The following is a 288,358-nucleotide window of genomic DNA, read 5'->3' on the forward strand; positions in this document are numbered from 1 at the left end:
ATCACAACTTGGACTCAAAGCCAACTATTGATACAAGTATAGATTACAAGTATGGTCTTTGAGATTGCATAACTCCAAGTAGAAGGAGAACATGCCATTACTACCGCAGAGACTCATGTCACAATACACAGCAATGCAGCAGAGGAGGGGATGGCATCTTTTGGAGACTAGCATAATCACAGAGGTGCCATTGAGGTTGGAACTGATTAGTAAAGGCTACAAGATGCTGGGCCGAGAAGGGGACAGCAGGCAGTGCAAACCATGCAGGAAAGATATGGAGAAACCAAAACACACAGCCAGAACAGGGCAGGGGCAAGTCTGGACTGGCTGGAATACAGTCTTTCTAGGGGTTGGAAGATTAATAAGGTAAGGTAACGTATGTGTAAAGATGTAAAGAGCAGCATAGGCCTTTTGTTAAGATGATGGACTTGAGTGAGTGACGATAACAGAAATTTAGGCTAGGGGATGACATAATCAGATTTGTCTTTCCAGATATCACCCAATTTGGGTTAGATGGCTTAGATTCTGATCTTGGTTTCTACCTCAAGGCTTGGAGAAACTGTGGTTTGCTGCCAACCTCCCCAGTTCCATCCAACCGGCACCCATGACCCAACATCAGCATCTTCTAACGCTCAGCCAACACTCCTTCTTCAAGCACACGCAGAGAAGCACACACTGAACTTTTCCAGCTCTGGTCTAAGATGAGGTTCCCACCTGTCTGCTTATGCATGCATATCTCAACTGTCACTCTTTTTAGTGCAAGTCTATCTATGCCAACTTAAATTGAAAAAAAAAAATACAAAGCATTAGGACAGATTCAGTTCAACTTCCTCTTTCTATCCTACAACAAGATTTCCCAAAAAGAAGCTCGAAGTGCTTTATATTTAGTTCTTAGTTATGAGTGACTACACACAGTCCCCTAAACGTTCATTAGAAAGTCTTGTGGCCATATACCTAGAGTTAATTCATTTTCACATGAAAGTTATAAAAAAATTAAATAAAATGAGAGCACCGACTTTCTAGGCAATTCAAAATATCACTATTAACCATACAAAGGCAATTTTTTTTCAAGTGTAATCAAAGGAGCATAAACACCTGACTGGCTGACGATCCTGTTACAGGGTTGCAGTGTGGTTTGGAGTGGGAACAAGGAACCCATGGCTCTGCTGATGGCTTACACTGAATGAACTCTTGGCTACAGCTCCCCTGCTGGCTTCTGAAAAGCCTTTGCTTAATCTCCTGCCTGAACACACTGAAACTCTTCTTTTGTCGTGAATGACATGTATTCAGGTGTCACTCAAGGTTGGGAAACACCCCTTTTTACCAGAGCCTGGGAAACTTGATGGCTCCTGGACTGAATGGAAGTGTTCTCTCCAAGAACAAAGGCTGAAATGGCTGTTGTCTGGAAAGCCCTCAGGAAGCAACTGGACAAGGAGTTAAATTTAAAAGTGCTTGAAATTCAGTGGGATGGTAAGAAATGTATAGACACTTTTATTTTTAAACTCCGTTTTGCTTTGGTTTTATTAAAGGTAGGAGGCAAAGCAATTTTGATGCTGAGTTTTAAGTTGAAAATCTTTAGACAACCTTAGATGGAAAAGTACAAAATCAGAATATGAACTGGAAAGTCTTATTCAATAAAACATCATCAGTGGTGTCTGTCCATGACACTACTCTAGGGAGTTATGCTCATAATTAAGTCTCTAGAGCATTGTGTGAGCCTTATAATTAAATTAGTTAAAAAAACCACCAATAATGCCAGACTCTTTATAATTCAAAGGGCAGAAAGAATGTTGGGAGAATAACAAAGAAAAAGAGTTTGCCAGAATTCAAAAGAAAAGACAATAAATGCAACACAAATACCTCAGTTTCAGATGATTAGTGTATGCTTTGTGAGTGGTGTGCTATGAGTAGGGGTCCCTGAAGAGGAAGGAGGAGGACATCGGATCCCCTGGAGCTAGAGTTACAGGAGTTTGTGAGCCATCAGACACAGGTACAGGAAACTGTATCCAGGTGCTTTGCAAGAGGGTGAAGTGCTCTTCACTGTGGAGCCCTCTCTACAGCCGTTTATTGACTGTTGTGGGGTTTAAGGGATTGCCTTTACATGGGACTCCGTTTTCTAGGCTTTCAATACACTTTATTTGTTCTGTGTTTTTAGCATTTTAAATATGATGTAATGTGACATACTTCTTTTCTACTCCTCCCTACTTGGTGTTCTAGAAGCTTCTTATACCTGGATGGGTCTAAGATTTTTCTCTAGATTTTGGAAATTTTATGTTATGGTTGTATTGGAAATAGTTTCTATACCTTTCGTATGATGTTACTCTCCTTTTTTTCTCATAATTTCTAGACTTAGTCTTTCCATGGTACCCAGAGATCTCTCATTCAGAGATCATACATTCATTTATTTTATTTAAAAGCCACCTATGTTCCTAACTAAATGTGACATTTTCCCCACCATCTCTTCAACCCATCATATTGTTTCCTACCAATGTTCCTTTCTATTAGGAAGGATATCCACTCTAATTTTAATTTTGTTAATTGTACTTCTTATCTTTAGTATTTCAAACTAGTTTTTATTCAGTATTTGTTTTCTCATTCTACCATTATTTTATTTAGCTTATCATTTGTATTCTTATTCATATCTCTGACTAGATTTATAGTCATTTGTAGTAGAATATTATTTTAAGGTGTTTTACTTTTGTGTATGTTGCATTTGTTTAACTCTGTGAAGCTGTGTTACTTTGCCTGTCTAAAACACCTGATGTTCTAATAAAGAGCTGAACAGCCAACAGCAAGGCAGGAGAGAGGATAGGCGGGGCTGGCAAGCAGAGAGAATGTATAGAGGAAGAAATCTGGGGGAGTGAAAAGGAGGATCTACTAGCCAAAGAAGGAGGAGGATTCCAGGGGCCAGCCACCCAGCAAGGCACAGAGTAAGAGTAAGATTTACAGAAGAGAATGGGAAAAGCCCAGAGGCAAAAAGATAGATGGGATAAAGTAAGTTAAGGAAAGCTGGCAAGAAACTAAGCTAAAATAAGGCCGGCCAGGCATTTATAATTAAGTATAAGCCTCTGTGTGTGATTTATTTGGGAGCTGGTTATCTGCACCTCCCCCGCCAGAAAAAGAGTTAAAACCAACAACAACAGTCATTCTTTCAAATTATCTGTTTGTAATTTTCATCTGTCTTTCTCATTTGAGGTCCGTAATCTGTGATTGGTAATTCTTGGAGATGAGTTTTCTTGGTTTTTCATGTTACTTGTATTTTTCCTTTGGAACATAAGCATCAGGAATGTGACACTGTTTTGTTGTTGTTGTTGTTGACCACATCCTATGTCCCTGGGCTCTCTAGTCTCTGGTTCTTGGTCACCCAAGCAGTATCAGGTAAGGGGTTTCATTTCATGGAGTGAGCCTTAAGTCATATCAGATTTGGTTAATCCCACAAGCCCTAGCATATCTTGCATTCAGGACACTATTGCAGATCAATGGTTTGTGGCTGGGTTGGTGTTTGTTGCTCTTTTGATAGTGTGCAGAGTACCTTCCTGTACTAAAGTCATTAGAACATAAGGGTGAAAGCATTATATAGAAACCAGCTGGACTTCTCAATATTTAGTAAGTTGAAGGTATTGTACTCAGCAATGAGGCCTTCCTGTCAGTTTGTGGTGAGCAACCTAGAGTCTTGGCAAGAACCAAGGTTGTTTGGAGGTTCCCATGGAAGCCCTTTGACCAACAACTCAAATCAATGTAATCCAATTCTAGACTGGAAGCTTCATTTGGTGACAAGAGATGGTCAGCTGGAACTCTGTCTCCCTCATTATTGATGACTTCATTTAAAATGCCTTCTCTCTCTCTCTCTCTCTCTCTCTCTCTCTCTCTCTCTCTCTCTCTCTCTCTCTCTCTCTCTCTCACACACACACACACACACACACACACACATATAGTTGTGTGTGTGTGTGTGTGTGTGTATGCATGTGTATTAGGAAGCTTTCTTCAGTTGTCTTATAGCTCTAGCTAAGACTTTGAGTACTCTGTGGAATAGATACAGAGAGAATGGAAAACCTTGTCTTGTTCCTGATTTTAGTGGAATTGCTTTGAGTTTCTCTCAATTTAATTTGATGTTGGCTATAGGCTTGCTGTAAGCTGCATTTATTATGTTGCGTTATGTCCATTGTATCCCTAGTCTCACCAGAACTTTTATTATGAAGGGGTTTTTAATTTTGTCATAGACCTTTTCTGTATCTAATGAAATGATGATGTGGATTTTGTCTTTCAGTTGTTTATATGGTGGATTTCATTTATTGATTTTTGTATGTTGAACCATCTCTGCATCTCTGAGATGAAGTCTACTTGATTATGGTAAATGATCTTTTTGATATGTTCTTGGATTCAGTTTGTGAGTATTTTATTGAGAAGTTTTGCATCTCTGTTCATAAAGGAAATTGGTTTGTAATTCTCTTTCTTTGTTGGGTCTTTATGTGGTTTGGGTATCAGGGTAACTATGGCCTAGTAAAATGAATTGGGTGATGTTCCTTATATTTCTCTTTTGTGGGATAATTTAAGGAGTATTGGCATTAACTCTTCTTTTAAAGACTGGTAGAATCTTGCACTAAATCCATCTGGCCCTGGGGCATTTATTGGTTAGGAAACTTTTAATGACTGCTTCTATTTCAGTAGGGATTATAGGTTTATTTAATTTGCTTATCTGATCTTGTTTCAATTTTGGTAAGTGGTACCTATTGAGAAAATTGTCCATTTCTTTTAGATTTCCCAATAGAGTACAGCTTTTAAAAGTATGTCCTATAGAAAATACTTCTGAAAACTTACAATTATGGAGGAAAAAAATCTTTTTTTGTTTTTTTTCAAGACAAAGTTTCTCTGTATAGTCTGGCTGGAAAAAAATCTTTAAGAAGTGAAAAGATGTAAGGGGGTGGTGGCACAAGCCTTTAATCCCAGCACTCCAGCACTTGCAAGACAGAGGCAGGTGAATCTCTGTGAGTTTGAGGCCAACCTGGTCTACAGAGCTAGTTCTAGGAGAGCCAGGACTACACAGAGAAACCCTGTGGTGATATTTTATTTGTGCTGAAATGTGGTGATATTTTATTTGTGCTTTGATAAATAAAGCTTGCCTGGAGATCACAGGGAAAAGGCCAGCCATTTTAAGTAAACAAAGTCAGGCAGCACACCCCATTAATCCAATCACTTAGCAAGCAGGGTCTCTGTGTATTCAAGGCCATACTAGGGAACAGAGCCAAGCGTGGTGACACATGCCTTTAATCCCAGTACCAACATAGAGACCTGGAAGTCTGTACGGACAGGCAGTGACAAGGAAATGAGGTAGCTGGGCTAAGAGCCAATGAGAGGGCAGAAAAGCAAGGCATATAAAGGCGTGGGTAGACAGGAAGTAGCTCGCATTTGGAAGCTGCAGATTTGGTGAGGAAAGGTTGGCTGGTGGTTATCCCTATTTCCCTGATCTCTCTAAGGCTTTCACCCCTATATTTGGCTCTGTGTTTTTTATTTAATAAGACTATTTAGAAATTCATCTACAAAATCCTATCTCAACATCCTGTCCCCCTAAAAGTAAAAAGAAATCCAATAAAATGACACACATGTTGGCGAATATTCTTTTAAGGTGTGTTACCTTTGTTTATGTTGCATTTGTTTAACTCTGTGAAGCTTGTTACTGAGCCTGTCTAAAACACCTGATGGTCTAATAAAGAAAGAGATGAATGGCCAATGGCAAGATAAGAGAAAGGATAGGTAAGGCTGACAGGCAGAGAGAATATATAGAAGGAGAAATCTGGGAGGAGAGATCTAGGAACAAGAGAGAATGAGGAGGACTTCAGGGGCCTGCCACCCAGCTACACAGCAAGCTATGGAGTAAGAGTAAGATTTACAGAAGTAAGAGGATGGGAAAAGCCCAGAGACAAAAAGTAGATGGGATAATTTAAAGTTAAGGAAAGCTGGCAAGAAACAAGCCAAGCTAAGGCCAGGTATTCATAATTAAGAATAAGCCTCTGTGTGTGATTTATTTGGGAGCTGGGTGGTGGGCCCCATGAAGGAGCCAAAAAACAACCTATAAAATACACACGCACATACGCATGCACGCACGCATGCACACACATGTGCATAAAGAACACATATTTATAGAGGAAGAAAGAGAGGACACTCTAACATCTCTTACTGTGCCTAATTTACAATTCAGCCTTTATCAGAGGTGTATTAGCATAGGAAAAGACATAAAACAGTATGCTTAGGGTTTGGTACCATGTACCATTGTAGGTTTCCAATGAGGATCTTTAAATGTGTCTCTGCTAGACAAGGGAGGGCTAATATAAAGACAAGCATTTCTGGGATTGAGAGAAATAGAGTGACTTGATGTACTCAAGCTAGTGGTCAGAAAATGTCAGACTCCAATATATGTCCTATCATTCCAGTTTCCAAAGTACCCAAAATTCATCTGTTTATGTTTCTGTGCTTATTTGAATGTTGGTCCTATTTTATGAATAACTTATCTTGAATCACCAACTGTGGGGCTTCTTATATGTCACTAAAACATGTTGTCCCCTGTTTCAGCTGTAAGATTTGGATACCACCTAGCCTTAAGATTATTATGAAGATTTCCTAGTGACTTGCCCAAGGGCCGCCAACTCCACACATGCCCTTGACCCAAGGTCCACCCCTCTTTAGAAATGGGTGCTAGACACACATCGACAACCCCACACAACGCTAAACCTTCTTGAGGACCATGTGTCCAGCTCCTGCCTCCCTGCACTCCTTCTAGCACTTCTCTTCAGACAGGGAGGCCCCACTTGTGCTTCGAACCCAATGCACACACTCCACACACTTGACCCTTGTCTAGGCAGACACTAAATATGTGCTGCCAACTCTATCCATCCCCAAGACTTTAGGATAATTTATATCAAGGGAGGGGCATTGGACTCAAACTGGCAACTCCAAAAGTTACGAGTCTCTACCAAAAATGAGTAGTTCCATAGTAATGTCTTCCAAGAAAAGTTACTTACAAAATGAAGATTTAAGAATAACAATAGCCGGGCGGTGGTGGTGCACGCCTTTAATCCCAGCACTGGGGAGGCAAGAGGCAGGCAGATCTCTGTGAGTTCGAGGTCAGCCTGGTCTACAGAGTGAGATCCAGGAAAGGCGCAAAGCTACACAGAGAAACCCTGTCTCGAAAAACCACACACACACACACACACACACACACACACACACAAAGAATAATGATAAAAATCATGATCAAAAAACTCAAAGTGGATAAGAATAAACAGTGGAATGAAGAATGCAAAAACACAAAGAAACAGTCGAGTTTAGAAATAATGAGAACAATTCAAGGTATGAGAATAGAATTTAATAGAGATAGAATCTCTGAGGAAAAAATCAATATGAAATAAAACTAGGAATGAAAAATTCAAGAATTCAAATGAAAAATTCAGGGGGAAAAAGTGAAGTACAAATGGCTAAAAAAATGTTCAACACCCTTGGCCAGCAAGGCAATACAAACTAAAAGTATTTTTGAGATGCCATCTCATCCCAGTTAGCATGGGAAAAAGTCAGAAAAACAGAACAAAGCCCTGAGACAAATGCTGGTGTACAGTGGGGGAAGGGAAACACTTATTTCCTGCTGGCCAGGGTGCAAACAGTGCAGCTACTATGGGAATCAGTGTGGAAGTTCTTCAAGAAGCTCAAATAAAAATCAATCTACCATACGGTTTACCTATGCCATTCTTGGGTGTATACTCAAAAGACTCCATATACTGCTCCAAAGATACCTGCTTATCCATGCTCATTACTTCTCTAGTGACAACAGCCAGGAAACAAACAACCTAGATGTCCACCAATTCATGAGTGGATAATGAAAATCTGGTGTATGTTCACCATCAAATATTATTCAGCTATTTCTTAATTGATTTTTTTTTGGAGGGGGGGTAGTTTAGAGACAGGGTTTCTCTGTAGCTTTGGAGCCTGTCCTGGACTAGCTCTGTAGACCAGGGTGGCCTCAAACTCAAAGAGATCCACACACCTCTGCTTCCTGAGTGCTGGGATTACAGGCGTGCACCACCACTGCCCGGCTTTCAGCTATTTAAAGCAAAACAAAATTATGAAATTTGCAGGTAAAAGGATGGAGTCAGTAACAATCATTCTGAGTAAGGTAATCCAGACCCAGAAAGGCAAATGTCACATGTTTTCTCTCATTTGTGGATGTTAGCTTTGAATTTTCAAATATTCTTTTGAAATACCTATAGAATTCAGGAAATTAATGAGGGACCACGGGGAAGGACTTTCAAAAGAAGGGAGATAGAATGAACTGGTACAATAGGTTACAGTGGAATAATGGAAAAAGTTGTTAAATTGGGATGGGGAATAGAGGATATTGTAGAAGAGGGAATATGGGGAGGAAGAAATAATACTAAAGACCTGTTGTAGAATATTATTTTAAGATGTGTTACATTTACTTATGCTGTGGAACATTTGTTTTGATGATGCAAAGATGTGTTGCATTCTTCTATGTTGCATTTGTTTAACTCTGTGAAACTGAATGGTCAATAGCAAGGCAGGAGAAAGTATAAGCAGGGCTGGCAGGCAGACAATAAATGGGAGGATAAATATGGGGGGGAAAAAAGAAGAAAGAGCAAGTAAGAACTAGGAGAGGAGGATGCAAGGGGCTAGCCACAGAGCCAGCCATGAAGTAAGAGTCAAAGTAAGATATACAAAAGTAAGAGAAAGTAAAAAGTCCAGAGGCAAAAGGTAGATGGGATAATTTTAGTTAAGGAAAGATGGCAAGAAACAAGCCAAGCTAAGACCCGGCATTTATAATTAAGAATAGGCCTCCATGTGTGATTTGTTTGGGAGCTGGGTGGCCGGCCTCCCAAAAGGGCAAAAACAACCAACAACAAAGACCTTTTGAAAAATTCTTACAGAAACTTACTACTGTAGAAACATACATACATACACACACACACACACACACACACACACACACACACACACACACACACTAGAGTTATCCCTTAACAGGGCAACAATACCCACAGGAGACACCAAAAGCTAACAAATTGAAAAGTCCAGTGAGTGCTAGGAATGGGTTACATCTTTTGGAGTCGCTGGCCACAGAGTTCTCATTATAGTTTATTGCATTGCTCTTACTTACCATCCAGAAATTGACAATAAGATTCTCTTGTCTTGTTGAACATACCACATTCTTGAGTCATAGAGAAATCAAGCTGGTACTGACCTGGCAGCTTCATCCCTATGTCTAGCTTTCATGGTACTGAGGGTGGTGCTATGTACACTATGAGGGGGGTGGGGGGCAGTAATCATCAATCATACTCTGTTAAGAACCCTTACAACTATAGTAATGACTGACCTGGCAAGATTCACCCATGAGTGCTGTGGTGAGTCATTGGAGCAGTCAACCCCTCTTTGATTGGATTTAGGCTTACTCTGTAAGATGAAACCCATATCTGGTACCATTATCAGGCCGACAACCTGTGGATAGACAAACCATAGGCCCCAAGGTAGACTCTACTACTATTACTTTGCTAAATGAACATAATATTAATCTGATTGCTAGTGATATCATTGATAAGTTTTTTTGCACCCTGATTAGCCTCTCCGCTGACGCAGCAATCCAAATCAGACCAAATCAGCCTGAATTAGAAAAGCCCCGGTTTAATGGGTAAAGCGTTACCGGGCGTTTCTCAGGCTCCCCAGAGAGGAGACAGGGAAGAAAGACTGGAAAACCACATGTCTGTTTTCTGGGATGCAGTTTATATTCCCTGTGGGAGTGGTCTTGAGCCTCTCTGCTGGAGGAGCTGTGTTTGGTGGGCTTTGAAAGGGCGGGTTTAGGGAGGAATCGGGGGAAGGGAATTGAGGTGGGTCTTCCACCTAAACATTGCAGACTATTTGGGTATAGGGATGCCAAGGTGCTAGGGTGGAGGTGGATCTTCCACCCAAACAATCATTATACCCATAGATCAATGCATCTCTCGATCCTCATCTGAGCAGCCTCTATTTGCAGGAAATTATGCGTAAGACAGAGCCATAACTGACCGGAGTATGGAGAATAAGAGACTGCAGAATTCCCAGTCACAAAGGGGACATGTATATGTCACCCCTCACCCCCTTCCCATGGTCAGGGATCTTTGTGGAGAGGTGATGAAAAGGTTGTAAAATGATGTGAGGAGGACTACAAGTAAATGGTGTTTGCTAGACACGGCATGCACCAAGCCTGTGCAAGCCCAAGCCAGACCAAATCCTAGTATGCGGAGGGAAGTCAGGCATGAAATCCTATTCCTGGCTGTGGAGCAATTGGCAACTTTTAGCTGCCAGAATTGTGAGAGATAACCCTTGTAAAGTTGGCATCACCCCACTGGCAGATCACACATTCAAGAGTATTTTAACGACACAAATTTTCTTGATGGGTTACAGAAAAAAAAAAAAAAAAAAAAAAAGGCACAAAGTTGAGTAGGTATGGAGGGGGCAGTAAGAAGTCTGGGAAGATTTTCATGGTGTGAAAAAAATAAACGATCAAAAATAAAAATATCTTGTGAAGAATAAATAAGTCATACACAAAACGCTGTGGGAACTCTTGGCATACCGCAGAAAGTCAAGGAGAGTATCGCACCTTTGCTAAGGCTTGGGATTTCATCTGCATACCATTGTTACCAACAACCTGTGAAAGAAGCAAAGTTGTGTGCTTCCAAAACACCATAATGGGGACAAACAGGATGCAGACCCCTATTTTCAAGCAAGAAATCATGAGGGAAGACTGGTGGATCTTAAGCACATCTACAAAATTGCCAGGTGTGCTCTGTTAGACTTACCAGCTTGAAAATTACCACCTTTTAGTTGATGCTTTCCCCTTTGGGTCCCCTAGAAAGGCCAAGTAAACCTCATGGCTCTAGGTGAGGTCTCATCTCCACAATTTCAGTCTCCATTTGACCTGTTTAGACTGAGGCAGCATCCCTACTGATCTCTGAATCTGCTTGGAGACATTTTTCTCTTCTTAAATGAGAGTGTATGTACATTTGCAGCCCAATAGCCCTATCACCCCATCCTATCAATTCCAAGATGGCTGACAATCTTTCTTTATTTCATCCTCTTTCTGTCTTCAGTCTGAACTGCAGTGCTTCTCTTTATGTATTCCGGTCCACTCTGATTATTGTAACAAATACCAGAACATACTATGGCTAAAGTAACACTCTATTTCTCACATTCTAGAGACTGGGAATGCTGAGATCAACATGGTTATCTATTTGGCTCTGACTGTGAGGGTTTCTTCCTGTCTTGCAGGTGTCTGGCTTCTTGCTGTGTCTTCATATCCCTTGTCTTTATTGGGAGGGGAGAGGAAAATGAAAATGCTTTCTGGTGTATCTTTTTACAAAGGTATTAGTCCCATCATAAGGATCCTACCATCATAAATTTAACTCCTATCATTTCCCAAAGGCCTCATCTCCAAATATATTGGGCATTAGTGTGATTCAACATACGAACTTTCTGGGAGACAAACATTTGAGATAACACCACACTCACAAGACAAAAGTAGGGGCCTCAACCACAGGGCCTGGGATCTGTCTTCCTAGCCTTTGCCTACATCTTAAGATTGGAGTCCAAGGTGGAAGGTAGGGAAAGTAAGAGCCTTAACTTGTCAAGACATGACACCAGTAGTAACATTTGAAGAAAGAAAGGAAGGAAGGAAAAGAAAATTTAGTGTTAAGAATAAATACAAAATTGAGACCATCAGAAAAATTATCATTGATACATGACATTGCTAAGTAAAAGTATCGCACAGCACAAATCTCTCTCTCCTCTCCTCTCCCACCCCACACACATGAGTTTACAGCATATTTAAAGTGAGACTGTGCAGTTGAGACCAGTTGAGATATGAAAGGCAAAACCAGGTCAGAGGAGAAACTGGGGTTCGGGTCCGAAAGGGTGGGGCAGGCAGATAACACTGGAAAATACTGGGTCAGTCAGCAGAGAGGTGCCCAAGCTGAGCAAAAGCCTCAAGGACAGCAGGGAGTTCTCTGCCTGTTGGTCCTTGACTGGCACTGGGTATCAGGTGACCAATTAGTAGGGCAGTGCTAGACATCTGTGTCTTTGTGAGGGCCAGGTGAAGGAGTTACACCCCTTCCCCAGCCTGATCAGTCCCTAGCCTGGCTCCCTGATGTGATTTAAAGACACTCATATGCCCCATACTCTCAGTACACCTTTATAACTTTATATGGTAGCTTCCTTTCTACTCTAAGGGACAAGTCATTCACTCAGTCTATGTTGCTTGGGTGGTGCCTGACACAGTAGAGGCCAGATAAGAAGCTGTCCCCTGAAGGGCCAGGTGACAAGCAGTTTCAGATATCCCTTTGAAGTGAGTAAAGTATCATGTGCTGGAGCCCCCCAGGGACAGAAGCAGAGGTCCTTCCCTCTGGCAGTATTCCTGGATGAGTGTCGGGTGATGTCAGGATGCCTGACACTTCTGTCTCACAGTGCTCCTCCTTTTATAGTCCCAGATGAGGGGGGTAAATCTGTAGGATGATTGATAAGATCATGGGTCAAGGTACCTGCTGCAATTTGATACACTCATTGATAAAATTATTTATTAGTGCAGATAAAGGACCAGTTTGTACCCTGTGGTGTGCTGGCAGATGGTGGCTGTTTGCTTGTACAAACCCGATGCGGAGTCATTCCACCTTGGCACTCGTACTCAAAACAGAATAACTCTGTTAAAAACCATTGCTTTGTAGAATGAATGAGTCAGGGATAGGTACCGTCCGAAAGCCGTGGTTCTCTACAGCCCTGTAACTCCAAGCAGACCAGTTCTCTCAAGAGACAATAAGACAAGAGAAAGTCGAGAAGGAAAACCAAACCAAGGGGGGAAAGAATGATGGTATTGATGCATAAACAAGAGGTAAAGGAAGTTTTCTATTGAAAACAGATAAAAATCATCTTTTATTAATTCAATTCTATATTATGACTCTTCCCCCAAGCCCCAACCCCCAACAAACAAACAACCCTCCTCCCTCCAAACTCACAAAAAACCAAGTTGTAATGAATGACTATCTCCAACTGTCAGTCAAGTTTGGTCCTGCACAGTTAGTAAGAGGGGAAAAAAAAGCAGCCAGCCTCTCCAGAACTTGGCTGAGAGCCTGCGTGACTCAATAGCTATAATTTGCATTTGAATGCAATTAACTGGGCCAGTGCTCTCGTGTAATCAAGCTGTCTGCAATACACATATGCTGGAAACTCAACAAAAGTCCAAAGCACTTAGAGGGGTTTTTGTTCTTTGAATTTCCCTGAGATGTGGTATCTTAGGTTTAATTTTCAATTTAAAAATTATCCAAATTTTATCTATTTTTTTTGTTTCCAATTAAAGAATACTTGCCCTTCCCCCCCCCCCTTAGAAGGATAATTTTAGCACTTTAGCAGAAGTGATTTACAAATTTTTACCAATATAAATAGATAAAAAGAAGGGGAAAAAAGGAAATTTCATCTTTCCTAACCAGAAATCATCTTATTAATATTAAAAAAATAGACAGAAATGAGAAAATATGCAGATGGCATATAGTTAAATTTTTTATTTTTCAGTAATGTTAAGAATCATTAAAAATAAGTTAGCAAAATTGGAAAGTGGAGGTAGGGAGGGTTTGGAGTTCAAGGTGATCTTTGCCTTTATAGGCACTGTGAAGTCAGGCTGGCCTGTCTACCCCAGACCTTGTCTCAAAAACACAAAACACAGGTAACAAAAACATGTTAACAAATTGCTTTTCTGTAAAATGAATTACTACTTCAAGAATATTATGATAGCCTTTTTTTTTTTTTTAATTTTCAGCATACAATCCTCATAAAACAAACAGCATACGTAGGCTCTGATTTTTTTAAACCCCAAAGAAAAGGAGGAAAAATGCATATTGAACTAACATTGGAGAAGTAAGAGCCCTGGACGAGGGATTGGGCTGCCTGAATTTTTCATTTAGCGTAGTCTACCACTCTTTTATTGTGCAAAGCCTACGTTAGGTGAGGAGTCAGGGACTGACTTCAGTTCTCTCTGTAAATGTAAAAGGAATGGAGGTGGATTGGAATCTAAGATGACTTTGGTCTCTAAAATGTGCTGGTTTCTAGAATCGCAGGCCGCAGGCGCTCCGGTCTGCCTCCTGAGTGTGCGAACGAACACTCCCTGCGCAGACACTGTGGTCTGGAAAGCAGTCTTCTCAGAACTATAACCAGGAGGCAACTGCTTATTTACTATGAAAACTTGTTCTGTGTGGAAATCAAAGCAGGGCATGCCCTTCTGCTGGAAACCACTGATTTACTTATTCAACAGTAAGTACTGGCTGCCCCCTCGGGTGTTCACAAACAAGTTCTGCCCTTTATAAAGGGCTAACCTCGTGGAAGAGGTAGAAGATGATCATTACCACAACAAAGACAACAGGAAAACACAGTACAGATTTGGCAGAAAGAACAGCCCTGGATGTGGTCCAGGGGAGAGTGGAATAAGCGAAGATTGAGTTGAATATTGCTTTTGCTTTGTTTTCAGGTGAACCTGAAATATAGCTAAGACTTTTATCAATAAAAGTTGTTGGAAAACTTTCTTTTCCTGTATATATGTAAGGTGGATATTATAGTTACATGTACTTTTTAAAGTCATTGAGAAAATTAAACGAAGTCATGCACGTCGGTATACAATTGTTACTGATGGAAAAAAATGACATAAAGAGAACCATTCAGGGAGAGCAGATTTGTTGTTCCTGTTGTGGTAGCATTAAATATTAGCTTGTTAAAGATTTTTTTTTCCCTAAAGTGTTTCTGGGCAGAGGGTTGTCTAGACATGCTTTTTCAAAACCAGTTGTTTGCATATGGAGTTATAATCAGAAATTAAAAAAAAAAATCCTTTTGCTTGCAGCAAAAAGGAAGAGTCGAATAACTTTTAATGAGTGATTAGAATGTGGAAACCAGAAAAACAGAGTAGATGGCCTAGAGCGAAGAGATCTCGTGAGGCTGCTGCTCCCTTGTGAGCGCTGTGGCTTCTCTGCGGCTGTCTGTACAGGGTGCACAGGGTGCGCTGGAAGAAGGCCTCTGTGATGACAGGTGCGGCTTCTCTAACTTGACCTGCTTTTAGAATTACCCAAAGGTCGGCACCTTGAGTTTGGACATCTCAACCTCCGGAACTGGAAGAAATAACTATGTTCTTTAAAAATTACAAAGTTCTGTAGTTGAAAAGACACTCATATAAAACTAGCTAGTAGTCTATTGTGCCTTTATAAGGAGCTAGCAAAGCTAGAGCGGCTCTTTCAGCCTCCAAAATAGCTTCTATATGAGGAAACTCATTATTTATACATAAAAAGCTGAGATTTAGAAAGCTTGTATATTTTGCCCAAAGTCACATAGTTATCCAGCTAACATTAAATGATACTTATTGTATTCATATATAGGTGAAGATTGATAGAATTATCCATAGAAACATTGATGAGTACAATAAAAATAATCACTACTATCTTGAAACTAACATTAGAAATGGAGGGAATAAGATAATGAAAAACAACTCCAGGAAAATGTCACCTTAGTGATAAGAGCTAACTAGAAATAAAACCATTGGGTATGCTGGGTTTAGCGGTAGATCCCTAGGCAGGAGGTCTGTCCAGTCGCACAGAGTCTCATCCTTAGAAGGGCTTCTTGGCTTAAAGCTCATTTGTCTTGCGATTCTTAATTTTATCTTTAGCCCTGTGTTTTGTTAAATGAAGCCCGATAAGACACTGGGTAAACGGAGTAATAGGAATGATCACATGCAGAACACACATGTCCTCCATTTCATATTCTTAGCATTCATAATTCCCACTCAGCATAGACCTCTGTATGTAACAGAACTCCCGGGGAGAGTTCGGTGAGATTTGTAGTCAAGGAGAATAGGAAGTAAAGACGTCTGCAGTTGAGGAAGCAGAGAAGGTGTCACGGGTGGCATTCCACAGGACATTAACAGCAAAGACTGCCACCAAAGGATCCAGCCTTGTCCTTTGTGACTCTCAGGGAGCCAACCACTGGCTCTGAAAATGCTGAACAAAAGGAAAGGGAAAGATCGCTTTTCTTCACAGGGTCCTTCTATTGTTTTTGAAATTTTATTTTTAACATGTGTGTATGTGGGTGGGTGGGGATGAGTATGGGTGCTTTTGAGTGCAGGTACTCATGGAGTTAGGTGTCAGGTCCCCTGGAACTGGATTGACAGGCAGTTGTGAGCCACCTGGTATGGGTGCTGAGACAGTACAAGCTCTTTACCATTGAGCCTGGTCTTCAGCCCCCCCCCCCCCATTTCTTGTCTACAAGCGTGAATCCCAAAGATTCTAGGAGAAAGACCACCGACCCAAATCATCATGGCCAAATTAATTAAAGCAAGCTTTTTTATTCATGTACATGGGCTGCCTCCCCCTAAGGTGGGGTTCAAGAGATCAGCCTTGGACATGAAGAAGACAATGTTTTCGTAGCTCAGGGGTAGGGGGTTTGCAAACGGGGGATTTGGCTGGCAAAATAGGTGGAGTTACAGGAGCAGAACATAAGCATAACAAGTCAGTCATAATGACCTCCTGAAACAGACATGTCTGCAAGGTAGTCATAAGGTAGTCATAACAACCTTTTGAAACAAAGGTCGAGTTGCAAGATTGGAAACAAAAACATGGTTGCTATTTCCTATAACAGGTGGTTCAGAACCATTTGTAGTTAAGGATACAGGTATAGCTCAATCCTTGAGAAACAGATCTAATCATAAACAGGAATGAATCTAGTTTGTCTTTACTATAAGATGGCTTTCAAGCCTAAGATGGAGGCAGGCTGGTTCATTATGAGCCAGAGTTAGTAGAATGTAGATATACCAAGAAGTTCAAGTGTGAGAGCTCAGTTGTAGAGCAAGTATCACGCCCTGGGTTTGTTCTCTGGCGTGGACCTTCCCCTATCCCAAGTTGATATTAAAATTTCTGAGTTGTTTTTGTGTAATGTTCCTACTGTTCACTTAAGAATGAATGAATTATATATTCATGTATGAGTTTATAAAAAGGAATCATGTAATTTTTATTTCATATGTATTAAATGCTTTTGCATTCACTTTTGAACTGGCATTGCACAATATGAAGATGAATAGTAAAATTCATGAAAATAATCTAAAAATTCCACTATATAGAGAATTATGTTCATTTGCAAACAAAACAGAGTAACAAAGGAGACCTTAGAAGGGAAGTCTCCTATTTTTATCCATTTAATAGCATTTTATACACATTTCTAATGCAATTATCATTTACTCATTATCGTTATGCATTAGTAGTGCAAGTCTGTAGTTGGCCTTTCCTGAGTGGTGCTACTTACAAGTGGGCAGGAGAGCCTTTCTGGGGAAACTACGCTTAGCCTGATATGGAAATGTTCAAAACAAACCCATGAAAAGGCTGAGGGAAAGAACATTGCAGGTAAAGGGAATAGCTACTCCAAAGACCCCCCGAAAGCAAAGAAATGTGTATGTCCCACTACTAGAAGACCTGTGTCACCAGAAAGCAGTGGTTAAGGAGGAGAGTGGCTAAAGATGAGGCCAGAGCTGGGCGGTGGTGCCAGCACTCCGGAGGCAGAGGCAGGCAGATCTCTGTGAGTTCGAGGCCAGCCTAGTCTACAGAGTGAGATTCAGAACAGGCACCAAAACTACGCAGAGAAACCCTGTCTCGAACCCCCCCACCCCCCACCAAAAAAAGATGAGGCCAGAGTGTGAAGGGCCTAAGTCTAGAAGAATTCATGGTGTTTGTGTTAGGTAACCATTGGAAAGTTTCAGGCCAGGAATGACAGGAATGACTCATGTCATCCTGCTAGTATGAAGGTGAGAGTGGACTCTGGGAGACCATCCTGATCTTTATATAACTGTAGAATTTGTCCTTCCCTTGGAGAACTTGTTATAGGCCAATCATAATTTCTAATGTTGTACTTACAGACTTTTAAATCTCAGAACTAAACAATAAATTCTTTCAGGTCATGGCCTAGTTCTCCACATCACTAGCGTCTAGTGTTGTTTGCACACATCAGCCATCTATTAGATCTTTAGTAAATAAATGTTCGGGACAGGATTTAAACTCTTGCATGGTAGAAGCTCTGACTTTGGGATTTTCTTCAATGTAAGGCTCATTAATTACAGGAACCACAAGGAAATATTGTAGCTAGAGTTTTCCTGCCTGGCCCACAGTCAGGGCAAATCTCTCTCACCTGCCAGTCCCACAGCCACTCAGACCCGACCAAGTAAACACAGAGACTTATATTGGTTACAAACTGTATGGCCGTGGCAGGCTTCTTGATAACTGTTCTTACAGTTTAAATTAATTCATTTCCATAAACCTATCCCTTGCCACATGGCTCGTGGCTTACCAGGATCTTCACATGCAGCTTGTCGTGGTGGCGGCTGGCAGTGTCTCTCTGACTCAGCCTTCCACTTCCCAGCTTTATTCCCCTCTTGCCCCGCCTAAACTTCCTGCCTAGCCAACGGCCAATCAGTGTTTTATTGATTAATCAGCAACACATTTGCCATACATCCCACAGCAAAATATTACTTAAAAGAAATCTCAAACAAGTATTATACAAAATTGGCCATCAATTTTAGAACTTCCAGCATTTAGGATCTTGAAGTTTTACTTGGCCTTTTCCTGAAATCATACACAGTAAGAACCTAAAGCCACAGCCATTATTGGTACTGATGTTTGGTTAGACATTTCAGTCTGGTGGCCTGGGACTGAAGTTAGCCAGACCTATTTTGAGGTTGGTTTTGCATGGTATGTGAATAATGGGCTGAATTAGTTGTTCATCTTTAAAACTAAGGAGTTTTCCCATAAAGATCTTATTTTTCTTTTTCACTTGGGCAACAACAAACATACAATTGAACCAAAAATCTAGCAGCACAGGGTTCGCATTCCAGTAGAGCAAGCCCAGGCAGAGAGGGGACGGCTACCACCTCAGGATGGGGGCTGCCTGTCTTCTCTGTTTTATCTTATATATTCTTGATTTTGCTCCCTCCACTCACGTAAGCTACCTGCCCAGTTCTTGTAGCATATGGTTTGTGACAGCTCCTTTTGAGACGCATAGGTACTGGCGCTATTGGAAATGAAGACTTTAAAAAGGTTGTATATGTTGTTTTGTTGCTAAATATGCTTTGCTATTCTGGTCCTTTATGTAAACAGCATTTATCACAGAAGCAAGGTGGCCAAACCAGATCCATCCAGGCCTGGATCTGTCAAGTTGATATGAAATGTGGCTCCATCCATTATGTTGGATAAATATCCAGGCTAAGGCAAGCAAGTTCTCCAGAGGGAAGCCAGAGAACAGCTTTGCCACCAATCTGGCACACAGAAAGACACTACAGCCTTCTCTACCTTTCATGTGTCTTGTCTGTAACAATTTAAGGGCAGTAAGACAAGAGCATGTAGAACTATCTATAAGGAATGCACCCCATGGCCCATCTTCCCATGGGTGTTGAAGGTTAACTCTCATTCCTATCCCAAAATATACTGTCTCCTTTAACCTTCCTTGAACGAGGCGATCGGGTGTGTGATTTTAGCTCATATCTGCTTGGCCCAGTGCTTTTATTTGGATAGTGACATTTAATCTATTATACTGTTTTGTATGAACCCACATGTTTATTTATAGAAATGTACGGAGCAGTCCACAAAAGATACTCTGTGGCAAAGCTAACAAAGACTGTTTCCACAGTGCTATCTAAAGGCATGTGGAAGGACAATGATGACGTGCAGAACACACAATGGAACACTGTTGACAGAATCCTGGGATCCCGGGAGGAGCTGCGGAAGGGCCAGCAGGGAAAGAAAATCCGTTTGCAAGGATTAACCACGGAGCACGCCTGGATGGAAAACAGTTGTGGGAAGGCTTGGCTGTCCCAGGGTCCGGTGCGCTTACCAGTGTGCACATGACTGAACAGTAACGCACTGAGAAGGCGTGTGTGTGTGTGTGTGTGTGTGTGTGTGTGTGTGTGTGTGTGTGTGTGTGTGATTCCACGTCCCACGCTACCGGGCAGAGGGCAGCGCCCAGCCAGGGAAGTAGGGAGGTAGGGAGGTGGTGGTGGTGGTGGTGGTGGTCAAGGTCCGTGCTGCAGCCCGGGCAGGTGGCTGCGGGGACGCGCGCAGCGGAGCCTCCCGGGGGAGGAGTGGTGGGGGTGGCGCTCGCTCGCCTCCTCTCGGTGCCGCGCCTGGCCGTGTCGCCGGGGCGGGGCGCACCGGACCGGCCGCCGGCTGACGCAGGGCAGCGCGGAGCCCGGCGAGTGGGGGCAAGGGGCGGCGCCGTCCTGAGTCACCGCCCTCTCCCGCGCCTGGGCGCCGCCACCTTTCCATTCAGTCGCCCAACATGGCTGGAGCGCGCCGCTGAGTCCTCCCCACCGCCACCGCCACCGCCACCGCCGCCGCCGCCGCAGCAGCAGCAGCAGCAGCAGCCTGCCCGGGAGCGCTCGGCACGGTGCTGAGACCCGGGCAGCCGCAGGCATGCTGGGCGCCGCGGATGAGAGCTCGGTGCGCGTGGCTGTCAGGTGAGCTGCGGGCGGGAGGGACAGCCGAGCAGAGCCGGCGGGCTCGCCCGCTGCTTGCCTGGCCCGGGCCCGTGCGCCGCGACTCCTCCCGGAACAGCGGTGGCCGCCCCTCACCCCCCTCCCACCCCACTGCGGGCCGGGCGCTGCTCGCTGCACGGTCGTCTCCCGTTCGGCTGTCGGGTGAGCGCCGCCCGGCGTCCCCGGGAGTCGCCGCCGCCGCTGCCCTGCAGGTCGGCCCGAGGTGTCTGTCCCCAGCGCCCCGGCGCGCCGGCCTGGAGCCGCAGACAAAGCGTCGGGGCTGACAGCGGGCGGCCCGCGCCCACTCGGATCCCCGCAGGGCACCTGGCCTCACAGGTGTGGTCGTGGAGAGGGTATTGGGGAGTGGGGGAGACGACGACACATTCACCCGCGGGAGGTCTGCAGGAGGCAAACAACATCGGCTAGACGGAGGGTTTAGGTGGGCGACTGGGAGAAACCACCTGAGGTTAGTTAAGCGCGGTGGATGTTGACCGTGACCTCACACACGCCTGGGGTTGAGTTTTGAAATCCTGGATAGGTTTATTGTGTTGTGGTGAGGGACGGTGGCATGGATATTTGATGTAATTCGGCTGTTTTGATGCATCACAAGGGGGGGAACTCTGACGGTTGCTCTTGGAAAACTGCAGCATCATCACACTGAAAAATTAATGAAGCATTCATCCTAGATCAAGTGCATGGCTTCCATCGCTCTGATGAAATACTGTTAACTTATTTACAATTTAAAGATTATAAATATAACCTGTCTTCAAAGAAATCCACAACTAGTAAACATCTTCCGCTGTCAAGATCTTTGTTGAAAATTACTGAAAGTTACATAATGTACACATTCCTATGGTTATTTTACTGACAAATCTTGATTAGGCACAGAAGTGGCAGTTTTAGATGCCCTGGATCTTTGTCTTAAAGAATAAAATGAAATCGGAAGGTATTTTGATTCCTTTGCTTTGCAGATAATGAAATTACCACCGAATGGAGGTGACAGCCTTACGATTCTTTACGCTCAACAGCTGTAAAACTTTGAAAAATTTTATTCTCCTTTTTGGCTATTCCTGGGCTATTTTCCATTACTAGATGAGCTTGTTTTTCCTATTCGTTCTACTACCTTTTTTTGGCCTTAAAATATGGATTAATGACTGCATCAGGGCTAGGGAAATGGAAGGAGAAGGCAGGAAGGCCATTAAGAGCCAGTTTACTAGGAGCTCTGATTATGAGTGATGGGAACTCAAACAAACCACAAACTGTTAATAAAAACAGAAAATTTGTTTGGGAGAAACCATTTTTTTTCTTAAAATAAAGGTTTGAGATTTTTATATGTGCATCTTCTATGTCATTGGCTAGTTTGTGGACGACTATATTCAATCTGATCTTGCTTCCAATGGAAGTGAATGGAGTCATGAATAGGCCTAAGGTGCTGATGACCTATAAATACCTTACATTACTGTGTGTGGTAGTACAGGTGAATGATGTGGGTCTGGTTTTGGAGGAAAAGGCTTATCTGTCCTTCAGCCTTCCAAATGTTAGGATAACAGGTATGAGCCACCAGGGGTGGCTATAAAAACTTTAACAGAACTTGTTGGCCTACATTGTGAAGATTCAGTTTGGTGAAAATGGGATCCCCCACCCCACATTAAATACCTTGTTCTAACTCTCTAAACTTACTTTATATAGGCTAAAAATAGCTTATATTCACATACCATTATGATATTTCTAAAGTGCCTAGACACATTCACTTACAACAAAAATATATTGAACGTTCTGTCCTATGTCCGTTGCTCTGATTTCTGAGCTAAAATTAATAATAAATGGTGCACATATACCCTGTATCAGAGTCAAGACAGTGTTCACCTGTTTTATCTCAGGTAAAAATCTCATACCTGAGAGCCTGTGACTTGAATGCTATTATTTTTTGTCCAGGCTACTGATGGGGAACAGGAAGATTATTAAGTCAATCTTCCACAATTAAACTGGTAGCAAATGATAGAAATAGGGTTCTGATCCAGACAGTTTAAATTTATGGCCCAGGTTCTTAACCCTGAAGCCTGCACAGGTGAGAGACAAGACCATGCCTTGCCAAGTTTTACTCATCTTAAAAGGTCATCACTTCCTCTTTATCCTGTGCTAGTGCATTGGCAAATGAGCAGCCTTGGCAAGACTATTCGTCTCTTGACATCCTGGAGAAGACAGTTCACAAAGAGAGGGCCCGGATTTAACTCTGCCAGTGTCCTTCAATCCCAGCTCCTCTCCGGTTTGTGGCAAACTTCATCAGCAGGAGGAGCAAATCTACACAAATGTTGTGTCTAGACACAACATCAACAGAGGCATTTGGCCCATCTTTCTCCTTTAATGAATAATGGAATGGCAGGCAAGGGAGACTTGGCTGTATTCCATAACAGCCAAAACATTGTCAAGGTGCTTGTGTGTTACTGGACTCTGAGGCCTGGTCTTATTAAAGGTCGTTACTGTACTATTAGAGGTTTTGCAAAATAAGTGCTTGAGACATATAAGCCTTTGGGGGGAAAAGACGCTAAACAGAAAGTTTCTCATTTAGGGAGAATGTTTTTTTATTCAGTTTCTGAGAATATTTTGGCATTTGAGTCATCTATAGGTTCTCTTTCATTGAGAAAGGATATGGATTCAGAAGACAGTCCCAATGTTCAATCCCATGCGGCTGTTGAAAACCTGAGATAAGGTTAATGCTGCATAACTGAAATTTAAGTTTAAATCTTTTTTGTTTTACATCTATTTGTGGTGTGTGTGCATGTGTACATGCATATACAGACACACACCTTTGTGATAATCAGAAAACAATCTGTGGGACTTATTTTTCTCCTTACTATCATGTGGATTCTCTCTCTCTCTCTCTCTCTCTCTCTCTCTCTCTTTTTTTTTTTTTTTTGTTTTTTTGAGACAAGGTTTCTCTGTGTAGCTTTGGAGCCTCTTCTGGAACTCACTCTGTAGACCAGGCTGGCCTTGAACTCACAGAGATCTACCTGGCTTTGCCTCCCGAGTGCTGGGATTAAAGGCGTGCACCATCACCACCCAGTTTACCATGTGGATTCTTAGGATCAATCTCAGGTCTAAAGCCTTGACAGCAATTACCTCTTTACCTGCCGAGCATATCGGCCCAAATTAAAATTAAATTTAAATTTAAAAGCTAGTCTTTGATCCAGTTACTAGAAGCTTTTATGTGTGCTTGAATATCTTAGTCATGGATTTATTTTTTTCAGCTATAAAGTTCATGAAATCTAAATACTGGTAGAGTGTTTCTGATGAAAATTTTGTCTTAGAGTTAATATGTGCATTAATGTACATGCACTGGGGTTCAGTCCAGAAAATGAAAGCACTTAGCTCAATGTAAAATTATTTTTTGTCTTGTTTACATGTTGAAATATCTTAAGCGTCATTGAATTAAATAAGATATTAAATTGAAATCCATCCAGATTTTTCCCTTTAGAAATGTGGGTAGTAGGAACTTGAAAAGCATATATATAGGCTTATATGTTTACTGGGGACGCTACTTTGTAATTTAAATGTAAGGAAGTAGCAAGTACGACTGCTTACAAACAGAAAGACCCACAGACTAACTGTTACCCTTAGACAGAGAATATACCAAATATTGAGCATCTATGTTTAGTGTGTGGTCCTATGCACACAAATACACATGCATGCCCATATGGACATGTATACATGGAAAATGTTACTTCATAGCAATTAAGTTGAATGTTTAGGTAGGTGACATTTACAAAAGCGAACACTGAAATACAGCACAAATTCTATTCTTACTATCTTAATTGTCTTATACTGAATTGACTAATTTGCTTCTCTGAAAACTATAAAATCAATTAAACATTTTAAATTCTTCATGTAGGACATTGAGACATTATGCAGTGATGTGGCCTTTTCTGTTTCCTTTTTCTGGATGTTGACAAGAAAATTGTTACTTTTTCTTTTTCAAAAACCTTAGCTTGTAGAATTCCCCAAGGACCGCTTAACAATGGAGATTCAGAAAGGACCATGATATTTTCATATAATTTGTATGGCAACTAAAATTTCTTTGTTTGGCTTTGGCAGGGCTCTAATATCCTTGACAGTGAGTTTGGATTAGAGTATAATATCAACTTTGTGTTTCTTCTTCTTTTTTTCCGAGTCTGGGTTTCTCTATGTAGCCCTGGCTGTCCTGGAATTTGCCCTGCAGACCAGGCTGGCCTCAAACTCAGAGATCTGCCTGCCTGCCCCTGCCTGCTGAGTGCTGGGACTAAAGGTGTGTACCACCGTGCCTGGCTCAAAAAAAAAAATTTTTTTTCTTTCAGTTTGCTGTGTTCTCAACTTACTGAAGCTTGCTTGCTTTGTTTGTCTGTTTATTTATTCCTGCATTCATTTGAGACAGCATCTCATTATGTAGCTCTAGCTGGTTTGGAACTGGCTCTATAGACCAGGCGAGCCTTGAACTCAGAGATCCGCCTACATTAGCCTTTTCTTCTTGAGTACTGGGATTAAAGGCATGTGCCACCACACCTGGTCTAAATCACTTTTGTGAAGTGGTATTGCTCAGCTGACCTATGGGCTGGGGTGGACAGTCATGCTATACTCTTCCTCTGTGCCCCTCACACTGAGGTGGCAACCCGAAGCGATGAAGATCATAAGATCTTTTTGTGCGCCATCTGTTAAATGGGATTTTTATTGGTAATGATACAAACTGTTGACACTGCTGATGCCCCTGGATTGACAGGAAAGAACTATTGAAAACCTTCAGACTCATCTTTTCCAGTAATCTATTTATTTAAATTACTTTTGTTACTTTACTTTGGTTATGATAAAAATGAATATTTTATTTATTTGCTAGTAAAATTTTAGGAGAAGCCCTGGATAAATGCCCTCTTTACTGTGTGAGACTAAAATGAATCTGGAAAATACTAGATGACTTCAAAGTTCATGAAGTTGGAACTCAAACCTAGATTTCTTATCATCCAACTTATTTCCACTTGTTACATGTTACTAACTCCAGTAAAGGTTTTCCTAGTAGAAACACAGAATAACATTTGAAGTCCGCATTTCGAAACAACTGCATGTTTAGAAGATGCAGATGTGCGAGACTTTTGGGTAGGCTTGTTGCATGGAAATGTGATTATTCGGTGTTTGCTCCTTTGTTTATTCTTTGAGTCAACAAATATTTACTGAGTGCCTCCTGTGTGTTCAGCACCGTCTACCAATCTGCCTGATCCACCTAGTTCTTTTTTTTCACAGAACTTAGAATAACCATGGACACATAATGGGTTAGCACAAAATAGAATAAACTAAAAAATGAAAGACAATTGCTGCAGTTGAGTTTTTTTTGTTCCTTTTATTATTATTTTTTTAAAATAACATTTGAAAAGTTCATCTGTTGTTCAGGAACAGTTATTAGACATGCATGTTTTGGTTCTAAAGGATATTCATGGAAGAATTGAGCCCAAAAGCCTGTCTGCTAGGAGGACGTTCTCTGTAAGGCATCCTATGGATAAAGTGGGCCTCTTCCTTGTGTGCTTTTGGTTTAGGAATTAATAGAAACGAGAGAGAAGATACCTTTAAAAGACAAAGGTGATGTGCGTTCAGAGTCAATGAAACCCTTTTATTTATAAAACATGAGTTCATTCTTTTCCTTCAAATATGGGTTAATACCTGTCCTTTTTGGCTTTTTATTGCTGTGATAAACACAAAAATCACTTGGGGAGGAAAGGGTTTATTTGGCTTTACCCATCCTGACCACAGTCCATTCTTGAGGAAAGTGAGGCCAGGAACTCAAGCATGAACAGAGGCAGGACCTCTGGAGGAACAGTGCTTCCTTATACAACCCAGGGTCAGCTCTGCAGGGGTAGCAGCATCCACAGGGTGCTGGGCCCTCCCAAGTCTATCGTGAATAAATGCCCACAGGCCAGTCTGAGGGAGGCGTGTCCTCAGTTGAGGTGCATTATTCCCAGGTGACTCTAGGGTTTGTGTAAAGTTGACAAAAGCTAGCCAGCACGTAAGTGTAAAAGGTGTGGTGGAACAAGTTTATTCTTTAGGATAACACGGGACTTCAGGTTTCATATTTAATTATCACTGCTACTTGTACTCCAGCCCTCTGAACTGCTAATTGGTTACTATTCTAACGTGTAATTATGGGGTAGTGAATGGGTACCAAGGCTTTCAGTTCAGTGAAGTCATGAAAACAGAAATTACCCTGGAGATTAATATCCTCACCTCCTCTTTCAGCTTCTTATCAATTTTTCCTCCAAATAATGTGCTTACTCATTATTATGGATGTTCGTCCCTAGGACACACTACAACATGCCCATACTTACTCTGACTTAGAAATTATTTTGTGTCAAAATCATTCACGCTCTGGCATCATCCAAGCTTCAGATGAGGAAGCAAGATGCATACTAGTTAAGAAGCAATATATACTGTGTATCATTAGAACAATTTTAGTCATAAGCAACGAATTTGCTGGCACTTTAGTATGTCCTTCTGAAAGGGCATTTATGAACTGTATTTCATCTAGTTTTCCCAGTGGATTAACTCTTTAATCTTCTCAGAGTATTAAAATAGTTTTCCTGTGGTGGCAGCTTTATTTCAAGCAAATGACCGTCAAGGCAGAGAATGCAATTTTTGATACTCCATGATTATCATGAAGTGTCGCTGAATGGTTAAGAAGTACATTTAAAATCCACTTGCCATTTGTCTTTAAAAAATTCATTGAAATTTTATGTTAGACATAGTTTTGGTATTCCTAGAATTATTGGCAAAATGGATTTTAAAGCAGAAAGGCCCCTTCAGGAGGCTAGCTGCTCAGGGCCATTCATTCAGGGAGTTGACAGTAGAGGCTCGGAGACACACCAGGCATTATTTGAGGTCACACACTGTTGGGTCCAGTCTTCTGTTGATTTGCACTGTGAGTCTAGAACTTGATGCTTTTCTTGAAATATCTAAGGGTAGATGTTTGAAACATCTAGAAATAGAATATCATATATTTGATAAAATGAAGTTCCTGTAGTTTTAACCCTTTAAGGACATGTATTGAAATTTTAGTTGGTGGTGAGATGAATGTCTTCGCTATGGATGCCTGCTGGTTTTGCTTTCTGAATGCCTCAGCCCTAGGACTTTACTAGTAATTCTAATGAAGACCTTGCAAAGGTAAAGAAAGACCTGAGTAACAGAAACCTAGCTCCAAAAATTTGAGGATTCTGGCATATTAAAATATGAAAAATATCAGACTGTGTTGTAAAAAAATCATACAAACTAGTTTCAGTATTTACATATAAAATATTGATGCTTTCATGGTGGTCATTTAAATGCAATAGGTAATTAGGAATTAATTGAAAGCATACATGCCCATTCCCCTTTGCTCCCTGTGAATTCTAGGCCTGGGGCATGTAGCAACTTCCTAAGCCCCATCTTGATTCTTTGCTGTTTTCTCCCTCCAGTATACTAAAGAATTATCACATATTCCAGTAATAATCTTACTTCAGGGAAGATGTCTGGGGAGCGGAATGGGAACGGAGAGGGCCATTTGTAGAGTTCAGAAAGGAAACAGAGAGATGGAAGTCTGATTTGCAGGGCCCTGTTTGCCTGGTGCTTCATTACACAGATGATCCTGAAGCTTTTAGTCATCTGAGCTTTTCCCAACCTTATTTCAGAGACAAAGAAAGAATGGAACACATTTTGTGTTGTATGGGAAGCTGGTCATCGAAACTGTGTCCCTTTGTAGAAAGCTTTTTAACTACTCTGCCCTTTAGGGTCATATTGCTTTTTTATACTATGTCTTCCTCCTTTCTCTTCAATAGAATACTTAGTTCTTTCTTCCTTCCTGTCTTTCTTTCTTTTTTTGTTTTTTGTTTTTTGTTTTTTTTTGTTTTTTCGAGACAGGGTTTCTCTGTGTAGCTTTGCGCCTTTCCTGGGACTCACTTGGTAGCCCAGGCTGGCCTCGAACTCACAGAGATCCACCTGGCTCTGCCTCCCGAGTGCTGGGATTAAAGGTGTGCGCCACCACCGCCCGGCTTTCTTTCTTTCCTTCTTTCTTTCTTTCTTTCTTTCTTTCTTTCTTTCTTTCTTTCTTTCTTTCTTTCTTTCTTTCTTCTTTTTCCTTCTTTCCTTTCTTTCCTTCCTTTCTTCCTTCCTTCCTTCCTTCCTCCCCCCCCCCCCGTCTCTTTCTTTCTTATAAAGAAGATGGTAATGTATTATATTGACAACATTATCACAGTTGCATATTTGAAGGTCATTGTTATTATTGACATGAAGCACATAGATATCTAAATGTCCAGAGGTCATTCACAGTTTAGTCTCAGGGATAACCTATCTGGATAACTGTTCAACTCCATCCTCAGCTTCAGTTAGAGGAAAGAACAAGAAAAATGTTCAGCTGTGAATAAGGAAAGGTAAGACTTCAGCCCACTCGGTGGCAAAAAAAATCTAAAGGCAGATCAAGGTTTGTTCTTTGCTCTTGGATTAGACATCCTTCTCAACTTTGGAAAGCTGTGTCTGTCGCTGGGCATGAAAGTATCACAGATCTCTGAATATGGTGAAGAAATTATGTAATATATTTACATATATTATATAATATCTGAAATACAAAAACATTTCAGAGTAGACGTTCACATTTTTTTTGACAGAGCTACAAAGTCAGCCAGTGTTCTAAATCAGAGAGACTTTCCTTCCAACGAGCAAAACTGGGAGGCTGTAGGAAATGGAAAGCTATATCCATTATCACAGTGTGCTGATGTGGCACACGGCATCTCTGTCCCACACAGTAGTCATTCTAATCTTTACTTTTTGGATCCAGATTTGTTTATTCATCACATAATTATGGAATGTCAATTATGTACTCATGTTACAAAAAGCTCTTGTGATAGTAAATATCAATAATAAATAAATGCTATCAAGGCTAATGAAACAATAGGATGAGCACCGGATAGACGGTCAGACACCTGTTTAAGTCTGGATTCTTGCCTGTGATAAACTTGGTCTTGACTAGGTAGCTTTTTCACTTACTTCAGTGGACTCAGGAAAGGCTCAAAAAGAGACAGATACGTAAAAAAAATCACCTGGAAAGTGGTTTTGCCATAGACTGAAAAAGTAATATTAGAGATGACTTTGCTAGAGTGTATGAGTCGATTATATTACAAACTCTAGTGACTGGCTTAGTCATTCCTCAGCGTGTGACCCATTGGTGTCTGTTTTTTGATTGTCTTACTGTGTTTTTATCACTATGAATGGTACAACAATCTATAATACATCCTAAACCCCTCCCTGCCTGGCCTCCAAGTTTTACATAGTAAACCGCATACCATTCTACTCTGTGGCATCTGATTTCTCTCTATCATTTTAATTCTTTCTCTTTCCAAACAGGCTTTCCAGTGTGTGTGTGTGTGTGTGTGTGTGTGTGTGTGTGTGTGTATGTGTGCGTGTTGAGAGAGAGAGAGAGAGAGAGAGAGAGAGAGAGAGAGAGAGAGAGAGAGAGGTAGTTCACTACCATACTAACAATTAGTTTTTGAGTTGAACTGTGTTTACTTGTTTCACGTAATGTAAGAGGATAAGGACCAAATTAGATACTCAAATTGTGAGTGTTCCTTTTGGATTGATTACATATGAGTTTTGAAACTATAACTAATGTATTTTTCCATGCTTTTTCTCATTGATGTTGGCAACAAGTCACTAAAGTGTAGAGTGGGCTCAAGAATACTTTAGGGGGTAAACTAGCAGAGCCAGAGATAGCAATGGTACAGTAGATTTACGTATTTGTTATTATTATTGTGTATATGTAAATGACGTGTTTGGACGCTTTGTAGGGTAAGTTGTTTTCTTCCAACTTTGTGCAGGATCTGGGTACCAAACTCAGGTCCAGGATTGTGCAATGATTACATTTAACCAGCACGTGCCTGTCTCCTCTGAGCTGCCTGACCTCATCAATGCACTTTTCCTGTGTTCACTGATGGTGTAATCAGATACACAGATCAAGCTGTGTGAGGCCTTATCTGTGGACCTTTTCAAAGAAGATTGGTTCTTAGAAACAGGAAATGCATCAGTTGCTCTTTCAAGTCAAGTCTGGTTATCTCTAAATCAGTTTTTAATTTTATAAGGAAATTATTTTATTCAATTTCCCCCCATTATTGAAATAATATCACATTAACGGAAGTCCTGTGGAAAGGATGAGGAAACACAACCAACTGTAGTTCACTGTCTAATACAATTACAGTTAGAATTTTGGTGTATTCCTTTCAGTCTGTTTTCATTGTGTTTCTGTGGTTTTCCATCTCAGTTATAATCAGCATGTATCCTTTGTAGCCTGACATTTTCATTTTACAGTGTGTAACAGTTTTCCAGAAACATATTAAAGAAGCATATTTTAAATATATATCATCATCTTTTTTTAATAATTTAATATGATAGGCGTTAAGTTCAGCCAATTAAGCAGTGATTTAATCAACAAGAATTGTTTCATACGGATATAGAATTAAGAGCTGTGCTGTCCTGTGATTGTTGGTGATGTATGTTCATTGGCAGTGACTTTACAAGTGACTTTTTCCTGGGGTCAAAGGTTGGGGGTGCTGCTCACCCAGAGTGGGTATGCTGCTCAGAGAAAGATATATTGATGATTAATTTGAACTTTTCACCTATACCCAGATCAAGACATACTGTATATTAAAGTATTATAGACATTGTCCCCCAAATATTATTCTAACCATTGATGGTGAGCCAGACAGAGGGCTGTCACTGGGCCATGTCCCTTGAAAACGAGAACCTTATTAAGGCATTTCTTTCACTTCCCATCTCATTTCACCCCAGAGAGCTTTGGTTCCAGCAGCCTACTGATCCCCTAGTTTGCATCTATCCTGTCCTAAACTGGAAGTTGTGAATTTTCCATTGAACTTGAGATTACAGATCTCATTCCTGGCTCTCTGGCTTGTGTAAGCGTCCTCAACCCAAATGTGACATCTACAACATCTTTGTCAGTTTATGCAACACAATACAGTAGTGTATTGTGTTTTGAATTTTCATTTGCCAACTTGCTCTTTCATTGGCAGAACATTCTAGTTGTCCTTGGTTTTATTTTTAAACTAATTTCTTATACAGTTAGACTTTATTCCCCCCATTCAATTCTTGTCTTTGAATGTAAAATTTGCTTGCTTTAATTCATAATTTTATATTATTATGGCATATCATATCCTATCATAACTTTTCCTTTATCTCTTACATGTATTCTGTGACTGTTGATTTCAATATAGAACAATTCAAAGACTTTTGGACTTTTAAATTTGGGGAAATTTTGATACCAGTTTTGTGGCATTTAGTGTCTTTCCATACTTGGATCACATTTATTCTATTTAAAAAAAATGGCATCAGGATGTTGTTAAATCTCGTGGGTGGTTGTGATCTGTCAGTCCGGTTGATTTCAGTGTCGTCCTAGTAAGGCAAGGTTCTGAGGACCGTCTGTCCCTCAATAAACTTGTCAGCCTTACTCATTCTGAATGTATGACAGTGCTCCTGTTCAGAAGCAGGGGTTGGAGATAAGTGAGAGTGACTCAGTGCAGTCTGGTAATGTGGGTGAACACTAGTTCACCCATGCCCCAGCGATTTCTTCCCTTTCAAGTGAAAATTATGCTCTAGTAGCTCAATGTTGAAAGTCTATGTGGAATAAATAAATGGCTATAATTCATAATACATTTGTTGTGAGAATTAAAGGGATAACGTATTAAAACCCTTATATTATTGGCACTTAGTAAATGTGTGTGTATGTCTGAATGTCTGTCTGTCTGTATGTATATGGATATGGATATGAGCATGTACGTGTATGTAGATATGTGTGTCTGTGCATTATATGTTTCTATATGTATTTGTATATATGTGTATATTTATATTTATATATGTATTTATTTGGTAGCTATAACCCACCTGATTTTTCACAAAGATGCCTTAAGTGGCAATTACTACTGCTATTACTTAGTTTTTTTCTTTCAGTAGCAGACAAATAACTTGTCAGAGGACCTGTTTATTCAGTGATGATGCACTTTGGTTAAGGCAGTTGTCTTGTGTGGTTCTTCCTTATCCCCCACCCCAAGTTATCTAGTCTTTAGCAAGACCATGGCCACTGGCTGTTTTTTTTGTTTTTTTTTTTTTTTTAGTTCCTTAACTGATTATGATCTTAGCAGTGCTAAGAATCAGGAGCCTTGGACATAACTTGTATTTGAATCTCTGACTCCCTTATCTTCTTTCACAGGTAGTCTTTGATGGTTCTGGATAGGCACATCATGCCTTTGAATTTATGGATCATTCTTAAACCCTCAAGGAAACCGAGCGGTGATCTTTGGCCATACTAGGCTATTGTTTTAAAATTTGTTTCAAGCACTACAATTTACTGTTGATTATGTCTGTACTTTTAGGGGCTTCGATTTTAAAACTTATTTTTATTTGTCTTGTCTTGGTTTTTGTCTTAGTTGTCTGGGTTATGTGACTTTTTCTGGATTTAGAAACCAAGCACAATTGATTAAGGGAAAGTTTGAAAATTTCCTTTCTTTGAGAGAAACTTAACGTCTTTTATTCCAGTGGGGATCTCTTTCCACCTACCTGAGGTCCTCAAAACTGGAAGTTGCCACCAGACTGCATTTGTATGTGTGTGCTGGCACCAATCAAACCTTGGTTACCTCTCTCCATCATTTCACTTCCATGTCATCCAGGCCTGAGGTTGGTTAGCTATCCAACTTTCTCTTTTACCCCATGACAGCCTGGAGGCTCTAGTATATTTTGAGATTAAAGTCTCCTGAAATCAAAGAGCTGTGATTTTGATATTGAAACTAATGTCTCTCTCTCTCTCTCTCTCACACACACACACACACACACACACACACACTCTTGAACAAAATTCACTAAGAAATTGAATGAACCTAGATAACATAGTATAAAACATATTAACATTAACAAACAACATAAAATGATATATGTTTCCTAATATTCACAGATTAGAGTTTATTGAGAAACTTTGAAAGTTTTAGTCATTTGTAAACTGTGTTTACCTTTGCCTAAATATAAAAATTATGGTTTGCCTGGCTTTTGCTATGGCCTTGTAATGTGTGTGCAGTGGCAGCTGGACATCTTTTGATAAAGCCTCCCCAGGCCGTACAGTACTAGGCCAGGGTATTTATGTACTGCAATTGTTCACTGAGAACCTGGCATGTCTAGATCAGTCTGCTTTTCTCACAGAAGCATCACTGATTAGGGGTATCTCTTAGTCACTTTTCTGTTGCTGTTGAGAGACACAATGACTAAGGTAACTTTTAAAAGAGTTTATTGTGGCTCATGGTTCCAAAGGGTTAATTAAAGTACATGATTGTCATGTCAGCGGACAGGCAGGGCTGATGCTGGAGCAGTAGCTGAGAGCTTACATCCCGATCCACAGGCACAAGACAGAGAGACAGACACATAGACAGACAGACAGAGTGGAATGGCATAGGCTTTTGGAACTTCAAAGTCCACTCCCAGTGACACACTTCCTCCAACAAAGCCACACCCGCTAATACTTCCCAAACAGTTCCACCAACTGCAGACCAACAATTCAAGTGTGTGAGCCTATGGGGGGCATTCTCATTGATACCACCACAGGGTGGGATACAGAAGAAGAATGTAAAGGGTTGAAGGCACCAATTTACTCTCTACTGAGGAACTTCTGAGGACTCATTGATTTCTCTCTGCTTTTGCTTTACATTCCTATTAATTCAGTTTTCTTTTTTAAGTTGACATCATTGTGCTTATTTATGGGGTACAGTATTATAATTTAACAAATTGTAAAACATGTAGTCATTAAATCAAGGTGTTTGGAACCTTCAGACTCTTCTTTAGTGCCTCTGCAAAGTGAGTTGTAGACTGTAGATGTCCAGTGCCCTCCAGTGCTGGAACTACTTTTCCTGCTAATTGGGTTTGAGTCCCATTGGCCCTCTCCCTGCCCTCTCTGCTTCCCTTCTCACCCTCAGAGATTTCTGTTCCACTTTTTGCTCCTGAGAGATCAGCTTTCCCTCTTAGCTTTGTTTCTTCCTACCCGCCATCTCATTTTTCTTTTCTCTTGCAGCATAGCTTAGTGAAAAGAGCAGCCTCGAGATTCACCAAGATAGGAATTCAGAATTTCATGGCTGGTAGCCTTAGTTTTCTCATGGATGAAACAGACTTTAATCCCTGTCTAGAGAGTCAGGATTAATTTTTTTTTTTTTTTTTTTTTTGGTTTTTCAAGACAGGGTTTCTCTGTGTAGCTTTGCGCCTTTCCTGGAACTCACTTGGTAGCCCAGGCTGGCCTCAAACTCACAGAGATCCACCTGGCTCTGCCTCCCAAGTACTGGGATTAAAGGCGTGCACCACCACCGCCCGGCAGGATTAAAATTTTGTAGGTGCTTTGCATTTAGGAATATTTGGGAGATGCTATATTCCTTTTTAGTTTCATCCCTGTTCCCCTTTCTCCTGTTCTTTCTATCTCTTCTTTCCTTCTCCCTCTCTTCTCTAGAAAGACTATTCTCTTTTTCTCCTCTTCCAGGTAATATCTAGTATCCCATATAACTCTTCCTCCTCTTCTTCCTCCTTCTCCTCGTCCTCCTCCTCCTTCTTTTTGGTTTTTCGAGACAGGGTTTCTCTGTGTAGTTTTGGTGCCTGTCCTGGATCTCGCTCTGTAGACCAGGCTGGCCTTGAACTCACAGAGATCCGCCTGGCTCTGCCTACTGAGTGCTGGGATTAAAGGTGTGCGCCATTGCCACCTGGCCCGTATAAGTTCTTTATTGTTTACCTCAAGGTAGAGATAATATTTTGGTGAGCTTTTGTTTATTTAATTCTACTTTCACCTTGGGTTTATCTATGAAGATGATTATAGTTGTTATGAGAATTAACATATTTATAAGGTACCCAGAAAAGTGCCTGGCACATGATAACCCTCAATAAATATAAGCTTAGATTAATTTATAAAAAATGTACTTCTTAATAGAAACTATTTGAGGCCTTGGGCTACCCTTTTTTAGTGATTCTGTCAGCCTCTAATGATGAGGAAAAATAGCAGTCCATTTGCAGCAGATCATGATCTAGATAACACCAGCCGAATACAACTTGTGTTTATACAGCAGAATGGTGTCTTGGCTTTCCTTTTCTGACCAGGCGAGTTGTGCAGTCAAGATCAAGACGATTAAATTTGGGGGCCATTTTGGAAAAAATGTTTTCGTAGGTTTTGCTCTCAGTTGATATGCACAATTGGTAGAATTGTACTGTTCTTCTCTTTTTCTTTGGACGCAGGGAATGTTTAGTGATTTCCAGCTGCTTACCTCATAAGGTGAGCTGACTGCCATGCTAATCCCTAGTAAAACCTCTTAAAATTTGTCCCTCAGTATGTTGTTAAACTGAGTACATTTCTGCTTATATCAACTGTCTTATTGCTAAGAACCCCAAAGAGATCATCACATGCACACACACATTTTCTACTTAATTCTTAAGCAAACATTTAATTATTTCTATGTGATATACCTACCTTGAAGTTTTGAAGATATGAGGTCTCATGGTTCCTTTGCTAACTTAAAAAGATACATGTTTGATTTTGCTTGCCCTCTTTGTAGTGATGAGACATATTGTATTGTATAATTTTAATGATCATGGTTAAATGTAAAATGAACAATTATTTTTGATTGATTTCCTCCTTCCTTCCCTTCCTTCTTTCATCCCTTGCTCTCCTTCCTTCTTTCCTTCCTTCCTTTCTTTTTTTCTTACTCAATAATTGGTTCTTCAATGTTTACATAGTATAAACTGTCCAACCTTTTTTTTTTTTTTTTTTTTTTTTGGTTTTTCGAGACAGGGTTTCTCTGTGTAGCTTTGCGCCTTTCCTGGGACTCACTTGGTAGCCCAGGCTGGCCTCGAACTCACAGAGATCCACCTGCCTCTGCCTCCCGAGTGCTGGGATTAAAGGCGTGCGCCACCACCGCCCGGCTTCCAAACTTTTTATTACATGGCTAGTTTTGTTTACATTGAAAACAAGCTTGTGATAAGATATGTCAACAAATGAAGACTGAAACTTAAATGATCCTGAACTTCTTTTCCTTATTTTAAAATAAACTTTTTCAGAAAACAAATTTACTTTTCCCCTCTTGGTATTGGGGATTGTCTTAGTTACTGTTCTATTGCTGTGAAAACACACCATGACCAAGGCAGACTCTTATAAAGGAAAGCTTTTAACTGGGGGCTTGCTTACAGTTTTAAAGGATGAATGCATGATCATCATGCTGGAAAGCAGACAGACTTGGTGCTGGAGCAGTAGCTCAGTGGTTTACATCCTGATCCACAGGCAGCAGGCAGCAGGCTGCGGGAGAGAGACACTGGGCCTAGCATGGACTTTTGAAACCTCTAAGTCCACCTCCAGTGACACACCTCCTCCAACAAGGCCACACCTCCTAATCCTTCTGAAAAATTTCCACTAACTGGGGACCAGCATTCAAATATATGAGCCTATGGGGACCATTCTCATTCATACCACCACAGGGATCAAGCCTAAAGTCAGCTGTTGAGCTGTGTCAGTAATCCAAGCTGACTCACTGTGAAATGAAACACTGTGATGAAAGATGAGTGTATGGAGCAGAAAGCTGGATGCAGTGATTCAGATAACTAAGGTATTTCACGACCTTTGACAGGCAGAAGAATCATCCAAATCTAAGCTCCTGAAATAATGAGCGCCCATGTTAGGAAGAGTATACATAAAGGTAACTACCATTCATGATCACAGTTAAGTTCTCCACATACGTACTCCAGACCCTGCTTAAATATTGTTAGTTGCTTTCTGTATATTCTAATCAAAGTCATTCTATATTCACCTAAAAACAAACAAACAAACAAACAAAAAAACAAGCACTGACAAGAATTTCTGCTTCTAAAAGCCACCACCATCTTGGTACTTTTGAATATTAAGTATGACTATTTGTGAATTATTAAGTTTCTTTTATAACTGAATCTTCGTCAGTGTCAGTCTTTGAGTTCAAATTTACTTATGTCAGTTCCCCTGATTCATTCTGAGGTGATGATATTGTAAAAGTAGCCCATTGGAAAAACAATGTGATACCTCTTTATGACTCAGATCTCAAGTGTGACGTGAACAGTACTTTTATTATGTACTTTACATTTATTAAAAATGTGCAGAAAAGGTTCATGGTATAGCAGGAACTATTTAGACATTCTGGTGGCAAAATAATTGAATTTGTAAGGACAGTAATAGTTCTCATCTCTGACCATCCCATTTAAATTTGACTCAGACCAATATGTATCACTTTAGTTCAATTCAGCTTATTAGTTATTGAGACCTGCTAAGAAAGAGTAACTCAACATACTTTGCTAGGGAGGTACAAGATGAATTGAATATGGATTTTGCCCTGAAAGAACTCAGTCCAAGGGTTGGGGATGTAGCTCCATAGATGACTACATGCACAGCATGTGTGAAGCACTGGATTTTAATCTCCGAAGGAGAAAAACAGGGAAGGAAAAAAGATGAGCTCAGTTTAGGTTGGGAGGATCTGCATGTCCATACAAGACCTAATGGCTACTCCACAAAACATGCCAAAAACGAATGTGCACATGTTATGTGCAACCTGTTGGAGGAGTCTGCCCTAGCAGGCATTGTGATCACAATAGCCGCCTTTGTAGACAGAAGGAAGAACTTCACATGTTCCATAGTAGCGGTGTAAGTACTTAATGATTAAGTCTCAGGAAATCCAGTCGTGGCCATCTCCTAATCTTTAACATTATGGCTTAAACTATTTGTTTTGTTTTTTGTTTTTTGAGACAGGGTTTCTCTGTGTAGTTTTGGTGCCTGTCCTAGAACTTACTCTGTAGACCAAGCTGGCCTTGAACTCACAGAGATCCGCCTGGCTCTGCCTCCCTAGTGCTGGGATTAAAGGCGTGCGCCACCACCGCCCAGCTATGCTTAACCTTTTTAAAGCTTTCCCAGTTTCTGTACTAATTCTGTCCTGTTTTATTTCCTTTCTATAAATTTCATTATATTTATTGATTGCAAAAATTTATTATCAACTGTTCATTCATATTCACAAAGATGTAAGTACACACATACATCAAAGTATGCCTGTACATACTCATACATAATCTACATATACTTGGCCAGCTTTGGCTTGACTGAGATAGACAACAGGCCCCTGTGGAATATTTCTAGAATATTTTCCTTTTTAATACTATTTTGATATAACTTAAAAGCCCTCTTGTTTGCATAACTTTGTTGTTGTTGTTATATATCCTCATCCATCCCAGTTTCCTGAAGATTTTTTTTTTTTTTTCTGGGTAGAACCATGATGTGTTTCATCATACAAAGATCTAAACAAGGACCCAAGGTATGCTGAACTTCGGCCACTGGTGGGATTTTCTTGTCATTAGCGGCTCCAGTCCTCAGTCTTCTGTTAGGTGTGCCTTTACAGTGGGCAGCTCTTGTCATAAGATAGTAGCAGACACGTGGTTTCTTAAGAGGGAAATGAGTTTTGAGAGGAAATGGATGTTTTTGAGAGGGAGGAGAGATCAATAGCTCTATTTTGTGTTGACTATTGCCCTAAATGTTGGACACTGCAATAAAAATGTCAGGTTGTTGTCTCTGAACATCTGAGCTTGGTCACAGGCAAGGTGTCTCCTTTGACGATAAACTTTCAAGAGTCTATGGTCTTTAGTTATGGGGAAATGGATGCTTTTACCTGGAAGAGTGAAAATTAGATTCTTGTGAATAAATCAGATAGTACACTAGGGTGCCTAAACAAGAAAAAGTGTGTCTGGTTTTTGTTTTGGTTGTGCTGGAGATTGACAACTACTTCCCCCTTGTTTGTTTATTTAAACTTTGAGATAGGTTCTTATTAAATTGCGTAGGACCTTGAACTCCTGCTGTGATCCAGGAAGGCCTGAACTTTCTCTGATCCACCTGCTTCAGCCTCCAGAGTCGCTTGATAATAAGTCACCCAGCTTGTCTGAATATGACATCTTTGGGGGAGACAAAGAGAAACTGATTAGAAACTACCCTAGAGAGCAATGAGAAAATTGACCTCTAGGCTACTTACTCATGTATGATATGGAATAAAAATGGCCTTACTCAGGAGCACTTTTATGTCTTCCCATAACATCTAGACATGTTACTTTAGGAAGTCACCTGTCATCTTCCAACTCCACATCATCTTTCAAAAAAATTGAATAACAGTATTCCTCTGTCTCTAAAATTTATTGATCAATTTCCAAAGCATTCCTACTGATAGAACTATATCACACTAGGGCGTATTCAACCCAACACAAGTGGTTAGGAGATCAGAACAATCTACCATGCTATTCCATATCTTTCTATTCCTTCCTAGTCATCCATTTCTTTACTATCATTTCTTTCACTTAATAATCCTCATACCACATTCTTTTTTTTTTGTTTTTTTTTTGTTTTTTCGAGACAGGGTTTCTCTGTGTAGCTTTGCGCCTTTCCTCGGACTCACTTGGTAGCCCAGGCTGGCCTCGAACTCACAGAGATCCGCCTGGCTCTGCCTCCCGAGTGCTGAGATTAAAGGCATGCGCCACCACCGCCCGGCTTCATACCACATTCTTATGCAAGGTGGGTATGGGCCATTTTCCTACAAAAAGAAAGCAATGGAAATAAAACCCAAGGGCTAGAAATGTAGCTTAGTTGGTTGTTTGCCTTAGTATGCAGGAAGCCTTGGATTCAATCCTACCATGGGATAAAGGAAGTGAGTGCTGTGGGCCCATTCTGTAATGGCTAGCACTTGAGAGATGGAGGCAAGAGTGTCAGAAGTTTGAAGTTATCCTTAACTACATCATGAGTTCTGCAAGAGACTCTTTTCTTAAAAAGCTGAGAAACCCAAACAAAACAAATAACCCCTCCCAACATGCCAAAATAAAACCAAAGACTTTGAGACAATAATTGAGCAACTACATTACCATGGTATATTAGTCAGGGTTCTCTTGAGGAACAAACCTGATAGAATGGGTCTATATATATTAAAAGGAGCTTTATTACAGTGGCTTATAGGCTATGATCTGGCTAGTCCAACAGTGAGTGTCTCCTCATGGAAAGGTCCATAATCCAGTAGGTGTTCGGGCCTAGAGGTTGGATGTAGCAGCTGATTTTCAGTCTACATTGGAATTTCAAAGTAGGTTCTACTGCCAGTGAAGGAATGAATGAATGCCTCAGCAGCAGGGTAGATGAACTGGACAGTGAGAGTAATGACGAGCAGGCGAAAAGGAAAAGCTTCCTTTGATGTGGGCTGCCACCAAAAAGTGGCCTAGGTTTAGGATGGATCTTCTGACCTCAAGTGATCCAGATTTAGGGTGAGTCTTAACGACCTCAGCTAATCCAATCAGGAAACGTCACTCAGAGGTGTGCTCAGCTGCTCCGGTCTTAGTTAGTTCTAGATGTAGCCAAGTTAACAACCAAGATTAGCTACCACAGGTGGAGATTCTTTATTGAAATATTTAAAAATTATTATTATTATTATTGATGAGTGTTTTACCTTCATGTATGTCTGTGTACTGTGTACATGGTTGCTGCCTGTGGAGGCCAGAAGAGCACTTTGAATTCCCTTCAACTGGAGTTGCCATGTAGGTGCTGCAAATTGAACCCAGGTCCTCTGGAAGAGCAGCCAGTGCTCCTTAACACTGAGCCAAATCCCTAGCTCCTAACTGAAGATTCTACAACTCTTGGTACATAGTAGTTTAGTTGCTCAGTAAACTTTTATTTCTCATCAAAACACAAGTCAATTAAGTGACTTGAACATGTTCATGGACTGAATTGATTTTGTTATGTTAATGCAGAAGTTTTGATGATTTGTGGGCACTCTTAGTATGTCACCATAATATAATCATGTACACCATCATTTGATATGGGTATTTAGCAGCTTGTATTTGTTGCAATGCCATGTCTTCCTTTAACTTGATAATGGATAATTCTCATCGATGCTGTTTAGATGCTTTTGTATTTACCACTCATTAAAGAGTAGTCCGAGTCAAATGTCTTGGGGTTATAAGTTGTGCTGCAGTTTCCCAGTATTTCTCGAACACCCTTTTATTTCCAGGCTGGTATCACGTCAGTTATTATATATTAGGATGATAGACACAGAAGTTATAGATCAACAACTTGTAGAAAACTGTAGGAGTCTCTTTGTTTTAATATCTCAGTTATGCAAGTAAGAGAAGAGACGCTGGCTGTGTCGGTGGGTACTGGACAACACTGGGTGCTGCTGTTTTAATCACTCAGCATGTCACTTGACATGTGTGGGCCATTTTTATGGAACTGCTCAGTGGGCAGCTCCACACTAATTATCAATGTCCAGGTTCACATTAGTTTTCTGCATGCTTTTCTGCCTGTAGCTAGTGTTTGCTCATTTAAATGATCGAATAGACATTGTTCAATAGAGGGTCAAGTTAACCCTCTCATCTAATTGAGCTGGTAGAGCTTGTCATTTAATATGCAGGGTGTAAGGGGTAGTGTTGCCGCCTTCAGTATTTACATTATTCCCACACAATAAGGTGTAGTGTTACTGTCTTCAGTATCTATGTCATTCCCTCTGCTACCATCCTTACTCAGCCCTATCAATGCCTGAATAATGAAGTATCATAGTGAGGTGGACTGGTCATGTATGAACATTCTAAAGTCAAGCCTTCCACTCTGGGGTATCTTGGAGTTCTAGATCCAGAATTCAACAATTCTGTTGGTTGGTTGTAGCTTTTTTTTTTAAAAAGAACTTAAGTCACAGGATAAAAAAAAGCATAATTTCCTTGTTCACTACATTGAAAAGTAATAATACAAAGAGGACTCTCATAACTGTTCTCCATTTGAATAAAAAGTAACCATGAGCTCGTACATTTCATTATATAATAGAAACAGAGGAATGCTTAGTAAAATTTAAATAATTGCTAATATTTTTGATATTTAAAAATATAGTGTGGCAAGCTGGGTGGTGGTGGTGCATGCCTTTAATCCCAGTACTCGGGAGGCAGAGGCAGGAGGACCTCTGTGAGTTCGAGGCTAGCCTGGTCTACAGAGCGAGTTTCAAGACAGACTCCGAAGCTACACAGAGAAACCCTGCCTTGAAATAAAAAAATAAACAAAAAATATAGTGTCGCAAAACTGTATTCACTCGAGAGAGTTTTCTTTCCTGCCATGTGATGTAGATAGTAGGTGTAGGTGGAAGTTTCTCTCCTGCCTGTCTGTTCCCAAATACCCAGCAGCTGCTTCTTAAATAATTGACTCGGAGGCTTAATATTACTTATAAATGCTTTGCCAGTAGCTCAAGATTATTACTAACTAGCTGTTACACTTGAATTAACCCATAATTCTTATTTATGTTTAGCCACATGGCTTGGTACCTTCTCTCAATATGGCATTCTTTTTTTTTTTTTTTTTTTTTTGGAGCTGAGGACCGAACCCAGGGCCTTGTGCTTGCTAGGCAAGTGCTCTACCACTAAGCTAAATCTCCAACCCCTAATATGGCATTCTTATCTTGCTTCATCTTTGTCTGCTAGCCACCCCTGACTCTGCCCTTCCTCTTCCCAGAATTCTCCTAGTCGGTCACCTTGCCTATACTTCCTGCCTGTCTATTGGCCAACCAGTGTTTTATTAAACCCATCCGAGTGACAAATCTTTACAGTGTACAAGAGAATTATCCTACAGCAACCATATAATGTTATATTGGATATTTTCAAGTCCTTTGCCACAATTTAATGGGATAGTATTGATAGTATTTTTTCTTTCTCTCTCCCTATACACTATAGCCTCTAATTCTTACATTTTTAAAAGAATTTTCTCTCATGTACCCAGTAGATGCCAAATACTGTCACTTTTGTTGTAGCAAAGTCTTGTGTATTCTATTTTTCTCCCCTCCCTGTCTAGCAGTTCATACTGCCTTTACTCTAGTTTTGATCTTTATTATGTAGTGATTGACTTGCTGTTACAGTCTGCTAACCAGGGACAGAAACATAAATTTTTGAATAGCTCATGGTTCCTTGTGGGTTAGAGAACAAATACTCATTACTTCTTTTCTGAGTCTTCTAATCAGCTTATGTTATTCTTATTTTAAGATGATGAGAGCTGGGTGGTGGTGGCCCACCTCTTTAATCCCAGCACTCAGGAGGCAGAGGCAGGCAGATCTCTCTGAGTTGGAGGCTAGCCTAGTCTACAAAGCAAGTTCCAGGACAGCTAGGGCCACACAGAGAAACCTTGTCTCAAAAAACCAAAAAAAAAAAAAAAAAAAAATGAGTTAGACTCATCTAGATAATATCAAGAATTAGAAGTCAGGGACTTGAGTCAGGCCCTCTGACTTAGCCACACGTCCTTCCGTTTGTCCCACCATACCAGGGGCTTCTCTGATTCCCCATTTCATTGCCACCAGATTGTTTTTTTTAATCTCCACCATCCCTTTGAACACATCTCTAACGATCTCTTTGCCTCCTTTCCCCCCCCGAGATTGCCCATGTTTTGAAGTTAGGCCAGCTAAACACTAACATGTTTCTAATGACTCCCACATCTAGCCAGATCCTGTTCTTAAACACAGGGCCACCCCTCTCTTGAGAGACTCAGAAGAAGAATGGCACGGTCTTTCTGTTTCTTTCTTTCTTTTTTTTTTTTTTTTGTACTTAATGCAGGCATAAACTTATTTTGCTGAATGAAGTAAACCTTTATTCTTGGCCCTTCAATAGCTTGATTCCAGGAACTGAACTTTTGGCCCTGCCTCGTCTCGCTGTTCCAGTAATTTGTACTGTTTTGTCATCCACTGTGCCTTAGTTACTGCCTGTGTTTACTGCTCCGTTCATCATTGACCTTTGTTTTAGACTAGCATCAACAACAAAACATCACTGTATTCATGGAATGCTTAGCACAGGCTCCCCCATATATAAAAGTAAGCAACTTTTGTCAATTAATAACTAGCTCCACAGTGTTCAAGACAGTGATCAATTCAGGAGAGACCTTTAATATTTGTTGGGTTGACTAAAATTTTGCTATCAATCAGAACAGACCATTGTGGAGTGTCTGACAGCTGCTGACAGCATCTGTCTGAGGCTAACTGTACATCTATTGAAACTTTCACTTCGTATTCAGGATGCTCTTTGCTTACTACTGAGTGTACTGATTCTGACTTGCTTGCCTGAGGAGAATTCTTCCTATGGCTGCTTTGGTGACATACTGATTGTCTAACCCTGTGGAACTATCTGGTCCTGTAGGTATCACATTTAGTTGGATCAGATGTTTATTCATGCCCATATAAAATTATTTAATAACTGTCTAAAAGCTTTTAAAATCAGTTTTCAAAAGAATGATTTTTCTGACTGTGTTTGGATCACACAAATGTCAACTAAATATCAAGTAGATTTTTTGGTAAGGTAACAGCAACAGTTATATAAGAGCCATGACAGCTACACTGTTGTCATTGAATAAACTGTAGTGCAAGAGACAATGAAATACTTTTAGTTGAAACAAACTTTGTTACTACCCCTTGCAACAGGAAGAATAACATGTCTAAGTCACTCAGTGAAGGGAGTTGAAGGTTTCTCTTGTTTTACAAGGGAAAGAGAATACAAGCCGTAGTTTCTATGCTGTTTATGGAGGCTGAGCCATCAGAAGTCACCAAAGGCAATGACAAGTTTTGAAGGGTATAAATTGATGAATATCTTATTAAAACTTTGGTCAATTTGTCATCCACCCTGTACCACTGTCCTTTCAGTTGTGTGTGTGTGTGTGTGTGTGTGTGTGTGTGTGTGTTGTTTTGAATAGATGCTGGGAATATAGCTCTGCAGTAGAGCACATACTTATCCTTTGTGAGGTCCTGAGTTTGATCCAGAAAACAAGCTCAGAAAACTCCCCCATTTTAATTTGAATCCTTTGTGAAGTCAAGACAGAGGACGATTCAGACCATTTTGGAGTATTGGTGGGAAACTTTTATTAGCTTTAAGCAGATTTAATATTTTTGTTTTGTGGTACTTTGTTTACTTTATTTATCAAGACTACATTAAATATTGCATCTTCAAAGTAAAATTGTGTAGAATAATGTACAACCCATAGTCCACATTTAGTGGATAAACAGAAGGCTGCTTGAATACATGTAACCCCTGATGTGTGTATGAGTTTTTACTTCCAATGTCATGGTCAGTTTTGAAAAAATTTGTGTTAGTGATTCCTTGTAGTATTTAGTATCTTGTCAGAACTGATTTTAGTTTTCACAGAACAAAGAAGTGCAGTGTGATAGGGACATCTGGAGACACCTTCTGCTTGTCCCTAAGAGACCTCTTTTGAAAGTATTCTTCCATGGCAGAGACCAGGGATTAGGTGTTGTTGCTTTGTTTCAATGGAGTAGTGAAGAATAGGTAGCAACAAGAGGGAAGAACTGGCCAGTTGTTTCCAAAGTAAAAGGAAGAAGCTGGGCAGCAATCCAAGCTATTGATTTACCTATTTAACCTAGAAACAACTTCTTTTAAATAGTACTGTGTCAAATAAAATTTTAGTGTGTTTTGTCTCTCTTTCCTTCCCTACTGAATCCAGGGCCTTGTAAGCTTATGTAACTGCTCTACCGATTCTAGTTATTCTGTACGTGCCTTCTAAAGTATTGTTTCCTTCTTTTAAAAGATGAAATTGAGATAGGCAATTCAGATTTATATTTGAATTGAAGAATAAAAGAGAAATTGTAGCATGGTCTTGAAAAGGGAGCACAGTGAATGGTACTTTCAGCTTCAAATTTCAACGATATCACAAGTCCTAATAGAAAAGTGACTCACATTTGCTTGTTTTAAACAAAAGGTTATTTTTTCCTTATCCATAAGTATGCATGTTTTTAATATTCCAGTAAACTATATAAACTTGTAAGCCTAGAAATAGTTTTAGGATAACATTTTAAAGCAAAAGCATCATATCTTGAGGCATAAGGTGAAACTGAGGCAGGTTAGAAGTAAATATTTATAAAAATTACTCATCCAATTATACCAGATGCACTAGTTATAATAGATACATGTGTAATGTCAACATTCACCTACTGGTGGAAGAGGCTTAAACCACCATCCAATTTCTATTTCCTATGGTGTGCCATTATTCTTAGTGACTGGTTAAACATCACCATCTGTTGGCAGATGTCTAGAGTAGGTAGTAAAGACATAAAGTCTGATTTCTATTGGGCATACTGTTTTGTCATGTGCTTGGATTTTAGCTATGCTTACCAATACACCATTAAACATTGTATTTCTGAAAAAATTTTTTTTCTGGCCTTAAATTCTTCATGCATTCTTTGGTTGTTAAAAATGAAAAAAAAAAAAAAAAAAAAAAAAGCCGGGCAGTGGTGGCGCACGCCTTTAATCCCAGCACTCGGGAGGCAGAGCCAGGTGGATCTCTGTGAGTTCGAGGCCAGCCTGGACTACCAAGTGAGTTCCAGGAAAGGCGCAATACACAGAGAAACCCTGTCTCAAAAAACCGAAAAAAAAAAAAAAAAAAGAAACCATTTTGGATATGGAGGTATATCCCTTTAACCCTAACATTCAAGAGGCAGAAGCAGAAACAGGCAGATGTCTGAGATTGAGGCCAACCTGGTCTACATAGTAAATTCTAAGACAGCCAAAGCTCCGTAGTGAGATCCTGTCTCAGAAAATCAAATCAAAGCAAAACAACAACAAACCCCAGCTTATTTTTATATAAACCTGAATGATAATTATTAAACTGCTTCTCTTTAAAGTATCTTATGATGAATTTGAAAGAAGCACTATAAGGCATTAATATATTTTTTATTCACCCATGGCTCTTGTTACAGTGCATACTTTAATCAGGGGAATAGTGGTAGATGCCTGTAATCCTGGCCTTGGTAATAGACTGGCTCAGGATGATCTGAAGCTTGAGGCCAACTTGCAGCAATATGCACTGTTGCAAAATACAAAAAGGTACACATATAATTTAGTAGGCCTGGGATTGGACCAGTGACTTTGCTGCCTAATAAACCCCTCATTGCTGGTCAGTCAGTGAATAGTGAGGCTACAAGATGCAAATTATATCACCAAGAGCTTCATATTTCTGTTCAAGAACTAGTGTTCAGACACATCAGACTTTAAATAATTCTTCACCACTAGAGGTGATTGGGAGCTGATAGAGGTGTTGACCGCATTTGAGCTGGAAGTTGGATAATGGTGACATGCGTACAGACAGAAGCAGTCAGGGACTGCTTCATGACAAAGGTCTGTTTAAGATTGGCCTTGAAGACAGGACGAATTGCGCAAAGTGAAAGGAAAGGCTTTCCAGAGAAGAAGGTGGTATCAAAGACAGAGACCGGTCTGCTTGAGGGTGCTGACCTTTTAGGGCACCCTCTCTTCTGGGAAGGGAGAGAGCTCTACAGTTTCTTAGTTTTCTAATATGTAGAAAGATATTGTTTCATCATTATTTCTGTGGCTGATTTCCACTTCAGTTGTACCGTGGCAGATGTAGGATGATTCCAGCCCTCTAAGTGGCCATCATGTGAGCTACGTATTCGATGCTACACTTGTGCTAGCTAGTTTTGTATATAATTTTATATTATATATTATTTATTAATTTTTACAACCCAACCTCTGTTTCCTCTCCTTCCTCTTCTCCCTGCCCCTCCCCCCATCTTTCCTCTGTGTCCCTTGTTCACTCCTCCTCCGTTTCTATTCAGGCCTCCTATGGATATCAATCGAACATGGCATATCAACCTGATGGCTAGATTAGGCAACCCAGTATGAGGATAAGGGTCCCAAAAGCGAACAAAGAAGTCAGAGACGTATGTCAACTTGACACAAGCGAGAGTCACTGGAGGGGAGGGAGCCTCAGCTGAGAAAATGCTTCAGTAAGATCAGGCTATCGCAGGCCTGTAGAGAATTTTCTCAATTAGCAATGGCTGTGGGAGGGCCCAGCCCATTGTGGGTGGAGACACCCCTGAGCTGGTGGTTGTGGGTTCTATAAGAGAGCAAGCCGAGCAAGTCATGGAGAGCAAGCCAGTAAGCAGCACCCCTCCATGGCCTCTGCTTCAGTTCCTGCCTCCAGGTTCCTGCCTTGTTTGAGTTCCTGCCCCAACTTCCTTTGATGATGATCAGCAATATGGAGCTGTGAACTGAAATAAGTCCTTTCCTCCCCAAGTTGCTTTGGTCATGGTGTTTCATCACAGCCATAGCGATCCAAATGAAGACAGTGCTTTTTTCTGTGGCGAGTTGCCACACGGAAGCAACTGAAGAGGGAAAGGTTTTATTTTGCCTCGTGGTGTGGAGCGTTAACAAGAAGAAGAGTTCAGACTCATTGCAGAGCTGACTCAGAACCCTCAAGTCTGCTCCTTTGACACCGTTCTGACAGCTAGGTGCCATGTCCAGAAGGTTCCACACTCTTCCAAAATTGCATCATCAGAACAGCCTGTTGCATACATACTTGAAAAGAGTGTGTGTTCCACAGTGGCTGTGTTTAGTGTTCTGTGCATGCCAGTCAGATCAATGTGGGTAATATTATTGATGAAATCTTTTGTATCTCTGGTAAGTTTTTGCCTCTTGCTTTATTCCTGAAGGAAATTAATTTTCTCCAGATATGATAATAGTGGGAGATTCTATAGAATTTCAGAATAAGGCATGATCCATGAGAATGAAAAATTGCTGTAAGTCTTATGGTAGATCACAGGCTTTTTTGCTTGTGAGGGAATTGAGTGGAGGAATATTTGTGTCTGAGGGTTGGTATTTCTGTGACAAAACACTATGATCAAGGCAACTTATAAAAAAAAGTATTTAGTTAGGGGCTTGCGTACAGTTTCAGAGAGTTACTCCATGGCCATCATAGTGGGGAGTGTTAGAGCAGTAGTTAAGAGTGCACATCCTGATCCAAAGGAAGCAGGCAAGGAGAAGGGGAAAGTGATACCGGGCCTGGTGTGGGCTTCTAAAACCTCAAAGCCCACCTCTTATGACACCTCCCCCATCAAGGTTACACCTCCTAATCCTTCTCAGTTGATAGTTCCTTCAACTGGGAACCAAGCATTCAAATACATGACCCTATGTGTGTGTGTGGGGACAGTCTTATTCAAATAACCACAATTTGTTAACGTTATTGAATACAGTTAAATACTGGGGTTTTCTATGAGGAAAATGGGAATTTGTAAAAGATCATCCATTAAAGAAGTGCATGTTGTGAGGCAATAGAGGAAAGAGTAAAAAAAAAAAAAGTAAGATTTTTTTTTTTGAGAAAAAAACAACAGCAAAACATCAATTAGTAAAATGAAGTCAGAAATAAGGAAATAGTCATTTGCCAAGTCTGACTGACAAGTTAAGAGATAGAGGCCTAAAAGAATACATAAGGAAGCAAATAGCACATGTCCACAGACCACCTGTGTTACAGGCTGTGTCTATTCAGAGAAAGGAGTGACAGAACATTGATTGGGTAGAGAAGCATATACAGAAACTCACTTAGTATCTCCTTTCTCAGTGTGGTGCTTGAGTTGCTTACCAGTTGATTCTACTTTCTGTGGCTTTGGAATCAAATGCCTATAAGAGAAGACTGTTATAGCTAGTCACTCTAAATAAGGTACAGTCACACTATAATGAACTTGAAATACCGTAAGACCTTAAAAAAGTGCTGACACTTGGAAGTATCCTAGTATTTTTTGGAGGTGGAGTAATAACTTTTTCCTTTTTTAAACACAGTGTGTTCTCCAACTTCAAGTTGATGTTAGAATCCACAGAAGGGTTTTTGGGTGTTCTCAGCTTTGACTTGAACAGGATGGGTGTCCAAGAAGGCTGGGATTCTTTATACAAAATAAAATGTTAGTCATACATATAATGACAGTTTGTAATTGTCCAGTTACTATTTTTGTCTGTCACTGAGTGAATTTGTAGTTTTCTTATTGCAGATTTTTTTTTTTTCCCCTCATGACTGAGTTAAGGATGGCCAGCTCCATGTTTTTGGTCACCAAGGTGAACAGTCAGTCTTCTGTTTCAAACACAGAGCTGTCTGTTAGTTGGAAACATGTGACGATGATGTGGGACTCCTTTAGCAGTCAGTTGTGGAAAGTGTGTATACACTTTATAAAGCAGTTGCAAGGAAAAGTACTCATGGCCTTTTGATCCCAAAGCAGGAATAGTTAAAGAACTGTATGAAACTTTCCAATAGTGCTTTCCTTGGCTGTCACCATTTAACACAACCATAATTTTACTAGATGGTTACATTGTAGCTAACATCATTGATTTGTTTTACATGAACTTTTTTTTTTAAAGTAGATGTTCTTAAAAATGTTTACTTTGTAAAGATTTAAAAATAATCTTATATTTTTCCACTCAATCTCTTTGAAAGATAGCCATTTAAGGAAAATTAAAAAAATAAATTGTCACGTTTAATGTTGCCATATAAATAGTTTCAGATTCTCTATGATGTATTTTAATAGCTACCTTCTTTTTTTTTTTTTAATTTGGAAGAAAGTTTTAGGAAAATTTTCTTTCAGTAGGCAGAATTTGTTTGACATTGTGCATTTGAAATAGTAAGGCATGCATCATACTTGGAATAATGTAGATATTGCTAAAATGGTGTGCAAATATCATTGATATTATGTCAATTTGCCAAGAAAAAGAACTCAAGATTATATAATTTTCTTGTTATTTATATAACATTCAGTTTAGGAACATAGTAATAGTCTTATTTATTTTAAAATTATGTGTGGCACACCTTCAGAACTATTGACCTCTTTTTACAGTGCTACCTTTATCTTGAATGGTGGTTGTGGTGGTTTGAATGAAAATGGCCCCCAAAGGCTCATAAGGAGTGGCACTATTGGGAGGTGTGGCCTTGTTGGAGTAGGTGTGGCCCTGTTGGAGAAAGTGGGTCATTGGGGGTGGGCTTTGAGGTTTCAAATGCTCAGGTCAGGCCCAGTGTCACTCTCTCTTCTTGCTGCCTGCCGATCGATAAGTAGAACTCTCAGCTCCTTCTCAGCACCATGCTGCCTGTGTGCCACTATGCTTCCCACCACAATGAAAATGGACTAAACCTCTAAACCTGTAAACCAGCCCCAATTAAATGCTTTCCTTTGTAAGAGTTGCCATGGTCATGGTGTCTCTTCACAGCAGTAGGACCATGACTGTGACAGTGGTTGTGTATTACATCATAAGAGTACAAGCATTTATACTAAAGAGTATTGTTCTAAGGGAAAGGAGAAGTTTTACCTCTATGGCCAAAAGCTTCTGGCTTATTTCTTAGCTGCTTTTTGATATGTTTTTTAGTTATGAAAAGGTAATAACTCAGATTATTTTTCCCAATCCTTTCGGGAACAGACCCAATACCTAAAAGAACTTATACATTTTTTTTTTTTTTTTTTCGAGACAGGGTTTCTCTGTGTAGCTTTGCGCCTTTCCTGGAACTCGCTTTGGAGACCAGGCTGGCCTCGAACTCACAGAGATCCGCCTGCCTCTGCCTCCCGAGTGCTGGGATTAAAGGTGTGCGCCACCACCGCCCGGCTGAACTTACACATTTTAAATTAAAAATACCTAAAAGGCAAACTGGGCAGTGGTGGTGCACACCTCTAATCCCAGCACTTGGGAGGTAAAGGCAGGCATTCTCTGTGTGTTTGAAGCCAGCCTGGTCTACAGAACTAGTTCCAGGACAGCCAGGGTTACATCTAGCTGTCCTGGAATTCACTCTGTAGACCAGGCTGGCCTCGAACTCACAGAGATCATCCGGCCTCTGCCTCCCGAGTGCTGGGATTAAAGGCGTGCACCACCACCACTCCACTTGGAGTCATTTTCTTAATTAAGGATTGATGTGGAAGGACTCAGCCCACTGTGGATGGTGTTACCTCTGGGCAGGTGGTCCTGGGCTGTATAAAAGAACGAGGTGAGTGAGCCAGAGAGAGCAACCCAGGAAGCATGGTCTTCTTGCCTCTAGGTTCCTCCTTGAGTTCCTGCAGTGCCTCCCCTTCATGGGGAAAGGAGAAGTAATCCCATTCCTCCTAAACTGCTTTTGGTCATGGTGTTTATCACAACAATAGAAAGAAAAGTAACACATCAGGTGAGAATTAAATTTGAAGCAGCATGATTTTCGAAACATCTTAGAACTCTTCAGAGAGCATATAAAGGACATAGTTCTAAACCTAACCACATGACTATACTGGTTTTTGTGTTAGTTTCTTATTTCCATTGTTTCTAGAGAGAAATTGCTTCATTTCTGAGGCGGTTTAATAGTACAACATTGTTTCTTATATTTTGTTCTGTGTTTGGTAGAGATCTATTAATATATAATGCAAATTTCTTAGTATCTCTTCCTAAAGTGTATAAAATTCCCTTTAAAGGCACATTACTCTTCTAGAACTGGATTCTTTCTTCGTCAGTTACTCATAGTGGATCAGTGTTTTGATAGTCTCTTTATTTCCATGTACAATTGCAATTCATAAACCAGTTTAAGAAAGTTTATTGTATCAGTGGCTCTGATGAAGTTTTAGATGAACTGGTTTCTATGTATTTACTTAGTTCTTCTTTTAATATTACATGTAATCGACAATCCTGCGATGTTATTTCTTGAAGGTATGTGTCTATTAAAATGCCTTTTTCTTGAAAAATACTTGGGAAGGGTTTAAGAGGAGGAAATACTTCACACACACATGAAGCTATGCCTGGTTAATATTCTGGGCACTGGTTTAATGCAGCTGTTGGTGCTTAGCCAAGCGTTCCTCCCATGCACTCTCCACTTGCTTCTGGCCCTGGATTGAGTTTGCCCAAGTGTCTGTGTAATCCTGGGAAGTTGGCCTTTACTCTTTTGATGATAACATTTTATTGTGACCACTCTTTAACTGCTAACATTCTGAGATTTTTGTCTAAAGCATTTTCCACACTAAAACATGTTTTCCATAAATTTCCTTCCTAACGACAGTTGGATAAAGACTTTCCTTGGAGCTTTGTTTGGTTATTCCTCCATTGCCCTTATTCGTCTTGTTGCTTTTGACCTGGGAGCAAATTCTGGTTTTGGTGTCTGATGAGGATCCTGCAAACGTCCTCCTGCAGCAATTATTCTGTGCAAATGCGTCGGTCTCCATCTTACTGTGCTTTTCCGTTCTTTCTTGATTGTTAAATCAATTATTTAAAGTTTCCACAGCATTTATGAATTTCTTTTATAGTACTTCATTTTTTCTTGCATTTTTAAAGCAACATGTTGACATTCTATGAGATGCAAACTGAGAATAAATTCTTGTTACTTATCTTTGTTTCGTAATTACCATTAATATACTTCTGTAAAAAGAAATCAATTGTTTCAGAAAATTTTCCTATGAAATTTAGGCAAGAGAAGATTTTTTTTTTAATTGGATATAAGGCTGTTTAACACTTTAGATCTTTTTGATCCTGGGTTCTGATGGATTCTCAGAACTCCACATCTTGATGTATTTCTCTCCAGTCTTCATGTAGGAATAAGGTAGCAAGCAAGCTTCATCCTAAACTGTCTTTTCTCTAATTTTCTATCTAATAATAGTGCTTGATACTCTAGCATATCACTAGAATTTGCATGAAAATAACATTAGCTGAAGACCTCCCTTTCTGCTCTTAAAAGATCTGGGTGCTCAATCCTGGGGAGCATCCAGCTTGAGCAAGGAGATGTGTGAGCCTTGGACAAGATCTTCAGAGCACTGATACAGGGTTTTCACAGGAAGAGCACATTTTAAAAAATGGCAACTCCATGTCTACATTGTTCTCATTCCCTTTGAGCAGACCTCATCTGTGCCATGCTGTACACAAAGAGACACAGTAGTAAATGTACTAAGTACATAAATGATGACAATGATGTTAATTCCCTCCTTTCTTTTTTCTTTGATTTGCCTAATATTTGCAATAAATTATTTGTGGTAGATTCATACAGACTATATTTGAATTCCTTTACCTCCAATATCTACTAAATTCATGCTTTCTACCTCTCAAATGTGGAGTCTGTCTTTTTAGAGAGTCAATTATGACTTAACAAGTGATTGATAGAAAAAAAATGGCGTGAATTCTTTTGCTTTGTTTTACATCAAACATCTCATACTAATTTTGTCCTAATGGAGAGTTTGACTTTCTATTGCTAAAGGTTTTGCTGTTTTCAAATGGAATTCTGCACCACAGCTGAAATCCCGGTCGGCAGTAGCTTGGGGTAAATTGTCCACCATTTTCACTTTCCTTGTTTGTTATTAAGGGTACCCTCACTGGGTTCCTCACAGGACCTGCCTTCTTTCCCTAGCCTAGAAAATTTTCTAGTTTTCCTTTTTTTGCAATAGTGATGCCCTGGAAAGGCGTATCTATCTCTTAGTCTCTTTTTATATCTTGTTTTCTCCACTGTTGCCCAGAAATTGGTTAGTATTACATCACATCAGTTTTTGACCACTAGCAGCTCTGGAGCCCCTTATGATACTGCTTTTTTTTTTTTTTTTAAATCAAATATCAAACAAAGGCTAATCCTAGCTGCCTTTGTAGTTGAAGGCTTCAGCACTCACTGTTCTGCTTTTTATGTTGCCTTAGGCTGCTCCTGACCTTGTACCCCCACATCCACACCTATTTCACAGGGAGCCTGAACAGGCAGCTAGCCCTCTTGAGAATCACGGAGAGCAGATGCTCTTGTTTTTTTGAGTAATGGCACAAGGGAACTGGTTTCTTGCCTTTGTTCATTCGACCATGAAGGAGCATAGCCAGGATTCAAATCCCGTTCCTTTAAGCTGACACCAGAGCCTGTCCCCATCAGCACGATGCAATACTGACTCCCTGTGCAAAGCCTGTGTCTGTGATGACATGGCTGTATTTGGATTTTCTATGGCCTTTCTTTCTTTCTTGATTTGGTAGTCTAATGAATTTGCAATGCACCCTGAGAAGGGAGAGATGGGGTAGATTGAACGTATGGGAAGTAGGACGCAAGTGACTGAATGGCTGTACTCCCTAATCGTCGTACACGGGGTTCATTTGTTTCTCTCTCTGCCATGTCAACAGAGAGGAGTAAATCTGAGGTGAGTGAGGGGCCCTCGCATATGGGAGATGTCCAGAGCTGACACACACTTGGTGTATTTGGGCAGCACAGGGCCGAGGACAGCTGGCCTCAGCTGAAACTAGCCCCTCTGAGATGCTTCAGGCTCTGTTGCATGAGCAGGGAATGAACACGCTTGATACCAGGTAAAGCCCTCAGATATGCAGACTGACTGATCTGTCTCATGTCTACTGAATGTGTTGTGGATGTTTAGTGCCTTGGGTGCCTTATTATGTTTATGCTTTCATGAATATTAGTTGTAGTTGCATATTTAGGGCTTCATGTATCTGGGCTTCTTTTGATCCTTTTTTTTTTTACCCCCCTTCTCTGGCTAGGGATATATTCCATGCTCAATAGCTACTTCTCTTTTATTTGTCATAGCTTATGAATTCTGCCCATGTCTCACAAACTACTTTACTTACTACGTCTAAAAAATCACGTATTGACCCTAACACAGGGATAGTGGATGACTTCAACACCCAACTCTTGCAAAGAGACAGATCATCCAGAGAAAATCTAAGTAAAGAAACACTGGAGTTGAGTAATATCATAGATCAGATAGAATAACAGACATCTACAGAACATTCCACCCAAACACTAAAAAATATACTTTGCTCTCGGTAGTCCATGGAACTTTCTTAAAATTGACCACATATTAAGACACAAAACAAATCTCAACAGATGTAGAAAAATGGAAATAACTCCTTGCATTATATCTGACCACCATGGATTAAAGCTGGATATTGACAACAGTAGAAATGGCAGAAAGTATACTATTAACTTATGAAAGCTAAACAACTCACTATGTATCTACACCAAAGCCTGAAGAGGTCTCATTAGTAACTGTACTGGATGATTTTATGTTAATTTGACAGTAGCTAGAGTCTTCAGTTGAGAAAATGCCTTCATAAGATTTGCCTATAGGCAAGTTTGTAGTGCATTTACACAATTATGTGGGAGGGCCTACACCATTGTGGCTGGTGCCAACCCTGGGCAGATATTCCTGGGATGTATAAGAAAGCAGACTGAGCAAGCTATAAGGATAAAACCAGCAGGCAGTGGTGACACATACCTTTAATCTCGGCACTTGGGAGACAGAGGCAGGTGGGTCTCTGTGAGTTCAAGGCCTACCTGGTCTACAGATCAAGTTCCAGGACAGCCAGGGCTGTTACACAAAGATGCAAAGATGGTTTAAGATATGTAAATCAATAAATTTAATCTACCACATAGACATGTTAAAACCAAAAACCATAGGATTATTCATTAGATAATAGAAAAGGACTTTGAAAAAATCCAAATGGAGAGGCTAGTGATACAAGGGTCATACCTCAACATAATGAAGGCAGTTTACAGTAATCACACTGTCAACATCATTCAAATGGGGAGAAATTTCAAACATTTCAATTAAAAACAGGAACAAGTCAAGGATGTCTGCTTTCTCATTACCTGTGAAATATTGTACTTGAAGCCTTAGCTAGAGCAATTAAGACAACTGAAGGAGATTAAGGGGACACAGATAGGAAGGGAAGAAGTCAAAGTATCTTTATTTGCAGATGATAAGATTTTTATAGATAAAGGACTCCACCAGGAAACTGCTATGGTAGATAAACTTTTCAACAAAGTAGCAGGATAATAAAATCAACACAAAAACCATCAGTAGCCTTTGTATTTATGAACGACAAACATACTGAGAGAAATCAGGGAAACAGTAACTTTAACAACACCCTCAAAACATTCTAGGAACAACTCCTAGCAAATCAAAGAAGACTCGTATACTAAAAACTTTAAGGCACTGAAGAAAATGTCAGAAAATGGAAAGATCTTCTATGGTTGTGGATTGTTAGGAATAATAATGTGAAAAGGGCCACCCTACCAGAATCAATCTACAGATTCATTGCAATCCCCATCAAAACTCCAACACAATTCTTCACAGAAACTGGAAAAGCAATCTTAAACTTCATAAGGAAAAGCAAAAAGTGGAAGAAGTCCTGAATACTGATGAGCAACTGGAGGTATCACCATCACAGATCAATTACAGATTCTGTTCCAGTATATAGTAATAAAAACAGCATGGTGTTGGCATAAAAACAGACATGTTGATCAGCGGAATAGAACTGAGGTGCCAGACACGACTTCATACACCTATGGACACCTGACTTTTGACAGAAGCCAAAGAGACACGCTACAGAAAAGAAACCACTTTTAACAACTGGTTCCAAAATATATTTATTTCCCTGATCAAAACTCAACTGCAGTTGATTGAAGACCTCAACGTAAGACCAGATACCCTTTTTCTGATAGAGGAGAAGTAGGGAATAGACTTGAATTCATTGGCCCAGGAAAGGATTTTCTGAACAGGACATTAATCGCACAGTCACTAAGACCAACAATTAATAAATGGGACATCATAAAACTAAAAAAATTTCTGTACAGCGAAGGACATCATCATTCAAGCAAAGGAAATGGAATATAGTGCTACAGCAGGATATAGAAGAAACTAGAATAGGAGGATTAAATCGGGAAGGGGAGGGGAGGACAGAGTAAATGAGGGGCTATGGGGAGGGACAACTAACACCAGAGGCATTTTGAAAAGCTATATGGAAACCTACTCCTGTAGAAACTTCCTAAAATTTATACATATTTAGCTACAATGTAGTCGGGGTAACTGTCAGGTCCCAAAGAAACCTGGGACAAATATCATTCAGTACCTGTGGTTCTTCCTAGCATTTTTCACCCCACCTCCTACACTAAACCTCTCCAGCCCAGGGGCTGGGCTTCCTTTCCTCAGCCTCTGATCCCTATATAACTCAGCCATTTGGACTATGCACCCTTTTGGTTCCCACTCACTCTCTTAGTCTTTTGGCTCCTGGTTCCCTCTCTTACCCTCCTCTTTCTCTTTCTCTTCCTCTCTCACTCCCTCTGCCCCCCCCCCCCCCCATGGCCCAGTTCAGTGTAGACTATTCCTGGATGTCTCTGGTTGTACTTTACTTCATATCTTCAATAAAACCTTCTCAACCATACCTAGGAGTGGTCATGTCCTCATTTTTATTCATCTGGTGCTGAAACCCAGGAGGACATTCATAAGGTAGATAAGGAGAGATAAATGTTTAGAGCAGATGGAGGGAAGAAGTAGTTGAAGAGGCAGACTCTTGGCTTTGGAGTCAAATTTGGTGGGTGGCAGAAGCCAGCAGAATCAAATGATCTGTACATACCTTAGGAGAGTCGAATCAGCAGCTTAGAAAGGAAGCCATATATGCCACACCTGGGTTTCCATACCAGATGAACAACATGACTGTTTCTAGGTATGGTTGAGGAGAAGGTATTATTCTAGATAGGAGGGAGAAAACAGACAGAGGCATCTGGAAGGGTCCAGACTGAACCAGGCTGTGTGTGTATTGGGGGAGGGGGTAGAATGAGAGAGGAAGAGAAGAGAGAGGAGAGAGGGGCACTAAGAGAACCAAGGGAGCACATGGGAACCAAGAGAAGAACCAAGGTGTGTAGCCAAAATGGTTGAGTTATATGGGTCACAGAATCTGGTGGAAGGGAAGTGAAGCCCAGTGGGCTATAGAGATTTAGAGTAGGGGGTGGAGCAAAAAGTGCTGGGAGGAGCCACAGGCACTGAGTGAGGTTGGTCCCAGGTTTCTTTGAGGCCTAGCATCAACAATGCCCCAACTAGTCATCATATGTTACCAAGTAAAATCTCCAGTACCAAGAAAGGGTTCCTTCTTGAGTTGACGGCCAAAGGGGTTCCCTCAAACACTACAGGCAATTGCTAATATTATTGGCTACCATCTGCAACCTGATGATTAGGCCCTATTGCTGAATGTTATTGAACACAAAGAAACAGAGCTGATACCCAACTAGAAACTTCATTGCTACTGACTAGCATTCACAGTGCTGGAAGATACTATTCATACTACTGGAGGAGAAAAATAATTATCAATATCATCCAACCACACACCCTAAGATCTACAATAGTGACATGCTAGTAAGATATACTTGTGTAATAATGGCACAGATATTATGGTCGTAACTAGCCACCCTCTGACTGAATTTAAAACCTACTCCATGAGCTGGAACCCATCAGTATTACTCTGCTAAATAAACATGACAATAAAATGTCCCCTTATGACATACTGCTATACCCATAGATCATTGCTCAGCATACATCAGAGAAGCTTTTTCTTGTAGTAGATAGCAATGAACAGATATACCCACAAGTGGACAATGTGCAGACAGTGAGTGAGAGACTTTTGAGTACTCAGCCATAAATAGAATGTCTTTATCAAAAACCTTTGCTCAAGGTTCAGGGATCTATGTGAAAGAGGAGATGGAAAGATTGTAAGAGCCAGAGGTGGATAACTCCAAGGAAACACCGTCTTCCAGACATAACAGGGTGGTTCCACGTAAGAACTCACAAAGACTGTGACAGCATATACAAGACCTGCACAAGTTCTAGCGAGACAACATTTCAGCATGGAGAAGGTGAAGTGGGCACAAAGTTATACCCCTAACCAAAAAGCTATTTGAAATTGGGAGAGGAGAGAGAAAATCAGTGTTTTCCATTGGAGTGACACTGTATAACAACCACACTTCAGGCTCGGCCCCATGCTCACAAGTAGGTGGCCAATTCAGAATGGACTCTTTTTTTGTTGCTGTTGTTTGTTTTTAATGTGCTCTTTTGGGGTTTTGTTTTGACTTTTTTTTTAGAGAGAGAGAGAGAAAGAACATGATGAAAAGGATCTGGGATGAGCTGGAAGAGAGGAAAGAATACAATCAAAATATCTGAATTTTGAAAAGGACAATAAGTACAAAATAAGTCAGACAGTGACTGAGGACCAATAGCTGGACTAGTCCTCCATCCTCCATGCATACACTGTACACATGATCACTTGCATACGTATAGAAAATAAGTCTGGAAGACAGAGAATTGTGTCTGCAGTGCATACAATAAAGACAAAAGCCCGTGTCTGTGTCTCTGGGCTCTTTACAAGCCTTCTGATGACCGGAGCACTAAAGTCTACATGAGTTAGTTTTGGTACTGATCATTTCTGTTTTACAGACTGGGAATGTATATTATTTCCCATCAGCAATTTCTTTCTGTTTTTTTAAGGAGAAACTTGATGTATTTTATCATCTTATAAAAGGCAAACTAAAGTAGGTACATGTATAATAAAAAGAACCATATGTATAATACACACACACACACACACACACACACACACACACACACACAAACATAACCTGCTGAATTCATTTAATGTTGTGCATATGGATGTATGTTTAGGGATGACCTCTAGATGATCTTTTGGGGCTCGTTTCTGGAGAAGACTGATTCTCTCTGAGCAATCACTGTAGTTTAAATTAATTATTATTATGTTTTAAAAGAAAGAGTCATACTATGTAGCTCTGTAGCTATGGCTGGCATTGAACTCAGAGAGATATGGCTGTTTAACACTAGATATTTTGGCTCCTGATTTCTTATGAATTATTAGAACTATACATATTGTCACATCTGCCTCCTGAGTGCTGATGTTAAATGCATGTTACCATACCTAAACAAAAATTAAATACATAAATTTATATATATGCACATAATTTATTCTGCATGTGCTGCATGCTTATGTATGCACGTGCATCCCATTGCACACCTTCATGGTCAAGGCCAGAGGACAGCTTGCAGGAGTTCGTTCATTGTTTCTACCATGTGAGTTCCACCATTGAATTTAGGTCATCAGACTTGGTGGCAGGGACCTTTACTTGCTGAGGCTTCTCTGTGGTTCAAGTTCCTAAGCATAAATGGCTTCATAAATGTAAAACAGCACATAATATATCATATCTATTATACAGATTCTTATAAACAAGGTCTGTGGAATCTTTGTAGTTTTTGTGGACCTTGGATACTATTTAGACTAAGGAATACTGTTTGGGAAACATATTTAATAGCTGAAAATAGCAAAATTACAAGACAGAGTTTTATGTTTAAGTAAATCAAAAAGCACCTGTTAATGCTTTATTTACGTCTAATTATTTGTAAAGAGATTTGCCCAGAGTAGCGAGGGACATTGTCTGGAGAGAAACACATATACTTTCCTTTAAGATGTGGTTAAAGAAAATGAAATGTAAATTAGTCAAAAAGATAGGTAGACAAAGACTACAACATTTGACACATTAACGTGACATTTGCATCACAGACTGTACCACACTCATTAAAAAAAAAAAAAAGGCTGAGAAAAAGCCCTGCTTGGCTGCCCCGAAGCAGTGATTAGCATCTGAATGGTGCCGTGAAAAGAGCTGAAACCAAGCGTTCCACAATGAGGAGCACGAATGGTTTCTGCCCATTGGTTTATTGTTGTCAGATACTCAGGCTCTGGAGCTGGCACTTATCAGGTCTGCCGTTCCACGGAACCCAAGTTCTTGTGTTTCTGTTGCTATTCTAGGCTCAGCATTGTGTGGCTGGAAAACTTCATCCGCTTTTCTTCTATTTCCATGTTCTTCATAGCAACGTTGGATGGTTCAGTGTGAGACTGAGATGACGGTGTGTGGGGTCACTCTAAAGCTCCCTGCAGTGGCAGGCACATGGCGCGGGCTTAGATGCTCAGCCTTGCCCGACCTTACTTTGTAATTCCCTTTATCCCCACTCCACTGTGGGCAGAGTGATCAGTAAAGTTTCAGTCCTTCCCATCAGTCCTTGGGAGAAAGTATCAGAAAATTTTCTCCCTTAGCTTAATAGTGCTTAGCTTAGTTTTGGTTTCCTAGACAACAGAGCCAGGAACGAATGCCCTTCCGGGAATGCGGTCTTGGTGCAGCAAGACTGAGGGAGAAAAATGAAGCAGAGCAGAGAAGAGAGGACAAATACATGGCAGGCAGCATTTATTTATGTGTAAACTCGCTCACAGTTGACTCCAAATGAGCCACATGGAAAAGACTCATTTAAAAGCAGTCTGTTCGAGGAAGGAAAGGGAGTCATTTATCTTTTTTTCTTATCCCCTTATTTTCACATTTGCACCCAGCCCTCATGGGTCCTGCTACTTGGGCGTCTGTGCATTGCTGTGGGAGTCAGCTCTCACCACCCACAGAGCAGGTCTGCATTTGGGTCTAGAAGTGGTAGGAGGTGCAAGGACCTCTGAGCGTCTAGGTGAGCAGGACGTGTAGCCGAGCGCCACAGGTCTTGTGCAGAGAGCTCTAGGCTCCCTGTAGATGAGGCCAAGACAGATCACATGGTTAAATAGGCAATGTAGGAGGGGCTGAGAGCTCCAGGGAGGATCAAGACTGAGTTTCACCAACAGCCGATTCTTTATGATGCCGTTTATTTCTCTAAGGTTTCCAGGTGACAATGTTCATTTTTTTTTTTTTAAAACGTAAGTATCTAATATCGTTCTTATAGAATATATTTTCCCACCAGCTCAGCCTTATTTACTCTTTGACCACAGAGAGCAATGGGATGACTGTTCTAAATCCTCTCAGCCCGGGCATATGAGAACATAGTGCCACAAATGCTCTCAGCCAACAAAAGCGCCGACTGCTTCTTTTGTCCCCTGCTGAAGAGAGCTCCTCCTGTGGTCAGTTTGGCCTTTCCACTCGCCATTTACTTCCTGGCAAGCACCGATGATTGACAGAAGTTGTGTGCTGAATTACATGATTCAACAAAGACACAAAGGATTAGCCAACTGCTTGTAATGCTGTCGGTCTCGTGAGCGAGCTTGGGAGGAAACGCTAAGCAGCCCAAACGTAATCTCCTTTATATGCACAGCAAAATGCATCATCCACATGACTGCCATCGGAGGACACTGGCCAACGGTTGTGTCAGTGGTGGGAATGGCAAGAAATGGGGATGGATGCGTGCTGTGGTGGGAAATGTGAAATCTGATATATGTATGTCTGATCATTCTCTATTTTTCCATGCCTGTCTCCTCACATCTAGCTTGAACTATCTGTGTTCTTCCTTCACTAAAATATCAACTATCTCCATCTACCTTAAAACAAAAACAAAAAAAAAACCCAAAAAACAAAACTTCAGGTCCTGCTTATTTATTACTATGTATCTTATTCCCTAATTTTTGTGATTATTTCCACATTTATCTGTCTCTGTGATTTTGAAATTATTCCAGTTTGTAGTCTTTGTGAAATCCCTCCATCACTGTTATTTAATGTGTGTACATAGAGGTGTGTCTCCCAATTAAACTGTAACCCTTTGTGAACTCAAAGCATGGTTTAAGTCATTCTGTACCGGCCAGATGAGCTCCAGCTGTCCAAATCTAGGAACTGAAAGAAAATTTTAATGAATTTTGCATGAATCCTTCAGTAGACACACTTTCGCTGTTTACCATTTAAACTTGAGGGTCCATAAGGTTTGAGATTTGTCCCTGCAGTTGGCTGTCAGCACTCTATTCAATCTTAGGAAGCAAACGGGTCCAGATAATACAGACGCTCCTCCTCCAGATCCATCTTCAGAGATGAGGTCAGCATGTGTTATCCTGAGATCCTAGCCATGGCTCCTTCTGTCTTGAATCTAGTAGGTAATTATACTCTATTATTACAATGATGATTACCCAATCATACTATTACCACCATGTGAGGGCTGCAGCCAGGCAAGCAGTGTAACCTAGGGAATGTTACAGGTTTTGGAGAAGAGCCATCTGTCAATTTGAATTCTGGCTTTCAGTAGTTTACTTATTACTTATCTCACCTTTAAAATAGTAAAAAATAATAGCTACTTCAAATTGCTGTACAGCATGAAAACAGTATATGTAAAAATGTTTGCATGTATAGTAGATACTTAATGAAAGACTAGTGTTCTGCTATCCATCAGTACCATTAATCATCTCATTTGGTGCTGACAAGTCCAGTTCTTCATTTCTTTTTTTTTTTTTTTTTTTTGGTTTTTCGAGACAGGGTTTCTCTGTGTAGCTTTGCGCCTTTCCTGGAACTCACTTGGTAGCCCAGGCTGGCCTCGAACTCACAGAAATCCGCCTGGCTCTGCCTCCCGAGTGCTGGGATTAAAGGCGTGCGCCACCACCGCCTGGCCCAGTTCTTCATTTCTTTAAAGCAGCCAGACTAGGGCTCGGCTGTTAGGAGTGCTTGCTGTGCTTGCAGAGGATCAAACTTTGGTTTCCAGCACCCACACTGGATGGCTCACAGTTGCCTGTAACTCCAGCTCCAGGGAATCAGACACACTTTTCTGGCCTCTTCTAGCACTTGTACACATGTGATTACACACACACATACACAAATAAGAACAAATCTTTAAAGCTCTGGCTTGCCTGAAACTTGCTCTGTAGACCAGGCTGGCCTTGAACTCACAGAGATCTGCCTCCTTCTGCCTCCTGAGTCCTGAGATTAAAAGCATAGTTCACCATTTCTAGTCCTCAGTTTTTAGTGAGTAAGCTTTATGGTTTAAATGCTGATACCCATCTTACTTTACACACATAATTTTTTGTTAGTTTTTAAATGATATAACATGAATCACAAATGATGGTTTAACACATGAAATTCATACTATAGTTGTGTGTTGCAGCCAGATTTAGATCCTGAGTTTTCTTTGTCTTATTTTTTTTTATTTTGAATGAATTCTAGTCTCTCCAAGAAGAACTATTTTTTAAATTATTTTTTTTAAAGATTCATGTGTTTTTAGTTATGTGTATGAGTGTTTGCCTGCATGTATATGTGTACCATATTTATGTCTTGTACACAGAGTTCAGAAGACATCATTGGGTCCCTGGATTGGACTTACAGACAGTTGTGAACCTCCATGTGGGTTCTGGAGTGAAATCTGGGTCCTCTGCAAAAGCAGAAAATGCCTTTAGCCATTGAGCTAACTCCCCAGGCCCCAAGAACTACCTTTAAGAAAAGAAAATTTGCTTGCCTTTCATTGTAGAGTTGTTTTCCATAGATAGAATAATAATAGAATGGCCCTCTATTATTTCACATAGTAACAGTTACACTATGTAACTCTATCTCCTAACTTTGTTGTATACCTCAAGCAAACGAAATAAAAGTTATTTCAAAGGCTCTTATTTACGTCATTTAGGTACATGAGAATAGTGTAGGATGTTCTGAGTATTCATACTTTGTAAAGATTGTGCAGGGAGCGGACTGCACACCTGAGATAGTGCTCATGTGGGTTTTTCTCCCACTTTGAGTAGCTTCCATTAGCTTTTCTCTATCCTAAGAACATGCTGGGCGGGAAGAAAGGTGTTAGATATAGAGGGTTCAGTGTATGGGAGAGGAGATGCAAAGATGAATTGGAGATCCATTTACAGTCTCATAAAACACAAATTAGTTAGCTTGTTTGTGTGGGTGGGAGAATGGCAAATATATCAAACAAAGATAAGGTGAGTACGATGTAGCGGGGAGAGGAGGAAGGTGTTAAAACATTAAATCCAGAATTGTGTAATAGCCCAGCAGACTGAGGAGCAGAAGGTGGAAACCACTTGTCACATTTCAAACTATATAGACAAAGTAAATGTGAACTGAATTTATTAAGCTGCTTATGAATTAGAAATGTGAGGAATTAGGATAACAGATAAGCAATGACTGGGAATACACGTTCAGCAGAGGATGGTCCATAGGCTAGCAATCTGGCATACCCAGATCAGAATTAGAATAATTAGAATAGTTGTATCTATTAGACTAAATGTCTCTTAATCCTCCGGCCCTCTCCCCCCCCCTCCCCCCTGCCACAAACTCCTTTATGCCTTTTAAATGGCTTACAAATATTATTTGGCTTTTGAGAATTTTGTGCGTGTGACAATGGCAAGTGGACCCCAATGGAAACAGATGTGTAGAGACCTTTTTTTAGTTGCCAACTGGGGCATAATGTGATAATGTGACATAAGGCACGTTCTTTATGAATTGATATCACATGTTCCTCTTTTTAAGTCTATACTGTATGTAATAGAATATGCCCTTTTTGATACCTAATTCTTCAATGTGTAAAGTATATTTCTGGATTTTAGAGACATGAAAAGCACTATGGGAGTTGTGAAATGCTAAGCACATGTGCTTTTTATGTGTTAATTACTTTTTTTTTGTTCTCTAACTTTCAGGAGATACTAATATGTACATATATTTTTATTGAGTCAATTTTAAGTAAATATTGAATGAATTTTATTCTATATAAGGTCTTTTTTTGTTTGTCTGTTTTTGTTTTTTGAAACGGAGTTTCTCTGTGTAGCTCTGGCTGTCCTGGACTCACTCTGTAGACTAGGCTGGCTTTGAACTCAGAGATCTGCTAGCCTCTGCCTCCTGAGTGCCGGGATCAAAGGCATGTGCCATCACCACTCGGCTATATAAGTTTTTTTTTTCCCTTCTTCTTCAGTTCTCCATGGTTTTGGCTTCATCTTGAGTGAAATTTCTTAATGTATATTATTTTTTCATGGTCTGATCTAAAGTGGGTACTGAAAACTGTTGTTTTCTTGGAGGATAATTTATCTTTCAAACTTCCTGCAAAAGGGAGGCTAAGGTTTGGTCTTTGTATGGAATAGTTTGAGGCTTTGTAGTCCAGCTGTTGTGTCTCTGTGTGTTTAAGTACTAGATCCTCTTCAAAGTCCTTGGGGCTCTCTGCCTCTTTGAAGGGCTTATCTCTGAGTTATCACAGTCAAACCCACAGTAGAAGTTCTGAATTTTAATTGTTGGCTTATGTGTTCTGCAAATGTCTAACTTTATTAGGAATAGAGCTCGATGGGCTGGCTCCCTCCTCTGGCTGGGAAATGCTGGCATTCCAGGATTGTGTCACCTTAAGCTGTACTTTCTGACCCTCTTGTCTTAACCATGCTAATGTGGAAAATAGAAGAGCTGTCATTTAAGTCAATGAAGCTTTTCCTTACTAGACATTCAGCCAACTTCTGGTTGCATATGTACCTCTGCAGAGCTGAGCTCTCTTGTGGAGCCTGTGGAGATTTACGAAGCTTTTTCTTACTTGACATTCAGCAAACTTCAAGCTGCAGGTGTTGTATCTCTCTTCAGAGCTGTACTCTCTGTGGAGCAAGTGGAGACTTAGAGTTGAGTTGTCTTGGAAGAGTTTTGAAACAGTTTCAAAAAGAAACCAAGATGAAATATAGCAGTATTTTAGTTCCTAATCAATTACTCTTAACAATTTCCCTTTAAGCTAGAGGCCTTAGTTCACTCTTCAAGTATGTGTTGGATAGTTTTATGTCAACTTGACACACCTAAAGTCATCTGAGAAGAGGCAATCTTAAAAAAAATGCCATCAGTTGTATACAAGCCTGTAGAGTATTTTCTTAATTAGTGGTTAATGTTAGAGGATTCAGCCCATTTTGGGTGGTGACACCCCCGTGCTGATGGTCCTGGGTTCTATAAGAAAACAGGCTGAGCAAGCCATAGAGAGCAAGCCAATAAGCAGCACCCCTCCATGGCCTCTGCCTCAGCTCCTGCCTCTGCCAGATTCCTGCCCTTTTTGAGTTCCTACTCTGATTTTCTTTGATGATGAGCAGTGATGTGGAAGTGTAAGCCAAATAAACCCTTTCCTCCCCAAGTTGCTTTGGTCATGGTGTTTCATTACAGCAATGGAAATCCTAAGACAAAGTATAAAGCGACATTCTTAGAGAGAGGTTCAAGTCATAACTGTGTAAAGACTCTACAAGGCTAAATACCCAGTCTGAAGTTCATGATTGTGGAGAGTTACAGTGTTGTAGATCCAGATCCAAATTATCTCCGGCTGTTTTTATTTCCCATAATAACTACCCATAGTCTACCCCTGTGTCTGACCAAACATGGTTTTCACTATCAGGTAGAAGCTTTAGAATTAGTCTTAGCTGATTACTAGCTTCCAGCAACCCAAAAGTTGAGGACTGTCATCAATAGCATCTGAGGCCTATAGTAGACTTTTCCCACTTTGCTGTAATTGGCACTGTGGCCCGCTAACAGTATATTTGGTAAATGCCTTCATGTGACGTTCTTTGTTCTGTAACTATTAAAGTCTTATGTCACTGTTTTCAGTTGGGAACATGTTCTTCCAGAGAACCTGAATCCAAGTTCTCAGGCTATGTTGACTCCTGTCTGGCTTATCTCCTAGTCCCATTGAGGAGAAAGCCATGCTTGGCATGGATATGGCTGACACAATGGTCATGGTGATAGTTAATGAATGTTTTGTCCTGCTGCCGTAAAGCTCAGTGGCTTGTCATCTGGCAGCTCCCTTACTGCCTGCTATACAACCTCTAAGTTAGTAATGTTAGGGTGGCAACTACTTCCAGCTGCCAGAGTTCCATGTTAGTTAGGGCGTAGGTGGGGCAAGGGCTCAATTAAAATAGAAGTTTGCTGCTCTTCTGCATTATAGGTAATTTGTAAACAGTTTAGAGCTGACAAGTCCATTGTGCTGGGGACCCAGGATCCGGTTCTCTTGTTACACTCTTCCTTAGGTGTTGCTAGAGTCACATGATTCAAGGTGGTTTATCACTACCCTCTGCTTTCTGGAAAAAGATGTCTTATCCTTTGTACATAAGGACATACTGTTGCCATTCACTGGACTTGACCCTCTAGCTGCAAGGAGGCTTAATTAAGATGTGCAGGGCAATTGGGTAAACATGCTATTCATAGCAAATAAAATAAAGTAAGATAAATTAATGAAAAATGAGAGATTGGATTTTGGAGTATGATTAGCAATTTATGCCACAAAATGTAAGGTACTCATTTGCCTTTCAAAGAATGAGAGCAAACCAAGCCCCAAATAAACAAACAGGAAGTCTTTATCCTAGTGAAGATTAATGGTTGGGTAGGAGAGTTATAAACTACGATAGTCTAAGTTTTAGCACCTGCCTGCATGATCTAGAAACCTAGTTGCCTTTATCACAATTTCATTTGCAATTTACCTTCTAGAGACGATGGTGAACAAGCACATGCGCATTGCATTTGAAACCATGTGTTTAAAAATTTATCACTTTACCTGTGAGTTTTTCCTCTCATTAATACTTAATGAGGGATAAAGTACAGAGTCCCAAAATAGCATTGAGTCTCAGCTTTTACATCAAGATCCCTCTAACTACAATGACATAAAATGTATAATGTATAGCTCACCTGGAAATTTCTGAGTCTTCAAGTCTTATTTAACAAATTAGTGTACATTTTGTATTCTCCATTTCGTATATATGTTCTAGCTCTGTGTCTTAGTAATGTTTAAAGTTTTTATTCATTTTATCCAATGTAAAGTTGACCTTCCTGGATGAATTGCAGAATTTTTTTTTTCCTCTTTGACATTGATGCAGTGCTCAGTCTGAAGGGAATGGTTGTGAAGAGTGGGTAGTTCTTATACAACACTCACACTACATATTTGATTCACATTCATTAGCACTAATGAGGAGCTAAAAGATATCTACTGTGGCAGCAATTCCAAAGACTGCCTGTCTTCTTCCCTATTTGTTCAAGGGTTGCTTTCCCATTGGTATATTCGATTTCCTATTCTTCAAGTCAAATCACGTTTCTCTCGGCCCCAGCCCCAAAGAAAAATTTTGATTATGGTGCATAGCACCCGAGGCAATGCAATTATCCAGTGACCTTTGCCCCCTGTTCCTTTCTCTGTGTAATCCCCTTGGCTTGAGTTGGAGAGTTAACTATGGCTTGCTGGTAATTAGTAGAATAGGCAGCAGTGATGAGATGTTGTTCCTTGCTATATATATAGATGAGAGCTTGGCATATTGGAACAGGAGCTTCTCCTGCAGTAAGTGCCCCATTGTGGGAGGCCCACCAGGCTGCGTGTTAGGGTGGCATTTAAGAGGTGAGAACTGGCTATGTGCCAACAAGAAAGCCAGGCTCTCACTTCCACACAGTAAGCCGCTGAATTCTTCAACCATTTGAATGAGCTGAACTCCAGTTAAGACCACCGCTGAGCCTAATGCCCACATTCCAGCCTGGAGAGACTCAGCAGAGATTCTAGCAGTGCTGTGACTTTTGACCCACAGAAGCTAAGGTTGGACCTGTGTGTTTGGCTTGTGTGTATGTATATGTTAGTGTGTGTGTACTTGTGTGGAGGTATGCATACATGTGAACATGTGCGTGTTGTGGCCTGAGTATCACTTACTGCCTTATTTTGGGGGACAGGATCTTTCACGGAACCGGTACTCACCAGTTCAGCTAGACTGGCTGGACAGCGCGCACTCCAGTGACCCTCCTGTCTCCGCCTCCCCCGTGCTGGTGGGGTTTATAGGTGTGCATTGCTGTGGCTAGCTTCTTTATGTGAGTCGTGGGGACCTAGCACAGGTTCTATGCTTGCATGGCAAACTCTTTACCAACTGGACCATCTTTCAAAAACCCCTGTGTTTTCCTAAATGTGAAGTTTATAGTAATTCATTACATAGCTATAAAAAAGAATGTTATAAGTCTTGATTACTTGCAAGGCAAAAAAAAAAATTCATATTTTACATCCTACCTCTGGAGGATACCAGGTATGACTACCATAATTGGGGCTGCTTGGCCAAGGCTGGTGGACTGGAGAATACACCCTGAGTTGGATCTACAAATTTCAAGTTCTGTTTCATTTCCTTGTCCGAATTCAGTCCGTGAACCACTTGCTTGTTTGATTGATTGATTGCAGATGAACTTAGAGGTGGGCTAGTTAGATTTTAATGGCCACACTGAAAGTGTGTATGACTGTCTTGGCTCTTAACCCACAGAGTCATCTCACACCGGCCCAACAGCTCTGCATAAACGATAGATTTTGTAATTATAATCAGAAGTTTTCTTAGGTGAAAAAAAAAGTTCACCTTTCTTGGTTGATTCATTTTGTTTCTGTTTCTTCAAATTGCTTCCATCAAAGTGCGCTTTGCCTTGCTTGCCTCACTCTGCCTCACACAAGCGTTTTCTTCCCTCTCTTGATTTGGGATGGTGATCTTCCATCTAAGGTTCTGAAACAGTATGGCATCAGTATTATCCACAAATAATTAGAGATAGAGGTGTCTGTACCACTCAGGTCCTCAGCATCATAGTGTGTATTTTCATAAGCTTTCATACTATCTATAGACATGTGCCATGTTGAATTACAGATGTTTTGGTTTTACCTTATTTCCTATATGACATAACAAAGTTCCAGGTGGTAGGAACTTTATTTCATTCTTTATTTCTCCTATATTACTTAGCACAGTATTATATAAAGGATTAATACATATTTGTTTAATGGAGTTGATTCTGGGAGGATTTTTTTTTTCCTGTTTTTTGGAAACGATTGGTTCTTCTAGTTGACCTCAAATCTAGTTTAGACCACCATTTTGTTGATAAGGCAAGAATCCTTATAGGCACTTTCCCTAAGGGGAAGCTAATGGCTTTAGATAGCTCTCAGTGTAAAAAAAAAAACAAAGAAAACCTCTAATGGAGGTTTTACTTAGTGTCTGAGACTCAGGTCTGACCTTTAGTGCCGGAGCTAATGGACGACATTATCTTCAGAAGAAGACCCAGTGCGTTTATCAAGGATACTTTGTTCTCTACTGTCTCCTTGGCACATTCACGAGCTAACAAGTCTGAGAGGGAAAGCCAGTTTGCTCCTCCTCTTTTTGCATTGACTTCTGATTACTGTGGGCGTTTTAGAGGTAACGGGCCGGATTCACAGGAACCGCCGCCGTTTGCGGTTGTCCTTTCCCAGGCCTCATGAGTTCCTGTCAAGTTCCATGAATGAGTGAGATTCGTCTGACGTTCTACATGGCGAGCAGTCTGAAAAACAAAGCAAGTGTATGGAAGCCGAGCTGCTGCAAAGATGATTTACTGCATGGTCTGTGTGTGTGTGTGTCTTTAGGCGTATGGTATTCTAATTGTGAAGGAGATTTTTGAAAATTATTATTATTTAACAACAATGGACTTGTTTCTTGTGTCTTATTGCTCTTCCCCAGGTCAGGCCCACCTCACTACACTTAGCAAGGACGGTGGCTCAAGGTACCAGGGTTTTTTCATAGTGAATCCAGTGCAGTACAAAAGTAGATTAAAAGTTGTGTCTAGTATATATTCTAGTGTACCTCTTAGGAATTTCTCTAGTAACATATCTTTAAAATAATTAAGTACACAGTGATGTGAAAAATTAAGAAGAGTGCTTAAATATGGTTTATAGTTTTAGTACTAATCAAGTTACCTCTGATTGTTTTTAGAATCACTTCACTATATATATGCATGTGTACACATGCGTGTGCATGTGTGTGCATGTGTGTGTGTGTGTGTGTGTGTGTTCATTTCTGGGTATAAGGTACATGTGTGTATGGAAGCCAGATGACAACCTTGGGTGTCATTCCTTGGGAGACATATTGTTGCTTGAGACATATTGGACCACAGTACTAAGGTTGTATTTTTTTTTAAGGATTTATTTATTTTTATTTTGTGTGTACTGATGTCTTGCTTGCATGGAAGTTTGTGTACCGTGTGGGTGCAGTGCTCATAGAGGTCAGAAGAGAATGTCAGAGCCCTTACAACTGAAGTTAACTGCTGGTTGTTAGCCGCCATGTGGGTACTTAGAACTGAACCCAGGTCCTCTTCAAGAGTAGTATGTGCTCTTAAGTGCTGAGTCTCCTCTTCAGCCCCACTAAGATTGTATTTAATAGGAAAAATGTGGTGGAAGAAGTGGCATTGGTTTTTGGGTGTGGCAGAACACCCTACCCGGTGAGGTCAGGATCTACTTGCAAACATTACTGTTCTTCACTGCCTCAGAAGTTTGGTGCTGGCCCAGCAGTGTGTTGGAGTCACATGGAGAGCTAATTGACAATGTAGAACCTGGTCCCACCTTGGGAAATTATGATTTAACATGTTTGGGCGGGACCTGGGAGTCTTCATGAATGTACAATGAAAACAGAGTAAACACACTGAACTTACCAGGCAATTCTTCCTTCATGGGGCCAGGCTTGAGAACTGGTACTACTCTTCTCTGTTGTTAGTAGCTACCGTCGGCACTCCCTCCATGGCTGCAACCTATTTCTGATGTGCTGATTATTAATAAGCTTCTCCCTCTTTTTGACTGAGATATGCATCACCACAATCTCATTGAATTACCTGTTATTAGTGCCCCGAGAGTCGACTGAGTGTGCATCACAATGTACCTGGGGCAGTCCTAACATATGATGGTTACCTTGGAATGATTACTAGTAGAAAGTGATCCAGTTTGAACAGCAGAGGTTGTAACTATGCCTCTTATATTTTTAGGTACTCGCTACCTGCTCTTAGGAAGCTGAAGGTCAAGTATTAGTTTCCCTTGCAAGTAGTACAAACTGTCACAAGGACAGTGACTTTAAAGAACACGGATTCTTTTCCTAGAGCTCAAAATCCTAAAGCGGGTTGGCAAGGTTGCATTCTTTCTGGAAGTTTTGGGAAGACTCTTCCGTGGTTGCCTTTTCCTGTCTATGAAGCTTCATGTATTCTTTGGCTTTTGGTCTGTTACTCTTATAGAATCATATCAGTTTTTCTTATAAAGAGGTGATCTAATAAGATAGTATTATGAGGCAGTATAATACGATATTCGCTCTTCTCCCAAAAGCATATATAGTTTCATTTATAACTTTACAAGAGGATTTTTGAAATTCCATGCACAATTGTAACGGATTAAGGTGTTTTATTATTCTATGTTATGTGAGATAGGTTTGTCTGCCCCAGGCTGGCCTTCAACTTGCTGCCATGTAGCTAGACTGGTCTTGAGCTCTGGATTCTTCTGCTTCTACCTCCTGAGTGCTGATTATAGGTGTGAACCACTGCAGTGGCTTGATATTGTAACAATACAATAGCTGTCCTAACTTGTAGAAAATGAAAAATGAATAAAAATAATTCACATTAAGCATCAGATGGAAACCCAGTAAGTAGTCGCCAGTGATGCCGATCATTCAGCACAACAACAAAGATAAGAAGGACACGTGATCAGTGCTGAGGATCCGGTGGTGGCAGCGTGGGAGGAAGAACCATGGTGGTAAGGGGTACCAGAAGAGCTGGTTAGGGATAGGTGTGAGTAAAAGAGCCTCACAGAGTGGGAATCAGGTCAGGTTATTGAGTGAACTGAAGCTACCTTTGTAGCATGGGGATGAGATCAGAATAACTCAAGCAACAAAACAAAGTGAAACAGAGTTAGCAAAGACGTGCAACCCACAGGAAGTTCACAGTATCCATGAAACTGGATTAGGGACAACAGAGCCCTCTAGCATGGTAAGGAATCAACAGTGGCCAACTGCAAAAAGAAGGTATTTTTTGTATATTGTGACCAGTCAATTAGCAAAAGGAAAACTTGTGATGTTTTTAATAAAATGGAGAACAGAGGAGTTTGAAAGGTAATAGTGTAAGAGAAAATCTGAAAAGCACGATGAAAATTTCATCCCTTTGAAAATACAGGTTTGATTGTCTGCATCCATGTACTTGTGTATATGTGCTACTTGCCTAGTTTTGAAAGGGAATATGCAATGGGTTCCTGTATATGCAATGGGATGCAATAAATTCCAGCGACATGGTATTATTTCTTTTTTCTTAGTAGGCATTTTTCCAGTACCTACAAGTCACTGACATTTAATTCACATAATTTGGTATAAGGACCTATTGTAACATAATAATTACAATTCCCCTTTAAACCAAACTAGATACTTGGGGAGTTCTCTCCCTTTCTGAATGAAGTTCTCTTATTGGCTATAGGGGGAGATAAAAATGATAATAATAATGATAGTAGAAAACTCCCATTTTGTGAGCTGAAGATGTAGCTCAATTGCATAGTGTTCTTACCTGGCATGTAAGAGGCTCTGGATTCTGTTTCCAGCAACATGCACACACATATCCGCCCCCCCCCCCCCCCCCCCCCCCCGCACACACACACACACAGACCCTGCTTGAAAATAGGGGGAGTAGTAGGGAATAAGGGTTTTGGTGAAAGAGGGAAGAAGTGAGAAAAGGGAATGGGGGTGTGTGTGAAAATGACCGCGTTCATTATAGACATGTCTGAGGTTGCTAGTGAATAAAAGAAAAATCAAAAATTCCTAATGGGGCTGGAGATGAGACTTAAGAAAACTTGTTGCTCTTGTAGAACACTCAAGTTGGCTCCCAGAACCCATGTGAGGTGGCTTACACCCTCCCGTAACTCCAGCCCCAGGGGATCTGACGCCCTCTTCTGGCCTTTGCAGTCAGCCACACGCGTGGCATACACTCACGTAGACACACACTTGTTGTATTTGTTCTTCCTGTACCTAATCCTGACATGGATAACAGGGTGAATAGAACTTGACTAATCATTACTACGAAAAAGTAAGTTTGGAATTATGGCATTTCTTTGCAAATGAAGGTATAAGGTATTCAACTTCATCATCTTTGTTTAGCACTATGTATGTGATGCATATAAATACAGTTGTGTGTCTATATGCATAGAAATACAGATAATGTTCAGTGCTGCATTGTATCTATATCTATATCTATCTATCTATCTATCTATCTATCTATCTATCTATCTATCTATCCAGTGGAACAGTTTCACATTTAAATTCCTCAAAGACTTGGGACTTTTAAACTGTGCTTAAAAACAAACAAACAAACAAAAAGTTAAAGGAACCAAAAACTAAACCATACATTCTTCATGGGAGACCCAGATTCATTTGAGATGTGATGCTGACTAAATTAGGGGAATTTTCAAGTGGCCTAGTAGTAGTAGTATCAGTACTTTATACCTACATGGGCTTTCATTACCACATGGTGTCTCATTTGTTCAAGATGCTGCAATGTGGATTTCTCCTCAGAATTGCCTTATGGGTAAGTTAATTGAGGCTGAGAGAATAACTTGCCAAAAGCCATGCTAGTGTGGGTGAAGACCTAGGAAGATATTTGATTCTGTTCACAAGGTGACAAGCTAGCTTTTTGCCATTTCTGCCATACTGAGTGGCAGAAGATACAATACTCAAGTCGGAGGCTAAGTATTTTCATTACTTACCATATCATCAGAACTGTGATCTACATGTTTTAAGCTGGTTTCTTATTCCTTCTGATCCACTGGGTACATGCAGATGCACTCAATATGTGAATGCTGTGCACACACTCAAGCTTGCCTCTCTGCAAGTAGAAAGCATGGGGATTCTGTGCTTATACAGGAAGCAGGAGCAAAGCATCCTTTGTCTGATGGAGGATGCTCCCTTTTAAGATTGCATGCTGAAAACAAGACTTGAGAGATGACCCATGAAAGAGCAGTCAGGAGCTGGCCTTCTGTGAGGTGACACTGAGGTTTCTCCGTACATTGTTGATATCACATGGCAGGGTTAAACTGCAGACTTGAATCTGCTGGATTTCCTTCCCAAAATTTTAGCTGAAAAGATAGCAAATATGAGCCTTCATCCTAAAGTATGTTTATCTTTATATATATATATATATATATATATAATTTGAAACTAGGTCTCTTAGTTTATTTAATATATTAAGTGATACAAATAGCTTGGTTATTGTGAAGGCACAAAGCAAGGCACAATTTTGACACACTTACTGGATTCAGTCTCAGAATGTCCTGTGACTTTCTGATGGAACTGCTAGAGTCATAGGCATTTCCCCAGTGACCGCCAGAACATGGACTGTCTTGTGCTGGAGTTTATAATAGAAATGAAGGAAGAAGGCAGAAATTATACAACTAGTGATGGGTACAGTGTACAGCAGGAAAAAGGTGGTGTATAGTCACCTTTAAAGGGCCTACATAGAAAACCTTTGCTTTGCTATCTTGATCAATTAGAATATGACATGAACCTGTAATGAACTTTAGATTTACTAAACTAGGCTCTTTATCCTATAGCTTAGAAAACTAGAGACAGAATGTCATTGAGTACTGTCCAAGAATGAGTTTCTGACAACTGAGCAAGAATAGTATGCAGTATTGAACCAGACTCCTTTTAGCAGATGGAGCTTAGCAGAGTCCACTAGGAAATATTTGTACAATTACTCCTTTTTATGTATTTATAAGATATATCCTTTATCTACAGAGACTCACTAGTGGCGAAACAGTAATTTAATTTGATATCTACTATACTAAAATCGTGAACAGGTTTCTGGGAGGGGTAAATCATTCATCTTGAGGAAAGGGAAAGGCTCCAAAGTCTGTGAAACTAAAACATCATGCAGTTTGCAGATAAATAGGGGATCGACATTCCAGGTAGATGACAAACCACATACATTATATGGGGAAGGACATAGGTTGAGACCTGGTGAAGACAGAAGGGTGAAAGTAGCCCAAGGTGACTTGGTTTGAACATAGAAAAGCAAAAAGAATCCAGATTAGGAAATTCTTAGATCCCTGGCAGAGTGTTGACATTTTTCTGGCAAAGACCAAACTTTTTAGGTAGTTTGCACAACAGGTTTATAATTGGAATTTAGAAAACATGGATGTCTCAACTGCTAGCTGCAGTAGAGGTTTGAAACATATGATGTTACAGATCAAATTACATCTTGTCTTTCTCTCTCTTTTTTTCTTTTTCTTTTTTCTTTTTTTCTTTCTTTTTTTTTTTTTTTTTGAGGCAGGTTCTTGCAGTGCATCCCTGGGTGGCCAGGAATTCACTCTGTAGACCAGGCTGGACTGGAACTCACAGAGATCCACAAGCCTCTGCCTCCTAAGTGCTGGGATTAAAGGCCCATGTCGCCATATTTGGCCTAGAGACAGTTTTCCAAGAGTGGTGAGATAAGATGACCTGCATTCTGTCAACACTTTCAGTTTCATGGCAGAGTAGCAGATGCTGCTACGTGCTGAAGAGAAGGTTCGGATGTGAGATGAGGACTGTATTTGTTCATGTTTCTTCACCGTAAAATTCAAAACCTTGTTGTCTTCAACCTAGTTACAACAGATTATAGTTTTTAGTACTTGATAATTACATATGTAGCATAATTACATGTGTAATTATATATTTATAATAGTTTAGATGTACAGATAGAATAATTATAGATAAGTAATCTATAATTATTTATATGTTATATATAGTTTTACAATATAATTTATGTCCAATATTAGAATATTTTATCCTAAATAGTTATTTCATTTTGTTCTACACAGATTTTTCTTTAAGAAGCCACTTAAAATATTTCACATTATATGATTACACATTTTAAAAACTTGCAAGGATTTTTTTTTAATATTTTAACCAAAATGTTTATAGTAAAAAAATGTAGAATTCATAGTTGTGGAGTCAGATGTGTATATTTAATGATGTGATATTTTATATAAAACTACTAAGAAGTAAAGTTTGAAAGTATGTAGAGGAAAATCTCAGATTCTTTTTTGTTTATTTTCTTTTGTAAGGACTGACATTGGATTTTTTTTCTTGTATAATCTCAGATAGTATTGTAGTTTGTAGCTACATAAATGTTAAGCTCTTCTCATTAAAGGCAATGAATTAGCTTGGCCTTGAACTTAAAAGGAAAAATTTTCACTCGGGTGTGCTTAGGGATTTGGCCAGCTTCAAAGACTAATTTTGAAGAAGGATTAAAAGAAAATTACACAGGGAACCTTTGAAGATAGTTCCTACTTCTCTGTGTTGTGGGGGACCATCTCAGAAGTTGCCTCTGCTTGGGTCTGGTAGAAGGAGGGTTCAGCATGTCCTCCACCCATGCAAATGAATAGAACTGGGCATCATCTGTATTTCAAACAGATCCTCCCTTCTTTTAGCAAGGGTAGTAATCAGATGAGTGTAGGTTAGGAGGTCAATGTAAAGACAGGGTGACAATGGCATTCTAAAATTGGCTGGCAGATCTGCAAATTCAAATGACACCCAATGTTTCTTCATTATGTTGAAACAAAATAGAAAGTAAACAATCTAGTAAATCAGCTGATGTTTATAATAATTTACTTAAAATCTAGTACCTGATTTCAAAGAAGAGCACAGTGCTGTGTATTTCATTTATAAGGCTGAGCTCTACCACAGGGAATTTGTTATGTTCTCAGAGTGGTCCTAAAGCTGGCAGAGAGCAGAGGCACAGAAACATAGAGTTCAGCTTGTTCCTGAGAGGGTGAGAACCCTTATTATCACGTTCCTCACCAGTGGAAGCCCTCTTCAAATGCAAGGACTAGCATGCCAGAGCAGAGAATGACGGGGTGGAGGTTGGGGACCCCATCAGCTGCTTGTTGTGTGGAACAGGCTTCTGGGGGCAGGACTGGGTGGAGGCTTTGAGAGGAGGAGACTTGTGGAATCTTCTCAGTAAGAGATAGTGAGGGCCTTAATTAGGGTGGTGTCACTGATGAGAAAGCATGGTGGACTGAGGAGCTATTTCAGGAATAATTAGTAGCTCCGGAGGTAGATTAGCTGGATGGGATAGAGAAGAGGGTGGAACTGATATTCCCTTGAGGTACCTCAGACTGTTCTGTTTCTGTTTTGACAACAATCAAGAGCTGTTCTCCAAAGACAGCTGGAGTTTGATATGGTTTCCTCTGTATAACTGAGTGAGGTAGGGTAGGATGGGAGGTGTGGAAACAAGAGAACATTCATTGTGAGACACACTGCTTGTTAAACACATGGAACAAGACAGCCGAAGGTGCTGGTCCCTGGGCTGTTTGTACAAATGTATTATTTGTGGAAATGATTTTGTTTAAATTAGCATGACAGCCTTTGTCATGGCATCTTCATCTTTATCCCGTGTGGTTTTAGACTTTTTGATTCTCATTGGTTCCTCTCCCCACTTCCTCCTGAAGCTGTCTTTTTTCTTCACCCAGTGAGTCTCACTTTCTGCTTTCTTGTTATAGATCTTAAGATCTTCTTCCACCTCAGAATCCTCAATTTTATGTTCCATATAGACCTATATAAATACATTCATAAATAAAGTTAGGACCATGGGCTATTTTTATGGTTTCTAATCATAGCTTCTTGTAATGAACTTTTTGTTATACTATCTCTTGGCCTTTTCTTAAAAAAAAAAAAGATTTGTTTTATTTTTATCTATGTATATGCATATGTCTCAATGGTGTGTGTGTGTGTGTGTGTCTGTCTGTCTGTCTGTCTCTGTCTGTCTCTCTCTGTGTATGCACACAGGTTTGCAAAGGCAGAAGAGGAAGTTAGATCCCCTGTAGGTGTAGTTATATGCAGTTAGGAGCTGCCTACTTAGGGTTCTGGGAATCAAACTCTAGTGCCCTGCAAGAGCAGCAAGTGTTCTTACAGCAGAGCCATCTCCCAGACCCTCTTTGTCATCTCACAGTAAAGTATCCTGCAGCTAAACAGTGTTAGATCTAGAAGGAAGTATGGCAATTGCCATCTCCCTCCACAAGCGAGGATACTGGTGCTCTACAGTGAGAGATCTGGAGCCCAAGCTTCTTAATGAGCGCTTCATTGCTCCTTCCCTGGTTCCTAACCAGCTACTTGGTGACTATTATAGCCCATTAAAGCAAACCTTGTTGGGGACCCTAGCAAAGGCGAACAATACCATAAGGAAAGAAACATCACTGCATAAGTAAGTCTAATGTGTAATTACTTCAGCATTATTTTTCCTATTTTTGTTTTCCATTTTAAAGAGAAGGAGCTAAAAGTCACATCTGGACTTAATGGTTGAGTTTATCCTTAGTAAACAGATGAACTTGTTCATCACTAGGGCTGAGTTTGACCTCATAAAATAGGGAGGTGGCACTAATCCCTTTAAAATCTGTTACTTTCTCTGTCTTTATCATTTCCTATTTCTCATGTGTGGTTGTCTTTTCTTTGTTAAACTGCTTCTGTTTCTCCATGGCAAGCAGGAATCTGTACCTAGTAAGCACTGGTACATATGCCCAGGATGTTATGTCTATAGAGTAAATAGAATGTACCTAAAGCCTAGTTTGTTCTGTTATGAACATATTACCATACTTACTTTCCTTCTTTGAGAACACGTCTTGAAATTGCAAACAGAATACAGAACAGAGAATTACTAGACTCCAGAGGAGGTGGGATGGGTACGTGCTGTGATCTTCTAGGTGAAGAATAACCCATATAATTTCACTGGTTTTTGTTTTGGAAAGAAAATACAATATTGGAACTTGTACTTGTATCTATGTTTAATTTATTTTTTATAACTCTTGATTCTGATATGTCTTAGTATAATGACCAAACAGTAAAGTTGTATATGTATACGTATCATTAGCAAATGATTATATATATGTACGTATAGTAGAAATAAACTGATAAGATACCATCAATCATAGTTAAATGTGTTCAGAAACCTCTGGTGAGAAGTTGGAAAGGATGAGTCAAGGGCATCAGAGCATCAGGGTTAAATGTTTCTGTAATATTTCATTTTTATGGTAATCATTGGAAATAAAGAGTAAAGTAACAACTGAGTAGTTGCGTTGATTTGATTGTCTATTTCTTATAGTTAATGAAAAGCATCTACCCAATAAGGATTTGATTTTAAGAGGAACTTTATACTCTTGTTCATTATTTTGGGGATTGTTAAGTAAACCATTGGGGTTGTTAGGCAAGCCATTTTATATACTGAAGTTGATTCAGTATAGGTTGATTTACTTAAATGTGTTGGCCAAGAATTTAAGTCATTATTTTTTTGAGAATTGCTTTTGCCTATTATTTCTTCTCTGATTGTTCTTCACAGAATAAGACCACAGCTTGCCAAAGAAAAGATTGAAGGATGCCATATTTGTACATCAGTCACACCAGGAGAGCCTCAGGTCTTTCTAGGGAAGGACAAGGCATTTACCTTTGATTATGTGTTTGACATCGACTCTCAGCAGGAGCAGATCTACACTCAGTGCATTGAAAAACTAATTGAAGGCTGTTTTGAAGGATACAATGCTACAGTTTTTGCATATGGACAAGTAAATAGCTTATTATTTTCATGGGAATTGTAATTCAGTCACATTTCCATTTTTATGTCTTATAGCCTTGTTAATATGAACAGCCATCCCCCTCGCCTCTTGTTCTTTTGTTCAGACCGGAGCAGGGAAGACATACACAATGGGAACAGGATTTGACGTCAACATCATGGAGGAAGAGCAGGGAATCATTTCTCGTGCAGTTAAACACCTTTTCAAGAGTATCGAAGAAAAAAAAACCACAGCGATTAAAAATGGGGTTCCTCCTCCTGAATTTAAAGTGAATGCCCAATTCTTAGAGGTAGTAGATTTATTATCAGTTCTCTTTGAATTTCATCCATAACACCAGATCTGTACAATTTTATACTGCTGGCCTTTAGTAGAGTGTTTTCATATAGCACTCAGTCAATGTTGTTTGAGTAAATTAGCGGTAGTTAATAGATATTAAATATACTTTACTCTTGGGTGTAATAATGTTGACATTTATATTATAAACAATTTACAGTATCTATAGTTTAAAAGTACAGTTAATATTGTCTATTTCAGAACCTTTCCTTACCAAGTGATAAAGTGACCATAAAAAAAACTATTGTGGGTAATTTGGATGGGCTTATAAAGTGCTGGGAATTTAGAAATTATTATCAAAAGGGAGAGGACAAGTTGAGAAACAGCTCCAGAGGCCGACGGTGTCTCTGAGTGTCCAAAGGTTATCAGGTTAGGCCTAGTCTTGTCGAGAGTGATGTCAGTAGAAGAAAATGTAGGCTTTTGAGAAATATTCTAGTTAGGTGGACTGCAGCCTCATATTTCTGAATTGTGCTTTTAACATATGTTAAAAAAGATCCTTTAAAAACTAAAGATAGCGAAGATGGATGTCTCGATGTGTAAGGGTGCTTGATGCTAGGCTTAATGACCTGAGTTCCATCCCTGGGAACCACCTGTGGAGGGAAGGAACCAACTTTCCACACGTGTAAGTTGGCGTGCATGTCCCCACACATGCACATAAATAAATACATATAGTAAAAAATGAAATAGAATTAAGCAACTAAAGATAGAATTATCAGCCTGTTTGCCAGCTGGAATCAACCAGCATATTGACAATTACCAAGTTATGGAATCAGCTTGGATGCCTATTAACAGATATATGCATGAAGAAAATGTGATGCAGACACACATGCACACTCATATATACACAGTGGAGTATTATTCAGCTATAAGAATGAAATTATGTAATTTGTGAGAAAATGGAACTGGAAATTATCATGTAAGTGGAGTGAGCCAGACTCACAGAGATAAATCTCAGACTTTCTTTTATGTTTGTTTAAGAAATAGAAAGGAAGGGAAGACATTGAAATAGAAGTGAGGAAGAGGGGAAGGTGCTAAAGAGGGAAAAGCCAGTGAATATGTGCCTGAGGTAGACTGTATGCATATGTGGAATGTCACAATACAACCTACTGTTTGTACACTAATGAAAAAGAAAACAATTAGTAAGTGAAGACACTGAAAGGAAGAGGTATAAGGCAAAAGAAATACATTTTTAAGCTGCAATTGTAAAAATGTTAAAATTCTTAAAATCTCTGACCTTCGGCTGAGTGTGCTGGCACATTTCTTTAATCCCAGCATCTGAAAGGCTGAAGCAAGACTTCTGTGAGTTCAAGGACAGCCTGGTCTACTTAGTGAGTCCTAGGCTAACCAGGGCTACCCAGTGAGACACTCCAACCCCCAAGGACAATCTGATCTACATAGAAGGTTCCAGACCAGTCAGGACTACCCAGTGAGACCCTCCCCCCTGACCTCCTCCCCCCAAATAGAAAGTATCTCTGCCCTAACCTTCGCCTTTGCCTGCGTCTGGTACATACTGGTCTAGGCTTGCTTATTTTTCTTGGCTTATATCTTGCAAAGTGGTCATAGGTCAACTTAGCTTGTGCCCAGCCTGTTTGTTATGATTAAGTCACTTATTATTTTTATAGCTAAATCTGACATTCACTTCATATTCATAATTTATGATAATATAGTAATTTATAGCTATGTTTTATTTTGAAGAAATAGGTGTCATTTTTGAGGACTGTCAGCATTTAATATGGAAGGTACTATGTGAAGCATGTTGAGGCTCACAGAACCACTTCTACAAAATTCACCTTTTGATGTGTCTTTTTCATAGCTCTATAATGAAGAGGTCCTTGACTTGTTTGATACCACTCGGGATATTGATGCAAAAAATAAAAAATCAAATATAAGAATTCATGAAGATTCAACTGGAGGAATTTATACTGTGGGAGTCACAACGCGCACTGTGAATACAGAACCAGAGGTGACTGTGTCCTTAAAAATATAGATCGCGTAGGTGGCTTTGAGAACCATCCTTACTGATAGAACACTTAAGGTCAATGGTCAACACACAAAATGACTTTATTTAAGTACAACAGAGTTAAAAATCTTGTCTACTTTCTTTGTTTTTTTTTTCTTTTCTTTTTCCCAAAAAGAGCATTATTATAAAAATGTGAGAGGTCTAGCAAGATGGTTGTATAAGTAAAGTTACCTGGTGTCCAGTCTTCCACCCTCAGAACTCACATAGTGGAAGGAAAACCAGCTCCCAAACTCTTAAATGTTTTCCAATCCTACACACGTACCATGGCGCATGCGCACACACTAAAATAAATTAATGCCAAAAAACAGATTTAATGTGGTGCTTATGCTAATTCCTTAGCATAATATTTACCACATCATCAAAAGACCCCAATGCAGTGTATGTATAGTATTGTTTCACAAGTAAAGAAGGCTAAATAGTTAGTGCTGAAGTATGAGACAACCATCCATTTGTCCTGTTTGCTTGTGACATTTAGGATTGTATTTTGGCTTCTAGAGGGAAACGTTTAAGAAAAAAGAAAATCTAAAAAAAAAAGAAAAAATTAAACAAGATAAAGAAGAGCCTAACTAATTCAGATTATTGTGGAGTTTGTACCAAAGCATTGTACTGTAACAGTTTGGAATGGAAGCTGCAAAGGTCAGCCCATGGCAGACAATGGGACTTAGTGTTTGCTCCTAGTTAAAGAGAGAATGCACCATTATACTGAGAAGTTCAGCTCAAATGTGCCTGTAACAAAACGATAAGATGGGAAGTCTTCCTCGACCGCCCTTACTGCAGTGGGTTTCAGCTCAGACAGCAGACGGGGTGGTGCCTGTTTAAACGTTGTGAAGTCAAGCCTTTCTTCCCCTTTGCAGATGATGCAGTGTTTGAAGCTGGGTGCTCTGTCCCGCACCACGGCTAGTACCCAGATGAACGTCCAGAGCTCTCGTTCACATGCCATTTTTACCATTCATGTGTGTCAAACCAGAGTGTGTCCCCAAACAGATGCTGTGAGTTCAATTTCCTTGTTTCCTAAACTTTTAGCCTTTGTCCTTAAATTACACAGATCTCAGGAGAGGTGTTGGATCTAAACTTACTTTAATTTTTTTCCTTTTCTTAATTTCCTTTTCTCATTTATTTAACCGAAGCTGGTCAGTTGCGTAAGACTTTGGGAAACAGACAGACTGACTGAATGTCTGTTTGTTGCGACCAGGTGGAGATGTTGTCCTCGGGACCCTTTGCTGTGAGGACTGTTTCTACATTTCCCTTTGTCACGAGAGCCTGAGTTAGGGCAGCTGGGTTCTGCCTACGAAACCTCTTTCTGATGTTGTCATTTGTGTTTGTATGGCCAAGTGACTGTTCTCTAGCTGTATAAAGGAGTGAGATGTGGGCAAGGTTACAGGGTGTTGGATGTCCACTAATAAGGCCTTTTCAATTATCTTTCATAATCACAGGAGAATGCAACCGATAACAAGATGATTTCTGAATCGTCGCAGATGAATGAATTTGAAACTCTGACTGCCAAGTTTCATTTTGTTGATCTGGCCGGATCAGAAAGATTGAAAAGAACCGGGGCTACCGGCGAGAGGGCGAAAGAGGGTATTTCCATCAACTGTGGGCTGGTAAGGCTAAACTTCATGCAGAGACGTGTGGTCCTTCCGCTGTCCTTTCTCTGCTTGGTTTGGTTTGTTTATGTCTTGGCGACTGGTGCTCAGTGTGGAGTCCAGGCTCACCTCACAGTGATTCTCCTGACATACTGGAGTTACAGCAGATGTTGTCAGGCCTAGCTTTCTTTTCTCTGCTGTAATTCATGATATATCTCATGGAAGCCCTTCATCACTCAAGTTGAAGAATGAAGGAAATGGTAATTCATGGAGCCTCTAACCACATTGTATATTCCCCCCCACACCCCCACATGGCAGGCTCTCTTACTATGTTAATTTGGCTTGCTCAACTTTTATAGTATGTCCAAAAGGTTATTGGTGGGGAAAATATTTTTAAACTTCTTTCCACATTTGAAAACATACATTCAAAACAAGCACTTAAAATTAGGTATTTCATTGGACAAGACTTAAAGGTAGCCTCTGCTGACATTTTGTGACAGTCATTTTATTGAATCCAATTCAAAAAAGCTTTTTAGCAATGATAGTTTTCTTTTAAGTAGCTTGTATTAGGAATTAACTTTAATACTATGCCACCTACTGGTAATTTGACAGGAAAACACCTATGTTTGAGTTAGCATAAGGCTTCCTTATGTGCAAGGAAAATATTTCAGAACAAGCTTTTGCATACCAAAACTTTCCTTCTTGTCCTCATCATAAAATTGGAAATTTGTTCCCGTGTAAGTAGTAGCACTGCTAAACCCCTGTGATGAGGTTACGTAACACATACATAACTAAGCTTCTGTGTATTTAAAAAATACAAATGTGAATTAAATCCAAATACAGGGTCTTTTGTTGTTGTTGTTCTTTGTTGATTTTGTTTTTGGAGACAGGGTTTCTCTGTGTAGCCCTGGCTGCCCTGGGAACAAACACAGGTTTTTAATTTTGCCGTGTTTCCATTTTATTTCCTATAGGCTGTCCGTATTATTTAAAAGTGCTCTAATTAATAAACATCTGCCTTTCCTCTCTCGTTTTCTCTGTTAGTTGGCTCTTGGGAATGTCATCAGTGCTTTGGGTGACAAGAGCAAGAGGGCCACCCATGTCCCCTACAGAGATTCCAAGCTGACGAGACTCCTGCAGGATTCCCTTGGGGGTAACAGGTATGCATGCATGATTATTCTGAGCTTTGATTCTTCATTATTTTTAGGTATACCTGTAAGATTATATATATGAGCTGCTTTTATTTTAAAGCAAATTAAAAGGATGAAAAACTGGTAATTTTATTAGGTATCTAAAAATGTATAAATAATTATTTTAAGCAGTACTTATATTCTTCGGGGTAGTGCTAGTATTTTTGTCTTATTGATAATGAGTTGAAGTACAGGGGTGTTAAATACTTTTTTCAAACTCACATATCTTTTTAAGGAAATCTGTAACACATGCTCTTTCTGCAACAGTGTAGCTTCTGCTTAGCATATGGGAGATGCGTAAAAGAATTTTGTTGATCTGCTCTCTGGGGTTCTCCCATTGTGCTGTAAGCCTGTATTTAAGACCTCCTCCCTCCTTCAATAAATGGCATTCGGAAAAAAAAAAGAATTTTGTTGAAAAATAAAACATTCTAAGTCAGTACAAAGTAGCTTAAATATTATTGACAGTTTCTACAAAGTCTAAAATCAGAACTTGTTTTGTATGTGGGAAAAGTTTTCAAAAAATGTCATTGAGTGGACGAGGGTGTTTGCTGACTGACTGCTGAGTTCTGTGGTCTTTCCCTATGAACCTTTGAACTGTAGGGCTTCATAGCTAAGCATACATTTCCTCTGCTCTGCAATCCCCTCTTTCTACTCCACTGACTGTATAAACGGAAACTTTTTTTTTTTTTTTTTTTGGCATTTAAATTCAATCCATAGCATAATCACAAGCATGCTCAGCAATTTTCCTTTATCATGGTTCTAATGGTCTAAAAATCATGTCAACTCAAAGATAGATGCTGTACAATGAATGATCTGGAAATTAAATCTCTTTGGACAGCTATTTTTGAAGGAATTTTGAATGATTTTTGAATTTAGGTTTAAAATCAGTTTGGCTTAGAAATAAAATGTTGTTAAATTCAGCAGTGTTTTAAAATATTTCTTCCTTTTATGTAATATTGGCATGGTCCTATTTCTCTTTAAGTATATCCTCTGTATGGATACAATATGGCTTCTGTAGTTGGATATTTCTTAACTTGTTTTTACTATTTTCTGTCTGAATTTCTGAATCAATCTAGATTTCATAATGAAGGAAGAATTTTTTTCAGCCAAATGAACATTTTTTAATTGTACTTTCTTACTTGCTTTCTTTATTCTTTTCTTCTCTCTCTCTCTCTCTCTCTCTCTCTCTCTCTCTCTCTCTCTCTCTCTCTCTCTCTCTCCGATATATCTGTATAGCCCTGACTGTCCTGGATCTCACTCTGTAGACTAGGCTGGCCTTGAACTCACAGAGATCCACTGACCCCTGCCTCTAGAGAGCTGGGATTAAAGGTGTGTGATACCACACCCAGCCCTGTATTTCTTTAACTATGAAACAAAGCAGAACAGAAGCATGTCTGCCCCTTACACATTTACGTGCTTTGTATAATTTGGCCCTTTGAAAGGTTGCCTGTTCTGCAAGCATGCTGAGCTGTTCTTACTTTGGGGCTTGCCTGCCTACTGAGGTTCAGGTAGTGGTTCCTCACCTGTTTCCTGATGACAGCTAACTGTAGCTTAAGTTTTCCTGCCTGGCCCACAGTCAGGACAAATCTCTATCACTTGCCAGTCCCACAGCCTCTCAGACCCAACCAAGTAAACACAGAGACCTATATTGCTTACAAACTGTATGGCCGTGGCAGGCTTCTTGCTAACTGTTCTTACAGCTTAAATTAATCCATTTCCATTAATCTATACCTTGCCACATGGCTTGTGGCTTATCAGCATCTTCACATGCTGTTTGTCATCGTGGCGGCTGGCAGTGTCTCTCTCTCTCAGCCTTCCACTTCCCAGCTTTATTCTCCTCCTTGTCCCGCCTACACTTCCTGCCTAGCCAATGGCCAATCAGTGTTTTATTTATTGACTAATTAGCAACACATTTGCCATACAGAACATCCCACAGCAGCTAACCCTTAGAAGAGATGACCCTTTCTGATTCCAACCTTACTGTGCCTCAATTTCTGTCTAAACTTTCACTATTGAGCGCCTAGTTCAAAAGCATTGTACTTTGTTTAAATCTTGGGATGTGAAATAACTACCCCCCCCCCCCCCCCGTAGCGAAATCAAATTTAAAACTTTAAGTTTAAGTTTCACATATTTATGTACATAATTTAGAGTTACAGTTTTCAACCAGCTTTTATATGTTTATAATGTTTAACTATGATACTGAATAACATAACTTAAAATACTCATACCAAAAGTTCTGGGAAATGATGGAGAATATAAGACATGAATAAAAACAATTACATTTCTAAAATATATTGTTATGTTATGCTATACTGTACACCTGGAAGAAATAGATTACCATATTAGCAACAGTTTCTTCTAAGTTAATGATATTTTCTTGAAAATGGAATTGTAAAAGGTAAATGTTTCGATGTTTTCTTGGAGTATTTAGTAAACTGACTCTTGAGACATACCCTTTTTAGTTTTGTTTAATATGTGTTGTTTTCCTTCCTCTGTGGATTATAGCCAGCTCCTCTCGTTCCTGACTTTCGTAGTTCTTTTTTTGTTTTTTTTTTCGAGACAGGGTTTCTCTGTGTAGCTTTGCGCCTTTCCTGGAACTCGCTTTGGAGACCAGGCTGGCCTCGAACTCACAGAGATCCGCCTGGCTCTGCCTCCCGAGTGCTGGGATTAAAGGCGTGCACCACCACCGCCCGGCGACTTTCATAGTTCTTAAGAAGCCCCAGATCTCAGTGCTTTTCAAAATGTTGGTGAAAGACAAGCCACCCACCTTCCAGTTTGTAGTTGACTCATACTGGCCATGAGTGTCCTTGGTTTGTCCCACCTGTGACTCTACATGTGAGTCTGGACTGGTCTATACTGTTGTCAGTGAGATGAGTTCACTGGTTACAGGAAGTTCAGACACCACAAAGGGTTCGACGTGCTCACTTTCAGTCCCTGTTCTCACCATGGATTGTAGCTTGAGTTTTCCTGCCTGGCCCACGGTCAGGGCAAATCTCTCTCACCTGCCAGTCCCACAGCCGCTCAGACCCGACCAAGTAAACACAGAGACTTATATTGGTTACAAACTGTATGGCTGTGGCAGGCTTCTTGCTAACTATTTTTACAGCTTAAATTAATCCATTTCCATTCATCTATACCTTGCCACATGGCTCGTGGCTTACCGGCATCCTTACATGCTGTTTGTCATCATGGTGGCTGGCAGTGTCTCTCTCTGACTCAGCCTTCCATTTCCCAGCTTTATTCTCCTCCTTGTCCCGCCTACACTTCCTGCCTAGCCAATGGCCAATCAGTGTTTTATTTATTGACTAATTAGCAACACATTTGACATACAGAACATCCCACAGCAATGGATTGTAATAGTACTTGGCAGAACGGTCCTGGGCTGGAGGCCACGCTTCACACTGTCCTGTTCGCTAGTCAGCATTCCATGAAGTTCTTACTGTTAGTTGATTCCTGTATCTTCATTATCAGGACATAGGTAGAGACATACGAATGATCTCAACTTAATGATCTCTCCAGAACATTATTAGTACAACATGTTTATTTATGTATATATTTAAATAATACAACAGAATTATAAATGACTAAAAAACAACCAAATACTGTATTACATATTTGGATGGACATTGATGAATAAAACTTGGTGGGCCTTCTCCTTCGGGCCTTTAGGGTCTGGAGTATGTAAAACTTTTGTGTAGTAATAATAACAACAACAACAGTAATGTACTAAATTAATTAATTAAGGAAATGTGCAAATGGTGCAGGAGGCAGAGAAAAAGTACAGCTACATGGAGGGTTAGATGATAGAACGCTGAAAAACAGTAAGAGCAAAGATAGGCTGGAATAAGTAAGAGTTGGTTGAAGAGCCCTGGAGAGTAGCCCATCCCTTTAATGCAGTGGCTCTCAACCTTCCTAATGCTGCGACCCTTTAACACAGTTCCTCATGTGGTGGTGACCTCCGACCATACAATTATTGCCGTGGCTACTTTATAACCATAATTTTGTTGCTGTTGTGAATTGTAATGTAAATATCTGTGTTTTCTGATGGTCTTCAGTGACCCCTGTGAAAAGATTGTTTGACTCCCAGAGGGGTCATGACCCACAGGTTGAGAACTACTGCCTTAAAGTTTAATCCAAGCACTCTGGAGGCAGGAGCAGGTAGGTCTCTGTGAGTTCAAAGCCAGCTACACAGCTGAGTTCCAGGTCATCCAGGGACATACAGTGAGACCCCTAGGAGGGAAAAAAAAAATTAGTAGAAGGAGAAGAGATACAGAATAAGACTTTTTAATTTACTGTACTTTTGAGACACGGTCTCACCGTGTGGCGTAGGGTATTTTGAATTTATAATCTGCATCAGCTTCCTCAACAACTGGTAGTATCCTTCTAAAAGGGGCCACTATGAACTTGTTGAGATTACTAGAGGAAGGAAGCAGTTAAGGAGACTACTGATTAGGATTCATTGTCGTTAATTTTCTACCACGGTAGGTAAATTGGGTGTTTAAATGCAGGTTGAGTATGTTAAATATGTTCACATGTTCGTGAGCCTGGGTGTGTCCATGTAGAAGCCAGAGGTTGATGTGGGTGTTTTTCTCAGTGGCTTGCCACCTTAGTTTTTGAGATAGGTTCTCTCGCTGAATTTGGAGCTTACTGATTAGCTAGATGGGCTGGCCAGCAAGGCCTCGGATCCTCTCTTTCTGTCTCCCAAGGTCTGAGATTGCAGGCTCACGTAAGTGACTGCTGGGGGTCCAGATTTGGTTCTGCATGCTTGTGCGGCCAGCACTTTACAGACTGAGTCATTTCAGTTTAAGCAATGATAGATGGCAATGGTATCAGTGCTCAGAAACAGCGACATTAAGACACAAATCAATACACTCATATCGTGCTGCCTCAGGTTTCCAGCATGTTTCTCTATAAATAATTGCATCTGATGAGAATACAGTGAGCTGTGAGGCATCTGCAGAAGAGAGAAGTTTGCACAGTTCTAAAGATGTCAGTCTGTGTTTGCTCCTTGTGATGAGGGAGAACGTTATGGCAGTGGGAGCCTGTGGCTGACCAGGAGGTAGAGAAAGAATACCAGTATTCTGCTGTTCTTACATCATGTTAAATTGGATTGCAAGTGTCTGGGAGAGCCTTCATGTGATTTACTGACAAACATAATAGCTGGGGCACATATGCATTTGACTATTCAATTTTGATGAGTCAGTTTATCATGACTGTAAGCAGTATTTTCCAGTGTGATCTGGTCAGGAACCCCAAAACCTAGATTATTCAACCACAAATGAGGTTTTATACTGTATGCTTCTGTTGTTTGAATATGATTATCTGTTGTTTGAATATGATTACATTTCGTAGATAATTCAAAGCGGAATCAAATCAAAACATCAGTGAAAAGGAAGAAGTTTTTAAGCAATTTAAAACATTTTAAATTTAGTTTCTATATGTATGTGTGAGTGCCTGCATGTATGCCTGTATACCACATGCATGCAGCACCCCTGGAGGCCAGAAGACAGTGTTGGATACTGTGGGACTGGAATTACAGAGGATTGTGTGCTCTGGGTTCTGGGAATCGAATCCAGATCCTCTGCAAGAGCAGCCAGTATTCATAGTTGTTAAGACATCCCTCCAACTCTGGAAGAATTTTTTAAAATGCTAAAATAATGAAATGGCATTATTTTTGTTTTCAATATGCCATATTTGTAGTTAAAATAGTTTTAAAATTATTGTATACATTGCCTCAAAAAGTTTACATAGAAGTGAGAGACAAATGTATATACTCATACATTCTCAAGGGATTATACATCAGAAAACATAATATATATCCTTTCTCCCCTGTGTTACCTAAGTAAACAAAATCCTTTTGTTAAGGCAGTCTTAAAGCATGGGGACTTTTAAACTTGACTTTATTTTTAAGTTAGTGGCATCAATCTTTTCTTCAAGGGAAGATGCTATTTGAAAGGCAGGACCTATCTTCCTTCCTTCCTTCCTTCCTTCCTTCCTTCCTTCCTTCCTTCCTTCCTTCCTTCCTTTCTTTGTTTTGTGTGTATCGCCATCACAGTTTTCCTTCCCTCCACTCCTCCCAGCCCTACCTCCCCTCTTCCCCCAGATCCACTGCTCCTCTGTTTCTTTCAGAAAAGAACAGGCTTCCCAGGGATATCCACTAAACATGGCGTAACAAGATACAATAAGACTAGGCACAAGCCCTCATATCAAAGCTGAGTGAGGCAACTCAGTAGGAGGAAAAGGGTCCCAAGGGCAGACAGAAGAGTCAAAGACATCTACTCCCACTGTTAAGAGTTCTACAAGAATACCAACCTACATCACCATAATGTATATGCAGGGTACCTAGAGTAGACCCATGCGGTCTCTATGATTATTGCTTCAGTCTCTGTCAGGCCCTATGAGCTCTACTTAGTTGATGTTGTGAGCTGTGTTCTTTGGTGTCCTCCACCTCTCTGCTCCTACAATTCTTCCTCCCCCTCTTCTGCAAGGTTCCTCATCTCTGAGGGGAGGGAACCAATGAAGATCTCCCATTTGGGCGTTCTCTCCACTTACTGTTTGGCTGTGGGTCTCTAAACGGCAGGACTTTGAAAATAAGTATTTCAGTATTTGCTTTTATTTTTACAACCAATTACTATTTGTAACTTTTCAGCCAAACAATCATGATAGCGTGTGTCAGCCCTTCAGACAGAGATTTTATGGAGACACTAAACACTCTGAAATATGCCAACCGAGCGAGAAATATCAAGAACAAGGTGATGGTCAATCAAGACAGAGCGAGTCAGCAAATCAATGCCCTCCGAAGTGAGATCACACGACTTCAGATGGAGCTCATGGAGTACAAAACAGTAAGCCAACAGGAGTGACTGGCCGTTCTCTGACACACTGAAGGCCAGTGTCATACAAATGCAATCATGTCTTTTTGGCGGGGTTGAATAGATTTGTCTTTGGAGTAGTCTTTGGGAAGTTGGATTTTCTAGAATTCTTCAAAAGACTTCTTACCCAATCTGTAATTCAGCTGACTAATGCACCCTGAAAGACTGTCGTTGGAGGAAATTGATTTTTTTGCCTTGGGGCTGGGAAGATAAAAAGGCTGTTGGTTGTAGAACTGTGTGATCTTGGGGTGTCTTTAATGAAAATGCTTGTGTACTTAAAGCCTTAACCAATGAGGGAATATTTCTTCTCAAGGGCAAAAGAATCATTGACGAGGAGGGTGTGGAGAGCATCAATGACATGTTTCACGAGAACGCTATGCTGCAGACTGAAAATAACAACCTGCGTGTAAGAATAAAAGCCATGCAAGAGACTGTGGATGCGCTGAGGGCCAGAATCACACAGCTTGTCAGTGATCAGGCCAATCAGGTTCTTGCCAGAGCAGGTATGTGTCTAGGGTGCGGTGGGTGAGAGATTAACTTCTGAAAGGCATCATTCTTTGTGTTGATTATTTACTCAAAATAGGTGAAGTTGAAATGTTACATTTTTATATACAACCTGTAATTTCAAGTTAAATACCTAATTAAAAAAATAAGATATTCCTATGTAAAAAAAAAAATGTGCCCTGTGCAATGTTTTATTTTATGATCTGTTTATGTCATTCAGAGCAGGCAATTTGTTGTAGGAATTGTGTTTTATTTTGGTACTAAGTTTCAAACCTGGGGCCTTATGCATGTCAGGCAAGTACTAGTCCATTGTGCTGTACTCCCAATACTGAAGTCTTCATTTTAAAATAAAATTTTCATTTCATATTTCATCTTGCAGGTGAAGGGAATGAAGAGATTAGTAATATGATTCATAGTTACATCAAAGAAATTGAAGATCTCAGGTATAGTTTTCTAGAACATGTAACGCATGTCAGTTTGTGCAGTGTTTGTAATATTTCTGTCTGCTGGGATGATTGTTCTGGAACTGTTCATGTTGCTGTTTCAGTCCTGCGGTTGTGTTGACTATACGGAACTAGATACTTGGCTTTCTCATCATGTCATATTCCAAGCCAGTTTTTCCCCTTCTTCCTTCCCATGCTACTTTTCCATATCATCCTGTTACTGGTGCTGCTCAGACTTTATGGGACATCACCAAACCCAAATATAGGACAGGCATACCTGATGTTGGTGAAGCTACCCTTACTGCCTTTCAGACCTGTGGCTCTTTCCCTGTCTCTTGGAAATACATCAAAGTCTATGAATAATCTTTAACTTTCTGTATTTTCTGTTCCTTCTTGTTCCCTTTTACCTCTTTAGCTATTATGTGACTCACCAAGTCCCTGCTTTCTCTGGTACATTTCCTTTACATTTTTTTAGACATGCTGCAGATGCTCACATTTGAGCATGGATATCATGGATTGGAGGCAGGCTTGACATTTATGGAAGCCACAGTCTTTAGTAGAACATTGTAACTAGACATGTGCAGTAAATAGAAATGTCAGAATTTAATAAAATAAAAAAGTCCATCCATGGTGAATAGATGTGGAGAAGTCTATGGAGAAAAGATTTGGGGGAATAGGGATGTGAAACAGGACAGGGACATTAAGCACTTCTGGAAGAATTTTAGTTTTCAGAATTTGCCCTGATGCTTAGTTATTTTCTCATGGAGTAAAACCTTAGTCAGCTCCATGGGGAAGTGTCTGCAGATAATAACCAAGTGGGAGGAGGTCCCACTTCATAACTACTCTCACATTTCCCTGTCTTGAATTTGCGTTATTTGTCCCCTTTCATCCCTGGGCTATTCTAGTCATTCTCAGTGACAAGCACTCTCTCCACTTCCTGCCTCCACAAAGTTTTCTTGCTCTCTTAAATGGTTCAAAAATTGAAGATAAATCAGATAGTCTAATGTTAAAATGGCAATAAAGTTATTTACATGATTGTGACTTTCGTGTGTGTGTGTGTGTGTGTGTGTGTGTGTGTGTGTGAAGTTTCATGCCTTACTGTTGGACAGAGGCCTTTTGGGTTTGTGTCCTGGTTCTGCACAGGATTCAGCCTAAACTGTCAGTTTCTACCCTGACTAGGAGAGCTGTCCCTGAGCTGTCTAGAATTTATCAGACCAATCTCTCCTCACTTTGTAGAATTCCCCCCCCCCTTTTTTTTTGCCATGCCCTGAGAAACAGCTGCTCTCTCAGTCTCTGAAGGTCCTCTTTCATTTGTAGTCAGCTGCTCTTCCTCTCCTTCACTCCCTGGGTTCTGGCCATGATTCCTGCTGATTGTGTTCTGGTTTTTATACTCTTGTTTCCTCTCCTCCACCCTGTTATTCTAAAGCTGCATGTAAACCTTGATTTCACCATCGGCCCAATGGTAGGACAGCATCGTTATTTCCTAGGAGATCGCCAGTATGATTTCCACTCCGAGTGACTAAACGCAGCACCCAGTACCTTCATGTTCACAGTGTTGAGTCTTTTCCTTGAAGCATTTACCAGTGCTTCATGATGACTCAGGGGCCAAGGGCAGTCAGTTGTCAAATCCCTTCCTTGAATGGGTTAATCCTTTGTTTTATAGTCCTGACTTGGATATCACTTTGGTGGCTCTTTAATTAGATGTGTCCCAGCTTTAAGGAGTAGTCTCCTAGAGTCCCAGGTTTATAATGTACCATGTGACAATAATTGACATATTAGGTAGCCATAAGTGAACTCTGAATTCAAATTGGATTACCTGGATTGATGTTTAATCTCCTTTTTATTAATAAGGTGCTACCTGACACCTTTATATTTCCTGACACCTGTATATTCCCTGACACCTCTACATTATGTTCCCTGATACCTGTATATTACCTGACCCCACTACATTACCTGATATCTCTACATTTAACATTACCTGACACCTCTATATTCCTTGAAACCTGTACATTCCCTGACACCTGTGCATTACATTCCCTGACACCTGTACATTACATCCTCTAACACCTGTACATTCCCTGACACCTGTGCATTACATTCCCTGACACCTCTACATTACATCCTCTAACACCTGTATATTCCCTGACACCTCTACATTACATTATCTGACATTGTACATTACCTGGCACTTCTATATTACATTCCCTGACACCTCTACATTACATCCTCTAACACCTGTATATTCCCTGACACCTCTACATTACATTATCTGACATTGTACATTACCTGGCACTTCTATATTACATTCCCTGACACCTCTACATTACATCCTCTAACACCTGTACATTCCCTGACACCTGTATATTCCCTGACACCTATACATTACATTACATCTGACACTGTACATTACCTAGCACCTCTATATTACATCCACTGACACCTGTACATTCCCTGACATCTCTACATTACTTGATATCTCTACATCACCTGACACCTGTGTATTCCCTGACACCTCCACATTACATTATCTGACACTGTACATTACCTGACTCTTCTAAATTACCTGACATCTCTGAGTTTTAATGTGCTAGTCTATAAGAAGAAATACTTAAGTCTCACAAAGTTATTATGGACTTGAGTAAAACAATAGAGTCTGAATGTTCTGAAGCCAAAAGGAGCTGTACAGGTCCAGTGTGTCACTTAGCCCATTTTTTCAAGTTCTATTTTTACCTACTAATCTCCTTTAATCCATATTTCTGTCAGAATTTACTCTTGTGAAGATTTATTCCCAATCCCTTAAACTAAGTGAAATTTATCTGAATTTTATCACAACTTGGATATTTATTTTAAATCTTATTATTCAGATTATTAAATCATAAGAGTGACCTTTTAATAGACTGAAGCAATCATCATTTAATTTGGTGATATTGAAACTTTTGTAGGAGGAGGACAATATAAAAAAGAGAACACTGACATCACTAAATTTCTACTCTTTCCAGAGCTGAGAACTGAAGTTAGCATTTTGCTTTATCTCTTCAGTTATTTTCAGTGGTATTCATATTCATATATTCATTCATAACAGTGTATCTGTCATCTTATCTGTTCTTTGCAGTACGACAGTGCATCATGAACATAGTTTTCAGGATTCTGTAGCACTACCTGTGTTTATAATTAATTATTTTACTACTGTTGGGTAATGATATTATTTCTAATTTTCATAAGAATTTTTATTGTGTTTAATTATAGTTGCAGTGCGGCAAGTTTTAAATTTAAATTTACATAATTGATTCTCCTAGGAACCCTAGAGAAAATAACCTGTTCTAATCCTTGTTTTACACAGGGAACAGTAGGGGCTTTTAGTGATGGATGGCCCAGATCCAGTGTCAGATGAACTCTATGCCATGACTCTGCTCTTTCCCTGAGATGGCTAATACCTTCTCTCCTGTCACACTGCCATTTAGTCAGTAAAACTCGAGCAACAGCACGTGTGTTTATGTGTTGGGGGACAGGGAGGGGAAAGAGAGGGATAAAGACACATTCTCTCTCTAGCCTATAAAAAAACTGGCCTTTGTTCATGTGGCTGGAGTTAATGGAAATGAGCCCGCCAGGTTTCAGGCCCTACTAAATGCAAGCCTTGGAAATAAAACAACAAACCAGTTGCTGTTTGTTCCATAATAGTCTGAAATACATATTATTGGTAGGTGGTTTATTATACTTTCATATACTTTCGGCTTTCATTTTGGTACTGTCCAGGCTTTGTGCTGCATTGAAAATATAGAAAAGCATGACATATTAGCTAAGGGGAATATGTTTCATATGTGTGCACGGCGGTAATGGTTACACAGCTGTGTCCTGGAGCTCAAGGCTGCAGGATATATACCTGGAGATGCCAGCATAAGAGTTTTTAAAAATGTTTTACTGTAATAAAAATTGTTCCTACTTAAAGATATTTTTATTCACTAGGGCAAAACTATTAGAAAGTGAAGCAGTGAATGAGAACCTTCGAAAAACCTTGACCAGAGCCACAGCAAGATCACCGTATTTCAGTGGGTCGTCAGCTTTCTCTCCCACCATACTGTCTTCAGACAAAGAAACTATTGAAATTATAGATCTAGCCAAGAAAGATTTGGAGAAGCTAAAAAGGAAAGAGAAGAAGAAGAAGAAAAGGTAGTATTATAAAATCAAATATTTTTTCCAGGACATTTAATTTGTAATTGCTGTATGTGTGCACCGTCTCATGAGTCTATGAATACATAAAAATTATTTAAATTAGCTTACGATTACAGTTATATGCTTTCTAATGGTTTATCTCTACTTATATATAAGAAAATTAAGTTTAGCGATAAGCACGTAGTAACGAATGGTGCTTAGACTATGACAAGGCTTGTTTACTATTAGAAACTATTAGACTGTTGTTTAAAGTCGCTGCTTTTGCATTCCATCCATCCTGCTTTTCTGTGAAGCTTCTGTGTCCCATTGTAACAGTGTGTTGTCCACTCTTTTCATTTCCTAATAGAATTGCGTAGTCTCATAGGCGTTCTAATTCTGTTAACTGATTAGTTTAACTAAAGGCTGACTAATCCGTCCAAATGTCATTTGGTCTCTAAATATTTCCTTCAGGGTTTCTAATTTGATTATATGAATGTTCTCCATGGTATTTCAGGTTTTCTGAATCTCTCGGGGAAGTATTTAGCTTTCTACCACTGCAGTAGGCTTCCCGTGCCGTGATATCTCCCGTTTGCCCAAGTCAGTGGGAAAAGAAAAGGGAAAAATTGAAAATTTGACCATTTGTAATGTGTGAGTGGTTAAGTCCTCAAATTACTTATGTATTTACCTATTGATTCTATAGTACAGTCCAATTATTTACCACGAATATATTGAACATGCCACTGGAACTCACTTTAAACGTTTTTGGCTACATATTCAAAGGGAGGCCAAGCAATCTTCTCTTCCGTAGTCTTGTTATAAGGAGGCTCAGGAACATCATTGCCTTTTTACAGGCTGTTTCCTTCAGTTTACTTAGAAAAGTGTTTAGAAAACAAGGCATTTGTTTTTTCCTTGAACAGTCAGTTGTTGAACGTTATTAGAAACTTCAATCTGTTAGGTTAACCCTGCCTTGTATCTTCATGGTAGAAAGACAAATAATTAAAGCAGGAAGTTGCACATGTGGCTAGGAGGCAATGGTTTCTTGAGCGCGTGATGTTTTCGTAGGTGCTTTTCATGGATGATGGCAGCAACAGTAGGACATAGATCGTGACTAGGTCTCTCGTGGTGTACAGCTGCACTCCAGTAAGGACCACATGACTATGGGAGTTAATGTTCACGTTGTGCTTGAATGAACATGAGATGCTTTCCCATGGTTTATCATTGACTTGCGAAATTCACTTCTGTAGATAGTGTGACTTGTTTTTAAGGGCCGAGGTAGTTTGTGTTCATGAGTAAGTAAGTGTAAGTAGGAGTGCAGTTTTCAAGGCCATGGGCTGAGTCTATACTTTCCTTTTAAATTTAATTTAGATGTTGCTTTAATTACTTATTGAATATGAGTAATAAAAGATTAAAAAGGGATCCTAATAAAGTCATTTTGATATTTTTTATTGTGGTTATAGGTACTTAATAGCTCTGGTTCAGTTTATTGTTGTGAAAATGCATTCTAATAAGCACTGGGCTGACAGTACTAATGGAAAATACTTGGTTTATATTTGTGCTGGTTTCTTTAATCCAGAAGCCTTGTCTAGTGTAAGGGAAACAGAAAAGAGACAAAGCAGAGGTGATTTAAGGTTGCTTTTCTGTGAAAGACTCAGGCAGTCAGGTGAAGACAATAGTACATTCTCATAATAATGACTTCCCAAACTGCTAGACTAAACGTAAGGATGCCCAGTGAAGAGAGAAGTTACTTCCTAATACGTGGAGCTGTAGGTAGAGGTAAAATATTGGTGAGCAAAGTCAAGCAGCTAGGTAAGTGAAAGGTTGACATGAGAAAACCAATTAGCATTCCTAAAACCAACACTCACAGAGTGCTTGGAAAGCGCTTTTTTGAACATATTTCACATACAGTGTCCCTTTGTCAAACCCACACATGATTTTTGTGCCTAAAGAGTTTATTTTGTGTACTAGTCCCATAGAAAGGTCTCCAGAGCCAGTTTGTGACCTCACATAACTGCATAGGCAATTCATAGAATTTAATGATATTTGTCTTGTTCTGTAGACAAGTGTTCTATATTCAAAAGCTGAAAACCTGGGCTGGAGCTGGCTCAGGGAGAAACACACAAGAAAAAAACAAACAAACCCAAAACGCTTTCTGACAAGCCTAAAGTCCTGAGTGCGGTCCCTGGAACCCTCAGTGGAGGGAGGAAACTACCTCCGGAAAGCAGCCTCCGACTTACTCAGGCACACCCTGCTCACACAGCTACACACATGCACACACACGCACACATACACACACATATCCCGTTCACACAGCTACACACACACACACACACACACACACACATACACACACATCCCGTTCACACAGCTACACACACACACACACACACACACACACATGCACACACATATCCCGTTCACACAGCTACACACACACACACACACACACTCACATACACACATACGCACACACATACACCCCACTCACACAGCTATACACGTGTGCACACACGTGCGCACACACTCATGCATGCATACACACACATACACACCTCACTCACACAGCTACACCACACACATATACACACATGCATACACAAACACATGTATACACATATGAACACACACATGCTCACACACACACACACACACACACAGATGTCACATTAAAAAAAAGGAAACCTAAACAAAAAGCACTTCACTAGTCACATTTAGGTCTAAGTAACTTTTAGATCTATGCAGTATAAATTCTTGTTTTAAAAATATAAATAAGCTCCCGTCTTAGGCAAAGGCCTGAAGCAAAGCAAACACAAACCAATAGGGTTTCAGCAATAATAACATTAATAATAATAGTAATAATGATAATAGAAAATTTGGAACCTTAACCAGGAAGCCATATACTTTAAGCACTGTAGTTCATTATCATCAGTGCGAGCCTAGATTGCACTGGGGGGGGGGGGTGTGTATGTGCACTGTTTTGTGTATAGAGATAAGGAAAATTGACCACTCACACATTTAGTCTGGTGCCTTTGGATATCCAGCTTTAAATGAACTACGGTACAACACTGTCGTCTTCCCGACTGTGCTGCACTTGGACGTAGTGGTGTTGGTTTGAGACTCTGGAAACATGGGTCTTTCTGTGTAGACTCTCCCCTTTCCTAGTCACTGTGCTCCACTGTCTGATCCCCGGTGAATATCTCTCTGCAGAATTGTTTCTCAGATTGCTAGTCTGATATTAGAAAAGCAGTGTGTAAATTGGTTGTAAGAGACAACCACTGCCCAAGAAATAAAAATTACTTGAAACCATACATCATAAGTTTAAAAGAGATAATTCTCTTCATGATTGTAAATATTAATGATTCCAAGAGGATTTTGTGGGGTTCTAGACAGTGTGCTGGGTGCAGTTTGCAATTTGCCTAATCAGAGCCTAGCCCATCTATATTGTCCACGTGACAAATATTCATATATAGTACGTTCCATTGAGTAAAGGTCCCTAATTTTGTATGTTGGATATTCTTTAAGTTATATTTTGAAACCTATATCTATCAATTTATAGTTTTTTTGATATTCTGATTAAAGAACGGTGTTACTAATGGAAAGTACTAAAATTCCCATTTTATTTCCACCTTTGCCTTAGTGATATGCCCTTTTAGTAGCAAATTTTTGATCCCAACCTTGTTAAAATTTTATCAATTAACAAGATTGTATTTTTTTCACTGATCGTATAACAGCCACATTCATTTGTCTGTAATACCATCTCATATACTTCTGACATGCGTTTTTTAAATTTAGAGTTAGTGATGATTATATATATCATAACACAAATGAAGTCAAGTTCTTAAAGTAGTACCTTGTATGTCGTATTAGTATTATCATTTATGGTATAAAGGCATTACTCAGTGAAGGTCTTTCGATGATACCATAAAAAAATCTTTTGAAAGATTGGAAAGGAAGAGGATGTTGTTGAAAGTAGCCTTTCCTTATGGGGAAGAATTTTAAAAATTGATCTATTTCTGGCTAACAATAGCCATGACATCCAGTCAGGACTTACCATCTCATGTAAACTGAGACTGCACTTTACTGTAAAGATTGCACTTTACTGTAAAACGGTTCCCACCGATTACCTGTATTTTCTTCTTAGATGTCATACTCTTGATTTTCTAGTTCGTCGTCATAGAACATGTATTGCCTTTTTACTGCGTGTTGTCTTTTAATGATATCTTTGCGGTTTGTTTCAACATCTTCAAGCTCATGTGCCATTTTACCTTCTTACCACTCTGCTCTCGCTGTCTGGCTTGCCCTCATTGGCTTGGCCTTCCCATACTGTGCCTCGTGATTTGAAGGCTACAGAAACTTGAGGAAAGCAATCGAGAAGAGAGAAGGTTGGAATATTTCCCAGGTTTTTTTTGTTTTGTTTTGTTCTGTTTTCTAAATTCAAATGTCATTTAAATACGTTATTTCCTTTTGCAAGAAAATGTGCCATAGAATTGTAGACTGCTTCAGGCTCGATTAGCTGTGGTCCTCCTTAAAGTCATGATATTTTATAAAAAAAAAAAAATAGCAGAGAAAAAGTAAAAGTATTTAAGAGTAATGAACTCTGTGGTTACTTGAATTAAAATGCAACCAATTTCATTAACTTTCAAATAAATTGCCGGAAGTATGATGATTACTTAACCCTTTTCAGTAAAATTAGACAAACCTTCACCATCAGATTTATAAACAAATATCAGCATTTCTGTATCTAGGGGAGGCTTGTGAGCAGAGTGGGAGTTAGTAACTGGGCAGTGATTGACATTTTGTCGTAGCAAACGCTAACTCGTGGGCAGACGCCTCTCTTCCTTATTTGCTGGAATCTTTGTAGGAAACATTAAAATGGTAGAAGGGCAAAAGGAACTGCGACTGTCCTACAGGTCAGATTGACAAGGAATCCTGAAATTTAAACTAGAGAAATGTTGTTTTAACTTTCCACATGTATTTCAAGCGAATATTAAAATGTGGACAGGTCCCTTTCTTCCCGTTGCAAACTAGAAGTGAGTAGGTGACCTCCATTTCGTGGAGCCTTACCTGAATATGAGTATTTATTTAGATAAGTAAATGTTTGCTTGGTATTAGAGCCTTTCTTCCTCGAGTTTTCTAAAACAAGCCACCAAATCATGTAGCCCAGTTGACGAGGTAGTTTCAGATGAAGTGCAGTTATCCGCGAAGCTCTGCCTTAGAGTCACAGATCATCTCTTACTGAAAGTTAAGCTTGACAACCTGTACACAACATGTAAATGACTAGTTTACCTTAGATCTATTAAATCATAAATTAGTTTATAATATATTCACCTTAGTGGTATTCCATATCCTATACCGAGTCTAAAGTTTCTGAGCTTATGTTCTAGAAGTTTATAACTTAAAAAGTATTCTGTGACCAGAATGTAATCCTAATTGCCTATTGCTCACACTGGAACTCAACTAAACATCATTAGTTTAGGACAGCATGTTTATCAGCTGAACTAAAAAAATTATACATGCAAAATTTCTCCTATTTGGAAAGCTCACAATACAATGAATCTTTAACGTTATATGTGGAACCATGTTACCACATTAAATTACTCCGTCCTTGAAGTATATACATATAGACTTGGTAAACAGAGGCTGCTCTGACTGTCATGTGATCATATAGGACAGCAGATGCAGGGCAGCTTAGTCTTCTAGGACTATATCTCAATCATCAATTCACAAGCATAACTGTATCTGAATGTATCTGATGCAGTAGCATATAGATGAAGCCTAGCATTCTGCATTAACAAGCTCCCCAGGATGTGGGTGTTTCATGCTAGGACTCAGGACATCTGTTCTTAGTCCCTTGTGTGGAAAACCTCACAAGGCCACAGTTTACTTATTTATTTTATTTGCCAGATGAAGAGATTAATTTCTTACGTTCGTTCCAGTTCCCAAGATTTTGGTTTTGTGTAAAGTATAAATTTAATTACTACCCTTAGATAGCTATTTGGGGTTATCAATTTGTTACCATGTATCAAAGACAATGAGAGTGCTTGAGATACAATATTTATTAATATCACCTGTAAAGCTTAAACTTTACAAGTATTTTTTAGAAGCATAACATATATAACTATGACGCTGATTTTTCTGTATCAGAGTGCAAGGAGAATTTATGATTGGAGATATAAATCAACGATAACATTTGTTAGGCCGGATATTAACTACTTGAAGGAGCAGGAAGGTGTGGTAGTCAAGTATTTGTAATAAAGTTGTGGGGCCATAAACCCGAGCAAAGGGATTTCAGATGATGCTGTAGTGTAACAACCAGCAGGAGTGGAGGTTATTCTCCAGTAGCAGTAAGTAAGGCAGCATCAGGGAAGAGGAGGAAACTGATGACAAATACAATAATCCTCCTTCCACACATCCTCTGTGTGTCTTACAGCTTGGGTCCCAGCCTCTAGCACAGCAGTGTTTGAGTCTGTGTTGCTGGCCTTTGAATATGATTGGATTTGTCATAGTTGTTCACTCCATATGGTTCCTAGTTTTCTCCCACTTTATTTTCCTCTAGTACAATGATTTAATGACGTTCACGAAAGTCTGTTGCACTTTATTTGACTCCAGTTATGACCACGGTATTGCTATTCTTAGTGGCTTTTACTTCTCACTCCAAAGGCATTGCTATGTTCCATGCATTTTTATAATATTTCAAACCTTATTTTCCATTCTAACTTGACTGGTATGTGAGACACAGAGGACTACTCAAACACAGGTGTTCATGTAGCTCATAGGGATTGACTTATTTAATAAACACTAGTGTAATTTATCCCGTGCAGGCCGTGGGTAAATGAATGATAAGCCATATACATATGAGTCTTACTCTCAAGAGACTTTTAGTTCAGTGGGAATGGCAGATCAAATAAATAATCACATCAATAAACAAATTAAAAATTGGAAAGTGCTTAGGAGAAAAAATATTCATATTATTGTTCTAATTATAAAAATATGTACAAGAATAGGGACCTGGAATTAAATGTTAGAGTTAAGTAATAATAACAGGGCCCAAATGAGGTCAAATTATTCACTTATAAACTAGAAATAAGCCCAAGTACCAATCAGGAAGTTCTTTATTAGTGGAATATCTAGTGGAAATAGTGGCTATCATAAAGTGCTTTCTGAAGGAAGTTTGTTTGGAAATATTGCTGTATTTGACTCTTTTTAATCTTAATGATTTTAAAATTCCACTGTAACCCAAACTGTATGGATTATTTAAGATTTGCTATATTAACACTGTTTATACATGAGTCTAGTGAGCCCAAGTGTAACTTCTGTGCATAGTTTATCATGCCTGGTAAACCCAAGAAAGATCGGAGCGATTGGGGTGTGCCAAAAATTCCCTCACTGTAGTCTTCTACCTTCGCTTAGGACTACCAGACTAACTGAGTTCAGCCGTAACCATTGTGTGGTTATGCCTGTAGGCATCAGGTAAACTGAGGAGGAAGGCTTCAGTTTTCATGGTGAAACTTGTAGTAGACGCTGGCATTTCTGAGTCAGTCAGAGGGCAGCCTGAACTTCAGATAATTTTGGAGTTCGCTCTGTGCTCATATAACGAGAAATGACGCTGTGCTATGCAGACGGCCTAAGAAAAGTTGCCAGCACTGATGGATGCAGCCGTAGAGGCAGGCTCAACTGTGACAGAATAATTTTGAACCTTTAAAATTAATCTTAAATTTATTAAGATACTAATAAGCATCATTTTATAGCTTTCTGTTTATATGAGAGAAGTTTTCATGAATTTAGATGGGGAGCCAAAACTGTGTCTTTTGATTTCTTTTAAATTGAAGTTGTGGAGCATTGGAATTAATTGGCTGTTACTGTGGGGCCACTTTGTTGTCTCATCAGATGTTACACTTCACTGGCCTGTTGTCAGTCTTTCTAGAAGAGAAACTTCCTTCAGTGCTGTCAATTTTTACATTCTTGGTCACATGGTGAGATCTGTTTTCTCTAATCTTCAGACAGAGCAGCCTTGCTTAGTTAGATGATTAACCCTTGCATTTCGTTTTTATAATTTGTTGATGGTTTAAAAAAAAAATCTAAGAAAAAAAAGTGAAGACTTTCCCTTGTACTTATCTCATATTCCTTTTCTCTTTTTCCTTTTTTAAAGTGTGTCTGGGAAGGAGGATAATGCAGACACTGACCAGGAGAAGAAGGAAGAGAAGGGCGTTTCAGAGAAAGAAAACAATGGTTTAGAAGTGGTAAGTGTGGGAGAACAAACGTATAGATTGTAGTCATTTATGTATACAAACTAAATGGAAGTTGTTATCATAGCTACGGTTTCCTGTTTCCTTGAGGACTTTTTTTTTTTTTCAGAATGGCCAGCTGTTAATTACTGGCAAATCTCCATCTAGTGCATTGTGAAAATTGTGTTTGTGTATGCAGATGGGATACTGTGAGAGATGAAGAATTCTTCAAGACAAAGTTATTGCATAATAAATAGCCTTAAACTCTTACAATGATTTTAAACTAAAGAAAAGCAAAATAATTCAGTGTCTGGGGAGGTAGCTGAGTGGGTAAAAGCCCCATGTGTAAGTGTGAGGACTTTCTCAGATCCCTGGCATCCATGTGAAAGCTGAGCATGGCCTGTAACCTGAGTTGGCGAGTCAGGACAGACAGATTCAGGGAGTTTGCCTGTCAGCCAGCCTAACCAAAACAGTGAGTTCAGGTTCAATGACAGGCCCCACTGAAGGGAATATTGTGGAAAGTGATAGAGGAGGACACTGGACAGCCTGCTCTGGCATCCACATTGATAGGTGTTGATGCACACATCACACATGAGCATGCATATACATACATGATGACAGTTTTGTGCTTCTGGGGTCCATACTCCTGCACCTCTCTTACTGAGGTGATCAGTTTGCTTGCCTATACTGTGCTATTAACAGTCACAAATCACACTGCAGGAAGAGAATCAAGAAGTGAGTGATCATGAGGATGAGGAGGAAGAGGAGGAAGAGGAAGATGAAGAAGAGGATGACATTGAAGGAGGAGAAAGTTCTGATGAATCTGACTCTGAATCAGATGAGAAAGGTACCTGCCCCTTAGCATGAAGGCAGAAGACTCATATTGGGAAGCTGTTCAGGCTTTGGTGGGAAAGTTAATGTTTTCTATTTTATCGCAAATGAAAGCAATTTTTATGACCTGTAAGACCACTCTAGACTCATGCATGCTCTAGGCCAAAGAGATGTTCCTTTCTGTGCTAGATCTAGTTAGTCCCTGTGTGATTTCCACATTTCTTTAGTGTGTACAGTACCTGCCATTGGCCACTGTGAACAGTCTGTCTTTTTAGAGTACAATATAGCCAGGAAATTTCCCACAAGGCTGCTGAGTGACTACATGAATGTAGATAACAGCTTTACATTCTTGGCTTGGTATGTTGATTATCTTTTGGCTTACTTTCAGTATTTTTATCTTCTGTGAATAGCTAACTATCAAGCCGACTTAGCAAATATCACGTGTGAAATTGCCATTAAGCAGAAGCTGATTGATGAGCTGGAGAACAGCCAGAAACGTCTGCAGACGCTGAAAAGGCAGTATGAGGAGAAGCTGATGATGCTGCAGCATAAGATCCGGGACACACAGCTGGAAAGAGACCAGGTGCTGCAGAACTTAGGTGGGTCTTCCGCGGAGTCTCAATCGGTAGTCAAGGCACGTGAATCAGACAGCGTAGGAACCACTGGATGACTTGAGCAGATACTAAAACAAGTGAGCCAAAACCTGCAGGAGGGAAGAGCTCAGGCATTATGGTGTCCTGGGAACTGGGTGTTTGTTCCAAGTCTACGAAACAAAGATCCGTGTCTCACAGAAACCATGCATTTCCCCCACCCTTGCACCCAGGCTCAGTGGAGTCGTACTCAGAAGAAAAGGCAAAGAAAGTGAAGTGTGAATATGAAAAGAAGCTCCACGCCATGAACAAAGAGTTGCAGAGACTGCAGACAGCCCAGAAGGAGCATGCCAGGCTGCTCAAAAACCAGTCCCAGTACGAAAAACAGCTAAAGAAACTGCAGCAGGACGTCATGGAGATGAAGAAAACGAAGGTACTGTACTGCTCCTGCTCAGCTTGGGTGGCCACGGCTTTTATAACCTGGAGCAGAACTATGATTGTGGCTCTTCTTTGAGTTAATAAAAAAAGTAGCTACTACCCGTTTAAGATATAAACAGATTCTCAGCTTCCTGTGTATGTCTCGCTGATCATATTCTCATTCACCAAGAGGTAGCATCTAGAGCTTGAGATGTATTATTCCCATGTGTGGAGCAGTACAAAGCCAAGGAGACTGGCAATGCTTGTATCAGATTTTTTTTTTTTTTGGTTTTTTTGAGACAGGGTTTCTCTGTGTAGTTTTGTGCCTTTCCTGGATCTCGCTCTGTAGACCAGGCTGGCCTCGAACGCACCAAGATCCGCCTGCCTCTGCCTCCCGAGTGCTGGGATTAAAGGCGTGCGCCACCACCGCCCGGCTGTATCAGTTTTTGAGTTGGGATTATCTTTACTCTTGCACCAAAATCAAGGCAGTTTCCTTAAAAATAACCACACGGACATGACTTAAGAAGTAGTAAATTATGTTGTGCTGTTTCTGTCATAACAATAGCCACATTTGTTAGGTTCTTTCCCTGTACCAGGTTCTGTTATAAGCACCTTCCGGTATCAATCCATTGAGTTTTTCACAGTACACAAGGACATCGTAGGTGAGAAAGTCAAAGCCTTACAGAGGTTATGTAACTTGTTCAGGCTCACTCAGCTACTGGTAATAAGTATCAAAACTACATACATGGAGCACTAATGAATTTGACAAGAATATGTTGGAAATATAATCATCTGAAAACACCAGTTGACTAAAATATACTGTGGATGCCACATGCTTCCACTGGAAATACTTAGAATGAAAGAACTCCCGTCTGTGTAACTTACCAACTGTATCTGCTGATGGAGTAAGTTCAATAATGTATATATACCTAACTTTAGGTTCGTCTAATGAAGCAAATGAAAGAAGAACAAGAGAAAGCCAGGCTGACAGAATCCAGAAGAAACAGGGAAATTGCTCAGCTGAAAAAGGATCAACGCAAAAGAGATGTGAGTAGAGTCTCTCTGTTACAGAAGAGTGCTCTGCACTGTACAAGATTGTTTGGTAAATGGAGGTAAAATTTTTAACCATAGGAAGTATAGGTTGAGGACAATAAATAAACATTAGTTTATTATTATTATTATGTAAATTATAGTAATTCAGTATAAAAATTCAGGGCAGATTCATTGCAAGGGATGCGTACCAAGATGCATCACCTGGGATGATAGCCAGTCCTTGATAGATAAAATAATTTTTTCTGTGAACTTAAAGCATTTTCGCCTTTACCTTCAGAATTCTACTTTCATGAATTCAGATTTTGAAAAATAGTCTAAATCATAAAAAACCTTTTCTTGTTAAAATCTTTACTTATTAGTTTAGAGAAAGAGAGAGGGAGAGAGAGAGAGAGAGAGAGAGAGAGAGAGAGAGAGAGAGAGAGAGAGAGAGAGAAAGAGAGAGAGAGAAACCCAAGAGCAAGTACAGGTGGCATGATGCTCAAATGGAGGTCAGAGGACAACCTTCAGGAGTTAGTTCTCCTTCTTCTCCACCATGTACGTCCCGGGGATAGAACTCAGGTTGTCAAGCTTGGCATTGAGTGCCTTTTACTCAGTGAGCTATCTTGCTGGCCCCATATCTTCACTTTTATCTTATTTAATGAATGTAAAACAGGATTGCTTGACATTTGAATGTGGGAACAGAAGCAGAGACCGTGGAGAAGGCTGCTCACTGGCTTGCTCCCCACGGCTTGCTCACCTTGCTGTCTTACACAACCAGGACCACCTGCCCAGGGATGACATTGTCTACAGTAGACTGGGGTCTCCCATATCAATCATTCATTAAGAAAACACCTCACAGACATGCCCAAAGGACAGTCTGAAGGAGGCAACTTCTCAGTTAAAGCTTCCTCTTCCCTGGTAACTCAAGTTCGTGTCAAGTTGACAAAAACTAGCCAGCACACCCAAGTTACCATTCAGTGCTAATTGCCTGATTATATGTTTTTCTGTGTTTGAAACAATTTTAATTATTGTATGTATTAAGAATGACTCTTGAAAATAGTCAAGTCTTTTCCTATTTGTGCCCTGGGGAGTCCTTAAAATGTCTAAGAACAATTGATTGAGAAACATTTGTAAAGCACTTAGAAAAGTACTTGTACTTAGTAAACGCCACCGTGGTAGTTAAGTAAGAGTTAAGTATACAGATGACTTTCTGTTTTTAGTTAGAGATGGCTGTTTCATGATGTTTGGTGGGTTTTTTGTTTTTTTGTTTTCTTTTGTTTGATTGGTGGATAGTGTGTGGGGGTGTGTCCTGTGCCATGATGCAAGTAGAGGTCGGAGGACAGCTTTCAAGGGTCCGTTCTCTCCTTCCACCCTGTGGTTTCAGGGGCTTGAACTCAGGTTGCTGCTTTTACTTGCTGGGCCATCTCACAGGCCAGAGACGGTGGTTTCAGTATTGTTTGCTGTAGTAAAGTAGCAATGTAGCATGAATTTTAAATGGTCTTATTAATAAGAACAAACTTGGAGCCAGGTATCAGAGTGAATCCTGGAAGATCAGAGAAGCAGAACAAGCCACAGCTTCCTCACCTTGAGAGTTCCTCAGCTGATCCTGTTTCCTCAGACTGGAAGCCTCTGTGTCCTCATCCAGAATGAATCTCAGCTGAACTGTTGCTCAAACGCCTAAAAGCTTAATCAGGCTTAGTTCCTGGTTTTCATGTCTTATATACCTTTCTGCTTTCTGTCATTACTCCCTGGGATTAAAGGCTCACTTCCTGGGATTAAAGGCGTGAGTCGCCATGCCTGGCTGTTTCCAGTGTGTCTTTAAACTCAGAGATCCGGATGGATCTCTGCCTCCCAAGTGATAGGATTAAAGGCGTGTGCTACCACTGCCTAACCTCTATCTATGTTTAATATTGTGGCTGTTCTGTTCTCTGACCCCAGATAAGTTTATTAGGGTGCACAATATTTTGGGGAATACAAAATCATCACATAGCAGTATCTGTATGTTGGATATGAGATTATTAACCCAGGTTGTGTGAAGAACTCATATTTTCTGGAAGTAAGAGGAAGTGTGTTAGCCTAGGCGTAGGACATATTGGGCTTCAGTTGTCCATCTCAACATACCAAATCTTCTCTTACAGCATCAACTTAGACTTTTAGAAGCCCAGAAAAGAAATCAAGAAGTAGTTCTGCGACGCAAAACTGAAGAGGTACAGTGAGCAAGTTTACCATTTGGAGGGAACATTTTGACTTTTGGAAAAAATAATGTATTCCTTTTCTTCTCACTTTGTGATGCTGGCGGGAGTGGGGGGGTGGTTAAACCTAGAGCTTTGCATGTGATAGACAAATCCTCTACCACTCTACTCCATCCCTGTAATGCGCATTTCTACAGACAGCACTTAGACCAACCTCTGGTGCTCTTTTAGGTTACAGCTCTCCGTCGGCAAGTAAGACCCATGTCTGATAAAGTAGCCGGGAAAGTCACTCGGAAGCTGAGCTCATCTGACGGCTCTGTCCAGGACGTGGGTTCCAGTACAGCTGCAGGGGAAGCAGAGGCATCAAGGGCAGGCACCCAGCAGAAAATGAGAATTCCTGTGGCAAGGGTCCAGGCGTTACCAACACCCACGACAAACGGAACCAGGTCCTGCTGATTCTTAATTGCCCTGATACGGTCCTTTGTGCATGTTCATACTGAACGCTGTATAAGCACAATAGGTCTCTGTATTGGTTGTGCACAATCAAATAAAGGTGTAAGTAATTATATTTGTCTTTGTAAATGATTACAGGAAAAAATATCAGAGGAAAGGATTGACTGGGAGGGTGTTCACTTCCAAGACAGCCCGCATGAAATGGCAGCTGCTTGAACGTCGGGTAACTGACATCATCATGCAGAAAATGACCATTTCCAACATGGAGGCCGACATGAACAGACTCCTCAGGGTATGGAAAATAGAAGCTAGAACTGCCCTCCTTAGCTGGAAACGTTGAATGCTTCTATAGTGTCATTTTGTCTTGACTGCACCATGTGTGTTTTCTTAAAATTTAAATCCAATATGTGTTTCTTTGATTTTTTTTTCCCATAGCAACGGGAAGAACTCACAAAAAGGCGAGAGAAACTTTCAAAGAGGAGAGAGAAGATAGTGAAAGAGAGTGGAGACGGAGATAAAAATGTGGTTAACATCAGTGAAGAGATGGAGTCCCTAACTGCGAATATAGATTACATCAACGATAGTATTGCTGACTGTCAGGCTAACATCATGCAGATGGAGGAAGCCAAGGTGTGTACTGTAAAAGACAGTTGTTGTTTTTTCCTTGTATTTGTTTGTTTGTGAGAGAAAGTCTCTCACCCTGGCTGTCCTCAGACTTGGTGTGTGTAGATGAAGATGACCTTCTGATCCTCCTGCCTTTACCTCCCAGATGCTAGAAGCGTGAGTTGATAGGATGCTTGGGATCTTAGATATTTAACAGCTTAGGGAAAAGAACTTTTGTATTATGTATCTTTAAGAGCACTTTGAATTTTTATATGAAGGTATTTTCTATTTATTGGTTTAATCTGATTCTTAGGTTTTATGCATAGAATAATCTACTCTCTTGTTTCTCTCTACTGACCTTGTGATATTCTTTATTATATCGCATGTATCATTTATTATGTCTTGCCTTGAATTTTTAGCTGCTCGGATGTGTCTACTTTTGACTGAAACACATATTTCTTAGTATGGAAAGCATGTGATATTTTCCTGAGTAGCTTTGTTGACTTATCCACGCTGTCAAGTCAATACAATAGCCTGTTGCCTTCTATTGAAATATGTCTAGATCAAAGTAACGGTTGTTCCCCACTGGTTTGATGTAGGAAGAAGGTGAGACATTGGATGTCACTGCTGTCATTAATGCCTGCACACTTACTGAAGCTCGGTACCTGCTGGATCACTTCCTGTCAATGGGCATCAATAAGGTCAGATTTAGCTATTCTGTCCTTGAAAGCCCGAGTTGTGACCAATTCAGTTTTCAATCTCTCTCTCTAGTAACCCTCCTCTTGGTAAAAGGAAATAAAATTCTTAAGTGAAAAAATAAAATATTTTTTCTTTAGAGCTACAATAAAATGTTTATATAAGTATTTGTACCAGTTTTATTGGCTCTGTTACACTTGTTTATTAGAACAAATAAACAAAGAAGAGATATAGCCCATTTTGCTTTAGTGAAAGACTGTCAGGGGAAGCAGATTTTGTATCACAGCTGGCTTGCTGCTAACTCTGTACAACTCAAGAGAAAATCAGAGAGGAAAAAAAATAAGTTGTACCCCCCTACTCTTTTGACTACCAACCTAATTTGTCATCAGTAGGACACTTATTCCCAGTTGCCGAAGGTAGTGACAGCTAGGTCTCTTGCTCCCCGCACTGGACCTGTGTTAGACCCTTACACTGTGCTCTCACACTTCTTATGTACCATGTGCCAGCAAAGTAGGTCTTGCTCCACAGCACTTCACATGCAGGAACTGAGAATCTGGAGGGTGATATTGTGGACAGAGAAACTTAGAACAAAGACCTCTGAACAGAGTAAGCAGAGGAGCTGGTTTGAGTTAAGGCCTGTCCAGTGTCACAGTCAGCACCCTAAGCATTTTAGTGTGGTGGGCTTTGTTTCCTGTGATGTAAGACAGTCGGTGTTTCCGGTTATTGTTGCAGGGTCTTCAGGCTGCGCAGAAAGAGGCCCAAATTAAAGTCCTGGAAGGTCGACTCAAACAAACCGAAATCACCAGTGCCACGCAAAACCAGCTCTTATTCCACATGTTAAAGGAGAAAGCCGAGTTAAACCCTGAGCTGGATGCTTTACTAGGCCCTGCTTTGCAAGGTAATTTGGATTAAGTTATATACTTAGATGACTTGCATGATGGCTTGGCTCTTTGGACATTGTATCTGTATCTCCTTCCTCTATGGCTTGTTTGAATAGATGCTATACTTACTTAAGGCTTTTAATAAACATTCTTACTTTAATTTGCATGTGTATGTAAATTTGGGGGAAAGTACTTAATTGTCATTCCAAGAAACAATTACCCACCTAAGGTTATTTCACTTTATTAAGCCATTGGTTTTTATGGATACAGGAGACTAGGAAAGCTTCTGAATGGGTGATTTCAATTACTTAAAAGATTAACCAAGTTCCATTACCTTTACGCTGCATACCTAACTGTGCTAAAATGCATCCGTGTTTGTTATGGCATCTATTCTGGATACCGAAACATCGGGACATAATCTTGTGCTATGTGAGAGTTTTAACTTTGGATTTGTTTTGATTGGAGTATTGCTTTTTGTTTCCTCCCGCTGTTGTTTATCCAGATCTAGATAGCGCCCCGCAAGGTGAGTATGTTTAGCTTTCTGTGTCTCAAACAGCTGCATGAGTCACTAATCGTCCCGTGCACTAATTGTGGCACACATCTGAAAACGTTCTATCGGTAGCCACTGTTTCTGCATGACCTTCTCTGAAACATGTTCATGATAAGAACAAAAATACTAAATCTTTTGTGTTAAACGTTCTTGATTTTGGAATTCCTAGATGTTTAAAGAGGTGTGCTTGAGCCCAATAGTCATTTGAGCTCAGTGGCGGGATTCTATACGTTTTCTGAATTCTTCCTTTCTTACAGGAAAACATGGAGTATATGTTCCTTTTTAATTTTTAAATGTATCTATTAACTTTCATCCATTGTTTTAACCTCATAAATAACTTTCTTTTGTAGACAGTCTCATCATCTATTCCCTCTAAAAGTAAAATTAGGGCTATTAGGGCTATATATATTTTTATAAATTAAATAAAATACAAGGACTTTATTTGGACACACTGATATTGTGGTTATAATCATAAGCATCATATTTTCAATGTAGAAGATACTATAGAGATCATTGCACATAGTTTTTTTTTTTTAAGATTTATTTACTTATTAGTTGTACAGTGTTCTACCTGCATGTACATCTGCATGCCAGAAGAGGGCGCCAGATCTCATTACAGATGGTTGTGAGCCACCATGTGGTTGCTAGGAATTGAACTCAGGACCTCTGGAAGAACAGCCAGTGCTCTTAACCTCTGAGCCATCTCTCTAGGTTACACATAGAAATTTTAACCCTTTTCTTGCTCCTGACTTCCATATGACCAACTACTCATTGGTCATATCTTCACGTTCTCTTAATGATGATTGATATGTGTAGAATCAGGAGACTAGAGGGATTTTATTACTAGTGATTGGTTAGAATGCTGAATTCAGAGCAATTTTTATTTAATTAAAGTTATTTACAAATGCGATCACAACTTTCTTTTTTCCAATTATACAACTCTTCAAGATTTTCTGAGTGCTTATTGGTAAAGGAGAGGAAAATAACACGAAGATTAAATGTAGTTATCTGTGTCCCCAGACTAAACATAATCTATGACCCCTCACTGTTTAAGATGATAAGCTCTTATACAAATAAAATACAGGACTATTTGATTTTTATACCATGTATTTTTTAATGTTTATTTATTTGTTATGTATATAGTGTTCTGCCGGGAAGAGGGCACCACATCTCATTATAGATGGTGAACCACCATGTTGGTTCTGGGAATTGAACTCAGGATCTCTGGAAGAGCAGCCAGTGCTCTTAATGTCTAAGCCATCTCTCCAGCCCCTGTATCATGTATTCTTGTGAAATAGTATTTCCTTGAGATCGACTGTGTTATATATAATATAACATAAATAGAAACACCATTATTTGAAGATACTTGTCAAGCCATGACAAGGATAAATAAAAGAGTAATTAGTAACAATTAGGGTCGACTAGAAGGCACTGTGTTCCACTCCTCAGTACCATTTCTGCCATCCACACGTTGTCCAATGGACTTGTTTTCTCCTTCCTTCCGTCTTTCCATCCTTCCTTTCCTCATCCTTGCTTCTTCCTTTCCTGTCCCTTTCTCCACTTCCTTCTCCTCTTTTTCCTCCTTGTTTTGCCTTTTTCCTGTTCCTGCCTTTTCTCCTAGTCCTCTGCTCTGCCCCTTTCACTTCCTTTTCTCCATTTTTCCCTGTCTACTTCTTCGTTGCCCTTGTCCATCTCTTCTTCCTGTTCTTGTAGTGTCTCAACTGAACATATGCTCCATAACTTAGAAGAGAAATTATTTAATGGCATTTTGTAGAAAGATGTCATCCTGCTTATTTGAGGAACAGGTTAGTTTTTTCAGTTTTCTGCTTACAGAAGCAGAGAGTGCAAATGTTGTCGGTTGATAGAGCCCGTCACTTACGGCAGAAAATTTCCCTAGAGATTAGGGCTGTAGTCTAAGTCAGAGGAATGGGAGGTCAACCAGGGAAGGACAACAGTAATGGACATTCCACTGGCAAGCTAGACAGTCATAGGGAATATACCTATATGAACTTTACTCAGCCTTCTAGTTTCATCTTAAACATTGAGGCTGAGAACTGGAAATGTGGTGATATATTGTGTACCCCAATAAAGCTTGCCTGAGGATCAGAGAAGCAGAGCAAGCCACAGCAACCACCTCTTACCTCGTCAACTCCACGAATCCTCTGACTGAGATCCTCTGAATCTTTGCCTGAAAGGGTCCCAGCTGAACTGCTTTAGTTCCTGTTTCTTCACGCCTTATATAGCTTTCTCCACCCTGCAGTCACTTCCTAGGATTAAAGGTGTGTGTGCTTCCCACAGTACTGGGATTAAAGGTGTGTGCCACCATGCCTGCCTTTGTTTCCAGTGTTGCCTTGAACTCACAGAGATCCAGATGAATCTCAGCCTCCCGAGTGAGCGATAGGATTAAGGGTGTGTGCCTCCGCTACCTGGCTCTGTCTAATTTAGTGGCTGGCTCTGTTCTCTAATCCTCAGGCAAGCTTTATTAGGGTACACAATATATCACCACAGGATTGATAGGTGATTGCAACCCCAATCATTTGCTCATAAGCCGTATGCTCTGCTGAGGGTGACACACCATGACACATTTATAACAGTTCAGTGAGGACAGAGACTGAAGTAAATACAAAGGACACTGGGGTACAGAGTAGAACTACCCAGAAGAATGCCAGGTGTTGATGAAGACTGCCTGGAGCAGATGGGATTTGAACTGATATTTAAAAAGAGGATGAGGGGTCCCACAAGCTTAGGAGTGGGGAGGGACAGCTGGATATGTACCAGCAGGTCAGTACTCTGGAGGAACAAGTCCATGGTTTATAATGATGAAACTTAACGTTAGTGGCTAAGCCGGGGCCACCACCCCTTACCACACTTACGATCTTAGAGCCTTTGAGGAACATTTTTATTTTTTACATTTATTTCTACTTTTACTGGGGGCCCCCAAGGCCCCATTATTGTATTATACACCTATCTCTACTATAGATTTTCTAGGAACCCCATGGAACTCAGCATATACTTGTATTTGTAGTTAAGATTTCTTGAGAAAAGAATGATGAGAATATGCAGCTGTAGTATAAGGGAGAAGGCACAGATGAGCTGTAGGACTCCAAGCTCCCTTTGCTTGTTCCCATCTACGAGAGATCACACAGAGTGCAGGCCCTAGGAACAAGACACAGCAGTTTGAGCCAGGGAAATCTGTTAGACAGTCATCACCACCCAAGGTTATTATTGGGGCCAAGAGTGGTAAGTATATGTGCCTAACATGTACCAGATTCTAGGCCTCCAAATAGAAAACACAGTCAGCATCAGTTACATGTTTGCAAGTCTAGACCTCGTGAGCATCCTTTATTAGTTTGTTGTTGACCAGGGATACTTCGAGAGATGGTTTTTTGGAAGTTGCCTAAGGTGTATAGGTTTGCAAGCCTGTGTTTCTAAAGGAAGAAGTCACAGGGTTTCTGTATTAGTTCTATTTCATATACTACTTTTTAATACAAAGATATACCTTTTATTTAAAAATTTAATAAAAAGCACAAACATTTGGTTAACTTCTAGAGTTGTTAGATTGTAAAAACTCTACCCTGCTGTGGACAAGCAGGACAACTAGGGGTTCTGTATCTGCCTGAATCTGAGTGCTACTTGGTGAGAAACACATCTGATGGTCTTGTAGAGTTCAGAACTGTGTGCTGCCCAGACCTAGTGCTTCCAATCAGTTTCAGGTTTAAGGACATATCTAAGTTGGTGACCGACTGGGGTGGGGGCCTCTTGCTCTGACCAGGTTGTTTATATGAAGTATACATTATCTCTCTGGAAGGCATATGTTCAGAAGTAGGAGTTAGGTATTTTTTTTAAAGTTTGAACTTCTGCTTAATGTCTCAAGTTCTATTTGTTTTACCACCATCTGTAAAAAACATGGTAGTCAATCACATTCAACTGCAAACACCACGTAGGGAGAGAACAAACTGGAAACAGGGCAGGACAAGGCTGTCAGCTCACAAAGCCCACCCCCCAGTGACATTCTTCTGCCCACACGGCTACTCTACCTCACCATGCAGCTCCACCACCTGGGGACCAAGTGTTCAAATACCCGAGCCTGTAAGGAACATTTCCCATTCAAACCCCCATCCCTTGTCATTTTTTTTATAACTCCATTTTTATATTATTATTAACTACTTCAGTTATCTTAGCAACTCAATATTCTGTTTGAGGATTAATTCCTCACACAGAAGATTCTTTTAGAGGAAAGGCTTGAGATGCACATTGCTCCAAGACCACCATTTCCCTCTCCTCTCTGTGATTCCTAGACATGGCTCCATTTTAGAGAATATTTCCAAACATTACTAAACTATCACCAAGGTGTGTACTCAATGGTGAGGAAAAGGAACATTAGAAAAGAGGAAGGAATTAGTTGACTAGTGTCCATAGTGTGCTTACATAATGCAAATGTGTGAACCACACACAGATATATTTAAATTATATCATATTACTTAGTTTTGTGAATGACTTTATTGTAAAATATGAGTTTAAATGGCTGCATGTGTTAGAGGCTTGCTGACAGTTAAGTAGTTTATGTTTTGTAGCTGTTTTAGCCACTGATTTCCTAGTTTTATGTTCGGTTTCCTTGTTTTTTTAGCCTGCTATGGTTTTCCTGATGTGGCAGTTTTCACTCAGAGTAGCTGGCAGAACTGTTGCATGCACACCTACTGCTGTCTTTGTCTTCTGTGTACCTGTGAATGAGATGCATGCTATTGTGTGACATCCGCATATCTTCATATATATTCTCTGTACTTGAAACTTTAAAGGGGGGAAAGTATTATACTAAGCTCACATAACTGGTACAGTATTAGAATGTTTATATGCTCAGAGTGCTAGTGATTGGCCAAGTGAACCGAAGGGAGCACGTGCAGGGAGCTCCCAAAAGGGAGCATTTGTTATGACCCGTTTTTAATCAGTGAGCTTGTGTGTTTGAATAGGACCGATATATAAAAAGTGTTAATGTAAACGTGTGTACTCAGATAAATATATAATCTAATTCCCATTCTCTGAATACCGTTTTTCCATCTTTCTCCATTCAAACTCATGATTTTCCTGTATTGAACACATTTCTCCTCACCCTAGCACATGCAACTAAAGGCACTTCTTAGAAGTGTTTTCCTACAGTCTGTTTTGATTCAGCAATCCAAACCAAAGTGCCCGTGTTGAGATGCTGAGCTGATGTGCATATGTTTAGCCTAGGGATTAGGTCCCCATGCGATCTGTACAACACTTGCATTTTTCACTTTTTTTGTAGAAAATGAAGAGGACAGTAGTGATGAGGATGCACCTTTACACAGCCCGGGGTCAGAGGGAAGGTAAGCTTGCAGAGGCCATCACACTTGACTTACTTCTATAACGTTTTCTTTTAAGATTCTTTTTTCCATTTTAATTATGGGTGTTTGTGTATGTCTGTGGAGATTTGTGCACATGAGTGTAGGAACCTACAGAGGTCAGAAAAGGGTACTGGATCCCCTGGAGCTGGAGCTACAGGCGGCTGTGAGCCACTCACTGTGGTGCTGGGAACCCAACTCAGGCTTTTTGTAAGAACAGAAAGTGTTCTTAACCACTGAGTCGTCTCTCCAGCCCATCATATAAGATTGTTAAAACGTGACTCTTACTGCATTAAGCAATTATCTTAAAATAGAAATAATTTTGAATTTTATTATTGGTGATAGCTCTAGGAGCATTAATATGACAGCCAAAGTCATGCCTGTCATAAATTTTAAAATACAGTATTTAAGGAAGAAAAATGGATTAATTTTTAATAAATCCATCTGAATTTTAAATGTTACCTTTCTGTGTTTTCTGTGGATGCGATTTTTTTTATAGTTGTGAACATAAAGGACACACAATGCCGTATAGTGATTTTTAATTTAATCTCATAATCGATCCTTGTTTATATGCAGCACACTGTCTTCAGACCTGATGAAACTTTGTGGCGAAGTGAAACCGAAGAACAAGGTGAGGAAAATTACCGGAAAATACCGGGCAAACCTTTTTCCATTGTTCTCCATTTAAAGTAAACTGTTGATAGGCCTCAAACTTGGCTGTTAGTAGAGTGGCAGGGGGAACGGTTTTCCGCACATTTTCTCATTTGTAAGGAATTTATTTTATATTCTCTGTAAGTCATGATTGAAGAAATACTTCTCAGTTGAAACCTCAGCTTGACTAAGTTTTTAGGCTATTTCTACTTGATAAAATGTAGAGCGGAAGCTGAGTCTTAAACAATTGGTTCGTTAAGTAGTAGATTCTACAACTGTGTGCGGGATCAATCATTGAATTTGACAGGATTGGTGAAATTCTAGCAATTTTTTTTAAGCGTTTCTTACTTATTAAGTATTCTGAGATTATTTAAAATAAAAATTTAGGGAGAGGAAGTTAGGAGCTGTGCCCTATCTAAGCAATAAACACCATTAAGTGTTGGTCTTTTTTCTTTTTTTTTGAAGGACTATGGGCCCAAGGCTATCAGATCCTCCATTTCCCCCCTATGATAAGTCTTAAATATGGATTTTTAGTGTAGAATTTCTTTATTTTTAAAAGTACTTTGAGGCTAGTGAAAATACACCTCTAGATTCTTCTATGTTTGCGGAGTACTAGCTTTTCGGTATATAGTTTGTATCTTGTACTCGGTGATCAAACAAGCTACCAAAACTCAGATCATTTTTCTTGTGGTTCGGGTCCAGTGAAAGCAGAGAGAATCTCATAGGGTTTCATCTTCTCGGTCTGTGAAAGCCTACTCAGTGAAGCCTAGTTGAGAAGCCCAGGAGACTTGGGGAGTGATGGCCGCAGAATGATCTGAAACCACCCTCTGTGGTCATGAATTTGCAAGGGCAAAGAGCGCTCTACCCGACCACCTTTGCCATGGGAAGAATTGAGAGGGTAAAAAGTGTCCACAGGGCTTTTCTTCTGCTTGCTACTCTTGAACTGTAAAGATGCGACGAAGGTCTCATCTCCTTTCCATTCTTTGAATAACGAAGTCATTTTGTGATTTTAATAAGGGCCACAACAGTACTGTGTTAACGACATAGAATGAAGAGTTGAAAATGAGAGAGTGTATTTTCCAGGGAGCAGAGTAAACTCATAATTTAGGATATCAGAAGAAAAGAAACACTAGAAATAAAAATGAAAAATTTGTATTAGCAAAGCATTTAAAGATGAGCAACATTAGAGTCTGGTTGAACTTCACTGCAATGGGTTTTCCTTTGGCTTAATTCCTTCCCACGTCCTTCCTTCAGTTCCTTCCTTAGCTTTTCTCTCTCTCTTTAAAAGCAATTACATGTTGAGGGAGCTGGTCACCTGTGGCTGGACAGCACAGTGACGTTAGTGGCCTTTGACTCGCCTTTGGCTGACTAGGCCACTTCTATTTGCATTACCACGGAGAGACGTGTAGCGTCCCTGTGTTTTCACATCCTCACTTGTGAATAAGCTACCTCTCCACTGCGGACGTCACCGACATTTAGAACTGTCCCTGGCACATATGTGCAATCCAAATGCTGGCCATTATTGTGGCCTTGAAAGGTCTTACCTGGCTGTAACGCTGCCTCGTCATTATCGCACATGTTGCCTTTGTCATGCCTGCAAAGAAAAGGTGTGCTAAATGTTTTTTATCTATTTCAGACTCATTAAAGAAAGAAAAAAAAATCTCTGTTCCCAAATCAAGTTCTGTGCAAAAGTTCTCTCCTGATTGCTTCTCTTTCTGTTCTCTAACTAGGCCCGAAGGAGAACCACCACTCAGATGGAGTTGCTGTACGCAGATAGCAGTGAACTAGCCTCAGACACTAGTGCAGGAGACGCCTCCTTGCCGGGCTCTCTTACACCTGCTGCAGAAGGGCAAGAGATTGGAATGCACACAGAGACAAGTGGTACTTCCGCTAGGGACAAAGAGCTGCTTCCCCCATCTGGCTTACCTTCTAAGATAGGCAGCATGTAAGTCTGACCCAGCTATACTAACTCCCTTTCTTTTGGCTTTTTGTTTTGTTTATTAATATGCATGTTTCTAATATCTTATTTCTGTTCAAAAAAATAGATAACCAGTCTCTTGTTTTCAAAGCAATTTCTGCTAGGTATTGCTGGCCCTAATTTTTGTTTGTGTACATATAATTGGTGTGTGTGTGTGTGTGTGTGTGTGTGTGTGTGTGTGTGTGTTCTTTTGTATGGGAGGGGGCTCTAAAGCTGATGTTAGGTGTCATGCTCAATCACTCCGAACATACATATTGAGGCCTGGTTCTTCACTGAACCCAGAGATCACTCTCTAGGCCAGCTAGCTTGCTCCTGGAATTCCCTTTCTCTTCCTGTACTGGGCTGGGATTATAGAAGGGCTGCTATGCTCACCTGTTTTATATGTATGTTCTAGGCATCCAAACTCTGTCATGTTTACACAGTAAATGCTTTCCCCAGTAAGGAAGCTCTTCAGCCTAACCCTAGTGATCTGGAAAATCAAAATAATTTATGATTCAATGTTCTTTTTTAACTATAATCTCCAAATTTTAGGATCATTCTAAGGGCTCATCATTTTCTGAGTAATAGTTATAGGCACAGTGTATTTAGAAACATTAGGTTAAAGTTATACAAATAAAATAATTACATGTCAACAGAAGCTTTTAAGACTCAAATTTACTCCAGATTATCTAGGGTCTAGTTCTAATAACCCGGTAAGATAATAAATCATTGCTGACTCCTTTAAGGAAAAAAACTAAAACTAATTATAAACTTTGTGCACTTCAAGATTTCCTCTTTTAGTTTAGATGTTTTGAGACAGGGTCTCACTATGTAGCCCTGGATGGCATGAAATTTGCTATGTAGACCAGGCTGCCCTCTGGCTCCCAAGTGCTGAGATTAAAGATGTGCACAACCAATCCCACCTTCTCTAACCCCTTCCCTTGAAGTCATTGTGTGTCTGGGGCGAATGTCAGTACAAAGCATTTTTTATTGTCAACGAGGATTTGAAGGAAATCTCTCTTGAAAACCAGCTGTAACAGCAAAGCTCTTCTATTAAAACAAGTGCTGAAAAGCAGTTTTCATTTTTCAATTTGAGAACAAAGAGAGACTTCCTTGCACTTGATAGTATACTGAATACTTTCCCCATTTTTGCTAGGGGTGTGTGGTTTGATAGTTACATCAAAATTAGGACTTTATCTTTCTTTTAAACATTACATTTTCTTTTAGATTTTTATTTATTATTTATGGGTATGAGTGTTTTGCATGTGTGTGCCTCATGCCTGTGGAGGTCAGAAGATGGTGTTTGATACTCTGGAATTGGAGTTACAGACAGCTGTCAACCACCAGTGGGTGCTGGGAATTGAACCTGGGTCCTTTAAAAGAGCAGCAAGTGCTTTTACCCATTGAACCATTTCTCCAGCCCCTCACTTGTAAGGATTTTTAATGATGCTTTTGCAAACTAACTCTCACGTATAATCTAGCAAATGGTTTCTGATATGAATACATCTATATGAGAATTATTGCCCCTAAACAGCATGCAATATACAACTCTACAGATAATACCCAAGTAATAAACTTGCTACCTCTATCTGTTTTCCATAACAGTCTTCATTTCATGAAGGCATTTCCATTATTTTCTATTTACAGTCCCATCTACCTTTAGTTGCAAAATTAATTTTAATGACAGAATTTTCTTGCATGTGCTTAAGGAGCTTGTGTAATTAATATTGGATGCTGCTAACCAGTGTAGCCATGGCTTCAGTGCTGTGATAGGATGAAGGCAGAAGAGAGGCTTTTAATCAAGGCTGTGACGCAGAGAAGGGACTGTTAGGGACTTGCATGTGTTCAGCATTTAGTCTGCTTTGTGGCAGGCACTTTAGGAACTTCAAGACTAAATCTGTGGCCTGGAATCCACATTCAGGTAATCTATCTATTTTTAAATGTATCCTTTATGACATATTATAGAAAGGGTCTTTTAGACTTTGCCTCCTCATACGATTTGCCCCTAAGTTTTCATGAACTTAGAGGGCTGCATTGATAATTCCTTACACATTCTTTTCCTTTTCTTGTTTGAGGCAGTCTCATGGAGCCTAGGCTGTCATCAAACTCACTGGGTAGTTAAGGCTAATGCCTCCACCTCCCAAGTGCTAAGATTCCGTACCTATATTACCCTATCAGGCCCTGGTTCTTACAGATTTAAGGTTTGTGCTTTGTACAGGAGTTCCTGTAGCTACTATTGCGACACTTTCATTTCCTTATCATGTATACAGCGCAGAACTGCTAAAATATGATTTCTTTAGGCACATGAAAGTCAATAATATTTAGTTTTCACTTTTGAATATCAGCTATGCAAACCCCTTCCATATTTTTTAATCAGTGTAACTTGCTGAGAATAATATTCATCATTGCATTCCCAAGACTTATAGTGTTTAAGTTTTAATTATTAATCAGCTACTTCATTTTTTTTTTTTTTGATTTAAAAATATTTCTGACATGGGGTCTTACTCACTGTACCCCAAGCTGGCTTGAAAAATCACTGTGTAGCCCAGGACCCAGAAATATAACTTCCTGTTTCTATTGAACCCCGCATCTCAAGAATAATTGAGAAGTAGGAAACTGGAGAAAATAAATAATTTAAAATTGTTCTCAAGATGGTAAGGTCTGCTGCTTTACCTGTAACGTGAGTGGTTTGCTTTAAACTTTAAGTTACATGACTGTAAAATTGGCTTGCCTTATAGATGTGGACTTCAGTTTTACTAAAACATCCTGTTCCCTCGGTCTCTTAGTGCTGGGATTAATGACTTGAGCTACCACACCTAGCTTTTACTATTCAAAGTTAATAACAAGAATATTTTATTACTAAAATATACGAACTGACTAAAATTGATGTCTAAATCTAGTTCAGTGAAAATAATTGTCATTATTGGTTTTGTGTTATTACTTACATTGCTACTTTATAACCATGTTTCAATGTTTACTTATTAAATTGTATTACTTCTCATATTCAGAGATAATTTTCCCTCAGATCAAACAATTTCCAATGAAATTTGGATACTCAAAATATTTGTTTTGTTTATTTGGCAGTATTATTTATGTTTACATTAAAAGATAATAGACTTGCATATAATCAATAAAATTGTAACTTAAAAATTTGTGATTATTAGGCTTCTATCAACTAAAAATAAGTCATGTATCATTTTCCTATCTTACTTTTTATTTTTTTCCCCAAAATAAATTTGGAACTTTTAGATTAGAGTGGCTGTCGAAGCTTTTAAATTTAAACAATATTAAAAATAAGACTGATAATAAATGAATAAATAAATAATAAAAGTAATGAAAGCGCTTTCCTATTTTAGTTCCAGACAGTCTTCTCTATCAGAAAAAAAAATGCCAGAGCCTTCCCCTGTAACAAGGAGGAAGGCCTATGAGAAAGCAGACAAGCCAAAGGCCAAGGAGCAGAAACAGTAAGTTCTGAACGCTCTTTATCTACTCAGTGCCTTCAAGGTCCCCTGCAGCCGACGCTGACGGGCAGCCGCACAGTGCTATTTGCTTCTGACTGGTTTTTCAGACAATTAAGTGAGCTACTGGCTTGGCTACGTGGTCTTCTGGCTTCATGGTCTCACACACACGTTTCATATATTTGAGCACTTGTCTCCCTGTTCATGTCACTGATGTTTTTCCAGTTATTTTCTTATACGCCTGAAAGTGTTACTATGCGTTTGGACCAAAAATCATCAAGCTTATATTTCAAATGGTCTTCTGTGAAAACTCAAAACTAATTTTGCCTGACCTCAGACCGTCCCCCCTTGAGTGTCCCCAGACTCAGCACTAATCATACAGTGTGGCATGTGGGTCATTTTCTTGCTTCTCACATTTGGATTGTTGATATCGTCCTCAATCCTTTCTTGAATGATTTACGAGGATTTAAGTAACAGTGTAGAGTGCTGATCCTCTTACACAGGTGCTTAGGAACTGCACCACCACAACGTGCAGAAGCTAATAAGTAAATCATTATGTAAAAGTACCCCAACTTCCGCCGCCACCCTACTTCCTCATTTCTACAGAATGCCCTATGGGACAGGTGGGCTCGTGGCGGGGAACAACTGTGCCCATCTGTATGTTAATATCAGTAAACATCAGTGTAGTCTTTAACATAAAGACACATTCACGTGTTTTCTGTCCCATAGCCAACAGTCGTATACCACACACACTCTCTTCCTTTGTGCAAAGAAGTAACTTACACATTTTCTTACGTTGGCCATCAATGGAGCTGACTTAATTGGCACACTCACTATCCTTCTATTCATCCTTGCTTTTTGTACTTTTAAAGAAGTGATCTGCCTTTTTAAAGTTGAATCCAGTGCCTCAGGAGCCATTGAGAAATGGCAGACTAGAGAAAATCATTTCAAAGTCAACTGATAAGGCAAATTGCTCCTGAGTCCTTTGGGCCTGCTTCCTCACCTGTAAAGTGAGCAATCGCTCTCAATTCTTTCTATCTAGATTTGTAATTAAGTTGGGCTTGCCTTGTAGATGTGGATTTTGGATCTCACTAGGCAGACTCTTTTTCTACAGTGCCGTCATGTGGCCAATGTGACAAAATCCAGTAAAATCATTTTCTAAATTGTTCAGAAAGCATGATCTAAAAAACAAAATAAAAAAGAGAGAGACAGGAAGAAAAGAAGGCGTCCTCACTAAAAAGCTTTTTAAACAGCATGTTTCTAGAACCTTCCTAACAAAGCGTAACCAACTAAAGCCACCTGTTTAATGTTCTTTTTTCTCGTAGCTCGGATTCTGGTGCTTCCGAGGCTAGCCTCTCACCTCCCTCCTCCCCACCAAGCCGGCCCCGTAACGAACTGAACGTGTTTAATCGTCTTACTGTTTCTCAGGGGAACACGTCAGTTCAGCAGGATAAGTAAGTCGTGGAAGAGAGCCCGGGCCTCTCACCCAGGACTCCGCACCTCCCACGACAGTCAGTGCGGACCTTTCGCCCTCGCTGTCTGGGAGGTGGAGTCTGAAGAGTAAATTCTTGCCATTATTTTTTTGTATTTTTAAACAGAAAGGAACCATGTAGCCAAAGTTAAGAGATTATTTTCCTGCTGAACACTGCTCCCTGCCGTAGGTGCCCACGGCTCCGCCTCCAGTTCCTATCTTGCCTACTCTGGTACAAGTAAATTAGAATTAAAAAAAAAAAAAAAATGAAAAATCGTCGAGCATTTGATGTTAAAACTTCTCTGGATTTCTCAGCTTCCATCAACTCACAAAAGCCTCTCTCCATGACAGACTATGTTGACATGTGGCGAATGTTTTACTGTTGGTAGATACGACAACTTACAAAGACCACGTGCTCCTGTCCTTTGGTGGTTCTAGATAACTCTACCACACATTTCAGCAATTGTGTCGCTGGAATAAAATACCACCCTTATGGGTCGAGGATGTGTGACTGGAAGGGAGTTGAGGGGAGAGGCTAGGATGTGGAAAATAGAATTTTTTTACTAACTTAGAAGTGAAAAAGTATCCCTATGTTGAGCCAGGGTCTTTCTTCTAAAAATTCAATACTAATATGGCTGTCCTAATGTAGTTGTGAGCCCTGGCTTGTCTGCTTAGAGTTTGAGTGAGACCTTTGTGAGTGCATGCACTTGGCATCCCTCCTCACAGCCACAGCTGTCCGGTCCCTATGCTGTTCTCTCCCCGCATGTACCGTGTCTGAAATTTATAGGATGCCATTTAAAAGATCTGCCTAGGACACTTAGATTGTGTTAAATGGCTCTATAAATATAATTACACTCATCGTTTGGAAATCATTTTTAATCTGCTTAATTCCTACATCAGCTATTAATATATTCTTTGTTTTTGATATATTCAGTAGATGACATGCTCTTTAAATTGATATAGAAAGGTAAATGTGCTATTAAACAAAACAGTCCTTCATGTTATTAAGGTGTTCCATAACCCGAGGAAGGTAGGGCACTCATATCGCAGAAGTCCATTTTCACTAGTATGTGAATCGTTGCTAAGCTTTGCTTGCTTTGTACTCACAGGAGTTATAAACGTATCTGTCACAAGGTGGGTGTGGTGGCTCACAAGTGTAACCCAGCACTTACGACACTGAAGTAGAGGAGGGACCACTATGTGTTCAAGGCCAGACTGGGCTACAGAGTGAGTTTCCGAACAGTCTGAGCTACAAGTTAAGGACCTGTCAGTCTTAACCATCTTGATAATCTCATCAGAGTTTACTATATATCTTACTAATATAAACTACACTATATAGTTTACTAATATATTTTGTGTACTGCACTAATTTTACTGTTAGGATCCTCATAAGCAATCTGTTGCGTCAACTGTATTTGCACTTTGAAAACCTTCCTCTCCCTTTTTTTTTCTTTCTTTGGGGACCTGTTTTAAAACTGTCATATTTCATCTGTGATATGGAGACCTCACAGTTCGGTTCTTCTCACATTTCATGCCACCAGTACCTTCCCCATTGTCCCCTGGAAGGCTACACCATCTAAGTTCCTAACAGCCAAACTCACTGCAGACAGAGGGAACAGAAGACAGGACTGATTGTGTCTTGCCAAACTAGTTATTTCTGAGGGGCCACTTCATCAAAAGAACTCTCTGCTTTTGAAATGAGTTAAAACTATGGGGTTTTAAACATTTGATTGATTTACTTTCCATGCAAATACAGAATGCATTTGTCAAACTTCCACATTAGAACCTACCTACAATAGTAACTATCAAGATGAATTCATGCATAGTTACTAGAAAGGGGATTTTTTTCCAGATAGCATAAAATTAAGCCTGGTAGTTATGCAGCTCAGGTACTTGATAATTTTCCTTGCCAGGGCCTGAGTTTTAAAGGTGAAGGTAGAGTCTATGGGTCAGTAATAGGTACACAGTTTTTACCCCCTAAACTTAGTAGAAAACTAAGACTCTAATTTTTTTTTTTGTCAAAACTTGCAAACAGAAAAGTCTAGAGTACAAAGGGGGTGTTTACAAGAGTCTGTGGTCCACACTGTCGATTTTCAGTCTGATGTCTTTACCTGTTTTGATATCTGTTCTTCTCCTCACGCCTCCACCTCTTTCGCTGTAGGTCTGATGAAAGTGACTCCTCTTTGTCGGAGGTGCACAGGTACTCTCTTCCTCTCTCTCCTACGTTTTTTCCTTCCACTGACCTCCTAAATGCCTCCTAGAAATCCTAAGCAAACCTCGTTTTTTTATTGCATGCGTAACTTGTTGTAAGCCGTGTAAGTGAACTAATATTTTTGAAACATTAATTTAACATATCTTGTGAGTATATTTTGTAAAGTAGTAGCAAACACTTTTGATGAAAACTTCGTTGCTGCCTGTAATCTTATTTTTGTCTGCAAAAGACAGTCATGTTTCACCAATGCCCATGTTAGGAGGCCTTGACCTCGGGGTTAAGCATTTCTGCTCTGCCTTCGAAGTCTAGGAGTTACATAGATACCTTTTTATGTTGGTTTAGCATTTTGAAGTAAAAAGTTTATTTCATAACAGCATACTAGAATATAAAAAGGATACTACCATGATGAAATTAGAACAAAAAGTAGAAAGTAAAGGAATTTGTTTAATTTTTTAAAACTGATAAATGAAGTTTTAAAAATAATAGCGTTACATTTTTTTTTTCTTGTTACAGATTTGGGGAAGGGCTTAATTTTTTTCTTTCTCTCCTTTCCCTCTTTCCACACTTATCCATTTGTCTCTTCTCCGTTTTCCCTTTTTTATGGCCATTTTTCTGAACATCAGCAGATCCTCCAGAAGGTAGGCAGGGGAAGGGAGAAGAGATTAATCTCACAGTATTATGACTTTACTGGTTTGCATGGGACAAAATAAGTGTTTTTTTTTCCTCCACTCAGCTCAGCTTTATTGTACAAATTTGCATAATTTAATGTAACTTAAAGGTCATCTTTATATTTCAGAATGTGAACAGATTAGTTAGAATACAATAGTGATACCTTATGTGTATGCTTTTGGTACCCATATTTCTTGGTCATCTTTAGTGGTGGGGTAATTATATAAAATATTAACAACTCTGGGATGCTGAATGCTTTAGAACACTTTAATTACCTAGTGAATACTTAATGTTTTTAATTTTTAATATTGAGATTAATTTTCTTCAGAACACTGAATAACCAGTGGTATTAAAATACAATAGAATAGTCTGGGGAGATGTCTCAGAGGGTAGAGTGCTTCATGTTGATGCATAGAGACTTGTGTTTGGATCCTATATAATGCCTAGGCAGGTGTGGAGGACTGTGCCTGGGCAGGTGGGGAGCACTGTGCCTGGGCAGGTGGGGAGCACTGTGCCTGGGCAGTTAGGGAGGACTGTGCCTGGGCAGCACTGAGGAAGCAGTAACAAAGAACACTTGAGGCAAGGTGGCCTGCTAGACTAGCTGAGATTTTGGTGAGAGACTTGCCTCAACATACAAGGCAGAACACGGCCTAGGAAGACACCTGACATTAGGAAAAAGCAGCCTAGGCCCGTCCACATGGTGAGCACTTACACCTGCCCCCACATGTGGGAACATGCATACACATAGGAGTTCCACACATACATGTGCAGCAACAAAGACTGTGTAAGACTAACAGGAGCTTCCTGCTCTCCAGGAAGTTAGCTTGATGCTGGATGTTGTATCAGGAGACACAGCAGGTCCCCATGGGAAGGAAATCCGGAGGGATAGGGTTTTAAGTGATTTTGCTGAACACTTGGGTTCTGAGGAGGGTTTGTGTCAGAGTCACAAACAACTCTTCTGCTGCTAACCTGGTTTTTAATTAATCATTTCTTATCTGTTTATACAGTCATAGTAGCCTTCACCGGGAGAATAATACCTCTGAAATAGCTGCTAGGAGGTTTGCAGACTTAACAGTATCATTTCATAGCTATGCGTCTTGCATCGAAAGGGTTTCAAAATGTCAGACTCAGACTTTTGAGAGCAGTGTCTCTCCCCTTCCAGTTTTAATTTGTTTAAAATCTTATATTACAGGGTTCGAGAGATGACTCAGCCAGTAGAGGCTAGCTAGGCTCACAACCAAAAATATAAATTCTTAGATTACAAACAAGCTATTGGCATTAATTTCAATCTGAAATTTTGCACACTTCACAGGCAGATAAAGTGGAATGAATATATTTATGTGTATATATATATATATATATACACACACACACACATACACACACACACACACACACACACACACACACACACACACACATATATATATATATATATATAAAATCTTTTTATATCCAGAGATAATTTCAAGGATCACTTTTAGTGACATGGAATTTCTTTCATTCCAAATTAAAACAACAACAACAACAACAAAAGAACTACAGTATAACAAGACCTTAAATATAATGTTTTTAAAATAAGTCTGTTTACTTCAATCACATTTCTATCCATTTTTTGCCAGCCCTTTTCAGCTATATGAGAATTGATTTAGTACCTTTTTTGTGTATATGACACCCCTCTAAATACTTAGTCTTTCAATTTCATGATTATATCCTTTCTCCAGAGTATGTACTTTTATCATCTTGACAGTTCTATTTTATTTTTTCCTTAATTTGCAACGATGCCAACATTCAGTGTTCTTAAAACAAGGCACCTAGAGCTAAAGCCCATTCCTGATGTGGCCTGAGCCGAATGTAGATGGCCTGGCACATCCTGCTAAAATGTTGACCTCTGTGAGCACACTGCTGGCAATTTTCGTAGAGGGACCATACATTGTTAAGCTTTGGTCTTGTGCTCAACAGGTACAGCCCTCTCTCTGGAAGTTAGTTCTGTTTTTCTCTTGTGTAGTTCTCTTCTATCTTTGACTTTAGTGCTGGGTTTAAATTTTACCCAGTGGTTATGTTAGTGCTACATATAAATGATTTTGTGTTGGGGTGATTTTTGTTTCCCAGGCGATACAGCACGTTATCCAGCTATTAAATTTATCAATTTCATTAGCAAGCCATTTCTGTTTTCAGGGTCAGGGAAAGATTGATTAAATGTGAAAGATCTAGATTGACTCTTTGCCCCCAGTGGAGGTACTATAGCACTTCAGTTTCATATTTCCCTCACCTTTTCTCAAGGGCATTCTCTGACTGACTTAGTATTCAGACTTTATTGGAGTCAATGCCCTTGTTCACTGTCTAATAACCCTACAGGTGAATCCCCAGGAGATTGGCAGGACCCTGTTATGTCTTACTGATTGACATTTGCTTTTCAAAGTGTTTATAATGGTTTACCCAATATTTTTTTCATGTGAGACTCAACAGGAAGTTAGTGTCTGAGGTGGTTTTGTCCCCTTTATTAATGTTTGTCATTTCATTTTTTTTTTTTTTTTTTTTTTTTTTTTTGGTTTTTCGAGACAGGGTTTCTCTCTGTAGTTTTGGTGCCTGTCCTAGATCTCGATTTGTAGACCAGGCTGGCCTCGAACTCACAGAGATCCGCCTGGCTCTGCCTCCCGAGTGCTGGGATTAAAGGCGTGCACCACCACCACCCGGCAATCTTTGTCATTTCTAGGAGCACTGACAATGCTTTTTTTTTTCCTTCGATGGAATTTCCTCCAGAGAATTATGAATAATAATGCTAATGATTTAAAAGCAGAAACATTTAATGTTGTAGCTCATAGCAAGAAGAAAAATTAACAATACATTTGAGTGACTAGTGTGTTCTGTCTTGGTTTATTCTCATCTTCATGTTTCCTGACAGCCATTTGAATTCATACCCATCTTAAAAACCCTTTAAAGTCAGGGCCAGACAGTATTTTGATAGCCCCTTTGGTCTCTAGTGCACGGACGGCCACTGCAGAGAGCAGACACTCCAGAAGTAGTATCTGTAAACAGCTCCCAACGAGCTTGACGGCCACTTACATCTTTCACTTTAAAATCTTTGAGATTATCAAAGGTTTTGTTTTTACCCCTTTAAGTTGCTGGTGCTTGAAGATCATCTTCCCTTAAATGTCTACCCATCCAACATCTGTATTTTTTTTTTCCCACTTTCTTTGAGAACTGCTTTCTGTGTGGCTTGGATGTTATGTGTTAAACTTTCTCCAGCATGTTCTCTTTAGGCATAGAATTCCGTTCTGCCCACTGGAAAGCCATGCCTTTCAGTGGGTCATAACAAGGACGACTTGTCAGAGGGATGAAATGGTTAATAAGAAAATCCAGGTATATCATCACGTTTACTGCTTGCAGACCTAGTTACTCGTGGACACCTAATTAGTTCATGTACTCCGCCACTGTGGCTTCACACTTTATGGAATCAGGGGAACAGTCTGGATATTATTAATAATAATTTATAAGGGTTTTTTTTTTAAAAAAAAAACATGGGGGGAAAAAGTAAGCCTACTTTCATAACAGAGATGCTGAAGTCAATCTTTCCCCCCCCACTTTAGGGGCATCATCAACCCATTTCCTGCCTCCAAAGGACTCAGAACATCTTCACTTCAGTGTGTTCACATAGCTGAAGGGCACACGAAAGCTGTACTCTGTGTGGATTCTACTGACGATCTCCTCTTCACTGGATCAAAAGGTGCTAGTCACAGCTGGAGAGACAGCTCGGTGGTTAAGACTGTGTAGTGTCCTTCTGTGGGGTTTTAGTGGTTCCCAGCACCCATGTTATGCAGCCCACAACTGCCTGTCACTCCGGTTTCAGGGGATCTGGCACCCTCTTATGGCCTTCACATGCACCTGCACTCATGTGCACATACCTGCACATAAACAGACACACATGCACATAATTAAAAATAAAGTTAAAAAATAAAAGATGCTGGTCATCATCTGATGTGCATATGTATATATTTTAAAATAGTTAACTTCTAAACAGGATCATTATAAGACTACTTAAATCAAGTGAGTCTGATATACTGCTTTAGTACCTAAATTACATAAACTATAAAACCATTGCTTAGTGGGTAAGGGAGTAAATCCACTGTTTGTATTTGTGAATGCAGTGATGAAAGAATGCACCTCCCTTCAGTGATTGATCCTTACTGCATACCATGTTCCAGCTTTTGAAATGGACAGTATGTAAATTTATGAAAGACCATTAAAATATACAACATGGCAAAAAGATAGTAACAACCTTCATTTCTTATTAACATGTCAGAGATTGTGAGGCATGATACCAATATATACTAATGCAATAGCTCCCAGGAGGTACATGTTGCAGCCTCATGTTACAGATGAAAAAACTCAAGATCTTAAAATGTTTTTCCTGTGTTAATTTAGCTAGTAGTTCAAACTAGATTTAGAAACCTCCAATCCTGCACTACTAGCCCCTTTGCTATATTATAAGAAACTAAAACAATGAGGCAGATACCAGACATGCTTCACTTATGTTAGATCCGCTTTACCTCTCTTGCCTATGAAATAACCCCAGATGTTGAAGGATGTACTATGATGCCTAGTGCATGATAGTTGGAGAACGCCATCATCCTTTGATGTTAGGTCCATGGTGGACATACAGTAGTTCATATTAACAGCATTTCTTCTGCTTTTATCTGTTTGTTTTAGATCGTACTTGTAAAGTTTGGAACCTCGTGACTGGACAGGAAATTATGTCACTGGGGGTTCACCCTAACAATGTTGTATCTGTAAAATACTGCAATTATACCAGTCTGGTCTTCACAGTGTCAACATCTTATATTAAGGTGTGGGATATCAGAGAATCAGCAAAGTGCATTCGAACACTAGCGTAAGTACCTTGAAAACAGCACAAAGAGTTGTTTTGTATTTTTACAAAACATAAGGAAATATAGTACTATTTACATAGTTTAGTTTTTTTTTTAAAAAAAAAAAAACACTTACCTACTTCTCAGAAGATGCTTAAGTATTCACCATAAAGCTACTGACAAAATAAGGAGGAAAAAGTTGAACATAACAAAGAATGAACCGTGAAAAGGAAAAGATAGACTGGATCAACCTGTTACTAAGTGTGGATTTTGTATTTTTCCCTTTTCCAAATGCTAAGGCAATGCTTGAGCACACTATTTACTGCCCTATACAATTAAGTGATTTAAATAAGTATCAGTCCTGGGAAAATGACGAAATTGACCATTGTTGGTAGTAAAGAAGGATTCACAATCTGTAACTAACCTTGAAATAACCAAGTGTGTTTTAGGATGGATAGTACTTCCAGCTAGCACAGACTTTATAACTACAAGTTTGTGTTGAATAGTCTGGGCATGAGTCTTTTCTCAGTGTGTGTTGTTATAAATGTGTTAAAACTACACAACAATTATTATTTTAGTCATAAAATTAACACCCTTTTTTTTTCAAAATTGAGGTGAACTCAGTAATTGTATAGTTGAAAAAAGGGACAATTGACTTGGTTTCTAATTAACAGTAGAGATTAACTGTTGAGAGACAGTTTCTTACTGCAGTTACTGTTTCCTGCACTGGATAGAAACCCCTGCAGGGGAGTTCTATAGAGAAAGAATGCCCTATCTCCAGATGGAAAGGTCTCAGTTTAGTTTACTCGCTAACGTCAAATCTGAAAAGATTGGTTTTTAACTCAATATTTTAGATTGTAGCAAGGAAAATATTTTAAAATTAAAAACATCTCATCATGTATATTTATTGGAGGAAATATAAGTAAACCATAGCTAATTTTTCAAAACAAAGTAGAAAGTCCATTAAACGAAAGCTGAGAGCAGTTAAAAGCCCCCGCCACCCCCACCCCATGTCCTTAATCCCCTGAAGCCAATTCTGATATATAAATGGATACTGGTGAGCCAGGCCAGCAGAGGGCTCAGGCAATAAACTGAGCTGCCTTTGGGGCCTTGCCGTCATGTGTTGAGATCTTGGATGTAGAATCATTTATAAAGGATGTTTTAGTCATCACCAACTCGGAGCCTGGGGTTCCTGGCATAAGAGACACATGCATGACAGAGGCAGGTGGATCTCTGTGATTTTGAGGCCAGCTTGGTCTACAGAGTGAGTTCTAGGACATTTGGGGCTGTTACACAGAGAAACCTTGTCTCGAAAAAACAAACAAACAACAACAAAAAAGAGACACACACATTAAGAATTTAAATGATATTACTCTGGTTTATTTATTTGCATATTCTCTCAGTTGGCCAATAATACTTACTCATGCTGTGACTACCTACTGGGTGCTGTGCCGGGTTCTGTGATTGGGTACTGTGATTGCAGCCACAAGCATGGCCATGAGCATACATAGCTCCCGCTGTCATCTATAGCCAGACTCGTAAGAATTTAGGAAGCTGTGAGCCAAGCTCTTGGCCGAAAACACGACTTATTTTGCTTCGTTATTACTTATTTTACTTTGGTTTTACTTACTTACTAGATCTTCGGGTCAAGTTACTCTTGGAGAAGCTTGTTCTGCAAGCACCAGCCGGACAGTAGCTATTCCCTCTGGAGAGAACCAGATCAACCAGATTGCACTAAACCCGACTGGCACCTTCCTCTATGCGGCCTCTGGGAACGCTGTCAGGATGTGGGACCTTAAAAGGTAGAACTTTTAGAAAATGTATGTCATGCATATATCAAATACAACTTTAAATACTAATAAGATTAATGCTTGTGAAACCGAATTTCCACGTGCCCTCTAGCTCACATTTAAAAAAAGGTTTCAAATTATATTTTGTGTATAGCAATGCAATCTGCATATCAATGAGGTGAAAAAGAATGATTTGATAAGATTTAAACAATAGTTCTTTTAATGACTTTGTTAATACAAATCTGTTCTTTTTTAATAGCAGGATTAAATATAGGTTTATATTAACAAAGTGACTGAGAAACAGGTTTTAGGAAACTGGAATATTAACTTCCTAGAAGTTAAAGGCATTGCTGTGTTCCAGTAGCTTGATTTGAGATAGGACTGTCACAGAAGTTCATTGTTACCCTCTGACAACTGACCATATACATTAAAAAAAAAAGCCTTGCTATTTAGCCTAGGGTGGCCTCGAACTCCTTGAGCTCAAGTGAAGGTTGGGACAACAGCTATGCACCATGAAGCCTGGGTAGCATTGTTTATTTTTAAACCTGTCAGATATCTGTTCTAGTCATGTTCAGTCTTTATAATGACTAATGAAATGGCTCAACCTATTTTCTAGTATATATAGCTACACATAGATGTGGATGCATTGGTATATGTGTGTATGTACTATGTGCATTGATGTATGTACATGTGTTGTGTACAGTATGTGTGTATAGAATAAAATAACCCCTCAATAGCTTCATTGATGTTATAAGCACTGATATCAATATTTTATTCAAATCCAAATTGAGTCTAAAAGGATTAGTCATGTCTTTCATGAATGCATGTATTTAATAGACTAAAGTTTCCTTGGAGGGATTAAGATTATCCTTTCACAATTTCTCTCTGTCTCTCTCTCTCTCTCTCTCTCTCTCTCTTTTTTTTAACTTTTTTCATACACTATATTAAGCTTTGGAATGAGATCTAAACATTTCCAAGCTTCCATCAAAGGATGTTGGTTTGGTCATTTCTCTTTACTCTGTCCTGAGTTTCAAGAGGCAGGACTGAAACGTAACAGAAAATTAATGAACAATATTGTGAACAAATATAGATTATATGAGTCTTCTATTATGCTAGGAAATGCTTTCAACAGTCATTTTATTTCTCTTTGAAGGTTCCAGTCTACAGGAAAGCTAACTGGACACCTGGGCCCTGTTATGTGCCTTACTGTAGACCAGATCTCCAATGGACAAGATCTAATCATCACTGGCTCAAAGGACCACTACATCAAAGTGTGTATTAGAGAGTTGCAATTACATTTTCTTGAGTGATAGGTTCAAAGTGTTCTCTAATCTAAGCCCTGTGCCACTTCTCTTTTTTTCTCCTTGTGACCATTGAGGTTAATTAAGTTGCTTTTGTTTTTGTTTTGCATGAGAATAGGTGGGGATTATTTACTGGATCATGGGTAACTTGTCATGATCTTCAATGGCTATGCCATTTTCGAAACTAACTCCCCATCCTCCTGAAAGTATTAGCTGTCATTTTCTCCTTGGGGAGGGGAGAGTTCTCATGAGTACTTCCTCCATCCATGATGGAGTGTTGACAGGCCCCACTCTTCAGCAGGTCTTTTGCAGGTACCCATGGCTGCTGTGAGGTCATGAGCGCATTGGCCATGTCATGTATGGAAGACAGTGTTTCATAACGCTCCCCATCCTCTGGCTCTTCCTTTCTGCCCGCCACTTCGGTGATGTTACTTGAGCATTGGAGGCATGACCTCGATGTACTGCTTAGGGCTGAGAGCATTCAGCAGTCACTTCTGTGATGTTTCTTGAGCATTGGAGGCATGACCTTGATGTACTGCTTAGGGCTGAGAGCATTCAGTAGTCACTTATTCTCAGCACTTTGCAAGGTCACTTTCTCGTAGCCAGTTTTCTACCCCGCCTTTCTACCCTTTGCTTTTCTGGTTTTGTAATCTTTATAGTTGCTGTTTTGAGAAAGGGTTTGTATAGTTCAGGCTGGCCTTGAACTCTCTCTTTGTTCAAAAATGACCTTGAACATGTAATCTTCCTGTCTCTAGCTCCCAACGGTAGGGATTATAGACACGTACCATCACACACCAGTGTCTTTGTTGACTTCTCCGTTGCTATGGTAAAACACTGACCAAAACCTACTTGGGGAAGAAAGTGTTTATCTAGACTACAGGTTACAGTTCAACATCAAGGGGATACAAGGCTGGAACTCAAGCAGAACCCTGGAGATAGGGCTGAAGTAGGAGCCACAGAGGATGCTGTTTATGGGCTTTCTTCAATGCTCATGGAGAAATTTCTTATACAGCCCAGGCTACCCGCCTAGGGATGGTACCACTCAGACTTGGTTCTTCCACATCAATTGTAAATCAAGGAAATGCTCCACAGACATGCCTACAGGCCAATCTGATGGAAGCAATTCTTCAGCTCATGTTCCTTCTTCCCAGATGTGTCCAGTTGACAACCAAGATTAGTCATCATATCAGTTTTATTCAGTTCTAGAAATTGACACTGGGCTTCATGCATACTAGGCAAGAACTCTACCAACTGAATTTTATCCCCATTTTTATATTATTCAAAATCAAAATCATTCGAAATTGTCCTTTTTTAGCCAAGCAACTGAGAAAAGTGAAAAGGTTTGGAGGGTAGCTATGGGAAGGTAGAGAAGGAATCTGGAATTGAAAGCCTACCTAACTTTAACTGAACAGCATGATATTGCTTAGTTCTATTTCAAATGCATTGATACATAATACCTTTAGTATTGACTGTCACATTTCTTTATTCGTATATGGAAAAAAAATCCAGTTGCTTTTCTTGAAGTTTGCAGATGTGACATGCAAACAAAGTCAGTGTGAACTAGGGCTCAGAGTATTCCTCAGTGTCATCCCTAAAAAGTCAGTGCAGTTAAGAAATCATTGATCCGCACGTTTGTGTCCCTCTGAATGAGCACATGGACGCACATATTTAAAAGTCCAATGGGATAACTGCTGCCTTTCTGATTCTCTCTTGTAGATGTTTGATGTGACTGAAGGGGCTCTTGGAACTGTAAGTCCCACCCACAACTTTGAGCCTCCCCATTATGACGGGATAGAAGCACTGACCATTCAAGGGGATAACCTCTTCAGTGGGTCCAGGGACAATGGAATCAAGAAATGGGACTTGGCTCAGAAAGGGCTTCTTCAGGTAATTCAGAAACTCCGCGTGGCGTGAAGTGGCTAGTTCAACACCACACACGAGTCAGGCCAATAACTTGGGGGATGTCTATATGGATTCTCATTGTTCAGTCAGGGGTTTCTCTTAAAGATTTTTTTTTTTTAGTTTTAAAATAATGTTATAGTCTTTATTATAAAAACAACTTGCAAATAAATGTAAACATCACAAACCAAATTTAACTAGACTCAGTCTAAAAAACTCAGTGGTCTTCTATATCAGTGGTTTTCGACCTTCCTAATCCTGCAACCCTTTAATATAAAACTCTTGTTGTAGTGACGCCCACCATAAAATTATTTATGTTGCTACTTCATAACTGTAATTTTGCTACTGTAATGAATTATAATGTAAATATTTGTGTTTTATGATGGTCTTAGGTGACCCCTGAGAAAGGTCATTCGACCCCCAACGGGTTTGACACTCACAGTTTGAGAATGGAGGTTGTGTAGATTCACATAAAATTTTACACTTTCAATATCAAATATATTTTATATACTTTATCCCCAATAAAGTTACTTCCATCAAGAGTTGTAAATTGGAAGAAGGTAAACATTCAACTAATACATGCTAGGTAAGAAAAGATGGAAAACTGAAAGATGTAGAATTTTTGTGTAGATCTCTTTATTAGATACAACCACCTTGAGGCAGGTGTTCACCATTTTTAAATGTACATAAGCCCCCAAGCTGCATGAAGATTATCTGGAGTCGAGAGACTTCTCAGTCCTGGGAGCATTTTCTTCAGTCCAGTAGGCAGTGTTTCCATTTCCTACAGAATGATAGCGGGGCTGCAGTGTATCAGTGAGATGAGCAGTGTCTTTCACTGCTAGCTCTGACAGGAAGGAAGTAGTTAATAGAGAAAATCGTTTGCAATTCTTTGCGTCTGTTGCTGCATGTATACATTTGGAGGGATTATAGCTGCTACCCCTTCCCTGCTTTCAGTCTGCAACTAGAGGCAAAAGGCCCAAGTAGCATGAACAGTAGTAGAAAACACCTCAGACTCTTTCGTAGACATAGACTCGTGGTTGTAATTGTTTATATTGTGAATATAAATGCTTATACATAAAAATCTCATCATATGGTCTCATCTAATAGATTTTTGTGTTCATTATGAAATAGATAACCTCCCATTTTCCTCAGGCCTCCATATTCTCTAGCAGAGTGTAAAACTGATTTCATGAGGTAGTTCTTCTAATCCATACACATGCAGTTTGTAGTTTTCCAACTTGTTTTATTATGTGTATTTTTGGTAAGGAAAAAGGAGAAAACTTTCGTGTGTTTTCTGAGTCTTTTAGAGGCTATAGATTGCTAATGCTATGTCTTTAATACTGAAAACAGGGTTGGAAATTGGGAAGCAAATTGTAGACTTATTGCTCAAATCACTGACTGTGTAGAAATGGACTTTTGTAACTTTGAGAACGTTCTGCATTCCTGACTCTTGAGTTTCACCACTAAAAGACCTGTAACCAATTTTGATGTGGCCACTGGTTTTGTGGGGTTTCTCTTCAATGCTGCTTTCTCTCTTCTCTCCCAGCAAGTCCCAAATGCACACAAGGACTGGGTCTGTGCCCTGGGCCTGGTGCCAGGCCACCCGGTTTTGCTCAGCGGCTGCAGAGGCGGCATTCTGAAACTCTGGAACGTGGATACTTTTGTGCCAGTGGGAGAGATGAGAGGCCACGACAGTCCCATCAATGCCATATGTGTTAATTCCACCCACATTTTCACTGCAGCCGAGTAAGTTTCCTCCTGTGGTTTTGCTCTGGGCGGGATGCTTGTGGTCAGACTTGACAAATACCGTAGTTCATAAGTTTTCCAAACATGGAACAGTGGGGATCCCTCTCTCATTACAGTCGTCCTAGCAACTGGTTCAAAATGACTGATTTACTTTCATTGATTTATTTTTAATATGATCTTGCTGTTTAGCCCAGTCTGGCTTAGAACTCATCATCCTTCTGTCTTAGCTACCCAAGAGATGGGATTGTAGTGGGGTGCCATCACACCTGGCTCCTAAATTATAATTTCGGGTATACACTCTCAGCTTTGAGTTTAGGCTAGCTTCAAAATGTTAGGTTACTTCTGTCTTAGTATCCTGCATATCATGGAGTCTGCTGTCAGATCTTTTCTTGGTGACTTAAAAAAAAATTCATTAATGACTAATTTTGAATTTTTTGTCTTCAGAAAAGCAGCTAATTTGCTATTATTTATATTTAGAACAAATTATTTTTAACAATCTTTGCACTTCCTTCCTCATTTAATACATAAGAATGTGGTAGTAACAATCTGTTTCCTCCCTCCTTGGAATAGTTGGATTGACTAATTCATTTCTTGTTTATTTGATTACTTATAATGGATCTTCTACGCGCCCGCTCTTAAGAAGAGAGCAGAATGCCGAGCAGACATAAACTCGACCTTCTAGTTTAACTGGAAGCAGCAGGAAATAAGGAAGGGGGGACACTGCAATAGTGACAGCAGAGCAGGGGTGGGGTAACGAAGCGGAGCAGCTATGGAGGGAGGCCTCATGGGGTTGGCGTTTAAGACACTTGAACAAGGAAGAAGGATGGGACCATTGCAGTAATACAAGGTATACGGCAATCATCACCAGCTCCTAGTCAGAATGGAAAACACAGCAAACTGTGTTTGCTTTATTTTGCTGAATTCTTTTTCTTTGTTGTTTCTATGCTGAGGGTTGACTCTAGGACCCCATGAATGCCAGATAGGCTCTTCCCTGACTGAGTGATGTCTACAGCTCAGATGACTAGGACCTTACACAGGCCATGCAGGCTCTTCTCTGAATGAGTGATGTCTACAGCTCAGATGATCTAGGACCTTACACAGACCATGCAGGCTCTTCTCTGGATGAGTGATGTCTACAGCTCAGATGACCTAGGACCTTACACAGACCATACAGGCTCTTCTCTGACTGAGTGATGTCTACAGCTCAGATGATCTAGGACCTTACACAGACCATGCAGGCTCTTCTCTGGATGAGTGATGTCTACAGCTCAGATGATCTAGGACCTTACACAGACCATGCAGGCTCTTCTCTGGATGAGTGATGGCCCACCTTGGGTATCATAGTTGCTTCAGTGATGCTTTCTCTAAGACACACTATTTGCTGGAAAGTCCCCACTTCTCTTTATTTGCCCGTAAACTTGTTACATCTTTAATAACTCACGGAAAAGAATGTGTTTAAGATAAGACTAAGTGTTATATACCACTGGGTCCCAGGGATTGATGTGTGAGTATGCTTACCTTTCATGAGATGATCTCATTTTTTTTTTTTTGGAATTAAACTTTTCTTCTTACTCAAGGAATATTAGATGCCAATAAAATTACTACATTTTTTTCATCGTAGGAAAATAGTCAATAAAATCTAAGAAGTTAAATACTCTTTTGTGTATGTGATGGTACTACAATGGAAACTTGGGTCTTGCACTTGCTTGGCAATTACTCTATTATTGAGCTACAGCCCTAGCCACAAAGGTCTATTTTAAACTTAGCGCTATTTATAGTTTACCTAGAAAATATTTTACAGTGCCTGCTATCCATAAAGCATTTTTCTAAAGGAGTTTTGGAATTCCTTCTGTTGCTGTGATAACATTGACCAACAGCAACTTAGAGCAGGCTGTTACAGCTTCCTGTCCATCATCAAGGGAAGTCAAGCCGGAGTTCGAAGCAGAAACTCTGGAGGAATGCTGCTTACTGGCTTGTTCGCTGGCTCATGCTTGCTTAGCTAGCTTTCTTATACAGCCCTGGGAATGGCGCTGTTGATGGTAGGCTGGACCCTCCTACATCAATTAATAATTGAGACAATTCTCCCATAGACAGGCATACAAGTCACTATGGTCTAGTCAGTTCTTCAGTTGAGGCTCTCTTCTCACATTACTCTAGGCTGTGTCAAGTAGACAGGGAAAGCTAACTAGAACACTCTCCCCTTGTCCACTTGACATACACCATTTTAAGCCATAATCTCATAATTTTTCAATTCTTTGTCTCCAATATAGGATGCTAATATCATAATATAGAATACAATCCAACTTTTATAAGTTCTAAAGTCTTTTTTTTTTTTTTTTTTTTTTTTTTGGTTTTTCGAGACAGGGTTTCTCTGTGTAGCTTTGCGCCTTTCCTGGGACTCACTTGGCAGCCCAGGCTGGCCTCGAACTCACAGAGATCCGCCTGGCTCTGCCTCCCGAGTGCTGGGATTAAAGGCGTGCGCCACCACCGCCCGGCAGTTCTAAAGTCTTTACAAATCTAGTCTCTTAATCATGGACTCCTATAAAATAAAAAACAAATGTTATACTTTTTTATTCCAAAAGGGGAAAACCTGGACATAAAAATAAATGAGATTAGAGCAAAAACGAAATCCAGCTCTGTAGCTCAATGTCTGACATCTTGGACTTGCTCATTGTGTGGTCCTCTGGTTCTACAGTTCTTGAGCAGGTCCACTTCTCCAGCTCTGCCATCCATCGCACACAAGCTGGTCTTGTGGGCTCAGGCAAGCCCCATTCCAAATCTGCCACTCTCCTTGGCACAAGTCTCACGGCCCTGTCATCTTCAATACCCTGGGTTCTCCACTGCAACTGAGGGTGCATCTGCACCAGTGGCCTGCCACTGTTCAGCTACCGGCTTGAAGTGCAGTCTTGGCCCCTTTGGACCACTTCTTTTCTGTGTTGACCCCGTGGAAATATTTTTCCATTATTTCAATGAATGTCATAAGATTGCACCTCAATGGAGCTCTTATAATTTTAGTTAATCTTATAACTTATAATAATATATAATATAAACAAACAAAATATGTTTATTTTATATTTTAAATAAAATATATTCAAATTTGAAAATATTTTATTTAAAATAATATTTTTAAAAATATAATATAAATAAATCAATAAGTAAATAGTATAAAATAGCAGATTATTAATCACAGGTGATATTTCAGCTTCAGCCAAGTTAGCAAGTCTTAAAAAAATTAAAAAAAAAAAATTTCCCCCAGTAGCACTGGTCTCTGATTAATCTAAGCTGATTCTTGAGCCTCAGTCTAACCAGTGCTCAATTGTCCCAGTGAAACACAAGACTTGACTCCTATGGAGATTTACAAAATCCTTCCCTGAATAGACCAGGCTCCTTTGTTCTGGGTTGGGCAAATTCCCAACTCTACAGACTTCAGGTCTTGCTTCGTGTCTGTTCAACTTGGTCACTCTATATGGTTCTATATGCATTTTTTCTCCTTTCTGTGCTGTGTGATCTAGAAAAGAACTCAGGAAACAGTCTATGAATTTGTGTTTGTTTTTCTTATGCAACATTGTACACATTTTACTTGCCTGATTCAAAGACCTTTGACGAAAATTGTTTCCCTAAGTCATTCTTAGAGCTATTTTTGGACATTTCTGCCCTTGTTTATATGTCCATTTTTAATTTATTGTTTTGTAGTGATCGGACTGTGAGAATCTGGAAGGCCCACAATTTGCAAGATGGTCAAATCTCTGACACAGGAGATCTGGGGGAAGATATCTGCAGTAATTAAACAAGAGTGGAGATAAGCATAAACTGACACTGTGATGATGCTCTGTGTTCTTTATTGAAGATGATGTCCTACACTTATTATTAATGGAATCAACTGGAAATATATCTGAACCCATCTGCTAGATAAAGTGTATTCTAATAAAACTGTACTGTCTTATATGTGTAATATTAATATCTACCAACACATATGCTTCTTACAATTGATGTGTTGCTTGAATCGTACTTTTACTGTGGCTGGATTTTTGTGCCTAGCTATAAAAGAGATACTTTCAAATTATTTGAGTTCTAAGATGTCTGCTCTTGCAACAGTAAGAAGCATACCCGGAGTAAAACACTCCTCCCTGTTAACTCACTCAGATGTGTTCACATAACTTACGCAGTTAAACATACATTGGGACTGTTAACCAGGCTGTAGTCTGCTCTTCAGGAGTTTTGTCAGTCTGTAAGGGGTTCCAAATTTCAAGCTCTTTCAATGTAATGGGATAATAAAATTTGGAAACTGTTATCGATTTCTCATAATTGGCCTTAGTCTGCTAAGAAAGATGACAGTTTGTGCTAAAATGCTCATGTTTACCTGTATTGACCAAAGCTTTCAGTTGTTCTCCATTCTGTGCTCAGGACTGAAAAGGCGCAGAACTGTTGCGTTTTTAGTGCTGGGCCTGGATTCCGTGACAGCAAGCTGTTGATTTCCTAACAGAAAGATATTTTGATCTATTTTCCTATGGAATTGTTTCTATTATTATCTTTTAATTTCTTTTTATTTAATAGTAATAGCTCCTTTCTCTTTCCTCTGATTTTTATATGCTGCTAAATATATTTTAAATATACTGTGTTTGCACACATTGGTAGACTTTTATCATTTGTGGTGGGAAACAATGTAAATAGGTAGATTGTAAAGAGAGACTATCTTGCATTATGACTGTATGAATTTCTAAATGCTGTTTGATTGGGTTTTGTTAAAGGATGTATAATTTATCTGTCTGCTCAGAATATTAATTTGTAAATTCTGCAAGTTTAATTTTGTGCAATGGTATAACTTTTGAAATTATCGTCTTGTGTTATTTTTTTTTTTTGCCTTGAAAATATTTGTTTGTAAATGAAAGGTTAGCTAGTGCCTAAATAAACATGATGCTATGAATTATTTTTATTCTATTAATCTTTTTCTAATTGTGAGAAAATTCCAGGGTTGGCAAAACTTTTTTGTCTGCGTGTGGTGTGAGCAAAGACTGTTATCTAACTGTTCCTTTGCTCAGGAGTCATGAAACAGCTTTGAGAAGCCCCAGCTGTACCCTCAGCTTGATGGACCATGGAAGCACTAGTTAAAAATATTAAATCAATTGATGTAATCTGAGGGATTTGAACATAGATAATAATACAAAAAATCATTGTGATAAATGTGAAGGCGGCAACCAGGCCTCCCAGCATCTCCACAAGATGGCAGAGCAGAAGGAAGCTGCAGGAGAGGCTTCCAGGGTCCAAGCTCTGTGCTATATTTTTTATTAGGTCCCAGATATTACCTGTTTGTTTTAGGTTGAGCCGTACATCTATTGTTCTATCCTCCTTTGTGCACATGTATGGTGTTTAGAGGAAGAACTTTTTTTTTAAATTAAGGAATGTATCTTCCTGGTCCTCTGAAATAGCATCCAGTGCTCTTAATCACTGAGTCCTAGTTCCAGCCTCTACTGTTCTTGTTTTTACAGCTTCTTAAAAATGTGAAGATGGTTCTTACCTGAGAACCACACAAAAACACGTTAATCATCAACAGAATACAAATCAAAACTTGAGTGAGATGCCATCTCACACCCATGAGAAGGCTATTGTAAAACTTACCCAAAAAAAAGTGCTGGTAGAAGTTAAATTTGTCCAGCCACTATGGGAAATGGTATGAAAACTCTTCAAAAGCTAAAATTAGCTGGGTGTGGTGGTCCAGGCCTAGGAGGCAGAGGTAGGGCTTCAAGAGTCTCAGCCCAGCCTGAGTGAAATTGGTCCAAAGCTAGCTTCATCCACCAGCCAGACCTTTCCAAAGCTAAGGGCTGGAGAAATAGCTCGGTGGTAGAATGAACTGGCATGTGCAAGGATCAGCATCAAAAAACCAACGAAAATCAAATAACCTCTTCTCCACAAAACCCAATAATCCACCAAAACAAAACCCAAAGCAGAAATCTAAAACAACCATATAATCCAGCGATACCACTCCCGGATATATACCTGAAGGAAATTGCAGCAATCATCTCAGTTGCTAAGACAAGATTTGTGCCTTTCAACAGATGGAGCAATAAACAGCATAGACACACATGAAGGAGAATGAAATCACATCATTGCTGGGCAATAGATGTGAATAGAAGTCATCATGCAGACAAGTATTAGATGTTTTCTTTCATACAACAGCAGGGACGTTTATCAAGGTCTATTTGAAAGCAGAAGAAGGAATAATAGAGAGTGGGAGGAAAAGAGTGAGAAGAGGGGGGGGGCAATTAGGGAGCAAGGATTTGAGCAAAGCTGTGTGTGACTATGGAAATGTAACAGACATCCTTTTGTCGGCAAAGTTATGAGTTCAGTGACTGATTTTAGATTTAAAGTGGATGAGAGAGGTACCCAATTTGGCCTACTGCTATAGTTTTCCATTTCCTGCTAAGAGTTGAGAGAAGAACATTTGACCTCTTTGAGTCTGAACTTTAAGATCCTTTTCCATAGTAGCCCTATATAAATGGCATGAGCCTGTGTCGTTAATGTATGTGTAAAACCCTCTAGAAAGTGTTTTGTGCATAGTACAACTAGATTTTGCAGAGGGTCCATCTTCAGGACTGTCCACCACTGGAAGACACCACTTACTCCAGATGTTACAGCGAATGTGTGCATGGCTTGTTCTTAAGTAACAATACAATGGCAAGTTTTCAGCCATGAAAGTAAAAGCTGCTCAAGGGGGTTGCGTTCTGCATCTTGCACAATGGTGCTTCGCTAGTCTTTGGTCTTTGGAACTGGAGGTTAAAGTAGGCTCTAGCTAGCAAGGACAGCCCAAAATGCTGAATTTCTCCCTTTAAAATGATCAGTATCTTGAAAAATTCTGACTTCCTGTGTTTTTAATTAAAAATTCAAACTTTAGGCCCCATGTCTTCTAACAATACTTTCAATAGTTTGTCTAGGAACAATAACCCTTTATTCCATGACTATAAAAAAAATTCTGATTTGAACTTTGTTTAATTGAGATTTCCTCATGCTGTCTTCAGGGTCCAAATCATTGGCAGTGGCCGTCTCTGTTAAGGCATCGGCCTGCTGCCATGTACACTCAGGTAGTGGGGCGCAGGAATGAATTGATAGTAACTGCTGTGCTTGCTCCCCACTGCTATACCTGATTGGAGGAAACAAAAGAAGGCGAGAAAGTTGTGTGTACAGGATCCTAAGACTCTTGCCATCCATATGGACTACTTGGCACTACTGAGCAACTTTCTACTGATGATATTTCTTCTTATGAATTGTACTTCTAATTCTTTTTTAAAATATCTGTCTATCTGTCTATCTATCTATCTATCTATCTATCTATCTATCTATCTATCTATCTATGTACAGGTACTTCGTTTGCATGTATGCCTGCAATACAGAAGAGGGCACCAGATCCCATTACAGATGGTTGTGGGCCACCATGTTGTTGTTCGGAACTGAACTTTGGACCTCTGGAAGAACAGCTAGTGATTTTAACCACTGAGCCATCTCTCCAGCCCACACCTCTAATTCTTTGCCAACTACAAATGGCCCCTCCTCTTGTGCCTAGATTGGCATGTGTCTTAGAAATGACTCCATACAGATACAGAAAACAGACTTCGCATTGTAATTTAGTGATAAAAGCATTGGCACTAAATGAATCTATATGATGGGGGTAGTGAGTGCTAAGACCATTTCCCATGGAGGTGTTAAACAAAACAGATTTGTTGCTGTCTGTGTGCAGTCTGTGGGTATCTATCTAGTGAACAAAAGCAACAACTATGAGGTACATTTTTGGACATTCACATTGGCTATACAGTGACCAAATCCCATTGTCTGGAGACTTAGGAACTCTTCACTTTGCCTAATAACAATCAGTAAGTTCTTTTCCTGATTTAACTGGCCAAGTAGGTTGATGTTCTTGCACCTAAGACAAGTAATGAAGATTCCTGGAAACTGAGTTTCCAGTCCCTGGAAGTAGCATAGACACCAGCAACAGAGAATCAATAACTTGAGATGATTTTCTCGTGTGACTTGTAGACTTGGGCTGTCAGCTCATTAAAAAAAAAAATGACATAGAGACTTATTATTAATTATAAAAACAGCCTATAGCTTAGGCTTGACCCAGTAGCTCTTATAACTTAAATTAACCCATTTCTTTTAATCTACATTCTTTTACGTGGCTTGGTTCCCTTTACTCTGTTCTGCCCATCCTTGCTTTCTCTCCATCTGGCTGCAGACTCCAACTTTCTTCTTCTCAGAGCTCTCTCTGTCCAGAAGCCCCTGCTATACCTCCTGCCTAGCTATTGGCCATTTAGCTTTTTACTGAACCAGTCACAGTGACATATCTTCACATATATTCAATGACAGTAACTTTTACTTTAGACATTTTCTTGAGGTAAAGTGGCCTCATCTAGTCCACCTTCCTATAAAAGAACCACCCTGCAGAGAAAGTTTGCCAGGTGTCCGAGTTACCAGGTCTTCCAGGATGGAGATGCTTTTAAATCCAGATGACTGTACCTTGCCCTGGTGACTGGTGGTCTGAGGGCAATTATATCTTAATCTCTTACTTGAAAATTTTTTATGAAGTTCCTTGCTTATTTGTTGTATTTGATTTTGACATTTCCTCAAATAAATCAGGGAAAGTTTGAGGTTGAGGATTTTGTTTCGGTTTTAGTTGGTATGGATTTGCTGTTTGTTTTGAGACAGGGCCCCATTATGCGGATCAGGTTGCCTCAAAAATATGATCCTCCTGCCTCTGCCTTCCAAGTACAGAGATTATACGGCTGTGTCTCTGCACCATTTGAGCTTATTTGTTTTTATACTAAATTAAGCAAAGTTATACACAGATTTCCCCAGGAAACCAACATCTCTGACTTAAGGAAAATATCTTTTGAGGCATGAACACTAATTACTGAACATGGTCTAAGCATCCCTATAGAGGAAAGGTGAGAAATTGGCCCGCTGTGCCCATTTCTGTCTGAGCAAAAACTAGATCCCCACCTTCAGGTGAAAAAAAAATTAGATAAAATTTTGAAATTTTTGTTTGTGTTTGCTAGGGACTTGCAGACATGTTCAAACTGCCTTGTCTTTTATTGTTCTTGAGAGTTTCTTATTACAATACAAAAATCAAAGTCCAGTCTCATTCAGAGAAAGGAGAAGCAGCCCCCAAGACACAAGCGTGTACCACATGATTCACAATCTCCATTTCAGGAATCCATTCTACTCTTCACAGCCCAGGTGGCACTGGGAAAGCTCGGGATTGGTAAGAATTAGCTGAAACCAGTGGTTCTCATTTCAACTGCATTAATCAGTCACCTGGAGGACCTGTTAAAGCTCAGATTTCCTGGCTTCTTTCCAGACTTATTTCCAAGAATCTGTATATCTAGCTACTGTACTTCCCAGGCAATACAGGTGCTGTCAGGAAGAGCCTTTGCCTTGAGAATCACATCTCTGAGGGGATTCTGTTCTGCACAGCGCTGAGATCCAGTCGGCAAGAGCAGTTTAAACCCGCTAAAATGCAGGCTTTTCCTCACGATGGTTGTTAGTTGGACCTCATTCCTACTCTATCTGAGTATTAATCACGCTATGACTGGGAGATGTTAGCTGCACCTGTCCGCAGCTCCCACTGTTCCTGGAGGCCATGTGTGAGAGGAATGCGGCTTTCAAGTAGTGACAGTGATAGCAGCTTGAGAAGAGCGTGACACCACACCTGCATGTGATTGCCCACTGTGGGAGACAGTCAGCACACTTGCTTATGGTGATATTTTATTTGTACTGAAATGTGATTTTATTTGTATGTTAATAAATAAAGTTGCCCGAGGGTCAGAGCTATTAGCAAGCCATAGCGAAAGCTGGGTGGTGGTGCTGCATGCCTTTAATCCCAGCACTTGGTAGGCAGAGCTAGGTAGATCTCTGTGTGGTCAAGGATACAGCCAGCATTGGAGACACACACCTTTAATCTCAATACCAACCATAGAACACCTGGAGGTCTGTACAGACAGGCAGTGATGAGGCGGTCATGTGGTTGGGTTTACAACCAATGAGAAGGCAGAACAGAAAGTCTATATAAAGACAAACACACAGGAAGTAGGTCTCTCTTGGCTGAAGAGGATCACTGAAGCAGGAAGGGTAAGGCTCTTAGCTCTGACCTCTTGAGCTTTTATCTTTACATTGGCTCTGTGTTTCTTATTTAATAAGATGGTTACTTCTACACTTGCTTAAGTGTGCTGGGCCTGGGGTTTCCTCTCTAGTCCTTTAAGGCACTGTAATTACCTCAATGTCATCAGTTGATGGAGGCTTAAAGGAACAATTTACTGAGAGGCAGTTTGCAGGGATTTGTGGAATAGTTCCAGCATCCACTTTCTGGAGATACTGTGTTGAAAACTCATGGACCAGGTTTCACTTAACTTTATTACAGATAAATGGAAGGATGAAGATTGTTTTTTCCCTCTCTGAGGGGTGATGCTTGAATTCTAGCATAGAGAGGCAGTCATGAGAAATAAAAGTGCAGAGGAAAGAGAAGGAGAATAGGAATTCCAAAAAGTGTAATGAGTTGTGGACTGGGTGGTGGCTTGGACTTCACATCCCCTGAGGAAGCCGAGAAAGCTTCTGCTATGTGGCACATTATTCTGTTGCTAATGGAGGGAAGGGAACCGATCTTTTATGTAGCCAAACTCATTAGAGGCTGTTGGAATGGTCCAGCTGGAATGTTTCCTGGGCATAAAGTAGGTGCCAAGCTTGCAAATGGAGAGAAAGTTCATGATTGGAGAGAAAAAGGATTCTAAGGGGTCTTTTGGATGTGGGGGTACATGGGTGGTAGAGGATCCTGTGGCTCTGCCACAGATTAATTTGATGCTGGTAGTGTCCTGAGAGGAAGGAGGAAGAGGGAAAAGTCTGGAAGCCATCCTTGACACCATAACCTAATGCAGTGGCTCTCAACCTTCCTAACATTGAGACCTTTTCATACAGTTCCTCATGCGGTGGTGACCCCCAACCATAAAATTACTTTCATTGCTACTTTATAACTAATTTTGCTATTGTTACAAATGATAATGTAAAAATCTGTGTTTTCCAATGGTATTAGGCAATCCCTGTGAAATGGTCCTTAGACTCCTAAAGGAGTCGAAACCCACAGGTTGAAGACCACTGATTAGTGCTGTGTGTGATCTTGTACTGTCTTATCCTTTCTCCATCTCCACTACTACTCCAGGCCAACATCCCTTGGCTTCTGGTCTTCTGTGGTTGGATGAGTTATTTTTCTGTTGCTTTGATAGAACTTAATTACAAAAAGTAACTTAGAGAAGAAAAGGAGATATTTTGGATTACAACCCCAGAGGCATGCCATCATGATGAGAAAGGCATGGCAGCAGTGAGTGTAATAATCCACACAGGACAGTTATTGACTATCATGATGACTAATCCAATTGAGTTTTACGTCCTTTTCATTGATGACCAGACCAAGAGCAGTCTTGTGCCTCTGAAAAGTCTGTTGGGGCCCAAGTTTGGGGATATAGAGTTTTTAAAGGCAAAAATCACAAAGACCATAATTTCCATTAAAGTTAGATGAGGATCAGAGTGACCTTGAAACATGTATTCCTCGAAGAGTATAGTAGTTATTTTAGACATAAAGTGCCAATTATTTTGAATAATACATAGTCAAGAGCATGGAAACCTCAAATGTGTTGCGAAGGCAGATGTGACCATTGGGAGAAGCGGGTAGAGGGCTGAGAACTGTCTATGCAAACACATAATGGAGTCAGAACAGGATGGTGATACCTCAGTCATTTCAGCAGGAACTCGTGAGGCTGAGTGGCTGGGAGCCAGGAAGCAGAGTGATCACATTTCATCTATGCACGCACCTACCTTAGATATTTCCTGTAAAAATCACCTTTTATAACCTGAGATAACTGCATAACTTTAATCTTAAAAATAAAAAAGCAGTGGCAACTGAGAGAAAGAGAACTTTCGTGGTCAGTTATGTAAGAAAATGTTCTCCAAAAATTTACAGTGTACTTAGACATTTTACTCATTCATAAAAACAATTTGAATTCCTGTTCTCTGAAATCCTGACTTAGTAAGCATCTGCATTAAACCACAAGAGCGTGTAACACTAATGATAAAACTACAACTTTCCAGACGATTTTGTTGAGCACCCAGGGTTGTTATCCATGGACTCAGAAAATAAGTCACCAGTGTTGACTGCTCTGTGGCAGACATTCTCCAGCTGCTTTCCTGTGCTTTATGCTGACAGGTGGAATTGGGGGCGGGGGCAGGGGAACTCGACTCTTTCAATGAGAGAAAGACCTGGGCGGTAACAACAAACAAAAACAGGGAGGAATTAAAAACGCATTTTACACATTTGCCAACTTTGCCCCAATTTTAGATTTTTTGGTCACATAAATTTTAGACACATAAATTAAAGCTCTCCATAAAATTCAACTGTGCAATGGCTTTAGCTTACACAGACTTTTGCCTTGTGTAATGGGGTTGCCGATGCTCTTTAACCAAGGACTTTTCTGTCTTAGTGTGTCATTGTCCTGGAGCTGCTTAAGGCAAAGTTGTAAGGGACTGAAGTAATTTGCTCTATGGAATGAGAGATTAGGGAGGGAAAAAAAAAAACATGTTGGGAAATAGCGTGATCATTGGGACACCCTGAGTTTTTTAGTTTGTGGATTCTAGGAAGCTGGTTTTTTATGTTTGTTTGTTTTTTTCTTGATAAGCTGCATGGAGATTTGAATATTAAACATTCTCAGGAACACTTTTCAGCGATCCCAGTAGAGGGCAGTGATGTCCCCTGTAACGATGGTGACTGAAATTAGAAAATTCGTTGTTCTGTTTTTGGACTTCAGTGGGTGTGCCTGGGGAACATTAATGCATCATGACTGCTCACAGACATTAGGGCATACTTGGAACCAAGTTCCCACAGGAGAGAGGATGGTTAAATAGCAACTTTATGGCAGAGTGCTCACTTGGAATTCAGCTCTTGTGCTTGGCTAATTTGAGCAGTGGGTTGACTTGACAATTCATAATTCTTGATGTTTCTGTTCAGCTGCCTCAAGAGGTAGAAAGATTTTGCTTTGACAGGAGGTACCTGTCCAATGAAACCACAGAGGTAAGCTTTCCAGAGAAAAACTTATGAAGAACTCAGAGTTAATGAGTTCTTGTCATTAATTTTACCTTAGCTTGTCAGGAGAGACTTGGCTGCAAGTAGAATGGACTTACGTTTCTGCTGTGGGAATCTGGTTGGCATGGCCCTTAGTAAAATTGGAAGAAGTCGGGGGATATGGTGTCAGAGCAGTTGAGATCAGGACTGTAGCTCCCTGTCCCCTGTCCTTTACCAATGCTCTGCCACGAATTCTGTGGGATTTTGATTGCGTCACTTCGAACTCCCAAGCCTATGTCCTAAACTATTTGGACAACTTTCTCCTTTGTGCCCCTATACACAATTCTCAGGAAGGAACTATGTAAGGCATGCCTCAGTCTTTTAGCTGGTAAGAGCTGTGATGTATCTAAGAACAAGGCTCAGCTAGCTGGGCCAACCATCAGTCAAATATTTAGGATTTACCATATCCGAGAGAAAGAAGGAGCTCAAATGAGACCTGGGTGTATCTTATTCTTTCTTTTTCTTTCTATAAAAATGCTTAAACAACTTAGAGAATTTTTAGGAATAGCAGGATTCTAAAAACTCTGCATTCCAGGATATGTGGAAATTTCCTGCACCCCATATCAGTCCCTAAAAGATACCTATGGGGTAAAAACACAAGCTCTGACCTGGAGGCCAGAGAATCTGGGCCTTCTAAGACCTTAAACAATTACTCCTCACAGAACAGACCCAACTCAAGTCTTCTAACTTGTAAAGACTAAGTCTGTCCACAACTGAATGAAAAAAATATGTCTTTGACAAGGGGGGGGGGATCAAGATCATGATGGGGAAATCTACAGAGACAACTGAACCAAACTCGTATGAACTCAAGAACTTTAGATTGACAGCTGTGGAACCTGCATTGGACTGGACTAGCTCCTCTGCATATGGGAGACAGTTATATAGCTTGGTCTTTTTTGAGGAACCCCTGCCAGGGGGACCAGGATCTATCCCTGGTACATGATCTGGCTTTCTGGAGCCCATTACCTATGGTGGGACGCCTTGCTCAGTCTTGATGAAGTGGGGAGGGGCTTGGTCCTGCCTCAACTGAATGTACCAGGCTTTGTTGACTCCCCATGGGAGCTCTTACTTTTTGGAGAAGGGGACAGGGGGGTTGGGTGGGGAGGCTGGGGGAGGAGGGATGAGAGGGGAATCTGTGGTTGGCATGTAAAGTGAATAAAAAAATTTCTTAAATAAAAGAAAGAAAAAAAATATGGCTTTGAGAGTGCCCAGGGGTCCCCATGACAACACATAGGCTACCATAGTCTGAGAACTAGACCTTGTAGTGAATGGGTGGCCAGCATGCTCAGAGCTACAGCCACAGCCACATTGTAGATTCCAAGTGACTAAAGTAAGCCTGACATGATTTGACCCCCACATAATATGGCCGGACTCTCAGAATTAAAAACAGGTATCTACTTAACTGAGAAAGACTTCTAAAGTACCGGGAGTTACTCTTAGTAGGTCCAACTGTTGAAAGAAAAATCTGGTCCTCCCTCAACCACACCTTCTTCCTCCTGGAGGAAGATGAAGATAACAAAAGACCCAAACATGACTCTGAACAAATAATTCTACAAATTTAGGTCAAGAGGGAATTTTTAAACTCCCTCAGCAAAACCCTGATCAGCTTCCATTGATAGGTGAGAGCTCTTTTACTAAGCTTGGGTGTCCATCAGGTCACGCATGCTATAGTGATCCTTCCTCACTCCCTGGAAAGCAAAGTCCCTCCTCCAGGGACCAGAATTCAGTTGACTGAACTGATAGCCCTAACCGGAGCCCCAGAATTCAGAGGAAAGCAAGAGGGTCACCATATATGCTGCTTCTAAATATGTCTTTTCAGTTCTCCATGCCCACACCTTCTTCCTGCTGCCAACTCCCCTATTCCATGTCACAAAGAAACAGAATAGCTATTTTCACCCATGCTTCAACCAAGGAAAGTAGCGGTTGTTCATTGTAGAGGACATCAAAAGGGAACATATGAAGTGTCTGAAGTACACAGGTAGGATGACAGTGCCATCAAAGAAGCAGCTAATCAAATTGTGACCATGGCTCCTCTACTGGGGGTGACCCCGGTGCTCTTGTGAGGAAATAATAGAAGCACAGAATAGATTATCATCTAACTATCGGGGTGGTTTAGGAGGATTCTGGAAAATCACTCTTATTTGCCACAGATCGGTGAAAAAAGTTTTCACACCCTCTATAAAGCATTTCATTAGGTCAAAGCTAGAACTCAATAGCTTACAAAAAGACAATTTGGGGACCAGACAGTGAGGGAAAATGAGGAATGATTTCCTTGCTTGCTCACCTGGAAACACAAAGGACTGGCTCCTACTCTGGGGAAGAATGACCAGTTGATTTCACCCATGTGTCACCAAACGAGGACAGCCAATTACTCTCACTATGGGTGGAGCCCTTCACCGATTGATTGGAGGTCTTTCCATACAAGATAGAAAAAGCCTCTGAGTGAATGGAATCACTCCAAGATTTGGACTGTGATGGAGTATTCATATTGCTAATGGACTTGACCTGTGTAGACTCAGCAACAAAAGAGGTGCTACCTGCCCTGAGAATACAATTTAATCTCAGTTGTACCTGGAGTTCTCAGTTCTTTGAGAGGTAGAGTGAACTAATTATGAGTTCTTTGGGGAACATCTCTGGAAGTTGATTCAAGAGTCTAGTTTCCCTGAGACTTCTTTATTCCATTTGTCCCTTGTCCAAATTAGAAATCCCCCTGAGGCCTCTGGTCTTTGGCCCTGTGAGATGCTGTAGAGAGCCTTTTCTCACCAATGACTTCTTAAATCTAAAGAAATTGAAAACTAAACCACGTAACCTTTTGGGATAATTTCTGGTAGCCTCTTTGTCTTGTGCTTTCCAAGGACTCATGACTCTAGAAAAGCATCCTCCTTGTGAACCACAAGAAAACCTTGTGTGTCTCTTCAAGAGAACAAACAAACTACTGATGGCACTTGAGTGCCATTAGAATGACACACTATTAGGGCTGATATTTATTTTTCTGTCCCTTGTCACCTTTCTTCTTTCCTGACTTTCCTGCTCTATTATCTGGGAACACCTTTCAGTCCCTATGCTTTGTCAACACCTGGCCAAACTAGGTCACAACCATAGAATTCCTTTTCCTGGTTGTCATGATTTGTGGTTTATTAACCTTTGAGTCTTCTGACCATGTGATGAAAGGGGTTTCTCTCTGCTTGATGACCTTTAAGTAACTATATACTTTTTTGACAGAGCCCTAACACCAGGAAGAAATCAGCCATCTTTTGTCCGGGGAGAAGACAAATCACACATTGCCTCTTACCCTCCTCTCTCTTCTGTAACCATTTTGTGGTGGTTTAAATAAGAGTGGTCTCCATAGGCTCATTTTTTGAATGCTTGGTCATTAGGGAATGATGCTACAGGGCAGGGATTAGGAGGTATGGACTTGTTGGAGCAGGTGTGGCCTCATTGGAGGAAGTGTGTCACTGGGGGTGAGCTTTGGGGTTGAAAATGCTCAAGCCAGGCTCGGTGGCTCTCTATCTTCCTGCTGCCTGCTGATCCAGTTGTAGAACTCTCAGCCACCTCTCCAGCACCATGTCTACCTGCATGCTGCCATGCTTCCCACCATGATGACAATCGACTAAACCTCTGAACTGTAAACCAGCCCCAGTGAAATGCTTTTCTTTATAAAGATTGTCATGGTCATGGTGTTGCTTCACAGCAATAGAACATTGACTAAGACACATTTTAAAACAGATAATCCTTGCCAAGAAGACAGTATCTTTTCTTGGAACCCCCCCCCCACTTCTGGTCTAGTGGGAGGTTATATTACCTTCTAATAAATGGCTGGTTGCAATACCTTTCTTTTGAGTTCACAGGCATCATTCCTCATTATTATGGGATATAATCCTAGGGAGTCACAGACCAGCACTAAGTAATGGACCTGTCAATCACCTGGAGAATAAAATTATTCTAGAAATGCCAAGAAGCATGAAATATCTGAAGACATGTGTAGTGTGAATCCTAACTGAACTTAATAATAAAAACCTGGAGCCAGATATCAGGGTAAACGCTGAATGATCAGAGAGAAAAAGGAACAATCCACAGCTACCTCTTACCTTGCCAGCCCCTCACCCCGAAAAAGGCCAAGCTTCTGTCTCCACCAACTTATCACTTCTTGTTTCCTCCTCCCAAGTGCTGGGATTAAAGGTGTGTGACTCCCAAGTACTGGGATCAAAGATGTGTATCACCACACGCTGGCCTCTATGGCTAACTAGTGGCTTAGCTCTGCACTCTGATCTCCAGACAAGCTTTATTTGTTAAAGCACAAACAAAATATAATCACAGACATGTTAGGAAGATATGAGGAACAGCTGTCTCTTCAATGAGAACTGTGCTATTTGTACACAGCCCAGAAGACCTCCCTTAACACAGTTGCTTACAGACCCTTGCTACTTAGCCTGCCCATGGGAATTATAGTTTCTTTGCCCCTTTTCTATCTCTATTTTATGATATTTGCCAAAATTCTAAGCCTGTTTACATAACACTCAGCATTCTTTCTCTCTCTCTGAAGTTGCCCCCATGCAGCTACTCATAGACTTCTACTGCTTAGCTGCCTACTTTCTTGTCCTCTGATATTAAATGTAAACGCTTTTTTCTTCCTCTTATCCATCTCCCTCCTCCTGTCAGCTTCCAGGATCTCCAGCTTATCTGCCCTGTTGTTTTTCTCGAATTCTGATCTCATTGTCTTCGAGTTTCCCCTTGCCTCTGTTTTCAACACATTTTATCTCTACAAAACCTGCAAAAAGCATCCTTTGTTCCTTGCTGACACTACCACAAAGACACCTGCATGTCATATTTATTGCTGTACTGTTTAATAGCTAAGAAACAGAATAACCCTGGATGTCCATCAGCATATGCACAGTGAAGTTTCAGTCAGCTGTAAAGAAAAATAAAATATGACATTTGCCAGAAAATAAGTGGAAGAAAGTGGACACCATCAAGCCAGCCTCAGGAAGATAAACACAATGTATATAGATTCTAATCCTAAATTTTAATGTGTGTGTGCCCATCTATCTGTGTGTCTGCATATATATGTAAACTAAAGTTCCCAGAAGGAAATCAGACTGACATTAAACATTCCATGAAAGCTGACTGAATAGAGCTTCAATGAGTATGTAGATTTTGAAATGCTACATAGTTAAGCACAAATATCTTGAGACATCTTTAACCGTGTAAATAGCCATTTATTTCCCACCTCTGTGTATGACAACATCATGTAATTGTTAGGCAAGCCCTTTTAGAATATATAAACAGATCCCCTGGTTTCCACTAACCCCAAAGCTGAGAATGTTATCAGGATAACATCTGACTCTTACAGCAGAGGTTTTCCCATACTGCTGAAGCCCATCTGCATGATGTTTCCACCAGAGTAGATGAAAAGTATGTTGTTTTGTGAATTTTCTTCGTTCTATTTTTATAAAAATTTTATGAAACCATTACTGCATTGGAATGTGGCATTTGGGGTCATTTAAATCTGTCCTTATGAGGGCCATGGTCACTCATATTTGGTTACACACTAAACTATTTTGTATCCCTTTTGAGGTGAGAGCTATGATTTACACATCATCATTTTTATGTGTGTTGGACATGAAAGTAAAACCCAGGTCATGAGAAGGTAATAGTTTCTTGTTGAAAGACTACACTTCCCAGTGTCCATTGTGGACTATGGAAGACATTTCTGGCTCTATAAGGGGCCTCATCCAATCTTCCTCTGTTGGCATTTTGGCCATCCTCACATGTGGGTGACAAGATGCTCCCTTGTGGATAAACACGGTCCAGCTTAAGGTTAGACCAAACCTCTTTCTTTCTGTCTTCTAGCTACAGCTGCTTCTTTAATAATCTAACAGAAGTGAAGCAGAGATCTTATTGGAGATGGAGAAGGAAGAAAAAAAATAAAGATAAGATGAAAACAAAGAATGGAGTAAGTGTGAAAATGATATAAGAATAGCATTTACTTCGTATGCTAACTTAAATAATGAAATTGAAAACAGCACCAGTATTTCCCTTGCCTGTTAACCCTCCTGATGGGTTTCACTTTGTAGTAAAGCTGAGTTCCTCCTAATGGTCACACGGGCCTTCGTGAGCCTTACTCCATCACTTCTTTTTACTCAGTTTTTCTTTCTTACTCTCCTTTGATTGTAGTCACAATAGATACTACTCTGGCCTGCCCTACACTACCTCAGAGCTTTCAAATTTACTGACCTCTCTCTACCCACAGCACTCTTCCCATAGAAATCCACGTGCTTCATTCCCGTAATTTTTTTCTTTAACATTTTTTTTTCATTTTACATACCAACCACCATTCCCCCTCCCTCCCCTTCTTCAGTTCCTCCCTACCTCCACCCCCATCCCCACCCCCCCATTCACTCCTCATAAAAGGTAAGGCCTCCAAGCCGGGGCAGGACCTCTCCCCACTGTATCAAGGCTGAGTAAAGCATCCCACCATAGGGAGTGGGCTCTAAAAAGCCAGTTCATATACCCAGGATAGGTCCTGGTCCCATTGCCAGGGCCCTCACGAACAGATCAAGCCACACACAACTGTCACCCACATTCAGAGGGCCTAGTTCGGTCCCATGCAGGCTCCCCAGCTGTCAGTCCAGAGTCTGTGAACTCCCACTAGGAGCTCGGGTCAGCTGTTTCTGTGGTTTTCCCCATCATAATCTTGACTCCCTTTGCTCCTATAATCCCTCCTCCCTCTCTTCAACTGAACTCCAGAAGCTTGGCCAAGTGCTTGGGAAATCCCCCAGGAACCACCAAGGATGTCCCCAGCTAAGACTCCTACAATGGTGGAGAGGGTGCCTGACTTAGCTTTCCCCTGTACTCAGATGGATGACTACCCTAACTGCCATCGCAGATGACCGTCCAGTGATTGACTGAAGCAGATGCAGAGACCCACAGCCAAACGCTTTTTTTAGTATTTTAAACTGATGCCCACTATCACCGTTTCTGGCTACCTTACCTCAAATTCCAACCCCAAACTGCAGAAATGCCTTATCAATTACTATTTTGTTTTGTTTTGTTTTGTTTTGTTTTCTTCTTAGAAAGTATCTGATCTTATAGATGTATACTTTTTTGAAGGGTTAACTTGACTTCAATCTTCTCTGGGTTGGATGTGTCTCATACAACATATCTGTGTGTTTGTGTTGTGCTGACTGCTTATTGATAGTTCTAGACAACAAACCCACCGCATTTCTCAAAAGAAAGGATTGAGAAACAAAACAAAACAATGCCCTGCTTTCTGAGGCATAGAAGTAACACAGGTAGAAACTCAGTCTCTGACAAATAATCAGCACGCTTGTGTTTTCCCCAAAGACAGAAACTAAATAAAAGGTAGAAACTAGACTCCGACACTGGAGCTTCACGCTGTCTCGTAAAACGAACCCCGTAGGGTGGGAGAAAAGGCAGGCAGGTTCCCAGAGAGCCGGTGGATTTTGTTCTTTCCTTAAAAAGAACCGGCATTGTTACCCCCCAGATGTGCAGAAGTTGAAGGATGGATTATTTTCATCAGTACCATTTTCTGTTTCTGACTGATAGTTCTCACAATCACGAGAAGCCAGCAGGGGATCCCTCAAGAAATCAGCACTCAGACACCGCAGCTCCCGCCTGCCCGCCCTCCACCTTAGGGCATGCTGGGTGGCTTTAAGCCCATTTGCTGTTTTTTTTTTTTTTTTTTTTTTTTAAATATATATATGAAAGTATTTATAATATCCATTAAAAGTGAAAATTAAAAAGGAACACAATGAGATACCAGAATATAGAATATATTAGAATATAATATAGAATATAAAAACACTGGTCCACTAGAATTTAAAAACAATGATGGTACCAACTTCTGCTGAGAAAGAACAGCAGGAATATTCATATACTGTGGGTAAAATTTTAAAAAGTACTCAGGAACCTACAAAACCAGGTAAAATTTCCTAAAAGTACAAAAAAGAGGCTTATTATAAAACACAGTAGCCAAGTTATTTAGAATTCATAAAGTGATTAAAAAATTAGCACCAACATATAACTTTACAAAAGCAACTGTAGCTGAAGTTCAAAGGTTTGTTCTTTATCGTCTCTGTCCATTTTCTCTTTCTTTTCTCCTGTCAACTGTTTGAAACTTTAATTTCTCATTCCATTCCTTGCAAGGTGGATAGTAGTAAACATCCAGCCACATCTCTCTGGATAATCTAATGTGTTTTAGACGACAAATCATATAATTTCTGTTTTCATCCTCTGATGGGTTCCATGTCAAACCAGAAAATATGATTGCCTCTATTTTTCCACACTTGTTCACTGATAATGATCACTTTAGATCAAGCATAAAACAGAGCAATTCACTGGTCTATGTTGTGAATGAGGATGCTTGGGCTTCAGTGACCACAAATTTCATTCCAATGTGTGACTGCCCATGTCTGGTGTTATATTTCTTTTACTTTTCCTCCATAACTGATTCACTTTAAGTGGTGACCTTCCTTCTATTTCTTGTTTGCTTTTCTGGCAGGCAGGTGTCCAGTCCACTGCGTGAGGTGAAAATATCAGCATGTCTTCCCTTAGGTTTGTGCTGCTCTATAATCCACTTGAACTCAATTAGGCATGAAAAATAATGCACTATTTCAGAAGCCATGCCCAATTTTTATATATTTGGGGATATATTGAGTTCAATTCTAGAAAATAATAAAAATGATACCATTTACCAATATAAATAAAATTGAATCTGTGACTAGAGAATGTTTGGATTTCATTAATTTCTTCTGTTTGTGTTTGTGTTAGCTAGGGCGTCGAAAAGAAACAGAACTATCAGAATATGTATCTATGCCTATGTGCATACATGTGAACCTCCATACATATCTGTACACACGTATTTATACACATACATTATAAAGAATTGACTCACAAAACCTGACAATTCCCAGCAACTTTAATTCAGCACATTGGAGAGCGGCATGAAGTTTAACAGTTTTGAGATCTAAGAAGAATTAATATTTCAGCTTGCCTCCGAGGCAGGAAAAGACCAATGTCCCATTGGTAGTCCATCAAAATGAGTTCTGTATTATTCATGGAAGGAAGAGTCTTGTCCTCTTCAGGCCCTTAACTGTATGGATGGCCACCCACATTTGCAGGGGCAATTGAGTTTGCTTATCCTATCTGGATGTTTTTGGTACCCAAAATCACTAACAGAAACATCAAGAATAGATAGGCCTCAATAGACGCAGTATAAGTACAAATATATAAGACAAAATGAATTTCATATATAAAGCCTATATAGCTAAGCAGTAAATGGAAGTGAATTTGTTTACCCTTGGTGATCATGTGACAGCAGTTGTCCCCCACTGCCCCATACCATAAGAGAACAGCAAAATGATTATGGCTATCACAGGAATAGATCGAAATTCTGTAAAGCCCAAAATTAATAAATTATTGTAAATTGAACTGTATCTTTTGGGTTAAGTGGGCACTCCAAGGCCTAATGAAGTTGATCCATAAAGTTAACTATCACTGATATAATCCCAATTGTAGAAAATAATACTATAACCTATATTGTTTTACATTTGAACCTTGGCTTTTGGACTATCTTTTACTCAGTTTTTGCTCTTCTTGGGGTTTCTAGATGTTCTTTTCTCTTTGACTCTGCTGATGTTACATGCTCATTGCCTCTCCTGACCAGTCTCTTGTTGTATTCTCTGAAAGTCTCCTTTTCTCTGGAGTCCTCTCTCACTATCTGCAAATCTTTTCCAAAACAGACTGAGTGCATGCAAAGTCTCTGAGAATCCCACCACTTTCCTCCCATGCCTTCTATTGACTCCTTTGCTCTCATTCTCTGCATTATTCTCTTATTTGGTTGGAACAAATCCTTGAGAAACTTTTCAAGAAAAGCGGGGGGGGGGGGGCGAGGTAAAAACCAAATATCTTAGTGGATTGACCTCAAACAATGAAACTGTGAAAAGACAACAAAGGAGAACCAGTCAGAACACTAATGTGGACAAGGATTGAACAATATTTGACCCCCAAAGTACAGCAACAGAACCAAAACCTGACAAATGACATTAGATTAAAAAGTCTCCTTATAACCAAAGGAAAGATCAACAGAGCTATGAGACAGCCTACAGAATGGGAGAAAATATTTGCAAACTAGTTCTGGTGGTTTGAAAGAAAATGGCCCCCAAAGGGAGTGGCACTATTAGGAGGTGTGACCTCATTGGAGTAGGTGTAGTCTTGTTGGAGGAAGTGTGTTACCGTGGAGGGTGGGCTTTGAGGTCTCAAATATGTTCAAGATATCTCCCAATGTCTCAGTCGCTTCCTGTTGCCTGCTTGGATTCAGCTCCAGCAGCATGTCTGCCTGCACACCATCATGTCGCACCATGATGATAATGGACTAAACCTCTGAACCTGTAAGCCACCCCAATTAAATATTTTCCTTTACAAGAGTTACTGTGGTCATGGTGTCTGTTCACAGCAATAGAAACCCTAAGACACTAGTTGTTGTTAGGTCACAAAGATATAGGCCCTTTTAGCCTTCTGTTGATGATGAGGGAGGGGCCCTACCTTCCTCAAGACTGAAATTGGGATGCTGTGGGGGCCAGGAAGGCTGGAATTCAGGTCAAAGGCATGGGGGCAGGGGTGACAGGAAGGCAGATGATGGCAGCAGACCTGGGGAAATTCCATTAGAAGCATCCATTTTTCATAAGTGTTCCTGGAAAGTGTAGTCTTTGGGCCAGTAGCATTTGCATAATTTTGAACTGAGTTAGAAGCCCAGTGAATAGGGCTCAACAATTTGTTTCATCAAGTTGGGTCATTCTGTTATTCATTAAGATAGATCTACTTTAGACCTTGTCCACCTCTCTGAAACAGGTAACATGAAAAAAATCAGTTTGAGTAATGAAAAAATATATGTGTGTGTGTCATTGAAAACATTGTGAGATTTGTTAACATATCAAAGGCTAAGATCAGCAGCAGAAAGTCTGAGAGGTGAAACATTTCTATATCTTAGCAATTTTGACCACAGAAGCCATGGAAGAGTTGGTGTTTCTTTTCCTGGTCCTGGAGAGAGGTATCTCACATGACTGGGCTCATCCAGTCAAGTATTGGAGGAAGTGGTATGTGCTACTTACAAGCCCAACCCACCACTGTCCATTATAAAAAGTCTTGCCAGACTTTTGTTTGTGCTAGTTCCCTGGGAAATTTTGGGAGCCACATACTTGAAGTCAGTATCAGCCTGGGTTCCTGCATGATGCATACATATAATGGAAGACAGTATCTGTTGGGGGCACAAAGATCCTACACCCACAAATGGCTAGGAAAATCAGGAATGTTAATCTCGCACTGGTGTCTCCTCAATAGAGGAAATAAAAAATACCTGCATTCCATCCATAAAGTTGGGAGTGGATATTGTTAATGACCTGGTGACCTTTTGTTATCTGTAGAGGAAGACCTCACTCAAATATCCCAGAATGACTCTCCCTCCCTAGACCTTTATCTTTAGCTCCAAGTTAATAGAACCCATCCTTAGAGAATATATCACAAGTACTTTATAGCCTACTGACCTCTATGCTATCTCAGTTAGAGATCACACTAGATTCTAGACCCTTAAGCTATAGAACCCACCTTCACGGCCATGTGTACTTTGTAAAGGAGTTTCTAAGTAGTCACACTGTAAGCTTTATTGTGCATCTGCAATAATTGTTGTCTGGAAACCTGGAATGTGAATGATTGTTGCCTGGAAACGTTTTCCCAAAGTCTGTTATGTTTAAATATGCTGACATTAAACCACCTGGCATCAGATTCCCCAAAGTTTGATCCAGGATTATGAAGTCGATCTGAACTCAGTTTTCATTCTCACCCCTTAATGGATCATTTTGCTGTCTTCCTTGACACTTGCAGAGATCCCCTAAAGCATCAGTCTGGGTTCCTAAATGATGCACAAATGCTAAAGACAGTATCAGCCTTGGTTCCTGAGTGATGCACACATACTAAAGATAGTATTAACCTAGGTTCCTGAGTGACTGCATGCCTACTGAAGACAGTATCAGCCTGGGTTCCTGAGTAATGCACACATACTAAAGATAGTATTAACTTAGGTTCCTGGGTGATGCATGCCTACTGAAGAGAGTATCAGCCTGGGTTTCTGAGTGATGCCTCAGTGGAAATTGCCTTACGTTGATTGAATAAACGTATCTTGTGTCTGAGCTGTAAATGAAAAATCTTTCACCTTTAATAGAACTTCCTTAGACAGAATAAAACTAACAGCTGCAGACCATTGTTGTGACTCAGCCTCACAATATCAAGCTGAAGTTGGTAAAAGCTCATGAGCTTGATCAGGGCAGCTTGAGAGTAGAGTTTGAGCAGGGCATTCAGGAGTTTGGAAAGTTTCGTCTGATCTTTTGCCAAAGATGAGTTAAAAGGAGTCAGTTTGAGATTGTTACAAACAAGGTATGTGTTTCCAGAGGAGTCTCACAGAAAACTATTTTAAGTAACAGCAGCGGGTGTGGGAGCATTCTCTGAAGTACAAGACAGAGATTTCAGCACTTACAGTGAAAATTGGAGATAGCATTTCTATGAATATGAAGCACTAAAGCAGCTCTGAGTGGAGAGAGATATTTATTTAGAAAGGATGACAGCCTAGGACAACATGATATCACTGTTGAAAAAGTGTTATATGGAACTGCCCATTCCCCTGACATTTTGAAATATTTCATTATATAAATAACTTCCATGTGTCTCATCTACAATAAACTCATGATGTCTAAATTAATGATATTAGTGTCTTTTCAAATTTAGTTTCATGATACTAGAATGTTTTCTTGGTATCTTCAGTAGCCATTGAGATATAACAGCGTATCAGCCAACTCCCAAGTCTAAAGGCAATAAAGTAGAAAGTCTGAACAATCCAGACCTAAAGAATAACTTTTAATAAGATAATTAAATTACTACCAATAAGATATTTAAATGAGAACCAGTAATTAAAAAAGCATACTCTCTTGCATGTAGAGGAAGTGGACTCTATTTCTAACTGAAAACTATTTACTGACCCATCACCAGGGACTTGCTCTATCTAACCCATTATGTGAAAACATATAGATCTCTTATGGAAAGTGTGGTGGTGGTATTGTCTTCCCCAAAATATTATGCACCCTAATAAACTTATTTGGGGTCAGAGACAGAACAGCTACAATATTAAACACGAGGATAGGCAGTGGTAGCACACGCCTTTAATCCTAGCATTCCAGAGGCAGAAATCCATCTGTTCAAGGATACAGCCAAGCATGGTGACTCACGACATTAATCCCAGAAAGCCAGCCTTTAATCCCAGGGAGTGATGGTAGAAAGCAGAAGGGTATATAAGGCATGAGGGCCAGAAACTAGAAGCATTTGCCTGGTTAAGCTTTTAGGCTTTGGAGCAGCAGTTCAGCTGAGATTCATTCTGGATGAGGACTCAGAGCCATCCAGTCTGAGGAAACAGGATCAGCTGAGGAACTGGCAAGGTGAGGTAGCTGTGGCTTGTTCTGCTTTTCTGATCTTCCAGCATTCACCCCAATAACTGGCCTCAGGTTTGATTTTATTAATAAGAACTTTTCAAGATTCATGCTACAGGAAAGTGCTGGCATTCATGTTTGAGGACTACATCTGGTATGAATTCTTCTTCCCACATTCAAACACTCTGAATACCACTCCGAATAAATGAATTATAGAGCAAATTTCTTTCCCAGCATGAGCTTGCCTAAGAAACTAAAGCACATAGCTTAGAGGATATTTACCTTAAGTCACTTAATTATTTATGGTTCTGGTGACCTTCATTTTATTCTTTGGTTTGTTCATTGTACAGTTGTGGATTGATTCCTTGCTGGCATCTGTTACCACCCAATCAAGTTGTCAAAGAAAACAGCAGTCTAGCTATCATTCATTATCTTATGCACACTGTCAGGGGTTTAGTAGGAAGACGAATCCTTGATTCTGGATTATTAACAATCTTAATTGTTATTGAATATTTCTGAGTCTCAGCTTTCTTTACAGAGACAATTATTAATTGATTTATGTTTGGGCTTAAAAGAGAATGACATGAGTCAAACACGATAACTAGCCTGGTACTAGACATCCTGTGGGCTAGCCTGGTACTAGACATCCTATGGGCTAGCCTGGCACTAGATATCCTGTGGGCTAGCCTGGTACTAGACATTCTGTGGGCTAGCCTTGCACTCTTGATGTTTGTACTCTCTGCCATCAGAATGCTGGGATCACAGGTGTGCACCACCATGTCCAGCTGAAACTCTACTTTCACAAGAGAAAGTATAGTGTGCACAGCATAGACACTCTCCTCCTTGTGAAGGGACCTTAGCTTTGCTTGAGTGCTCCCTTGCCACATCTCTTTGCCAAGGGCTGTTAGAGTTGAACAGTTTGTTATTGAAGGTCGGCTGGGTGCTTCTGAGACTTTGCTTTCCCCAAATAGTGTAAGCTGTGCAAGAAAACTCTGTCCCACTGATAAAAAGATGGATAAGTTGCCTGGGGATCACGGGCTGCTATCTAGCCTCATGGGTGAACAGCAGGCTAATGAGAGACCCTGTCTCAAAGGAGCTGAGGATTGCTTTGCATCTGAGGGAGGTTATGTACTGCGTGCACCCACAGATACACAGGAGCATGAACATACCTGAACATGCACACACCCACACATGCATAAAAAGTTTAAAAAATGCTACAAATTCCTTTCTTCCTTAACATCATATTGACAAAACAACTGAACTTCCCTTTACATGCTTTCACTCCAGTCCTTACAGCTACCAGGATGTTGTAGAATATTATTTGAAGATGTGTTACATTTGTTGATGCTGTGGAACATTTGCTTAATAATGCAAAGACGTGTTGCATTTGTTTAACTCTGCAAAGCTGTTACTGTGCCTGTCTAAAACACTTGATTGGTCAAATAAGGAGCTGAACTGCCAATAGCAAAGCAGGAGAAATGATAGGTGGGGCTGGCAGACAGAATAAATAGTAGGAGAAATCTGGGAAGAAGAGATCTAGGAGCAAGAGATCTAGCCACCCAGCTACACAGCAAGCCACAGAGTAAGAAGTAAAGAAAGGTATATAGGCTAAAGACAGAAGCCCAGAGGTAAAAGGTAGATGGGATAATTTAAGAAAAGCTGGCTAGAAATTAGCCAAGCTAAGGCTGAGTATTTATAAGTAAGAATAAGATTCCGTGTGATTTATTTGGGAACTGGGTGGCGGGTCCCCAAAAGAGCAAAAGAGTAAAGAGTAAAAAAAAAAAAAAACTACCAACTACACCAGCATCTTAAAATTACTATGAAATTTCCACATTCATGTTTTATATGTAAATTACATAGGAACCTTTAAGATATTGCTGGTTGCAAAAAAGTTCACTAGATCAGAGATCAAGTTAGGCTTCAGGTAAATCACGACTCAGCAGTTTTGACATCTTGTGGGCCGTGTGCCTTCTCTAGGTCTTGAGTTTCTAATACACAATTCAGTTACTCTTAGCCCCCTTTAATTCTATCAGTTCAGTCATCACGCTTTTTATAAGGATATTAAGTTCATATGTATACATACAAATTTGTGGGGTTTCTTGTTGACATTTCCATTGATACACATGTGGTTGTGCTGTGCTCAATATGATCTTCCTGGTCCCTCCCAGCCCTCTGAGGGTTCCCTTCTTCTGCTTTTGTCATCTACACAATTATCCACTTACATATTCATAGCCATCCCACATTTTTGTGTGTATATACATGCATACATTCTTCATATGAGAGATGACATGGACTCCCCGTCCCCTGGGTCTGACTGACTGTGTTTAGCATGGTTAGATTGGCTGAGGGTTTGTTATCTTGTTTGTGTGTTCAAAGAACCAGGTCTTCTTTCATTGATACCATGCATCGTTCTTCTAGTTCACATTTCATTCACTTCTGCCTTTTATTTTTTATTTATTGGTACTGATTTTGTGTTTGGTTTCTTGTTTGTCTAAGGTCTTGATGTACATTACTAAATTAGTTAGTCAGAGTCTCACTGATACTTTTTTTTCATGGAATTGCTTAGAACCACACACTTTTCTCTTAGAATTTCCTTGTCTTGCAAACATTCTGAGAAAAAAATGGTTATTAAATTTTCATTTTATTCTAAAAATTTTAAAATCATCTATGCATTTGCATAATTTCTATAGTTTCTCTTGCTTTTTTCTACTTATTCTTCACCTATGATCTGATAAGATAGAAAATTATTTCTATTCCTTTTTTATTTGTTAAGGTTTGCCTTTGTGTTCTAAAATGTAATTTATTTTTGAGGAGTTTTTGTGTACATTCCACAGTTGTTTGTGGAATTCTGTAGATTCTGTTAAATGTATTTGATCTGTTTGTTCTGAAATTTCTTTGTTGACTGTCTTTAATTTGAGTGACTGATCTAATGTTGAGAGTAGGTTATTGAAATCACCCAGTATTATCTTCTCAGGACCCACAAGGCCTTCTATTTCCATTAGTGTTTGTCTTATGAAATAGGAAGCCCCAATGCTCAGTGTACATATCTTTGTAATTGCTTTGTCTGTTGATGGACTGTCCTCTTTCTTAACATGCAGTGGTATTTTTCTCTTCTTGTTGTTACCCCAAGTGTATTTTATTTCATAGAAAAGTAACTGCTGTGTTTATAGCTTCCATTTACTTGGTGTATTGACTTCCATCTTTCCACTTTCAGGCTGTCTTTGAGAGCACATACAATCAGATCTTGGTTTTAATGCAATATGTTACCTGGTATATTTTAGTTGGATAGTGAAGACTGTTTAATGAATTATTACTGACATAGTTTTTTAAGATTCCTGTTAACTTCTTGGTGGTTTTTCAGGTTGCTTGTATTCTTGTTTGTGATTTTCTTTCTCCCCTACTCGTGTATGGAGTTTTCTGGCTACCCAGTGAATGTGATTTGTCCTTAAGTAGTTGTTACTTGTTCATTTATTCATCTCATGATATTTATTCTTTTCTGTGCTTGCATAATTGAGAAACATAATTTTGTTCCTTTTGTAGTTATGATTCCTTTAAGTACCTTCTGAAATGTGGGATTTGTGGCCATGGATCACTTTACTTTGTGGCTGTCTTGAATTGTCTTTGTTCATTTTTAAGAGTTAGCTTTGGTGGATATAGAAACCTTAGTTAGCAGTTGTTTACTTTTATGGCTTGAGGTATGTTCTATTCCTTCCTGGCTTTTAGGGTTTCTGTTGAAAGATCTGATGTTATTTTGATGTTTTGCTGAATTGACACCTTTCTTATGCAGTTTTCCATATAATATATAATATAACATATAATAAATAGTAATTATATTTCATATTATATATATATATATAATTTTTGGCATTGTGATTGCATGTTATATAGGGGTTCTTCAAGGTTCATTCAAGGTCTATTTGGGATTCTAAATGCCTATTGTACTTGGATATTCATTTATTCCTTTAGATTTAGAGAGAGAGAGAGAGAGAGAGAGAGAGAGAGAGAGAGAGAGACAGAGAGACAGAGACAGAGAGAGAGACAGAGAGAGAGACAGAGAGAGAGAGACAGAGAGAGAAAGAGAGACAGAGACAGAGAGACCAAAGGAGGAGATAAAAACATGCTGCGATGTAAAGAAAAATGTCTAAACAAAACTTACAAACATAAGGAGGAGTCAAAACTTATGAGCAGATTTAAAATATAAAATAAAATAACAGTAAAATGAGGATATACAAGGTGCATTTTTTTAACGTCCAGAATGTAAAAGCAGTGAACTGGAACAGCTTCTTTCTGAATTCTCTACCATTGACTCTGTCAGGCAGAAGGATGGTCAGCTGCAGTTGAATAATCTTTTGTTATGTCGTGTTCAAACTGGCTTAATAGTACTGCAATGACTTTGGGGGCTTCCTTCCTTGTGTACCAGCTACCACTTCTGATCACCTTTGGCTCTGTAGCAGTAAACAAAACCCAACAAGCAATTATACAAGTGATATTCTTATTAGATAGAAAAGGATTTGGGAGTTTAAGAAAGTTTGCATTTCTCATATACACAGTTTTTTAAATGAGTAAAGATATATGGTCTTCCTTTTTCCTTGACGAACAAAGTACAGTGTAGACAGGGAGAAAATGTATGGAACAATAGCAACAAAAAGATAGAATTTTAACATAGCACTACATTAAGGATTCTTTGAAAGGAAGAGATAAGATTGCAACAGGAGCTTTTAGGGCAAAAATCTTGGCTTCATCACCCCAACATGTTAGGGCCAACTATTTGTTCCCAATATGGCAATAATAGACATGAATAATGATGGAATATAGAGATGGCCTTACTCACAGTGGCCTCACTGTGATGAGAAACAGAAGAAGGGATCCAGAGACTCCCTGCCCAACATCTCTGAAGTCCATCATTGGAACAGTTATCTTAGTTTTGGTTAATATTGAAGGCAAGTGCCGGAAGATGGCTCATTGGGTAAAAGCTCTTGGTGTGAAAGCATGATGGACTGAGTTTGACTCTCTGAACCTATGGTGGAAGGAGGGAACCAACTCCTTAAACTTGTCCTCTGCTTGCCATATGTGCACTGTGGTATGTACATACAAATACACACCATACATAAACACATATGTTATACTAAATACAATTTTACAACAGAGGGAGGTTAAGAAATTTTTATAATCAAGCAATCCTGATTAAGATGCTTCTAACCTTTATTGTCCCATAATTGACCATCATATCAACTATGGTCATATGAAGAATAAACTATTCATCTATTCATTGGTGTCTTTGCCTGATGGAGATGAATCTGTTTTCCTATGAAATGATTACATCAGCTCAGGCAAGGCATGTCATGCTCATGGATAATTCCCTTCACTGGGGATGGGCCATGCCTCCTCTGAGGTGTTGTAGTTCCTGGAATTCAAGGTGACTGCTGGTTGAGGACAGGGACTTATCTCTGTTTCTTCATGCTTGAATTAGAAGAAGGAATGTTAGACACCGAGTGATAAGCACGCTTGTCTGTAGTTGTAAGCGAAGGAGGAAAGGTAGAGGAAACAAACACAACCTAAGGACCAAAGTGAGGAGTCAGTGATATTGAGCAAAAGAACCTTCTAAGTGTCTGTTTAAAGACTGATTAGAATTTTAGTTGTAGTCATCAAATAAATTAATGTACAATGATAGCACCTTGAAGTCAGGCAGAGTGGTGCAGACACGAGGAGAGCAAAGGTCCAAAAAGTATTGGGAGAATTTGAGAACTTGAACATCCTGCAGGCTGTTTGATCCATTACAAAAATTCTTTGTATCATCTTTTTAAAAAAAATTATTCCAATAGTCTAAGGTTTTACCACTCTGTGTAATTTCTTTGTAAACTGTTCATGATTTTATGAAGTTAGACATTGGAGACAATTAGGAGTTCTATTCTGGTTGAAGTACAGGAGTCCTGTAATTATACACGGCGTTCTGCAGTAATTATCCTTACTCGTGTTCCCTTTCCTGTGGCCCAGAAAGCCTGCTTTATTATTACATGGTGAGTACTCAGAACCTCTTGGCAGGGAATAGCTGGAATGAGGCTGGCTTGCTTTCTCCGTGGAAGAAAGAGAGGAATAGGAGATTTCCAAGTCATGTTGCCACCGTTTTCTATTTGTGTGCACATCTAGGTAGGTTTACCATGAAGATTTTGTGAGCAGAAGAAATTGTTAAGAAAGCTGCATTTAGCAAGTGAAAAGAAGACATTTCTTTCCCCATGACAGTACTCGTATTAGTCAGGATTCTCTAAAGGAACAGAAGTGGTAGAATGAACATCATATACATATACACCATATACATATGCATATACATATCACATACATGCATACACACACACACACACACACACACATATATATACACACACACACATATATGTGCATGTGTGTTTTATTAGAGTGGCTTACACGCCATGGTCACCTAGTCCAACAATGACTATGGAAAGTTTAGGAATCTGATAACAGGATGTCTCAGATGATCTTCAGTATATGTTGGAATCCCAAAGAAGTAGGTTCCAATATCAGGCAGGGAATACTTCAGCTGCAAGGTTGATGAACTTGCTAGCAAGAGTGAGGTCAAGCAGGCAAAAAACCAAAGGTTGCTTCTTCTGTGTCACACATTTAGCAGGCCCCAATACCTTAAAGAAAGAACAGCTAACCCATTATGGAGGTTAAGACATATGAGCCCTCCTTCCCCATTTTTGTCCGGTAGAATAGATTACATATGAACTAGGGCTGTGTTGTATGATATTTTGTTTGTATTCTGATAAATAAAGCTTTCCTGGAGATCAGAGGGCAGAGCTAGCCACTAGCTAACCATAGAGGCCAAGCAGTGGTGGCACACACCTTTAATCCCAGCACTTGGGAGAAGGAAGCAGGAAGATCAGGAGTTCAAGGCCACCCTGGGCTACACAAGATTGATCCAGTCTATAAAAGAAACAGAGCTGGGTAGTGTTGGTGCAAGAATTTGATCCCAGCACATGGGAGGATCAAGACTATGATCCTAACACATGGGAGGCTCACATCTTTAATCCCAGCACTAAAGAGATAGAGACAGGATTATAAGGTAATCCTTATAACATGGAGACATGTTCTTACCGCCCATTCAGTCTGGGACAGGATCACCCATTTGGTTGGAGATCTCATAGAGGTAAGAACTCTCTAGTGGCTAGCTGCTCTGCTTCTCTGATCTTTTAGCTTTCACCCTAACATCTGATTCCAGGTTTTTATTGATTAAGATTAATTAGGATGATGGGGGAATGTCTTTCTGTACACTGCAAATATGTGTTTCACTGATTGGTTGATAAATAAAGCCATTTGGCCAATGGTAAGACAGCTTAGAGGCAGGGAGAATATTCAAAGAGAGAGACAGGAAGAAGGCAGGGAGAGATGCCAGCCTGCTGTCCAGGGAACAACATGTAATGGCACACAGGAAAAGCCATGGAAAATGTTGGGACATATAGATTAACAGAAATGGGCCGAGTTTAAGTGTAAGAGCTAGTCAGTAATTAGACTGAGCTAATGGCCAAGCAGTTTTAATTAATATTAAGCCTCTGTGTGTTTATTTGGGTCTGAGTGGCTGTGGGACTGCGGGACTGCAGGAGCCAGGTGGGACCAGGAAAACTTCAGCTATGTTAGGATTTGCCTTCATCACTGCTTCCTCATGATGCAGGACCTTACTTCCCCTTGGGAATCAGTAAGAGTAGAAACCTGACTTTGCCTGGTGGGACTGCAGCTTCATCTTCAGAGACTCACTGCACTTTGCTATGGCATTAATCAATCTCTTACATGAAGGACAATTTGACCCTGAGCCTTTCTATCTCCCTTGCTTTCTCACCCCCATGTTTAACACAGACAAAATACTGAAGCCATTTCACTTTGTTTTCTTGAGGGGGCAGTTACAGAAAGTGAATCACAATCAGTGATCTGTCCTTGAAATCTAGCTAAAATGTCTGATTTTTCTTTTGTTATATGTAATCTTATAGTTGAACCAAGGATCTCAAGATAAAGACCTGGTACCCAGAATCTGATAGAGGAGAAAGCAGGGGATACACTTCAACTTCTAAGCCCACAAAAGGAAGTTTGGAACAGGAACCTGATAGTACAGACTTCAAGACCAACAATTGGCAAACGGGACCTGCTGTGGATATCGCTCTGTATGCTGTGAATGTGTTGCTCTGATTGGTTAATAAATAAAGTGCTGATTGGCCAGTAGCCAGGCAGGAAGTATAGGTGGGACAAAGAGAGAGGAGAATTTTGGGAACAGGAAGGCTGAGTCAGGAGTCGCCAGCCAGACACAGAGGAGACACTGCTGCCATGAGAAGCAAGATGTAAAGTACCGGTAAGCCATGAGCCATGTGGCAAGGGATAGATTTATAGAAATGGGTTAATTTAAGATATAACATCTAGCTAGCAAGAAGCCTGAGCCATTAGGCCATACAGTTTTAATTAACATAAACCTCTGTGTGTTTATTTGAGTCCAAGCGGCTGCAGGACTGGCAGGTGAGAGAGATTTGTCTTGACCATGGGCCAGGTAGGACACAGGAAAACTCCAGTTACAGGGCCTCATAAAAGTTAAAAACTTCTGTACAGCGAAGGATACCATCATTTGAGTGAAGAGGCAGCTAAGAGAGCACGAAAAAATATTTCCCAGGTATCCATCTGACAGAGGGTTAGTGTCTAGAATATTCAAAGAATTTAATGAACTAAAACAGTCAACCTATTTAAAAATTGGGGCAAGCAATTCAAAAGAGTGTTCTCAAAAGATAAAATACAAATGGCTTAAAATATTTTTTAAATGTTCAACATCCTTAGTCATTAGGTACATGCAAATCAGAAGCATTTTGAGATTTCATCTTATTTCAGTCAGAATGGCTAAGATAAGAAAAATCAAATGATAGGGAAATGGTGGTGTGGATTCAGGGAAAGTAGGGTATTTATTCATTGCTATGGGGGTGCAAACTACTGCAGTCACTCTAGAAATCAGTGTGGAACTTCCTCAAAAGGCTAGAAATAGATCACAACTATGCAGTCAGAAGACATGTCAGTGGGGTCATCACCATGGCAGTGCTGTTATCCACCTCTTGGATGATGTGCAGGTAAGGGAATTCTAGGTTTTCTGATTACTCTTGTATGATCTTAATGCTCTCTAGAGTCTCAATTCACTGCAATAAGTTTAGAGTATGACACTGTTCTACTCCCAGGAAAACATCACTTATTACTCTGTGCTGCATGGGTGGTGCTGAACAGGTGGCTCTGTTTCAGTCTCAGAATGGAGTCAGAAGCTGTTTGTCAAATGGCATCTCTCAGGACAAGTCAAGATCTGAAAAATGGACTTACGCACTATGGATTAACTTAGAGCAGGGCAAAGCCTGACCTTAGCACTAAACGAGGACTTGTGTCTTTTAGCCCTGGAAAATTTCTCTTATATTTTGTTCTGGTGATTTTTTTCACTCTTTTATTTTTATTCTGGAAGTAAGATTTAGATGTTCCTTCTCTTGGTATAATTTTTTTTTTTTAAATCTTATTTGCTTTCTTCTCTTACTTTTTACTGATTATCTTGATTATGTACTTTTAGATTTGTATTGAAATACATGTGTAATTTATCACATTTTTAGAAACCATTGCTGTTCCTGCATTTCCTTATCATTCATTCGTCCTTGTTCCAGTTTTATGGGCATGGTACCTTCTCTTTCTTGTTCAGGGATAGAAGGATGGGATTTTCTACTTTGGCCCTGCTTTTCCTCATCATTCATCATCATCATGTCCTTCCAGTCCTATTTTTCTCTCTCTTTTCAGTCTCTCAATTTCATTCCACTCACATGGTTCATGGCTTCTAGGCTGTCTACTCATATTTGACCCTGGGATGCCTGCCACTTCAGAAGAGGTTTGTAGACTGGCGAGTTTCATCACAGTTTCAAGAAGCATTCTGACCCAGACAGACCACCACGTGGCAGGCCACCCTGGCTCCCTAAAGCAGACTTATTCTGCCTGGTCACTGTTGTTCTGAGAACAGGGGTAAAGATGAGACACCACCGTTCTTGGCATACTGTCTCTAGTTTCACATGACTATGGACACATTGCTAGCCTTGTTTAGCTTTCAAGCTCTGGCTGTTGCCTGGGAGACCTGGGAAAAAAGAAGGAAGTTTGGACTTCCTAAGAAGACTCCAGGGGTTGGATGAAGAAAGACAGAGCTTTCTCTAGTAGGTATATCAGTGTTCCATTTTTGTAGGGATGACCTCACATATGAATATTGTACCTTATTAGTAAATTACAGTAATTAAGATAGATTAGATTTAGGAGCATTAAAATTACAGCTTATGGTTATGCAAACACGACTTTTGTGTAGAACAATTTAACTATAACTATATGCTTGGAGAAATCTTTACTTTTTTTGTGTTTTGCAAGAAATAGAGAATACCTTCAGAGTCATGGGAACTGTTATTACATATCAATACATTTTTAAATAGTGTCCATTTTTCTGTGTTTCATTTATTGGGCTGTGGTTTGCCTAAGGCGAGATTATTATAAATGTTCACTAAGTAATATCCCGAATAGTAAAATAAAGTGAATTAAAAAATGGGCTGAGTAGTGGTGGCACATGCCTTTAATCCCAGTACTCAGGAGGCAGAGGCAAGCAGATCTCTGTGAGTTCGAGGCCAGCTGGTCTACAGAAGAAGTTCCAGGACAGGCTCCAAAGCTACACAGATAAACTCTGTCTTGAAAAACAAAACCAAACAAAAATGCTGCATAGAAACCTTTCAGTTGTATTTTGGGGGCTAGGAAATGAATGATTTTATATACTAGAAAGATTCACCACATGGAAAGAAAGTAATGCTTTGTGCTACTCATATAAAATAGAGAATGCTGTTTCTCTCATAATTATTTCAAGTTTTTACCATTAATAACGCAAGACTTTCTTTCCTAAGTCCTTTGTGGCATTAGCCTCTTTGCAGATACCCCCACTCCACAGCTCTGCTCTCCAAGAAGTTGCTAATTGTATCTAAATTGTGTTGCTGGGTGGAATTCTTAAATCAGAGTAGTTTCTCTGGATTTGTGTATTTTTTGCAACACAGAGGTATAATTCTAATTCTTTTCATAACTTAAGGTTAAGAATAATATTACTTTGAAAATAAGCTCGAAAAAAGTATGAAAATGACTTTCCGGAAGATCCGGGTGTTAATTTCTGCACAGGAGTCAGGAGTATCCATTCTTCACAAGGAACTAAGGCACTTGTGAGTGCGTTTGTTTCTGCAGTTGTAAGTAACAGAAATTGATTTTCTCACAGTTTCTCGGGCTGCAAAGTGTTGGTTCTGTGGCCTTTCTCCTTCGCTTTCAGACGGCCATTTTCTTCTCCCTGTGTCTTCATTTTGCCTCCTCTTCCCGTGGGTCTATGTCAAAGCTTTCTCGTCTTCATCAGGACACCGGTGAAGTGGATTGGAGCCTAACCTAGAGACTTTTTAAAACCCAATTACCTTTAGAGCTATGTCTAAATAGCATTACAGCCCATGGGTCTATGTACTGTGTGTTAATACTTCAACATACAAAGTTTGGAATGAGGAAATGGGTCACAGTGCAGCCCACAACGACAAAATTGTGAGTGGTTTTATTTACCTTTATTCCTTTCTACTTCTTAACTGTTTTTTCCCCCTTTCAGAGGTAAACAGATATTTGGGTAGACTCTGCTGCGCAAAATGCAAAGTAATAAATCCCATCATATTTAGAATTCCGTATTCCGTACTGGCTCTGTCTAGTGCTCTCCCACCCACTTTAAGACCCAGCCGTGCCTTGAGGACCTTTCATTACAGGGACATATGTTGTGTCACCTTCTTTAGGACTGGCTGGGGCTATTGTTTTTTCATTTTATATATAACAGCTATCAGATGATCCCCCTTTCCACTTTATACAGGACTCAGAGATAAATTTGACCCATACAGAAAAGATCCAAAATGTTTCTACTCTATACCTATCAAAGAAATGGGCCAGAGACAAACGTCAGGAATGTGTATACATACCATGAACAGACACAATAATAAATAAAATTAAAATACATAAAAATAGGGACTTTTATGATCCAACATTCCTTGGCTCAGATTTTAATGGAAAACTCCCTGTAATAGAGAATGCAGGCAAGTGGGGCTCAGGACCCCTTCCCAGAAATAGACCTGTCCAGTCCAACTAGCTCAGCCAGATTTGCATCTGTTCTAGCATTGTCTCACAGCTTTCTATACCATACAAGATGACCTCAGGCACATTGGCAAGGAAATTTGGCTTTTTTCCTCTCTCCAATTTGGTCTGCCAGGACCAGGAGATCCTAATCTCTTTCTATTGACCAGATACACGCAAAGAACAAAGTGGTGGTGGTGGGGCTTTTATTCTGAATTTTATATGCATGCAGATAGCAAAATAGGAGGGCTATTGTTATCCCGAATCTAAGCAAAAGTATAGGTCAGACTCATTGCCAGACAACACTGACTCAGGCTTCCTTCTAAGGAATCATATGCAGTGCTCAGGCATGCATAGTTAAGACAATGCATTGCTTCTTTTCCCTAGTAATTCATTCTGAGGCTATCTCTGTCCTGTTCATGTACCTAAAATCAGTTCATGGGGTTCCCCATGTTGCTAAGTATCCCTATACTTGCCTGCCTAAAAACTATAAATGAATTCATTTTCCCTTACCAATTTTTATTTCGTAATTTATTTTAAAATATGGGGAATCTAAGGAGGTAGACTTATGGACCTAAGTGCCTGGTAACACCTTTATCAATAGTTTTCTAAATATGAAAACATCTGTTATTTCAACATTATGATCTGAATTTTTTTAAAAGATAAAGACATGTAAATTATACAAATTGAATGATTCTTGCAGTAATAAATGACTCTTTCCTGACCATTGCTCCTTAAGTTCCATTTCCAACTTCACCGTCAATATCCTGAAAAGAGATTTTGAAAAAACGTTTGTAATTACTAGTACGTCATGGCTATTCCTAGATGCTAACAAGACACATCTGGAATGCAGGAACCTCCTTGGAGAAATCCCCTCCATCAGATTAGTCTGTGGCCATATCTATGGGGGCACTGTCTTGACTGCTAATTGATCTGGAAGACCCAGCCCACTGTGAGTGGTGCTATTCCTAGGAAGATGAGTCTGGGCTGTATACGAAAGGGAGCTGAGCAAGCCTTACTCCAGAGAGCAAGTCTTCTCTGTGCTTCCTGACAGTGCTGCTTCTTGAGGTCCTGCCCTGATTTCCCCTGATGGTGGACTGTGACTGGGATGTGTGAACTAAATAAATCATTTTTGGCTATGGTGTTCATCGCTCAACAACAGAAAGCAAGCTAAGGCATACAATCATGGATATATATATATATATATATTCATGGGTAATCTTTAGAAAATCACGATTGGTTGCCCCACTGTAAAAGAAGTAAAGTTGTAGACCAGCCATATGCCATCAAACACTTCTGTGTCTGCTTAGTATCAGGGTCAGCTTATTTTAGCTAGCATGTTGGGTAGCAGTCTTCACTATTGGGAATATTCTTTCACTTATGATTGCATTTATTTAGTCACTGTGTTTATTCTCAGCTCTTTGTGGGGATGGAAATGTACACAACTGCCTTCTTTCTGGTTTATTTCCTCTCTTCTTCCAACTGCTTTTTCCTACAAGCTATAATTTCAGTGTTTTCCATTAAAATCATTTAGACATTCATAGTGTTCATATTCTGATAGCACATTAAGACTCTCATACTTTATAGACTGGTCAGATTTAACATTTCCCACTTGTACTAGCCATTTTCACAGTTAGGATGGTGTGCATGTAAGCAGAACCAGGATCCCTTTCTGTTTGAGTTGAGTTTATATTTTAAAAAACTATTATTTTGTCTTGATTCGAGATTCAGGACATTCTTAGAAGGAAGAGTAACTCCAGATGTTGGTGTGGTGTGACTCTGCATCTGTGGACCCTGGGGACAAATGTGTTGCTTGCCTGGGACATGGCCCTGTGCACTTACTGTTCCCTCATTAGAAAATCAGTAAAGGATCCAGTCAATTCCATAATGCAATGGATCATAAATGAATAATAATTAATATATTAATAAAATATCAGATAAATATTATTTATTAATGAATTGTGATTAATGATTGATAATTCAACTTTTCAATAGCTATTATGAAATATACCTTTCTTGTTTGCCAAAATTCCTTGTTTTGAAGACAGAAAAGAAGGTTTCCATCATAATCCCTGTCCATTTTATAGGCCTGTAAAATAGATATTATATCTACATCATCTGTAAAGAAACTGGTACAGCAGATGTACATGAATTATGTAAGTGTTTAAGGAGTGACAGGCTAAGATTAAACATATGACTGATATGTGCTTCCTTGTAGGTAAAACTACTTCTCTCAGAGTAGCTCTTGTTGGGACTGGTAGCAAATTGGAAGGCTGCTCCTTGACTTAAGATATGCAGAAATCCTGAAGCGTTTGAGTAACTTGCAACTGATTTAATTAGGCCTTAGAGTAAAGCAAGTTTTTCTTACTGGTGTGGGTCACTGCAAAAAGTCATTTGGAAACAAAGAAAGTGGTTCAGCTTTACAAACAAAAGCAGAAAACAAACCACAAACCCCCACAAGTGTGGCTGGAGAACTTTAACCTGCTTAAATGATCTTAAGACATGATGTTCCAAAAGAAACATCAAACAAAAGAAATGCTTTAGTTTTCAAGCTTAGAATGATAGTCCTGTTTAGATCTCTACATTAAGAAATCAGAAAAAAAAAAAAAACAAAGAAGCATGGAAAAATTATTGTGTGTTTATTTTGTGTTTAAAATCCACGTTGTTGCTAAAATTTCTTCCCTGGAGGAGATTTGAATGTTATTGCTCCCTCCTAAGGTTGCAAAGACAAGGCAATATATATTCTATCATAGTTCACCCTAGGATACCAATGAGTATACTGAGTCTGAAGATACAATTATGAAAACATCTCTTACTTTCTAAGAGGCCGGAACTTTTGTGGGACCTCATAGCTAAGTTAATGATACAGCCTGAAGTCATTGAAGACTTAAGATGGATATCCTACTGGGTACTCAGTCTGTCTGTTAACTTGCCTTTAAGAGACCAATGCAAGAAGCACTATTACTTGTGTTGGTTTTTCCATCTACTAAGCATTTATAACCCAAGCTAATACATAGCTGTAATTTTAAATTATGTGATCTTCTATGTCCCTAACCCAAGAGTAATGCACGGGTTTTTTTAAATGTATGTTATATAAGTAATTAGCTGAAAACAGGAAACTGGTCCAAAAGTGACTTTATAAAAACAAATATCTGCCATACATGTTGAAAGAAGTGTAGGTAACCCTGAAGCACCTACACTGGAAAGTCTTCACCCAACATGGAAGTTGGCTTCCTTAATGTCCCATAGATGAGTCTCTTTCCTCTAGTCTTCTTAGCATACATATGAACTCTAGCCCCTCCCCTAGATCCAAGGCTCTTGGGCAGCTAAGGAAGACTTTTATATCAATGGCTAAGAATGCCTGAACCCTCAGGTGAGGGTCCAATGACCCTCTCTTCCCCTTTCTTCTGGGAGGGAATGTTAATAGTGGCAGGCTTGATCTCCATGGACTCCCTCAAGTAGGCACACAGGTGACCTCATGGAAGTGGTGGCAGTTTTGGCTCAGAAGACTTATAACACATATGCTACATGTGAAAGTATGTGTTAGCGCTGTTTTTCATCATAAATAGAAATTATGGATTTGTTTTTGGATTATTGGTATAAATATGAAAATAACATTATGTACTGTCTCCACATTTGGAATACTAAAAAATAATGAAAATAAAAGTATGTGATTCTTATTCTTTACATACTAGCCTTGGAGGAATTTTTCAAGATAAAGTTATAGGTAATAATAGAATAGAAGAAAAAAAATCCCTGCTCATACATACTGCATTTTAGCTTGAAAATATTAAGGACCGAGAAACCCATCAGTGGAATATCCAGAAATAAGCCAAGTCTCTTGATTTTTGTCATTGTCTTCACAGCAGGTGTCCCCGCGGTCATTATTAAATTATGTTATTGGGTTGTCACCAACTCAGTTTCTCATTCATCATGACCTTCTCTCAAGTTGCTATGACAACAGCATGTGCTTATGACAATGCAGTGAGTTAAAGCTAAGTTCTAAGCAGTGTGAAACAGTTGCAGAAATAGCGTTATCTGTCAAATTTCAAGAGCTTCCTGCTGTTTACATAATTGTAATAAAATGTACTGAAATTCGGGTTATTTCCAAAGTTGAGTTTCTTGAACCAAAGATGTAAATGTGATGCAAAAAGCCCAATCTTCAAGGACTTACGGTGACTTGGAACCCAGGACATTCAAGGTACACGGTTTGTGACATTTTACCATGGTGAGCAGAGAGAACGCATGCTGACTCATAAACTCTCTAAGGAGAAATTAATCCTGCCTACACTTTCTGCCCATACTTATTCTATAACATGAAGTATGGTCCAAGTTCTTCAAGTGCACCTTTACTCACTGCCTCCTGCCCTCCCTTTTCTGCCTCATTCTATCTAGTTCTTAATCCAGACATGCATTCTTTTTTCCATACTCCTATTTACCCTTCACGTCAGCAAGAAGAAATCTGCCATGGCATGAATGCCACTGCCCATCCCAACCATATATTGAAAGTTAATCCCTGTGGGATGTGTTAAGAGGCTCCAAACTTGGGAGTTGTTTAGTAGGGCCCCTAGGAGGGTCACTAAGGTTAAAAGGAGAGACCTGAGCTAGGAAACTGTGTGTGTAGTCCTGTGATGAAGCCATATGCCACCTAGGGATTCTGCAGAAGTCCCACAGAGAATGAGGGGCTCACCCTCTACTTACTCATGGTTTATTAGCCTTCAAAATCACAGACCAAATAAACCTTTATGTTTTATAAATTACTTGGTCTCAGGTATTCAGTTATAGCAGCAGAAAGCAGGCTAAGACAACATCCTAGTTAGAATCAATTCTCTTCAGAAGAAAGCAGAAGTTTGTCTATGAAAACAAAAGCGCACCAATATTTTGTTACTCTTTTAGAAAATTGCAGCTGTTTTCTTCACGCATCTAAAGAAATATGAGTAGAAAGAAAACAATAACAGCCAAAGAAGTGAAAAATATATAAGGATGACATCAATTGGAGTTATTTTTAGTTCATGAAATATGTGATACATTTCAACTGAGCTCTATGGAGAAAGCATTTCAAACAATGCTATTCATGTGTCTGGCCAAACAAAGCATGGTATGATTTTTCTACTTGATGTTGATTCTGAATGCAATCTCATTTTACCTTTCAACATGATGAATACAAAAAGAGTTACTGATTTCAGGGTAACTGGCACCAAGAATCAGTTTGCTAGCTCAAATTTGCTGGTCATGACAGTTCTGTACCCGCCTCTCACTAATGACCATGTAAATCCAACTCAAACTGTTTTAGCAGAAACAGGAGAGTTGTTGAAATGATCACGGGCTAGTGCATACAGTTGAAGGAAGAAAGATCGACTTGTGCATGGGAGGTCACTTCTGGAACTTGCCGTATTTCATAGGATGAGAAGATGGTTGACAGCTTTGGGGTCACACTTGAGTCTAGAGAAGAGAGAGAGGCTCTACATGTCTAGCTGCATGTAGGGAGCACAGTCGAGTGTCCCTAGTTGTCCTTAAAGCTTTCAGCCAGTGTTTCATGAGCACTACCCAGTGGCAGCGTCCTTACAGACAAAAGGATGGGTGTGCTGATTCTGTAGTGACTAACACTGGCAAGAATAATTTCATGGGAGATTCAGAGAGAAACACATGTTAGGAGCTTTAGATTTGTCTGTGAATGATCATAAGAACTCTGAAATCTTAGACTCATATCATTGCTTACAAGAAGGCATTTGTTTGTCATAGATTCGGTGTGAAAGTGATTTTCATAGAAATATGGAGTTTAGATGTTTGCTAAGGGGTAGAATAATACTAAGAGAGAACCAAGCAGTTAGAAACAAGCTTTCATGTGGAAAGGAATAGTGAAAACAATGGAGGATAAATGGGCAGATAAGTGAATTTGTATTCAATGTGTGGGTGGGTGCCGTGCACCATCTTTAGCTGTGCCGTTATATCTCTACCTCACAGGCAGACAGAGGTGCCCTGTCACTCCCCTCCACAGGTCATAGGAACCAAGGCTTCAGAGACCATACAATGGAACCTTTTTATCAAAACTTTGCCTCAGTCATGTCCTTACACACTGCTTCGAGCCTCTTTCTTTGCCTCCCATGGCTGTTTGCTAATGCCAGACATAGGAACTTACCCAGTAGATAGAAGATTCTAACACATGTTCAAGTTAACTACTTATTCAACCAAGATTGTTGAGTACCAGTAAGAGATATATGAATCTATGCATATATGTGTACAATACACACATATTACACCTATATATATAAGATACATATGTATGTAGATAATCTATTTCTTACAACTGCTTTTACAAATACTCGTTACATTTTGGAGAAGTTTTAGGTTTACCACAGGACTGACAGAGGACGCAGACTTCCCATAGAGTACCCACACATGGCTTCTCCAACCATCTATATCTCCTTTTTAATCAAATACCAGAGGTTTAGATTAGAATTAATCTCTGATGTTACATATTATGGATTTGAACAAAATGGTCCACTCTTGTTGCATCATGCAGAGCAGTTTCACAACCCTACAAGTCTTTATGGTTCTGTTTATCCTTCCTTCTTCTGTAACCCATGGCAACCATTTATCCTTTTACTGTCTCCAGTGTTTTGTCTTTTCCAGAACACTGTATAGTTGGATTCATACAGGAGAGACTTTTTAGATTGTCTGTTTTCATTTAGTGAAATGCCTTGAAATCTGTTTTTCATGGCATTTAGGATTCACTGTTGGAATGTAACAGTGCTTATCTATTAAGGACATTTGTTTGCTTATAAGTTTTGTCAGTTATGAATAGATCCCCATAAATATTAATGTACTGATTTTTGCACAACATATTTTTTTCAAGAAATTTAGCTAAATACTAAGTAATTGATCATTTAATAGTATTGTAAGAATACGTATAATTTAATAAGAATCTGCCAAACTCTTTCCAAAAGTAATTGTACTATCATGATTACCATCTAGCAATAAGTGAGAGTTCCTGTTACATCTACCAGCATTTAATATTTGCAGGGTTCCCATTTCTTTCTATTCTGATGACCGTATAGTGAAAAAGTCTGACTTTGTATGACCTGTCGGGGTGGTGGGAAGTTTTACATTTATGTGACTGAGTTCAGCATAGTTTACATGACAAAGAACACGGAGGAGCCAGGAATTAAAAATTGAGAGCTGTTGAGTGCTAGTGCAGGCTGATTTTGAACTCTTTGCCCCAGAGAGATCTGTAGGAAGGCATGGTCTGATTCAAGCTATAGGATCTGGCCTGAACATACAGCCATGTTCTAACATTCCCAGGCTCTTTATTTTTATATAAAAAGAAATAGAGGGATGATTTATGAAGTAGGAAGGCTGAGAAGGAGCTAGGGCCTAAGGAAATGGTGCAGCAGATTTAAATAATTGGCTTCTTCAACTCAGACAGGGTTGAGGGCACAGATAGTTAGTGCCTCGTTATATCAAGCAGTAGTCAGGTGTGGGTCCCTGGGATAGATTCTGGCTTCCAGGGAATATTGTCCATATAAGTCCATACAGTGTGTTGAATAACAGACTGGATAAACTGAGTCAGTAGGCAGACTAGAGAAGGACATATAGTTCAGAACAGTATAATCCGTTTTTGTCACATTTGAATTCACAAAAAGACTTAGACTCAATTCAAATTTATATTAAATGAATGTGTTCTTACGGCTAGCAGGACAGCAGCCTTAGAGTCAAGCAGCATGCTGTACTGAAGGGGGCTAACGGGAGGATTTATAAAGGTGGATATCAAAGGTATATATTACAATTATCTATGGAATTCACAGCTGGGCAAGAAAATGGTTTTACTATCTTCAGTTCTCTCTCTCTCCCGTTGTATAGTAAGAAAGAGACCACTTCATCCCAGTCCCATAGGGATGAGCAAGTTTACAAAAGCAGAAAGCAAGTGGTTAAATACCCTACAGCAGGAACACCATTATGCTATTCTTATCTTACTTGCCCTCCACTAGGATCTCACAGGCATTCCAGGGTAAAGGTCAGCAGCCCTTAAGGGATGCCTAGTACCATATTAAGTTCTTTTTTAGCCACCACAGGGGAGTTATGTTTAAATTATTACACAGGTTCTGAGCACTCTGCAGGAAGTGTTACTAATCCATGGGAATAGAGTAGGCAATAACACAGTGCCATCAGGTTAAGGCTGGCTTTTACATCCCCACACTGTCATTGGTCCATGAAACATTTTAACTTTCCACAAATACAGCAAACATTTCTTACAGAACCCAGATGCGTTTAAGTAAAGAAAGATCAGAGGGAGAAAATGAAACATGCACATTTAAAAGTTTTGACATGGATGAGTAAAAGAATGTGAAGGTACCAGAGACAGCAGAAAAAGAGACACAAACATTTGCACACATATTTTGCATACAGAGAAATCCTATAAAGACACAAAATCTCAAACCATAACATATGAGCAAAAGATCTGTAGAGAGAAAAATGCCCAAGCAAAGCATTATGATACAAACCAAACCAAACCCAAACAAAAAAGCCCTCCAAAAATGTAATTGAATTTGTTTTGTGTTGGCTGTTTACTGCTGGCCATGGGGCCTGCCCTTAAGTGTGGTTTGTATACCCAGTGAAACACCACTGGAAAAAACCCTAACTTTTTCTTTATGAATGGTTATCAATTAGATTTAGCTTCTGGGTTAGAGATGGGAGCTTGTTTCTATGTATTCTAAGGGAATTCTTAACTGGGTTTTGCTTTCTGATAGTGATCAGACATTTTCCTGTTTGTTGGAGTGATTTGTGCAATCCAAAGCACTGACCAGATCAGTCTGAGGGACAACCTTTTGTTTGCTAGGTCTCAGAATTACCCTTCCTACAAATCATAATCACACATGTCAAGACAAAAACACAGCTCTCACCTCAAAGGAGATAAGAGATGGTTTATTCTGGAGCCAAATATGAGTGATCATGGCCTGGGAACATAGATTTAGCTGACCTCAAATTCCATGTTCCCATGCATTAACAGTTTGATGAAGGTTTTATAGTCATAGAACAGAGAAAATCTACATTAAAAGGAATATTATACATGTATATATGCAGACAATATTCACAGAAAATGTTATCATTTGTGCTGGAATTCTTGTTCTCAGTCAATATCAATAATAATTATAAAAACAGGCCGGGCGGTGGTGGCGCACGCCTTTAATCCCAGCACTCGGGAGGCAGAGCCAGGCGGATCTCTGTGAGTTTGAGGCCAGCCTGGGCTACCAAGTGAGTTCCAGGAAAGGTGCAAAGCTACACAGAGAAACCCTGTCTCGAAAAACCAAAAAAAAAAAAAAAAAATTATAAAATCATGATCAGAATATGTGAGATTTCAGGTTATAAAAAGACCAAATCCATGAATCACAGCCATAGAAGAATGAAAGAAAGAGGAAGGGACAAGGAGGAGTATTACTCATGATCAAGACATGAAAAATATTTTCAATAAAGTCATAGAAGAAAAGTTCACAAAAGTGCTCAAAGAGATGACCACCTAGGTACAAGATAACCATGGGACACCAAGTAGACAAGACTGCAGAAGAAATTTCCCATGCAATATTATAGTGAGATCACTAAAAACACAGAGCATATTGAGGGCAGAGTATGGTGGCACACACTTTTAACCCCAAGACTCAGGAGGCAGAGTCAGGCAGATATCTGTGTGTTGGAGGTCAATCTTGTCTACACAAGTGCAAGGCCAGCCAAGGGATACATAATGAGAAAGCTTCCAGAGAGAAGGACCAAGTCACATGTAAAGGCAGGCCCAAGGAAATAACAGTTGACTTCTCAATAGAAACTCTAAAACCTGGAAGAGCTAAGAAAAATGTTTTACAAGTTCTGACAGACCACAGCTGCCAACTCACACTGTTTTACCCAGCAATAATATATCATAATTTAAGGAGATACTATGATAAAGCAGGCTAAAGGAATTTATGACCCCTAAACCAACATTACAGAAGGTATTATGAGGAACTCTTCAAACTGAAGAGAATGATCAAAACATCCAAGAGAGTACACGAGAAGGTAAAAACAGTTGATTCATCTCTGTCAACTTAATACAAGCTAGAGTCACCTAGGAAAAGTTAATCTCAACTGGGGAATTGTCTTCATCATATTTTCCCATGGGTCTGTCTGTGGGGCACTTTCTTGATCGATTGGTATTGGAATGTCCAACCTACCACTGTGGGCAGTGAGTGCCCTGCCTAGGCAAACGGTCCTGTGTTGTGTAAGAAAGCAGGCTGGTCAAGCCATGGGAACAAGCCAGTAACCTATAATTTTCATGGTCTCTGCTTCAGTTCCTGCCTTCAGATGCTGCTTTGGGTTCCTGTCCTAACTTCCCTCTGTGATTCATTGTGATGTAGAAGTATAAGTCAAATGAACTTTTTTCTCCCCCAAACTGTTTTTGGTCATGGTGTTTTATCATAGCAATGGAAATTAAACTAGTACAATGAATCAATAATAAGTCCATGAGGATTGGAAAAATACCAAACAAAAACATGGTAGGAATTAGTATGCACTCTTCATATTGTTATTCTCTAGATATTAATGCTCTTAATTCCCAAATCAAAAAACACTAAATAGCAGATTAGATTAGAAAAAAAAAAGCCGGGCGGTGGTGGCGCACGCCTTTAATCCCAGCACTCGGGAGGCAGAGGCAGGCGGATCTCTGTGAGTTCAAGGCCAGCCTGGTCTCCAAAGCGAGTTCCAGGAAAGGCGCAAAGCTACACAGAGAAACCCTGTCTCGAAAAACCAAAAAAAGAAAAAAAGACCCAGTTTTTAGTGCCTCCAACAAACATAACTCATCAGAGATAGGTGCTACCTTAGGGTAAAATGATAGACAAAATATCCCATGAACATGGAACAAGGAACAAGAAGATGTCATTATTTTAATATCTGACAAAATGAAAAAAGTAATCAAATGAGAAAATGCCATTTTATATACATAAAGAGAACAACCTATCAATAGGTTGTTGCAACTCCAAACATAAGCTCTTTAAATCCTGCTGCTCTTAATTTCAAAAGCAATACTACTAGACATAAACTCCCAGACAGACTCCAGTACAGTAATAGTTGGTGAGTTCAGTACTCCACTCTCACCAATAGACAGGTATCTAGACAAAAAAACAAATAGATAGACTTGGAATTTACATGGAATCATAGGTTATACAGATTTAACAAATATTTACAGAACACTCCATATAGACACTACATAATACCTGTTCTTCTCAGACATTATTAGCACTTACTATAAAAATAGGTAGCATATTAGGACATAAAGCAGGCCTTAGTAAATGGAAGAAAACGAAGTAACTTCTTTTTATTGTATATGACTACAACAGAATATAGCTAGATATCAACAGCACAGAAAAGCCACAGAAAATATGCAAGTCATGGCAATCAAGTAACATATTATTGAATTATGACTGTAACATTGAAAAACTCAAGAAGGAAATTTAAAAATTCTTAGAACTGAATGAAAAATGAAGCACAGTGAATCAAAAACTGTGGGGTACAAAGAAGGCAATGCTAAAAGGATAAATATATAGCCCTAAGTCTCTACATTAAAAAGTAAGAGAAAACTCAACTTAATGATGCACCTTAAGCTCTTGAAAAAGTGAGAACAAACTAAATGCAAAAATGGTAGACAAGAGAAACAATGACACTCACAGCAGAAATGAATGAAATAGAAATGAAAAATAATTAATAGAAGGAAATAATGAAGAGTTGATTCATTGAAAAGCTATGAGAGAATGAAAAGTTCATAGGTAAATTAACTAAAAGAAAAAAAAAACCAAAAAAAAAAAAAGAAAGAGAAGATACACATTAGTAAAATTAGAGGTGACAATGGAGACAAAGGAGAAATCTATGGAACTCAGAAAACTTTAATGACCAATCTTAAAAACTTACATTTCAATTAATTGGAAGATCTAAGTGGAATGAATTAATTTTCAGATACTTATGATCTGAGAAATTAAATCAAAGATGGGATAGTTAAAGTTGTAGAACTCCAATTGAGATTGAAGCAATAATAACAATATTAAACATCCAACTAAAAATTCCTAGGGACAGAATGATTCACTGAAGAATTCTTCTAGACCTTCAAAGAAGATCCAACACCAAATCCACTCTAATTATTCCATAAAATAGAAAAGAATTGAGTGCTTCTGACTCTTTTTATAAAGTCTGTATTATACTGATTCCAAAACCAGATAAGGACTCAGTAAAAAAAAAAAAAAGACTTATTTCTCTGATGAACATAGACAAAATATTCTCAGTAAAATACTTGTAAATAGATTTCACGATCACATTGAAAATATTATTTACCATGAACAAGTTGACTTCATTCCAAATGGGGATGTATTATTATATACAAACCAACAAATGTTATTCACCACATGAGTAGACTATAAGAAATTACATGATCATCTCAATAGATGCAGAGGCAGCCTTTGACAAAATCTAACATTCCTTCATAATAAAAGAAGGCCAGGGATGGATGGAACACATATCAACACAATAAAGGGTATACATGACAAACATATTGCTAACATCATGCATTCCCGCTAACTTGAGGAACAAGACAGGTGTTCACTCTTTCCACTCCTATTCAATATAGCGCTAGAAATCTTAGCTACAGCAATAAGACAGGAAAAGGGAATAAAAGGCTGCAAATAGGAAAGGAAGAAGCCATATATTGCTATGTATAGCAATATATAGAAAATGAGGCTGAATCTTCATTTCTCACCCTGTGCAAAAATCAACCATGCATGAATGAAATACTTCAATATAATACCCAGACTCCTGAAAATGACAGACAAAAAGTGTGGAGTGTACTTGAAGATGTGGATGTAGGTAATGACTTTCTAGTTAGGGCTCTGGTCACTCAGGAAATGAAACCAACAATTGTGAAATGGGACCTTATGGGGTTAAAAAGCTGCTGTACATCAAAAGAAACTTATTTTATTGAAGAGACAGCCTACTGAATGGGTGAAATCTTTGCTAGATACACTTCTCCTCGCAGCAAATTAATACCTAAATATATATGAGAACTCAAAAACTAAACATCAATGAAACAAACAACTCAGTTTAGTGGGCTATAAAATGGAACAGCAATTTCTGAAGAGATACAGATGGCTAATACATGTCTTAACCAACCTTGGCCATCAGGGAATGTAAAACTGAAATAAACTAAAGCTGCTTGGAGGTCCATTTCATCTCGTTCAAATGGCCACCATCCAGAAAACAAGTGACAAGGGCTGGCAAGGGTATGAGAAGATCAGAGCCCTTAGTCCCTCTTGGTGCGAGCAGAAACCATTGCAGCCGCAATGGAAATCAATGTGGAAGTTTCTCAAAAAGCTAAAATACAGGCACCATGTCATGCAGCTGTAGCACTCTTGGGCATATGTTTAAATGACTGTTCACACTCACAAGTTCTGTAGGTTAACAAAGGAACTTCATTTGCCAGACAATGTATGAGTTTGTAGTAGTCAGGGAGACCACACTAGCAAATGGAGTCACCACTTCACTTCGCTTATGGTCATTTGCACTAAATGTAGTAGTTGAGAGGGGACATGCTATGCTCTAGCTGCCGCATCTTTTAAGTTCTGATGATGGCACAATTCTCTGCAATTCCCTTAGCACTGTGGTTGCAACACTTTCTGCTCTGCAGTAGAGTAAAAAAGTCAACAGTGCTTTATATATACAGCTCTTTCATTTACAAAAGACTTTTAGTACATGGTCAGGAAGGTGATGTGGAGGTGCTGCTGAATGGTGAAGATATCACTCAAGCCCTGAGAGCTAGTGTCTAGGAAATAATCAAGGAATGAGACCAGCATCTCCTTCTACAACATTAGTGATAAAGTATAGCCATTACATTTTCTCTCTTTCCTGTGTGAGAGATGGCCATAAGGAAATTTGCTGGAATATGTTGTCTGATAGGAAGTCATAAGAACCCCATTCCAAGCTGGGTGGTGGTGGCACATGCCTTTAATCCCAGCGCTTGGGTGGCAGAGGCAGACAAATCTCAAGGCCAGCCTGGTCAACAGAGTGAGTTCTAAGAGAGGCAGGGCTACACAGAGAAAACCCTGTCTCAGGGAAAAAAAAAAAAGAACCTCATTCCAAAAGGGTCTGCTCCATAGCCGGAGGAGGTAATTATACAGCTGAGGGGGTCATGAGTTTGCACAGACAGGTAATGCTGGATTTCTTTTCTGTTTAATCAGCTCACACTCTTTTGTCCAATCATGGTTCCTTACAGCTATCCACACTTCTCAGAACTAAGCTGCTTTTTCCTGTTACTCAGGCCCATCCTGAAACTGTTGGCAACACCCCACCTTCTGACCCAGGTTCTCTAGGTTATGTTAACACTCTTCAGGCTCTCTTTTCCATGGACTCTTGACATCATCAAATTCTCAGAGCATTGTAAGTCAGTTCCCAGGCTTCGTGCTTGTGCCCCAAAGGAAGCTTGAACAATTTGTAAGGAGTAGGAAAGTTGTCATTTCATGCCCAGGGTTCATTATTAGCTATTTAAAATCATCTTGCTGTGTACAGTAATGTCCATTTCAACTAGATTTTTCAAATGTTGGAGATTGTGGAGCAAGGCAAATAACCATAGGAGCAAAAACAAGTGTCTTTGCATCCCAGGGGGAAGGAAGATCGTCAGACTGTCAAACAGACACATTTCTAAGGCTATTGATGGAGAAGAAAGATTTCTGTTCAGCAGGAAGATATTGAAAACAATAACATTCTCAACATGAGGCTCAAAAGCATGTAATTAGCTTTGGCGGAAATGAAAAGCTGGTTCAGACCAGCGGTTCCCAACTCAGTGTGTGTCAGCATCATTTTTTTAGAGGCACAGAAGTCTCATCACCAATCCTATAAATAATAGCACCCACTAAGACAGGCATGCTAAATTGCTCCTGGCTTCTTTTACTCCATAATTATGAGCAAGGTACCCCACTGTGCATGGCCCACTCAGCTAGAGGTAGGGGCAACCTGACCACCAGCAGTTCCTAAAGCTCCCCTGTTGATGATGTTTTAAAGTTTAGTCAGACTTACCACCACCAGCCCAGACCATCATTTACCCCCTTAAACTCACTCTGTGTTCAATTTGCTCTCACCTGACTCCCAATGGGCTGAGTAGATTTTGGGAGGTCCTGCATTTGTAGAATCTTGTGTTCTCCATGGGTGGCTCTGAGCATGGTAGTTTATTGTGGTGCTCTTGTAGGAAAAGTTAGAGTCTAGGCATGTCTGCTAACAACGCCATAGTCACAAGCACGGTGGCTTGCTCTGCTTTGAACTGCTCTTCAGTTAACATTGGTGGCTGAAGAAATAGTACCACTCCACTTACTGACTCTCCTATTTAGCATCATATACTACTTACTTTTGTTGTTGTATGGTTTATGTATTTGTTTGTTAAAAATATCTTCAACATTATAAGATACCTGCTGTTGGCTGGGGAATGTAGCTTAGCGGTAAAGCTCTTGCCTAGCATATGTCAGGAACTGGGTCAAACAGCTAAAAAAAGAAAAAAGAAAAAGTATCTGCTCTTTGTGATGAAAACTGAATGGAGTACAATGAAAGCACTCATAATTGTCACCCGGTTTACTGAGATGATTTGCATATTATAATAGTTTTGAGAGTATAGATCAAATTGTACCCTGGTTGTCTGGTATTTAACCTTTAAACACACTTCTATATCTTAAAGCTCCTTTCCATATTATAATGGAAAAATGAGATACAGTAGTTTATTGGTAATGTTCTTCACATGAATTGGCTAACAATGAGTGTCAAAGATGTGTAGCTCCTTTAGGCTTAGATTTTAAACTTGTGCCTCTGACTCTACCCTGTGTAAAGCATTGATTAGTTTTAGTGAGGTGCATCCATTTATGCTGAGAATTAGTGTTGATGTCTAGACAGAAATGGGTTTCTTTATTTTTGATGGAGATACTTTTCTATTTTACCTGTAGTTTTAAACTTTTACTTGATGGAGGGATATAGCACTCTTTCTTATCTCATTTATATATCATTAAACTCATATGAAAAACACATCTGTATATCTTGTCAGAATATTATCCTGATAATGGAAAAACAACTATGTAAATAAAAATGAGTTTATTTTGATCCAAGATGTTCACTTTTTGCCATTTTGACAATTCATTTTATAAATTTTGGAACAATACGTTTTCAGTTACTATGTAGTAATCTACTTGCTGTTTAGTATGTATTTCTGAAAGCATTTTTTGAGTTAGCCAAATTCTATTCTGAATATTCCGCAGAATCTCACCATTAGAAATAATCATTTGTTATGCACTGTATTTGGCTAGTTTTGTGTGACAACTTGACACAAGCTAGAGTCATCAGAGAGGGAGGAGCCTCAGTTGAGGAAATGCCTTCATGAGATCCAGCTGTAAGGCATTTCTTCACTTAATGATTAATGGGGGAGAGACCAACCCATGACGGGTAGTGCCATCCCAGGGCTGGTGTTCCTGGGTTCTATAAGAAAGCAGGCTGAGCAAGCCAGGGGGAACAAGCCAGTAAGCAGCACCCCTCCATGGCCTCTGCATCAGCTCCTGTCTCCAAGATCCTGTGCTGTCTGAGTTACTCTCCTGACTTCCTTTGGTGATGAACAGCGATGTGTAAGTGTAAGCTGAATAAACCCTTTCCTCCCCAACTTGCTTTATGGTCATGGTGTTTCATCACAGCAATAGAAACCCTTAGACCACACTGTAGTTAAATAAAGACTTTGCAATACAAATCTTCATCCTCAACTGTACATCTGGTTGTGAGTGAAGTGTTTTTATTGCTTAGGAATGAATCTATTGACTTTGGAATCACTGTACCTTTTTTAATCTTGGTCAATATTTCCCAGCCTGTGAAACTTAGTGACTGTCTGTTATGGGGAAGACTCATGCCTGTTACTTACTGTGGCTGCATCCTCTGGAAAGCCTCCAGAGAGAGATTGCCTATGATAGAAGTGCAACATGGACCTGCTGTAACAAAAAGGAATTGTCTTGCTGGGCAGTGGTGGTGCATGCCTTTAATCCCAGCACTCGGGAGGCAGAGCCAGAAGTATCTCTGTGAGTTCAAGGCCAGCCTGGTCTACAGAGTGAGCTCCAGGACAGGCACCAAAACTACACAGAGAAACCCTATCTTGAAAAACAAAAAACAACAAAAAAAATGGGGGGAGGGAGGGTTTGTCATAGTTACTGTTCTATTGATGTGAGAGGACACCATGGCCAAGGCAACTTAAAAAAAATAAAGCATTTAATTGGGCTCTTGTTTATAGTATCAGAGGGTGAGTCCATGATAATTATGGCAGGGAGTATGTCAGTAGGAAGGTAGGAATGGTGCTGGAGAAGTAGATGAGCCTTCACACCTGATCCATCAGTTGTAGATAGAGGGGGCAGGGACTGGGCCTGGCATGGGCTTTTGAAATCTCCAAGCCAACCCCTAGTGACACACCTCTTCCAACAAGGCCACACCTTCTAATCCTTCCCAAAACAGCTCCACTTACTGGGAATCAAGCATTTAAAAATATGAATCCATGGGGGTCATTCTCATTCAAACCACCACGAGAGTCTTTTACTTTTTTTTTTTAAAGCATACTAAACTTGCTCATTGAAAGTAAGGAACTAGGACAATTACCTGGACCTCAGTAGCTAAAAGGGAGGACAGAAATAAGGCTCTCATCGCTGCATTCTTCTGTATGCAGACTTCATGTTCTTGGGCTTCCCCTGTGTCTAACATCATGATCCAGAAGGGTAGACCCATCTCAGTTGATGCCAAAGACCCTTGGAGAGCTGGTGACTAATCAGGCTAAGTCATGAGACTAAAGGATTTCTCTTGGCTGAGACATGGACCCAACCTATTTGAAGGTGGTGACGAATGATGTTCTTAGGCAACCCTACTAGGATATGGTGGTGAGGTTGGGAGGAGATAGTATTACCAAAGAAAAAGTCAGCAATTACCAGAAGGTAGAAAGTCATTTGCACAATCAAAGCTATTATGTAGCAACTTGTCCTTGATATGAGAACAATGTGAGAAATAATATAAATTAACACAATTTCCTTAATGATAGGTTTAATGGGTTAATAATTCAAGAAAATGCTCTGATAATCCTTTTCACCAAATTACTTAGCCAAGTCCTACAATATCTTTGTGAATAAAATAAGTATTATGTACTGTATGACAGCTCTTTGCTAAGTGATTAATTTGAACAATCTGTTTTCATTCTTTACTGAGACTCAAATAAGCATTCCATAGAACTCAATCTTTGCTCTGTGAAACACGTCTGTAAGTAACTAAGGTGGTAATTTAATAAGCATTTACTAAAAGACCATCCAGGTAAACATTCTACACTCTTGTGAGACAAAGCATAGAAGACTCATTATTTTATCAAGAACCTCATTATCTGTCAGAGCAGACAAATACATAATCACGTAACCCCCTTGATAGAACATTATTTTTGGGGTGATTTTGTTTTGCCAAGTTGGCACAAGTTAGAGTTATCCCTCACTGGAAAGAGGGAACTTCAATTGAGAAAATGCCTTCATCAAATTGACCTGTAGGCAAGCCTGTGTAGAATTTTCTTAATTAATAATTAATGTGGCAAGGCTCAGCCTATTGTGGGTAGAGCCATCTCTGGGCAGGTGATCTTGGTTTGTTTATAAAAACCAAACTAACAGTTGAGTGAACCATGGGGAAGAAGCCAATAAGCAGCACTCCTCCATGGCCTCCGTTTCAGTTCCTGCCTCCAGTTTCCTGCCCTGACTTTCTTTTATGATGGACTAAAGCTTTAAACTGAAACAAACTGTTTTACCCCCAGATTGCTTTGGTCATGGCATTTATCACAGGAATAGAGACCACTAGGATACCTCCCCCCTCCTTACTAAACCAACTAAGCAGCTATAATTGAATTCTCAGCAGTGGCAAATCTTGGGCTGACTCTTGAAGTGGAGTGAAAAGCAGGAGGAACATTCCAGGCGGAAGCCTGAGCCTGAGCCATAGAGTCAGAAGAACATCAGATGATTAGGATCTGTAAGGAGTTATGTAGTTAAATATCCAGAAATATTTTTAAGAGCCAGAGGTGGTGGATTATTTGAAGGAAAGTGTTTTCCATATACAACAGGGCACCTGCACATATAAACTCACAGACTGTGACAACATGCACAAGCTCAAGCCAAACAAAATGCTTGGAGAAGGTGAACTGGGCCCAGTGTCCTCCTCCTAAGCAAGAAGCTGTTCATGACTGATAGCCACTGGAAGAAGAAAAAACAGTTTTCTCCAATGAAGTGTAATGGGGTCTATCAACCATGCTCCAGAGCATGCTCAGGAATACTTAGCCAATACAAACTGGACTCCACGGCTTGTTATTGTTTTTTTTTTTTTTTTTTTTTTAAGAGAGAAAGAACATGAAGTTGGGTGGATAGTGAGAAGGGGGAGAGTCTGGATTTGTGGGAGGGGGAAGAATGTGATCAAATATATTATATGAAGTTATCAAAGATAATAAAAAATAAATTTTAAAGTATTAAAAATGCAGATAGAGTATAACCCTGTAAATTAAAATAGACTGTATGCTGGCAGCTAGCATTGCTGGTTTGGGGCAGTTAGATCCTCAAACAGCCCTGTGAGACAGGAGAAGCCTGCTGCTTGCACATGAGGCTTGGTAGTAATATGCATTTCAAAAGATCTATAGTTTACCCGTGGCTTAAAAGCCGAGGAATAGCACCCCAAATTGTTCTAATAATTGAATTCCATTACTACCCTGGAAGAAGGGATTTCTAACACAGCGATGCTGAGGCAGAAAGCTGAGAGTGAAAATTGTATGTTGTCAGATGTCCAAAAGTTCTTGGTATAACCACAGGGCACACATCAGTAACTATGCTTGAAATAGCCAAGCTCTGGAAAGTGAGGGTTTGTGAGAACATCCTTGAACTCAGTTTGTATCCCACAGACAGGCACAGACAAGGCAGGAAAGAGGAAGTATAGAGAGAAACCTTTGCCTCCTCAGACTAAACCCATGGTGTGATAGACAGGAGCAGGAAGAATAAGGGCAGGGGTACAGCTGGTGATGCTCGGCAATCGCTAAATCAATGTACACACACACACACACACACACACACACACACCACATACACACACCACATACACATACACATACCACATACTACACACACACACACACACACACACACACACACACACACACACACACACTTTCAGCTTCCTGACTGTGGGCAGCTGCTTTAAGCTCCTGTCACACTGACTTCGACACCATGATGGACTGTACTTGAACTGTAGCTAGACTCGTCCTTTCTGCTGAACTCGGTTTTGTCAAAATGTTCAATCATAGCAACAGGAAAAGGAAGGGAGACAGGAAACAGTGAAGCATTTTCAATGGAGCAGGAGGCGAAGGTGATTTGCAACGTCAGACCATTCCAGTAGCTGTGAGTTTGGATTTAGTTCATAAGCTAGGCATACATTTCAGTACAATGTTTTGATATGAAATTTAGATTTAAAAGCAAGTTTAAAGTAACTAGATGTAATAGATGTAACTACATAGAGAGGATGGGAGCTAGAATTAACATTAAGGTCCTGAGCAGATTTCAAAGTTCTGTGTATGCACCCCAACTCTGGTGATTCACTGAGTCTGGGGGTTGAAGAAAAGGGACTCAAACACTGAATCTGCTGATTTATATGATAAAAGATGGGTGGCAATACTAAAATACTGTTTCAAAACATAAAAATCACAATTCTCATACAGACATGTAACAAATGCATACCAAAAGCCTGAATAACATTAACTCCTTTAACTTACTAACTTATGTAAACAGATGTTTTGACTGGTCCAAGGGATAAATGGAAAGCTGTAGTAGTCAGAAATACCGAGAGGAACTTAAGACATCCCAAAGGGCAATAAAATGGACTGTCAGGAATAATCAATTCTATAGATTGAGAATCTAGCATTACACAAACTATGGCTCCGTTTTCTTCAATTTGCAGAGCTGTGAAATAGTCAGAGACTGGAGTACGAGCAAGCATGCTCACCTGACCTGGTGTTGCACCTAAAGTGCCTTCATTTATTTCCTCTCCCTTTGAGGTTCCAAAAGTTTTCTCTGCAGTAGTGTAAAAAAAAAAATGCATCTGGGAGAAAAAGTAGTCTCAGAAAGGGACACATGGCAGAAAACTCCATACATTCTGGTCAGAGTAGGGGACACAGGGACATAGGGACACAGAGGACACAGGGGACACAGGGCCAGATCCCTTGTCAAGGTCTTTCTTTTCACAACTCCAAAGTGGAATTGGTTTTATATGGTAGAAACTTCAAATAGTACTAAAAGAGTAAGAAGACTAAAAATAATGATATATTTCCCCCAAGCATAGCCTTAGGGAGGCTGCAGGCCTACAGAAGAATTGACCTATTTGTCCCAACCCTTGCATACAACATTAATGGAGAAAGAGAAGACTAAAAATACTTAAGAAGAAAGACTAAATATGCAAGCCTGAGGCTGTGCTCCTGGTTCCCTGTGACCTGTGTCTGAAATGCAAGGGTTGAAAAAGAAGTGGCCTTTCCACACTACCAACGATGCAGAAATGCTAGAGGATAGGGCACTGGCACCATGTTGTCATTAAAGAGGGGTAACCATGCTGCAAATGTGTACTTCTGTCATGAACTTGCTAGTCACTTGTCTTTGCTACACTGGTAAGTGCTGGTCTCCTTTCCTATGTTTCCTTTTAGAACCAAAGCTATAAAGAAGGCATATTTTAGGGAATTATGTTTTATAGTCTCCTACATTCTTCCTGGGGTAGTTGATCTCTGTTGTCAACTTGACTGAATTAAGGAAAACCTAGAAGATGACATACTTCAGGTTATGTCTGTGAGGCTGTTTCCACAGATGATTGGCACATGGGTTGACAGACCAATAGGGAAGGCCTACTCTGAATGTGTGCATCACTGCCCAGGAGTATGTATACCCAGAAGCAAGGAAATGTGAGTGCAAAGACAAGAAGAAGTAGCTCCCAGGACACAGGCCAGACACTTCTCGACCCAATGCCTTTTATTTTTCCTTGCTGATGCCATTGTGCACAGACATTGGATTCCAGGTTCCTCAGCCCTTGAGTGTGAACTTGGGCTAGTGACTCTTGAGAGGGTTCCAGTGCTTCAGATCGAACTGTGGTCATTGAAAGGACCAAGCAGATGCCATAACAGGCTGCTCAGTCTTCTCTCAGAGATCAGGCCTCAATTTCAGTTTCCTGAGACTTGAGCAAGCAGTTTCTGGGAGGACCATGAACAAAAGACATAGTCCTTGCAGTAGCTCCCTTTCTGCACGTACTCTGACTGCTCAAAGTTTAGCCAGATGTTTACTTTCTGGGGCCCCTCACCAACTTAGAGTTATGTGCAGTACGTGCTTGGCCAGCCAGCCCCCATGGTGGCTCAAGGACAAAGCCTGGGACTTGTGCTGGATTGCCCCCAAAGTAATAAATTGTAACCACCAACCAGTAAATTCAAAGGTTACATACCCTCACCCAATTAAAAGAGAACAGAGATAAAAATAAACCAATTCGAGTTGCACCCGTGCAAAACTCCCCCAAACCCCCTGAAGGGCTTGTGGATTTTGCCTTTAAAAAGCTAGCCACACAAAGAAAAAGCAAGTTCCTCCTGGCCTCATGGTTACTATGAGTGAGTGCTTTGGATCGAGCTTCCCTGCCTGCGGCTTGTAAACAGAAATAAACCTTGCTTTTGCATTCTGTACCTAAGGTCTGTGGTGATGTCTTTGGGGTCCCAATCTGGGCATAACAATCATGTCATCTCTCTTCTTTTGAGGCTTCCAGCTGCATGGACTGAGAAGCTACTATTATGCCAAAACAGTCATTATGGATTATTCAGTGTATGACTGTGTAAATAAATCCCCCAATAATAAGTAGGGCAATTTTTGCCCTTACTAGAGGAAGAGAACAGGCAAAAACAAATAAACCACCACCTCTACCATAAAACCACCCAAAGAGTCCTCACATGCTTTGTCATGTTTTTAATAAGGGAGAAAGCTTTGCCACTTGCCACTACTGTCCACCACAGGTGTACATCATGAAGAAGACCATTGGAATAGTTTTAAAACTCCAGGAGTTCTTCATTGGCCAATTCAAGTTCAGAAGTCAGCCACTGTGTTTCTTCTATTAAAATCTTGTGGAAAAGATTGGGAGAAAAGGTTAATTCCTTGACATCATGACTAATATGTCTTATTCATAAGGTGAAATGCAATTGTGCAGCTGGCTGGACCATGCACCAGAGCCCTGTAGAGGATATGATCAGAGAAATGGTCTTCTCTACATCTAGATTGACCTACGTTTTGTTTGACTGATTGAAACATAACTGTGAAGTCAGCTATTCCTAACTGTCTCATTGGCAGTGTCCTCCTAGCAACAGATGATCATGCCAATGTACTGACAAAATGTACTTGAAGGGGTTGATACTAGGAGTCAAACCAGAGTGAAATCTGGATTCTAGTTTTGCTGAGGACATCAACAGACGTTAACATCTGATTGAAAATCTAAGAGAGAGCTGGGCAGCGGTGGTGCACGCCTTTAATTCTAGCACTCAGGAGGCAGAGCCAGGAGGATCTCTGTGAGTTTGAGGCCAGCCTGGTCTACAGAGGGAGATCCAGGACAGGCACCAAAACCTACATGGAGAAATCCTGTCTTGAAAGACAAAAACCAAAAAAAAAAAAAAAAAAAAAAAAAAAAAAGCAAAAAAACAAAAAGGAAAATCCAAGAGAGAAATACAGTCCCTTTGGGTCTTGTCTTATAAGTTTGACCTTAGACACTACTCTGGTATTCTGAATAATCTTTTCCAAACCCATAAGTTGGACAGCAAGGTATCTGGCAGCCTCCTTTAATCATGGAACATTGATGTTTAGGGTGCAGAAGGACACATTAAAGCTGTGAGAAGTAATCTTACACAGAAAAAGTATTTTCCATAGTTGGTAAAAACATACTTAGATATGACCTCAGCATTTAAAGTGGGTCTGTTTTGTATAATACACATAGGTACTACACTGTTAAATTGAATTGAACTTTTGGTGTCCTATATCTGTATAGCATTTTACTTATCAAGAAGAAATCATTAGTAACAAATAGTTAACTAAATAACATCTCATATGGTTAGGCCTCATATAGTTAGGCCTAATGTAAGAAGAGTTCACTTCTTGAACTGTTAAAAATATATCAATAATTTTAATCCTTGGTTATACTTTTCTTTTGGGCATTAAAGACCATGCACATAGCCAAAATTAGTTGTTTTCTTTGTTATTGTCAAAACCAGTTAAGGATTCGGTTCTTAGGGGTCACTTGGGCTTGGGAGGAGCCTGTGGGTGCTCTGACATTCCTTTTACCAGGTGTCCATTAGTGTGAGGACAAGTTCAAGGCCTTGCTTGACAATGGCTTTGCTTAGAAGCATGGAAAAATTGTGTCCTCTGTGTTGATCCTCTTCTTTGTAGACTGGACACCAGTTAGAGTTCACCAGGTGGAGTCTTCATGCCCTTCCTGAATAAGAGAACGGGTAACTCACTAGGGACAAAAAAAAATCTTGACCTCCTACAGTCCCCTGGGACGTAGTTCACCTTGGAGGGTAAGGAGCAAATTACTGTCCCTTACTGATATCTTATGGCTTGTTTTGGGTGTTTTTGGTTCCTTTTTTCATTTTGGAAAAATATACAAGCATCTTAATCTTTACAAACAAATACTTTTGTACCCTTATTTTTTTGTATCCCTTAAAACAAAAAAAACCTCTCACCTCCCTACTGTTCTTTTTCTATTTCCTTAGTGAGTTCAAATTACACACATGATGTGCTGTAGTAAATTAAGATTGCCCACACATGTGTTTCTAATTGCTGAGTTTTTTTCTGTAACTTTTTTTTAATTACCAAACCTTTCTGCTTGGACTTGCATGTCTTTCCCACCCTTCAGCCTCCAGGGTGTCATCGCCTTGACACACCATCAAAAGGATCTCGACATGAGGGGATACTCCTGCAAGCAAGAAAGGGCAGGAAAGGAGGCATGTAACAGAGGCGATAATCATCACATGCTAACCCTGTGTTGGAGTTGTAGATGACAGAAGACAGGTCTTTCCCTTATTTCAGCAGGAGCAGAGGGGGTCATGCAGCCCCAGAGCTAGAAGCCTCACTTTCTCTTCCTTAAATCCTGTCCTGAAATCTATGAAGGGTTCCCAGTGGGACCAGGTAAAAAGAACCCCGACTCCTTCATCCTCATGAAGATTATGAAGGGGATTTTGTTCTTTTTATATTATATTATATTAGACATCCTCTTTAAAAGTGTCCCCACCTTTTAATATTTGTGATAATTATTAACCATCCTAGGATTTTTTGTTTTTATTTTTTAAATTCGTATGTCCTTTTTACATTGTTTTCCTCTCTGACCCGCAAGTTTTTTGTTCTCTGATTCTCCAGCTGCTGCTGACACACATTTTACTTTTTCTCTTTGTTTTAGTTTGTGTGGTTCAGAGAATGATCTACTCTAGTTATGTTTTGGGTTTTGAATAAGTGTGAGTAGCAGTTAGGGAGAAGCTGTCACGTAGCAAAATATCCTCAAATCTGTGTTTGCCACCTCCCCTGGAAATCAAGTAAGTGAGCCCTGTTGGAACTAGTACATTGGAGTTACTGGCTAAAAAACCTTTAGACAAGAAGCACCCTCTGCATTCTTCATTACATTACATACTCTGTAATGTAATATAGCTGTTACATTATAGCCCATTAGTTGCTGTTTCTATAGACATCTTTATATCATGAGATAAGCAATAATAGTTTTTACTGGAAATAGTTTATCCACAGGCTGTCCTTAAGGGTATAATGCCTTATTCTTGGGTCATTTTGTTGTCCTCTTTTTCCTTGTCACAGAGTCGGGGGACAGCCTGACTTGTCAGGGTCCAGCCCTGACCTATTGAAGGGTCCCTTCATGGGGGGAGTGATGAATTGAGAAATGCTAGATAGGAAACATAGAAATAGTCAAAGAAAAAAGATAGAGACACAGAATAGCTTCTGGAGGGCCCTGGCTCAATATCCAGCAGCTGCCTCGAGTTTATTTCTAATGGGCTTTTTATACACTAGCAAGGGGAGAGGCAAAAGACCTCCCACTTTCAAGATCAAAGCACAATGTAGACCCTTCAAAACACCTGGTAACCAAGGCCAACAACAAAGCATCTTGTGATTAGTCCCTGAAGTATAAGACACCTGGTAACCATGCCTTTGCACCCCATTATGCAGCCTTGGAGAGCAACATAAATTCTGACTCTCTGACCTTGAGTCAAATCACAAATTGGAATCTTTGTGAGCTCCCACACTGACTCAGGACAGGTGAAAGTTACTTTGGGATGAACTTGAGTCTGAAGTAGGAGGGTCAACTCCCACTCCATAGCTAGCTTCTCATGAGCTTAAGTAGCACATGGCAATCTGCCAGTATATAATATTCATAAGACATTTGCTTCTCTCTCAAACTGAACTAATTGGTCTACACAGGACAGGAAATTTGCTGTTGATTTTGGTGTCAACTGGATCAACCCCAGACACCGTCATCTTTATAACCTCCACTTCAGGAGATAAAATCTTTTCTGGAATGTTGTGAGGAAATTTTTTCAATCAAAGTGATATTCTAAATATGTAAAGGATAAAGAATCCAGAATGCTATTGAGTTTACTAAAGAGATTTTGTTTCTGTTGCTACTTACTATAAGGAATTTTGTTTTATGAATGTGGCAGAATTTGGTCTGAGGATGGCTGTCCTTGCAGCCAGGTTGAGGTCTTGGTACAGGAGTAGCTCATTCTTAGGCAAGCACTGCTTTACTCTAAAGGGGTAGTGTGACTGAGAGAACAGATCAAGTTAGAGGTGTGAGTGGGTTAGTAACATGCAAGTTTCTCTTGTGCACACATGAGGCATAAGTGATAGCCGTGGGAGAGAGGCAGGCTCCTGTCTCCACAGCCATCCAGACATCCATAGTGTTTTGAAATGCTTTTACAGTTCTCCTGCTCCTAAAACTCAGCGATCAGAAAGAGAAGCCACATGGAAAGCCTTCAGGTTCAGCTCAGAAGTGCAAACATTATCTCTGAATTTTTCATTGGCTAAAGTTCAGTCACATGGTCCTACTCAGATATTAGTGAGTTAAAATTTAAAATTCCCTGGAAAAGAAAATCCCTCTTATAACCTCCCTCCAAGAGTAAGCATATTCAAGAAAGGCCAGTGTAGCTTAAGTTTTCCTGCCTGGCCCACAGTCAGGATATATCTCTTTCACCTGCCAGTCCCATAGCCTCTCAGACCCGACCAAGTAAACATAGAGACTTATGTTGCTTTAAAACTGTATGGCCATGGCAGGCTTCTTGCTAACTGTTCTTATAGCTTAAATTAATCCATTTCCTTTAATCTATACCTTGCCACATGGCTCGTGGCTTACCGGCATCTTCACAAGCTGTTTCTCATCATGGCGGCTGGCAGTGTCTCTCCCACTCAGCCTTCCACTTCCCAGCTTTATTCTCCTCCTTGCCCCGCCTATACTTCCTGCCTAGCCAACGGCCAATCAGTGTTTTATTGATTAATTAGCAACACATTTGCCATACATCCCACAGCACTTCCCCCCTTTTTTTTTTTCAAAAAGGAAGGTTTTAACCTTAACAAAGTAAAATTACATATAATTTGGGAATTTGGGCGTAGCTTCTCTTACTACTTCCTGCTGGAGGGGGGCGCTGTATCTTATGGGGAAACAAAGAAAATTTTAGAATTATGGAATAGTCCATGAGGCTGTATCGTCTGAGCCAGATGCCTTCAAACCATTCTGGATGTTGGATCATCTGGGCCATGGTGTCATTGGAGACCTTCAGGGGGTCTTGGCTGGTCAAACCTGATGTATCTTAATCTTGAACAAATCCAAAGCCTCTGGCTTTCTGTGGGAACAAAAGAGACTCTTTTCCAAAGCAACATATCTTTATATCCAAATTTTGAAGTCAAGGTATCTTTAAAATATACATTTTGGCATAACTCAACAGCTTTTACAATCAAATGTTTTTCTGCAGTTAAAAGTCCCAAAGACAACACAATCCAGATTCTCTGTGTAATATCCATTTTTACGTGGCTTTTTTTTAATACTACCTTTACTGTCTCTTTAAAGACTCTATTTTTAAAAACTATGTATTTGTTTCTATAACTCTATATATCACCTTTTTTGTCTCTTTCAAGCCTACGTATCTTTTACACACATTGTAAACTATTACATCTGAATCTGTCTTATTGTGAATCTTTTGCCTTAAACTGCAGCAGCTGTGGCTGCTGGTTCCGCCCACCTCAGCTTCCCAACATGGCTACGTTTACCGCCAGCTCTGGGAGCTATCGTGGGTCTATGCTTTTATCCAAGCAGCATGTAGGCCAAAAACCTCTTTTTTTGTTTTGTACCTGCAAAGGCTAAATCCACCACGCAGCTTAATGTGCCACTTGCAGAGGCCTGATTTCCGCCCTACTGCAGATCAAGCACACGCGCTAGGAACCCACCAATAGCTCAAACCAGCAGCTGCCGCTCATTTGAGAGAGACAATTAGGAAGCTGTTTTTAGCTCCGTTTTAGAATCTTTTTTCTCAGTTTTTAGGTGGAAACTCTTGCACCACGTTGGACGCCATTTGTATCTTAAGTTTTCCTGCCTGGCCCACAGTCAGGATATATCTCTTTCACCTGCCAGTCCCATAGCCTCTCAGACCCGACCAAGTAAACATAGAGACTTATGTTGCTTTAAAACTGTATGGCCATGGCAGGCTTCTTGCTAACTGTTCTTATAGCTTAAATTAATCCATTTCCTTTAATCTATACCTTGCCACATGGCTCGTGGCTTACCGGCATCTTCACAAGCTGTTTCTCATCATGGCGGCTGGCAGTGTCTCTCCCACTCAGCCTTCCACTTCCCAGCTTTATTCTCCTCCTTGCCCCGCCTATACTTCCTGCCTAGCCAACGGCCAATCAGTGTTTTATTGATTAATTAGCAACACATTTGCCATACATCCCACAGCAGGCCAGTGAAAACTTTATTGAATAGATAAATTCTCTGCTACTGAACCTGAGAATTGTTTATGATCAGCTGCTTTAAGTCAGTTCTCCCAAATGTCCTTAGAAATATCTTTTCTTGTCATTTACCAAAACAACATTTTAGAAGCAAGAGTCTGTTTTGTTCCTTTATATGAAATATTAGTGTCCATAGTGTAGAAATAGCATGATTCACATGATTTACACTGATTTGGACATGTAGCAACTCAAAAAATGAATGCTTCATGTTGCAAATTATCTTTACTAGTCCTAGAGGGACCATATAACAAATTTGTGCTTTATATTCTTTAAATCAGTTTCCTATTATATATATATATATATATATATATATATATATATATATATATATATATACAATATTCAGCTTCCCACTCACAGAGAAAGTTGTTTGAGTTTTGTAATACATATTATAGTTCAAATTTAATAAGTCACAACAGAATTGTATAAGATAAGAAAATAAACAAGAAGGAGATAATATTATTAAGTTTGACATTGAGGAGTTCAATAAAGGTATTTTAGAAAGCCCTGGGACAGATAAGGAGAGATACCTTGAGGCCAGTATCAGTGAGGAGTCACAGCCTGCAGGACTGCAGATGAATGGGGCAATGGGAAGATGGCAGAGAGAGTGACCAACACCCATAGGCCACTACCTGGAGCCCAGTTGTTAATTGACACAGTTGAACTTCATTCCTAATGGCTTTACCAGTTTCCTATCCCCACAGGAAACTAGTAATAAATAGGAAGGTAACCATGTAGTCTAGAGTCAGACTGTCTGGATTTAAGTGACATTTTGCCACTTAAATTTCTTTTTGCCTCAATATTCCCATCTGAAAACAGAATCTTACCTCTGTTAAAATCCTAAGTGATTTACTGTAGGAAAACTCACAGATGAATGTCAGACACATGGCCATATAACTTATGTTCAATATGTTATATTGAACTTCTCATAGTTTAATTTTCTTGATCGTGATGCAGTCATACCTTAAATCAGACCTTAGATTTCAAATCTGTAAAAAATTAACGTTACAACATAGAAACCAATCTGCAAGATTGTTACAATGCTGATAATTCCTTTTAAAAATAGCAAGCCTACAATCTTTTCATGCCAATTCTAAGCACTAGGAGCTTTTAAAAACTGAGTTAGTTAATTTGATCTTAATAACAATAAAAAGACATAAGATGCATGTTGTTTTTCCAACATAATATTTTTATTGATTATTTGGAAATCTTATAAAATTCACCTCATCATACTCACTTCCCATTTCTCTCAGGTCTACCTCCCACCCTTGTGTCCTCCCCTTAAAAAGAAAAAAAACTACACCAAGTCCAATTTGTGTTGCTCATATGTTCACTGGAGCACTCTTTATCTATTTGTTAGAGAGGTGAAAATCAACAACAGGCTTTTCAGCTAAGTTTGGCAAATAAGTCCTCAGAGAAAGAGGATGCTATAAAAAGTAATGATGTGTAAGTCAAGTGTACTGACATAGAAATGTTTAAAGTACATCACTTGAAAAAGTAGGTGCCAAATTTAAATTAGAGGAATCATTTTGATATAAAGTAATATCTCTATATGTACACACTTATATTTTCATGAGATGGTGTCCAGATAAAAGCATGTATTAATATCTCATACATTTATACAATTTTTAGAGAAAATTTTAGAAAAATACTCACTCAGTGTATACTCTGAACACATGTATAAATATATATGTATGTGAAATTTTATAAAATAAGTTTTTTTTTTCCTAAGGAAATGTTTGCCAGAAGTTTCTCTGGTCCTGCTTGGGCCCCTGTGGTCCAGAAAAATCTCTATCACCCACAGTCCTGCAGCCACTCAGACCCAAGTAAACACACAGAGGCTTATATTGTTTACAAACTGTATGGCCTATGGCAGGCTTCTTGCTAGCTAGCTCTTATAACTTAACCCATTTCTATTTATCTATAAGTTGCCATGTGGCTGTGGCTTACCAGTGCTTTCACATTTTGCTTCTCCTGGCAGTGCTGGTGTCTCTCCAGACTCTGCCTTTCTCCTTCCTTTCTCTCTCCTTGGATTTCCCGCCTGTCTCTAAGCTGTCTTGCCGTAGGCCAAAGCAGCTTATTTATTAACCAATGGGAGCAACATATATTCACAGTGTACAGAAAGTCATCCCCCATTCAGGAGAATGCTGGTTCTCCTGAAATGAAATTTTAAGTTATGTTAAACAACCTTATCTCTCTGTCTCTCTCTGTGTCTCTCTCTCTGCCTCTCTCTCTCTATTTACTTATTTATTATTTGAAATCTTTAATAATATATGGGTAATATTTTTATAAAAATAATACAATTATTTTATTATTAAAATAAAATATTTTATTGTATTATTTTATTTTAAAAATACCAATAGCCCTCTAAAGAATACAAAACCCTTAATGAATATTATAACATAAACAAGACTAAGAGATAAAGGGAAAACGATCCTGACACAGCTATCATATATTCCCTCATTGATTCAATCATTTTTTGAATAATCTCTCCCTGGGTAGTGGATATTGTGGTAGATGGCAAATAAAACATTGAGCAAAGTAGAGCAGTCTGTAACACTAATGTACAAAAAGCTCTGGTGAGCCACTTCCAGGACCCTAATGGAACCTAATGCTGCATTTGCCTGTGTGTGTGACTAGGGGGAGGCAGGGAATGAGCAGAGGACATTGCACAAAGAACTTGCTATTCTCAGGGTTGGCTGCCATGAACAGGCAGAGCCTGTGAGACTTTCCTCAATGGACACTGTAAGGTACCCAAAGGCCCTGAGTAAGTTACCATGTCCTCAGAGTTCTGAAGGTCCTAGAAATCTCTTCCTATACCTCTGTCATAACTTTTATTTATAAGGAATGTCATACATTTGTAATGGATTCTATGTGAGAATGTGTGCATATATACATACCCATTTCTTTCTGAAAAGCATATTCTTGATATATTGTACATTCTAAAGTAAATGAGCAAGCTTCTTTTCAAAACAGAGAAACTTATCATGGCCAAGACAGTCTGAAACGTGTTCCTGATGTTAGACTGAGAGTCTGTCTGGGCACTAGGAATACTGATAAAGAACATGCTTATTTTAATCTCATTTCTTCAAATAACAGAAGGTCTTTTATGAGACCCTCTTGGGTAGCAAGGAGAAATTCTCTAACTTGGTCTTGACTTAAGTTTTCTTCTAAAGCTGATGTGAATGCTTCTTAGAAGCAAGAGATTGTATAATTTATGATGAAAACTCTTGTTGATAATTAAAGATTGTTCAGAATTGGTACCTTTTCCCAAAGAAAACATAATTTCCAGAAATTTTATTACTGATTGCCCAGATTCAAATAAGACAAGATTTTAATTAGCTTTATAATTTTTTTTAATCCTCAAAGTGTTTTAAAGGCTCCATATCTAATCTTTTTTTTCCCCCAGCGACAGGGTTTCTCTGTGTGGTTTTGGTGCCTGTCCTGGATCTCCCTCTGTAGACCAGACTGGCCTTGAATGAACTCACAGAGATCCACCTGGCTCTGTCTCCCAAGTGCTGGGATTAAAGGCATGTGCCATCACCCCCTGGCCTCCATATCTAATCTTGATCACTTTTCATAGTGCCCATATGTGGCCCCCAGGTAGGGTTTTGTACAACCTCAGCATCACAATTGGGGTTATGTTTCCACCCAAGGACCTCCAGGGACACACTCAGGCCATTTCCAAGCCACAGTACCAAACAGGGCTTTACTGTACCATCAAATGAAGGTTTTCTCTTCTGTTCTTCCCTCTCTTTTTTTCAAATAAAGAAATACATATTATATAATATGGACAGTCTTAATGATGAAAAGGGCTTACAAACTGAGTAGATGAAACAAGAGCCCCAAGCTCTATGGAACATGGAACAGAAGGCTGTGGACCCCAAGACGTGATGGATCTTTCACGGAGACCTTTCACAGTCCCATTCTGTTGCCTTACTCACTATTGCCTTGGAGCACATTGAGCCCACACTGACTTTAAAATTTAGTCTTGTTTGTGTGGCTATATTTATTGCAAGTCATTGGGAAAGTTCACCCAAGATGAGGCAGCGTTTTGATTATAGTCCAAGGACAGATAGCCAGATTTTCTTGGAGAAACAGGTTAATATTTAGAAGTAGGATATTTTTGTGTTTCAGGAAAAAAAATAATAAAAAACTAGTGGCCAGACCCTGTGTGCAATGTGCCTATTGCTATATTGTGACCTAAATTCTTCTTCAGCTGCTAACCAGAAAGCAATCACTTCCCACCTTCCTGCCAGGGTACAGAGGGACAGTTGCTGTCAGCCCCACAAACCTCCATAAGCAATCTCTACCAGGCACACTTAAAATAACACACACCATTCCTTCCTTCTGTAAACACAGTGAATCTGGAGCTCTCAGGTTTTCACTGAATTCTTTTTTGTTTTGTTGTTGTTTTGTTTTTTTCAAGACAGGGTTTCCCTGTGTAACAACCTGACTGTCCTGGAACTCGCTTTGTAGACCAGGCTGGCCTTGAACTTAGAGATCTACCTGCCTCAGCCTCCCTCCTGAGTGCTGGGATTAAAGGCATGCACCACCACCTCCCGGATTTTCACTGTATTCTAACAAGACCTGGCATAAAATATTTACTCAATGCAAATGGGACAGTATTCTAGAGAAAGAAGCCAGGTTTTTAATTAGTGACAGACAACCAGAATTTTTGACTAAATGGTTAGACCATTTAGTAGATCACATAGTAGATCAATCTAACAGTCTTCCTAAGATGTGAAGTTTGGGCCAGGTTTAGAGGTTCAGGGAGTAAAAGAGCTTGCCATCAAACCTGGCAACCTGAGTTGTCTCTCTCTCTCTCTCTCTCTCTCTCTCTCTCTCTCTCTCTCTCTCTCTCTCTCTCTCACACACACACACACACACACACACACACACACACACACACACACACACTAAATACATGTTAAAACAACTAAATGAAGGTCTTAATACAATCTCATGCTTTATTGAGAATTTCTATAGATATACTCTATTTGGTTGAATCCATCTATTTTGATCTTTGTCCCTGAGAACTTGGTTTTGAACAGCTACTATCTCACAGTATAACCGTTTTCAGCAGAGACTTGACTAGAATCTCCTGTGCTGACTTCCAGGGCTTCAGACTGACCCGAGCTGATGCTGGCAGACAGAGAAGTGCTAGCCAACCCTGGGGGATCTCTGTTTCTGACTGATCCCTCTCCCTCTTGATGAGACCTGCAGCATGACTTCTGATTAGGGCCACAGACTCGCCTGAGAGTCACTTAAACTAATTCATGAGTAATAATTTGGTGTCTGTGCTGAAGTTTTCGATTACGACACTCATAACACCGCATGATTACAGCCTAGATTACTGGCTAGGCACCTCACTGAGATCATTCATATTTTTGGTGTATTCCACTGACCAGGCAGAAAGAATGAAAAGTGATATGTTGTAAGTGTCCCTTTAAAACAACAACATTGCTTTAAACTGAGCTACAATGGCCTTGATGCTTTGTGTTAGCCTTGGTGCTCATTCATATTCTACAAGCGTAAAGCTTTGGCTTGTAAAATGGTCTAAAATTCAATATACCAAAGCACAGCATATATACTTAGCTGCTTAATTTGATTAATAGTGCTTCAGAGAGCATACTTGACACTTATCTATGAAATATGAGTCCTTTGGGAATTATTTCCCACTCTGAGATACATACAAATTTATATTAATGTTCTCTTCCAAAACCAAAATCTCCCAGTAAACAAATCATTTCACTTTTGGCCATTTTTTAAAATTGAGAATTGAGAATTCGTTTATGCGGTGGTTCAGCAAAGCCAGAGGAAATGCCCATTTCACTGTCATAGATAAATGACTTCTATCAGCCCTGGGCAACATGGCAGATGACTGTATTTGCACCTCCAGTGACAACTATGTTTAAAGTCTGCTCTAAAATAAGAAAATAAATTGGATTTACTTTATTACATTTATTATGAAATGTGACAGGATACTCTTTTGATTTGAACACTGCAAAATGTTCTGTCTTTTTCTGTCTGTCTCTCTCTTTCTTTTTTTGACAGGGACTCACCACTAGTAGCCCTGGCTATCCTGGAACTCTGTATAGACCAAAGTAGCCTTGGGTTTGCTACCATCATTCTGTCCCCACCTACCAAATCTTGGAGTTAAAAGCAACCACCATTCCCAGCACACAAAAGTTGTTTTATTTAGTAAAGTTTATTAATGAGGTGTGTGGATTTCACCTCTCCATGAATGAATCCTGCTGTGGAAGCCTACGAAGAGACTATAATTATATCTGTAGACATTACTCAGATTGTTTGCTTTATCACTGGCGGGAAAAGACAAGGAATCATTATGTGAGATACTGCTGAATGATTTTATGTAAGGCTTGAAGGAGGTCAAGGTGAGCATTGCTAGTAGCGTTGCCAGAAAAAAACAAAAACAAAAACAAAAACACATGGGATTCTCTGTTTTATCTCAATGTGAGATAAATAAGGAAGACTTTTGTTTGTTTTAGATTAAGTGTGTTCCATACATGCATACATGAACATACTAAAATAAATGAGCCCATTTACTTGAAATTTAATTTAAACTTCACATTTTGCATTTTTGTTCATAAAACGTGGCAACTAGGTTGGAGCTGAGGAATGTGGGAAGTTTGCATTTCTGCTGAATCTGAGTTGTGAATATCGTCTTTTAAAAGTGGTGATTCTAAGTGAAAGCTTCCTTAAGAATAGTTTTGAACTGAGATTCAGAGCCTTAAGACAAAAACAAAACAAAATAAGAACCGCCCAGGTCTTCATTTATTTGTCTGAGAAAGGCATGCATCTGTTATTTGGGAAGAGTGACTCAGCGCAGTTAGAAGGCAGCTGGAGGTGGAGGGATGCTGGAATGTGGGTTGCTGGTAATTTGTAGACTGCCTGACAATTTGGACTCAGGGAGGCTGTACCTTAGAAGTCAAACTGACATTTCAAATCAGACACAGTCAAGTCCAGCTGCAAAGCTCCCAACCAGAGTGAGGGCATTGTTAGCTCTTTAATACTGTGTATGAATAAAGTAGTAGCAATCTCATTTTCAAGATGAGAATGCTGAACACGTACATAAATATGATAAACGGGAGCACTTCTTTTGTAGCTTTTCAAGTCATAAGTATGTTATTCTAGGCTGGGTATTTATGTCCCTTAAAAAGACTTTAATGCCTATTAAAGACATTTGGGGCAAAAACATTCATTTCCAAGATAATTAAACTGAAAAACAGGAATGAAGGAAGTCATTTTTCTAAGGGGAGGGAGGATACCCAAACAGTTTTGATTGTTATGTTTACTTTCTTCTCTGTTAAAATTTTATCCCCTACTTTGTTCTGTGGGCTCTAAAGTTTTTCATCAAAATTATACTTTATGTTATGCCCAAATCAAGGGGATCCCCAAAAGACCACCATGAGACCAAATCCCGTATGTAAAAGCAAAGAGCTTTTATTATCTTCAAGCTCTGGGGCTTGGTCTCTCTGTCTGTCCAACAGCGGTGAGAGCAGAAAGCCCAGAGCCCAGGCAGAGTGGGGTTTTTATCATAGCATAAGTTGGGGTGAGGGGATTTCCAGGGTTCAGGACTCTGATTGGCTGACATTTGTCTAGGGGTACAGAGAATGTTTGGAATGTCAGGTATTTCCTCTTAGATGCAGGCCCCACTGGGTAGGGTCAGCTTATGGCTCTTCCTGGGTCCAGGTGTTACCTGCCAGAAGCTGTGTCTGGGCCTCAGGTATTTCTCCTTAGATTCAGGCCTCACTGGGTGGGGTTTGCCAGAAGCTGTGTCTGGGCCTCTAAGCCTGTCATGGAAGCTCTGTGGTCAAGCTGTTTCGGGGCCCCCCACTTTATATATATGAGATTAAAGGCATGCACCACCACTCCCGGCTCCAATTCTTAAACATATTTTAAAAGCACATTTTTATTCATCAGTTTAGGAACATCTAGGTTGTTTTCTACCTGTTATAAATTGAGCAGCAATGAACATAAATGAAGAAGTGTTTCTGTAGTAGATATATAGCTAGGTCATATGGTAGATCTAGTTCCATCATTTGAGGGACCATCACACTGATTTCCATGGGCACTGTACCAGTTTGTACTCCCACCAACAGTAAATAAGTGTTCCCCTTTCCCCAAACCCTTATTGACATTTATTGCTATTTGTTTTCTTGTCCTTAGTGTTCTGACTGGGGTAAGATGAAATCTCAAAATATTTTCAATTTTCATGTCCCTGATAGTTCCAGATGTTGAACACTTTTAAAGATAGTTCTTAGTCATTTTTATTTCTTCATTTGAGAACTCTCTGTTCAGTTCCATAGCCCGTTTTCAAAATTTGGGGTTATTTGTTTTCTCAGTGTTTAGTGTTGTTTAGTTTCTTATAGATTCCAGAACCAAATGCTCTGTCAAATGTGTAGCTGGAAGAAAATGTCCCTATTCTGTAGACTGTCTTTTCACCCTGTTGCTAGTCTTCCTCAGAACAATAGAGACTATTGTCACTGCTCCCGGATACATACACACCGAGACTCTATTGCTTAAGTCACTACACACATGGGTCACAGAACCTGGGGAAACCAGGCTAGTACCTGGAAGTCTTCTCCCTACTGGTTTATTTTCACAGTGCCAGAAGATTCTGTACAGGCTGTTGGAAGAGGAAAGTCATCAACAGTCTTAGCCAGTTGTGAATCCTGCAAGCTGTAATAACAGCTGGCCTGGCTAGATATGCCAATTAGTATAAAAATAACATGAATGTTATGGAGTAATCAACCACTTCCTGATTGGATTTAAGTCCCCATTCCTGGGTTGGAACCTAACCAATAACACATGCGGAGAAGGCAATATGCCCTCTTCGAAAACCTACTACTATTATTTTGCTAAATGGACATAGCATCAAACTTCCTTCTAAATTCTTGTCTCTATAACCACACATCACTATCACTCTCAACCCTCATCAAAAGAGCTTCTTTTTGGAATGGATAGTGGTTAAAACAGAGACTCATAATTGGCAAAAGTATAGAGAATAATTGACTATGGAGTGCTCAGTTATAAGTGGTACATCTATATCACACATATCACACTCTCTACCACCATGGCTCAAGGCACATTATGCAAGAATAGAAGAAATACTGTAAGAGCAAGAAGTTGGGAAAGACTGCTGGAAACAGTGTCATCTTGGATGTGACAAGGCAGTTCACACATGAACTCACAGCAGCTGTGGTTACTCGCACACGACTTGCACAAAAATCAATCTAGTCAACAATCTATAAGGGATGGGTGAGACACTTAAGAAGCCTTATCCCTAGCTGAGAAGCTGCTGGAAGTTGGAAGTTGCTGGAGTAGGGAGAGTTGTTTTCTTCAGAGGTATGGCCACTGGTAGGTTACTCATGCTTGGGTTTATGGCCCTAAAACCATGTACAGACAGGCAGCACTAATTGGACTCAGTGGGTTATTACAATAAAAAATGACAGGAATTTGGAGTGGGTTGTGGGAAGGGTTTTAAGAGGAGTTGGAGGGAGAAGATGGGAGATAGATGTGATCGAGATATATTGTACACATGCATGCAATCCTCAAAGAATAAATAAAAATATATTCAAGCATCAGTGGTATATACTATTATAATACACTTCAGATACGTCATTATTTTAATTTCATTGTAATAGTTATTTTTAAAGTGTTGCCTTTGTCACAAACTTGATACATTGTTGTAGAAACACTTTGTGATATAGGATGAACTGAGCAAACTCATGATGAGTTAGTTGAAATGAAACTTCTTCCCTTAACATTATGGGCAAATGGTCAGAATTTCTGGCCATGAAATTCCCAACTGCCTTGACCTCTGATTGCATCATCCCTGGCCCATGTTGATGACACTGCACTTTGATTTTTGGACAGGATCATGTCATTTATAGATCCTTCTTTTGTGGAATGAGGCAACTTTGTAACTCAGAAAAAAACAACCAACCAATCAACAACACTAACAAAACCCAAGTTTTCTTCAATTCTTGAGTTTTAGGGATTTCTATTACCTATCAAGGTTTAGGGAAATATTCTCCCTGCATAGGAAATTACATCTGTTCAATCACATACTAAATGGTAACAATAGGTAGACACAATATTGATTCTTAAACAGTTTACAGCAGGAGAGACACACTGTGGATGTTTCTGCTGCTGGAAGCCAGGGTTCACCAAGAAGGGGAGGGGCACAGAATGAAGGTAGCTCAGTCTTCTGAGGAGCCTGCTTGAGCTGAGACATGAAATGAGAGAGCAGGGACTTGTCACTTAGCAACAGCAGCCATTTTCAGAAGGGAAAGAAGGAGAGCTGGTTGGCAAGGGGTCTGTTTAGGAGACTGGAATAGGAGAGCAAATAGGTTAATGCTTCTTGTACCAATAGTGTTAGTAATTTTGAAATGGTTTCCTTCTCTTTTTTCATTCGACCAGAAAGGACAACAGTCATAATAAGCTAACTTGGTCAGCATTTGATAAGCACTGGGCACTGTGGTTAAACGCTACATGTATTGTCCCATTGAATACTTACAGCGTTTTAATGCATAGTTGCTCTCATTCTGCAAATAAAGAAGTTGAGACTCAGAGGAATTGGAGGCTAAAGTTAAATTTGATGCCCAAGTTTGTTCAACCTCAAGCTAAGAGGAGATCTGACCATTTTTATATATTGTTTCTTTTGCAAAGGATGGCTGCTTAGTGTTCTCCTCATAAAAGAAAATAGAATAGACAGAAAGAAGCAGCACAGAGAAGATCTATGTCCAGGCACCTTCTCAGACAAAGTAGACACATGGATGATTTGCACCTAGCCCTCATTTTAATGTGGTTACCCAGTATGGAAGAGAAAAATCAACAGTAGGTCTAATATTTGCCTGTTCTCGTGTCCCAGAGAACATGCACTCTGTTTGGGGAGTTAGAGCAGAAGAAATTGGGTATACAACTCATTCTTTTTTAAGGAATCCCCCTGCCTGTTCTCTAGATGAGAAAAGTAGACTGGAAACTTCCTTGTCAAACACAGTACAGAACACATTGAATCACCTTAAGCAATTGTAGGTGGTTGTTACTGCTCATAGTTATGACAGGAAATGATGGAGGTCGACAGGAATTGGGGAAATACAGAGGTCATTAAAATGAAGTCATGCCATGACCAATTACACAGTCAGCAAATGAAATGTATTTTCTAAACTTAAAGGGAATTGCCTTGTGGCTTTTAAAATTCATTCTTTTGGAGATGTTCTTGGAACCATGCAGTATTTCCACCAGAGGGCAGTAATGTTCTCTCCTAGATCTTCATGGATGCAGAATATTTATTAGTAGGATGACTAGTAGAGTGGGTTGTTCAGTCTGTAGAAAATAGGTAACAGTAACAATAAGCTAACTTATCAGCATAACAACAACAGTAATTATAAGGTAAGTCATCAGCATTTAGTAAACAGTACTTAAATGCTACATATATTGTCTTGTTGAATATTTACAACTTTGAAAATAGAGAGTTGATAAGGTATCAAGCACAGTGTGAGAAAGGGGTGAAACATCAAATGTGCACTTCAAAGGCTTTTAAATTAAAAGTACAAATAGCATAACACAATTGTCAAAACGTGTGGAACTCACGGCCAGTGTAACGGCTCAGTAGGTAAAGGCACTTGCTTCCAATCCTGATAGCCTGAGTTTTATTCCCGGACCCCACAAGTTGTCCTTTGAGCTGCACATTCATGCCATGGTATCTGTCTGTCTGTCTGTCTTCCTGCCCCCCTCTCTCTCTCTCTCTCTCTCTCTCTCTCTCTCTCTGTGTGTGTGTGTGTGTGTGTGTGTGTGTGTGTGTGTGTGTGTATGTGTGTTAAATGGAAAAGAAAATCATTTTTTAGGTCAGACCCCGCAAAGGAAGTAAAAACACGGCCTTCTATTGAGCGGCTCCAACGTCTGAGTCATTTCTGCTTGTGCAGCAGCTCTCATTCTTTCTCTTGGTTCATTCAGTCTTTAACACACAGTCTTTGCCCATCGTATTTCAGGCCTCCTATGTATGTGTGCCTTAACTGAACTGTGGTAGGTGAGGAAGGACTCATCTGATTATTTTTGATTTTTAATTAAAATATAATTAACACCATTCCCCCTTTCATTTCTCTTCCTGCAACCCCTTCCATGTCTGCTCCCTCCAACTACTTCCACCTGTCCCCCACTCCCTCGAATATTCATGGGCCCTGTTTCTTCTGTTGTTATTGTTACTATATACATACGCATGGATGTATAAATATAACCTGCTGAGTCCTTTTAGTGTTGCTTGTATGGATATGACTTTAGAACTGACCATTTGGTATTAGGTTACTAATTAGGGGGCTGATCTCTGGGAAATCCTAATGCTCTCCCTCTTAACAGTCATTAGTTGCCTGTACTTCTTTGTCTAGGCGTGGGACCTCATGGTATTGCCCCCTTCCAGGTTAGCATGTCTATGGGTACTGTCATTGTTCATGCCTTATTTAGGCAGCCATACTGTTGAAGTGTCACAGCTGGAACTTCTCTGCCATTTCTCGACACAGTCCCCTAGCAGATTTACTGGTCTCTGGCTTTTATAGGCTATGCTTCACCTCTTCTGCGATGTTCCCTGAGCCTTAGGTTCAGGAGTTGTATTGTAGATACACCTGTTAGTGGTCTCTCTCTGCAGCAAACAGAAGTTTCTTTGATGAGATGTGAGAACGGCACTTATCTGTGGGTATAAAGATAAGTATTTATAATGCAGTTAGGATTATGGTGGTCCAGCGACGTGGCAGTGGTGGGTCCTCCTATAAGATCCATGACCTCACTGGCCCTGAGTATTTGGTCTTAAGGGTCTTAGTACTGGGAATGGTTTCCCACCTGTTGAACGGATATAGAGTTCAACTAGATAGCTGTTGATTACTGCCAAAATATGAGCACCACTCTTGCACATTCAGGGTATCTTGCCATGCTGGTTATTGTGGTTCATAGTCATCACAGCTAGCTACGACTATTGATTGATTCTTTCCCTTGGAGTTTACGGCCCCCTCCAGTACTGTGAAACCTTTCGAGTCCTATGTATGAAGAACTTGATGTCTACAGCAATAGGGACTAACCTTCAACCTCTGGGAGGTAACCAAGGACAACAAAAGCTTAAGTTGTTTGGGGAGTCTCTTGGAGAACCTGACCAACAACTTGAAAAGAGATTTCTTGTGTGACTGGTACTGGGGTTTCTGTTAAACAGTCTATGATTACTGGGGGCGGGACATTGTCAGCATAATTTCATTTATGTGGTCTATCTATCTATCTATCTATCTATCTATCTATCTATCTATATCTATATAGATATAGATAGGGGCTTTTTCAAGCATCCTTAGTATTATTGTCCATTCTCCCTCCCTCTCCTTCTGTATTTTCTTCCCTTCCCCCTCCCCAGCTAGGTGCCCCCCCCATTAAAGCACTGAGGTTTCATACCTGAGTGCCTTTTCCTCCTTTTTCTGCTGCTCTTGTTAATAACAGACTCCTCCTTATTGATATAAAATTCTGAATCAAAGTCCATCTTTACCAATCACCAGCATTTCTAAATCCAGATGTGGAAAGGCTATTAATGGGTGTTAAAGTTTCCTTCTAACATGGAAGCACATTTGAGGAAATGTGACTGTGGCCTGGGGCTGTGTGGCAGTTCACTAGGCATTCTCAGTTCTAACACATCCTAGATTACAGGCTTCCATATGGGTTAATCATTTGGTCCAATGCCTTAACTCTGTCTGATTTCACATCCAGCTTGGTCTCATGTTTGTGTCCCTGCATTCCTTCTGCTCATCCATACTCCCTCAATTGCTTTAGTGTTTCTGTTAGTGCAGGCATCTGTCAGCTCTCCTGAGGTCTTTCTTTAACTCTGATGATTTTCACAGTTTTATTTTTCATACTTTTGAAAATGTGTGACTAAATAAATGTTAATGACACATATATTTCTTGACTGGAAATACAACAACAGCACTCCCAAGCTCATTATTTTTAATAAGCCCTTTAATGTCACATATTAAGTTCAAAGTAGTATCAGTGTATTGTGTTACATGCCTGGCATGTTGCACGGGGGATAATATTTGTGCAGATAAGCATCATTTCCCTCGGAGAGTGTCAGCCTTTGCAGGTTTGAGAGTGTCAACATTTGCTGGTTGTCCTGGGCATCTTCCCACAATCACTAGATACCTTCTTTCCTATGCTAGAATGATCATTTGAAAACACGTTGAGCTGAACTTTAGAAAAAAAGTTAATTTAGACTTTAATTGGATGTTTGGCATCTCTGTGAGATTATTATACAAAGAACTTGAAATCAGCAAATAAATGAAAAACGGTGGTAACTGCTCTGAATGTTATTTTCAGTTTTCAGTGTAGCAGAAATACAAGTTGCCAAGAGTAAAAAATGTCAGAGGAAAACATTTCCAAAATCAGTTCTACAAACTGAACCCATTTAATCCGGTCTGTAAGTAAACCTGTGCCAGGCCTGTGGCTAGCTCAGTGCTGTGAATCTAGGCTTTAGGCATTGGAGGACAGAGTCAAAGAAACCCAGGCCTGCAAGCAGGCGTTTACTATGCAGGACTGAATATCTCACACACAACAAACCCGAGGTGCCTTCTTAAAAGATGGTAATTCTGATCCTGCTTGGGAAAGCCAGGGTACTTTATGTAGGACTTTGTAGGGGGACAAGGACCTCCAATACTGACAAAGTAGAAAATAGAGTGCAGATTAAAGACAGAGGAGAGCACCAAATGCTTGGGAAACTGTAAAATAATTTGTACTTGGTGTACAGCATGAGAAGTGAGAGAGGGTCCTGGCTGGAAACAGTAGGACAGTGGTGAGTTCATGGCAATCCTCCTGAGATGAGCTTTTCCATTAGGGAACAGGAGGCTAAATAACATATGAATCATGGTTTGGAAAACTCACTGTCAGTGGTGCCCAGGATAGAAGAAGGTGCCAAGCATGAAGGCTTCTGAAGAGTAGAGTAAGAATCCATAGAGTAGTCAAGAGGAGGGTAAATGGGGGAAGCTAAAAGGAAAGAAGACAAAGGAATAGGAGGAAGTATTGAAGAGATGGAGTTGCCCAGGCTCAGGACCTTGTTAAACACAATGAACACAGGACGAATGATTTCAGGTAAAGCAGTAGGTTTCTGGCTTAGATGACTGCATTCTTAACCATGCCCTCCTGACAACAGGAGATGCCGAATGCTACTGACTTGTGTATGTCTGTCCTCTCCCAATGTATAGGTCCAGGCCCTAATTTTGTCATGACTGTATTTGAGTGGGACACATACATGCTGGTGTGTGTGCCCATGGCTAGTCACATGCTAGCATTGTGATCCAGGATGTCTGTTTTCCTGGACTGTGACAGATTCTCATTTTTCAGGCTATGAGGTACCATGTAGAAGTCCTCACAGTCTAGTGGATAGGGCACATGGCAGGTATAAAGCAAGTTTCTTTCTGCTGCATTTGAACAATCTGACAGGAAGTTATCTCCTAAGCAGAGGAATATATCTCTTTGAGTCTGCAGAGATCAGAATTAAAGACAAGCTTCGGAGTCCTCAGAGAAATCCACTGTAACTGGAGCTTTGAAGATGATGCCCACATCAACATCCTGATTCATTTATTCAACGAACAGTTAATATTAACATGCTCCAGGAATTCTGCACACATAGAGCAAACATAGCAGTCATTCCTGGATTCCAGAGGTTGTAGAACAACAATACACAATAAACAAAATATGAAAATAATTTCTATAGATGATTTCAGGAGAATATATGATGTAGAATCAGATGTATTGTCCTAGGGAAGTGAGATTGGCACTAAAGGGCTGAATTAAGATGCAGATTGTTGCATTTTACAAGTCATCAAGTCAGTCCTTACTGGGGAAAACTGGAAACACTGATGGCCTATGGGAAATAAAACGGGGAAGAACCTGATTTGAATGGTTTTAGAAAGAATAGATATTACAGACAATGAGTACTGAGGGAAACTAGGATCTGAAAAAACAGCCCAAGGCATGATGGGTCTGATACAAGGAGGAAAAGCAAAAGTAGAGGAGGGAAGAGGCTAGAGAGGAACTAAAGATAAGTGTAAGGTACTTAGTCGGAACAGAGTTACATGCAGAGAGAAAGTGGAATAACTAAGATGTGTACATAACATTGACCAAGACAAGAATGGCCTGTGTAGAGTTGTGTGGAGTTAAGCTAGTATCCAGAAGGCGGGCACATACAGACCAGGAAAGGAGTAGTGGTGCAGATCTTTCTAGAAAATAAGACAGGGACAATCACTGAGGACATTGCATCGAGAAGGGTTGGTTTATGGTCATCTTGAACTGTCACAACTAGGAATCACATGACACTGCTGTCCTAAGCATTGACTATACTGTGCTATCCTGACATTGCAACTTTCATTAGTGCTGGGATTGTTCATTTTATACCCTTAGAAGAAAATCCTGTAAACACACTCCCATCTCTTCCTTAGTGTTTTCAGACACCCCTCCCCCGATTAGCATTTTATTTCATTCTTTTGGAACATTTTGTTCATGTTTTTGTCTCTTGTTAACTTTTATTTCTAGGATGTAAGTCTGCGCCACTCCAATATCCAGTCTTCAGACCTATTTTGAATGTTTGTTGTGGTTTGAACATAGTTTGCTCCCTGTCTACTGCCCCCCATATGGGAGCTTAATGCTCCCTGAGAGGTATTAAGAAAGTAGAAACTCAGCTATTAGCTTTAAAACTGTGATCTTGGGAAGGCATTGGGACTAAAGCCACTGGGGTGAGACCCGTGAGTGAGCACTGATGGTTTCATTAGAAGAAGGAGAAAGGCATGAACATGTGGTGGTATTGTGTTCCCCAAAATATTGTACCCTAATAAATTTATCTGGGGTCAGAGAACAGAAAAGCCACTAAATACTTAGGCTAGAAAATGTTGGCACTCACGCCTTTAATCCTAGCATTCCAGAGGCAGAAATCCATATGTTCAAGGATACAGCCAAGCATGGTGACTCACGCCTTTAATCCCAGAAAGCAAGCCTTTAATCCCAGGGAGTGATGGTAGAAAGCAGAAAGGTATATAAGGCGTAAGGACCAGAAACTAGAAGCATTTTGGCTGGTTAAGCTTTCAGGCTTCTAGCAGCACAATTCAGCTGAGAACCATTCGGATATGAGGACACAGAGGCTTCCAGTCTGAGGAAACAAGATCAGCTGAGAAGTTGGCCAGGTGAGGTTAGCTGTGGCTTGTTCTGTCTCTCTGAACATTCAGCATTTCACCCCAATACCTGGCCTCAGGTTTGATTTTATAAATAAGACCATCTAAGATTTCTGCTACACGGACACATTCTCTTGCAGACTCTGTCCTGTGCCATGCCATTCTCTGTACCTACTGTGACTAAGGCAACAAGACAGCCAACAAATAATCCTTTTTGCTCATAACTTACCTAGTTTGCAATGCCATGTTATTAGCAACAGAAAACAGACTGAGGCAATGTCCAACCACCATGTGCCACAAAACAGTGTAGCTACTTGGGCCTGAGACTTTTATAGGAAGAGAGCCTGTTCAGCCCATCATGAATTTTGATGGGCTACTGAACATACACAAGGGGACACATATTGTAGGAGGTAAGTTCATTAATATTTTTTGTCCTCAGTGGATCTTATATGTAGCTGAAATAAGTCCTTGTTTAATTTCTGAGATGACATCTAAAGGTGCAACATTTTAAAAGTTTAATGAATGTTCAAAGCAATAACAGTTGCTTCCTTTATCCTTTGGCCCAAAACACACTGTCCTGTCTGGATGGGCAAGTTTTTATCTTAAGGCTTGAGCGAAGTACTTTTTGAAATTACATTGACTGTGTTCATGTTCCATGTTTTATTTGCATTTTCTTTTAATTTGCTTTATTTTAAATTTTTCCCCTATTTTACTTTCAATACAGCTTTCCATCTCAGAGTTCTGTTTGACAACAATGACTTAAACACACACACACACACACACACACACACACACACACACACACACACCAGATTTTCTTCTAAAAAGAAAAGAGAAAAGAAAGAAAAATTTCCTCTACTCTGCAAGGGGCACAGAAGAATTCCAGTATGAATTAAAAGCTATCTCAAAATCAGCATGTAGTTTTCATCTTCTAAAAAAGAAATAAATGAAAACTGGGAAAGTCAGACTCAACAGCATTATTTTGTAATTACAGAAAAATTAGTGTCAGCCATCTTTTCAAAAAATATTTTTTTCTTTAACAAAAGAACAAAATAAGAAAAGACCCTCTGATTTTATCTTTACATGTCTTGAGGTAAACAGGGGCTGTTTTTGTTATCAAAAATTCTATTTTTTGTATTTTTGTCCTAATGAGGAGGAAACAACAGACAGTCCTAAATTCTTAACATTAAGTGTTCTCTGATTTCAGGCAGAATTCCAAGAGTCAGAGCTAGGGAGTAGGATTGATGAGTATTGCTTTCCTTCTTTATAAGAAGGAGAGAGAAGAGAGGAGAGAGGAGGAGAGACAGAAAGAATGAGACAGTGTTTTGCTCTTTCCCTATAGATATTTCCTTCTGGGGTTTTTTAAATATCTTGTAGATTATTTGTGAAAGAAGAAATGTTCCCTCAAGGCTGATAATGCTGAAGAGCATTTGGAAGAGGATGGACAACCTACAAGTGGAGTGTAGCTAAGTGTTAACAGGTGTAATGGTCCCTATCTTGAAGGATCTTAGAGATCTGTGAACCATGTCACAGACTTTACTTCTGCTGGCCACTGACTTTCTACTTAATAACTCCAGTCGTGGCACTTATCAGTGTCCGCATCGGTATTCAAGACTGACTGAAGAACATGTATATAGAACTCATTGTCTCCATGTACATCCTTGACTTTTCGGAGAATTACCATGGTTAACATAATGGAGTGATAAATATCATTATTAGTCTTACAAACCTAGCAGTATAAATCGAAGAATGCATCAGGTATATTGTACTCCAAGTCTAAATTTTGCTAGATAGAGAAATTGGTGACATGAATATAAAATACAGAGCTTTATAAAATTAACACCCTGGAAACATCTATTTCCACCTGGGTCCAGGCAGAGGCATGATCTTCAGGAGGCTCTGAGTCTCAAATAGGCAGCCTGGTGATGTGAATTTAATTGCCTGTGCTTCTCGTTTGGTGATTTATAAACCTCCAGTGCTGTGAAAAGAGTTTGACATTTATTCATAAATGAAAGCTAATAATATGGTCTATTTCATTTCTAGTAACAAACATCCACAAATGAAGAAGTTGCAATCTTTATACTTCTTTATATTTTAGCTTGGAGAAAGGCTCTGCTTCTGGTAAATGTACACAATGGGTTGGAAGCCAAGCTCAGAGGGCGTGAGGGGAATGTTCAGGGCATGGAGAGGCCACCAAGTTACTATTCAGCTAATAATCATTTTAACTATTTTAGAATTTAATCCTCATATATTTTAAAATGTATACACCTAAAAGGTTATTAATTAAAATAATAACCAAAAGGGATACAGATGTTTAAAATGTGATCGGGAATTAAAACAATTCTTCCCATTTACCTGCAGATGATATTTTCTACACCTCTGCTGTGTGTCAGAAGAAATGTCTTACTCTGTCTCCAGACATGCTAGAAAAAAAGGGTTACTCTAATGGGCAACTTGGTGTTTGATATTTTTAGAACGAGCATGTTTTGTAGAGCATGTTTTGTAGCTGCAATGCACTATTTGAAATGTTCTTTAAGAGACTGCAATTCTCTTAAAACATTTTAAAAATGTGTTTTAAAAGTAGGTCAGTGAGGTGGCTGGGTGGGTAAAGGTACTTGCCACCAAGCCTGACAACCTGAATTCTATCCTTGGGTCTCACATGGTGGAAAGAGAGAACAAATTCCTACAGTTATCCTCTCACATCCACATGTACACTATGGTGGGTGCATGCCTCCTCACAAAATAATAAAGAAATAGATAGATAAATAAGTAGAAGTAATAAAAACATAAAGACAAGACATAAAATTTAATTTTGCTATTATAATAGAAATAGTCATAATATATTCAGGCACTAATAATGAAAAATACACAACTATGGCTGAGTGGATTAAAGTTCAAATCCAGGAAGTAGAAGATGATCTGGATAAATAGAGTGACATTCCATCATTTAAATGAAATTACTGAATATTATAAAATGTCCTTTCTTTCCAAATTGACCTCTATATTAAATGTGGTCAGACTTCTCATAGGATTATTGAAATTCACATGGAAGAATAAAAATAAGATTCATGCACAAACAACCTCATTTGAACAAGGAATACAGAAGCTTGCCCTCTTGGATTACTGTTTTTTTTTTCTGACAACCTTTTGTACATTCCTTGTTTCTTCACACATACATAAATAGCAAAATTTAGCAATGTGCTTTAGTTTGAAACAAATAGCCTCTGAGATCTGTAAAGAGTATTTTAAGAAAGCAAATTCACTAGAGACTTTCTGGTGTGATTTGTTAGACGTTATGGGAAGGAGAAAACACTACCTTGCTGTATCACCTGTCATCTTTCGTGAATGAGCTGCAGCAGCAGGGCTATTCTGACCTCAAGAATCTGATCCTATGGTGTCCTCACTCCTTGGATCACCTAATGAAGTCTTCTGTTTGAACTGCGGGTCTCTTCAAATCATTGTTTAACATTTCCATTCCATTAAGCAGTGACAAACTTGCCTTCCGCATGTAGATGTGAATTGTCACAGTTGTGATTTGCTAACAAGGGCTGAGGCAAGCTAGAAAGTTCACTGAGTAAGTTCCCTGGAGCATCAACTTCTCACTTAATCTAATTAAGCACTTAATTAATCAAGCTGCTAATGGTAGTTTCTTTTTGCAAAACACTGTACAATTGTTAGGACTTAAATCAGGCTAGGAAACAGTTTGGATTTTTTTTTTTCCTGGAATTTTCTTCTGGAGTAATGAGTCCACCTTCAAAAGGTATTTGCCTTTAGAACTTCTGAACAAAGGCCTTTGAAAGAGAAAAGCTTTTATCAGGTCCTTTCTGCTTTTGATTAAGGCTCATGTAGACTGACAATTTTATTGATTCTGAGATTTCTAACCAAAGGTTGTACAAGACACCTAAAGCCGAAGCAATTTTCTCAATATAAAGCATTCCTTCTTGTCTTATCAGGAACCAGACATTGAGGTTAATTAATATATCAAAAATATGTATTCAGAGAAAACCACATATCAGTTTGCACATATCGGTTGTTATATAATGTTTCACAGCCTGATTTTTATAAATAAAGTTTCTCATGCACATTTTTCCTATACTGCTTGGAAATGTATAAAGGTGATTGCAATGGGAAAGTAATGGCCTTTCATCTCACATATCCACTATAACTGTTCTATTTTTGTGTATTTGAATATTTCATTTTTCCCCACTCCAGACTAGAGTAATAAAGAGTAGAAGCAAGTATCTTAAGGCTGTTAAGAGAACATGTGTAGAGTGTGGTACTAGTAAGAATGGACAAGGTGCATGGGCTCCAGTGTCAGCGGAGTTAGGCAATAATTTCCTTTGTTTAAGGTAGAAATTATTGAGAGACATACTACAAATACCTATTCAAATCTGTTTATGATTTTAAAGAATTCTTTTTATCATGCTCTTATTATGACCGTGCAAGAACAAGGAAGCAGGACTTGGACCTAGCAATTTTGGTTGTGAGAAAATCCTGGAACCATTGATAGACTCAAGGTAGAATAATGAAGTCTTCAATTTGAGAATCTGGAGAGATGTAAGATGAGAAACTAGAAAATTTAAAGATAATATTGGAAAATACATTTATTTTAGTGGTCACCCATAACAACTGTGTTGTGAATGACTGGGAAGTCAAGGAGACATTCCATCTGACCATCAGAAACTAGTGTCATAATCCCATGAGATGCACAGTCTGATTCCTATCCAGGGTGTTACCTTAGAGAGGGAAGTACACATTTATCTGGTTTGTGATGTGTTGTTAGTTGAGTCTTTGTTAAATAAGCTACTTTTGGGAGGATGATCATAATGAGCTCAAGGGATGATTTAACTCAGAAAATGAGAGGACAAGGACACCATAACTGACAAGGTTCAGCAAAGGTTACTGTGTATATTAGTGTCTGGCAAACAGAAGTAAAGACCAAGAAAAACCTACAGGGCCATGAAGTTGTCAATGCAAAAACTTAACTCTCACCTTAGAGAGGATAAGAGAGAATTCACTGGGGCCAGATATAAGTGTCCATGGCCCAGGAACATAGATTTAGGGTACCCAAAGTTACATGTTCTACTCTGGAAGCAGTTTTATGAAGTTTTTGTAGTAACAGAATAAGGAAAGTCATAGATCAAAACATATTTCAAAATACATTGAAAAATATCAGAGAGGAGGGTTATGGCAAAGCAGGGGAGCCTCACCTACAGCTCTTGGATGTCCTTTGATGACAGGCTTGAGTTCGTGGGATTTAGCCATCTAAGTTAATACATCAAAAGGTTTTTGCCTATATGGCCTGACACAGAGGTGAGCAATGAATGGGCTAAAGATAACTCAAGACAAATTGGAATTAGGCTCTGGACCTGCCACATTCCACCTCTCCACATCACGGCAGTGCTAATCAGTCAGTCATCCTTTGCCGATACAGCTTCTTTCCATGAATTCTCATTCATTCATATGTTGAAATACGGAAACTGAAAATTCACTAAAGTGATGTTAAGTGTGTTCAGTGGGGCCTTGCTTACCCAGTCTCACATGGAACCTGTTGTGATTAAGGCAATTGGCATTCCTTCCTGGTGAGGTTGCTCTGTGATTATTGGCTCTTGGTTCCATGCACTTTAGTAAAGCTCTCTTGTTGGTGGGTATGAGAGACTGATGGGATATTCCATGGGAAAGGGGTTTGCTTGTTTCTTTGTGTTTTTATCAAACAGAGCAAAGGTTGTACTGGGTCCTTTGATTATATTTTGTCTTTTGTCTCTTCTGTTCACCAGTACCTCTTGCTCATATCAGCAGAAAACAAACATGAGTGGTTCTTGGATGTAGCTGCGACATTTCTATCTCCCCTCTACCCTCCCCCACATATTGGAAATTTGAGGTAGGCTGTGTAATTCATGTTAGAAATATAGCCCCTTCCTTTGTTTAGAACTGACAAAAGATGACTTGGTTTGCTTTCATTCCATCCATTTTCTTCATTTGCTAAACCTTGCTAATTCTTTTTAGGATAATTTAACCAGCATAAAAATAATGCCAACACTATCAATCCATTAATACAAGAGAACAGGAAAGCCCAGAGTAAAGAGTACAGATTTGAGTCTCTTAGAAATATACTTATCTCATGCTCCTCTGAGACGATTAAATCTCCTGGTTGTTAATGGAAAGAGCTGCAGCTTGGGGCTGGGGTGGAATCCTGCATCCTCACCTAGGAGGGTTCCCTGTTGGTGATGTTCATCACCATGCCTGGTCTCTGTCCTGTTCATAGTTGCAGCCCCTGTATCTGAGCAGCACATGGCCTAGTACATGCTCAGTAAGACCTGCTGCTAAATAACTTCTTACCATTCAGAAAGCTATTATTCAGGAAGAAATCATACTCCAGGTAAATATATACATATTACATATAATATTATATACATGTGATAAACGTGGTTTTTGTCTATAAAAGAGAAACATATATATATATATATATAATATATACATATATATGCACATTTATGCAGGCATGTTAGATACACAATTATATTGCATTAGTTAATTTCTAGTTACTGTGGCCACATACCTAACTAGAAGCAGCTATGAAAAGGAAGGTCTAAAGGGTACACAGTCCATCGTGGGATGGCAGGGTGAAGGGACTAGTTCCTGTCTGTGGTGGCAAGAGGATGAGGCTTCCTGCTACTTCATGGGGTCAACTGGAAGCAGAAGAAACTCCAACTGGATCTAAGGCTGAGCTATAGCCCATGGTGCCTGCCCCAGCAACTCCCTCCCTCCTGGGAGGCACCTCCTAAAGCTTTCTCAACCTCTCAAACAGCACTATCAGCTAGGTACCAAGTGTTCAAACACACAAGCCCATGAAGAGTGTCTCACATTTGAACCACAGCATTATTTAAATGCACATAAATGAAAAGCTGTCATCAGTCTGCTTTCTCATTCTTTCCTCACAAAATCACTGGCCTTTCCCTGTATCCATAGCATTCTGGGACCCAGTTATTTTCCAAGTTAGACTGTCTGCTGGCTTTCCATTTCAATATCTTTCTTATTTAGATGTAATATCCAGGATGCTCTCACCAGCAGGTGTTTTTATTTAAATAAGATGAACCCTAGAAACTGAAGGATGTTTGTTATTTATGTACCGGTGTAAAAAGTGAGAGATGGCATATTCAGAATTCTGTCTACATAAACTTAAAATAGAAATCCACAGTAAATATGTATAAAAATATGTCATTGTAAATAATCAGCATAATATGTTGTCACCAACCTAATAAATATGTACCACAGTAAATATTGATTATATTGAATTTGTTTTAATTGGAAGTATGTGAGAGTACTTTTAAAGCACCTGTGAGGAGTTTCTCTAGGAGATTACCAAGGAACTGAGGAGCCAGGATGTACCAAGGCTACTTTTGGAAAAAAGATGTGACACACGAACTTAATCCTCTAGGCATAGTTTCACTCAGTGAAACTCTCCATACTAATGTTTTTTCTATCTCTGTCTATAAGGTATCATTCTTCAGAGATAAGCCAGAGACTGACATCATGTTTTCTTTGTGAATCTCATTGGCCACAACCCATTCACAGACCTTGAGCAGGGAGAGCAGTACTTAGGGCTCTGCTGTGGGGTCCTCTGCCTAGGATGTGCATACAAGGGAGAAGCAGAGAATTTCATGACTAGGGTACCGACGAGATGGAAGAGTTCTAGTCACAATCATCTCAGACCTAGGATTTATCATTTTCCCCAACAATATTCTAGACAGAAGCATCATTAAGAGAAACGGGTTTTCATAGTTTATCAAGTATCAGCCCTGGGTGTTTGGAGGAAAAGTCATGGAGGGAGCTCGCCCCTCTAAAGCATTATTACTTTCTGAAATCTTAAGGCATTTGTACAACCCTGATATATTTTTTCCATTGGGCTAACTTCTCCAGTGAGGTGTTAGTAAGAAACTTCTCCAAAGGAGAAAAGGAACTAAAAATTTACCACTCAAGATCAGCTTCAAATGTCCTCAGAGGTTATTGCATTTTTTTAATGTTTCTCTTCGCTTATTTTCTAAGTGTTTGAAATATGAGCTTCTTCCTCAACTGTAACATTTCTTCAGTATTAACTTTGAAGAGCAGATCCATATTCTCAATCTACTGTACTATTTTTTACAAAAACTATGATTCCTATAAAATATGGATTCATATCAGTTGTGGTTTTCCCTTTATTGCCAAACCCCCACATAACTTATATTGCCAAATATTCTTTACCAAAGATAGTAATGAAATTTCAAATGCATAAGTGCCTTTGAGGAACAATCTGCCTTGTCTATAGGCTTTTGTACTCTATCCAGTGACTTAACTCAGCCTACAATGGTGGAAGGGCCCTATAATTCCCTTCCTGAGGAGCTACGTTATTTCTTCAGATGCCAATGACCACAGAATAATTTTCTTTTCACACATCTGTTTCTTCCTTTAAATGTACCAAGCAAATAGAAATAATAATGAAAATATGCAAATACAATGGGCAAGCTTAAGCTTAAGCACATTTCTAGAATAACAATAAATTAATATATCCACAAATAATTGCTCCATCTGTGAACACATAAATATTTATGAAAAATTTAAGATCATTGCAGGAAATCTGAAAACTTCTGTGATAAGCCTACTTCTGTGATAAGCTATCCATTATTCTGATAAAAATATCTTTAGTTAAAACAGGCATAATATGAAGGTGTATTTCTAAATATAAACAAGTAATACAAATTTTCAAAAACTCTTTTAAAGCATTGTGTGACTTGGTTCAGTTGCTCCCAGGCCTGATGACTGGAGTTGAGTCTCCACAACTCAGACAGTGTAAGAGAAGAGCAGGCTCCCATGGTTGTTTCTTAATCTCTACAAGCACACCAAGGACCAGATAAATACATGTAAAAAGTAATCTTAAACACATGAGAGTGTTGGGTAGATCTACGACACATGCCCATGCATGCCATGCAGTGTTGATGGACTGGAGAGAGCTTCCTTCATGGCCTCATGTTTCACAGGGATTAAAAATTCACCTTCACTCATATTTCAGCCAAAGATTCAGTGTTGTCTGAGGTTTGATTCATCGGGGCTAAGATCAATTGCTGGAAGTGATCATAGGGCGGCAAGTTGGTTCTCTCACTGTAAAATTCCCCATCAGTTCTTACAGGACTGTTTTCCTACCTATCGGTAATCAGTACTGTATAAATTATTTTATTAGGAGTTGCAACATGGTGTCTGTTAGAGTCTTTCCAGGTTGCTGTAATAAAGTACCTTAGACTGAATAATTTATAAACAATAGAAAGTTATCACACAATTCTGGAGACTGAAAAGCCCATGATAAAAATCCCCACAGGTAGTTTCTAGTTGGCTTGTTTTCCGAGAGGACGCCTTCTATATGTCTTCATGTATTAAAGTACAGATGTGCTCCCTAAGCCGTATTTCAGAAGGCAATAATCCCAATCATAAAGGCTCAGCTTTGTTAACTTCATCTCCTCCCTAAACCTGTCTCTTAACCTTACAATGGGTTAAGTTTAAATGTGTGAACTGGGCGGGAGGGCAATCATTTAAATCAGAACAGGATCTAATTTGGTAACTTACTGTGCATTTACTAGATTTTTTTTAAACATTAGCTCTTTCTATTCAATTTAGTAATCCTGTAATCTGTCTGTAAAAAGGAGAGAGTCAATATGCAGTCTTTTGCCATCTGATATAGTTTTTGGTGTAATTCATTCTCAGCATTTGCCTTGACAACTATAAACACACAGTTATCAGTCAGTCTGCTAAAGTCAATCATTTGTCTTTAAGCTATTTGAATACTACCATCTGTTTCAAATTTAGGATGCCAATATTAGTAATAATAAGATCACTGGATCTAGATTCAGATTTCTTTGGGGTTTGCCCTTTGATTAAATACCATTAGAGAGACGTGGACAAATATTTGCTTTACAATTTTTTGAAATGTTTACTATTTTCATTATGTTATTGTTGGTTTGAAAAATGGCCCCCATAGGTCTGTAGGGAGTGGCACAGTTAAGAGGTGTGGCCTTGCTGGAGTAGGTGTGGCTTGTTGGAGGAAATGTATCAATGAGGGCGAGCTTTTTCAGAAGCTCAGGTCAGGCCTAATGACTCACATTTGATTCCTGTTGCCTGTCAATCTGGATATAAAACTCTCTTCTCCTCCAGCACTATGTCTACCTGCAAGTTGCCTTGCTTCCTACCATGACAATAATGGACTAAACCTCTTGAAACTGTAAGCCAGCCCCAATTAAATGATTTCTTTTATAAGAGTTGCAGTGGTCATGGTGTCTCTTTACAGCAATAGAAATCCTAACTAAGACAATATGCATACACAATAATATGACAAAAAAATTTATTTCAATATGCATTAAATTAACAGCTAATTGGTTTTTAATATTCCCTTGAAATTAATTGTTTTTAATTAGATAAACATAATGATTTCAATGTAATAACCATAAGAGATACAGAAAATATCATCACTAGCCTTCTAGGGTTCTCTCTGTCCCTGAATGTGTAATGATTTTTATTAGTTTTGGAGAGAACATTGCAGAAAAATGTGAAAGGGATTATTCATCCCTATTGTCCTGAGTGTACTATGCCTGAAACATAAATGAACATGCTTGTGTCTTTCTACAATGTCAGAATTAATTGGATAACAATGAGTTTGCAAGATTTAGCAGTTTCGATGACAGCAATGTATCACAAAATCCACCTGTCTTAGTAGCCTGGCTGAGGCAAATGCAAATTTTTTATTCCAGTCTTAATTACTCACATTAGCTTCCATATCAGACAGCACACAGAATCTATATCTATCTATCTATCTATCTATCTATCTATCTATCTATCTATCTATCTATCTCTATCTATCTAACTATCTACCTACCTACCTATCTATTATCTATCCCTATCTATCTATCTATCTATCTATCTATCTATCTATCTATCTATCTATCTATCTATCATCTAATGAGTTACAGAATGAATAGAAGTTAAAGAAGCTGCAGCAGAGTTCAAGAGATTTCAGAAGTGGATGGAGAAAGAGCCTTACTAATGAGATAATAATATTAACTAATAAGATAATGATAAGTAAAGATTATCTTACTAATAAGATAATGAACTAGACCAGTGCCTGGAAGGAGCTGTTGCTGTGGTTTCTGGAGTCAGGTTTGAGAGCAAAGCTGCAGAATTCATCTGTGAGGGTAAAGGCTGAACCAGTGCTGGGCAGGAAGTTAAGTCAGGAGCAGAAAACAATGGATCAAGTCTGTAGTCTGATGAGGGGACAGGCAGATGGGTGGGCAGGCAGTTGAGCAGGCTCTGTCAAAAGCAGTAGACCAAGCCAAGCTGTGGAGTCCACAGTCCTTGACTCATATATACCAGATGTTAGATGGTTAACTGGGCTTGGGCTGTGCCACCACAGTGTTAGGTGTCTATCACTTTAAGGACTCCAGGTAAGGGAGTTACATCTTCTTAGTCTGGTGTGTCCAGTAAGTGCTTGGGCCTGGTTTCTTTGATATGGTTTTAATATGCCTGTGTGCCCATCTTTTCAGTTCCCCTCAACCAGTCTATAGTGTGACCCTCTTTCTATGCACAGGAACAACTCATCTATCAGTCTGTGCCAGACAGATGGTTCAGTTTTGGGGTCCACGCAGGGTTAACCATTCTTCTACCAAAAATGGGCTCAAAACTACTTGGAAAATGGAGTCTCCTGTCGCCTCTTAGATCACCCCAGCCCCCACCCTCTGCTGTGGGTGTGTGTGCACCTACATGTCTGCTTTTAGTAAAATTTGGCTGAGTGCTGAAATCTTGGTTTTCCTGCCTTTTTATTCTTTATATTGGCAGAGAAAAGGAATCTGTCCCTGCACCCATAGATGACCCCACCATAATAGCATCAGTAGGGCATAACCTGATCACAATTCTCTTTTTAATGACTTCCTACTGTGCAATTTATTTAATTAGTCCTTTCATGAAGGGCAAATAGTGTTTTACATTGATCTTACTGTATTGTGATAAACTCCTATGATTGATATTTTTGATTAAAGAGCAGAAGCATATGAGGCTTTGTAGATATTATCGATTCTCTTTAACTGTGATTATGTGATTTCACACTCCATTGGCACTGTACACATAAGAATACCCTTTCCCCAAATGACGTGTTTATGAGCTTGAGCAAGCGCTTCATGGGTGTCACTTAGGGGAATATAATTCAGACATTTTTTTTTTTTAAATGATAGACCTAAAGAAAAACCTAAATGTTACTCACAACCTCTATTTAAAAGCTGATTAAACCATGGCTGTTCCAATTGTGGTTTGGAATTGGAGTGAATTACATCTGCATTCCAGTGTCTGATGCAATTTATGGAAGAGGAAGCTCAGCCATGCATGAAATTGGTTACATTAAACCAATGAGCTACCACACGCTGAGGGCAAGGAAAGCTGCAGTGTGGACCTTGGACTTTTCCAAACCTAGAAGCCACAAAAGAAAGCAGAGAGTGCCAGCATCACAGACAACACTTCAAAGACCCCTCCTTTAGAGCAGTGGTTCTCAACCTTCCTAATGCTGTGACCCTTTAACACAGTTCCTCATGTCATGGTGACCCCAACCATAAAATTATTCTCATTGCTACTTCATAACTGTCATTTTGCTACTGTTATGAATTGTAAATATCTGTGTTTTCTGATGGCCTTAGGTGACCCCCGTGAAAGGGTTGTTTGACCCCCCCCAAAGGGGTCCTGTCGACTGTTTGAGAACCTTGCATTAGAGGGACCACCCATAACCCTTTCTGTGGTAGTGCTTTTGGAAGTCAGAAAACTGCTAGTTAGTTGATACATGAAAGATAGGATAACAAAAAGAAAGGAAATATTTACATTGACTTTTGTGTCCATTTGGAAGCATTTAGGTTATAATGACTACATACCTAAGATTGAAAGTCAGGAAAGAACATGCATACTAAGACCATAAAGATTTAAACGTGTAATTCTGCCTTCCTAAGGGATACATTTTTGCTTTGCTTCATTTCTCCTAGGCTGACAGATTTATAACACTGTTTTATATCCAACTATTCATGGTCCAAGAATTATGGAAAAGACTCCTGTTTTATCTGTTCCCTGAGATGATATGAACCAATATTTATTAAGCCCAAATAAGGTACCAATGGCAAACTAAAGCAATGATTCCAGCTCAGTACAACCTATGGAGTTTATTGGTTTATTTACAAAGCATGGCTCAGAGGTTATTACAGGAACATGGGTGGCCCCAAAACAGCTACTATGAAATCCCACTTCATCATGGAAGCTGCATAATGTTATTCCTCTTTCAGTTAACTCTTGTCTTGTGTCAACAATAGTTCCCCCTAAGGGCACTTGAAGCTAGAGGAGGGCATGGATGAATATGGCTACAACCTCTGAGGAGACCCCTGTGAACCCCCTCTTCCTTCTTCTACTGGGAAAATGTCAATAACTCTATTACTATTATCACAGACCTAGATACTTGTACTGTTTTCTTGATCAATTGCTAGGGCTGCTGGGCCAAGAAGATCTGTACTCCAAAACTGTGACAGGATGATTTTGTTATGCCCAAGGTGGGGGATATACTGTAATAGGGACTTTTAAAAAAAATGTCTAAAGGGTTTTAATTATGTTAGAAATGGGCCTGGGGTCTCAGGGAAATGACCACACAATCTGAAGTACTTAAGCAAAGCAGATGTACTTGTGGAGAAGAGTGCTGTGCCCTAATAGAGATTCTGCAGGGTGATTGGCACACCTACTAGAAGCCCCACTGCGTGTTTATTCCTAGTGGAAAGGGAGTTCTGTGTCTCACTTTGGGTGGTCAGAGGGTAGCCTTGCATTCTTATGAAACTGATTAAAAAATAAAGGCATAAATATGGGGCAATTGATTAGCAAGGTAAAATATTTTTAGAACGAGATGTAACCTTGAGTGCCTCTTAGACAAGTGTTGATTTCTGAACTTGTCCAGAATCCATAGTCCCCAGAGCTGAGAGTGCACTTTGGGGAAGAATAAATGAGAGACAAGAGATTCAGATTGTCTTATCCCTTGAAGCCTGGACTTCACACTTTAAAGGCAGGACTCCATTTGAAAGAAAAGACAGCACATTTCATTTACGTTCCTCACCGTTACAGTTGTATTTTAGATCTCTTTTCATTTCCCTTGCCCTGGTTTCCTTCTTGGTTCCATTCCTTCTTGCTTTATTTAACCTTCCCGAGTGCCTACAGGGATCATGCAAATGGGAGACCCAGATGGGACTCCAATGTGGCCACTAAAGCAACTCTTCACCTCTTCATAGAGAACACCTTCCTGGAGACCCACCCATGCTGAGGCAGCCCATGTTGAGGCTGCCCAGGTGGGGGAAGAAGGAAGTTTGTAAATTGCATACTCGTTCCCTGCAGGATCTTACTGTTCATGGCTTTGAATGTTGGTGCTTTCCAGTCCCTCTCAGTTTACATTTCTTTTCTCTATAGAGACAGTCTCTAATGGCAATAAGGGTTTGAAGTCTGGGTCCTATTCCTGTGGACTCAAAGGTTAAAGACAAAATGCCAGATGGAATGCTATCTTGTTGCCTCCCTGACAGAAGGCTAATCTCTCTTGCCTGTGTAATGAAGGATTCTAGTCAGGCTAAAACACCACCCCCTCCTCCTCAGGACTCATGATTAATTCTCCTATATACTGTAGCTAAAGTTTTCCTGCCTGGTCCACAGTCAGGACAAATCTCTCTCACCTGCCAGTCCCACAGCCGCTCAGACCCAACCAAGTAAACACAGAGACTTATATTGGTTACAAACTGTATGGCTGTGGCAGGCTTCTTGCTAACTGTTCTTACAGCTTAAATTAATCCATTTCTATAAATCTATACCTTGCCATGTGGCTCGTGGCTTACCAGCATCTTCACATGCTGTTTGTCATCGTGGCGGCTGGCAGTGTCTCTCTGACTCAGCCTTCCACTTCCCAGCTTTATTCTCCTCCTTGTCCCGCCTATACTTCCTGCCTGGCCACTGGCCAATCAGTGATTTATTTATTGACCAATCAGCAACACACTTGACATACAGACCATCCCACAGCACTATACTTTATTTACTTCCACTGTTTTCAATTCTTTGTTGTTCATCTATCCTATCCTGTGGCTGTGGAAATAAATCCTCAAGAAATAAAAAATTTCCTTTGAACATTAGATCCAATAACCTCATGCACTTTTACTTTTAATTCAGTGATTATTTAAAACAAAAAGTGTTGTGGAATAATCTTTTTGTACACTGTAAATATTTGTTATTTGGATTGGTTTAATAAAAATCTGAATGGCCAATAGCTAGGCAGGATTTTCGGGGCAGAGAGGATGCTGGGACAGAGACATGGAGCGCCACCAGCCAGATGCAGAGGAAGCAGGACATGTAGGAGATGAGGTACCAAGCCATGAGCCTCAGGACAACACATTGATTAAGAGAAATGGATTAAGTTAACTTTTAAGAGCTAGTTAGAAACAAGCCTAAGGAATTGGCAGATCATTCATAATTAATAAGAAGTCTCCATGTGGTTATTTGAGAGCTGACTGGCAGGACAGAATAGTCTGCCTACAAAAAGGGCCAATGCTATTCACACAAGCAAGTTATTTGTGGTCTAATGCTGACAATCTCAAAGTTTAGGCATTGCTCTTTAAAATATTCTTTATTTAATGTATACACATATGTGTGTAGTATATATGTATGTGCACACGAATGCTTGAGTGCATGTGCATATATCATGAATGGAAGCCTGAAGTTGACATCAAGTGTCCTCCAACATGCACTCTATGGAGTCAGAGTCTCTTGCTGAACCCAAAGCTTCCCAATTCCAGCCTTTTGTCTCTCTTTATCTCCTAAGTAGTAGAAATGCAGAGGCCATGATGCTTGACCAGCTTTTAGTGATTCTAAGGATCTGGACTCTGGTTTATATGATTGAGTGGGAAGGGTTTGATTTGCAGAGCAATCTTCCCAGGACTCGTATGTGTGTGTGTGTGTGTGTGTGTGTGTGTGTGTGTGTGTGTGTGTGTTTATTTTTTTGGTTTCTTCTCTTCACTTTTGTTGACTTTTAAAAGCTTCTTAGGATAGAGATTGTATGCCTATGCTGTGAGGGAAATAAAACAGAGATGTGAATTCAGTGTCTTGGGATTTAATCAGAAAGAGAACTGGTGCAAAATTCAGCGGTGAGGCTAAACACTCTGGGGGCAGGAAGCAGGGCAGCAGCAGGGAATTAGCAGGTAAGGTCCAGGGCCAGACAGGGGAATAAGTGATGAACAGGTATTCAAGTAGGTTATGTCAATAGCAGGGGACTGAGCTGAGCCTGGAGGTCCTCAAGTCCTAGTGCACACACCAGGTATCAGATGATGGATTGATATGACGCCATAGCAGTGTTAGATGTCTGTCCCTTTATGGGGTCCAGGGGAGGAACTTATACCTTTTCTTCAGTCTGGTGTACCTGATATGTTCTTAGTCCTAGTTTTCCTGATATAATGGTAATAGACCCATGTGCTCCATATTTTCATTTCTCCCAAAGAAACCTATGGAGTGGCTCCCTTTCTGTTCCCAGGGATAAGTCGCTCATACATCTGTGAGGCACAGGTGGTGCCTGACAGACAGTGTAGTTTCTGGGTCCACCCACGGGCTTCTGTCATCTTTCTGCCTCAAAATGGACTGAGGCTGCCTGCGGAACGGAGTCTCTTAGGAGAGCGTGCATCCTGAAATAGCAAGTAACTTAAGAGTACCGAAACCATGCTGTGGGTGCTAGCCATGTTCCTTCCCTGAGACAGATAAAGAAATGGCTGTTTGGGAAAGCAACAGACCTAAATTCAGAGACTGAAAGCAGGGGAGGGTTTACTGAGGCAGTCGACAGCTCCTGTCATGAGAGGAGGGGAAACCCAGGATTGAGAGTCCATTGCCCACTTTGGGTTAAGTGTTTTTGAAAGGCTCTGTGTCCTTCCATTTCCTTATTGTCTTACCCAAATGTTTGTCCCTGAGTGAGGCTTTTTCTCACCACCATTTTTCCACGAGAAAGGGAGTAGGTGTCTTAGGGAGCCCAACCTGCCTCTCCCTAACTGCCTTCCCTCAGTGGGGGTAGCCTGATTCAACAACCACTTACACTCTGGCCAGTGAAAGAATCACCCCAAGAACATCCGAAGCGCCAGTCAGTGTTACTAATCTCTTTGTGGCTGTGCTGAGATGCAACCCCAGAGAAGCTTACGGTATAAACCTGAAGATTGTGAAAGATGCTTTGAAGGTCGAAGTAGGCAGATAGGGGTAAGTTTCTCTCCTCTAGAGGCTCCAGTTCTTGCCTCTATTTCCCTCCTTGGGATTTGTGGTGATTTGAAAGAAAATGGCATGATTAGGAGGTGTGGACTTGTTGGAGGAAGTGTGTCACTGCGGGGGGCCGGCTTTGAGGTCCCTTTTTCTTAAGCTTCCCTCAGTGTGACCGTCAGTTGACTTTCTGTTGCCTCAGAGTCAAGATGGAGCACTCTCAGCTCCAGCACCACATCTGTCCGCACACTGCCATGCTCCCTATCATGATGATAATGGACTGAGCACATGAAACTGTAAGCGAGCCATCCCCATTAAATGTTTTCACTTATAAGAGTTGCTGTGGTCATGGTGTTTCTTCGCAGCAATAAACACCTAACTAAGACAGGATTATCATAGAAATCAACCTTCTCTTTCTGTGGAATCCCTGCTACAATGCATCCTCAAGAGTCCAGATGAGTTACATCCTGAGACCCCAAAGAAAAGGAGGCTAATGTTTTACTAGAGCAACTGTCTGGTATCAGTACAAAGTGGGTGATGGGGGAAATTTGGCCAAAGGATGGAAGCTTAATACAGCTGGATCTGTTGTGTAGAAAAGAAGGGAAAGGTCTAATGTGCCTTATGTTCAGGGCATCATGACTGTCTACCAGGAAAGGAGACTAAACAAAGAGAAATAAAAAAAAGTGATACATGCGATACCTTAGATGACGCTGTGTCCAAACCTACTTTTCAGACTAGAATCATCAGATGATGGAGACTAGAGAAAGTATCCCCTTCCTCTCCATAGAGCTCCACCCCACCCCTGCATTTTCACATTCACCCCCAAGTCACGAGAGAGAGAGAGAGAGAGAGAGAGAAAGAGAGAGAGAGAGAGAGAGAGAGCCCAATCTTACAAGGCATACCAGGCATGGAGATTCTTATTAACCATTCCCTCCTATGCTCACAGCACTTCCCTTAGGAGACATGCTAACTCCATGGGGACAATTCAACTCTCCAGCTTCTTCTTAGTCACAGGCCTCCAACAGTCCAAGCAGCTCAGACAATTTTTTTGAGCACTCATGCAGATGTATCAATAACTCCCAGACCTTAGCCTTAGCTTATCAGTTTACATAGAAAGACCTGTATTTAATCTATTTACCATACTCCTGGTAAGAACAAGAAGATCTTGGAGGAAGATAAAAAGCATGCAAAATGAATTACTTAGTAGAAATCCTAAAGTCCACCTGCCTAGTGTACAGGTTACCCCAGATCAAGAACCCACTGATTGGAATTCCAATAGTCCAGCAGAGACATATACCTTTAGAATCATGCTGGAAAGCTTTAGTGTAGGAATGAAAAACTTCCTAAAGAAACCTCTTTACAATGACAAAATCAGCAGCAGCGGCGGCGCACGCCTTTAATCCCAGCACTCAGGAGGCAGAGGCAGGCAGATCTCTGTGAGTTTGAGGCCAGCCTGGGCTACAGAGTGAGTTCCAGGAAAAGGTACCAAAACTACACAGAGAAACTCTGTCTTGAAAAACCAAAAAAATAAAAAATAAATAAATAAAAACAATGACAAAATCAGAGAGACCACTCAAGGAAGGGAAGAAAATCCTGTCTTATTTTTCAATAGGATAATAAGCAGGTTAACTTTCTTGGCCACCATGTCTAGGGTGAATCTAGAGTCTGTCAGGAAATTCACAAACCTGAATCTTTTATCTCCCAGAGAACAAGTCTTTTAAGGCAAGCATCTTAATAGCCAGTCAGTCCCTGACTCTTGCTCTTTGCCTGGTGAGGTCTCTAGACCCTGGGGGAAGTGGGGAGGAGATGCAGAGGCAAGGACACAGACTCTGGGAGGTTGCAAGCAAGCTCTCATTTATTTTTAGGAAAGGGTAAGCCTTATATAACCTCTACCTCATTTTGAGGAAAGGTCTGCCTTAGCGCCCATTGCTAAGTTGGTGCTTTCTGATAGGCTCTGGAATCTGCTGGCCATTGCTGGCCTCAAGGCCCCCCTCTTGGCTATTTTTGCAGGATGCCTAGTCACTGAGGGAGCAGTATAGCACATGCTCTAGCTTATCTGAAATGTGCAGCAATTCTGCCTCCCTCACCTGACATCCTTAGAAAGTTCCAAAATGGACATATGGGACCTCAGACCTCTTAGGCTCAGGTACTGAATGCTACCTTCTCAGTGGTCAGAAATTCAGATCTGAAGGAAGACACTAGGAAAAAAGGAGAGTAGAGAAAGGAGTCCGAAAGATTGTGCTTGCCCTTGAAGATGCCATTAGTCAGAACTATCTACCACAGGAACCCTATATTAGGTCTCAGAGATCAAAAGTTCCAGGTCAGACCTGATTTTAATTTACCCCCTGCCACCTCCCATGTGTAATGGCCCAGTGTTAAAGGGTGGATTGTTTCCACTCTCAAAGCTCAACAAAACTCAACCAAAACTCAACACCCTGGCAACCTTACAGGGCTGGGCATGCCCAGGGAATAGTTGTGTCCCACTTCCTGACATTTTGATCTCTGACCAAGAACCTTGGGTGCCCTAGACATGTAATTTGTTTGGCCAAGAAAAGTAATTTGCTTATAGATACTAAGAACATTTATTCAGTCCTTATCTTTTTTTCTGGAACTTCTTCCTTACAGTTTACAGAGATAGTAGGGGTAGAAAGAACCTCTCAATTTCAACTTTTATTCCTCCAGAACTATGCTATTATGAAGGTTGACTTTTCAAACATACTAAAATTTTAATTTTCATTGTTTTTATTGTCTTTCCTTCTATATCTTATGTGCCTATACTACCATCTGGAAAAACATGGAGACTATTAACAACCCAAAACTTGCTCATAAAGCATAAAAAGAATTCCAGATCTATTAGGAATTATCCAACTCCCCAAATATCTAGATATTTCTCAATTTGATATTTCTTAATCTGATCAATTTAATAATTGAGACAATGCCCCAAGAGCAAGATTTGTTTTTTTATCCATAAATAACAAGAAGGGCTTTTGGAGACTGGGACTGCCCAGTGCTAGAGTTTCTGTGGGACCCCACTTTTTTTTATTAAAATATTGTTCCAATTGACCGTCCCAGTAAAAGGGACTCAGAGTCTGGGTATCTAGTCTATTTTTCAAAGAACAACTAGAAGTCCTCATACTTCAACAAGCAAAGACCAATATAGAATTAAGAGGCATGTTCAGTTAACCAGAAGCAGATTAATAAAATATCAGGCAGTCCTCCTAGATGATCCAGAAATAGTTACCAAATCTCATGACACTCTAAATCTTGCCTTACTTCTGGCCAGGGAGAGTTCTTCCAATCTGGCACATTTACATACTGAGACAGTCTTCTCCACCCGCGCCAGCTGTGCTGACTCAAGTGACCAGCCTCTGGACAGTTCAGCAGAGATGCGATTTGCTGACAGGAGCAGTTATTTTCCAAGTGGGGGACACAAGGTAGGACACATGTAGTGGTCAGCCAATGTCAGTAACAGAGTCTTCCCCATTATCCCCTCCTACTCTGGCCCACAATGCTAAACTCAGGGCCCTGACAAGGGCACATATTTGAGAGCAAGGAAAAAGGACTAGCATTTGCACTGATTTGAAGTATGCCTGCATGATATTACATGCTATACTGCCGTCTAGAAAATATCATATTAATAGCCAACAAGTTGCCCATAAAACATAAATAAGAGATTCTAGATCTGCAATGAATCATCCAACTCCCTAAACAAGTTATCCATTGCAAAGAGCATCAGTTAGGACATGTGTGATGGCATCCAAAGAAATAGGCTGGCAGTGAGGCCTCCCCCGCCCAAAAAAAAAATGCAGCTTTATCGATCTCCCTAGAATTAGCACTATTCCATTTAAAGATGAATTACCAAAGTGTATGTCCAAAGATGAAAAATGAGCTTTAGAACATTATGGCAACTGAAGAGGACTGTGGATCTACTTGGGGATTAAAATACTAATATCCCAGGCACTACAGAGGAAAATAATTAAGAAAATGCATAACAACTTTTCCCACCTGGGGAGAGATACCCCCTAGAAATGTTAAGATAACTATTTAGAGCTCCATAACTATGCTGACTAGTGTATTATGTCAATCAATATAGGCTAGAGTCATTTGGAAAGAGAGAACATGAATTGAGAAAATGTCCCCATCAGATTGTCCTGCATGCAGGGAAGGACATCTTCTTAATCAGTGATTGATTTGGGAGGGCCCAGCCTGTTGTAGGTGGTACCAACAATGTGTAGGTACCTGGCCCAGGAGATATATAAGAAAACAAGCTGAGTAAGTCACAGGGAAGGGGCAAACCAGTTAAGCAGCATTCCTCCATGGCTTTGGCAGCTGGATCCTGCCCTGCTTGAGTTCCTGCTCTGACTTCCCTCAATGATGGACTGTTACCTGCAAGTGTGATATGAAACAAACCCTTTCCTCTCCATGTTGCTTTTGGTCATGGTGTTTCATCACAGCCATAGAAACCCTAACTAAGGCAGGGACTAACTATCATAAAGAAGGCATGTCATGCCTCACTCTTTCCATACATAACAACTCTGGCCCTCCTCCTCCTCTACTCTTGAGCTAATCTGAGGAGAGACACTTATATGGTTGAGGCTTAGCAAATAGAATTTACTCAGATGCCTCCTTGGGCCAGTTTGAAATAGTTGTTAGAGTTTATAGACACCTACACCAGCTGGATGGAAGCTTTCCCTCCTAAGACTGCAAAGGCCACTGAAGTGGCAAAAGCTGTCCTAAAGAAAATTATCCCAAAGTCTGGCCTCCTTCACTTACTACAGAGCAATAATTGAATTTCCTTTACTTCCCAGGTGACCAAGTCTGCACTGAGAAACTTTTGGATAAGATATCATCTACACTCTGTTTGGAGGCCATAGTCATCAGGCAAAGCTGAAAGAAATAGCCAAACTATTAAACAGATCCTACCAAAACTTTGCCAGGAAACCTCTGAAGTATGACTAAAACTATTACCCATTGCCCTCAGGAGAATTAGAGCAGCTCTAACGCCAAGCTCGGGCATGCAAAACTACTGCATGGAAGGCTTTGCTTCACAGTTTCTGGTCTTGGACTCTGTGGACAAATAGAAGATCCTTCTGCACATAAGGACATAACAAACCTAGGGCAAGTCCACAAGCCCTGGGATTTGGGAAGAAGGTTATGTCCATCCCAAAGGATGGGGCCACAAGTGTTGTGGATTCTGGGGACTGAATCCTCCTTAAGACTGGGAAAGTTGGCCATAAAATTGTTCTATCTTTGATGGAAGTGACTTTACTAGGTGGTTCTAAGCATCCTATGGTTGTGAAGCTGCTGAGAATAATCAATTAAGTTCTTATGTTTAGACCATAACTAGGAACCTCAAGCCAGATCTAACTTTGATCCAGAGGCAAATGCCTATGCCTACCTGTGAGCTGATAGAAGCCCTCAACCTGTTACAGAGTTAAATGATACTCTGATGATTATGGACTCATGTTCGGAAGCATCCCTGCTCTGACTCTGGATTCTCTCTAGGAATCCTTTCCTAATTCAGTACAGAAGTACACACATGCCTTCAACAAGGTAAAACCATTTCTTCTGTTTTTATTTTTTTCTTCTCCCTTATACAATACTAAGAGATCTTGTGCTTTCTATTTTAAACAAGGTGACTGACATCACCTTCTCTGATTGCTGGGTTTGTCCTAACCTGCAATAACTACATCAGAAGCAACTATCCCTTAGAGGCCACTCAATCAGTATGGAGGGAACAGCCCACACTGAGGTCTTATACAAAGGTTTTAAGTATACCCTTTATAATGAAACAATGTGGTGGGAGGCAGCCCCAGACTTAAACATTCAAACTGGAAGGCTTCACCCTTGGAACATATCTTTGAGCCAGTGGATCACATACATTTCCTTGAGAAAAAGTCGAGTTTTTGTTTTTCTCATTTTGATGGAACTGGTCTATTTACAGCAATGCTAAATGTCTCCCCATGTGATTTCAGTGTACAGTTCAAATGGAGAGGAAGAACCACACTGGGAATCAGAGGGTGATAGAAACTCAGACTAAAATCCTATAATATAATTCTTGGAATTACAGGATGTTTAACTGTTTTCTTAGTAACCATTTTGAATCTGCCTTAGTAACCAATTCAACTAGGAAAGAACCTTTTGCATACCTCTGCAAAATAATGCCTTACTGTTGTAGGATATTTGATCACACTGTGAACCCCTAGTTTGTGTCTGTGTTAATTAAGTAATATCAATTGGGTCAGGAGGCAGAGCCAGCAACTAGTTGACAGAAAGTAGTCATAGAGATTCAGAGGGAGTCTGAACGATGGATAGGGAGATGTACAGGAGGGACTCTGAGTGTGTCAGTCACTTTGGGTTTGGCAGAGAGGAAGGATGCTCTCTATCTGAGATGCCAGCACAGAGAGAAGATCAGCTAGTTGACCTCTCTGAGCTAGTAGGTTTTCACCCCAGCCTCTGACTCCCAAGTCTTATTGGTAAATAGAACAATAGAAATTTAGTTAAACTGCAATTGGCGGCAGCAGCAGGAGATAGATATGGTGGAATGTAAAAATTCCACCAAGCCACTGCCTGGAAAGCAGGCTAGTAACAGCAGTAGATTCTGGTGCAGCCACTGTGCCATCGGAAAAACAACATCTTATTGTTAACATACAGTCATAGCAATGGCAATCCAGATCATTTCTCATAATTAAATATTTTCACCTTTGTCAACTGGCCACATGCTATAAGACCCCCCACATTAGCACTTCTTCTCTACCCGTATATACAGGTAATAATTTCTTAGGGACCTCTAACTCTCTTTTTGGTCCTAAGGGAGCATGTAGCCCTGATAGCTCACCTGAGAACTTTTCCATAACTATATCTTATAAATACATTTGGTGTAGCAATGCATTATTATGAAAATATCTCTTACAGTCTAAGAGCCTGGAACTTCTGCTGGATCTCACTGCCAGAATTAATAATATACCTTGAGGTCACTTAAGACTTAAGACTGCTATCCTACTGTGTACTCAGCCTGTTGGTTTAATCTGCTTTTAAGAGAACAGTGTAACAACCAACCCTACTTGCCTTGGATTTCTCAAGTAATCAGCTTTTACAACCTAAGCTAATATATAACTATAATATTAAGTTATGTTCTCTTCCATGCCCCTGACCCAAAAGTAATTTGTGTGTATTTGCATGTGTGCTATGACAATAATTTGATGAAAATAGCAAATAGGCTGAAATCAGCCTTATAAAATGAATAACCGTCATAAATCCTGGAAGCGGCATTTGGATGTTGTGTAATAGTGTTTGTTTGTTTGATATCTGGGTCAGTGGGGGTTGGTTGGAGTTAGTGACTTAATCCCTTGTAAAACTCCATCAAAGATTTCTACAAGATACCTCATTCCTTCCCCATGTGATGCTTTCTTCACTGTTTAATAAAAGAGAGTTGAAAACTCTCTGTGAGGGACAGGCACACACATACACACACAGAGCCAGGGATAGTCAGATTCGTAGGCCAGCATTCAGGCAGGTACAGATTCAGAGTGATACAGCAGACAGACAGAGGATGATGGAGGACACGGGGAGAGGGAAGTACAGAACTGCAATCTGGGATGGCTCTTAGTTAAATGACACCAAGGTGATGTGCCTTGATTTCTGTCCTTGGTGAGATACCAACACATTATTGGTGACTGAATCTGTTATTCATGTGTTTGAACTGACACATTTTGGTGCTTCGTGTGAGGAAACCTCTAATGCATTAAATCCACTGCAGTTTGTTTCCAAGGGCCAACCACTACTGTGAGCTTATATGACTCTGGATACTTCTTATGTGCAACCAACAAGGATATATTCTGTTCTGTCCAGAGATGATGAGTTTAATGTATGATTGTGTCCACCTTCATTGGCTACTGAAGGGAATATCCAAGCTTCTTGGTACAATACCAAGTTGGTGTCTTTTCTCAAGACCTCCTTACTGAAAAAGGAGAGACATAACCTCAGTGCTACCAAATATTCTTGAGTTTAGTGGCCTAAAAAACTGATATGGTGATATTTTATTTGTACTGAAATGTGATTTTATTTTTATGTTAATAAATAAAGTTGCCTGGGAGTCAGAGCTAATAGCAAGCCACAGCAGAAGTCTGGCAGTGGTAGCACATGCCCATAATCCTGATCACATGACAGGCAGATCTCTGTGTGTTCAAGGACACCACCAGCATGGAGACACACGCCTTTAATCTCAATACCAACCATAGAAGACCTGGAGGTCTGTATAGATGCACAGTGACGAGGAGGCCATGTGGTTGGGTTTACAACCAATGAGAAGGCAGAATAGAAAGTCTATAAAAAGGACAAACACACAGGAAGTAGCTCTTTTGCGGAGAGGTACGACAGCAGCGGCAGCAAAGGGTAAGAAAGGGTTTTCTAGCTCTTAACTATTGCTCTGACCTCTTGGGCTTTTAACTCTGAATTTGGCTCTGTGTTTCTTATTTAATAAGAAGGTTACATCTACAAACTGAGGCACCATAACAATCAGGAGTGAGTTGGCTGTACTGAGGAGTTTCTTAACTATAGAAGTTTTTAACATAGAAAATTCAACGAGAAACCTGTCCTCAGCATCACAGTGGACATGTCAGGCCACAGCTTGAAAGCCTTGACTCTCTTGCACACACTCTCCCACAGTGCCTGTCCTCAGCATCACAGTGGACATGTCAGGCCACAGCTTGAAAGCCTTGACTCTCTTGCACACCACACTCTCCCACAGTGCCATGGGGCCTTAGGTATCTTGGCAGTTCAAGCAGGAGTTTGTGTAATGTTTAACGAAATATACCATTTGGATATAAATAATTCATTCAAAAGTTAAACAAGTTTTATATAATTAAAGGAGATGATTAGGGTATATTCAGCTCCAAACTCTAACATCTATCAATGGTCATAGCAAGGCTCCCTTTTGGGATCCATCCACAAGGGTAATAATAGCCCAGGACTCAACTTTTTTATTCTAGCTTGTGCTTTTGGTCTCTGTATTCCAAACATAATTACTCTATTTGTGTCTTTTAGAGTTCAACAATTAATGTGTGTAAAAATGATGACATTCAAGGCTACCAACCAGCTGCTGACCCAGAATAACTTGAGCCTGAGATGGAGCCTCCCTTCTGACCAATGGACAAAATAGAAATTTCCATTATCCTTTTTAGGCAGGGTCTAGCCATCATTAGCAGGGAAGTAGATTTCACCATCACCCTTGTGCACCACAAAAAAAGATTTTTGGTCTACAACTCTCAAGGAGAAATTGAAGCACAGTAGGAAACAGTGGAAGAGGCAGTTTCAGAGATTAAAACATGACAGATTGTATCAGAGGAAAGAGTCAAAGCCTTTAGTCTAATCCAGTTTCTTTTAACCACCCATTGATTGTTCTTGGGGAAAGAGAATCTCAATTGTCCTACCTAACCTGGATATTTTAGCTGAAAAGTCTCAAATGAATCAATCCCAGCTATTGATCAGCTAAGGGTTGCTACAGGAATAATTGCAGGTGAGAAAAGGAGTGTCTAAGAAAAGTTTAAGACTGACAGACCTGTCTGGGGTCCTTCCGCAGTTTTCAAGCTCCCTTTGTGATTTTTCAGACTAGCTCTAGGATACACACAATATCATTCCTAGAACTCATAATAAGCACTTCTAGCAAACCTTTCCCACCCAGCCTGTGGGTTTATCTGTGCACGTTGCCCTACAGGTGACATTCTATTTTTATTTGCTATACCCTGAGAGCTCAGCTTTTCATGCTGAATCAAAGGTCAAAATACAGTGGCTCTTAGCTTCCTAACCGCTGTCACTTCTAAATTGCAGTCACAGATCTCCTGTTGAGGAAGAGATTACACTTCGTGTTCTTGTTTCTAAATCAGGATGCAGCCCCAACCAGTGGCTGGAAACACAGTTCATATAGATAAGGGATCCATTGCAGATCATCTGGACTAAGGTAAAACTCTTGTGTTTTTTCTTATCATTCACAAATCTTTTTAAAAAGCTTTTCCTTTTCTGGAATAGCTTTTGTAAAGCCTGAGACAGCACCCAGTTTTCAGTGGGATGACATAAACTACAAATGATTAACTGTCTTTAAAGGTTTCATGATGACACCATATTGCATCTAAAATCTAACAGGTAGAAAATCAAATCAATTATAAATGATATGCTTAAATCATATGAGATAACAATGATAAATATTCACATTCTTTTAATCAAGATTCTAGAGGGCCTGAAGAGATGGCACAGCAGCTAAGCACTCTGGTTGCTCTTCCAGAGGACCTCAGTTCAATTTCCAGCAACCACATGATGGCTCATAACCATCTGTAACTCCAGTTCTAGGGGTCTGATGCTTTCTTTTGACTTTTACAGGTACTACATGCACATGGTGCACAGACATACCTGCATGCAAGACACTGACATAAACAAACAAACAAATAAATAATTTTAAAAGATTCTAGAGACTCCAGTACTAGTTTTTTTTTTTCTAGACAGAATAAACAGATAAAACAAGACAAATATCACTTAAAAATTTAAATGTATTTATCTGCTGGTATTTGGATGAAATTCTTGACTGTGAAATACTGAATAGTTTGGGCAAGTGCCCAGAATGTGTAAAATGATGGCACACACTGAGTCTGGGCCTTACAAGGTGTGATGAGGTGGCCTTTACCTCATACTCCACTGGGGATCTATGAGACATTACGCTGTATGCATGCTTTATATTCACCCCCGGGGCTTGGAATCCATCAGAATCTACTTTACAGTCACATTTCTCCCTGTAAAGTGGCATTTAATGATGATGCTTTGGAGTAGAGATTTAGAAGACCACTCTCTTTAAGGACAGCAGCAGCAGCAGCAGCAGCAGCAGCAAATGACTGGTAGAGACACTTGCAGAAGTGGAGGGCAGGATCTGGCTAAAGAGCTGGCTCACAACCATCTAGAATGAGGCAGTCCAAAAACAAGTGTACTCCAACTCAAAAGAAAAGAACAAAAATAGCACTGCATTGCATTTTGTTTGTATTGCTCCGGACCTTGAAATTTCTCTGCTTTGAAGAAATCAGCTTACTTCATAGGTTCAGAAATAGAACTTGATTGAGCTAACTTACATGCTGTTTTCTGGTATTCCAAATTTGCTCATGGCTTGAGCTCTTATGGATTTTAGTGGAGCCCATCGTGGGAAATGGTATGATCATAGATTAAAATCTGAAGTTAAATAAAAAGAGTTCAGGGTGAGTCAGAGCCCTGAACCATAAAAATCAAATGAAAAAAGTAAATAATGTAAATCCAAGTGTAACCCAATTAGTCTGTGACGGGAAGCGGAGGTTAGCATGAAATGAATGGCCAAGAAACAGGAGAGTATGAGGTGTCCTGACTCTAGTGTCCCAGCCTCATCGCCCAAGTCACTCTGGTTGCTTGCAATGTGCACCTAACCCTGGGCTTAACTCTGGGCTCAAGGACCTTCTTTTGTCTCAATTTGACCACCAGATCATCTTGCTGGCTAATTTCAGACAGCTCCTAAATCTTAAAGGATTCTTTGCAAGTGAAGTCTTTGGGAAGAACATTTTAGAGTCAAATAATGCAACAGATACTTTCCTATTTAAAAATAAAACAAAACAGTGAATCTAACAAAGAATGACCAGAGGAAGTGGTTCTCTCTGCCTGGACTTGACATTGATGGTGTTAGCAGTGTCATTCTGAACTGAGGTTCTGGGAGCTGGACTGTCTGTCACACACAGAAGTGCAGGGAGAGAAAGACCTGCCTGAGGTGGGTGAGGAGGGCTGAGCTGCAGCCTCAATGATCACCCATGAACACCATTCAGTACCAATGCTGCATCCGTCTAGGTGTGGGTTTCAGAAGTCACTGGGGACTGATTGAGCATAGATGGAGGAAGACCTCTGGTTAATCATTCTATTCCACTAACAAGAAGATTAAGATTGTTTTATAACCAGTTCATAGTCAGATGGCCCTTCTTTCATTAACTCATTCCTCCCTCCCCTGTTCTTAGAGGCATATCAGGAAGGAACTTCATTGATTGTACTTACTATTTCAATATTTAACATCTGCTAAGTGTTTCCGCTCTTAGCAAGTATGATGGTTCATATTGATTGTCAATTTGAAAGGATTATGAATCACCATGGAAACAAATTCTTGGCGTGTCTGCAAGAGATTATTTGGATTGGGTGAGTTGAGGTGGGAAGAGTCACCCTAAAAATGAGTGGTACTGTTCATGGGCTTGGATCCCAGGCTGAATAAAAAAGCAGAAAGTGAACTGAGCTGTCTCTCTTTCTGCTTCCTGTTTGTGGGTTGGATGTAAGCTCTCAGCCTGGCTGCCTGCTCCTGTGCTTGGCCATGGTGGTCATAGACTTACCCTCTAAAACTTTAAGGGAACCCCACAACTAAATGCTTTCTTTTGTAAGTTTTCTTGGTCATGGGGGTCTCTTCACATCAATAGACAAGCAAGTAAGACACAATGTGACCAGCCGACTGACACCCCTGCTGCTGTGACTTTCCCACCATGACGGACTCCACTTACGACAAATAGTATTTTCTCACATGAAATCATAATATAATTATCTCTGGTTAATTGTTTAGCTAGATTCAATAAGAAAGGTAGCTAAATATGAAGTGTTAAAAATAATTATGGCACTGGAAAAAGCTGCGTTTTTGTCTCTAATTTTAAACCAGCATACAAAATGCGAGATTCCATATGCCACTTTATTACATACTTAATTTTGGTTGATTCTTTTCTACTCCCTACCCATGTCTCCTCTGTTCAGCCTCCCTGGTCCTCATCCCAGCTGTATCCTCAGTAGTTCCCACATCATCACCAACATTTGTTGATATCGACTTCTTCATGAGAGCCAGTCTGACAGAGTAAGATAGAATCTCAAAAATAATCTTAATTTGCATTTCTCCAATGGCTAAGGATGTTGAAGATTTAAAAAAAAAAGAATTATTGGCCATTTGTGTTTCTTCTTTTGAGAACTGTCTGTCTGACTTGCTGTTCTATATGCTGACTGACAGATTTGCTTTTCTGTTTTCTGATGTTTGATGTTTGTATTTCTTTACATATGCTAAACGTGAACTGCTTGTCTGAAGGATGGCTGGCTAACTCTCCTTCCATCCTGTAGTCTGTCTTTTTACTGTTTCTTTAACAACTGTATTCTTTTGGAAACACATAAATTATAAAAGCAGGTTTACTTCACTTTTAAATGAACTTTGATTTTTATCTGAACTGTTTAGTTGTATTTAGTTCATAAAATACTTGAAAGTAATATGATATTTTACTTTTATCTTGTGTCATTTAATTAGTTTATTATTTATTTGTTGCCCTTTTCGGACAGAGTCTCAGAGCCCAGGCTGTCTATGAACTTGATCCTCTTGCCTCAACCTCACAACTGCTGAGATTACAGGTCTGCACCATTATGCCTAGCTCAAAACAACTGTTGTTTTAACTGGTTTAGAATTGTTTTAGTTTTCCTTGAACATTCATTTGTGCCTATCTTAGTTGCCTTAATCTGTAACCTTGACATAGCCTAGAATCACCCAAGGGAATCTCAATTGATAGACCGTCTAGGTCAGACTGGTTCACATATACTGAGACAGTCCACCGAGGAGAGTCAAGGCAGGAACCTGGAGGCAGGAACTGAAGTAAAAGCCATGGGAGAAGAAATGATGCTTATTGGCTTGCTCCTTGTAGATTGCTCAGCTTGCTTTTTTGTACAACGCAGGACTGCCTGTCCACGTATGGAAGCTATTTTAGAGCTCTGGCCCTCCCACACCACTCACTAATCAAGAAAATGCCCTATGGACTTGCCTACAGTTAATCTAATGGAGGCATTTTCTGAGCTGAAGTTCCTTTTCCCAGGTAACTCTAGCTTCTGTCAACTTGACAGCACACACACACATACATACATACACTACCACCACCAACAAAATACCAGGATGCCCATTGTAACATGCCCTGAGAAAATAACTTGATTAATGCACAAAACAATGAATCAAAGTAAGAACTATAAACATGTTCAAGGGACTCAAAAAGGTTATGAGTAAATTCCAGAATTAAGACCACCAAAAGTTGAATGAAATAATGAAAGCAATTCAAGATATGAAGATAAAATTTGATAAAAAGATTATAGTATGTATTTCCTTTTAATGTTTAATATAATTAATTTTGTACTAAGCAATGAAATTTGGCCTTTTATTCAAGGTTTATCTTTCCTTTACTATTTTTAGTACTTTTATACTCAATGCTCATAAGGCCAAATAAGAAATAAAAATAGAATATTTGCTAGCGTAGATGACAGCTTCAACGGCTGTGGGCCCTGCTGTGGTACATCCTTTTTTGGCATGGTGGAAGTTGGAAGCAGCAGCAGGAGAGACAGCTGGACACCAGAGATATCAGGGATTCCAGTTCCACTGAACTGCCACTAACAACCAGGGGCCACAGATTTACTGCAACCTGGCTGCATCAAACTCCCTATCTTGTGTGGACTTGATGGGTGTGATTAGACTCATTCCTGCTTAGAAAAGGGTTGGACGCAGCATGGTCCAGAGGTTGCTTGACCAGGTTTGGGGCTCAACAAATGCACTATTTGCAAGTTGCCCTTGGTTCTGCCTGCCTTATAGAAATGACAAGGTTCTGTAAATGCTTCTCGAAGGAATTTTCATAAAGTGTTCATAAAACTTAATTGTTAGGTTGTTTACATTAAAAAAAAAATCCCTAAACCCAGAGATATTTCCGGGAATGGTGCTTTGTTCCTCCCACTAAATCTATACATTTTATAGGAAAATTGAGCTAGGAAATGATTCCTTGAAGGCATGGGGAGAATTCATTAGAGACAGATGGGCATCAATATGGCCATAGCTGCTGGTCAAGGGAGATGCTGCCATAAGGATTAGTAGCTGCTGCTCCAAGTTTGCCCCAAGTCCCTCACTCTGCTCTTTGTCCTCCTCCACTTGTCTCTCAAAATACAGGAAAGAATCAGTATTGCCTACCACAGGGGCCTTCAGGTCCCCATGTCAGGCCTGGCCCATGTAGTCTGACCAACACGCACCAGACTAGCAGTTAATATCTTCCACATAACACTAACCATACATGTTTTGAACGATCACTTTAGAGCTTAAACTCCAGGTAATTTTAAAAGTATAATTAATGATTTTATATGATCTTTAAGACAGAGAGTTAATAACCAAAGAAGTACTTTTCCCCTAATTAATGTTCTTATGTCCAGTCTTTGAACAAGTGATTACTATTGATATTGTGAATTAATCAGAGAGAACTACAGAAGCATTTTGACTTTTATTTCAGGTCTTGAAACCTGAGTGAAATTGTAATAAATTCTCTGGTAAGTACAGGCACAGTCTTTGCTACTTGTAATAGAAAGAAAATGAAAATGGAATCATGTTCAGAGGCTTCTGATTGTTGAAAGTTCCACGAGTTTTCTTGTTTATTAGGCTCTGGAAAACTTGTATTCAATGACAAACCCGAGAAATACATACTGGAGACTTCTTTCTGTTGGAGCCATGGGAAAGCCCAATGCACTGTTGGTCCTTCTGAAATACCCTACCCACTCCACCCACAATACCCTACCCATTTCACCCACAGCACCCTACCCACTCCACCCACAGCACCCTATCCCCTCCACCCACAGCACCCTATCCCTCCACCCACAGCACCCTATCCCCTCCACCCACAGCACCCTATCCCCTTCACCCACAGCACCCTATCCCCTTCACCCACAGCACCCTATCCCCTTCACCCACAGCACCCTATCCCCTTCACCCACAGCACCCTATCCACTCCACCCACAGCACCCTATCCACTCCACCCACAGTACCCTATCCCCTCCACCCACAGCACCCTATCCCCTTCACCCACAGCACCCTATCCCCTTCACCCACAGCACCCTATCCCCTCCACCCACAGCACCCTATTCACTCCACCCACAGCACCCTACCTACTCCATCTGCAGCACCTTATCCACTCCACCTGGAGCACCCTGCCCTCTCCACCCACAGCACCCTACCCACTCCACCCACTCCACCTCTGAGACTGTGCTGGGTTCCCATGTAGCCTTCACAAATCACACTGGACTGCAGTACCTCCTGTTCCCATTGCTTCTCTAGCACCCGGGGAAGCTTCAGCAGTCAGGAAATAGTCCTTAAATGAGAGGCAGGGCCTAGAGAACTGAAACAGAGATGATTTCTACCAAAAGTGAATAACTCTGGATGGATGCAGTGTCGCCTTGATGAACAGGCTCCCCTAAATGTGAGAGGAACATTCTTCTAGTGGTTAGTTTAGGGGTACTTGTCTGCCCTTCGGATGAGGGTCAGGGTCAAAATTGCAGGGGAGTTGTGGGGTGGTGCTGGGTCAAGGGATGACATGGCTACCACGTGGATGCTGTCTTGCTCACCTTGGCCTCTGCTCTCTTCCTTTCTCTGAACATGTTCAGTCAAGCAAGGACTAAAGGTTTCTAAAACGGGTGACCTAATGTCGTGTGTGAAAGTCCCCTCTTGTTAATACATTATACAATGCTCCTTAAAAACTTTTAAAGTCCTACCAAAAAGAGAAAAAAAGAAAAAAAAATGAAATTTATCTAAGTTTTAATAAGCCACCTTTCCCCAAATCTTATTTGAACACAGCTGTGTTTATTTCAAGATAGACCCACTGTTAGAACACTGGCTTGTCCTTTATAACAACAGCTATGCTTAAGAAGTTAGGTCCCATAGCCTGAAAGAGTCAGACCGCACCCCACTACAGCCCCTGCTCAGGGACTGAGGGTTAAGAAGCTGTCCACGCTGTGGTCCCTGATTTATGGTCCTAACCAGTATCTGGCTCTTCCTTGCTTGTGGTCACCATATGACGTGTTGAACTAAATCACATGATGTTGAATTTCTTTCCCACCCTCTGGTACTTATAAACTACTAATATTTCCTTTGTGCTGGGGATTGCTCTGGTCTCCCCCTACCCTCCCTATCCCCCCCCACCATGGTAGCTGTCTCCCTTCCTCCCTCCCTCCCTCTCTGTCTTAATAAAGCTCCTCTCCAGATTGTAAAGGGAAACCTCTCCTTCCCTTTAAGGCCCCATCTTGTTTTCTGTTTAATGCTTACCCTCCTACCTCGGAGAAGCTCCGTCTCCTAATAATCAGAACTTTCTGATTAAGGGAATTAAGTGTCAGCTTCCTTTCCTGAGTCAACCGACTACTGTTGCCATATTATCTTATAATTATTATTATTATTATTATTATCATCATTGTCTTTAACACCTACATCTCTCTCCACAGATTAACTACTCTGATAAACTTTGAGCAGGTAAAATTGACTAATTCCTGGCACTACTATTTATGTGCTGTTTAGACAAGTTATGCAGCTTTATCCTTTCTGATTCTCAGTTCCTTCCTCCATAAATGGGATGATAATGTCTCCCTCTTCGGGCTCTTGTAAAGATGAAATGAAACAGTGTGGAAATGGTACTTATGCTTCCTCGGTTCCATCACATGTCTTTATACTCCATTTGCTAGCCCTTTTTTTAAGCTGAGTTTAAAGGATTTTTCAAATCAGAATTTGAAGTCACTTCACTCTCCAGGCTTCTTGTCTTGTGCGGAAGGGAATGTCTCTGGGAGCTTGACTATTCCTCGTCAGTTTATTATCTTGTTCCCGTGTTGTGAAACCCCCAGAGACCACCAAGGAGCCGGCGTCCAATGCAAGCACACAAGGGTCTTTTTATTGTCAGGTTTGAACCTGAGCTGCCACCCAGCAGATAGAAGGAAACGTGGCAGCAGCAGTTGACTTAGGAGCAGGAGAGTTTTTAGAGGGAAAAACCACAAGCCGGGAATTACATTCCTTGGCATCTTGGGATTGGGTGAAAGGATATGGAGCAAGGTAATTTTTTGAAACTATTGGTCTAGACTTTTGGAGTGCAACCACATTTGAAACTATTGGGTTAGACTTTTGGCACAGAACCATAACCTGCTGACAAGATTATCTGGATATCTGCAAGGTCCATAAACCGCAGACAGAATGTCTGCAGAAGTATCCTGATCTTGTTAAACTTTACTGCCCTGTTCCTTAATTGGCTGCTTCTACGCTATCTGTTCGAGTTGTCATGGCACATTCCTGAGGTTCTTTCTGGAGCTGAGTATGGCCCCCAGTTACCAGGTGGTCTAAGATGGCGGCCCTTCCCTAAGATGGAGATTGTAAAGTCAAATCTAGGCCTTCATATTGCCGTTACAGTTATGAAAATGATGATTACTATCTTATTCATCCAAAGTGTGGAGCTCATGACCAGCATATCCATTCTTTGAGTATGTCATGAATTCGTTCAAATATGGAGTGCTTCCAGAAGTCAGTTGCCAGTAAGAATATGAGTGTGAGCCATGGAGAAAAAGGACCACAGCCCTGCAGGATGGAGGCGACACTCTACATTCTAGAGACAGACACTTGTGCCCTGTCCTTGGCTACCAAGCTACCATCTTTTTTCACTTATAAAATTAATGTACTTAACAGGTAGGGAGGAGCTTGAAAACAACCTCCAAAGAAAAGATTCAATGGGCTTCCAGTCCACACCTATCAAAGCAATGGGCCTGGGACCGAATTACTATGCCAGGCCCAGAACATCATCTGCATCACCATGGAGACGCTTTTCTCATTCAGTAACTGGGGATCCTTAAGACCAAAGCTCTACCTGTTTGCCCCAGACATGAGTAGTTGCTAAAAGAGAGCAAGAAGATGGAAGGAACCTGCAGCCCAGTGTTTTCCCCCAGAAAGGGAACCTTGAAATCTCACAGCTAAATCTGTTGTGTCTTCTGGTCTTTGTCTCATGGCTTTCTATAAATTGCAAGACTGCCACAGGTCCTGAGAGCAGGGGTGGGAGGTGGTGGTGGTGGGGAATAGTCTGTGCCTCCCTCCCATTTGCATAAACCCTACTTTCCTTTACTCATTTCTGCTTCCTCTTTTCTTTGGAGTTCTGCAGAAATTAAGATGGTGGATATGGACTTAAGTGACTTGTAGCAGTCACAGCTGAACGTGTGTTCTCAATACTAGGAGGATGCTCGTTGACAGACGAATAGGTGATGAAACATAGAGAAGTCCTAGAGATTAGTCACAGAAAGCATGCATATTGATTATGCTTACTGTAAGGACAAGTCCAAAGTTTTAAACCCACTGTATTTTACCAGTTTGTATTCACCTTACAATACTAATCAGTTTTTTTTTAAGATGCTATAAATTGCTACGGGTCTCTATGGGGGTAAGATTGTAAAATGACAATGAACCGTCAAAACCTGTAATATCCCTTCTTGCTGCTGCAGCTACATAGCAATCTTTACGGAGCTCATCCTCTTCACACAGAGACAGATCCTAGTGTTCTGGGTATCCTCCAGAACCTCCATGCTCAACTAATTTGATTGCTTGAATTATAAAGAAGCAAATACACAATTAAAATGCTAATTTGGCCATTTTCCTTTTAAATACTTATTAATTAGAACTAAAGAGAGTTATGGAGTGTCTACAATGCAGTATTTTGTTTCAAAATGGAAAAAAAGTAATTTTATTTATTATTATTGTGTCTTGGGGCTTGGCACATGCCACCTCATGCACAAGAGGTGAGGGGACAATTTGTGGAGTTGTCTCTCTCCTTCTACTTTTCTGTGGGTCCCGGGAAAGGAAAAACCCTGTTTGCTCAGCAGGTGGTTTTACCACTGGGGCATCTCACTAGCCCCTCTCCAACACCAAATTATTTAAATTAACATAGTCTTGCCAAAATATTATGAAGTAATATTAAAGCACCTAATACTAAAAGCATAGAATTTGAAAATCAGAAACCATTTGAACAAAGACTCCTAAAAATGTCATGTTAATGCAGTCTCTGGTCATCTTGTGCCTCTCAGCCACACAGACATTGCCAAGGTCAATCTTCAGCATCAAATTTGTCTAGGAACATTTGGAATGTATTCACTCTGCAGTGACTTCTCTTATTGTGTGCCTGGCTTTGACCCAGCTAACTCAAGTTTGTGTGTGAATACAGAATACATTTGACTCATTCTTTTTCTTTTTCTTTTTTTTTTTTTTTTAAAGAAAAATGTGAGTTGTTTGCACTGAGTGTTTGGCAATGTTCTAGTTTGCTCATTGTTGCTTCTTGTGTGCTGGCAATTTGTTCTCTTATTTTATGTGTACATGTATGTGCAAAAGAGACCTGGCTACTATGGCATGCCTGTGGAGGTTGGAAGTCAACTAGTGGAAGTCGGTTCTCTTCCTGCACATGTGTGTTCTGCTGATGGGACTCTAGTCCTCATTCTCAGTAAGCACATGATGAGCTATTTCAAAGGCTCACTTTTAAGTTTCCTTTTAAGTTAACATCCTTTCAGGCATATCCTATGGATTTGTGCATATATGTTTGCATCTGCCTCTTCTATATGAATGGAGTCATATTAGAATTCTTTTCTGTGCCTTCAGTTTTTAATTTAGCCTCTGGGTTGGAGATCCCCATGTGCACGGATCCACATAATTCTTTCAAAAGCTGTCTTGAGTGACATTTAGGATGATTTGAATATCACAAATGCCATCACACATACCTTTGTTCAGAAATCTTTGAGTATGTATTTGTGTCTGCAGGATCATTTCTAATAGGTGAAAGGCATGGGTCAATGAGTGATTCCAGACTGTATCTATTTACAGTTTTGACAGCTACTTCTAATAATCTCTCTTCAAATAAATGCTGTGAAACATTATCAGTTTCCATTTGCAATTAATATATAAAGGAAGGAATTGAATCTTAAAGATGGGTAGTTTGTTGGTGGCAAGGTCAATGGGTCAGACACAGGGAGAACTGCTTCCCAGTCCTCTTCCTGATGCTCTAGTTAGCTGTGTGTCATGCTTGTAGTCACTTAACCTTTCTGTCTCCTCGGCTTCTTTAACATGCTACATTTCAAAATGCAGCCATGCAGTTTACAGCCTTGGATTTCAAGGTTTGTAGAAGAATTTAACTTGATTCACATGTAGTTTATAAAGACAGCATTTCTGTTGGCGAATCTGTATTCATCAGTTCATTTAAAATGGCACTGACCTCAAAAAAGCTGAGGCCTCTAAGACGTGCTCAGGTCCCAGAAGCCAGAGATGCCTGTGACACTTTGCTGGCTGAACGTTCCTTTGACTCAGAGACCAGGTTTGGGCTGGATGTCTGAGGCCTGAAATGGTTGCAGATAATTAGCTAGAAAGCTCGCAGACAACGGGGGAAGGCAAGGCCCAGCACAAATCCACCTGAAAGCATTCTGGGGTGCTGTGCCATCTGCCTAACCTGTTTCCCAATACTTCAGGTAGAGATTTGTCTGACACGGATTCTGGGGGTGCCATGCTACCAGGCTAACTTTACAAATCCACAAGATAAGCATCTGTTGAGTGCTGCCCGCCAGTCTAGTCAGGACTGAGAGGTGGAGATTCACCATAAGTGTTTCATCTCACAAACATGCGTCCAAACAGCATTCCGCCAGTGACGCAACACCTGCTTTAACCGGCATTGCTATCACCTGTGTGAATGTTTGGCCCGGATGCAAGACACAGTGAGAGGGTGGGGAGATAATCAGCTGCCCAGAGAACAGTTTTCCAGCTCTTGCTGGAACTGTGAGATGGCGACCAGAGAATCACCTGGTACTGCTTTTCTTTGTACGTTTGGGATGCTCATTTCAAAGGAGAAAACAATGAAAGGTGTTCAAGCCAGAATCCTGAGATCCAGAGGGATCTGCTGAGTGATGAGGCTGAATGGAAGCTGGTTTCCAGGACCGTTGGCTCTTCACCTGCCTACACACTTGGTTTCTTTTCCTTCCTTCCTTCCTTCCTTCCTTCCTTCCTTCCTTCCTTCCTTCCATCCTTCCTTCCTTCATCTCTCTCTCTCTCTCTCTCTCTCTCTCTCTCTCTCTCTCTCTCTCTCTCTCTCTCTCTTTTTCTTTTGAGACATGGCCTCTGAATCGGCTCCTGTTTCCGGGTTCCTGCCCTGTTTGACTTCCTATCCTCCCTTCCTTAGATAATAAACAGTGATATGAAATGTAAACCAAATAAACCCTTTCCTCCCTAACTTGCTCATAAAGAGTGACATTATAGGAGGTGTGGACTTATTGGAGTAGGTGTGGTTTTGTTGGAGGAGGTGTGGTTGCTAGGGATGGGCTTTGAGGTCTCAGAAGCTCAAGCTAGGCCTAGTGGATTAGTTCTTTTCCTGTTGCCTGTGGATCAAGATTTAGAAATTTCAACTCCTTCTCCACCTCCATGCCTGCCTGCATGCCACCATGTTTCCTGACATGACCACAATGGACTAAACCTTTGAAACTGTAAACCAGCCTCAATGAAATGTTTTCCTTTGTAAGAGTTGCTATGGTCATGGCGTCTTTTCATAGCAACAAAACCCTAACAAAGACAGCAGGGAGCAAACTCTCACCTCCAATCCAGTTTTATTTCTCAATGTTCTGCAGGCTAACTGTGTGATGTCTTTGGCAATAGGGTCTTTCACTCTAGTTCTGCTGGGCTATGAAAGGCATTGGCTAATGATTGGGAAGAATCTAGGCTTCCCTGACCAAAGATCAATAGGGAGGTGACCTACACCTAGTGTTGGGATTTTCATTTAATAACATTATCTGCCCATGCAGAATGCCTCCATTCAGATATCTGTTGATTATGTTTTTAATAGGCTTAGAAAATAGTAGGTTTCCATTGGGTTCTTTCATGCATCCTCAATTTTATTAACTCATACCTTTCCCTCTCTCTTTCTTCTGTCTCCACCAAAATAATTATTTTGCCTATTGATTTTGGTATGTTTTATCATTACGTCTCATTGTGTATATAGTAAATGATGCTGGTGGATGGTCACATATTCCAGATTTTCTAGCATATTCATTTAACTTCACTATTTTAATCTCTCTCTGAAAGAACTTTCCTATGTGGAACATCCTTAGGAACATTTATATTCACATATGTGTAAAGGTTATACCTTTGAAAATATTTTAACTAATTCTTCATACCTACGGCATTAACCTGTGATTAAGTCAGGAACATTTTTGTTAGTTGACATCTTAAAAGCAAAACCCCTGGAAGCATGCATTTAAAAAAATAGTCCAAGTAACTTGGATGCTCACATCTTCTAGACACTTCTGCAACCTACATTGCAAAGACTGTTTCTTTCAAAGCTACACTGACCTAAAAAATGCAGTGGGTTTTCTTCTGCATAACATTAACAGTGAGTTAGCTTTTCTCACCATTTGGTTAAGAATTCTGGGAGTTCTAGAAACCTCATCCAACTACTGAGGGATCTGGATGCAGAGATCCATGACTAGGCCCCAGGTGGATCTCTGGGAGTCCAATTAGCGAGAATGAGGAGGGTTTATATGAGCGAGAATTGTTGAGACCAAGGTCGGATAAAGCACAGAGACAAATAGCCAAACAAACGGAAACACATGAAATACGAACCAATGGCTGAGGGGTCACCAACTGGATCAGGCCCTCTGAGTGGGTGAGACAGTTGATTGGCCTGATCTGTTTGGGAGGCATCCAGGCAGTGGCACCGGGTCCTGTGCTCATTGCATGAGTCGGCTGTTTGAAACCTGGGGCCTATGCAGGGTCCCTTGGCTCGGCCTGGGAGGAGGGGACTGGACCTACCTGGACTGAGTCCACCAGGTTGATCTCAGTGTGTGGGGAAGGCTTTGCCCTGGAGGAGATTGGAATGGGGGGCGGGCTGGGGGGAAGGTGAGGGGGGCGGGAGAGGGGAGAACAAAGGAATCTGTGGCTGATATGTAGAACTGAATTGTATTGCAAAATAAAAATTTAAAAAAAAAAAGAATTCTGGGAGTTATGCAGGAATTGTGTTAGTATTCTTTTCAACTGTATGGAGAAAGCTATTAAAGGGCTCTGACAAAAGAATTCTCTTAAGTTTTGAGCTTGTGAGATTAAGCTTATGTTATTTAAGTGCATGTGTTGACAAAAACTGAAAGTATATTCTCTGTGTAGCATTTCAGTTTGAACATAATTTCAGAACACTAGTTTATTGTATTTAAGTTTATCTCACCTTTAGTCTCTCCAGCACAGGATATTTGGCTGGCATCATCTGAATTCTCAACATAGATCCTCTACTATGGCATGTAGCTCCTTGACCTTTTCTTGCTATTTGGCTTGAAATAGGTTCTTGTCTCTTGCACCTGCAAACCATTTGTAATTTGTGAAAGGGTCCAGCTGGGTCAGTTGTTGCTTGGTACCGTACAACCAGAAATATGCAGGTCACAGACATGAAGGGAGTTTTAACCAGACCTTATTTCCTGCAACTTAAATCTTTCTAGTTCAATAGCATTTATTGCTTCCCCTCCAGCCTCTGAATGAGATAGGACAACCCACTCTTACAGACACCTGGAGAATCTTCTGAAAGAATTTTTCTGTTTATTGCTAGGTGGCTCACACAGTTAATTTGGGGCTCAGCAAACCAAACTATTGGTGTGGTAAAGCCGTAAGCTTAAAGTCAGTTATCATGTTCATTGAGCCCAAAAGCTGGTCATGTGACCACCATAGTCACGTGAAGTTTTGTTACAGCTGATTCACTTCACTGCAACCTTCAGGACAACTGAAACACATCTCTCAGGATATTGGTCACAGCTCAAACACTTAGGAGGCAAGACTGAACTGTTGAGATGGATACGTGGGTGAAGGAGATTGGATGGAATGGGGCCAGAAACAATGTGCTCCTGTTTTTGCCTTTTTTTGGCAGGGGAGTGGGGGTGGGGAGTGCATTTATGACCACCTAGTTCTTCTTTAGTCACTGGTACATGGCTTGCTTCTTCTATATGCCTTCTATCCTGTAAAGAAATGACTCCATTATTGTGATGTGTAGATTTGGGGTGATGTAGTGGAGGTATGTGGAAAAGTCAATTTTCTTTGTTGCTCTCACCAAGCAACCTACTTAGACCCTCTGCCATAGTACCAGAGTCTGGCGTTTGGCCCAGAGGATGCTCAGAGTAACTTTCACTTTATGCAGGACACTTTGTTTTCTTCTGGTTTCAGAGTCTTGCTTTCTCTCACACTGATGTTTCTCTTCAGAAGTTACTCACCAGGAATGCCAATTGACATTTACATTACAGATTACTTTTTCCTTTTTAAAGCCTGGGGACACACAAGGCACAGGAACTGTTATGTCAGAGCTCCCCTATTTTTATTAATAGAACAGAATTAAATTAGTAACAAACAGAAATATACTGATTATGGAATGATACTGTTCTTTTTTATTATTGTTATTAGTTGGTAGCTATGAGGTGTTTTGCTTTGCTAATGTGTGTGTGTGTGTGTGTGTGTGTGTGTGTGTGTGTGTGTGTGTGCATGTGTATATGTGCACAGATTGTGTATAGGAAACTCAAAGATCTTCAGTCGACTTCTTTTTTTTTTTTCCAGTTGCTTTTCTTGAGGCTGGACATCTTACAATAATGCCCCCAGGAATTGTTTTTTCTCCTTTTGGTCAATATTTATAGTTCCTAAACTTATCCTAAATTAGGTGCCTGAGATCTGAAAGCAAAAGAATATAAGACATTTTAAAACGAATAAAGAAAAATGAGCATGATTAATCTTAAAATTCATATAGGCAGAAAAATAGAGACTAAGATGGCCATGACCATTAAGGGTGGTGCAGAGAAGGTGGAAGTTTCTCAGACCAGCTCTTTAGAAACACAAGATAATGGAGGAAAGAAAGGAGACAGATAGTACAACGTTCATACTTTATATTTGTGTCTTTGTTTGTCTCTGCAGGGTTCATTTTAGCTGCACAAATATAGTTGGTGCTCAATTAACAACCATAGAACAGATAAGAAATATTACATATGTCAGAGACTTGGATCATTTGAACAACTAGAAACACACAAGCACACTCACACATACACACAAATGCACACACCCAATTGTACAAGCTGCTTGCCTTTTTGTCAATACACTCAATGTGTCAGACACAGCCTACTGCTTTGCCATGTGATCTTTTTGGTAACCTTGCTGTAACCTCATCTTATGGCCATGGACTGGCTGGTGTATGGAAGTCTGGGGTCATGCTTGAGATGGGTAGAACAAGGATGGAAACCCAGGCTGGCTCCAGAATCCAAGCCTATAACTTATCTGCTTTCAACCAGCTTAAGAAGTTTGATACAAACTATAAAGAAAGAAGCCAAAATAGAATTGATTTGGGTGTTCAGGTACAATTTATGGTTTCCTTGGAGATAGGCATTTTAGGTTATCATATTAGAGAAGAATTCTAAGCTTAGCAAACAGTGATTATTTAGTTTCTTTGTATTCTTTGTTTTTTTGTGTTGTTATACAATATGTATATAATAACAAAAAAACCTGCACAGTGTTCTAAATTTACAAAAAGAGATCTCCCTCATCCCCACCTCTAGTCTTGTTCTGCCAGGGGAGGCACATTTAAGTATCTTTGCCCATTTTCTTATATTGATTATTTTCATAACACTAAGTAATATATTGATTGGTAAAGTATTGTGTCTGAACTAGGTTCTGTTTTTGGTTTGTTTGTTTGTGTGTTTATTTATTTATTTATTTATTTATTTATTTATTTATTTATTTATTTATTCTTTGTGTCTTTCACATCATGCCTCCTGATCCCACCCATTTCCCTCCCAATCCCAAAATAAATTTCAGAACTAAAGTTGGGGGAAGGGGGAGGGAGAAGGGGAAAATCTCATGGAAGCTGCAGTGTGACACAGTGAGTCACACAGTAAACCCCTTTATCCATACATTTTTATATGCTCGTGCTTGCTGAAAAGAATCATTGGTCTGGTTCGAGGCCCCTGGTCTCTGCCACACCATCAATGGTGGGCCCTCGCAGGTATTCTTCCTAGACATCCCTTCCCTTCCCTGTGTTGTGGCGATCCTGCAGCCCTGGGTCCACAGGCAAGGTGTTGAGGGGAAGCCCATCTGATTGGTTTGTTCCTCTTGGAGTGTAAGATATCTTGTTGGTTTCTCTCATATGTCTTGAGGCTTTTGAGTGGCAAATGGTGTTCCTAACTGAGGGTGTGGGTGAGCTGTGGGATCCCCTCCCCCTTCCTTCCTTCCTCCCTGAAAGGATGGGTTATAGACTATGGAAACATGGACAGGGCTAGCCTGTCACCATGGAAGTGTCTTTTTCCTCAGCTGGCAGCTTGAAGCAAGAGTCAGCTGTGCCCTCCCAACCACCAGGTGGGGGGGAGGGATTTAGCTACAGGTGCTGGCTCATCAACATAATAGACTATCTAGAACATGCACATTTTAAAGATAAGTGTAACTTCTCAGGGAGAAAATTTGCCTCAAATCAGCCTCACAGGATTGGTTCCGGAAGGAAATGGAGGAATGGCATGCACAGATAACACTTTTTGATTGATGAGATTATATGCAATTTCCTGATAACCAAATGCTGTGGGAGGGGGTTCCATCTGTTTAGCAAAGGATTCTGTTAGCCTGTGAGCAAATTAGCAAGTTCTATTGCTTCTCAGGGAAGGCAGACAGAATAAAGGCAGCCGGGAGTGTGTCGCTGTCCCATAAACTCTTTGTAAATACCAAAGAGCATCCTTACATTTCCATAATTATCTGTCTTGAGAAGATATGTGATGTTAAAACTCAGCCACTTTTTACTGTTATCTCTTCCCACGTGTTTAGAGCTTCTGACTCTAAAACCCCACTTAGGTTCTGTACTAGGTGGATGCTTTAGTCATGGGCCTTTATTTGGCACCATTAGTGAATGGATGTCATATTGGGTTTTAATCTTAAAGGAATCTGAGTATGGAGAAAGATATATGTGGACGCCAATGTCAATATCTTGAGCCAAAGCTTTTACTGCTTTTTCCTATTGACCCAGATGGAATTGGAATGATAGGACCTGAACTATGATTTACCTCTCATGGCCTTAGTGGTGTGTATCATAGCTTCTTCTCTTGTTGCTATGTCCAAATACCCGAAAAAAAAATACAAAAACAAAGACGAAAACAAAACAGTGTAAGATGTGAGTGCTTATTATGCCTTACACTTGAGGATGTGTTCATTATGGTGCAGAAGGATGAGGCAGTTGGTCACATTATATCTGCAGCCAGGAACCAGAACCAGATGAATACTGGTGCTCAGCTCACTCTTTCCTTCATCTCTGGTTCAAGGCCCCAGCCTACAAAATAGTGCCTCCTATGTTCCTAGTGAGTCTTCCCTCTACAGGAAACCTCCTTATAGACACACCCAGAGGTATGTTCCCATTGTGATCCTAAATTCGGTCAAGTTGACTATTGAATTAACCATAGCAATGGAGTCTTGCATGATTAGTAGGGACTCAGCTTCTAAATGTAAGGTCCCCATCAGTTTGAAACTAAGCTTGTTTGGAGATGTTATCTGATTTTGGTGCATGTCAGTGAGGTTGTCCTGCCTGTCAAACCCCAGGTTTCTGGGCTCTATACATCATCAGTCCTTGGCAAGAGTCACCTATCTGTCAGCTGTGTACCATGCCTTCTGTGTGGCTCAGTGTCCATTCTGCCCTTGAGCCCTGGCTGTGAAGAAGCTTGAGACTTGAGACTCGACCTAACTTGTTAGCTTGCCCTTTCCATCCCACCCCCACTCCACCCCACTCCCTACCCCTACACACTTTGAAGGTAGATTCCAAGAGAGGCGTTTGAAAAGTCAATACTGTGCTTGTCATGAGGTGCTCTGAAGCAGAAGCCCCAAATAGACTTAATCAAGCAGATTAGCAGTGACATTTTAGACCAATGCTTGCCAGTGTCTCTGAAATTAGGAGTGAGTGGGAGAAGGGGAGTGCAGCTTAAAACTGCCATTTAAATGACAGGCCTTTGTCTGTTAATAAGCTGCTTCCTTTCCAGCTTGGGAGTTTCCCAGGAAATAAGTGGCCTGTGACGCAGCGGGGCCATCAGTGATTTTATCCCATGCCTCTTGTTTCAGAGAATAGACTCCACACAGAGCAAGGTTGCTAGTGAATGAGTTCATTTCGTTACCTACCTAGACTTGGAAGTTACCCGGAGGAAATCCAGTCTTTAAAACGATTGTACCACCATATGTTGGCATGGGAGAGCAGTGCACATACTCTGGGGAATTCCAACACATTCAGAGTTCACAGGGGTCAAAGCAGGACAGCTGGGCAGCTCATTTTGACAGTGACTTCTGGGCTAGATATAAAGGGATGTACCTTTGTCACTAGCTCCCCAAGTCAAACTTATTTCTAGATTTTTTTATTATTCTTTCCCTGAACCAGAATTATTGAAGGATCATGTAGTCCAGTGACATCCTTTGCAGATGCCTCTGAAACAGAGGGAGGCTGACTAGAGAGTCTTTGTACTTTTTGATCTATAAAAATCCCTTTTAAGACATGTTAGCTGGGAGAGTGGTGTCTGCCTTTAATCCTAGCCCTTCAGAGACTAAGCAAGTAGTTAGTGAGTTTGAGGCAAGCCAGGGCCACATAGAAAGATCCTGTCTCCAAACAAACACCAATTTAGCAGTGGGAATGAATCTTGGAAAACTGTTGAGCTGGTGATGAGGTCCACATAAGCATGGAGATGGATCCCACATGCAGATTGGATCCCATCTGGGTAGACTTCAGAGAACCAATTTTAAACCACATTCCTTTAGTTATGGGGCACAAGTCGGCTGAAGTCTCAACTCTACCTCTCACTGGTAGGATTTGGCTGAGACCTTTGGACCACCCCCATGCCCTCAGAGATAATGACACCCAACTTGGCCCATCACAGAATTCCGATATCATTGGAATAAGAAAGCATATTTAAAAAATTCTCTGATAAGTTCTGAGGTGGTAATGAATATGAGGCCATAGGCCATAGTTCTACTGTATATGTTTGTAGTAAAACCCAACGGTTGACAGTGGTCAATTCTGTCTTAGGTAAACCACTATTTTAATATAGCACTTCCCCCATTCAGTTGAAGGCAGGTAACTTTCAGTTAGTTTTATTACAAAAATGTTCGTAAGAAATTGATTCTCTTCAATTCCAATTTCTTACATCATTGATCCCTTCATCTCCTAGGCATAGCATGGCTGGGAACTATTGACCTGAAGTGTTCTGATATGGATAGGCATCGAGTTCTCTGGTCATGTAATTTCAGTCTGAACTTCTTGATACCTTTAATATACCAGTGATTTTTTTTCCTCACACACTTTTATATTTTGATTCGAAGGAAACTTGTAAACTCCAGCCATGTACCCAAATCCTTGCTTCCCTTTGGTTTAACTATTACCACATTGAACTTAAACTGTAGTTGATATTGTCTGTGGAGAAATCATTCACCCTGATATAAATGCTCTGTCCAGTTTCAACAAATGCATGGTGAGCCTTTTCAAGCTTGCATGTAATTTAGCTAAATTAGGACCATTGCATCCACTTGGATTTTTACAGCTTCCTCCTACATTCTTACTAAGAATAAATGTAGGCAAATAATACAACTTGAGTCATGAGGTCTGTGCCTCATTAGGGGCTCTTACATTTAAAGGAAACCTTGGGGTGAATCCATGCATTTTACAAACCGGCCTCATAGCCTATTAAACTAGGGGAAAAAAAGAAAGCCACTTTAGCTTCTGAGTTTTGAATTGCAAGGCATTCCTCTGCCAGACAAAGCCTAGGCAAACTCTCACGGGGCACTGCTGAGACTGGCTTTGGTAATGTCACCAGTCTGGCCCTTGCAGGTCCCCACAGTCTCTACCACTCCATGAACTATGCATTCTGGAAATGGAAGAGCTCCGTGTGATGGGTCATTTTACTTCTCAGCAACGCATGTGTCACTCAGCTGCCACTGAGGACATGCCTCTCCATGGAGATGAGATGACATCTGTATCTGTCGGAGAAATATTGGCTTTTGAAGTTAAAAGACAAAAAGGGAAAAAAATGAATTAAATCTTTCAAATCGTTGTCAAATTGAATCTAGGGAAAAGAAGAACAGCTTCAAGGGGCGAGGATATTAAGACACGGCAAACTGGAAAACACACAGAGCCAGGAAGTCTTCCAGGTCCTCGAACATCTTTGTTGAACCCGTGTCAAGTGCATCTTATCTCCAGAACTACTTTGGGTGAACAATGAATCTAATTTGTTTAAGAGGAGGGAGAAGTAAGGTCTTTGCTCAGTACTAATGAAGTCCGTGGTCGACTAGGAAGTAGCTTTATTTTTCTCCATACTTAAAACATCCCAAATTATGGAAGAAGAGCAAGCAGGAAGGATGCTTAGCAGATAAAGTGCTGTAATTACTAAACTGCAACCAGTATTTACTATGTTTTGTACCACAAAGGGTTTGGTATGCAAACTTTTTCTGAATATAGAGGAAAATTATTTGGAAGGGTAATTCCTATTTCTCTGTAAATAACCTAGGCACGTGGTACTCGTTAAAGATCGATTATATGAAGAAGTTACTTGAGGCTTATTGGTAATAAGATTGAAATCCCACTGTAATCTCCCGTGACGGACGCACCATGGCCTGTCAGAAACATTAGTGGATTTGGAATCAAAGCCGACGATTCTACTTCTTGTGGATTTTGAGCAATCCATAGAAAGTTACATATGTTTGGCCAGCTTCAGCTTTTTATTGGTTGAAACGAAGCAAAATGTATTACTGAATCATGTTGTTCTAGTGAATGCCTGGCAGAAGGTTTATGAAAACTCTCACAGCACCCAGGGCATAGGCACTCAATACAGGAGGTTTGTTCTAATATCAACAATGGAACTCAAGGGGTTGTAAAGCAAGAGAAACATGACGAGGTTAAGATCAAGTAGGTAGTCATGGCAAGCTCTCAACTTCCCTTTGATGCCTCAGAATTTGGTCATGGCTTGTTGTTAATGAAGCTACATTAAGGTTAAACTTATAATCTAATTGTTTCTCCTTATTTGACCTAGTGGCTATTATAATTTGGCTTTAATTAAATGTGTTGGCTTTTGAGAATATTGACTGCTGAGAAGATCAAAAGGGAAAGCACACAATTGATTCGGAAACCAGAGTAAGAAATGAAGGTCATCCAACCCACGTCGGCTCAGGTTATACGTAATTAGTCACATTGGCCGAGTTTCTAAGAGCTTTCTTCAAAGGAAACATGAAATAGATATTTAGCAGAAAAAGGCCAGGAAAGAGTGTGTGGTTCTGTCAATTAAAATGTGAAGATTAAACTCAGGGGAAAACAAACAGCATTTGTTCAGCAGAGCCCATGCTAAGAGCTGGTCTGCCTGTATCCACTGCCTTACAGAGGGCTTCTATCCCAGGTGGGTAGCGTGTGCTCTGGCCCTGTGACCTTCTGGAGCTTCACAGAGGTCCCCACTCCCGTGCTCACATGCACTCTGCAGTCTCTCACTTGCAGCACCCATCTCCCTCATGCCTGTCAGTTTGTCTTTCTGTTTGCTTCTCATCTGCCTGTCAACAGGTATATTTTCTACTTCACCAGCAACATTTTGACCTAGTTCAATCTTTTCACACCCATGGCACTTTCAGTCTGTAGCAGACATGTGAGGATGGTCATACAGGTACACGAGTCTACCAGCAATAACCTGAGGGCAGGGACTAGCCTTGAATTTAATCAAGGCTTACTGAACTAAGCTGTGTGCCCACCCCCATGTGTTGCATGTATTATTGCATTCCCATCTCTCCTTTATTTCCATCACTTCCAACACTTGAAAGTAAGTCACCGTATGATAATGAGATTCTTGTCAAAATATGGAAGTGAGACTCTTTTGCCTCATATTACAATGACTTTTATTTTTAGTAGATGAGTATTTCACATTGACTTAATCTTTATTTCTTTTATTTCTGCTTTTCTCTTTGTCATCCCTTTTTATCTGGCAGATGACATTGTTCTACCAAGCACTATACTGGGCAATTTACATGTGTCTATCATTTTCTTCAGTTATTTATTTATTTATTTATTACAAAACTCTAATAATCTTTGAGTCTTAATTGTTTCATTTGAAAAATAGAAAGCTTGTATAAGGATTTAGATGTTAGCTTGCTTTGAGTTTCCAGTCTATAAAGTAGAGCCATCCACCTTATAGCCTTTCTTTCATCGTTATTTAAAAATTCCTAGCCAGGCTGTGGTGGCTCACACCTTTAATCCCAGCACTCAGGAGGCAAAGGCAGGCAGATCTCTGTGAGTACAAGGCCAGTCTAGTCTACAGAGTGAGTTCCAAGACATCCAGGGCTACACAGAGAAACCCTGTCTTGAAAACCTATATATATATTATATGGTGTATATTACATATTGTATATTATATATTATATACTGTATATATGTAAATAAAAAAATAAAAATACTGGAGACTTCAGATTGTGAAAAAAATTAAACTTATACAAGCTAAGTACAAATAAGTTTTAACACTTTATATTTAGAGAAATAGTAATATGTTGAAGACCAACTGTTTCATGTCAAGAGAGAAGACAAAAGTATTTAGGCTTCTACTATAAAAAAAATATAGATGCGGCATGCTTGACTTTTCTTTTTTGAAATTCTGCTGAAACACAGGTCAAAGTGAACTTCAAATACAAACATTCAAACTACTTTCATCCCGGATTTTCAAACTCCATATTAATTTTTAGGCTTTTAAAATGTGAATGTTTGTGTGTTGTGTATGTGTGTGTGTGTGGTATATGTGTACTTGTGTGTGTGTGTGTGTGTGTGGTATATGTGTACGTTTGTGTGTGTGTGTGTGTGTGTGTGTATTTGTGTGTGCGTGTGTGCCTGCTTGCTTGCTTACAGTGTTCAGAAGAGGACACAAGGTTCCCTGGGCCTAGAGATACACTCAGTTGTAAAGCACCCTGCCGTGGGTACTGGAAGCAAACCCCAGTCCTCTGAAAGACCGGCAGGAGCTTTAAAGTGCTGACAGGTGTCTCCAGCCTTCATACTGATTTTTCAATCTGCTCTTGGTTTTTGCTTTGTTTTGTTTTATTTTACTATTATTCTTTAGTTGCTTGTTTGTTTTCTAATGAGAGAGACAGGGTGTGGATTTGGATGGGAGGGGAAATGGGGAGGATGTCGGAGGAGTTGGTGTGGATTTGGATAGGGAGGGGAAACAGTAATCAGAATCCATTGTATGAAATAAATATTTTCCATAAGAGAATAAAAGTGAGTCATTCGGTTGGGAGCAGGATGAAGGGGGTGTGATGGGCCAGAGAGGAGTTTAAATGGGATGGAGAAAATTGGATGTGCTATAACTTATGGATTATATTCAAGTATGAAATTACTAAAGAATAAATTTAAAATGGAAAAAAGAAAGATCTTTTCTTGTGAGTAGTTTGCATCTGCAGGGCTAGGCCTTGAAACTGTACAGTCAGCACTCAGATGAACTATTGTGGCTGAAAGGGTGAGGCACACAGGGCACACCAACAGAGACAGACAATGAGGTTGTGTCAAATCAAATGTGTAACAGCAAAGAGAGCACCCGCTGAGAGAGCGAGGATGCCTGTGCATCCAGAGATTCCAATGCCCCAGCAGGACTGAAACTTCAGACTCTTGATGGGCTTTGCTTTGGAAAGGTGTAAAACTGAAGAAACAGATAATCTAAGCAGCTTCTCATTTTTCTTTTCTTTTTTTTAAGTTAGAGTATATTAACCTGTGTCCACTAAATTTTTTTATCCATACTTACATCCCATCCATTTCACTTAATCTACGGCATCTGGAAAAGGTTCATATTCTGACGCTTGTATATGTTTTGTTACTAATTGTTTAATTTGAAAAGTTTCTTTCTTTTTTCCCTTTCTTTCCTTTTCTTTCCCTTTCTTTCCTTTCCTTTCTTTCTTTTCTTTCCTTTTTTTTTTCTTTTCTTTTACAAGGAACAGAACTGATGGCCCATGGGACACAGCTAGCTGAAGAATGCTGTGGCTGCCAGACCCAACCTTGCGATAAGTGAGAAAAACTGGTCTTGTTCAGAACCAAAGGTTGCTAATGCCGTGATTTAGAAGAAGCTGAACTGAAAATCTTGCATTTGCTTCCTGTCTCTGTATCTACTGCTTTAACATTTGTTCCTGAGTCTTGTTATCTCTCCTCTTGAAGCTGCAGATTCCCCTGTAAAACTGGAAAGACACCATCTCATTTGTTTGGAGACAGGGTCTTGTGTAGCCATAGCTGATCTCAGACTTGCTAGGTAGCTGAGAGTAGCCTTGAACACTCTAACATCCTGCCTCCACCTCTATAACATGAGATTACAGGCCCAAGCCTGGTTTTATGTGGTGCAGGCAGTGGGACACATGACCTTATGCATGCTAGGCAAGCATCCCACCAGCCCTGGAAAGATACATTATAAGTATCCAGCTACACAACGCACAGCAAGAAAGTGGTATATAGTACATTCTCAGTAAATATTAGTTATGCCTTCTGTGTAGGCTTTCCTAAAATTTTCTCATGCTTTAAAATGGTTGTTTGAAAAACTTCTATAATTTTATATCTCTCTAGGACTGAAAATGGTGAGTATATAATAAGAATGGCAATTTTTAAATCATCTACCTTTCAATTTTTATGCAGAAAAATATAAAACCAATGAAACTTTAAAACCAGAACATCTTGTTCTTCTACACCTGAGTTGACAACCTAGCCTTGGAGAGGTAAAACTTCCCAGGGACTGAGGGTGTTCATCTTGACTGATGACCTGTTCACTCTAGTTAGTGGCATTGTCAGGGGTGAGCTTTACACTTTCTCTAAATCCACTCCTGGGAGGCTTTTCATCAACTAATCAAAAGGAGACCCAAAATAATTCTACTTTAGGTATTTAAGTTCACAAGTGGCCTATGAAACTCAAGGCCCCACAGTTTATATACTCAATAAAGCTGTTGCAAAGACAAAAATGCCAGAAAGCAAGAGTTGTATTTTCTAGAACATGAATAAATATATTGGTAATATCGTCAGCAAAGACTTTCTCCCCTGCGAAAGATAGCTTGACCCTGGATACAAGGATGTCATGTGATAGGAAGAGGGGTGGGCAAGTTAGCACCAAGGGTCTGTAACTGAAGACATCAGAGCTGCCTAAGGAAGACTGAGCATGAATATCTGCCCCTGCAGCTGAATCCTCATAATTCCGGCGATATGTACTGAACATTAAACAACTCCTTTTCTTTATTTATCTCAGAATCACATCATGGAGAATTTTTTTCTTTGTATTAAAAAGACTGGATTTGGAGAAAGAGTGGCGTGACCATTCTGGGGGTAACCATCTTCTCTTGATTATATTTGAGGCCCACTCCATGGGAGGTCAAACACACATGACTGGGAGGCCACGGGACTGGTTAAGAAGTCAATTGTTGACGCTTGTTAAGTAGACATGTAATAAAACTGCCTTCTACACAGTTATGTTGATACTCATAGACTAGTTCTGCTCTCAGTCTTGGTCAAAGAGGCCTCTCTTTTTATTGGGCAATGGTTAAGGCAGAGATTTATAACCTCTCAAAATCCTGACAATAAGTGACTGTTGTGTGCTCAGCCTTAAATAGGACTTATAGATCAACCAACCATTCAAGGCCCAGGGAACAGAGAAGAAAAGCAGGTGGAAAGACCTGTATAACTACAGCTCATCAGCAAAGACTAATGGGAAGAGAAAGGTAGGCTATGTGGTCAGGACGGGGTGATGCCAAGACTGCTCTATATTCTCTCTACTGACTTTAAATAATTACTTTTTCCTTATATGTTTTTGATACTTACCCTACAAAAATATTCAGCATGAAATATGTAATTTATCTGAGTTAGCCTGTTTTATTATTATTTACCACATAGATACCCAGTGGTTTTTAGGGTAGCAGCAGGGAAACTGAATGGTTGTCATAGGTCCATTAATGGTCTTGTGGGTATCCCTTACTCTCTAAGCCTGTTTGGATTACTATTGTGGATTAGATATAGGAGGTGGGTCAAATGTAAAGTAGGCAATGCCTCCAGGGGTCAGTAGATCAAAAAGGGCATCATGCTGTGAAATGTGAGCGTTTTGAAAAAGCTAATATCTTTATGCTAGGTATGATTACTGTGCGTATTGGCACTGCTACCTCCAACTTGTTGGCCATAGTTTTACATATTTAATACAATAAGGAAAATTAGTTTGCTCAAGTATGTAATTTCCAGTGACTACTTACGAATCTTTCAGTACATCTGTGAATATTAAACTGATGCTTCCTTGAGTTTCTATTTTGTATAAAAGCTAGGGCAAAGAATTTTCTACCCTTCATGCACAGACCTAAGAGGTAATCTGGAAGAATGAACCATTGCTGGATATTAGAGTCTACTCAAAAGTTGGAGCTACAGAACTGAAACTCTGAAAAAGTCTAGAAGAAAGAGTAGGGAATTTACTTCAGGCTATAGGCTCCATTAAGGACTTTCTGAATAGGACTGGAGCTGACCAACAGTCAACAAGTGGGATTTGGAAAACTGAAAAAGTTTCTCTACTGCAATGGGAACTGTCAGTCAAGTGAAGAGGCAGCCCACAGAGTGGAAGAAAAATTGTCGGCAGCTAGATGTTGACAAAGAACTGTTGTCTAGAATGTGCAAGGAACTTAAAAAAAAAAAAAAGATAAACACCAAGAGAACAACTCAATTAAAAAGTAGATTATGGAACAGAACAGAGAGTTCTCAGACAAAAGGCTAAAAGATATTTTTTTTAAAGTGTTCATTATCTTTAGCCATCAGGGAAATGCAAATTAGAACTACTTTGAGATCTCATTTTAACCCACTTGGAAGGGCCAAGACTAAGAAGACAAAAGGCAGCCAATGCTGATGAGGGTGTGGGGAATGCAGAACTCTTATGCACTGCTGGTATGTGGGCTGGCCTGAAGCTAAGAAGGGGTCAAAGCATGCCTAAAACTCCGGGTTTTCTCATTGTTGAGAGTGGCAGGAGTTTGACTGTTCCCTGCCTTGCCCAGGTGCTAGCAGACCCCAGTGGTCAGCAGGCTTCCCCAAGTGTTGAGGTGCCCATGATGCAAGTAACAACCAAAGGCTCACTGGTTGCTGCTTATCTGACTACCAAAACATTGTAGGCAGGACTTCCTGTGACCTTATAAGGTTCCTTCCTTCACTGTTGCCCCTGAGTATGCAAATGAAGCACCCTCAATGTTCTTGCCCCAACCAATGACATACCACCCCATGAATCCAACCAGCCATTTTTCCTAGGGTATAAATGTCCCTTGCCCCCTCTGAATAAATGAACTGTCCACTGACACAACCTCTCAGGTGTCTTTTTCCTGCCACAGGTACAAAGCAGGGCTGGAGCCTGGCTCTGGTGTGAGTGCAAATTGGTGTAGCCACTATGGAAATCTAGAAATGAATTCACTATATGACTCCACTGTCACACTCTTGGGCATATACTCAAAGAACTCTGTTTTATACTACAGAGGCATATGATCACTCATGTTCATGGATGCTCTTTCACAATAGCTAGGATACAACCACCTAGAAGTTCATCAGTTGATGAATGGGTGATAAAACTGTGGTACCTATAATACAATGAAATTTTATTAAGCTATAAATAAAAATGAGATCATGATGTTTTCAATTAAAATCATCACCATGTGCTAAATTGTGGGAGGAATGATTTTTCTAATTTTAGAGTTTAAAAGAGTCTACTTGTAGACCAATATAATAAACTAATTAGAAGTTATGACGAAAACTGCTCATGATATTTTAGAAAAAAATGCAGGTAAGTGGACTGAGCTAGGAGCACATTATACTGAGTGAGGTAACCCAGGCTCAAAAAGACAAGCATTGAACCTTCTCACTCATATGAGGATCTTAGCACTGAATCTTTAAATTTGCATGTTTAATTTGGTGTACCTGTAGAATTCAGGAAACTAGAACAGGAGCATCAGTGGGAAAGAAAGAAGAGAGGCCATAAGGGGTTGGAGAATATAAAGCTAATTGCTTTTCCAATGGTAATTCTGTTGTCGATTATTATGGTTTTGGTGGTAGGTAAGTGCATAGAATGTATTCAATACCTAAAGTGTAAAAATTGGGAAGCTTCACAGCTTCCATTCTGAATGCTATTTCTAATTGTATATGACTTCATTAAGTTGTACAGACTTTAGGGCTAGCTAATTCTGGTATGTGACTTTTTAAAAAATTTATTTGCAAGTTTTTTTAAATAATAAAGTTTATTTTTAAAAAGAAAAAAAGGAATGTGGCCCCTGGTAGGGGAATCATGTTTCAGTAGTTAGCCATATATCCAGGAGCATATGGGCAGCATACATTGTGCTTGATAGAGCATTATATTTTAAAGAGGACACAAAGCTTTGGTAGTAGGGAGGTAAGGGTGGCTCTGGGAGGAATTCAGAGGAGAAGTAGGAAGCAAATATGATCAAAGCACAGTTTGTGAAATTCTCAAGGAATTTTTAAAATTATTATATTTAAAGTGCTGGAGATACACATTTAATTGCTAGTATTTCCAGTTGTTTGTGAATGTGGTTTTTTTTTGTTAGTGTGTGTGTGTATCTGTCTGTTTCTCTGTCTTTTTGTCTGCATGCACATGCTCCTCTGTGTGCGTGTACATAGAGGCCAGAGGTTGATTTAGGGTGCCTTCCTCTATTGCTTTTCTCTACGTTTTGGGACAAGTCCTTCCACTGAGCTCAGAGATGGCTGTTTTGGGTAGTCTGGCTGGGCAAGTGAACCTCAGATATCTGTTTGTCTCTATATCCCAGTTCTGGGGTTTGAGACACATTTCAGCATACCTTGTTTTTGTGTGGGTACTGGGATTGTGAATTCAGGTCCTCATGCTTTCTGAGAAAGCACTTCCCCTCACTGAACCCCCTTGACTGCCATTGTACATGCAGTTTTAGCAAGAGTCTGTGATCTAAGAAAAGCATTGAGAAGGGCTCATGATAAATGCCCCTTCTGGACAGGCTAATGTGTGCATGTGAGTTGAAAAATGATAACACAATTTTGTTTATAAAATTCCAAGTCATAATGAATTAACACAGAACTTAGCTTTCTACTAGCTTTGGTACCTGGTTTTCTCATCTATATATTCATATAGTGAATGGAAGGAATACAATGGTTTTAATTAAGTTTTGACTTGATACAGATCTGGGCCAGGGTGATGGTGTTTATTAGTGGCTGTGGTGTGTGGGCTCATTTTATGTCAACTTGGCAAAAGCTGAAAACATGGAAACTCAATTAGGAAGATGTCACCATAGGGTCTGATGGTAGGGTTTTTTTTCTTAACTAGTGACTAATGGGGAGGGCCCAGCCTATTATGGGTAGTGCCATCCCTGGGCTGGTGGTCCTGGGTTCCAAAAAAGCAGGCTGAGCAAGTTATGATGAACAAACCCGTAAGCAGCATCCCTCCATGGCCTCTGCATCAGCTTCTGCCTCCAGGTTCCTGCCCTGCCTGAGTTCCTATCCTGAGTCTCTTCAGTGATGGACTATGCTGTGGAAGTGTAAGCTAAATAAACCCTTTCCTGCCCAATTTGCTTTGGGTCATGGTTTCATCACAGCAATAGAAACCCTAACTAGGACAGCGGGGAACAAACTCCTCAACATTTCAATCTTGGACTCCTCAGTTCACTTAGAATTCTCTTAAGAATGTCTTGAAATAGCTCAGGATGATTTGGCACTCAAGGTCAAGAGCTTAATGAGATTAGAGTGTATGGGGATGGGACCCATTTTTACCATGAAAGCATCTTTGAGATATTTCAGTTTGAATTAAGTTTTCTATTGGCATCCATTAACAATGCTAAAAAGGCTCCCAGGACTTTTTCCTTTTCTTGGTAGAAAGGAAAAAGCTTTCATGGCATGTGTACTTTCCTGTCTGTGGCTGAGCTTCCAGAGTTCCACTTCCTTCCTTTCAGATTTCCTATAAAATATACATATGGGATAAAAATAATTAGTCATAATTCTCTTTTTGGTTGCTATAGCAATGGCAGTTCCTTAGTACATCCTCTGCTCCTTTGTGGCCTTCTGAATTAATTTAGCACAAAGAAGCTCAATTTTGGAAACAAAGGCCTTTGGAAATGTGTCAAGTGTTATTACAGGGATTTTATGGTGCCCAGATCAGAATATCTAGACATTTACTGAGGGGCAGGGCCTGTGCTCATGGTTAGAAGTGAGGGCTGCTACTCCGCTGGTCGGTCTCTCTCTCTCTCTCTCTCTCTCTCTCTCTCTCTCTCTCTCTCTCTCCTGTGCTTATTCTATTCTAAGAGTAACCAGTGGGGAAACACATATTTAGAATAACATTCAGTCTTTTTTCATCATCTCACACCAAAAATATATTCCCCACATTATGTGCTAACATACCTTTTTTCCTGAGTATACTCAAAGGGAAAAGTAATATAATTTAAGATTATTTATTTGTTTGTTGTATGTGTTTGTGTGTGTGCCTATGTGAGTTTATGTACACTGACTGGGCTGCAATAACTGGTCAATATATTATAACTAACTATAGTTATTTTAAGTAGAAAGTTTGCATAATTTTGTAAACATTTTGTCCTGTAACTTGTAAAACAGTGATTGATAGCTTTGACCCTATTTTGTGCAAATGCAGTTCTTCATAACACTCCGCAGGAGATGAGTCCAGAAAAGCTAAAGATGCATTTTTTGATCCCTTGTTGATTGTTCAAGCCCAGGACTCTTAAATCCTCAATGTGGAAGTGAGCTTTCTGGCATTCTGCTTTTGCCTCGAGGCTGATTTATTTCAGGTTCGATGGGCAACAGAGTTAAGCACCTAGCGAGTGGGAGGCGATTCTTGTGCTTAGACAGAAGGCTGCTATTTTTTTTAATGCATTGTTCTCACCCCTGGCGTTTCTCTGTAAATTTGCTGCATTTGCAGATGGCCAAGGGCCTGGAGCCAAATAATACTCACGTGCAATGAGGGATATGGACGAAACTTCCTGTGTAAGGGCAACTCTTCTTCAGTCCACAGACTGCAGGTCTGAAATTGCCTGTAGGGGACACGATGACCATCCTTGCTCATAGGACAAAGTCAGCGAATAAGGAAATTTGTAGCCCACAATAGCTTTACTTTTCCTTGATAAAGGAATACTGGACAGGTGTGGCTTTTTAAGCTGTAATTATGAACTTGAATCCTTCTGTTGCCTATAAACAATGTCTATTTGAGAACAGGCATTCTATCTAGGGAAAACTGTAAAACTTGGATGAGAAAATAAATAGACTGAGTAAAAGTTGTTCTTATAGTCAAGTGTTCTGAAAGAACGAGGTGATGTACCTGGAGAAAGAAAGTAATGATGGGGAGGCCTTTGTCTCTAACTTTTTTTTTTTTTTGCAGCTCTCAATACACACTTCTAAAGAAATATGTGAGAGATAAAAGGACTCTAGGTGGATCTCTAATTTTGAGTCTAGCCTGGTCTACACAGTGAGTTCCAGGATAGTTATGGCTACACACAGAAACCCTGCCTCAAAAAAAAAAAAAAACTGGAAAAAAGAAAAAAGGCTGGTGGTGGAGTTTAAAGGGGAGCAGGATCTGTTAGACTTGAGACCAAAAGACAGAAGATCTCAGGTTGCACCAGGATTTTTCCACCTGCTGTTTTTAACCGGGCTGTGGTCGCTATCATGTTGGACCCTGGACTCCTCTGAAATGAAACAGGGCTGACAGCATGCTTTCTGTCTATCATGTAGTATTTCTGGAAAGAATAAATAACATGAAACATGGTATAGTCTGGAATCACTACTGCTGTCTCTACTAGCAAATAAACAAAGAAAAGAAAACCATCAAAGAGCTGAAATATCCCACAGTGTAAAAATTTAAATCAATTTATGGTT

The 288,358-nt window shown here is 40.0% G+C and overlaps 1 protein-coding gene and 1 long non-coding RNA gene across 2 annotated transcripts; one reads left to right on the forward strand and one right to left on the reverse strand.

Moving 5' to 3' along the window:
* The first annotated feature begins 20,442 nt into the window (after positions 1-20,442).
* Kif21a (kinesin family member 21A) lies at positions 20,443-148,059 on the forward strand. Its single transcript, XM_059246935.1, has 35 exons — positions 20,443-20,548; positions 82,035-82,257; positions 82,373-82,555; positions 84,413-84,562; positions 85,474-85,608; positions 86,053-86,220; positions 87,244-87,359; positions 94,039-94,234; positions 94,575-94,764; positions 95,145-95,208; positions 99,172-99,375; positions 107,504-107,594; positions 108,300-108,426; positions 108,821-109,009; positions 109,234-109,433; positions 110,357-110,464; positions 112,588-112,656; positions 112,873-113,087; positions 113,233-113,386; positions 113,530-113,724; positions 114,297-114,398; positions 115,126-115,291; positions 115,777-115,797; positions 121,109-121,169; positions 121,761-121,815; positions 123,566-123,780; positions 127,149-127,256; positions 128,576-128,704; positions 135,193-135,329; positions 136,313-136,493; positions 138,108-138,272; positions 139,414-139,531; positions 141,278-141,448; positions 143,007-143,206; positions 146,900-148,059. The coding sequence occupies exons 1-35, from the start codon at positions 20,505-20,507 to the stop codon at positions 146,991-146,993; spliced, it is 4,944 nt and encodes a 1,647-aa protein (XP_059102918.1). The 5' UTR covers positions 20,443-20,504; the 3' UTR covers positions 146,994-148,059.
* Positions 148,060-175,651: 27,592 nt separating this feature from the next.
* LOC131896756 (uncharacterized) lies at positions 175,652-185,969 on the reverse strand. The gene is made up of 3 exons (XR_009375506.1): positions 185,797-185,969; positions 176,270-176,499; positions 175,652-176,108 (listed from the first exon to the last, which is right to left on the reverse strand). It is a non-coding gene; the product is annotated as an uncharacterized LOC131896756 (long non-coding RNA).
* Between the last annotated feature and the right edge of the window lie 102,389 nt (positions 185,970-288,358).

This window comes from Peromyscus eremicus, chromosome 20 (genome assembly GCF_949786415.1).
Source record: "Peromyscus eremicus chromosome 20, PerEre_H2_v1, whole genome shotgun sequence".
Classification (NCBI taxonomy): domain Eukaryota; kingdom Metazoa; phylum Chordata; class Mammalia; order Rodentia; family Cricetidae; genus Peromyscus; species Peromyscus eremicus.

Bases quoted from the DNA above. Each gene is read 5' to 3' on its own strand.
- Kif21a (XM_059246935.1), top strand. From the start codon at position 20,505: ATGCTGGGCGCCGCGGATGAGAGCTCGGTGCGCGTGGCTGTCAG. The intron at 94,235-94,574 runs GTAAGCCAACAG...TTTCTTCTCAAG, and splicing joins AGCTCATGGAGTACAAAACA to GGCAAAAGAATCATTGACGA. The intron at 135,330-136,312 runs GTGCTAGTCACA...TGTTTGTTTTAG, and splicing joins CCTCTTCACTGGATCAAAAG to ATCGTACTTGTAAAGTTTGG.